This window comes from Carassius carassius, chromosome 44 (assembly GCF_963082965.1).
Source record: "Carassius carassius chromosome 44, fCarCar2.1, whole genome shotgun sequence".
NCBI lineage: Eukaryota > Metazoa > Chordata > Actinopteri > Cypriniformes > Cyprinidae > Carassius > Carassius carassius.
In genome coordinates, this window is record NC_081798.1 from 23028316 (window position 1) to 23284745 (window position 256430).

At 40.9% G+C, this 256430-nt stretch overlaps 2 protein-coding genes and 2 pseudogenes across 3 annotated transcripts; 2 read left to right on the forward strand and 2 right to left on the reverse strand.

Moving 5' to 3' along the window:
- Positions 1 to 26274: 26274 nt before the first annotated feature.
- On the reverse strand, positions 26275 to 32860 carry LOC132126241 (uncharacterized). The gene is made up of 7 exons (XM_059537368.1): positions 32734 to 32860; positions 32381 to 32477; positions 31632 to 31742; positions 30345 to 30511; positions 29931 to 30180; positions 26379 to 26391; positions 26275 to 26294 (listed from the first exon to the last, which is right to left on the reverse strand). Exons 1-7 carry the CDS (start codon positions 32784 to 32786, stop codon positions 26275 to 26277), a joined length of 711 nt encoding a protein of 236 aa, XP_059393351.1. The 5' UTR covers positions 32787 to 32860.
- A 17608-nt stretch (positions 32861 to 50468) lies between these two features.
- On the forward strand, positions 50469 to 53485 carry LOC132126242 (uncharacterized; annotated as a pseudogene).
- An 11308-nt stretch (positions 53486 to 64793) lies between these two features.
- On the reverse strand, positions 64794 to 66243 carry LOC132126243 (uncharacterized; annotated as a pseudogene).
- Positions 66244 to 118845: 52602 nt separating this feature from the next.
- Positions 118846 to 241733, forward strand: LOC132126283 (growth/differentiation factor 11-like). Of its 2 annotated transcripts, none has more exons than XM_059537452.1 (3): positions 118846 to 119508; positions 239919 to 240292; positions 240482 to 241733. In XM_059537452.1, the coding sequence occupies exons 1-3, from the start codon at positions 119091 to 119093 to the stop codon at positions 240860 to 240862; spliced, it is 1173 nt and encodes a 390-aa protein (XP_059393435.1). In that variant the 5' UTR covers positions 118846 to 119090; the 3' UTR covers positions 240863 to 241733. The 2 variants fall into 2 exon arrangements, with proteins under 2 accessions (XP_059393435.1, XP_059393436.1); XM_059537453.1 differs by having other exon boundaries at positions 240485 to 241733.
- The last annotated feature ends 14697 nt before the right edge of the window (positions 241734 to 256430 follow it).

Consider the following 256430-nt stretch of genomic DNA (forward strand, 5'->3'; position numbering starts at 1 on the left):
TGCAATGCAGAAACACGTTTTTTAATGTTTTACATGTTCTATGCACATAAATTTATGTTACATCTTCAGTGCTCAGGATTGTCAGTATAGAGCTTCTGAGAGCACTAATGTTTAATTAGTGGTTCTGGTGAAACGAAGCTAAAACAAGCCCACATATGCAATACAGCTTATCTCTCAGTGAGAGAATGAAGCTTTTTACAATGTTAACTGCAAATCTTGCCAAAATGAATGATGTTTCTGACTTATGAACTAGTGTTTTATGCATTGGAGAAACACAGATTTTAATGTCTTAGATGTTCTATGCACATAAATTTATGTTACAGCTTCAGTGCACAGGATTGTCAGTATAGAGCTACTGAGAGCACTAATGGTTAGTTAGTGGTTCTGGTGAAACGAAGCTAAAACAAGCCCACATATGCAGCTTATCTCTCAGTGAGAGAATGTAGCTTTTTACAATGTTAACTGCAAAACTTGCCAACATGAAAGATCTCTCTGACTAATGAACTAATGTGTTTTTTGCAATGCAGAAACACGGTTTTTAATGTTTTACATGTTCTATGCACATAAACTTATGTTACATCTTCAGTGCTCAGGATTGTCAGTATAGAGCTTCTGAGAGCACTAATGTTTAGTTAGTGGTTCTGGTGATTCAAAGCTAAAACAAGCCCACATATGCAATACAGCATATCTCTCAGTGAGAGAATGTAGCTTTTTACAATGTTAACTGCAAAACTTGCCAGCATGAAAGATGTTTCTGACTTATGAACTATAGTGTTTTTTGGAATGCAGAAACACAGTTTTTAATGTGTTAGATGTTCTGTGCACATAAACTTAAGTTACAGCTTCAGTCCAAAGGAATATCAGTATAGAGCTACAGAGAGCACTAATGTTTAATTAGTGGCTCCGGTGAAACGAAGCTAAAACAAGCCCACATATGCAATATAGCTTATCTCTCAGTGAGAGAATGAAGCTTTTTACAATGTTAACTGCAAAACTTTCCAAAATGAATGATGTTTCTGACTTATGAACTAGTGTTTTTTGCTTTGGAGAAACACAGATTTTAATGTGTTAGATGTTCTATGCACAGAAACTTATGTTACAGCTTCAGTGCACAGGATTGTCAGTATAGAGCTTCTGAGAGCACTAATGTTTAGTTAGTGGTTCTGGTGAATCAAAGGTAAAACAAGCCCACATATGCAATACAGCTTATCTCTCAGTGAGAGAATGTAGCTTTTCACAGTGTTAACTGCAAAACTTGCCAACATGAAAGATCTCTCTGACTAATGAACTAATGTGTTTTTTGCAATGCAGAAACACGTTTTTTAATGTTTTACATGTTCTATGCACATAAATTTATGTTACATCTTCAGTGCTCAGGATTGTCAGTATAGAGCTTCTGAGAGCACTAATGTTTAGTTAGTGGTTCTGGTGAATCAAAGCTAAAACAAGCCCACATATGCAATACAGCTTATCTCTCGGTGAGAGAATGTAGCTTTTTACAATGTTAACTGCAAAACTTGCCAACATGAAAGATGTTTCTGACTTATGAACTATAGTGTTTTTTGCATTGCAGAAACACAGTTTTTAATGTGTTAGATGTTCTATGCACATTAACGTACTCGGTTACTAAACGTAACCTCGGTTCTCTCTAGAAGAGCGAACGAGTACTGCGTCTTAGCTAAGACGCTACGGGAAAAGTCTCTTTTCACGAAATACTGAAGCAAAAAATTATCCTTAATTTTGTATTTTTGTAAAGCGCATTTGCAGCAGTACACAGCCATAGGCGAGACGGCTCGTTCGCTCATTGGCTTGTTCTGCGGCAACTGCACAGCCTATCGAGCGCAGGTTGATGCAACATCAGACCAATAAGTCTTCTTGCCACTTCCCGCCAAAACGGGTGTGGCCCTACCTATAAAAGGAGCTCGAAAAGGCTGACTCACCTGATTTATTTCATCGCCGAAGCGAACCAGAGTGAATCGTACGCACGGCAGAGAACGCAGTACTCGTTCGCTCTTCTAGAGAGAACCGAGGTTACGTTTAGTAACCGAGTACGTTCTCATGAGAGAGCTCTCTCGTACTGCGTCTTAGCTAAGACGCTACGGGAACCCAATGTAAAACGCCGTGCGCGCAGGGATCACACCAATAAACCTGAAGCAACGCCCAGGATTTACAGTGCACAGTCACCTGAGGGACTCACAGAGAGTCCAGGACAGAAAGGGGGGAAAGCCCTCCGTCCCATATCTAGCAGCATTCGTAGATGCGGCAATATGACATCACACAGCCGAGGCAAGACCTGACCAATGTGGCAATGCGGGTCTTACGCAATACTGCCCATATAACAGTCGGCAGCGCATAGCTCTCGTGAACTCAGAATTCCCCTCAGGGCCCTTATTCGACTATACCGACAGCAGCCTTGCTTGCAAGGCGGGAACCTCCAGGTTATAGAACCTGATAAATGTAGACGGCGAGGCCCAACCTGCCGCCATACATATATCCTGCAAGGAGATCCCAGTAGACCACGCCCACGACGAGGCGAAGCCTCTTGTGGAGTGTGCTCTGACGCCCAACGGGCACTGAAGGCCCCTGGAAGCGTAAGCTAACGCTATGGCGTCAACTATCCATCTGGATAGAGTCTGTCTCGAAACAGCCATTCCCTTGGAACGTCCACCGAACGAGACAAACAGCTGCTCCGTCTGCCGAAAGGCAGCAGAGCGAGACACATAAGCTCTTAAAACCCTGACAGGGCAAAGAAGACTCGAGTCTCTATCCTCTCCTGACACCGGCAGGGCAGACAGGGCAATAACCTGAGCCCGAAACGGTGTGTTGAGGGATTTCGGCACATAACCGTGCCTAGGTTTGAGTATGACCCTTGAGTCATTAGGCCCAAACTCCAAGCACGACTGGCTCACCGAGAGTGCGTGCAAATCACCCACACGCTTCACCGAAGCGAGGGCCAACAAGAATACTGTCTTGAACGACAGATGCTGAAGGCTAACCGATTGGATAGGCTCAAAAGGGGGACCCTTCATGGCCTCCAAAACTGCTGCGAGTTCCCACATAGGGACTGACGGAGGTCTGGGAGGATTCAGCCTCCTAGCTCCTCTGAGGAACCGGATGACCAAATCATTCCTTCCTATTGACTGACCGAGCGCTGTTTCAGAAAACACTGCGATGGCCGCCACATAAACTTTGAGTGTGGATGGGGCTCTGCCCTTATCCAACAGCTCCTGTAGGAAGGAGAGAACCTCCGTCACCTCACAACTAAGGGGTGAATAACCTCGAGCTGTGCACCAGCTGGAGACCGACCACTTCGAGGCATACAGACGTCGTGTCGACGGAGCTCTAGCCTGAGTGATGGTATTTAGCACTCCCACTGCGAGATCAGCGGGTAACCGTTGAGCGCCCACACATGGAGGGAGCACAACTCCGGTTGAGGGTGCCAAATCGAGCCCCTGGCCTGCGAGAGGAGGTCCCTCCTCAACAGTACTGGCCACGGGGCGACATCTGCTAACTGCATCAAATCTGGGAACCATGGTTGGTTCTTCCAAAGAGGTGCTACAAGCAGTAATGAACATCTCGTTTCTCTCACCCGTTCTATCACCTGCGGAAGGAGGGAGACGGGAGGGAAAGCATTAAGCGGGCAGCACGGCCATTCCCGTGACAGCGCGCTTTCGTTCTTGGAAAAGAACGCGGGGCAGTGAGTGTTTTCGTGGGACACGAAGAGGTCCACCTCCACCCTGCCAAATCTCTCCCACAACAGCTGGACTGTTTGCAGGTGTAGAGACCATTCGCCCGTAGGAACCTTGCCTCTGGACAGCCTGTCTGGACCCAGATTCTGTAACCCAGGCACATGCACTGCCCTCAGCGAACGCACGTTGCGCTGAGCCCAAACCAGGAGGCGTTCCGCCAGCCTGCACAGGTTTCGGGACCCGAGACCGCCCTGACGATTTATGTAGGACACCACAGACATGTTGTCCGAACGGACTAAGACGTGGTGATCCTTGATTTGGGGACAAAAGCGCATCAGCGCGTTCTCCACTGCCAGCATTTCCAGACAGTTGATATGATGGAGCTTTTCCCGTTCTGACCATAGGCCAAAGGACGGTCTGCCATCGAGCAGCGCTCCCCATCCCGAAGTGGAGGCGTCCGTCGACACCATCTTCACATTCGGGGAAGTCCCCAGGCTTACACATGATCGGTACCAGCCGTTCGCTGTCCAAGGTGCCAGAGCTGTAACACAGCTCTGATTGACCTTGAAATGCAGCTGGCCAGACGCCCACGCTCTGCGCGGCACCCGTGCCTTCAGCCAGAACTGCAGGGGGCGCATGCGGAGCAGGCCCAGCTGCAGGGCCGGAGATGCTGAGGCCATGAGGCCCAGCATCTTTTGACAGTGTTTGAGTGACATGGTCGCGCCGCAGCGGAAAGAACTCGCTGCGCGCTGAATGCCCATCACGCGCTGTGGTGACAGCTGCGCCGTCATGGAACACGAGTTCAGAACTATACCCAGAAACAGAATCGTCTGACTGGGGTTCAGCGAACTCTTCGCCCATTTGACACTGAGGCCGAGCTTCTCGAGGTGATCGAGTAAAATGACCCTGTGGTCCACGAGCTCCGCTCGTGATCAGGCCAGAACCAGCCAGTCGTCCAAATAATTCAGCACTCGCATGCCTCTGAGTCTGAGAGGAGCGAGCGCTGCATCCATGCAACTCGTAAACGTACGAGGAGCCATGGACAAGCCGAACGGCAGGACTGTAAACTGGTATGCCTGGCCCTCGAAGGCGAATCTCAAATATCGCCTGTGGTTTGACGCTATCTGTATTTGAAAATACGCGTCCTTCAGATCTATTGACATGAACCAGTTCCCTCTGCGAATCTGTGCGAGGAGCTTCCTTGTCGTAAGCATTTTGAAACTGCGTTTCATCAATGCCTTGTTCAGCTGTCTTAGATCCAGTATGGGCCTGAGACCCCCGTCTCTCTTGGGCACCAGAAAGAATCTGCTGTACAGCCCCCCCTCGCTTTGAGCTTGAGACAGAGGCTCTACAGCCCCTTTGCTCAACAGTTTTGATATTTCGGCCCAAAGTATGTGTGCTACTTCTGTTTTGACCGTAGTTTAGACGCGCGCTGAAAAGCGCGGAGGGCGTCGAGAAAACTGTAGCGAGTAGCCTCTCTTTATAATGCCTAGCACCCAATCCGAAACCCCTGGAAGCGCTGACCATGCATCTGCATGAATGGCTAAGGGCTGGATGCGAAGCGCGCTCCGTTGACTAGGCAACGGTGGCGCTCGGGTGTGCTGCGCATTTGAGGCGGGGAGCGTGCTGATCACAGCGGGCAGATCGCTCCTCCTCGACCCCGTCCCGGCGCTTAACCGACTGGGGGAAGGCTGAGCAGGTCCCGTGGGACTCGATATGTCTGCGAGTAACTGTGGGCTGCATGTGTGCACATTTACCACTTTCAACTCGCTGTCTGCCTGTGCAGAGTGTACGTGCACGGGCCTCGTTTTTACAGAAGCCCCGCGCCGTATGTGACATAGTGTATGTGGGCACTGGGAAGTGGGCACGTTTACTATGCGGCGCGCTCGACCGATCTGTGTCGATCTTATGTGCGCGAGCCCTGTGTGCAGGGCTGTGCTTACATGTGGAGATGGGCACTGAGGAGTGGGCATCGTCACTGCATTTATAGCACCATCGACCGTGGCCGGACGAGCGTGCACGGGTTTCGTTTTTACAGAAACCACATGACGCGTGTGACATAGTAATTGTGAGCACTGAGGGGTGGGCACGCTTACTATGCAGTGTGCGCGATCGACTTAAGTCGCATTTATGGGCGCAGGCCCTGTGTGCAGGGCTGTGCTTACATGTGGAGATGGGCACTGAGGAGTGGGCATCGTCACTACATTTATAGCACCATCGGCCGTGGCCAGAACACCAGAAAAAACACTCTTTTCGTGAAACATCTGGGTAGCCGTGATAACGGCTTTTGTGTGCAGGCAAGCGGGCACTCGTGCAGGCTTGCGCATTGCAGAAGACACTGGGCAGTCACAACTCTTGGAACTGCAACAGCGGTGCGCTTGGGTGAGAGCTCGGCTGCATCGGAACTCGAACACCGGCGCTTTCCCAGCAGTGCTAGCATGCTTTCGGGGCTTCTGGCTTCACCGCAATCCTCTGCCGCGGCTCCCGCGGCGCGGGGCGACGGCTTGAAGAGCGAGAATGTTGTCCCGAGCTGCGTTGCTGATGCTGTCGCGATGACGCAGTAGGAGGCGGTGGGCGTGACTGAGAGCTCTGTGGGGCTGGTCTAGAGCGGCTAGCTGCAGAACCGGAGCGCTTCGGCAAGAAGTGCTTGAACACCTGCAAAGCTTTCTGGTCCTCGGCGAATCTCTCCACAAACTCGTTGACGGATGATCCGAAGAGGCCAGCAGGAGTTAGCGGCGCGTCGAGGAACGCAGCGCGCTCAGACTCCTTGATGTCAGAAAGCGTCAGCCACAAATGCCTCTCAGCCACCGTAGCGGAAGCCATAACCCGTCCCATGGCCTGTGCAGCGGACTTAGTAGCGCGGAGGGAGAGATCTGAAGCACTCCTCAGATCCGCGAGACAGATCGCTTCAGGTCCCATCTCATCCAGCTTGTGGAGGAGATCGCCCTGGAAAATCTGCAGCGTAGCCATGGTGTGTAGCGCAGACGCAGCCTGCCCAGCAGCAGAGAAGATCCGTGCGAGCAGCGATGACGTCATGCGGCAGGCTTTGGATGGCAACGCCGCCTTAGTCCGCCGTCCAGCAGAGGGCGGGCAAAGATGCGCTGCTATAGCCTGTTCCACCGGCGGAAGTGACAGGTAGCCTCTGTTCTTAGCACCATCCAGTGTGGAGAATGCTGGCGAAACAGATGAACGGATTCTCGCCGAAAATGGAGCGTTCCAAGCTTTCGCCACTTCTTCGTGAAGCTCAGGAAGAAAGGGGGCGTGCTTTGAGCTTGAAGAAGAACGCTCATCCGGGAGATAGATACCATCCAGCCGGGAACGTGAAGGGGGCGCTGGTGCAGACCACTCAAGGCCGAGGCTTGCCGCGGCCAGAGCGAGTACTCGCATCAGCTCCTTATCGATATCCCCCCGTCTGCTGGGCCTCTGAGCAGAGGGCGCGAGATCCACGGAGCTCGCCCAACCCTCACTGCCCGAAGCAAGCAGAGAGCACGTGTCCTCTTCCTCCGACGCGGGCCTGAGATCCACTTCCTCGGATGACACGTCGGCAAACAGCGGACGCTGAACATCGGGAAGCGATGCAGGGTAGGCCGGCGAAGCGGAGGGAACCGGCGAGCTCGGCCGAGCTGGAGGCGGTTCCGGTAGGCGCTGCGAGCGGCGCTTCTTACGGCGCTGCAGCGCAGCGGATGATGCAGGCTTCGAGAAGGACGCCAGGCGAGTCCTCAGAGTCACCATAGGCAGTAGCTCGCAATGAGGGCAGCCGCCGTCAGCGAGCGCGAGCGCTGCATGGTCATCACCCAGACAGGAGACGCAGATGACGTGACGATCTCCTTCGCTGAGCGGGGCTCTGCACGAGCCGCACGAGGGCATCTTTAAAAAGACGCAGCTCTTTTGTGAGTGTGCGTCGCAGGGCGAACACACACAGGATATATAAGGATACAAAGGATATAGGCGCCGGACAGCGCAGTAGGAACGGCAGTGGAAGGCGGCGATGCCAGCAGCTTCAGAATGGCTCGTCCCGCTGATATGCTTTCTCAGACGGCGCTTGCTTCCTCCGTGATCCAGCGATGCGTGAGCTTTGCTGAAGAGATGAAAAATCAGGTGAGTCAGCCTTTTCGAGCTCCTTTTATAGGTTGGGCCACACCCGTTTCGACGGGAAGTGGCAAGAAGGGCGCGAAGCGTATGGCTGTGTACTGCTGCAAATGTGCTTTACAAAAATACAAAATTAAGGATAATTTTTTGCTTCAGTATTTCGTGAAAAGAGACTTTTCCCGTAGCGTCTTAGCTAAGACACAGTACCAGAGAGCTCTCGTAAGAGAACTTATGTTACAGCTTCAGTGCACAGGATTATCACTATAGAGCAGACATGGGGACTTGTGACTTGGTGACTTGGACTCGAGTCGACTCGAGTCGCTATTTTTATGACTTGTGACTTGACTTGACAAAAAATAAAATACTTGAGACTTGACTCGGACTTTGAAGTTAAAGACTCGGGACTTGACTTGACTTGAGACACGATGACTTGAATGACTTGAGTGTTAATCACATCATGTTTTCAGTTTGAATATAAAATATATAAATTATTTGTAAAAATAAAGTTGATTACTCAGCTGGAGCGCAGGCTGAAAATAGCGCATAGGAATAGCGTTGTCATGACTGGATCAGGACACTATCATCAGTCATGCCCTCTCTACCTTACGCACACCACGCCCACTTAGATCAGATATCACATCACATCAACATCAGCCTGAGGGGTACCGAGGGTCATCGCTTTTGTCTTCAATAGTTCGCGCCTAAAAATGCGTGGAAAACGCTAGGCGCGCCGCTTTCTCCTTCTTTCCAAAGCACTCGGGCAGTTGCGCCCCTGGGGCGTCTGCCGTTGCTAAGCAACCATGACTCGCTCTCTCTCCATGGAGACACGGAAATTTCAGCAAAGGATAAATGGATTTTCAGCACAAAAAATCGCTTGCAGTAGCTCTGCTACTAAATTTATTTCAAAATGGCAATCCATATACAGCTATGATCAGCTGTTCCTTCATCTTGGCTGAGCTTTCAACATTGTTATGGGAAAGGATGAAGCTGAATGTTTAGTTATTGTCACGTGACCCTCGCGACAGCGTTGCTTCCATTATGAGCGTGCATACCGCGCGCCTACATTGGAAATAACGAACTTGCGCGCGCAAAAGACAAGATATGTAAATGACCCCTAATGATCCACTAGCAGGCCGTCAAAAAACAAAAAAACGCATTCCAGGGGAGGCGCTAGGGCTGGGCTAAGGGGGCTTAAGCCCGAATATTTTGTTACCTTGTCTTTCTCATAGAGCAAAACAATTAATCAGAAAAACAAATTTGAATAAGACTACAGCTTGAAGCTCATCAAGAGAATGCCAAGAGTGTGCAAAGCAGTAATCAAAGCAAAAGGTGGCTACTTTGAAGAACCTAGAATATGACATTTTTTTTTTTAGTTGTTTCACACTTTTTTGTTATGTATATAATTCCATATATAATTCCACATGTGTTAATTCATAGTTTTGATGCCTTCAGTGTGAATCTACAATTTTCATAGTCATGAAAATAAAGAAAACTCTTTGAATGAGAAGGTGTGTCCAAACTTTCGGTCTGTACTGTACATAACAAAAAAGTGTGAAACAACTGAAAAAAACGTCATATTCATATTCTATACTTTGAGAGAGAGTGTGTGTGTGTGTGTGTGTGTGTGTGAGAGAGAGAGAGAGAGAGAGAGAGAGAGAGAGGAGAAATGTAACAAAGTTTAATGTTGTATTTAAACTGTGTTTGAGAGAGAGAGAGAGGTGTTCAGAGAGGAGTCTGTTGGATGTTTAGCTGTTATTTGTTTTATGGACTCAATGTTGAAAATGTAAAACCTTTCAAACACTGTTGGCAGAAGTGAAAAATAAATAATTTTGTGAAGTTACAATTTTGTTTGATTCCATGATGTATTTTACTGAACATGAGTATTTACACTGCAAATCCAAATTATTTTAATTTACTGACAGTTACTTATATCTTGTCTTTTAACTTTATTAAGATCAGATTCTGCCAGTAAAATAACAATATTAAGGTGACTTGACTTGGACTTGACTTGACTTACTACAGGACTTGACTTGACTTGACATAGCTTGTGACTTGACTTGACTTGCCCAAGAAAAAAATACTTGGGACTTACTTGAGACTTGAAGGTTAAGACTTGAGAGTTACTTGAGACTTGCACATGTGTGACTTGGTCCCATCTCTGCTATAGAGCTACTGAGAGCACTAATGTTTAATTAGTGGTTCTGGTGAAACGAAGCTAAAACAAGCCCACATATGCAATACAGCTTATCTCTCAGTGAGAGAATGTAGCTTTTTACAATGTTAACTGCAAAACTTGCCAACATGAAAGATGTGTCTGACTTATGAACTACAGTGTTTTTTGCATTGCAGAAACACAGTTTTTAATGTGTTAGATGTTCTATGCACATAAACTTATGTTACAGCTTCAGTGCACAGGATTATCAATATAGAGCTACTGAGAGCACTAATGTTTAATTAGTGGTTCTGGTGAAACGAAGCTAAAACAAGCCCACATATGCAATACAGCTTATCTCTCAGTGAGAGAATGTAGCTTTTTACAATGTTAACTGCAAAACTTGCCAACATGAAAGATCTCTCTGACTTATGAACTATAGTGTTTTTTGCATTGGAGAAACACAGTTTTTAATATGTTAGAGGTTCCATATGCACATAAACTTATGTTACAGCTTCAGTGCTCAGGATTGTCAGTATAGAGCTTCTGAGAAAACATATATTAAGGTAGTGGTTCTGGTGAAACGAAGGTAAAACAAGCCCACATATGCAATACAGCTTATCTCTCAGTGAGAGAATGTAGCTTTTTACAATGTTGACTGCAAAACTTGCCAACATGAAAGATGTTTCTGACTTATGAAATATAGTGTTTTTTTGCATTGCAGAAACACAGTTTTAAATGTGTTACATGTTCTATGCACATAAACTTATGTTACAGCTTCAGTGCTCAGTATTGTCCGTATAGAGCTACTGAGAGCACTAATATTTAGTTAGTGGTTCTGGTGAAACGATGCTAAAACAAGCCCACATATCCAATACAGCTTATCTCTCAGTTAGACAATGTAGCTTTTTACAATGTTAACTGCAAAACTTGCCAACATGAAAGATCTCTCTTAGTAATGAACTAATGTGTATTTTGCAATGCAGAAACGGTTTTTAATGTTTTACATGTTCTATGCACATAAACTTATGTTACAGCTTCAGTGCTAAGGATTGTCAGTATAGAGCTTCTGAGAGCACTAATGTTTAGTTAGTGGTTCTGGTGAATCGAAGCTAAAACAAGCCCACATATGCAATACAGCGTATCTCTCAGTGAGAAATGTAGCTTTCTACAATGTTAACTTCAAAACTTGCCAACATGAAAGATGTTTCTGACTTATAAACTATAGTGTTTTTTGGATTGCAGAAAAACAGTTTTTAATGTGTTAGATGTTCTATGCACATAAACTTATGTTACAGCTTCAGTGCACAGGATTATCAGTATAGAGCTACAGAGAGCACTAATGTTTAAGTAGTGGTTCCGGTGAATCGAAGCTAAAACAAGCCCACATATGCAATACAGCTTATCTCTCAGTGAGAGAATGAAGCTTTTTACAATGTTAACTGCAAAACTTTCCAAAATGAATGATGTTTCTGACTTATGAACTAGTGTTTTTTGCATGGGAGAAACACAGATTTTAATGTGTTAGATGTTCTATGCACATAAACTTATGTTACAGCTTCAGTGCACAGGATTGTCAGTATAGAGCTTCTGAGAGCACTAATGTTTAGTTAGTGGTTCTGGTGAAACGAAGCTAAAACAAGCCCACATATGCAATACAGCTTATCTCTTAGTGAGAGAATGTAGCTTTTCACAGTGTTAACTGCAAAACTTGCCAACATGAAAGATCTCTCTGACTTATGAACTATAGTGTTTTTTAAATTGCAGAAACACAGTTTTTAATGTGTTAGATGTTCTATGCACAATAAACTTATGTAACAGCTTCATTGCACAGGATTATCAGTATAGAGCTACTGAGAGCACTAATGTTTAATTAGGGGTTCTGGTGAACGAAGCTAAAACAAGCCCACATATGCAATACAGCTTATCTCTCAGTGAGAGAATGTAGCTTTTTACAACGTTAACTGCAAAACTTGCCAACATGAAAGATGTTTCTGACTTATGAACTATAGAGTTTTTTGCATTGCAGAAACACAGTTTTTAAAGTGTTAGATGTTCTATGCACAATAAACTTATATTACAGCTTCAGTGCACAGGATTGTCAGTATAGAGCTTCTGAGAGCAATACTGTTTAGTTAGTGGTTCTGGTGAAACGAAGCTAAAACAAGCCCACATATGCAATACAGCTTATCTCTCAGTGAGAGAATGAAGCTTTTTACAATGTTAACTGCAAATCTTGCCAAATTGAATGATGTTTCTGACGTATGAACTAGTGTTTTATGCATTGGAGAAACACAGATTTTAATGACTTAGATGTTCTATGCACATAAATTTATGTTACAGCTTCAGTGCACAGGATTGTCAGTATAGAGCTACTTAGAGCACTAATGTTTAGTTAGTGGTTCTGGTGAAACGAAGCTAAAACAAGCCCACATATGCAATACAGCTTATCTCTCAGTGAGAGAATGTAGCTTTTCACTGTGTTAACTGCCAAACTTGCCAACATGAAAGATGTTTCTGACTTATGAACTATAGTGTTTTTTGGATTGCAGAAAAACAGTTTTTAATGTGTTAGATGTTCTATGCACATAAACTTATGTTACAGCTTCAGTGCACAGGATTATCAGTATAGAGCTACTGAGAGCACTAATGTTTAAGTAGTGGTTCCGGTGAATCGAAGCTAAAACAAGCCCACATATGCAATACAGCTTATCTCTCAGTGAAAGATTGAAGCTTTTTACAATGTTAACTGCAAAACTTTCCAAAATGAATGATGTTTCTGACTTATGAACTATTGTTTTTTGCATGGGAGAAACACAGATTTTAATGTGTTAGATGTTCTATGCACATAAACTTATGTTACAGCTTCAGTGCACAGGATTGTCAGTATAGAGCTTCTGAGAGCACTAATGTTTAGTTAGTGGTTCTGGTGAAACGAAGCTAAAACAAGCCCACATATGCAATACAGCTTATCTCTCAGTGAGAGAATGTAGCTTTTCACAGTGTTAACTGAAAAACTTGCCAACATGAAAGATCTCTCTGACTTATGAACTATAGTGTTTTTTGCATTGCAGAAACACAGTTTTAATGTGTTAGATGTTCTATGCACAATAAACTTATGTAACAGCTTCATTGCACAGGATTATCAGTATAGAGCTACTGAGAGCACTAATGTTTAATTAGGGGTTCTGGTGAACGAAGCTAAAACAAGCCCACATATGCAATACAGCTTATCTCTCAGTGAGAGAATGTAGCTTTTTACAATGTTAACTGCAAAACTTGCCAACATGAAAGATGGTTCTGACTTATGAACTATAGTGTTTTTTGGATTGCAGAAACACAGTTTTTAATGTGTTAGATGTTCTATGCACATAAACTTATGTTACAGCTTCAGTGCACAGGATTATCAGTATAGAGCTACTGAGAGCACTAATGTTTAATTAGTGGTTCTGGTGAAACGAAGCTAAAACAAGCCCACATATGCAATACAGCTTATCTCTCAGTGAGAGAATGTAGCTTTTTACAATGTTAACTGCAAAACTTGCCAACATGAAAGATCTCTCTGACTTATGAACTATAGTGTTTTTTGCATTGGAGAAACACAGTTTTTAATGTGTTAGATGTTCTATGCAAATAAACTTATGTTACAGCTTCAGTGCACAGGATTATCAGTATAGAGCTACTAAGAGCACTAATGTTTAAATAGTGGTTCTGGTGAAACGAAGCTAAAACAAGCCCACATATGCAATACAGCTTATCTCTCAGTGAGAGAATGTAGCTTTTTTACAATGTTAACTGCAAAACTTGCCAACATGAAAGATGGTTCTGACTTATGAACTATAGTGTTTTTTGGATTGCAGAAACACAGTTTTTAATGTGTTAGATGTTCTATGCACATAAACTTATGTTACAGCTTCAGTGCACAGGATTATCAGTATAGAGCTACTGAGAGCACTAATGTTTAATTAGTGGTTCTGGTGAAACGAAGCTAAAACAAGCCCACATATGCAATACAGCTTATCTCTCAGTGAGAGAATGTAGCTTTTTACAATGTTAACTGCAAAACTTGCCAACATGAAAGATCTCTCTGACTTATGAACTATAGTGTTTTTTGCATTGGAGAAACACAGTTTTTAATGTGTTAGATGTTCTATGCAAATAAACTTATGTTACAGCTTCAGTGCACAGGATTATCAGTATAGAGCTACTAAGAGCACTAATGTTTAAATAGTGGTTCTGGTGAAACGAAGCTAAAACAAGCCCACATATGCAATACAGCTTATCTCTCAGTGAGAGAATGTAGCTTTTTTACAATGTTAACTGCAAAATTTGCCAACATGAAAGATCTCTCTAACTAATGAACTAATGTGTTTTTGCATTACAGAAACACAGTTTTTAATATGTTAGAGGTTCCATATGCACATAAACTTATGTTACAGCTTCAGTGCTCAGGATTGTCAGTATAGAGCTTCTGAGAAAACATATATTAAGGTAGTGGTTCTGGTGAAACGAAGGTAAAACAAGCCCACATATGCAATACAGCTTATCTCTCAGTGAGAGAATGTAGCTTTTTACAATGTTGACTGCAAAACTTGCCAACATGAAAGATGTTTCTGACTTATAAAATATAGTGTTTTTTTTGCATTGCAGAAACACAGTTTTAAATGTGTTACATGTTCTATGCACATAAACTTATGTTACAGCTTCAGTGCTCAGTATTGTCCGTATAGAGCTACTGAGAGCACTAATATTTAGTTAGTGGTTCTGGTGAAACGATGCTAAAACAAGCCCACATATCCAATACAGCTTATCTCTCAGTTAGAGAATGTAGCTTTTTACAATGTTAACTGCAAAACTTGCCAACATGAAAGATCTCTCTTACTAATGAACTAATGTGTTTTTTGCAATGCAGAAACGGTTTTTAATGTTTTACATGTTCTATGCACATAAACTTATGTTACAGCTTCAGTGCTAAGGATTGTCAGTATAGAGCTTCTGAGAGCACTAATGTTTAGTTAGTGGTTCTGGTGAATCGAAGCTAAAACAAGCCCACATATGCAATACAGCGTATCTCTCAGTGAGAAATGTAGCTTTCTACAATGTTAACTTCAAAACTTGCCAACATGAAAGATGTTTCTGACTTATAAACTATAGTGTTTTTTGGATTGCAGAAAAACAGTTTTTAATGTGTTAGATGTTCTATGCACATAAACTTATGTTACAGCTTCAGTGCACAGGATTATCAGTATAGAGCTACAGAGAGCACTAATGTTTAAGTAGTGGTTCCGGTGAATCGAAGCTAAAACAAGCCCACATATGCAATACAGCTTATCTCTCAGTGAGAGAATGAAGCTTTTTACAATGTTAACTGCAAAACTTTCCAAAATGAATGATGTTTCTGACTTATGAACTAGTGTTTTTTGCATGGGAGAAACACAGATTTTAATGTGTTAGATGTTCTATGCACATAAACTTATGTTACAGCTTCAGTGCACAGGATTGTCAGTATAGAGCTTCTGAGAGCACTAATGTTTAGTTAGTGGTTCTGGTGAAACGAAGCTAAAACAAGCCCACATATGCAATACAGCTTATCTCTTAGTGAGAGAATGTAGCTTTTCACAGTGTTAACTGCAAAACTTGCCAACATGAAAGATCTCTCTGACTTATGAACTATAGTGTTTTTTAAATTGCAGAAACACAGTTTTCAATGTGTTAGATGTTCTATGCACAATAAACTTATGTAACAGCTTCATTGCACAGGATTATCAGTATAGAGCTACTTAGAGCACTAATGTTTAATTAGGGGTTCTGGTGAACGAAGCTAAAACAAGCCCACATATGCAATACAGCTTATCTCTCATTGAGAGAATGTAGCTTTTTACAACGTTAACTACAAAACTTGCCAACATGAAAGATGTTTCTGACTTATGAACTATAGAGTTTTTTGCATTGCAGAAACACAGTTTTTAAAGTGTTAGATGTTCTATGCACAATAAACTTATATTACAGCTTCAGTGCACAGGATTGTCAGTATAGAGCTTCTGAGAGCAATAATGTTTAGTTAGTGGTTCTGGTGAAACGAAGCTAAAACAAGCCCACATATGCAATACAGCTTATCTCTCAGTGAGAGAATGAAGCTTTTTACAATGTTAACTGCAAATCTTGCCAAATTGAATGATGTTTCTGACGTATGAACTAGTGTTTTATGCATTGGAGAAACACAGATTTTAATGACTTAGATGTTCTATGCACATAAATTTATGTTACAGCTTCAGTGCACAGGATTGTCAGTATAGAGCTACTTAGAGCACTAATGTTTAGTTAGTGGTTCTGGTGAAACGAAGCTAAAACAAGCCCACATATGCAATACAGCTTATCTCTCAGTGAGAGAATGTAGCTTTTCACTGTGTTAACTGCCAAACTTGCCAACATGAAAGATGTTTCTGACTTATGAACTATAGTGTTTTTTGCATTGCAGAAACACAGTTTTTAATGTGTTAGATGTTCTATGCACAAATAAACTTATATTACAGCTTCAGTGCACAGGATTGTCAGTATAGAGCTACTGAGAGCACTAATGTTTAGTTAGTGGTTCTGGTGAAACAAAGCTAAAACAAGCCCACATATGCAATACAGCTTATCTCTCAGTGAAAGAATGTAGCTTTTCAGTGTTAACTGCAAAACTTGCCAACATGAAAGATCTCTCTGACTTATGAACTATAGTGTTTTTTGCATTGCAGAAACACAGTTTTTAATGTGTTAGATGTTCTATGCACAATAAACTTATGTAACAGCTTCATTGCACAGGATTATCAGTATAGAGCTACCGAGAGCACTAATGTTTAATTAGGGGTTCTGGTGAACGAAGCTAAAACAAGCCCACATATGCAATACAGCTTATCTCTCAATGAGAGAATGTAGCTTTTTACAATGTTAACTGCAAAACTTGCCAACATGAAAGATGTTTCTGACTTATGAACTATAGTGTTTTTTGCATTGCAGAAACACAGTTTTTAATGTGTTAGATGTTCTATGCACAATAAACTTATATTACAGCTTCAGTGCACAGGATTGTCAGTATCGAGCTTCTGAGAGCACTAATGTTTAATTAGTGGTTCTGGTGAAACGAAGCTAAAACAAGCCCACATATGCAATACAGCTTATCTCTCAGTGAGAGAATGAAGCTTTTTACAATGTTAACTGCAAATCTTGCCAAAATGAATGATGTTTCTGACGTATGAACTAGTGTTTTATTCATTGGAGAAACACAGATTTTAATGTCTTAGATGTTCTATGCACATAAATTTATGTTACAGATTCAGTGCACAGGATTGTCAGTATAGAGCTACTTAGAGTACTAATGTTTAGTTAGTGGTTCTGGTGAAACGAAGCTAAAACAAGCCCACATATGCAATACAGCTTATCTCTCAGTGAGAGAATGTAGCTTTTTACAATGTTAACTGCAAAACTTGCCAACATGAAAGATGTTTCTGACTTATGAACTATAGTGTTTTTTGCATTGGAGAAACACAGTTTTTAATGTGTTAGATGTTCTATGCACATAAACTTATGTTACAGCTTCAGTGCACAGGATTATCAGTATAGATCTACTGAGAGCACTAATGTTTAAATAGTGGTTCTGGTGAAACGAAGCTAAAACAAGCCCACATATGCAATACAGCTTATCTCTCAGTGAGAGAATGTAGCTTTTCACTGTGTTAACTGCCAAACTTGCCAACATGAAAGATGTTTCTGACTTATGAACTATAGTGTTTTTTGGATTGCAGAAAAACAGTTTTTAATGTGTTAGATGTTCTATGCACATAAACTTATGTTACAGCTTCAGTGCACAGGATTATCAGTATAGAGCTACTGAGAGCACTAATGTTTAAGTAGTGGTTCCGGTGAATCGTAGCTAAAACAAGCCCACATATGCAATACAGCTTATCTCTCAGTGAGAGAATGAAGCTTTTTACAATGTTAACTGCAAAACTTTCCAAAATGAATGATGTTTCTGACTTATGAACTATTGTTTTTTGCATGGGAGAAACACAGATTTTAATGTGTTAGATGTTCTATGCACATAAACTTATGTTACAGCTTCAGTGCACAGGATTGTCAGTATAGAGCTTCTGAGAGCACTAATGTTTAGTTAGTGGTTCTGGTGAAACGAAGCTAAAACAAGCCCACATATGCAATACAGCTTATCTCTCAGTGAGAGAATAGAGCTTTTCACAGTGTTAACTGAAAAACTTGCCAACATGAAAGATCTCTCTGACTTATGAACTATAGTGTTTTTTGCATTGCAGAAACACAGTTTTAATGTGTTAGATGTTCTATGCACAATAAACTTATGTAACAGCTTCATTGCACAGGATTATCAGTATAGAGCTACTGAGAGCACTAATGTTTAATTAGGGGTTCTGGTGAACGAAGCTAAAACAAGCCCACATATGCAATACAGCTTATCTCTCAGTGAGAGAATGTAGCTTTTTACAATGTTAACTGCAAAACTTGCCAACATGAAAGATGTTTCTGACTTATGAACTATAGTGTTTTTTGGATTGCAGAAACACAGTTTTTAATGTGTTAGATGTTCTATGCACATAAACTTATGTTACAGCTTCAGTGCACAGGATTATCAGTATAGAGCTAATGAGAGCAATAATGTTTAATTAGTGGTTCTGGTGAATCGAAGCTAAAACAAGCCCACATATGCAATACAGCTTATCTCTCAGTGAGAGAATGAGGTTTTTTACAATGTTAACTGCAAAACTTTCCAAAATGAATGATGTTTCTGACTTATGACCTAGTGTTTTTTGCATGGGAGAAACACAGATTTTAATGTGTTAGATGTTCTATGCACATAAACTTATGTTACAGCTTCAGTGCACAGGATTATCAGTATAGAGCTACTGAGAGCACTAATGTTTAGATAGTGGTTCTCGTGAAACGAAGCTAAAACAAGCCCACATATGCAATACAGCTCATCTCTCAGTCAGAGAATGTAGCTTTTTAAAATGTTAACTGCAAAACTTGCCAACATGAAAGATGTTTCGGACTTATGAACTATAGTGTTTTTTGCATTGCAGAAACACAGTTTTTAATGTGTTAGATGTTCTATGCACAAATAAACTTATATTGCAGCTTCAGTGCACAGGATTGTCAGTATAGAGCTACTGAGAGCACTAATGTTTAGTTAGTGGTTCTGGTGAAACGAAGCTAAAACAAGCCCACATATGCAATACAGCTTATCTCTCAGTGAGAGAATGTAGCTTTTCACAGTGTTAACTGCAAAACTTGCCAACATGAAAGATCTCTCTGACTTATGAACTATAGTGTTTTTTGCATTGCAGAAACACAGTTTTTAATGTGTTAGATGTTCTATGCACAATAAACTTATGTAACAGCTTCATTGCACAGGATTATCAGTATAGAGCTACTGAGAGCACTAATGTTTAATTAGGGGTTCTGGTGAACGAAGCTAAAACAAGCCCACATATGCAATACAGCTTATCTCTCAATGAGAGAATGTAGCTTTTTACAATGTTAACTGCAAAACTTGCCAACATGAAAGATGTTTCTGACTTATGAACTATAGTGTTTTTTGCATTGCAGAAACACAGTTTTTAATGTGTTAGATGTTCTATGCACAATAAACTTATATTACAGCTTCAGTGCACAGGATTGTCAGTATAGAGCTACTTAGAGCACTAATGTTTAGTTAGTGGTTCTGGTGAAACGAAGCTATAACAAGCCCACATATGCAATACAGCTTATCTCTCAGTGAGAGAATGAAGCTTTTTACAATGTTAACTGCAAATCTTGCCAAAATTAATGATGTTTCTGACTTATGAACTAGTGTTTTATGCATTGGAGAAACACAGATTTTAATGTCTTAGATGTTCTATGCACATAAATTTATGTTACAGCTTCAGTGCACAGGATTGTCAGTATAGAGCTACTTAGAGCACTAATGTTTAGTTAGTGGTTCTGGTGAAACGAAGCTAAAACAAGCCCACATATGCAATACAGCTTATCTCTCAGTGAGAGAATGTAGCTTTTTACAATGTTAACTGCAAAACTTGCCAACATGAAAGATCTCTCTGACTAATGAACTAATGTGTTTTTTGCAATGCAGAAACACAGTTTTTAATGTTTTACATGTTCTATGCACATAAACTTATGTTACATCTTCAGTGCTCAGGATTGTCAGTATAGAGCTTCTGAGAGCACTAATGTTTAGTTAGTGGTTCTGGTGAAACAAAGCTAAAACAAGCCCACAAGTGCAATACAGCTTATCTCTCAGTGAGAGAATGAAGCTTTTTACAATGTTAACTGCAAAACTTGCCAAAATGAATGATGTTTCTGACTTATGAACTAGTGTTTTTTGCATTGGAGAAACACAGATTTTAATGTCTTAGATGTTCTATGCACATAAATTTATGTTATAGCTTCAGTGCACAGGATTGTCAGTATAAAGCTACTGAGAGTACTAATGTTTAGTTATTGGTTCTGGTGAAACGAAGCTAAAACAAGCCCACATATGCAATACAGCTTATCTCTCAGTGAGAGAATGTAGCTTTTTATAATGTTAACTGCAAAACTTGCCAACATGAAAGATGTTTCTGACTTATGAACTATAGTGTTTTTTGCATTGGAGAAACACAGTTTTTAATGTGTTAGTTGTTCTATGCACATAAACTTATGTTACAGCTTCAGTGCACAGGATTATCAGTATAGAGCTTCTGAGAGCACTAATGTTTAGTTAGTGGTTCTGGTGAAACGAAGCTAAAACAAGCCCACATATGCAATACAGCTTATCTCTAAGTGAGAGAATGTAGCTTTTTACAATGTTAACTGCAAAACTTGCCAACATGAAAGATGTTTCTGACTTATGAACTATAGTGTTTTTTGTATTGGAGAAACACAGATTTTAATGTCTTAGATGTTCTATGCACATAAATTTATGTTACAGCTTCAGTGCACAGGATTGTCAGTATAAAGCTACTGAGAGCACTAATGTTTGCACGTCCTGATTTTGCCAAGTGGGAGTTTACCTGAGACCAATACCTTTATGATGACCCTGGGGCAACAACTGCCTCAGCCAATCAACGTTTATGATGTCATCACCGTGTGCCCCCCCCGTCGAGTCCGCCAAATTTAAAAAAAAAAAAAAAAAAAAAAAAAAAACACCTCCGTGCCATCACACACCTCAAGGTAAGGCCAACGGCTTTTTACATTCTGTTAATTAACATGTTCCTTCTACCATGGCTGATGATGTTAAAATTCATATTTGTTTTTAGATTATGATTTGTCCACCATCGAAGAATAATTATTAGCTTGGATTGGCGAGTTAAGTTAATTGGCAGTTGCCAGCCAAAATTGATCAGCATCGCTTGACTCAAAAAAGAAAAAGATGAAAATACTGTTTAGATGTATATATTTATTATAGACATAGTATGCATAGCTACACCGTATGAGAGCTCATTTTCTGCTGGTGCGACAGTTTGTTAGCGCTCGCACTGGAGCCCCAGAATAGTAACGTTACGTTAACTTATCATTTGCGCGTCGCACTGACCATTCAGTGCGCGATTACCTGCGAGATCCAGGGAGAAACGTTTGAATTAGCTTATTTATTCTGTTACATTATGTTACATATATGTTGTCCTCAGACCATCATAATAATATGTTGACCTCAAGTCATCACTGATTTATTCTGTTACATGATGTCGTCCTCAGACCATCATATGAATATGTTGACCTCAAGTCGTCACTGATTTATTATGTTACATGATGTTGTCCTCAGACCATCATATTAATATGTTGACCTCAAGTCGTCACTGATTTATTCTGTTACATGATGTCGTCCTCAGACCATCATATTAATATGTTGACCTCAAGTCGTCACTGATTTATTCTGTTACATGATGTCGTCCTCAGACCATCATATTAATATGTTGACCTCAAGTCGTCACTGATTTATTCTGTTACATGATGTTGTCCTCAGACCATCATATTAATATGTTGACCTCAAGTCGTCACTGATTTATTCTGTTACATGATGTTGTCCTCAGACCATCATATTAATATGTTGACCTCAAGTCGTCACTGATTTATTCTGTTACATGATGTCGTCCTCAGACCATAATATTAATATATTGACCTCAAGTCATCACTGATTTATTCTGTTACATGATGTTGTCCTCAGACCATCATATTAATATGTTGACCTCAAGTCGTCACTGATTTATTCTGTTACATGATGTCGTCCTCAGACCATCATATTAATATGTTGACCTCAAGTCATCACTGATTTATTCTTTTACATGATGTCGTCCTCAGACCATCATATTAATATATTGACCTCAAGTCATCACTGATTTATTCTGTTACATGATGTCGTCCTCAGACCATCATATTAATATATTGACCTCAAGTCATCACTGATTTATTCTGTTACATGATGTCGTCCTCAGACCATCATATTAATATGTTGACCTCAAGTCGTCACTGATTTATTCTGTTACATGATGTTGTCCTCAGATAATATAGTAAAATGTTGACCTCAAGTCGTCACTGATTTATTCTGTTACATGATGTCGTCCTCAGACCATCATATTAATATATTGACCTCAAGTCATCACTGATTTATTCTGTTACATGATGTCGTCCTCAGACCATCATATTAATATGTTGACCTCAAGTCGTCACTGATTTATTCTGTTACATGATGTTGTCCTCAGACAACACAGTAGACCTATCTGTAAAATAATCATATTTATATTAAGTATTTATCATTGCTTCTGTATTTAGGTTAAAGGACACCAAGTGGCAATAAGAGCACACAATGGAAGGTATGTTTTTTTTTTACTTTATTTAATGTAATTTAACCATGTTTCATTTTTAACATGTTTTAAAATCTAACACAATGTATACCTTCACCTTACTGGCGGTTGGGGGAGAGGCTGATTATTTGTAAGCTACAAGAGAAGCAACTACTCACAGCATATTTTTATAAACATACATTTGCAATGTTATCAGATGGGCATTTTAAATTTTATTGATTTAACAATAAAAAAAATTGTTTATTTATTTATTGACCATTTTAAAACCCAATGTACTTGCAAAATGTGTAATCTATTAATTATTCTTCATCTTTGTAGATGTTAAGGCATTAAGGTGTCTCCAAAGTAAAAGGCCAAAGTTCACAATAGGAAGTGTGGGGCCATATAATATACAAGTCAAAAGTTTCAAAACTTTAATGGAGGACAGCGAGGTTTCTGACGAGGTAACTTAATGTCCTTATAGTAAGCTATGTAAATTCTTACACTACCACCAAAACAAACAACAATGGCCTCTGACTAGCATTTAGCCTTCAAATTTATTTTGAAGTTCTGCAAGGTGTTCACGAAGACGTTTCTTTGCTAGTCAGATGCTGAAAAACACTGAAATACAAACAAACTGGGAAATTAAGCTCAGAATGCATAAGAATAAATAGCATGCTTTGTGTGTTGGCTCTTGTCTAGCAGCAAAACATGCCTCCAACATCTGGGCATTTTGTACCTTAAAGGTCCAGTCTAGAACAGGACTGATGATAAATGACTTATATATTTCTATTTTACTTAAAATATAGAGCAGTTCAATTATTTTACCTCACATTTTTCCTTGATATTTTCAGGTCATGGATTCCATATATAAGGTGTTGTGCATGTAAATTCTCAGGCACTCACAAAAATTCTGGAAGGATCAAAAAGGGAAAAGAGCCACTATTTTCTCAAGGTATTTTGTCACTGACCTGCATTTTTTTGTTAGGTATTATGTTAATGAATAGCTGCTGCTAGGTTTCAGGAAACTTAATTAAACAGCATTCAGATTATATTTTATTCCTTTGATTTCTATTCTATTTCTCTGAATTACAGAATAACATTTTGAAAGAGGCAACAGAGATGTTTGGTGCTTATCTCGAGGGTGGCAATCACTGGAGCTTTTTTGTGAGTCAAACCTTTTTAAGGATAAATCATTTTCACATGTGGATTCTATTTCTGTCTTTATACAAAAATCTTAGTTATCTGCCAAATCACCTCTTCCAAATGATTCTATTTTATGTAACAATGTGTCTTAAACACCACAAAACCCATGAAAGTTAACAAATCTGACTAAAATGTTATGCTAGCATTTTAAGTATGTTAAGATTAACATGTTACAACTTTCAAGGCAGAATACAAAAAAAATATTTTTATTACATGCTCAAATTATGAATTAAAAAGATTGACACTCTTATGAGCTGCATCTCACATTAGTTTGTTTCATGTTCCTGGAACGCCTAGTAAGTACTCCAAACTTCAAAGAGTCAGTATCATTTATTCTGGTGCAATTTCCTGTGTCGGACCATGGAACTTGGAACATGTCAGGGCCAGAAGGCAGAGTGAATATTGCAATAAGTGTCTAATGGTATTATTATAACTTCAAATATTTCTGTTTTAGCATTGCAATTTTGACAGAAGGTGCATCACCTACTTCAACTCCCTTGGAGAGACAGAGTGGCAGTGCCAAGCAGTTGCTCAACACTGGTGGTAGGTATTTATTTTTTTGTTTACTATAATGATATCCGTCATCTAATGGGCTAAAATCTACTATAAGGGCTAAATTGTGTAAATGGCAGTACCTGCCCTTTATTAACACTGTTGCCTCTAAGTCATTTTAGAGCTGATCAATTTCTAACCAACTTCCTAACAACTTCCTCACAACTCCCACTATTTACATTATACAGACCCACTCTTGCACAGTCATGCTCACATGACTAGCATAAGTACCCCTCTCTGTAGATTAGATTTGCTACGAGGACGCAACAGTTTTGACTGACATGGATATGGACATGGATATGACAAAATATTTATTTTAAAATTAACTGTTGAAGTTGGATATTAGCCATGATTATGATTTTGTTGATTACAGTACATTTGCAGCTTCAAGGGGGGTGAAAGGAGAGTGGGACATTAAAACAACAAAACACACTTTACAATCCGATTCCGTGTCATGTGGTATCCACACACTTGCAGTAAGTTAATTTCTGTTATCCAGCGTAAATCACTGCAGGCATGTGTCAACCATTTTAATTTAAACCTATTATTATATATAATCTACCCTTGTACATTGATATATTACAGCGCCAATACTTGTCTGATTATTTTTGTGACATATGTAATTATTTTTCAGTATTTTTTCTCTCTTGTCAAAAAACTTTTGCCTTCCTTCAAGTTTGCCACTGAATTTATGAAGTCTGGTGGCTGCATTACCTCTTTCCAGTGCCCTGCAATACAAAAAGAGAGAATGCGCCTGGCCTCACTTTTGTTTCAGTCTTTAGGTATGTGGCTTATTGATTGAAATGTTATCAATAGGTATAAATATAAATTTAAATTTAAATATTTTGGGCCCATGCCATATTTCTTAATCATCAACAATGTTGTTGAATGATGCTGGAGATAATCAGTGTCTCCTTTGTTAGCTTTTTGTACAGGCTTGAAAAGTCAAATCATGTTAGTCAGAAATGTGGATGTAGAACAGCATTAATTGTTCATAGAAAAAAAGCTTTACCATTTTTTTTATTTTCATCTGTCCATGAAAGCAGACATTCAAAAATTCTAATATTATAAGCAACAACAAAAAAGAGACAAGAATATATTTATAAATATAATATATATATATCCTGTATTACAGATCGAACAAAAAAATGTGGAATTCGTGCCAAAAACGTTTCAGGCAAAAAGACAGTAAGTGCGGCTTTCACATATGAAAGTGATATTCTGCATGTCTTATTCAAGCATAATCATTATAATTTGTCATTATAAAATGTCAATACACACATAAAATGCATATACAGACCATACACTCACATGCATGTCTACGAGAACTCATATTAGGTATGGAAACTTTTCATATATAGTATACATAATCTCCGTACCTGACATGCATATAATACTTTACCATATAATACTTTAACCTGTCATGTATATATGGTTCACAATCACACCCCTATTGTATATGTGAATTTGTTTTTTTTTGTTTTTTAACAAAAGGCATGTACCTGTGGGGCAGTGATGCATCTAGAGTGTGCAGGCACACTCATGTGCTACATATGTCAAGGTAAAGGAGAAAATCGCAGAAGTCATATAATAACAAATTGGACTCTACTGCATGACTTTGTACAAATGTCTATTGGCGCTTTTCCACTACACAGTACCAGCTCGACTCGACTCTGCTTTGTTTGGTTTTCCACTGTGTAAAAGTTGTACCTGTACCTGCTTTCAGGTACTTTTTTTTCATACCACCTCCGGCGAGGTTCTAAGCGGGCTGAGGCGATACTAAAACACAGCAGTGAAAACACAGTAGATTGCTGATTGGTCAGAGAGAATCGTCACTATTCACTGCGTCATCATTGCACTTGCCAGACGGAGTATCCTGAATAAAAACAGCAAAAACAAAAACATCCAAAAACAGTATACACTCGAATTCCTCCATTGTCCTGTGTGTATGGGTAGCGGGTATGTCTCGCGCATAGACAGTAAAATAAAGGTCTCACGTAGAAGATTAAGTCACGGCAGTTTCCTGCGGTGGCGCTATGACAACCGGGTACTATTGTGGAGGTACTATCTGCAATGGAAAACTGGGAGCAAAAAGCGAGCCGAGGCGAGTCGAGCTGGTACTGGTAATGGAAAAGCACCATATGTGACAGAAAAAAGGGCTATTTATTATTTAAGCAGATAAATGTATGCTTTTTCATCTATCCAGTCCCCTTGTCTGGTGAGTGTGTGTATAGATGCATACAGTGCGTGTATACATACATGTACATAGACTCACTCATTCACTCACTCCACTCAAACAAACAAACAAACACACTCACTCAACACTCACTCACTCAAAGACTCACTCGCTCAAAGACTCACTCACTCAAACACTTGCTCATTCACTAGCTCAAACACTCACTCACTCACTCATTCACTCACTTGCTCAAACACTCGCTCAAACACTCACTCGCTCAAACATTTGCTCATTCACTCGCTCAAACACTCACTCAAACACTCACTCAAACACTCACTCACTGAATCATTTGGTCATTCACTCGCTCAAACACTCACTCACTCAAACACTCACTCACTCACTCACTCACTCAAACACTTGCTCATTCACTCGCTCAAACACTCACTCACTCAAACACTCACTCGCTCAAACACTTGCTCATTCACTCGCTCAAACACTCACTCGCTCAAACACTCACTCAAACACTCACTCACTGAATCATTTGGTCATTCACTCGCTCAAACACTCACTCGCTCAAACACTCACTCACTGAATCATTTGGTCATTCACTCGCTCAAACACTCACTCACTCAAACACTCACTCACTCAAACACTTGCTCATTCACTCGCTTAAACACTCACTCGCTCAAACACTCACTCACTCACTCACTCACTCAAACACTCACTCGCTCAAACACTTGCTCATTCACTCGCTCAAACACTCACTCGCTCAAACACTCACTCAAACACTCACTCACTGAATCATTTGGTCATTCACTCGCTCAAACACTCACTCGCTCAAACACTTGCTCATTCACTCGCTCAAACACTCACTCGCTCAAACACTCACTCAAACACTCACTCACTCAAACACTCACTCAAACACTCACTCACTCAAACACTTGCTCATTCACTCGCTCAAACACTCACTCAAACACTCACTCACTCAAACACTTGCTCATTCACTCGCTCAAACACTTGCTCATTACTCGCTCAAACACTCACTCACTGAAACACTCACTGAAACACTTACTCACTCATTCACTCGCTCAAACACTCGCTCAAACACTCACTCACTCGCTCAAACACTCACTCACTCAAACACTTGCTCATTCACTCGCTCAAACACTCAAACACTTGCTCATTACTCGCTCAAACACTCACTCACTGAAACACTCACTGAAACACTCACTCACTCAAACACTTGCTCATTCACTCACTCAAACACTCACTCAAACACTCACTCGCTCAAACACTCACTCACTGAAACACTCACTGAAACACTCACTCACTCAAACACTTGCTCATTCACTCACTCAAACACTCACTCAAACACTCACTCGCTCAAACACTCACTCACTCGCTCAAACACTCACTCACTCAAACACTTGCTCATTCACTCGCTCAAACACTCAAACACTTGCTCATTACTCGCTCAAACACTCACTCACTCAAACACTTGCTCATTCACTCGCTCAAACACTCACTCACTCAAACACATGCTCATTCACTCGCTCAAACTCTCAAACACTTGCTCATTCACTCGCTCAAACACTCACTCACTCAAACACTTGCTCATTCACTCGCTCAAACACTCAAACACTTGCTCATTACTCGCTCAAACACTCACTCACTCAAACACTTGCTCATTCACTCGCTCAAACACTCAAACACTTGCTCATTCACTCGCTCAAACACTCATTCACTCAAACACTTGCTCATTCACTCGCTCAAACACTCAAACACTTGCTCATTCACTCGCTCAAACACTCACTCACTCAAACACTTGCTCATTCACTCGCTCAAACACTCAAACACTTGCTCATTACTCGCTTAAACACTCACTCACTCAAACACTTGCTCAAACACTCACTCGCTCAAACACTCGCTCACTCAAACACTCGCTCACTCACTCATTCAAACAAACACACTCACTCATTCATTCACTCACTCAAACACTCACTCACTCAAACACTCGCTCACTCACTCATTCAAACAAACTCACTCATTCATTCACTCACTCAAACACTCACTCACTCGCTCAAACACTCACTCAAACACTCACTCATTCACTCAAACACCCAGGAGGGGTGAACAAATGAAAGTAATGTGGAAAACCTTGGTCCTGAATCTGAGCTGGATTTGGCCACCCACCGCTTTGGGCCTACAGCGGCTGAGGTTTTCTTTTCCTTTTTAGAGGACTCCTTGAAATGAACAGTACCCATGTTCCTGCATACGTGGCTGCTATCAGATTATTTCTAAACAAAAAAGGAAAGTTCAATTTCTTTATCTGATATTTGACAAGGCTTTTATTTTCATAGTCAATTGTTTTATAGTAACTTTTACTGGAGGACTCGTATAAAGGACTATAGTGGAGAACAAGTACAATGTTTGTTAAAATGGCAAAACTGCATTTGAATAAAAAGTACTTTTCAAACCTTATTTGTATTATCTTTTTGGACCTTTTTGGACCTTGCTCTGCGTTTTCTTCTTGATTTAATAGGAAAACTTGATGTGACATCTGTCCTCATCTCTGAGGCAGTGTTTCTGTCAGTCTTTCTTTTTCTGTTTGCAAATAGTGGCCGTATTTTCCGTGACTTGTCCTCATCACAAAGTCGCACAAATCTTTTAAAGTTTATATTTTCTTCCTTTGTTTGCACTTCTAGTTCATTGACTTTATGGGCAATGTCCTCAGGAATTTTCTCCCATGTCTGTAGATTCTTCAGTATGCTTTCCAGTTTCCTGATAGTTATACTACGCCTATCTTCATCTGCGATTTTATCCTGTATAGGCTCCACTGAAATGTTAATTGCATTTTTTGATGTTGTCTCACTCATCTCATTTAAAAGTCCCTTTGCAAGTAGTAGACAAGCACATTTTGTATGATATGAGAAAGTACAGCAGTCACATACATTCGCCACTATACATGGTTTTGATACTGCTCTTCCAAATAAGCTTTCAACCACTAGTGTTCTTTTAGGCTCTGTAGAAATGCTATACTTATTATTTTGAATCAAGTTCTTGGCATGGGCTTGCAGTTGTGTGTCCATATCTGGAAAGGTTTCACCATCACCACAAGTGAGAAGACTTAATAAAATGAGATGCTTACATGTACGTCCCCTTGTACCAGCAAGACAACTGCAGAACTGCTCTGCAGGGCATACACAGTAAACTACATGTGGATTATTTTCAGATGGCACATTGTATATGTATGTTTCTGTTGAAGCTGCAGTAACTGCTGTGGCCCAACCGTTGTCTAGCATCCTCTGAGCAGACTTCTTTATTTCTTCCATTTTACATTCCAGAGGGTTAAAGACTCTCCCAGCAGACTGCAAATCCTGTATTATGTTGAAGTACTTGTCAGTCTTGTTCAATAGCACATCAATCAAATGATCCAATCTACGATTCCGGATGCCACAGAGGAATTGGTATTTTAAACGGTGGAAGAAGCTACAAGGAAATAAAAGCAGAGAGATCAGTTTGTTGAATGAGGAGCAGCAACAGGTTGGAACAATTACAATGTACTCTTTAACAAACTAAAAGATACTCAAAACACCATGCTAACTTTCAGTTATGTTGATTATCATTAAGTGAACATGCATAAAAATGTATACCGTTCTATTAGATTGTTTGTTTCAGAGTCTCCATGCTTATAACATCTTCCAAAGTTAGACCACAGAGGACCAATTGGCTCCCAGTGGTTCCTAAAGTACTTGCAGACATCTTTTAAGTTCTTAAACTGGCAATGAAACATCTCAGCTTTTTTCTTGAATTCATGTTCCTGTAAAAATGGACAAGCAAAATCATGTTGTTTTGTGTTATCACTATAAGAACTGAATTTATAGGTCATAAAGGTAATCCTCGACATAGACCTCAACCCTAGTGTGTGCACTTAGTGTGCTGGGAATGTCATGTTAGTGATTGATTATACTAAAGTCATTAAGGCCTACATGAAAGGTAATAATTAATGTTTGTATATTATAACATAAAAAATGCAAGGGTACTTATGTAAACTTTTGAACAGGGTCATTATTATAAATGATTATAAATTTAGCTATTATTTTGAGTTGAGGACTATATGCAAATATCTGTTATGTGAAATATCTTATTCAGGACAGAACTAAAATAAAAAAATATTTTATTATTCATAAAGAATCTTATTTTGTTATATAAGATATCCCATTAAATCTCGGAATTAAATTTCATAGTTATAGTGCACATAACAGGGTCACGCAGGGCTGGTAATATGGAACGGAAACTTTTACAGAGGTAGTGCAAATGGAAATATCTATATCCTCTGGGCATGAATGAGGAATTAACTATTTAATTGTTTTCTATAAATTTTGAGTGATTGTGATGTTTTATCTATGTTTATCTGTTAATTTATACAGCGAGATACATAATGAGAATCATGTAACCTTTATACTTCAATGTCCAATCATGTGACGTGTGTGTATTTATGTTGTTAGAGTCAGATTCCAGTATATTACATTGATTACATAATAAGCTTATAAATGACTGCAGGTATAGGCATGGATACACAAGGCACTGATGAAGGGTTGAATCTGAAAACGTTGTGCGCACCTTGCACGAAAACTAGCCAAAAAGCTTACAGGATTTCATGGTCCAGGGGTCACAAATAAAGTGTGGAAAATCTTTTATCCTATTTTTTTGTTTTCTTGGATCAACGCACTGCAAGTTGTTTATTTGTCTGTTTGTTGACTACTGTTTGGCGCTATGCTTTTCCATTCTTTCCCTCTTATTCTGTTAAAATAATAACATTTTGTAGATACTGCAAGGTACATGACCACATATACATAGCTTGCTACCATTGAAAAAAAAAAAAAAAAGTCACACTACAAGCTATAATTGCACTATAAAACAAATGAAAAGCAACACACCGTGGAACAGGATTTCAGCTCCGACATTAACTGCATAATGTGCGCTCTCGAATCTGCCTTTTCAGGTCCACTCACACCAGATTCAGATCTTGACAGCCAACGTGTTACTGCCTGTGTGTGATAAATGGTGGGGAAATATAAAATTATTTATTACCTTCAATTAATCTAATCAATGCATTTGGCTAGTATTATTGTGATCAATTGATGGCAAATTGGCCAACAAATAACTGGAAGCGAACAACAAGAAGTCTTGCACCATTCCACCCATTGGCCCTTACCAATCATGGCCTCCTAATAATCCACTTACATTGAATTGGCTCTATCACTCTCTCTCCTCTCTCCACCTATAGCTGGTGTGTGGTGAGCGCACTGGCGCCATTGTACTGTGGCTGCCGTCGCATCATCCAAGTGGATGCTGCACACTGGTGGTGGTTGAGGAGAGATTCCCTGATATGATTGTAAAGCGCTTTGGGTGTACAGTAGTACATATGAAAGTGCTATATAAATATCTCATTCTATTCTATTCTTCTATTCTAAGTTACAAATGACTGTTTAAGATTTACAACAAAATTAACTTCATTTTTAGGCCATTCATACTGTATATTCTCACTAAACCTTATGTGTCATCCAGTTACCTAACATTTTAACTGTTGTTTTTGATTGAAATTTCAGCATAACAATAATAGATTTATATTGCAAAATGAGCAAAAATCAAAGCAGTCTCCATTCAATCTTAACTTAGTACTTACTTGGGTTACATGGTACCAACAAAGGAGAACATCTGACTCGTTGAACACCTTACGGATAGCATTGATTTCAGCCTGGTCTTTATCAACCATAAAGCACCTAATGAAAATAAGGTAACACTTTACAATAAGGTTCATTAGTTAACATAGAGATAACACCTACTGTAGGCTAGTCATTGAATGTTGTTTAGAAATAAATGCAAGCTGGTTCTGGTTCATAGGAAAAAAAAAGAATTCATAAATTGAATAATGAACCTGAAATAAAGTCATGCATAAAAAGTTAAATTTTAAGGAACTGTGTACCAAAACATTATGTAATAATTGCAATTGAATTTGTTTATATATGTTTGCATTACCTTGGAGGTACAGAAAATGTTGGTTTCAGCTTTTCCAGTGCCAGCTGAAGCATGGCCTGCTTTTCATTTCCCAAGATGATATAGGCAATGGGTATGCCATGACCATGACTGTCCCTGACAACTAATGTAAATAAAGGAACGCCATACTGGTTGACGTCATGTGTTGCATCCATAAGAACAATATCTCTTCCATATTCTTGAAGACTGTCTCTCATTGATGGTGTTTGTAAAACTATGACAAGATCTGTTTGTGGACTGTAAGGCTGATAAAAAATAACAGAGTCTCTGAAAGCGCCCTCAAGAAGTTGTGTTGTACTATTGGCATCATCTTTGTGTTGCTGATTTTTTCGCATCGTACATGTCCGAATATTTTCAATGTCTTTTGGGGGAACAAAATATGCTCGGTTGTTGAGATCAGTATGCCCTTGTTCCTTTGACCATTAATGTGATTTTAAAAGAATTGTATCTGGCTTAACACCTAGAGATATTAAATCTTGAATATTCTTGACTAACTCTTGATTAATTTTTTCTGAGTGTCCCTCAGAAGAACTTGTTGGGTCATGTCCTGAATGAATGCTGTAAATCCTTTCAACTATAACAAGTTTGTTGAGCCAGTCTGTCCTCTTTTTAAAGGAAACATAGGCCTTACATCCTTTGGCCCTTCGACTTTGGGGTGTGCATGTTCCAGAACGTTTGCATGTGAACAAGAAATATCCATTTTTCTGATTTTGCAGACTTGCAGAATTCACACTCCTGAATTTGCCATCTTTGGATGTGTTTATGGTAGTGAGCCTTTCTTGAATAAATTCACAAGCATCCAAATCTTTTTCTAAAACATGGACTGTTATATCTGTCTCTTTTTTGTTTCCTTTAAATTTCTCCTCTTTGTATACAGATGTCTTTATAAATTCCTCCATATTTGATAAACAAACCCTAAAAAGAAAAGACAAAAATTAGGCTAAAAACATCAATGTAAAGACCTAAAAATCCACGATAATCTCATGAAAGCAATTCAATGCTACTTTTTTATAATATCAGGAAAGCCCTTTTTGGAACACATTTTACTATATTATCTGAGGACAACAACATCATGTAACATAATAAATCAGTGACGACTTGAGGTCAATATATTAATATGATGGTCTGAGGACGACATCATGTAACAGAATAAATCAGTGATGACTTGAGGTCAATATATTAATATGATGGTCTGAGGACGACATCATGTGACAGAATAAATCAGTGACGATTTGAGGTCAACATTTTACTATATTATCTGAGGACAACATCATGTAACAGAATAAATCAGTGACGACTTGAGGTCAACATATTAATATGATGGTCTGAGGACGACATCATGTAACAGAATAAATCAGTGATGACTTGAGGTCAATATATTAATATGATGGTCTGAGGACGACATCATGTAACAGAATAAATCAGTGATGACTTGAGGTCAATATATTAATATGATGGTCTGAGGACGACATCATGTAACAGAATAAATCAGTGATGACTTGAGGTCAATATATTAATATGATGGTCTGAGGACGACATCATGTAACAGAATAAATTAGTGATGACTTGAGGTCAACATATTAATATGATGGTCTGAGGACGACATCATGTAACAGAATAAATCAGTGATGACTTGAGGTCAACATATTATTATGATGGTCTGAGGACAACATATATGTAACATAATGTAACAGAATAAATAAGCTAATTCAAACGTTTCTCCCTGGATCTCGCAGGTAATCGCGCACTGAATGGTCAGTGCGACGCGCAAATGATAAGTTAACGTAACGTTACTATTCTGGGGCTCCAGTGCGAGCGCTAACAAACTGTCGCACCAGCAGAAAATGAGCTCTCATACGGTGTAGCTATGATAGGCGGACTCTACGGGGGGCACACGGTGATGACATCATAAACGTTGATTGGCTGAGGCAGTTGTTGCCCCAGGGTCATCATAAAGGTATTGGTCTCAGGTCAACTCCCACTTGGCAAAATCAGGACGTGCCTAATGTTTAGTTATTGGTTTTGGTGAAACGAAGCTAAAACAAGCCCACATATGCAATACAGCTTATCTCTCAGTGAGAGAATGTAGCTTTTTACAATGTTAACTGCAAAACTTGCCAACATGAAAGATGTTTCTGACTTATGAACTATAGTGTTTTTTGCATTGGAGAAACACAGTTTTTAATGTGTTAGATGTTCTATGCACATAAACTTATGTTACAGCTTCAGTGCTCAGTATTGTCCGTATAGAGCTACTGAGAGCACTAATGTTTAGTTAGTGGTTCTGGTGAAACGATGCTAAAACAAGCCCACATATGCAATACAGCTTATATCTCATTGAGAGAATGTAGCTTTTTACAATGTTAACTGCAAAACTTGCCAACATGAAAGATCTCTCTGGCTAATGAACTAATGTGTTTTTTTGCAATGAAGAAACACAGTTTTTAATGTGTTACATGTTCTAGCACATAAACTTATGTTACAGCTTCAGTGCTCAAGATTGTCAGTATAGAGCTTCTGAGAGCTCTAATGTTTAGTTAGTGGTTCTGGTTAAACGATGCTAAAACAAGCCCACATATGCAATACAGCTTATCTCTCAATAAGAGAATGTAGCTTTTTACAATGTTAACTGCAAAACTTGCCAACATGAAAGATCTCTCTGACTAATGGACTTATGTGTTTTTTGCAATGAAGAAAAACAGTTTTTAATGTGTTACAATGTTCTATGCAAATAAACTTAAGTTACAGCTTCAGTGCTCAGAATTGTCAATATATAGCTTCTGAGAGCACTACTGTTTAGTTAGTGGTTCTGGTGAAACGATGCTAAAACAAGCCCACATATGCAATACAGCTTATATCTCAGTGAGAGAATGTAGCTTTTTACAATGTTAACTGCTAAACTTGCCAACATGAAAGATCTCTCTGACTAATGAACTAATGTGCTTTTTGCAATGAAGAAACACAGATTTTAATGTGTTAGATGATCTAATGCACATAAACTTATGTTACAGCTTCAGTGCTCAGGATTGTCAGTATAGAGCTACTGAGAGCACTACTGTTTAGTTAGTGGTTCTGTTGAAACGATGCTAAAACAAGTCCACATATGCAATACAGCTTATCTCTCAGTGAGAGAATGTAGCTTTATACAATGTTAACAGCAAAACTTGCCAACATGAAAGATCTCTCCGACTAATGGACTAATGTGCTTTTTGCAATGAAGAAACACAGTTTTTAATGTGTTACATATTCTATGAACATAAACTTATGTTACAGCTTCAGTGCTCAGGATTACCAGTATAGAGCTTCTGAGAGCACTAATGTTTAGTTAGTGGTTCTGGTGAAACGAAGCTAAAACAAGCCCACATATGCAATACAGCTTATCTCTCAGTGAGAGAATGTAGCTTTTTAAAATGTTAACTGCAAAACTTGGCAACATGAAAGATCTCTCTGACTAATGAACTAATGTGTTTTTTGCAATGCAGAAACACAGTTTTTAACGTGTTACATGTTCTATGCACATAAACTTATGTTAAAGCTTCAGTGCTTAGGATTGTCAGTATAGAACTACTGAGAGCACTAATGTTTAGTTAGTTTTTCTGGTGAAACGATGCTAAACAATGTTTACAATTACAATTACAATGTTAACTGCAAAACTTGCCAACATGAAAGATCTCTCTTACTAATGAACTAATGTGTTTTTGCAATGCAGAAAAACTGTTTTTAACGTGTTGCATGTTCTATGCACATGTAGCCGCACTGGGTTGTACATAATAATTAACTCAAATGATATATAGGGAATTTGAATTATTAAAGATCAGACATTTCATTGACTCGTAATTTGAGCGCTAGAGGCAATCGTGAATATATATTGTTTTTTAATAATTTAACTAATAATACATCAAACTACAAATCACACAGAGTAAATACGCGTACGACAATACAGACAGTAAACTTTGTACAAGACATAACGGAATCCAAATGAGGGAGAGAGAGAGAGAAAGAGAATGAGTGAGAGAGAATGAGAGAGAGAGGTGAGAGAATTAGGCGTGATCACAGTTACGCTCAGTTATGCAAACTCACAGACAGTAACCCTTTTAAGACAACAACGAATCAAATCACCTTGAAAAGGTAATAGACAAACTATATGCAGCATTTAAATCTCCACAGAGAATGATACTTGTATGTGTCTCTGTGACTCGCCAGACCAGCGTGCGTGTGAGCAGCGTGAGCGTGGTCCTTTGTAGCTAGGCAAGTTCTTTCGTGTCTTCCGGGGCTGCTGCGGAATCGTGCAGTATTTGAAAGGTCCAACAAAGCAATGTTTCAGAATTCGTCTTCCTCGGCGAATAGGTGAATAAACTTAGTAAGGAAAAGAAACTAAAACAACGGAGATGAAAGCTACGGAGGTGAAAGCTCCCGAAGGAGCCATGAGAACAGGCTGTTCTCTCAGCCACCATGCTGAAATCAACGGCGATAGGAGAGCGGACCAAGGCCGCAAAGAAGGATCAACGGGGTCGAGGGACAAGAGGAGAAGAGAGGGAGGAACTTCCTGGGTCAGCTCTTATGGCTTGAATGGTTCACGCCTCTGTTTGCGTGAACAACCAATAAACGTCTGCAATCTGAAGCGGGAAAAACGTACTCGGTTACTAAACGTAACCTCGGTTCTCTCTAGAAGAGCGAATGAGTACTGCGTCTTAGCTAAGACGCTACGGGTAAAGTCTCTTCTCACGAAATACTGAAGCAAAAAATTATCCTTAATTTTGTATTTTTGTAAAGCGCATTTGCAGCAGTACACAGCCATAGGCTTCGCGCCCTTCTTGCCACTTCCCGCCGAAACGGGTGTGGCCCAACCTATAAAAGGAGCTCGAAAAGTCTGACTCACCTGATTTATTTCATCGCCGAAGCGAACCAGAGTGAATCGTGCGCACGGCAGAGAACGCAGTACTCGTTCGCTCTTCTAGAGAGAACCGAGGTTACGTTTAGTAACCGAGTACGTTCTCTTACGAGAGCTCTCTCGTACTGCGTCTTAGCTAAGACGCTACGGGAACCCAATGTAAAACGCCGTGCGCGCAGGGATCACACACCAATAAACCTGAAGCAACACCCAGGATTTACAGTGCACAGTCACCTGAGGGACTCACAGAGAGTCCAGGACAGAAAAGGGAAAAAGCCCTCCGTCCCATATCTAGCAGCATCCGTAGATGCGGCAATATGACGTCACACAGCCGAGGCAAGGCCTGACCAATGTGGCAATGCGGGTCTTACGCAATACTGCCCATATAACAGTCGGCAGCGCATAGCGCTCGTGAACTCAGAATTCCCCTCAGGGCCCTGATTCGCCTATACCGACAGCAGCCTTGCTTGCAAGGCGGGAACCTCCAGGTTATAGAACCTGATAAATGTAGACGGCGAGGCCCAACCTGCCGCCATACATATATCCTGCAAGGAGATCCCAGTAGACCACGCCCACGACGAGGCGATGCCTCTTGTGGAGTGTGCTCTGACGCCCAACGGGCACTGAAGGCGCCTGGAAGCGTAAGCTAACGCTATGGCGTCAACTATCCATCTGGATAGAGTCTGTCTCGAAACAGCCATTCCCTTGGAACGCCCACCGAACGAGACAAATAGCTGCTCCGTCTGCCGAAAGGCAGCAGAGCGAGACACATAAGCTCTTAAAACCCTGACAGGGCAAAGAAGACTCGAGTCTCCATCCTCCCCTGACACCGGCAGGGCAGACAGGGCAATAACCTGAGCCCGAAACGGTGTGTTGAGGGATTTCGGCACATAACCGTGCCTAGGTTTGAGTATGACTCTTGAGTCATTGGGCCCAAACTCCAAGCACGACTGGCTCACCGAGAGCGCGTGCAAATCACCCACACACTTCACAGAAGCGAGAGCCAACAAGAATACTGTCTTGAACGACAGATGCTGAAGGCTAATCGATTGGATAGGCTTGAAAGGGGGACCTTTCAAGGCCTCCAAAACCGCCGCGAGGTCCCACATAGGGACTGACGGAGGTCTGGGAGGATTCAGCCTCCTAGCTCCTCTGAGGAACCGGATGACTAAATCATTCCTTCCTATTGACTGACCGGACGCCGTTTCAGAAAACGCCGCGATGGCAGCCACATAAACTTTGAGCGTGGATGGGGCTCTGCCCTTATCCAACAGCTCCTGAAGGAAGGAGAGGACCTCCGTCACCTCACAACTAAGGGGTGAATAACCTCGAGCTGTGCACCAGCTGGAGAACACCGACCACTTCGAGGCATACAGACGTCGTGTCGACGGAGCTCTAGCCTGAGTGATGGTATTTAGCACTCTCACTGCGAGATCAGCGGGTAACCATTGAGTGCCCATACATAGAGGGACCACAACTCCGGTTGAGGGTGCCAAATCGAGCCCCTGGCCTGCGAGAGGAGGTCTCTCCTCAATGGTACCGGCCACGGGGCGACATCTGCTAACTGCATCAAATCTGGGAACCATGGTTGGTTCTTCCAAAGAGGTGCTACAAGCAGTATTGAACATCTCGTTTCTCTCACCCGTTCTATCACCTGCGGAAGGAGGTAGACGGGAGGGAACGCATAAAGCGGGCAGCACGGCTATCTCCGTGACAGCGCGCTTTCGCTCTTGGAAAAGAACGCGGGGCAGTGAGCGTCTTCGTGGGACGCAAAGAGGTCCACCTCCGCCATGCCAAATCTCTGCCACAACAGCCGGACTGTTTGCGGGTGTAGAGACCATTCGCCCGTAGGAACATTGCCTCTGGACAGCCTGTCTGGACCCAGATTCTGCAGTCCAGGCACATGCACTGCTCTCAGCGAGCACACGTTGCGCTGAGCCCAAATCAGGAGGCGTTCCGTCAGCCTGCACAGGTTTCGGGACCCGAGACCGACCTGGCGATTTTTGTAGGACACCACGGACATGTTGTCCGAACGGACAATGACGTGGTGATCCTTGATATGGGGACAAAAGCGCGTCAGCGCGTTCTCCACTGCCAGCATTTCCAGGCAGTTGATATGATGGAGCTTTTCCCATTCTGACCATAGGCCAAAGGACCGGCTGCCTTCGAGCAGCGCTCCCCATCCCGAAGTGGAGGCGTCCGTCGACACCATTTTCACACTCGGGGAAGTCCCCAGGCTTACACCTGATCGGTACCAGCCGTTCGCTGTCCAAGGTGCTAGAGCCGCAACACAGCTCTGATCGACCTTGAAATGCAGCCGGCCAGACGCCCACGCTCTGCGCGGCACCCGAGCCTTCAGCCAGAACTGCAGGGGGCGCATGCAGAGCAGGCCCAGCCGCAGAACCGGAGATGCTGAGGCCATGAAACCCAGCATCTTTTGACAGTGTTTGAGCGCCACAGTCGCGCCACAGCGGAAAGAACTCGCTGCACGCTGAATGCCCATCGCGCGCTGTGGTGACAGCCGCGCCGTCATGGAACACGAGTTCAGAACTATACCCAGAAACAGGATCGTCTGACTGGGGTTCAGCGAACTCTTCACCCAATTGACACTGAGGCCGAGCTTCTCGAGGTGATCGAGTAAAACGGCTCTGTGGTCCATGAGCTCCGCTCATGATCGGGCCAGAACCAGCCAGTCGTCCAAATAATTCAGCACTCGTGTGCCTCTGAGTCTAAGAGGAGCGAGCGCTGCATCCATGCACCTCGTAAACGTACGAGGAGCTACGGACAAGCCGAATGGCAGGACTGCAAACTGGTATGCCTGGCCCTCGAAGGCGAATCTCAAATATCGCCTGTGGTTTGACGCTATCTGTATTTGAAAATACGCGTCCTTCAGATCTATTGACATGAACCAGTCCCCTCTGCGAATCTGCGCGAGGAGCTTCCTGGTCGTGAGCATTTTGAAAACTGTGTTTCATCAATGCCTGTTCAGCTGTCTTAGATCCAGTATGGGCCGGAGACCCCCGTCGCTCTTGGGCACCAGAAAGTATCTGCTGTACAGCCCCCCCTCGCTTTGAGACACAGGCTCTACAGCCCCTTTGCTCAACAGTTTTGATATTTCGGCCCGAAGTATGTGTGCTACTTCTGTTTTGACCGTAGTTTCGACGCGCGCTGAAAAGCACGGTAGGCGTCGAGAAAACTGTAGCGTGTAGCCTCTCTTTATAATGCCTAGCACCCAATCCGAAACCCCTGGAAGCACTGACCATGCATTTGCATGAATGGCTAAGGGCTGGATGCGAAACGCGCTCTGTTGACTGGGCAACGGCGGCGCTCGAGTGTGCTGCGCATCTGAGGCGGGGAGCGCGCTGATCACAGCGGGCAGATCGCTCTTCCTCGACCCCGTTCCGGCGCTTAGCCGACTGGAGGGAGGCTGAGCGGGTCCCGTGGGACTCGATATATCTGCGAGTAACCGTGGGCTGCATGTGTGCACTTTTACCACTTTAAACTCGCTGTCTGCCTGTGCAGAATGTACGTGCACGGGCCTCGTTTTTACAGAAGCCCCGCGCCGTATGTGACATAGTGTATGTGGGCACTGGGAAGTGGGCACGTTTACTATGCGGCGCGCTCGACCGATCTGTGTCGATCTTATGTGCGCTAGCCCTGTGTGCAGGGCTGTGCTTATATGTGGAGATGGGCACTGGGTAGTGGGCATCGTCACTGCATTTATAGCACCATCGGCCGTGGCCGGACGAGCATGCACGGGTTTCGTTTTTACAGAAACCACATGACGCGTGTGACATAGTAATTGTGGGCACTGAGGGGTGGGCACGTTTACTATGCAGTGTGCGCGACCGACTTGAGTCGACATTATGGGCGCAGGCCCTGTGTGCAGGGCTGTGCTTACATGTGGAGATGGGCACTGAGGAGTGGGCATCGTCACTACATTTATAGCACCATCGGCCGTGGCCGGACGAACGTGCACGGGTTTCGTTTTTACAGAAACCACATGACGCGTGTGACATAGTGATTGTGGGCACTGAGGAGTGGGCACGTCTACTATGTAGTGCGCGTGATCGACTTGAGTCGCTTTTATAGGCGCGAGCCCTGTGTGAAGGGCTGTGCTTATATGCGGAGATGGGCACTGAGCAGTGGGCATCGTCACTACATTTATAGCACCATCGGCCGTGGCCGGGACACCAGAAATTACACCTTTTTCGGGAAATATCTGGGTAGCCGTGATAACGGTTTTCGTGTGCAGGCAAGCGGGCAACCGTACAGGCTTGCGCATTGCAAACAACGCTGAAATAGTCACAATCTCTGGAAACTGAAACAGCGGCGCGCTTAGGTGAGAGCCCGGCCGCAGCGGAACTCGTACACTGGCGCTTCGATGAAGCAGCCATCGTGTGTAGTGCCGACGCAGCGTAATGCAGCATGCGTAGATGGCTTTCCTAGGATGGCTTCGGGGCTCCCGGCCTCACCGTAATCCTCTGCCGCGGTCCCCGCGGCGCGGGGCGACGGCCAGTAGAGCGAGAACGGGGGTCTCGAGCTGCGTTGCTGAAGCTGTTGTGATAACGGCTTTTGTGTGCAGGCAAGCGGGCAACTGTGCAGGCTTGCGCATTGCAGAAAACGCTGAGACAGTCACAATTCCTGGAACTGAAACAGCGGCGCGCTTGGGTGAGAGCTCGGCCACAGCGGAACTCGTACACCTGCGCTTCGATGAAGCAGCCATCGTTAGTAACGCCGACGCAGCGTCACACAGGAGGCTTTAGATGGCAACACCGCTTTTGCCGCCGTCCAGCAGAGGGCGGACAAAGGTGCGTCGCTATCGCCTGTTCCACCGGCGGAAGTGAGTGGTAGTTCCTGTTTTTAGCATCATCAGTGTGGAGAATGCTAGTGAGACAGACGAACGAGTTCGTGCTGAATATGGAGCGTTCCAAGCCTTCGCCACCTCTTCGTGAAGCTCAGGAAGAAATGAGGCGGGCTTTGAGAAGTACGCTCATCCGAAAGGGAAATACCATCCAGCCGGGAACGAGAGGGGGGGGGGGGCGCTGGTGCAAACCACTCGCGGCCGAGACTCATCGCGGCCAACACGATCATTCGCCCCGGCTCCTTCTCGATATCAGCTCGTCTGCTGGGCTTCTGAGCAGAAGGCGCGAGATCCTCGGAGCTCGCCCAGCCCTCACTGCCCGAAGCTAGCAGAGAGCGCGTGTCCTCTTCCCCCGACGCGGCCCTGAGATCGACTTCCTCGGACGACGCGCCGGCAAACAGCGGGCGCTGCCCACCGGGAAGCGATGCAGGGGGGGCCGGTGAAGCAGGGCGAACCGGCGAGCTCGGTTGAGCTGAGGACGGTTCCGGAATCCGCTGGAAGCGATGCTTTTACGGCGCCTCAGCGCAGCGGAGAATGCAGGCTCAGAGAAAAAGGCCAGGCGAGTCCTCAGAGTCACCATGGCAACAGCTCGCAGTGGGGGCATCCGCCGTCAGCGAGCGAGCGCTGCATGATCTTCACCCAGGCAGGAGACACAGATGACGTACCGGTCTCCCTCGCTGAGTGGGGCTCTGACGAGCCGCAGGAAGGCATCTTAAAAAAGACGCGAGCTCTTTTACGAGTGTGTGTCGCAGGGCGAACACACACACACACATAAAGAACAGCTTATATAACAGGATTGAAAGGATATAGGCGCCGGATAGCGCAGCAGGAACGGCAATGGAAGGCGGCGATGCCAGCAGCTTCAGAATGGCTCGTCCTGCTGATGTGCTTTCTCAGACGGCGCTTGCTTCCTCCGTGATCCAGCGATGCGTGAGCTTCGCTGAAGAGATGAAAAATCAGGTGAGTCAGCCTTTTCGAGCTCCTTTTATAGGTTGGGCCACACCCGTTTCGGCGGGAAGTGGCAAGAAGGGCGCGAAGCGCCCTTATTGGTCTGATGTTGCATCAGCCCGCGCTCGATAGGCTGTGCAGTTGCCGCAGAACAAGCCAATGAGCGAACGAGCCGTCTCGCCTATGGCTGTGTACTGCTGCAAATGCGCTTTACAAAAATACAAAATTAAGGATAATTTTTTGCTTCAGTATTTCGTGAAAAGAGACTTTTCCCGTAGCGTCTTAGCTAAGACGCAGTACGAGAGAGCTCTCGTAAGAGAACTTAATTTGTCTCTGGGGAAACACCCACTCTAATAAGTTCTGGCTTATCAGATTTCAGCAGTGAAATTCTAGCAAGTTCGTAATTCCAGATTAATACATTTTACACACCTTTCATATAGGTGGATAGTTGGGTCACAACATGACAATTCCAAAGATACCAAAAATTACATATATAACTGATAGAAACACGACGTTATATCCATATGCAGAATTTCACACATTTAAAGTTTGATTAACACATAAAACTGCAGATACTCCAATTTATATGGGGAAACATCTACTTCACAAGAAGGCAATACTCAATACATTTAGAATACATTGAGAAAATAAAAGGGTACTATTCTCTTTTCTAAGAGTTAGCTTTCCTGTCCTGTTTGTTAGGTCATAAAGTTTTACGACCTGCTAAGGGGGTAGGGTTACAACTCATGATTCTATTTGAGAACATTAAAATTAGGAGAAACATTTCCAATTTATAAATTAGCAATTTATAATCCTCACATAACAAGGATTAACCATTTTATGCAAAGCAAACCTATTCAAGATACATATTATTAAGGACTTACATAAAGAGCATAAAGAACAGTTTGTTTGTGTGTGTGTGCTTATGTGTGTGTGTGTCTTGTGGAATGTGTTTTGTTTCTCCTTTGAGGCTGCTCACGTGACTTTGGACTGTCTCGTCCAGTGTCGTAAATAATTTAAATCCAGCCAGGCTGGCGCCAGGCATTTAGCTTAGAAAGAGTTGGGTTTATATGCCTGAATTCAAAATCTACAAGCTTTGGGTTTGCATTGTTTTAGATTCAACGAACCGTGATTCATTAGTTCAGAACCCATGAATCGATGAACTGCATGTCCGTTACACCCCCCCTTTACGTCGGATAAAGTCCCTGTGTGGACATCATCAGACGGCAATCATCAGGATGGGCAGATGACAGGTGAATCATGATGGCCGTGTAGCAGGTGGATCATGATGTCAGGTGGTTCATGATGGCAGGTGGTTCCTGGAGCTGAGGATTTTTAGCTTGATGAGGTTCGGTGGTGTCTTTGACTGGGCACCCCCTTTCCGGGGATTCCATCGGAGACCTCCAGCCACGGCTGTTGTGAGTTTGGCTGTAGAGGTTTGCATCCCGTTGAGTCTCCTGTATAGGATGAAGGTCACGCCAAGGGTCAGGGTGTGACCAATGACAGTGGAGATGCACCGTGCAGTGTCGCCAGCAGTCCAGGCTCGGACCACAGATGACGGGTTCAGAACGGGCTGTCGAGACAGTGCTTGGAGGGCTGTGTTGACGGGAGTAATGTCAATGTGTTGGGTGGCACCTTTCGGTACTTGAATCCACATGCTCTGGTCAAGCAGGTTGACACGGGTGGCAGTGTCATGCTGGTCATAGGTCAGTGTAGCTGTGCGCACAGGAGTGTTGACGAGCCATCTGTCACCTACAATCTCTGCTTGCGTTTCTGTGACTTGTGTACGAGGCTTGGCTTCGGCAGGGCAGCATGTGTCGCTGACCAGGGGTTGCAACCCGCAGATTCCTTCAGTGTTGTGTCTGAGGAAGGGTTTGCTAAGGCAAAGATAATGAATGTCTTTGGTCAAAGTACACATGTGCAGGTTTGGGGCCAGGTACGGCTGTGTGTCACACAACCTGACACTGACAATGTCTTTAAGTCTGTAGACTTGGCTTGACTCGCTGATGGGTTGGTTCAGGAGCACATTCACTTCTCTCTGTTTGGGATTGACGTGCAGTAGGATGACGCTATCCAGAGAGTTGGCCAGGTGTATTTGTAGCAGGTCAGCTGGCGTGGTGATGGCGTAAGCTAGCTCAGTTAGCACAAGGCTTAAGGGTATCATGTATGGTGGGGTTTTACCCGTGATTAGGCTGTCATTGGAGGAGCTAACCTCCCACAGCATGTCTGTCGTTAACACTGTAACCAGCTGAGTCTGGGCAAAGTCATTCTGGAAGACAGTAAACAGCAGTTTCGTGGAGTTTACGGTCTGGTTCGCTGCATTGACACTGGACATACCAATGTTAAAACAGAGTTCTGGCAGCAGCGGCGGCTCTGAGCAAAGCTCCCGGGAACTGTTTGGAGTGGTGGTAGTGTCCACCTAACTCCATTTGTGTAACAGTCACTCTCTCATGTTTGCTGAACATGTGTTTGACATCGGCCTCAGTGTGAGTGAGGGAGTCCTCTCTCCATAGGACACCTGTCCAGCTGTATTGGGTTACGGTGCTGGGGTAGTGTGCTCTGTCGTCGGTGATCAGGAGTCTCAGTGGTTCTCTCGGTGGCAGCTGTCCTCTCTTTGGCTGACAGCACAGCACGGCAAACCACAGCAGCATCCTGGTACAGATAATGGAGAGAGAGAGAGAAAGGGGAGGAAGAAACAAGCGAGGGCTGTCTTTGGTTGGACAGGGCAGCCTCTTTGCTTCGTGGGCGGCGACTGGGTTTAGCTCGCCCTGGCTCATGTTTTGCCACATCTTGCTGCTGGCATGACACTTGCTTCAGTGTCTTGTCAGTGGCTCTGGTGCTGCGTTGTGCAGCACATGATGCGTCATGGAAATATATTAGCATTTTCCCCCTTTTGCTCCGTGGCATTACAAGCCCTGGCATTGTGATGTCAGACGGTGCACAACCCACAATGTTTCTCTGTGCACGCAGCATGTCATTTGTATCATGCAGTGGTCTGGGGCGTTGGTTGTCAGTGACTATAGACTGGTTGCCAGGGTGGATGGAGGGGTCTGAGAGGTGGTTAAGCAAAGTCATAATGGAGGTTTCAGAAGCCCGCATGTCCGCTATGTTGGTTTTTGTAGACAACGGAGCAAGCGTAAACGTTTCTGATGTAGGCAGTTTAGCTAGTAAAGTTCTTATGCTGTATGTAATTACTTCAACCTTGAATGTGGGTGGGTGGGTTGGGAGTGACCACAGCCTGTTGTTTAGTGCGCCAGTTTTGGCAAAGGTGTCAGTTTGATCTTTTAAGTCCTTGTCTAGACCTGGTAGCTTCGAGTGTCCTTTTACCTTCTTCCAGTACACAGTCACATTGTGTGTTTTTGTGATGTTATCACATTGCTGGAACAGGTGTTGGTGTTTGACTGGCTTCTTGTTTGCAGTTTTGAAACCATTCTGTTTACAGCACGGAAGATGGCACACGAAACTGAGTCTAACATAGATAGAGTCTGTACAGGTTTTGTTCAAACAGATGTTGAATTCAGCTGGTGAGTCGGCATAGTTGAACGGACACCTCTTGAAGGTGAACTGTTGGTTGCCAAATGTGAATGCCCGCTTGTGATGGTTTTCCGGGTGCACCAGAATGGTCGAGAATCCAGAGGCCACATCAAGTGTAGGGAGGATTGTGGCTCCTCTGTTTCGGGGCATTCCTTGTTCCCGGTGGGTCTTGTGCCATCGTGACAGCGGCACCTGTTGATTCAGTTCCCTGTAGTCAATGGTGGGTTGCCCCTTGCAGTTAGTTTTGAGGGCGGGCCAGATGAGGGTTGAGTAGGTTCTGTTGCATGGATGGATGACACCTTTCTCCAGCATAGATTCGATGATCTCCTGCACTGGTTCGTGTGAGGCGATGGGAATCTTGTACTGTTTGACAGAAGTGGGAGGAGCATCAGGGTGCGTAGGTATGCGCACCGTGTGTAGGTTGGTAAGACCACAGTCTGAAAAGTCTTTGGCACACGATTTTTTGAGCTTATAAAGAACTTGTCTGAGTCTTTGGCGATCTGTATCGCTCTGAAGTGCATGAGCATCTTGTAGAATTTGCTGCACTTGAGTTTGAAAACTTGTGTAAGGCTCCTCCGTCGGTGTGTCATCAGTCAGTTTGGTATTGAGAGGTGTAGCAGCTTCATCAGTCTCACTGACGTTCTGGTGGGAGACTGTGTATACTGCGAGGTGTTGGTCATCTGTCAGATCCATTCTGCACACCTGGTCTTTGCTTACCGATATGACAGATGTGATGGCGACGAATTTGAAGGGTGCAGTGAACAATGTGTTGTTTGTACTCCCTTCGGGTATCAGTGCAGGTGGAATGGGCTCAATGACAGGTAGTACAAGTTCAAAGTCATTAAAGTCATGGCTCACTAGCCATCCCAGCCGGTAGGCCTTGGGAATGTTGATGTCAGTTGCCGTGCAGTTGTTGCACAGGATGTAGACTATACAAGATGACACTTCAGTGAGGGGTGTGGCTTCAAGTGTGAGTCCGAGTTCCACACATTCAGGTGAGGATTGGAAGAAACCCAGCGTGTGGTTTAAGGTTTGACCACATTGCAGGTTGGGCCGAACAGCGACCCCTTTGGTGTAAGGTGGTACAACCGTACCCTGTTCGTTGACTAAGGTGCAGAGGCTTGAACTTGAGCTTGAGCGTTGGTCTGTCGTTGGGGCTGTGTACCCATGGCTTGCTGCTGGGGTTCCCATGACCTCTGTGACCTGACAGTCTGGCTCTGGCAACCTGTGTGGCTGGGGGGAAAGGGGTTCTCGCACTTGAGCAAAGTCTTTTAGCTGTTTGAAGTTCAGTAAAGGGTCAAAGTGGTCTAGCAGGTCTTTGCCGATGAGAAATGCATGAGTGTTCATTGGTGAGACATAAATAGGATGTACTAGACTCATTGGACCGGTTGTCAGGTAAATGGAAGCAACCTGTTCAAACCGGATGTCATTCTGGCTGTACGACTGTATATTCAGTTCACAAGTTTGAGGTGTTAGAGTTTGATCTTGTCTCTTAGCTTCAAATTGGAGTCTTTTGAAAAGGTGAGATGAGATCACCGTAAGGTTTAATCCTGTGTCAATCAGGTCTTCCATGCTCACTCTTTTTCGGCCCACCCCCTTTTTGACAAGGCTGCCCAGGAATGTTGGCATCAGGGCAGGTGTGACGATCGATGGGTGGTTAGGACCTGTCTTGTGTAGCTTGCTGCGAAGGCAGGTAGTCAAAGCAGCATTTTCTGGTACCTTGTGTTTCAGGTACCTGGTGTGAGGACCTGTGCTGTCTCGTTCAGGGTGTGCAGCTGCCAGCTGTGGAGCTTGGGTGATGCTGTCACCTTGTGATGTGACAGTTAGCTCTGTGGTCTGTGGATGACGAGCAGTGTTCTGGGTGATTGGCTCATACAGATGGCAGTTAGACAGGGTGTTGGTTTCAGTTCTTATGCTTAGACATAAGATGCCTGGTTCATCTTCCTTGTCTTCCTTGCGAGTTTTCATGTAAAGAAGCTCTTTCAGCACCCTCAGGATCTCTGTTGTCTCAGACGTGGCTGCCCTGTGTTTTTCTGACGTGGGCTCAGGATTGAGCTTACCAGTGTCATGTCGAGAGTGGTTCCACTGCCGGCTGTCGGGGCTTTGTGTCCTGGACGGTGGGGATCGGCTCTTTTTGGGTCGCCGGTCCCAGAATCTTTCAGAGCGCTCGCTCTGGTGCTTTGGACGAGCACCACCACGATTGTGTTGCCCTCTGCTGGCTTGGAACGGTATTGACTCTCTGTAAAAAGGTCTGTGACTGTGGTGTTGTGGGGCTCCCTCTAGGGTTAACTCCAAGCAGTGCTCAGAGACAGAGATTGTGGGGTTTTTCACAGTCCCAAACACATAATTCCCAAACTCAAAGTAAATGTAAACAGTCAGAGGAAGGGAACATTGTTTTGTCTAACTTGGAATAATATTCGCACGAGCAAAGCTGTAAATGCAAATAATTATTGAGAATTTAGACAGCTAATTCAATAAAACACAGGGGATTAGAGATTAGCAATAAGAGAGCATTATCTGAAACGGCCACGAGATGGCGGACTTGCACTCATACAAGCTTGAATCAGAAGGCAGGGTGTAACTTGAAACTTCTAAAAAAAATACCCCCTCTGGTGTTTAGTAAGCGGAATTACAGCTAATTTCAATATGACTTAGAAGGTAACAATGTGGAGGCAGCAGAAAAAGCATCCAGATGGCTCTGGTTAAAGAGGGGAGAGCAGTGGGGGCAGTAGAATGCCACTTGGACACAGGCCGGGGTCTGATCAGCCTCGGTCGGGTCGCCTGGACGAGGGTGTCTGTTGTAAGACCCGAAACACCCAGTGACTCCTGGAAACAACACTGATGATGTGTCCAAGATTGTGCATCAAAACATGTTTTCTGTAAACTGAAATACTCCAGTGTCACACCAGTGACAACCAGGAACAGACTGGGTGACAACCGCGAAGAGTGTGGTGACATCTGGAGAGACAGATGACGGCAACCCGGGGTGGAGAGGGTTGGCAGCCCAAACCACTTCTTCCGTAAGGAAGAACCCAACAGCAAGCTACAAAACCCGCAAAAGAAAGATACCCCCAGGGGTGCCCGAGAGGGGGGGGGGGGGGGGATGAGCACCCCAACAGGACGGACTCAAGGACAACGACACAGAATAAAGGAATAACGACATCGTCAATACAGTGCATCTGCGGTAGGATCTGCAAGAACGAGAGGGGTTTAAAAATTCATCAAGGCAGAATGAGATGCTTGACAGCGGCAACGACGACACAACGCACAGAAGTGACTTCTGATAAGACGCAGGAGGAGCCAGGCCCGGAGGCAACCCACAGTGCCCAGAGCCTCCTAGTGTCGCCAATACCTGCTGCTAGCAGCTCACCTGCCACTATAACCCAAGAGACAGTATCTCCCGACAATGCACATGGCCTCCAAAGCCAGCAAACTGCAGCCACAACAACTGGCTGTGCCCCTGCGGTCCAACCAAAGATCCAGTGGCCCAAATCCCACAAGAGAGTTGAATGGCAACAATTTGATGAAGATGTAAGCCAGGTCCTGGAAGGGACAGCCAAGGGTGATGTGGACCACCGATTGAGAACGATGACCACCCTCATAGTGAATATCGCAGCTGAGCGATTTGGAACTGAGGCACCCAAGCCAGCTCCATCTGCATATGCTCCAAGCCACTGAGTAAAGAAAATTCAGCGCCTTAGGGACGAACTCAGGCTGCTGAAGAGGCAATATAAATCAGCGGGGGAAGTCGAGAGAGCCGGTCTAGCGGACCTGAGAGCAATCCTAAGGAAGCAACTCTTGACCTTACGGAGGGCAGAATTCCACAGAAGGAGGCGGAAGGGGAGAGCCAGGAAGAGGGCAGCATTCTTGGCCAACCCATTTAAGCTGATCAAGCAGCTCCTTGGCCAAAAGAGGGCTGGCCGCCTCACCTGCTCCAAGGATGCCATAAACGACCACCTCAAGGCCACCTATTGTGACTCCGTCAGAGAACAAACGCTGGGTCCATGCAATGCACTGATAACACCACCAGAGCCATCATCAGACTTCGACCTGAAGGAGCCCCGCCTAAGAGAAGTGGAGGAAGTGGTGAGGAGAGCAAGATCAAGCTCAGCACCAGGCCCAAGTGGAGTGCCCTATAAGGTGTACAAGAACTGCCCGAAGCTATTACATCGGCTTTGGAGGGCCCTGAAGGTGATCTGGAGGAGAGGGAAGATTGCCCAGCCATGGAGGTATGCGGAGGGAGTGTGCATACCAAAAGAGGAGAAGTCTGAGAACATTGACCAGTTCCGGGTCATCTCCTTGCTCAGTGTGGAGAGTAAAATCTTCTTCAGTATCGTGGCCAAGAGGCTCTCCAACTTCCTGTTGAGCAATAAGTACATCGACACGTCTGTGCAAAAGGGAGGAATACCAGGAGTTCCAGGGTGTCTGGAACACACGGGCGTGGTAACCCAGCTAATCAGAGAAGCAAGAGAAGGCAGAGGGGATCTGGCTGTACTGTGGCTGGACCTCACCAATGCATATGGCTCAATACCCCACAAGCTGGTGGAGGTCGCACTGGAGAAACACCATGTACCGCAGAAGGTGAAAGATCTCATCCTGGACTATTACAGCAAGTTCAGCTTGAGAGTCTCCACTGGCCAGGTAACATCTGACTGGCACCAGCTGGAGGTGGGGATAATCACTGGCTGTACCATCTCAGTGACCCTCTTTTCGTTGGCCATGAATATGCTGGTCAAGGCAGCTGAAACAGAGTGCAGAGGCCCCCTCAGCAAGGCTGGAGTAAGGCAAACTCCCATAAGAGCATTCATGGACGACCTCACAGTGACAACAACGGCAGTACCGGGTGCAAGGTGGATCCTCCAGGGGTTGGAGAGACTCATGTCATGGGAACGCATGAGCTTCAAACCTGCAAAGTCCAGGTCTCTGGTCCTAAAGAAGGGGAAGGTTACAGACAGAATCCGTTTCAGGCTGGGAGAACACCAGATCCCGTCAGTCACTGAGAGACCAGTGAAGAGCCTTGGAAAGGTCTTCAACTGCAGCCTGAATGACAGAGACTCCATCAAGGCAACCGGTGCTGAACTGGAGGGATGGTTGAGAACAGTGGATAAGTCTGGGCTCCCTGGAAGATTCAAGGCCTGGGTATACCAGCATGGAATCCTCCCAAGAATCCTCTGGCCTCTGCTTATCTATGAGGTCCCCATGACAGTGATGGAAAGTTTTGAGCATAAGGTGAGCAGCTATCTGCGTAGATGGCTGGGCTTGCCGCGTAGCCTTAGTAACATTTGGCTATATGGGAACACCAACAAGCTCAGGCTCCCTTTTAGCTCATTCAGGGAGGAGTTCATCGTTGCAAGGACAAGGGAACACATGCAGTACTCTGGATCCAGAGATGCCAAAGTGTCCGGCGCAGGCATTGTTGTGAGGACAGGGAGGAAGTGGAGGGCAGCCGAGGCAGTCCAGCAGGCAGAGACGCGGCTGAAGCACAAGGCCATCCTTGGAACAGTGGCGCAAGGCAGAGCCGGATTGGGAGTCTAACAGCGACCCGATATGACTCTGCCAGCGGAAAGGAGAGGCAGAGGCTGGTACAGGAGGAGGTGCGAGCTTCAGTCGAGGAAGAGCGAACCAGCAGAGCAGTGGCCATGCGGCAGCAAGGCGCCTGGATGAAGTGGGAGCAGGCGATGGAGCGGAGGGTCACCTGGAAGGAAATCTGGAAGTGGAACCCCCAGAGAATTAAGTTCTTGATTCAGGGGGTCTATGATGTCCTCCCAAGTCTATCCAACCTGTGCACATGGGGCAAAATAGAAACACCTGCATGCCCTCTTCGTTCCAAGACAGGGACATTAGAACACATCCTGAGCAGCTGCTCCAAGGCGCTGGGTGAGGGTTGGTATCGATGGAGGCACGACCAGGTCCTCAAATCCATCGCTGAGGCAATCAGTAAGGGGATTAAGGAAAGCCGATACACACAAGCTACAGCCAAGGCCATTCACTTCATCAAGGAAGGACAAAAGCCAGAAAGAACATTTAAAAACTGCTCTGTAGGTTTGCTCTCCACGGCCCGAGACTGGGTGATGACAGTTGACCTTGAAAGGCAACTGAGAATTCCAACACACATCACCCAGTCCAAATTGAGACCTGACATCATCTTGGTCTCTGAGGCCACAAAACATCTAATCTTGTTAGAGCTGACAGTGCCCTGGGAGGAGAGGATGGAGGAAGCTCAAGAGAGAAAGAGGGAGAAATATCAAGAACTGGTGGAGGATTGTCAGAGGAACAGATGGAGGACCAGGTGTATGCCAGTAGAGGTGGGCAGTAGGGGATTTGCCAGTTACTCCCTGAGCAAGGCCTACGGTACGCTGGGCATAACAGGTGCTAGCCGAAGAAGAGCCATAGGTAACAATGTGGAGGCAGCAGAAAAAGGATCCAGATGGCTCTGGTTAAAGAGGGGAGAGCAGTGGGGGCAGTAGAATGCCACTTGGACACAGGCCGGGGTCTGATCAGCCTCGGTCGGGTCGCCTGGACGAGGGTGTCTGTTGTAAGACCCGAAACACACAGTGACTCCTGGAAACAACACTGATGATGTGTCCAAGGTTGTGCATCAAAAGATGTTTTCTGTAAACAGAATTTGATCGTTTGTCAGGCTGATTTTCTGCATCAAAAACACAACTAACAAACAGAAAAAGGTCTTATGACCTTTGTGGTGCTATATAAAAAGAGAACGTGTGGCAGGATTCTTTTCACTGCCAAACACACACCTGTGAGCAACAGGAATTTTTCATCTGTTGACTCCCATAAACATTTATCAAAATAGCACTTATAATTTAAATGTTTTAGGTTTACAATCGGGTAGCTAAGCCAATTTAAGACCAGGAGTTTTTGTCGTTTATTTTTGAATATCACTGTGGTTCACCACGAATTCAATAACGATATTTAATAAACAAGGCCATTTTAACTGAATCAGAGGAACATCGCTCATGTTCAGATTTACATATTGCAACTAATAAAAGATTTCTTCATCTTTTAATTATTCATATTAAAATGTTCTCACTGCAGAGAGATCTTGGTCTTTCTTAAGAGGAGACTTTTAACATTATACTGCAGTTTACTTTCATTAAAATAACAGTGACTATACTGTTAAGTTTCTATAAATACCTAACGTGCTGACTGATCAGCTTTTTGCTTCAGTCAGTTAGGGGTGAGTTCACATCTTGCGACTTATCTCACAAGTACATAATTTCATAGCGCGCGTGCAGAAATTATTAATAACCATATACACAGATTGAACTAGATTGCTCACAAAACGAAGTTTGAAATGCGTGCGTTCCTCCACCAAATAATATGTAGCTGCACTGGGTTGTACTTAATAATTAACTCAAATGATATATAGGGAATTTGAATAATTAATCAGGAATATGATTAATATATATCTCATATGACAGTTACATTAAAATTATTGAAGATGAAAAATAGCTCAATTGCATATATCAATAACTCATAACAAGGCACTGTAATTTACTCATTAATATGTCAATCTTCCAATCTTCATATCAATTATAGTGATATCTCTTACTGTAAATTACCGCAAATCAAACAGTGGTTTGTCCAGCAAACGGCCGTAAGATTAACTTATCAACCTTCAATAAAGTTATCACTTCTTATAATTCAAGGAAAAATATTCTCTGGCCATGATAACATTATCCTATCATTATGAAATTTTGTTACTAAAAGTAAAGAGCTTGTAGCTAAAGATCAGACATTTCATTGACTCGTAATGTGAGCGCTAGAGACAATCGTGAATATATATTGGTTTTTAATAATTGAACTAATAATACATCAAACTACAAATCACACAGAGTATATACGCGTACGACAATACAGACAGTAAACTTTGTACAAGTCATAACGGAATCCAAATGAGGGAGAGAGAGAGAGAAAGAGAATAAGTGAGAGAGAATGAGAGAGAGAGGTGAGAGAATTAGGCGTGATCACAGTTACGCTCAGTTATGCAAACTCACAGACAGTAACCCTTATAAGACAACAACGAATCAAACCACCTTGAAAAGGTAATAGACAAACTATAAGCAGCATTAAAATTTCAATAGAGAACGATACTTGCATGTGTCTCTTTGTGACTCACCAGACCAGCGTGCGTGTGAGCAGCGTGAGCGTGGTCCTTTGTAGCTAGGGGTGTTCTTTCGTGTCTTCCGTGGCTGCTGCGGAATCGCGCTGTATTTGAAAGGTCCAACAAAGCAATGTTTCAGAATTCGTCTTCCTCGCCGAATAGGTGAATAAACTTAGTAAACTTTTGTCTCTGAGGAAACACCCACTCTAATAAGTTCTGTCTTATCAGATTTCAGCAGTGATATTCTAGAAGTTCGTAATTCCAGATTAATACATTTTACAAACCTTTCATATAGGTGGATAGTTGGGTCACAACATGACAATTCCAAAGATACCAAAAATTACATATATAACTGATAGAAACACAACGTTATATTCATATGCAGAATTTCACACATTTAAAGTTTGATTAACACATGATAAAACTTCAGATACTCCAATTTATTTTGGGAAACATCTACTGCACAAGAAGGCAATACTCAACACATTTAGAATACATTGAGAAAATAAAAGGGTACTATTCTCTTTTCTAAGAGTTAGCTTTCCTGTCCTGTTTGTTAGGTCATAAAGTTTTATGACCTGCTAAGGGGGTAGGGTTACAACTCATGATTCTATTTGAGAACATTAAAATTAGGAGAAACATTTCCAATTTATAAATTAGCAATTTATAATCCTCACATAACAAGGATTAACCATTTTATGCAAAGCAAACCTATTCAAGATACATATTATTAAGGACTTACATAAAGAGTATAAAGAAAAGATTGTTTGTGTGTGTGTGCTTATGTGTGTGTGTGTCTTGTGGAATGTGTTTCGTTTCTCCTTTGAGGCTGCTCACGTGACTTTGGACTGTCTCGTCCAGTGTCGTAAATAATTTAAATCCAGCCAGGCTGGCACCAGGCCAGGCATTTAGCTTAGCAAGAGTTGGGTTTATATGCCTGAATTCAAAATCTACAAGTTTTGGATTTGCATTGTTTTAGATTCAACGAACAGTGATTCATTAGTTCAGAACCCATGAATCGATAAACTGCATATCCGTTACACACATAAACTTATGTTACAGCTTCAGTGGTCAGTATTGTCAGTAAAGAGTTTCTGAGAGCACTAATGTTTAGTTAGTGGTTCTGGTGAAACGATGCTAAAACAAGCCCACATATGCAATACAGCTTATATCTCAGAGAGAGAATGTAGCTTTTTACAATGTTAACTGCAAAACTTGCCAACATGAAAGATCTTTCTGTCTAATGAACTAATGTGTTTTTTGCAATGCAGAAACACAGTTTTTAATGTTTTACATGTTCTATGCACATAAACTTATGTTACAGCTTCAGTGCTCAGGATTGTCAGTATAGAGTTTCTGAGAGCACTAATGTTTAGTTAGTGGTTCTGGTGAAACGATGCTAAAATAATCCCACATATGCAATACAGCTTATATCTCAGTGAGAGAATGTAGCTTTTTACAATGTTAACTGCAAAACTTCCCTCATTCCCTGAAGGAGGGAACGGAGACGTTACGAATGGGATCTCGCCCGAGAGCCCAATCACCTTCGAGTGGTACAAAACGAGCCAATGGTACACAAAGTACCTTGGGATTTGCATCGCGAGCTCCGCCCCGCAGAGCGGGTATATAAGGAGCAACGCGAGCAACTCTCGTTCAAGTCTTCGCTGAGGAGCCGAGCCAGTGACCCGGCCATTCAGCAGAACAGCGATGTGGCAAGGGGACGTAACGTCTCCGTTCCCTCCTTCAGGGAACGAGGGTTACATACCTATCCAAGACGTTCCCTTCGGTCACGTTCGACGTTAGGAATGGGGTCCCTTACAAAACGCCACATGGCTGTCTTCCAGCGACCCGTGTGAGTGATAGCACCCTGTCGTGAGGCCAGCATGAGTGAGGGCCTAAGCTCACACAGAATACACTGGGTAGCATATTCCAGCTGGACGTATGCTAGCAGGCTGCCTGCCCATGGGAGGACTTACAGAAGGCAGGTATCTACCAAGGTGGTGATACATAGGAACTCTGAGGTACCCAGCCCGCAGGGTGGAAGTTTCCAATGACAGAGCTGGCAAGGGGCTTGCCAAGGGAAAGACACATGCTCCGGAGAGACTTACTGTGGACATACACACGTGGGATTGCCCAGAAAGGGGAATCACCACACATGGAGGCACCTAGTCCCACACAGGGCTGACCAAAAGGCATGTACACAAGTGTTGGACATTAACAGTGCTGGAGGAACCCAGGGTTCTGACTGAGGAACTCACCTGAGGGGAATAGGGCACGCATCCAGTCCGCGGAGTGGAATGGCGCAGCAAGCGTATTGACACCGAGCAGGTCCTTACTGGCCCGAAGAGGCGAGTACCCGGGAGGACACAGGCTCTACACAGAGATTATAAAATCTCGCGAATGTGTTAGGTGTCGCCCAGCCCGCAGCTCTACAGATGTCTGCTAGCGAGGCGCCATGTGCCAGCGCCCAGGAGGAAGCTACGCTCCTAGTTGAGTGAGCTCTCACCCCTAGGGGGCATGGCAGGTCTTGAGCCTGATAAGCCAGGACAATAGCATCCACTATCCAGTGGGATAACCTCTGCTTGAAGACAGCCTTTCCCTTCTGCTGGCCTCCATAACAGACAAAGAGCTGGTCTGAGGTCCTAAGGCACCGAGTTCTGTCCACGTAGGTGCGGAGCGCACGTACTGGACAGAGCAGCGCCAGGGCTGGGTCTGCCTCCTCCAGGGGCAGCGCTTGCAAGTTCACCACCTGATCCCTAAAAGAAGTGGTGGGCACTTTGGGCACGTACCCAGGCCAGGGTCTCAAGATAACATGAGGGTTAGCCGGCCCAAATTGACATGGCTGTAGCTGAAGTGATGGTAGCTACCACCTATGGTGGCAAAGTACCTAAACCTTCCGTGACCCGTCCAGAACCCACACATGTAGGCTCCACAGATCAGGACGTGGGTGCCAAAGGGTGCCCCATCTCTGAGAAAGGAGGTCCTTCCTCAGAGGAATTGGCCAGGGAGGGGCTGTCGCGAGGAGTACAAGGAGGAGTCCAGCCGGGCCAAAAAGGCGCAACCATGAGGACCTGCTCCTCGTCCTCCCTGATCTTGCACAACATCTGTGCAAGAAGGCTCACTGGAGGAAACGCATACTTGCGCAGGCCCAGCGGCCAGCTCTGTGCCAGGGCGTCCGTGCCGAGGGTGCCCTCGGTCAGGGAGTAAAACAACTGGCAGTGGAAATTTTCTGGAGAGGCAAACAGGTCTACCTGAGCATCTCCGAAGTGTTCCCAGATCAGCTGAACCGACTGGGGGTGGAATCTCCATTCCCCGGGGCGAGACTGCTGCCGTGAGAGCTCGTCGGCTGCACAATTGAGCCTGCCCGGAATGTGAATGGCACGAAGCGACCTCAGATGCTTGTGACTCCACAAGAGGAGATGGCGAGCAAGTTGCGACATGCGGCGGGAGCGTAGACCACCCTGATGGTTGATGTACGCTACGGTCGAAGTGTTGTCCGTGTGGACCAGAACGTGCTTGTCCTTCAGCAGGGCCCTGAAGCGGTGCAGAGCAAGATGTACTGCTAGCAACTCGAGGCAATTGACATGCCACTGATGTCGGGGTCCTGTCCAGGAGCCCGACACAGCATTCCCGTTGCACATGGCACCCCAGCCCGTGGCAGAGGCATCTGTTGACACAACAACATGTCTGGACACCGGTTCTAGGGGCACGCTGGCCCGTAGAAACGAGGGGTCCAACCACGGGGTGAAGTTTCGGCGGCAGGCCGGAGTGATGGTCACTCGGAGCATGCCCTGTTGCCATGCCCATCTCGGGGTGCAGTTTCGGCGGCAGGCCGGAGTGATGGTCACTCGGAGCGTGCCCTGTTGCCATTCCCATCTCGGGATTCGGTCGTGAAGCCAGTGCTGAAGCGGTCTCATATGGAGTAACCCGAGCGGTATGACCGCCGCTGCGGACGCCATATGCCCCAGGAGCCTCTGAAACAATTTCAGTGGAACCGCTCTCTTGCCCTCGAATTGTCTCAGGCAATTCAGCAGTGACTGCGCGCGCTCGTTCGTAAGCCGGTCGAACATGGCGACCAAGTCTATTTCCATACCGAGAAAAGAGATCCTCTGCACAGGGAAGAGCTTGCTCTTTTCCCAGTTGACCTGAAGACCCAGTCGGGCGAGGTGTCTGAGCACCAGATCCCTCTGCTCGCACAACCGCTCTCGAGAGTGAGCTAGGATCAGCCAGTCGTCGAGGTAGTTGAGGATACAGACACCTTGTTCCCTGAGAGGAGCCAGGGCTCCCTCCGCGACCTTCGTAAAGACGCGGGGAGACAGGGCCAACCCCAAATGGGAGAACCTTGTACTGATATGCCTGCCCCTCGAAAGCAAACCGAAGAAACGGTCTGTGTCGAGGAAGAATGGAGACATGAAAGTACGCATCCTTCAGGTCGATCGCTGCAAACCAATCCATCGGACGAATGCATTCGAAAATGCGTTTGGGCGTTAGCATCTTGAACGGGAGTCTGTGCAGAGCTCGGTTCAAGGCACGCAAGTCCAGAATTGGCCGTAACCCACTGTCTTCTTGGGTACTATGAAGTAAGGGCTGTAAAAGCCGGACTTCATGTCGGCTGGAGGGACCGGCTCCATCGCGCCCTTTGCCAGCAGGGTCATGCCCTCTGTGCGCATGACAGGGGCATCTTTGCCCACCATCCTCACGTGGACATCCCGAAACCTGGGGGGATGCCAGGTGAACTGAATCGCATAGCCGAGCCTAGGCATCCGGATGAGCCAGCGGAAGGCCTGGGGAGCTCTAGCCAGGCTCCCAGAAACCGAAACAGCGGGGTCAAGGGGACTACAGGCATACCCATGGTGGGGCAGCGTGGTGGAGCAGACAGCCCCGGCATGGGAGGCATCGCATCCCTTAGCGGGGGCGGAGTGCGGGCACTCGTCTGACTCCAAGTAGCAAAGAGGGCATGAGAAGGCGGAGCGTTCTCGGGCCGGCTTTGCCTGGAAACTGGCAAGGGAAGAGGGGAACGAGAGCGGCGAGGAAGCACGTCACCAACTGTCGTTCGTGGCCTCTTGGGACCCGGAGGTAGAGGAAACAGCTCTTTTAGTGAAGGTTTGGGTACCACCGGCCACAGGGCCAGTGGCGGAACAAAAAGAAAACAAGAACAAAGGATTCTCCCCCGGCCCTCCTTCGGGGGAAGGAGTGGTCCTGCTACCATCTCCTGACGAGCTGACATCTCCAACTCTGGGTCGCCCGTCTCAGGAACGCCACTTGGCCTGGCGTTTGGCAGGCTTAGGGGCAGAGACGGGTTGCGCCGCCCTTCTGCGGCCATCTCCTCACTGCGGCAGGGGTGAAGGCTGCTGCTGTGGCCGAGCAGGAGTGGAGGAGGCCGCAGGGGGGCGCCCTCGGCGACGAGCAGGCTGAGGCGGCAGAGGGCCGCCGGGGTAGGATGTGTCTGATGGCCTCGGACTGCTTCTGGGCGGCAGAGAACTGCTGGGCAAAGCTCTCTACCACGTCGCCGAAGAGGCCATCCTGGGAGACCGGGGAGTTGAGGAGCTGAGCGCAGTCAGGCTCCCTCATGTCTGCCAGGTTCAGCCATAGAGGTCAGTAGCAGTGCGCGCCTCCTGCAAACCCCCTGGGTCAGCACTGCCCTCGTGCAGCTGCCGGAGCAGCTTGGCCTGATAGACCTGAAGTGAGGCCATGGCATGTAGGGCAGAAGCGGCCTGGCCCGCAGCTCTGTAAGCCTTGGCCACAAGCGTGGATGAGAACTTACAGGCCTTGGAGGGCAGCTTGGGACCACCACGCCAAGCGGAGGCGCTCTGTGGACACAGTTGCATCGCAACAGAACGCTCCACCAGGGGAATCCCAGCATACCCCTTGGCCGCCCCGCCATCGAGGGCAGTGAAGGCGGAGGAAGTACCAGAACGATTTCGGGCAGTTTAAGGTGCCTTCCATGAGCTGGTTACGTCCTGGTGCACTTCCGGGAAGAAAGGAACCAGAGGGGGGTGCTGGCGATCCGCATGAGCAGCCCCCAGGAACCAATCATCCAGCCTCGAGCGCTCAGGACAGGGTGGAGGGTTCCATTCAAGCCTGATGCTCTCCGCTGTCCGGGAAAGCACGGCCGTCAGCTCGGGATCGGACTGGGATAACGCTGGCACTCCCGAGGGAGGCAACGCAGCCGAATCCTCATCTCCCGAGGACTCAAGCCCGCCTTGTGATGCGGCGATCGACATACGGTTCTCTTCGTGAGCCCCGAATGAGATGTCAGGAGCCTGAGAGGGTCCAGCAAACTCATCCGGAAACTCGACCGGCTGCGGCGTATGTGAGGGGTGTGTGGCCCGAGGAGCCCACACGGTAACCCTCAGATCACCCTGGCCACCAGCCGAAGTAGCCCTCTTACGAGAAGAAGAGCTAGAACGGGGTGTGGCAGAGGGGACTCTATACCTTTTAAGGTAAGCAAGTCTCGATCTCAACGCCGAGATGGTCACGTCCCCGCAATGAGAAAATGAGCCATCCACGAACGCAGTCTCAGCGTGCTGGAAGCCCAGACACGTGACACAGCGATCATGACCGTCACGAGGAGCGATGTATCGACCGCACCCAGAAACACACGGGCAAAATGACATCTTTAAAAAGATGCAAATCGGCCCGTATGTCTTTTTTGAAAGGAAATTGCTCTTTCAGAGGTGTTGAAGTGCTCAGGGTAACGCGGGAGCTGTCGCAGGAAACCCAGACGAACCGCTGAATCGCGCCATCACACCAACACAAGCTCTTGCTTGTAACACTTCGGTGATTGCAGCAAGCGATGTGCTCGGCTCCGAAGCGACAGCTTGAATGCGAGTTGCTCGCGTTGCTCCTTATATACCCACTCTGTGGGGCGGAGCTCGCGATGCAAATCCCACAGACCAAGGTACTTTGTGTACCATTGGCTCGTTTTGTACCACTCGAAGGTGATTGGGCTCTCAGGCGAGATCCCATTCGTAACGTTGAACGTGACCGACTGAAAGGGAACTTATGTTACAGCTTCAGTGCTCAGGATTGTCAGTATAGAGCTACTGAGAGCACTACTGTTTAGTTATTGGTTCTGGTGAAACGATGCTAAAACAAGCCCACATATGCAATACAGCTTATCTCTCAGTAAGGGAATGTAGCTTTTTACAATGTTAACTGCAAAACTTGCCAACATGAAAGATCTCTCTGACTAATGAACTAATGTGCTTTTTGCAATGAAGAAACACAGTTTTTAATGTGTTACATGTTCTATGCACATAAACTTATGTTACAGCTTCAGTGCTTAGGATTGTAAGTATAGAACTACTGAGAGCACTAATATTTAGTTAGTTGTTCTGGTGAAACGATGCTAAACAAGCCCACATATGCAATACAGCTTATCTCTCAGTGAGAGAATGTAGCTTTTTAAAATGTTAACTGCAAAACTTTGCCAACATGAAAGATCTCTCTTACTAATGAACTAATGTGCTTTTTGCAATGAAGAAACACACTTTTTAATGTGTTACATGTTCTATGCACATAAACTTATGTTACAGCTTCAGTGCTCAGGATTGTCAGTATAGAGCTACTGAGAGCACTAATGTTTAGTTAGTGGTTCTGGTGAAACGATGCTAAAACAAGCCCACATATGCAATACAGCTTATATCTCAGTGAGAGAATGTAGCTTTTTACAATGTTAACTGCAAAACTTGTTTTTGATGCTGCTATTGGTTGGGTCAGTAGCTATTTAAATAACATATGTCAACGTGTACTTTTAAATGACTGTACTGTATGTCTGAGAAACTTACTGTTAATTCTGGAGTACCGCAGGGCTCTATTTTAGGGCCTTTGCTGTTTAAGTATATATTAATAACCTTAGTGAAAATGTGATTAATGCAAAAATGCTTTGGTACGCTGATGATACCATTATTTATTGTTCTGAAAAATCACCTGATGAGACAATTTTAAGGCTACAAAAAGCATTTGAAAATATCCATCTCAATCTACAGGCATTAAATTTAGTTTTAAATCATAAGAAAACGAAATACATGTTTTTTAATAGAACCTGTAAGCCTGGACCTCCCTTGCCTCAACTCCACACATTACAGGCCAGGCCAATAAAATTAATTTGCTCATATAAATATCTGGGTTTTATATTAGAGGAAAACATGTGTTTTAATTAGCATATTAAACAGTTACTCGCTAAATTGAAATTAAAGCTGGGGTTTTATTTCAGAAACCGTTCCTGCTTTACACAGAAAGCTAGGAAAAAGCTGGTTGAAGCTACATTTTTGCCGGTTTTAGACTATGGAGATGTGTTTTACAGACACTCCACAAAGACCTTGTTGAAATCATTGGATTCTGTGTATCATTCAGCGTTGAGATTTATAATACATGCAAAGTACTCTGTTCATCACTGTGTACTATGTGAAATTTAACTACACTCTTAACACCTAGTAGATCTGAATACAAGCTAAGATCAAGTAGATACATACTGTATGATGTTACACAAATTAAAACAGAGTTTGGTAAAACTGCTTTTAGTTATAGTGCTCCAACTTCATGGAATGAGTTGCAAAACCAGCTAAAACTGGAGGTTTTTATTTCACATATTGAATTCAAGTCTTATCTAAATCAAATTTATCATCATGTTTGTGATTGTTTTAAATCTTGATTTTTTGTATATTTTAATATTTTTTGTGCATCCCTGTCTTTTTTGCTGCTTGTTGTCTGTTAAAGTGTATCTTCTATGTGCTGCCTTCTTGGCCAGGGCTCACTTGTAAAAGAGATTGTAATCTTAATGTGATTTTCTTCGCTGGTAAAATAAAGGTAAATAACATTGAGTCGATGATTTCCTGCACGGGCTTATATGATGCAATTGGAATTTTGTAGAAATCAGAGAGCTCAAAGTCATGGAATGTTTGGCTGATGAGCCATCCCAGGTGACTTGCTCTGGGGATCTTGTTGTCGTTGGCAGTACAGTTGTTGAACAGTACGTACTCGGCACGAGATGACACTTCCATGAAAGGTATGGCTTCTAGAGTTAGTCCCAGTTTTAAGCAGTTCTGGGAAGGCTCGAAGAAGCCCAGATTATGGTTGAGGTTTTGGCCAGGTCGCATGTTGAGGCGGATGCTGACACTCTTGGTGTAGGCAGGTATTGTGACCTCCTGTTCATTGGTCATGTCACATACTTCTGGTATGCTTTGCCCAGATTGGAGATTCTTGAGGCTGACTGAAGTGCTTATTTGGCGAGACAAGGGAGCCCATATAGCTTCGTTCAAAGTGTCCACATTGGCATTGATTCCGACCAGAATGTCTGCTCCGATGTAGATATCGTGTGGCAGGTCGGGGACAACGAGGAAGTAGTCTAAGGCACAGACTGTCTTAGAGGTAATCATGGTTAAGGAGCATGGATTCAGAGGGAAGCGGTTATGCTTGGTGGCATGTGGCAGTTCAGGCTTGTCTTTCTTTAAGGCTCTGAAGAGCTTCAGTTTGAAGAGCTTCAGTTCAGCAAGAGTTTTCTGCCCATAGGGCTAGCACAGAGTCAGGTACTGTCATGCCTTGAATGTCTATAGCTGTCATCAGTTGAAAGCCATTTGAGCCTGGTTCTGAGGTTTTGAATGCTCACAGAAGAGAAGTTTGACTCTTGCCATGTGGCACCAAGTTTGAGACTTGCTTTGGTCTTGGGCTTGAGTTTTCGCTCAGTTGCAACCAGTGTCTGTGACTTGACACTGCGCTTCTGTGGTTCCATCCTTCTCTGGTTGTTGGAGGTTTCCGTGGTATGAGTTGACATGTGTCGGATCAGGTTCTGAATCTGTTGCTAGGCATTCAGGTTCAGTCTCTTGTTTCCTTGACAATGGTGTTATGGCAGTGTTACTTGTCGTGTTTTGAGGGTGGTGAGTGTGAAAGAGGTGGTTATTGCTCTGGTTGATGTGTACCAGGTGGTCGCTGTTCCCTTGCTTTGCCTCTAGCCACGCTGAATCTGACTTGTCTTTCTTTTCCCATTTCCCATCCTCTTCATTGCTTTTGAAGAATTCTTTCATGAACATCTGCATCATTTCTTGTGAACTGATAACTGGTGCAGTCTGTTGTTCTTGTGTGGACTCAGTGTGGGGTTGGTCTGATTGATGCCTGGGTGGATTTCGTCGTCGACCCCTTGGGCTAGTTGTTCCTGGGGGCGTGTGTCGCTTTCCTTTAGATGTCCAGTTGGCCTCCCATGAACCTTTTCCTCCTGAGTTTCCATACGACCGTGTCTGGTTCCATGAATTATCCCAGCGGTTTTCGTGCGGCCATGACTGGTCCCATGATTTCTCCCAGTGGTGTCCAGATGCTTGTGGCGGGTCTCGTTGCTTGTGCCAGTGATTGTTTGGCTGTTTGGGTCTGACACTGACATGAGAGTCCCGTTCTTTTCTGAAGAAGGATTGTCTTTGTTCTTTAGGTGGCAGCTTGGTGCTTTCATGCCCTCTAGGGCTAATCCTTGATGTTGAGTATTGAAGTCACAAACTGCTGGTGGTTTGGTTCCCTTTTCTGAGCCCATCTTTTGTTTGCCATAGGCTTTGTGGGCCAAATCCCTCAATTGTTGTGTAGTCATTGTGCGAGGGCAGGCCATGACGCCTAGGTGGTGGCTTACTCCAGGGTGCAGGTTTCTCAGGAAGAGGGTTTTGAAGTTTAAGTCCTCCTCCATGTCGGGTTCATTGTGTGCCCCAAAGTACGCTCGTCTGAGTCTGTTGTAAAAGGCTTGGGGAGTCTCATGCCGGCCTTGTTTGGTTTCTAGGGTGGCAACCAGTCCTTGGTCTACCTCTGGGTCTGCAAATTCTTTAATTAGGGATTCTCAGAGGAGGTGGAAGTCTGACTTGGTGTGTGTAGGCTGTCTATCCAAAAAACGTCGCACCTCAGGACTGGATGTTGTTCGAAGCAAATAGAGTCTTTCTCTGTCTGTCACGTTGGATCTCATTTCCAAGTGGAAGTCGATATCTTGCAGGTAGGCCTGGGCATCTTGACTTCCTGCCACATTTGGGGTGAATTTGTTGATGTTTCTGGCCAGTTTGTCAAGGTCTTTGAGTTCCAGGCCATGTGCAGCTTCATAGTCGGTTCGGAGAGGCCCCCTTCTCTTGTCAGCAGGGTAGCGCTCCTCCATGACAGCTGAATAGGGCTTTGGTGGTGATTCTTCACTTTCTCTTTGATGTGGCAATCCTAGGATAGGAGACGGGGAGTGGTGGTCAGGGGTGAGACCAGGTGAGAGGACGTCTTTTTTTTTTGGAATATGTTAAGTGAGCGGTACTAGTTTATTGTTCCTACCATCAATTTAATTGGCTTAGACCGTATAGGATGCCAAAATCTGAGAGGGTAGCGTGCGGTGCAAGGAGGGTGAATTCATACAACTTCAGAATGTTTGCGAACAGTTTCTTTTGAAAACTTCCTGTAATTACTGATTGATTCTCACAGGTTCAATTGCAGAAATATCATGGGTAGAAGAGAGAAGAGCAGAAAAGACAAGGAAGCAGTTAAATGCAAGTGAGGGAAGGGATACTGACTCAATTAGCACATGGATATAGTTGACCAATAGTTATGCTATGGTTATATGCTAATTCACTAAGCCTTGCTGCGATTAAAGGCTGCTTTTATTTGGTGCACACCTAAATAAAACAATGTCAAAGGGGAGTTGTTTCCCCTTTATCATTAAACTCGCAGAGTGTTTTATCTATACATTTATGTCAGTAAATATATACATACATTACTGGTCCCACTGAAGATAGGAGAAGGGAAAATGGAGCGGAAGGGAAAACAATACTGGCAATAGGAGATTTTGAAAACAAAATTAATTAAAAATTAAAGAAAAAGAAGAAGAAAAGAAAAATTAAATTAATGTAAAATTAAAAGTAAATAAACAAAATTTAAATTTTTGTCGTCTATTTATTTAAAACAAATGAATGATGAAGTTCGTTTTTATATAAAAGAAATGAGACTGACAGTGTTATCCAAGTGTTAATAGTAATTAACATGCAAAGGAATTGCCCATGACGGTATAGAATGAGAGAGAAAACAAATGAAAATGGGAAATAAACCATAAAATAGAGTAAATAAAGTAAAATAAAGGAATAAAAATAAATGACAAAAATAAAATACAAAAGTGAAGAAAATTAGAATGGCTGATCTAATTGGTAACTGGTTTACTTAACTTTGAAGGTCAAGATTCCCTATTACACAATTGAAGAGCTATTACTAATGTAATGCTTAGGGTATTGTTAATTACGATTAGATTTATCTCTAGTTAATTGTAGATTCGTCACAAATTAAATACTTCTGAGTCAATATTCCTTTAATATTCCTTTCAAAATTCCTTTAGCCAGTGGCTAAATTAACAAAAAAGAAAGCCTCAACAAGTGTTGACATTTCCCAACACCACAGCAGTAATGACTTTATGAACTAATTTACTTCTAAAATCGATACTATTAGAGATAAAATTGCAACCATTCAGCCGTCAGCTACAGTATCGCATCAGACAGTGCACTATAGACCCCCTGAGGAACAGTTCCTCTCATTCTCTACTATAGGAGAGGAAGAATTGTATAAACTTGTTAAATCATCTAAACCAACAACATGTATGTTAGACCCTATACCATCTAAGCTCCTAAAAGAGGTGCTTCCTGAAGTCATAGATCCTCTTCTGACTATTATTGTCATTAGGATATGTCCCCAAAACCTTCAAACTGGCTGTTATTAAGCCTCTCATCAAAAAACCACAACTTGACCCCAAAGAACTAGTTAATTATAGACCAATCTCGAATCTCCCTTTTCTGTCCAAGATACTAGAAAAGGTCGTATCCTCACAATTATATTCCTTCTTAGAGAAAAATGGTATCTGTGAGGATTTGGTGAAAGTCGTGACATTTGCCAAGTATTGTAACCCATACTCAGAATTGGTGCTCTGCATTTAAGCCAAGTGCACACACACAGCAGTGAGAAGTGAACACACCGTGAACACACACCCGGAGCAGTGGGCAGCTATAGATCCAGCGCCCAGGGAGCAAATGGGAGTTCAGTGCCTTGCTCAAGGACACTTCAACCATGGGTATTGAGGGTGGAAGAGAGCACTGTTCGTTATGTATTGAATTGGAATTGAACTGCTGATTTCGTTTGGCCAGAGGAGAACTGGCCCCCGACTGAGCCTGGTTTCTCCCAAAGTTTTTTCTCCATTGTGACAATAATGGAGTTTTAGTTCATTGCCACTGTCGCCTCTGGTTTGCTTAGTTGGGGACACTTATATACTAGTGTTTTCGTTTTCGACTTTATTCACAGAATAACACAGAAGAGCATACACTGCCTGCAATCAGTGGATGTTCTCCAAAATGCTATGGTGATGCAGAGAGACACGGAGACAAATTGTTCAATAAAGTCATTATTTCTTCGTGTACAAAAAGTACTTTTGTTGTTTCATGAAATTAAAGGTGCAATATGCAATATTTTTGCATTAAAATATCCCCAAATCACAAGGCCAGTGTTATATATTTTGTTAAGTTGTTTACTTACAATATTACAAATGTTTCCAACTATTTTTAAATCATGAGAAAATTGCGATTTTAACCAAGGAAACGGGGCGTTAGAGCAGGGGGGAGCTGGGAGTCGCCAGTCAATTGCGTCATATCCGCGTTACCCTCGGTTTCCGCTCGTACTGTGTGGAGTCCTGGACAAATGCGGAAGTTGTAGTTGTAGCGTCAATCGAGCAACAAACGATAGCCTGTTTCGTGCAGTCGTTATGGAGCACAATTATTCTTTATCAATTGCAGCTGGTTCTGTCGACAAAGAAAAGCCTCAAAAACGTAAGCGTCAACGTACAGGTCAACCAAACGACCCAAGAAGATGTTGGGACAAGAAGAGAAATAAAACCAGGATAAACATCGGTGTGGCATTTCCTAAATGGAGAGAACTTCGTGACAAACTTCAACTAGAAAGAGACGCCGATCTTGCATGTGTTTTACTTGACAGGTGAGTAATTGTTTTGACTCTTTTACTGACATAAAAATTGAATACAGAAGACAGTGTAAGTCTTATTGTTAGAATGTGTCATTGTCTATGCATATGATGTGAAAAATCGTGAGGTCATATTCACTGCGAATACTTCTAGGCATGTTATGAACTATTGGCTGTAATGTTTTCAAACTGCATCTTTGGTGAACTTTTCACGACATAAAATGATGTGTCAAATGTCCAACATTTTTTTTTATTTTTTTTATTAAGTTACCAAAAAGGAGGACCAGCCATGTCAACTCCTTACAAGAGACCTGGAATGCCTCTTCTAACCCTCTCCACCATAGCTTCGTCCAGTGACTCACCATCAGAGAGGTAGTCATTGGCAAATTTGTTTTATATAATTTATCAGAGTTTATGAATAGAATTACATTGGATAAATTTATGAAATATGCTTTACAGAGATCAGTGTTTTCTGGAGCCTGGAGTCGAACACCTTTCTATGTCAGAAAGCGATGAACAGCTATTACATGAAAGGTGACTATTACATGTGTTGTAATACAAAGATGTGTTGATAAAAATGATTTTATCATATAGGCTGATAATAAGAATAAATTGTTATGCATACCGTCATTACAAACCTACATTTTTTTCTTTTTTTGTTGTGGTGCAGTTTTTCAAAGATGAGCTTCCATGATGAGTCCACCATTACTGTGAGCGAAGATGCCAATGATCTTCAGAACACAGTGTAAGTGGTGTAATGCATTGTTACAAAATGCTGTTTGCTGTCTACTCCTGTTTGTGTAATTTTCTGTATACTGTACTTGGTTATTATTTTTAGTATTAGTTCTACCACTACTAATACTACTATTATGTATTTTGCAGAATTGATTTTAAACACCCAGATGATACATCATGGGAAATAGACAGTGAGGACAGCACTTCTGATGAGGATTATGTTCCCTCTATCTGTCTTAGGTTTGTCTGCATGAATCATGTATTTTAATACAGATATAGGTAAAACAAAATAATATCAACTGATTGACGTACTGTAACTGTAATATTATCAATGTTTTTGGCTTCCAGGCTTTACACATTCTTTTTTCCCTAACAAAATGAAAGTATAGAAAAAAATATTTTTCTTGTACATGCTAATAATACAATGTTGTAAATATTTATATATGTATTTACAGAACTGGTGAAGGAACTAATGACTCCTAATGACTAATGACGAATGAAATCGAGGAGCTTAAAGTAATTGATCTCGAAGAGACTGTCCATCTAACACAAGAAGATGAAGTGATTCCCCTACATGAAGATCATGTCCTTACATCTGATGCTAGCAACAAAGTAATGTGTGAGGAGGACATAATTGGACAACTGGCATCTATTGTATATGAAGCACAGTTGAAACAGTTGGTCAAACTTCTACAGCTACCAGTGGTGAATTGTAAAACCTGCCGGGCTTCACCACCTTTTGAAGTCCACCTGACTTCAAGGGGAACAGCAAGTGTCATCCAATGGGTAATAAAATAAATGCAAAACAATAATTCTGTATATTAGCATATGAACTTAGGAAAAAATATATATTTTAATAGGTGCATGTCACACAAAACCTATTGTTGTTTTCGTTATAAAAAAGATGTATATCATAGTCTCAGTCTCTATTCAGCTTAGTGAACCTACATATATAGATGAATACAGTTTCAAATTCCAAACAAGACTTTAAAAGTAGTTTTTTTATTGTAATCCATATACATTTTAACTCAATGCATATAATTTTTGGAAATTCGTTGTTTGTATGTATTGCAATCATTCTTGTGTATTTTGTATTATAGATCTGTTCAAATGGGCACAAAGTGTGGACTTGGAATTCGCAGCCTACAATGAAATTTGGAATGCAAGCAGGAGACTTCATGATGGCCACTAACATTCTGCTCTCTGGGAATAACTACTACAAAGTGGCACACCTGTTTAAATACATGAACATGGGCTTTGTAGGAAAGAACACTTTTTTTAATATACAGGACACTTACTGCTTAGGAGCAATAAAGGACATGTGGGAGGACAAAAGATGTGCTGCAATTCAACGTATGAAGAGTAAGGATGGTGTAGTTGTATTAGGTATGTTCTATGGCATTTAAAAAAAAAACACCAAGCAAAACCTACATGTCATTCTATGTGCTGAAAATATTTTAAACATTTTTTTAAAGTATTATTACAATTCAATAATTTTTTAGCCTCTTGTTTAAATTTTTTTTAATGCATTTTTCTGAAATATGAAATCAAATCTCATTTATTGATTTATTGTGCACTACACAGCAGATGGACGAATGGATAGCACATTACAATATCTATGCTTTATTTGTTCTTCGACTGTATGGTCTTGATTACAAGATTTGTTTTTTAGAAACTATGGAGCAGTGTGCTGCACCATGTCACAAATGAGCACGAATGGTATCTTGGTCACTGCCTGCACGGTAGCCTGCCAGAAATACAAGACAAGCAATGGCTGGAGAGTGGTTCCAAAGCTCACAAGGCACTGGAAACGATAGTTCTAAAAAAGAGGTGGCTCAGAAATGTCCATCGATATCTACCTTTCAGGTAACTTATGGAAGCACCTTCATGTCTGTTTCAAAATGGAATTAGTAACCAGTAGTCATCACTGTGATCAATGTTTTGAATACTACTCGAAATATGAACATAGGCTAATTTATTTCTCCAGATCAACCTGTGAGCTGGAATCATTCCACAATCACTTGTTGATGTACGTCAGCAAGCGGTTCAGCTTCTCACCACTGGTCTACGAGGCAAGAACTCTACTCGCAGCCCTGGATTATAACCACCATATAGATCGACCGCCAATGCTCAACAAAAATGGCCAAAAGATGTAAGATTTAAAAATATATTTTCTATCACACAGAACTTTCTGTTGAACTTGATATTTCGTCCTTCGAATGCGTCTTATTATCCATTTATTTCTGCGTAATTTTTTTTGTCTAAATACAAATTATTTTTCATTACAGCTTTCGCAGACAGTTCCAGAGGAAAACTGGTAGATGGACTGTATATGCCTTGAAGATGGCTAAAGACTACAGTTACATTCCTGATCTGCAAGCGGAAATTGTGCGCGCAAGACTCCAGGCTGATGTGGGGATGCCAAGGCGTAGGGTTCCACGGCCTGAGGACCCCAGGACACTAGGCCTCCTTCCAAGTGTCCAACCTCCTTCGATTGACAGCATTCTGGAGTCACATGTCAGTAGAGGCATAGGTATGTACAGCAAAAAATCTTAGCTAAGATGTCTGTTTTAGGATAATTATGCAAATCTATATATACATCTAAAATATGTTATTTATCGTAATTTAGAACAGATTGTATGACAACTCTCTATTTTATTTACTAGTGTTATCGATCAGTGCAATGTTAGGCTTCATTTATAAATTGCACTTATTAATTTTCATATAATTTCAATTGTTTCTTTTTTTCTTTCCTTTTTTCAAAAAGGAGCAAGCTCTACACTACCAGAGTCAAGAGACAAGCAGTGAGCTAAAACCTCAGCAATCTGAACCCACAAGTTCAGAAGTCTACCTTCAACTTAGTCAGCCAAACAATTTTATAGTTTAATTTTATCCTGAAACTTGATGCATATACCTAAAAATGTTTGTAACTGACACCTTAGAAAAGTTATCAAATATGTAAATAAATGCTAAATCATTTCACACAATTTTTTTTATTTGTTATAAATAAATCTTACCAAAAAAACAAAAACAGTTGTTTTATTTACAATATCACTCTTCTAAACAGGTTCTTAAGAAGAACGCAGCAAATAAAGAATAACATATTCTTTATATTTGTAATACAAACATTTTAAATTGAACAGTGGCAAACTATTTTTTTACCAAACAGGTAAGACAGCATATAAATAAAAATCTAACATTGAATAAATAATTATAAATGACAACTAAACAAAATAAACAAGTCCTTTAAACATAAATACCCGTTTATAGGTGAACCTGACTAAGCAGCATGTTTCTACAACACAGCAGCGATGAATCCAATGTACTGCCCATTTGGGTCAGGGAATTTCTCACGGACTCTGCGCACACAGCAGCTAGGGATGACAATGCGGTTTCCCGCCCCAAGTGAACCACACTGCCACAAGACAAAATTTCTGTAAGCAGCATAGCGGTATTCCCGGTTGTCATCCCCAGGCTCCTGTGTGTCATGAATTGCATAAATGTCATTTCTTAAACGGCGTGACAAGCGCAATACCTGCTCATCCAATATGTATAACGACATGTGGGGCAACATGCTTACTTACACATGTGCTGTCTGTCATGCCACAACATTTTTTTTTCTATATCAGATGGCATTTCAATGCATCTTGTGCAAGAACACCATCGAGGTACATCAGGTAATTGGTGTTCCTCTTGATGAGCAGGTGGTTGGAGGACATCAAAGATGAGGCCTGGTTCTCTATTCATTACTCTAATCAAGAGTCCTTGAGCTTCAGCCACATTCATATTTCCTATAAGATTCTGAAATTGCACATTTCATAAGTTAATGCCAAATGCTGAAACTATTTTGGATACTTGAAGTATGTCAATACTCACCTGTGTCATCAACATCCTGTCCTCTTGCAGCCTAGACACCCTCAATCTGTCCTCTTCGCACAGTCCAGATGATGCAGTGTTTCCTCTTCCTCTTGCTGCTTGTCTTCCCCCTGTAGACCTTCTACGTCTACTTGATGTTCTTCCTCTTGTTACACTGCTGAGTTCAACCGCTCCAGTTTTTTCTTCCACTCTGTAAGCTCTTCCAATCCCTTTTGCTCTTCCCATCCCTTTTCTTTTTCCTCGGTCTCCACCTTTTGTTCTTCCATGTGATGCTTCATGCCAGCTGCTCTGGGGAGGACTCCAGGTCTCATCAGTATTTGACATGGATACATCCAATGAGGATCTATCTGTGTCTTCCTGCAACATAACAACACAAGCAAATATAAATAATTGTACAAACAGATATGACATGGCAGCTGACAATACATAGATATACATCAAAATAAACTTGAAAATGTATATAATTTATAAATTATATAAATAAATTTATATAAAGTTTTCACTTTTACATAGTTATGTAGAGTGCATAATCCTAAGTCACATATAAGTTGCAAATCAGCATGCTTAAATTTTATATATTCCAAATGTAGCATTCGGTAATAGTTATGTTTATGTAAGGAAAGTATTATTGCTTTAGGTTTAGTTTATTGACATTGTTTATCACGTCTGGTGTTTATGGCCATGTAAATAAATATAGCATGTGTTATACATAAAGATTAATCAGTATTTTGGCAAATGATGTGGGTATGTTCGAATGTACTTTTACATCAATTGTTTAGAACACGTAAAACTGCGCCTCGTTATCACAACAATGAATTCGACAAATACAGTAACATCTATGATAACCGATTTAGTATTAAACCTTACTTTTCTTGCTGTTAATTCATTTTAATTAAACAACAGCATGTCATTAAACACAAAATTTATAAAAAAAGAACTTTACCTCATCCATGAATGATTATTCGATTCCCGTCTGACTCAATATCCCCGGTGGAGTTGAAAACAACAGTTCCCATCATTCCACGCTACCTACACATCGTCATCAAACTACGCCGTTGTTGTTGTTGTTGTTTGGAATATAGCGCCCTCTAGAGGACAATTTTTTTTGCGTATTACACCTTTAAGGTTGAACCACTGATGGAAGATATCTTTCATACTTTTCTGGACCTTGACAGTGTATTTTACTTGGCAGTCAATAGGACAGTCACAAGCCTCCCGATTTGCATCCAAAATATCTTAAATTGTGTATCGAAGATAAACTAAGCTTTACGGGTTTGGAATGACAGAATGGATGTGAGTGATTAATGACAAAATTTTCATTTTGGGGTGAAGTATACCTTAAATATCCAGTGATATCGTCAACTTGATTGCACAGATAGTATTTAAACTGAAGTGAGCTAAAAGATGACATCACTTAATTCAATAATTAACTGAAAATTAAGTGTTTACTATTGTCATTTTGCATTATTGACAGATTATTTTTCAATTTAATAGTGTAAAGTGCTTTGACACAATCTGTATTGTTAAAAGTGCTATATAAATAAAGGTGACTTGAATATAATGTGGGCTTGCTTTCTCTTCATTTGATCAGAATGAGGGTGCACAAGATGGAATGCGATTATACTCCATAGGTTACAGTAAACACATCAAGCATATATAAGACATTTAACATTATTTGTGAATATAGTTGGCCTTTTTATACTTTTAAATTTTTATCTTTTGAAATTGTCTGTGTTTCTTTGTAAAGAAGAGGTGCATTTTACTTTGGTCTGTAGGAAGGAGGAAAGGAATTTATGAGTTCAAAGTCATACGGTGGAGATTTGCTGAGCCTCCCACTCAGACATGTCATTGTACATCTGTCTATTTGTGTTTATCAGGTTATTCATTTGCTGAAGCTGGGCAGTGTTAAACTGCACATCTGGTCTTTGCATGGTCTCAGACATAGGTTGATTGTCACTGTTCTTTAAATCCGTTGTTTATGCAGTCCTGGAGCTTGTTCGCTAAATCACACCCTTCCTATCGGGAAGCGAAGCTTGGTCAGCAGTGGACAACCAACCATTTGCATTGACATTGATCTAAAACAAAAGAGGTTTTCTTCTTCTTTTGATTGGATTACGTTTTAGCAATTATTTCGACATCTCTTGAAAAGATAAGCAGAGTGGGACAGGAACTGCTCAAGACAACTAGGCACCTTGGTTAACCATTGATCAATTTTATGACCGCAGATGGCTGAGTAGGAGAACTTTTGGTTTTCCTTTGGAATCTAAAGATTCAATAGTTATTTGGGTCTGTTTCGAGACAGAGATCCTACACATCCCCCTTTGGCTCAATGATGTTCCCGGTGCAAACATCAGCGGGCACTGGAACAAGAGGCAGAGAGAGAAGAGGCACACACAAGACACAAACAACATCATCATCACTAACTGAATCCTGGTGCAAGGCTTAGGTAATTTGGCACACTTGGGTAAGGAACACTTAAGATGATGTAGGGGTGCATTGTTTAGGATTATCTAGAATTGGGTCATTTTGATTGCTCTAATTGTCAGAGGTTCGACAAGGCACTATAGGCATTATCTCAATCAGGTTTATTGAGTTTTCAGGTTCATGGTCAGTTTTATCACATCGGTATTTGTGTGGGATGGAGGACGTACACTTGTTGAAAGACTCTTGGACGGCATTCACTCACTTTTGGAGGAGGAAGGCAAGTGTCAAAGTCACAACATCTGTACAATACAATCTACAATAGTAGAAACGCAAAACACTGTGTCAGCAGCAGACCATGACTGAATGATTGGTGCGCCAGTGGGCGGAAGGCGAGCAATAGCTTCTAAGGCTGTATCAACAGGAGTCAGATCAATAAATTGCATTCCTTTCTCCTTGATCCTTTCTTCAAAATTCTGGATTGAGGACGAAGGAATGCTGTTTGAAAAAGGGTGAGATTTCTAGTTCGGCCTGATACTCATCGCCGAGGAGGTGATACAATGCTCCCTTAGAACATTGATCAATAAAGTTTGGTAGGGCAGTATAATGTGCCTGGCAGTGTCGTGTTGATCGTAGGTGAGGGTAGCTGTATGCACTGGGGTGTTGATTAGCCATCGGTTTCCGATGATTTCAGCTTGGGTTGCCTCAGTTTGGTTGACAACGCCTTTTCACAATGATTTACAATAATTTTTGGTGAAAGGAATCAATCCCAATTTCGGGACCTGGATTTAACCCTCTGGAGTCTAAGGGTATTTTTGGGGCCTGGAGAAGTTTTGTCATGCCCTGACATTTGTGCTTTTTTCAGTTTCTTATACAGATCTAAATGGCTAAAGTCTAGTCTCATTGTAATCATTACAAACTGGGCTATAATAATATGTGAGCAGCATGTATGTAAATTATTGTGTTTTTGAGAAAAAAACTATGCGTGGTTCGTGAAAAACTAAAAATGTTAAATCACTTCAATAAGGCAATAAAACACAAACAGAATAATGGTTCCCAAGACTTCTGAGAACTGTAGCTTGTAGTCTGGGATTTTTCTTACTAAATTATGTGAAAATCATCTTGTTTACTCACTTACAGAAAACAATATATTTATTTACATTTTCTAAAATACTTTTTGTTGGTAAAAGTCATATGCGAGTAGGCATCAACTATCATGAATATCATTGTGATTTACACCTGAGAAGACAAAGGCCCGCATAATGAGCTGCATAATGAGCCTTTCAGTCAGCTGTGTGTCACTAAAAGGGAAGAGTTACAAGTGTAACAATTCGTCTAGTATTCATACCCAGACCAATTGCCACAAGATTTATATTAGGGAGGGAACCACCGGCTATGGTCTGTGTTAGTTCAAATACTCAAAAAGACAAGAAATATATGCAAAAGTGAGTATTATTCCACAAGAAAGCAGTAAAGCATACATATCAATACATGATAAAAAACCCCACATATAATAACCAGAGGCATAGCATTTCAAAATACAAGGAAAAAGTCACACATCAACAACATTATTTACAAAAGTAGTGCAAGAGTTCTTATCTGGATAAGCAGAAACCACAACGGTTTTCTGCCGTACTCAAGTGCACACAAGACTGGAAACGAAATGGCCGAACCAGATGCCACCGAGGAGAATAGAAGTAAGGTGTCCTGTGGTTAAACAGTCCTTTTGAAGTACAATCTTCCCGGATATTATCCGGAAGGACTAAAGAGTCCTTCTACAACCAAGCAAACAAAAATCAACATCATACCATATGTGAATCCACACAGGTCAAAAATAACCATGAGACAAACACCAAATCTTACATTGACTGAGCAGAAAATCCCATAGATTCCCAGTCTGGACTGGAGTGGTATGCCATGCTGTTAGGCCTCAAACACCTCTCACTCCTTCTATCCTTGCCTTACTGATATCCTAGAGCAATAAGCACACTAACTCCCCCTATTGTCAGGTAGAAGCCTTACATACCCACACAGGAAACTAATGTGACAGGTCAAGACTGTTACATACCCTCCCCCTCAGCAGAAGGATGGCTATAACCATAACATGGCTTCAGATTTTGTACGTGTACAGTTTTCACAATATCAGGATTATCAATGTACCTTACAGAACAATTAACAGGTCCAAATACTTTTACCACCTTGGCAGGGCCTTTCCATTTTGCTGCCAACTTAGCCATATACCCTTCGTCTGCTCTGGAAAGAGGATGGGTCCGGACCCAAACCAAACCTCCCACCAAAAACTGCACAGATTTATGCCGTTGATTATAGTACCTTTGCTGTTTTCCTTGGGCTCGTTCAACGTTAGTTTTCACCAGGTTGATGAGTTCCTGTTGTCTATCAAGAAGAACATATGCAGGGTTATCGGGATCAGGGAGTTTGTGAATGGCTCTTTCTATGGGCCCTTTCAATTTTCGTCCTAATGCAACCTCTGCAGGTGTGAAACCAGTGCTCTCATGCCATGCAGTGTTAAGAGCAAATCGAAACTCTGCTATCCACTTGTCCCATTGTCGATGTTGATCACCTACATAAGAAGCAATCATTGTTTTGAGGTTGCGATTAACTCTTTCTGTGAGATTGGTTTGTGGGTGGTAAGCGGTTGTCAATTTCTGAATGACCCCCCATTGCTTGCAGACTGTACTGAGTAATTGAGATGTAAATTGTACCCCTCTATCTGACACCAAGTACATAGGTGTACCCCATCTGGTGAAAATCTCCTCCACAAGAATCCGGGCTATTTGTGGTGTCTTGGCAGTACGTAATGGGAACATTTCTATCCATTTAGAGCAATAGTCAACAACCACGAGGAGGTATTCATTTTGTTTACTGCTCTTAGGGAAAGGTCCCATTAAGTCTACTCCTAACATAAACCCAGGTTCAACTACAGGAGTTGATTGGAGATGACCAGACAGCTTGGTTATAGCGGGTTTGTATTTTTGACATGTGGTACATTCCTTGCAATACTTCCATACTTCATTTCTCACATTAGGCCAATATGCAAAATCCAGTAATTTTAATAGCGTTTTCAATCTCCCCAAGTGTCCACTAAGGGGACTGTCATGTATGTAGTGTAAGAGAGCTTCACGTTGACTGGACGGGATCACCAGTTGGAGTTTTTGTCCTTGTTGTACTTTAGGTAGACTACGAAACAGAAAACCATTCTTCATCACGTAGTGGATGCGGGAAGGATCAGGAAGTTTATTGCACTGTGCCTCTTGAATCAGTTCTTGTAACTCTGGATCTTTTTGTTGATCTGTGGCAATTTGTGCTAGATCTACTTGCAATTTGCTTGTCAGGCACTACATTGCATTGACCTTTACGATACTTTACGGTGAAGTGAAAGCCTTGCAATCTCAGGGTCCAACGGGTGAGGCGTGATGATGGCTTTGGGTGCTGAAAGACCCATGTCAGCGCCGAATAGTCCATTATGACTGTAAATGGTCGTCCCTCCAAATATGGCCTCCACTTTTCTTTTCTTTTTTATAGTGTTGAATGCATGTTGACATTGTTCTGACCATAACCAAGTGGACTTTTTTTGTTTCAGTGCATGAAGTGGGGCAGCTTTCTCAGAGAAATTAGAGATATAGCGGTGGTACCAACCAGCGAGTCCTAAGAATCGTTGCACGTCTTTGATTGACTGAGGGGTTGGAAAAGACGCGACTGCTTCTACTTTTGCTGGATCTGTTTTTATTCCACTGCTTGATACAATGTGCCCTAAGAAGGTGAGAGTCTGTTGCATGAAGTTACACTTGTTCAGGTTGAGGGTTAGACCAGCTTTATGGAAACAATGGAAAACTTGCTGTAGGTGGCAAAGGTGTTCTTCCTCATTCTTGGAGAACACCACAACATCATCAATGTAAATGAAACAGCACTTACCCTTGATTTCTCTAAGTGCCTGTTCCATTAGTCTCTGGAAAGTTGCTGCAGCATTTTTAAGCGGAAAGGAAGACGACAAAATTCGTATAACCCAGACGAAGTGACAAAGGCAGTTTTCTGGATGCTGTCAGGCACCATCTCCACCTGCCAGTATCCACTTTTTAGGTCCAGTGTACTGAATGTTGTGGCACCATGCAAAGATTCCAGAATGTCTTGGATCTGTGGCATAGGGTATGCATCGAGGTGAGTTTTAGCATTCAAACCCCGATAGTCCACACACAATCTTGAACTACCATCCTTCTTAGGCACTAATACTACATGTGCTGCCCATGGAGAAGCTGATGGCCTGACAATCTTCTTGGTTAGCAGATTAATGATTTCAGATTCAATGAACTGCTGCTTGTCCCGAGAAACTTTATATGGGCGTTTTCTGACTGGTACTTCATCAATGGTGATGATTTGGTGTTTAACCATGTTGGAATGTCCTATTTCATGAGTGCATACTGTGGGCCATTGCAACATTAACTTTTCCAATTGCATTCTGAACTGATCATGAGTATTAGCTTGTTGAATCAATTTTTGAATGGTCAACTGGGTTTCGTTAGATATAGGAGGGGCTGGTACAGCTACATAAAAATGTACTGTCGCTTGGGATCCATGTGTCAAGAATGGAAAAGTTTCTTCAGCTCTTCCTTCGTTGGCGGGTATGATGTATCGGGATCTCTGAAAGTCTAAAGTCAATCCAGAATCCATCAGAAAATCCATCCCTAGGATGATTGGCACAGTCAAATCCACATCCCTCATTATGTATAATGTTAGTTCCATCTTAAGTCCTTGGATCTCACACTTCCAAGACACTCTTCCAATTGCAGTCTGCTGCTGTCCGTTGGCGAGGAGAAATGCTTGACCATCCCCGGGGAGATATGACTTGTTCTTGCTCATCTGGTCCCAGGTTGACTTTTTAATGAGAGAGAGTGTGCTACCAGTATCTACCATCGCTGTACAGTATCGATCTTGTAAAATAATAGGGATGGTGACAGTGTTGACCCCAGTTATGGCTGGATTATCGGAAGGTTGGATTATGCTTGCAGTGGTATGACAAGGTCCTACTTGGAGACAGCGAGCTGGTTGAACTTTCTTCTTTTGGTCAGCTGTATTAACTTGACTCCAGTACTTTCTAGATTCTTCAAAATCCCTTTCGATTTGTGTGCCAATCCTTACTAGTTCAGCAACATCCTTCACGGTCCCTCTTAATAGACTAGCTAGACGAGGGTTACAGTTTCTTAGTACAGCCTGGACAATGTCTTTCTCATTCATTCCACTTTTCCATTTCATACAAAATGCTCGATATCGGTAAGCAAAGTCCCGAATACATTCCTTCATCCCTTGTTTCCTTTCCTGCAATCTTCTAATAGCTACGTCTTCGTAATCTTCACTTAAGAAGGACTGCAAGAAGACTTCTCGAAACTGCTTCCAACTCCTCACGTGTTGCCGTTCTGCCAGCCACCAGTCTTTAGCAGTACCTTTGAGCGCCGCAGTCAATGCCGCCAGCACTTCAGCATCACTAAGAGGTCGAACTGCAAAGTATTCTTCACACCGCTCAATGAAGTTTACAGGATCCTCTTCCTGAGCATCACAGAAGCTAGGGAACTCAAGTTTAACCGGGGGATTGTACTGCAAGGATGTATGACTTTCTGAATACATTGATGGAATGTTCTGTACGTGGTAAGTTTGATTTTGAGAAGCGGTATGAGGAGTAGAGCAATTGGGAACAGTCTGTGTGGAGCTATTTGAACGAACATTGAATGATTTGAATTTTTGCTCAATTTGGACATCCCTTCGTTTCAGACTGTCTATCATGGATTGTCCTATGTCCCTTATTGCTAGTTCCAACCGATCCTTCATTCTCTCTCTCTCTCTCTCTCTATCAAAACGGTAGTTAATTTGTTCCTGCAGCGTTTGAACCTTGGCTTCCAACACCTTTTGGGAAACACACTCACCTAACCTCTGTTTGTTCTCTTCCCAGCTGCCTTCAAGTGTAGTTAGTCGATCTGATAGCCTCTCTACTATCATTGTGGTTGATATTGGTGTGGCTTGGTTATGCTCACTTTCCCATTCAAGTGGGCGTGGGGGTAGAAACCTTTCCTGCACATCATCTAAGATATTTGCCTCCTCTTCTCCTTGATCAATGTACAAGTTGCTGAATGTGTGCATTAACTCACCCAACGGGTCTCTCCGGGTAATAAATGCCTCAGATGAGAAATCCAGTTCAGGACCATTTTCATCCTCTCCCAGAGCAGCCTCACTTGCCATACTGAAATATCTGAAATTTACCCTGAACACAAGAGCATATAAATGCCTGCAGAACCCTGTTTGGGCGCCACTATGTAACAATTCGTCTAGTATTCATAGCCAGACCAATTGCCACAAGATTTATATTAGGGAGGTAACCACCGGCTATGGTCTGTGTTAGTTCAAATACTCAAAAAGACAAGAAATAGATGCAAAAGTGAGTATTATTCCACAAGAAAGCAGTAAAGCATACATATCAATACATGATAAAAAACCCCACATATATTAACCAGAGGCATAGCATTTCAAAATACAAGGAAAAAGTCACACATCAACAACATTATTTACAAAAGTAGTGCAAGAGTTCTTATCTGGATAAGCAGAAACCACAACGGTTTTCTGCCGTACTCAAGTGCACACAAGACTGGAAACGAAATGGCCGATCCAGATGCCACCGAGGAGAATAGAAGTAAGGTGTCCTGTGGTTAAACAGTCCTTTTGAAGTACAATCTTCCCGGATATTATCCGGAAGGACTAAAGAGTCCTTCTACAACCAAGCAAACAAAAATCAACATCATACCATATGTGAATCCACACAGGTCAAAAATAACCATGAGACAAACACCAAATCTTACATTGACTGAGCAGAAAATCCCATAGATTCCCAGTCTGGACTGGAGTGGTATGCCATGCTGTTAGGCCTCAAACACCTCTCACTCCTTCTTCTTCTTCTTCTTCTTTTTGATTTTTAACGGCGGCTTGCAACCAACTTAAATAGGTGCATTACCGCCACCTTCTGCTCCGGAGTGTGGACCAGAGTTTTACAATCTATTCACCAAACCCGTTTCTTTAATAAAATCGAAGAAAACTTTACTATTTATTTCACTTGCCCATTTTATTAAAACCTTAAAATTTATTTCCTGCTTTACCTTCTTTCTTAATTCTTCTATCATTATTCCTCTTTCTTGCTCATATCTTCTACAATCAAGAAATACATGAGTTACTGTTTCTTCAACCTTACAGATTTCACATAACCCGTTTGGGTGTTTCCCTATTAATTTAAGTGTGCTATTTAAATTTGAATGCCCTAATAATATTCTGCTGAAAATAATCTCTTCTTTCCTTGACTTACCTATACTCTTTATACTTTGACTTACCTTGTTTAATAAACTGAAAAGGAATCTACCCTTTGTCCCATTGTTCCACTCTACTTGCCATTCTTCTATCAGTTTACTCCAGATTAAAACCTTCATCTCTGATTTACTTAATGGAACTTGTAACTCTATTATATCTTTCTGTAAAGCTTGTTTTGCTAATATATCCACTTCTTCATTTCCCCTTATTCCTATGTGTGCTGGAATCCACATAAAACTGATTGATATACCATTTTGGACAATTCTTGAATGCATATGTAGTATATTAAAAAGAATATCTTGATGATTAGATTTGTAAGATCTCAAGCTCTTCAAAACTGAAACTGAATCTGTACAAATTAAAACATTGTCAGGTTTTATTTCCTCTACCCACTGTAATGCCAAAAGGATTCCTATCAATTCAACAGTATAAACTGCCAAATGATTTGATGTTCGCTTTACTCCACTAATCCACTGATTACTAGTAACTTTGACTAAAAAAGCAGCCCCAGTTGTTTGATGTTCTGGATCTTTTGATCCATCTGTATATACTTGTATATGTCGAGGATATTGGGCTCTGATATATTCTGAGAAAGCATATCTAAAGTCAACTTCTCTTTCTGTTCTTTTAACCTCCAGCAGATGCAGATCTATATGAGGTGTTATATAAACCCATGGTTCATAATCCTGGATTTCAACTGTTGGACTCATCTTGATATTATTTACCTGTAATTCTTCTGCATAAATTTTACTACACCACCCAAAGCTTGTTAAACATCTTACATTTTGTTCCCAACAATTCTTTAAAACCACTTTTGTAGGGTGTTCATCTTTATGCCCCTGGAGGTTAGCCCAGTAATTAATCATTAATTGTTTCCTTCTAATCTCTAGTGGCATCTCTCCTACCAGGACTTGTAAAGCTGATATGGGTGTAGTCTTTACTGCTCCACAACATTGTCTCATTGCTTGAGCTTGGATTTTACAAAGTTTTCCTAACAGGTTTTTTGATGCAGAACCATATACCACACAGCCATAATCAAAAACAGACCGAATCATTGCTACATATATAGTTTTTAAAGAAGAAAAACTTGCCCCCCATTCCACTCCACTTATACATCTCATGATATTTAAAACCTTCTGACATTTCTCAACTATTTTATTAATATGTTCAGTCCATATAAGTTTTACATCAAAATAAATACCTAAAAACTTAAACACCTTTACCCTTTCCAATGTTTCCTCATACATCTTCAAACTCATTTCTGGAACAACCCTCTTCTTAGAAAAAATAATTGTTTTAGTTTTCTCCACTGAGAATTTAAAACCCCAGTCAAATGCCCATTCTTCAACTTTCCTAATTGCCTCTTGTATTTTCCTATTAATAAATAATAAATTTCTACCCTTTTTCCAGAGAGCCCCGTCATCTGCAAACAAAGACCTACCAATATCTGGTTCTACTTGGTTAAAAACATCATTAATCATTATAGAAAACAATAATGGACTTATTACACTCCCTTGTGGAGTTCCATTTTCTATCTGGAACGTACTTGACACTTCATTCCCTATTTTTACCTGGAAACTCCTATTCTCCAGAAAATCTTTTATCCAGTTATATATTCTTCCACCAATATTCATCTTTCTTAATTTTATCAAAAGTCCCTCCCTCCACATCATATCATACGCCTTCTCGACATCTAAAAATACTGCTATCACAGATTCTTTATTTACCTGCGCCTTTCTAATTTCATTTTCTAAACATACTATAGGATCCATTGTTCCTCTACCTTTTCTAAAACCACTCTGATATTTTGATATAAATCCTCTATTTTCCAATAAATATGACAACCTTTCCGTAATCATCCTTTCCATAATTTTACAAACATTTGATGTAAGAGCTATAGGTCTATAATTAGAGGGATTCAAAGGATCTTTGCCTGGCTTTCTTATAGGTATTATTATCGCTTCTTTCCAAGCTTTTGGAAGCTTTCCTTCGTCCCATACTCTATTATATAATTCTAAAATTTTCCCCACAGCCCTATCCTTCAGATGTCTTAGCATTATATATCCAATCTGATCCTTCCCTGGAGATGAAATTTTTCTGTTTGCATTACAAATAGCTCTCATCAATTCATCTCTATTGAACTGGAAATTAATTGGCTGGCCTTCCATTCCCCCACATCTTACCATCACATCCATATTTTGCCCCTTTGTTATTTCTCTTCTCATTTTCCCTTCTTCACTTAAGTTCCCTGATCCATGAATTTGTGCTAATGTTTTTCCTAGCATTTCTGCCTTATCCTTATCAATTACAGCTATTTCTCCTCCTGACTCTAATACCGGATATTCCCATTCTTTCTTATTACCTCCCATTCTCTTAATCATATTCCACACCTCACCTACTGGAGTTGTTCTTCCAATTCCACTACAAAAAACATTCCAGCTTTCTCTTTTGGCTAGCCTTATAGTTCTTCTCACTAGTGCTTGTGCTTTCTTGAATAAAATTAGATGATTATAGTTATGTGTTCTCTTAAGCATTTTAAACGCCTTGTTCCTATCCTTTACAACTTTACTACACTTTTCTGTCCACCAAGGAACAGCTTTTCTTGTCATTTTCCCCTTACTTTTTGGAATTGATTCTAATGCTGCTTCTAGTATTACTGCACACACTTTTTCATTAAAGATGTCAATATCTTCCTTTGAATCAATTGCAACCATTTTTTCCTCACACAATTCTTCAAATTTATCCCAATTTGCCTTTTCAAAAACCCATTTTCCTCCTCTTTGATTAACTATTCTATCTGTCTCAATATCCAATGTTATAATTATTGGGTAGTGATCACTCCCAATGCTAGATTCCCCCCAAACTTCCCAATTACACTTACTAGCCAAGTTATTTGAAACTAATGTCAAATCCAACACAGACTCTATTCCTGTATGAACGTCTATCCTCGTTCCCTTCCCATCATTTAAACACACCAGCTCCCTCTCCTCTATTAATTCCTCAACTACTTGACCATTGGCATTTATGTATCTTCCTCCCCATAGTGTATTATGAGCGTTTAAGTCCCCACACCATATTACTCTATGATTATCTTGACCATGTACTTCCTTTAACTTCTCTAATATCAATTTTTTACACGGGTTATAATAATTTATAATAACTATCTCCTGACCTCTTCCCCATATCCCCACCGCAATATATTCTTGAACCCTTCCTTTTCCTAGTATTCTATATGGAATTCCTTGTTTAATGAATGTTGCACACCCACCACCACTCCCTTGTTCTCTATCATGCCGTACTATACTATACCCTAATAAAACAAAATCTAAACACCTTTTCATCCAAGTTTCCTGTACACATATTACATCCGGTTTTATACTTAAATCTTCAATGAAATGTTTGAACTCCTGACCATTTGCTATCAGAGACCTTGCATTCCACTGAATTATTGTTATCATTTATGTTTTATCCACATGTCTCTTGGCTTGATCTTATCTGAAGTTCATCTCTAACTTCTTCCCAAGACAAGCCTATCATTCCAAGGTGGCGTATTGCTGCTATAACAACTAACTGAGTCTTTTGTGTTTTTGATTCAATCCCAGCTGTACTATTTATAACTCCTGCAATAAATGCCACTAATTTTTTCTTTTCTATCATCATATGTTCTTTTGGAGCTTCATTGCTTCCTTCAACTGAAATCCTTGCCTGATCTCTTTGATCTTTAGTTTTTCCTTTAACCTGTTTTGCTGCCTCTGCATATGTTATCTTCTTCTCCACCCTCCTTTTCTGAATCTCCATTTCCATTTTCTGTACTTCACACCCTCTGAACGCTGCACTATGTGACCCTCCACAATTGCAACACTTTGGTTGTACTCCATCCTCACACTTTCCATATTCATGATTTCCTCCACAACGAGCACATCTACATTGCTCCCTACATCTTGTAGCAACGTGCCCAAATCTTTGACATTTAAAACATCTCATTGGTCCTGGTATATATTCTCTTACAATGTAGCTCATCACACCCAACATTACTCTTTTTGGAATTTCATCCCCTTGAAATTCTATTACTATTGTTTCAGTGTCTTTTCTGGTTCCATCTGCAACTGCTTTTAGCCTTTGTGCATTTACTATCTTCCCTCCCTTTAAGTTACCTTTGAACTCTTCCATACCTATATTAAGAGGCACACCAAAAATGATCCCTTTACAGCCACTACTTTGACGTTTTTCTCCAACTTTATTTGTGCTGACAACTTTAATTCCTCCAATTTCCTTCAGTTTGAGAGCTTTATTTGCTTGATCTTCATTATTACATCCAATAAGCAAATTTCCATCAGAGAGAACTTTAGCAAAATCAATATTTCCAATATCTCTATTTATGATCTTTGTCAGTTTAATTGGATTAATTTTGCTTACCCCAAACTGATCTCCAAACCTTACAATGCATTTAATACTATCACTACTCTTATCATCAGACTCTTCTACGTCGCTCCTTTTCTTCCGTTTTTCTCCCCGATTTTTCCGACTTCTTGCTTCATTCCAGCAATTTTCTGACGATCTTTCACTTTCCTCTTCACTTACTACATCCATACTCCCTTCACTATCTCCCAACTCACGCCTCTCTGTTCCATTCACGCAGCAGTTGTGCCTCACCGCCGTTCCTTTCCGACTTCTCGCTGCTGTTTCCGCCATCACCATCCGGTGATGGTCTGAATCGCAGTTTCTCCGAAAAATACGTCTGTTGTGTTCAAATCACGAAGGTAGGGTCACAAACGTTGTCACCGCCTATGTCCGTCCTTGGTGTGAGTCCTCCTCTCCACCACCTCTCACTCCTTCTCTCCTTGCCTTACTGATATCCTAAAGCAATAAGCACACTAACTCCCCCTATTGTCAGGTAGAAGCCTTACATACCCACACAGGAAACTAATGTGACAGGTCAAGACTGTTACACAAGAAAGAATGTAAGGACAAAATAAATGTATATAATTTTATGTTTGTAGTTTATTTAGAATCAATTTAATTATCCCACAACATAATTTAATATCCACTTGGGAGTGCAGTTAAACAGTTTATTAGGAGCAATCAAAGCTGACTTTCAAACTGAATTTTTTGCATCATTACTCCAGTTACACAATCCTTCAGAAATCCTTTTAAAAATCTTATTTTCTACAAAAAATATTTATTGTTATTATTATCATTATTATTATTAATGTTGAAAAGAGCTGAGAATATTTTTCTTTTCAGGTTTTTTTTGGGGGGGGGGGGGGGTAAACTGAAAGAACAGTATTGTGTTACATTTTTTACAGTTACATTTATTTGTTACATTTATATGATTGAATGGTATAGTATTGTACATTGTTATTGAAACTTCATAATATTGTCATGAGTGTGGTTCTTCTCTCTGGCTTTTCCTTTCCTTTTCCCCCCTCTGCTGGTCACTACCTTGCTCTTTCCCTTTTTCCCTCTTCAGCCGATTCTCATTAGCTGTTATCTCGCTGATTCGTTTCACCTGTTCTCTCCTCTAGCCCGCTTGCTATTTAATGTTCCCTGTTTTCTTGCCTTTTGCCGGATTATTTCGTTAGAGTATGATGCTGGTGGCTATTTACGAACCCTGCTGTATCCGTCTTATCTTGTCGTGTCCTGTCAACAGTCTGGTTCAGGTCAGCTAAGCCATTTCACTGTCTATTAATCTTCTCTTCTACTCTGTGTCCAGCCCTCCCGCTGTCCACGAACGCCCTGAGCAGTGTTCTATGCATTGCTGCCGCTCAGTACGTGGAGACGAGAGGTCTAAAGTCTACTAGCCAGTCTCCCTGATAATCTGCTGTATTCCAGCCACGAACGAGAGAGTTAAAAGCAGAGAAATGCACGTTTCACGCCCACTCCGTCACCTTTCTTGGTTCTGTTATCTCGGCGGAGGGGATAAGCATGGATCCCGTTAAGGTACAAGCTGTTACAGAGTGGCCCATTCCTGAGTCTCGAGTCGCGTTACAACGTTTTCTTGGATTTGCCAATTTCTATCGACGCTTTATACGCAATTTCAGTCAAGTAGCCGCACCTCTTACTGCTCTCACTTTGGTCAAATCGAGTTTTAAGTGGTCAGAGTCTGCTCAGAGGGCTTTTGATCATTTAAAGCATTTATTTACTACCGGGCCTATTCTCGTGACTCCTGATGTATCCAAACAGTTCATTGTCAAGGTTGATGCGTCTGAGGTGGGCGTTGGGGGCGTTCTTTCCCAGCGCTCAGACTCAGATAATAGAGTTCATCCGTGCGCGTATTTTTCACACCGCCTCTCATCTGCGGAGCGTAATTATGATGTGGGGGATCGTGAACTCCTTGCCAATCCCTTTGGCATTGGGCCAGTGGAGACAATGGTTAGAGGGCTCTACCGATCCGTTTGTAGGCTGGACTGATCATAGAAATCTGGAGTACATTCATTCTGCCAAGAGACTTAATGCGCGTCAGGCTCACTGGTCATTGTTTTTCACTCGTTTCGATTTTAAGATCTCTTTTCGACCTGGCTCTAAAAACATCAAGCCAGAAGCCTTGTCTCGTCTTTTCGACTCCACTGACGCCATCTCCACGCCCCGGGAGATAATCCCTCCGGGGTGTGTAATTGGTACCGCCGTCTGGGGTATTGAGAGGCTCGTTAAGCGCGCTCTGTCTCACGTTTTCAAGAACCACGGGCTTCCCTCTGACGTCTTATCTGACAGTTCTGGAAGGAATTCTGTCGACTGATTGGTGCGTCTGTCAGCCTCTCGTCTGGTTTCCACCCTCAAACCAACGGACAGGCTGAACGCACTAACCAGATAGTAGGTCGACTTTTGCGCAGCCTGGCGTTTCGGAATCCCTCTTCGTGGGTCGAGCAATTACCCTGGGCAGAACATGCTCACAATTCTCTCCCGTCCTCCGCTACCGGTCTGTCTCCGTTTCACTGTTGTCTGGGATACCAACCTCCCCTTTTCTCCTCTCAAGAGACAGAGTCCAATGTTCCCTCCGTTCAGGCTTTTATTAAACGCTGGAGACAAGTGAGAGCATCTCTGTGTTGTTCAAGGGTTCGCATTCTAAGAAATGCAAATAAACGTCGTGTCAAGAGTCCTAGGTATGTGTGTGGTCAAAGAGTGTGGCTTTCCACTGTCAATTTGCCTCTTCAGGCACCGTCTCGTAAATTAGCTCCCCATTTTATCGGACCTTTTCAGATTTCCAAGGTCATTAATCCAGTCACGGTTAAGTTGAGGCTTCCTCCTAAGCTCCAGCGCATTCACACGGTTTTTCACGTATCCTGCATAAAGTCAGTCGTACGCGTTCCTTCTCGTATTTCCGTTCCTCCCATTCATGCCGTAGGCACGTCTGTCTACACTGTACGCAAGATTCTTGATATGCGTAGTCACGGTCGTGGCCATCAATTCCTAGAGGATTGGGAGGGCTACGGTCCTGGGGAGAGAAGCTGGGTCCCCTTCCGGGACATCCTGGACCACTCTCTCATTGATGATTTCCTTCAGAACCGCCAGGTCCCTCCCTCGGGAGTGCCAGGGGGCGCTCGCTGGGGGGGGGGGCACTGTCATGAGTCTTGTTCTTCTCAGAGGTGAGGTCAGTTAATTCTCAGCACATAGAGACTTTTTCACCTAGATATCACACTATAGAGACTGTGTCTGTTCCCCGAACTAGAAAATACAAAAAACGTCCAAACCAAGTTAAGATTAACAATTTAATTGAGGTTCAACAAATAAAAAACAGAAGCAATATGGATAAACAAATGATAAAGCTTGGCTTATTGAATATTTGATCCCTTTCTACGAAAACACTTTTTGTAAATAATATGATCACTGATCATAATATAGATGTACTCTGTTTGACAGAAACCTGGCTAAAACCTGATGATTACATTATTTTAAATGAGTCCACCCCCCAAGATCACTGTTATAAACATGAGCCGCGTCTAAAAGGCAAAGGTGGAGGTGTTGCTTCAATTTATAACAACGTTTTCAACGTTTCTCAGAGGGCAGGCTTCAAGTATAACTCGTTTGAAGTAATGGTGCTTCATATAACATTATCCAGAGAAACAAATGTTAATGATAAATCCCCTGTTATGTTTGTACTGGCTACTGTATACAGGCCACCAGGGCACCATACAGACTTTATTAAAGAGTTTGGTGATTTTACATCCGAGTTAGTTCTGGCTGCAGATAAAGTTTTAATAGTTGGTGATTTTAATATCCATGTTGATAATGAAAAAGATCAGCATTTTTAGACATTCTGAACTCTATTGGTGTTAGACTACACGTTTCAGGACCTACTCATTGTCGAAATCATACTCTAGATTTAATACTGTCACATGGAATTGATGTTGATGGTGTTGAAATTATTCAGCCAAGTGATGATATCTCAGATCATTATTTAGTTCTGTGCAAACTTCATATAACCAAAATTGTAAATTCTACTTCTTGTTATCTTCCTGATGTAACCAAATTCCTGAGCATATCCAAAACATCAGAACTAGAGGTATTTTGTATTGCTTGGCAGGAAAGTAACATATCCTACAGAAAAGCATTAAAAACTGCTAGATCCGATTACTTTTCTTCTCTTTTAGAAGAAAACAAACATAACCCCAGGTATTTATTCAATACAGTGGCTAAATTAACAAAAAATAAAGCCTCAACAAGCGTTGGCATTTCACAACACCACAGCAGTAATTACTTTATGAACTACTTTACTTCTAAAATCGATACTATTAGAGATAAAATTGCAACCATTCAGCCGTCAGCTACAGTATCACATCAGACAGTGCACTATAGACCCCCTGAGGAACAGTTCCACTCATTCTCTACCATAGGAGAGGAAGAATTGTATAAACTTGTTAAATCATCTAAACCAAAAACATGTATGTTAGATCCTATACCATCTAAGCTCCTAAAAGAGGTGCTTCCAGAAGTCATAGATCCTCTTCTGACTATTATTAATTCCTCATTGTCATTAGGATATGTCCCCAAAACCTTCAAACTGGCTGTTATTAAGCCTATCATCAAAAAACCACAACTTGACCCCAAAGAACTAGTTAATTGTAGACCAATCTCGAATCTCCCTTTTTCTGTCCAAGATACTAGAAAAGGTGGTATATTCCTTCTTAGAGAAAAATGGTATATGTGAGGATTTCCAGTCAGGATTTAGACCGTATCATAGTACTGAGACTGCTCTCCTTAGAGTTACAAATGATCTGCTCTTATCACCTGATCGTGGGTGTATCTCTCTATTAGTTTTATTGGATCTTAGTGGTGCGTCTGACACAATTGACCACAACATTCTTTTGCATAGACTTGAACACTTTATTAGCATCAGTGGAAGTGCATTAGCATGGTTTAAATCATACTTATATGACCGCCATCAGTTCGTAGCAGTGAATGAAGATGTATCCTATCGATCACAAGTGCAGTATAGAGTACCTCAAGGCTCAGTACTAGGGCCGCTACTCTTCACGCTTTATATGTTACCCTTGGGAGATATCATCAGGAAACATGGTGTTAGCTTTCACTGTTATGCTGATGATACTCAGCTCTATATTTCTTCGTGGCCCGGTGAAACACACCAATTTGAAAAACTAATGGATTGCATAGTCGATATAAAAAACTGGATGACGAGTAATTTCTTACTGCTAAATTCTGAAAAAACAGAGGTGTTAATTATAGGACCTAAAAACTCCGCTTGTAATAACCTAGAACACTGTCTAAGACTTGATGGTTGCTCTGTCAATTCTTCGTCATCAGTTAGGAACCTAGGTGTGCTATTTGATCGCAATCTTTCCTTAGAAAGCCACGTTTCTAGCATTTGTAAAACTGCATTTTTCCATCTCAAAAATATATCTAAATTACGGCCTATGCTCTCAATGTCAAATGCAGAAATGTTAATCCATGCATTTATGACCTCAAGGTTAGATTATCGTAATGATTTATTGGGTGGTTGTTCTGCACCCTTAGTAAACAAACTACAGCTAGTCCAAAATGCAGCAGCAAGAGTTCTTACTAGAACCAGGAAGTATGACCATATTAGCCCGGTCCTGTCAACACTCCAAATCCGTTAAAGGATTTTTAGGCTGCATTAATTAGGTAAACCGGAACCGGAAACACTTCCCATAACAACCTATGTACTTGCTACATCATTAGAAGAATGGCATCTACGCTAATATTTGTCAGTTTCTCTCTTGTTCCGAGGTCACCATGGCCACCAGATCCAGTCTGTGTCCAGATCAGAGGGTCACTGCAGTCACCCGGATCCAGTACGTATCCAGACCAGATGGTGGATCAGCACCTAGAAAGGACCTCTACATCCCTGAAAGACAGTGGAGACCAGGACAACTAGAGCCCCAGATACAGATCCCCTGTAAAGACCTTGTCTCAGAGGAGCACCAGGACAAGACCACAGGAAACAGATGATTCTTCTGCACAATCTGACTTTGCTGCAGCCTGGAATTGAACTACTGGTTTCGTCTGGTCAGAAGAGAACTGGCCCCCCAACTGAGCCTGGTTTCTCCCAAGGTTTTTTTCTCCATTCTGTCACCGATGGAGTTTCGGTTCCTTGCTGCTGTCGCCTCTGGCTTGCTTAGTTGGGGACACTTCATCTACAGCGATATCGTTGACTTGATTGCAAATAAATGCACAGACACTATTTAACTGAACAGAGATGACATAACTGAATCAAATGATGAACTGCCTTTAACTATCATTTTGCATTATTGACACTGTTTTCCTAATGAATGCTGTTCAGTTGCTTTGACGCAATGTATTTTGTTTAAAGCGCTATATAAATAAAGGTGACTTTGACTTCTCTCTGGCTTTTCCTTTCCTTTCCCCCCCTCTGCTGATCACTACCTTGCTCTTTCCCTTTTTCCCTCTTCAGCTGATTCTCATTAGCTGTTATCTCGCTGATTCGTTTCACCTGTTCTCTCCTCTAGCCTGCTTGCTATTTAATGTTCCCTGTTTTCTTGCCTTTTGCCGGATTATTTCATTAGAGTATGATGCTGGTGGCTATTTACGAACCCTGCTGTATCCGTCTTATCTTGTCGTGTCCAAGTCCTGTCAACAGTCTGGTTCAGGTCAGCTAAGCCATTTCACTGTCTATTAATCTTCTCTTCTACTCTGTGTCCAGCCCTCCCGCTGTCCACGAACGCCCTGAGCTGTGTTCTATGCATTGCTGCCGCTCGAGAGACGAGAGGTCTAAAGTCTACTAGCCAGTCTCCCTGATTATCTGCTGCATTCCAGCCACGAACGAGAGAGTTGCGAGGGAGCTGCTGACCCGTTTATAGGGGACCTTCTTCTGAGTCCGTCCTGTTATCTTTTCTAAATACTTCTGCAATCTGCCTGTGTTCCTGTTTGAAGAGACTATTTATTTTTGCATAACCTGCAGCTACCTCTGTTCCTGTTTGAAAAGACTTGTTATCACTGCTCCCTCAATAAACTCTAACTTTCATTTGCATTTGGATCCTATCTCTTCTATACTACAAATATTTCACTTGATTATTCATTTAGTCAGGAAAAATAGTTTTTTAGAAAAATCTTTGGAAAAAGTATAACAAGTAAAATGTTTACACGTTATGTGAAAACTAGTACAATTATATAAATAAATAAAAAACTTACTCGTGTTTATGATATCTGCTGAATAAAGTACTTTATTATTTTTTTCTGAGGAAATCCAAATCTCAAATCCTCAATCACATCACATCTTTTCGGGGTGAATTATATCTTATTCCTCTCATCGCGAAGCAAACAGTTAAATAAAAACAGGAAGAACAGTCTTGCTGCGTTGTCTTCAGTTGTGTGAGCATATTCAAGCTGCACGCTTCAGTGAAACATTAGAATCTGAATAGCACGTTCAGCGTGTTCATGTTTTCATATGGATTACTTTATCACAGAATACTTATTTTCGGCAGCACTTTTAGTTTAAAAGTAGATACGTCAGGCTTTCTATAGATATCTCTCTCATGTCTCTTCGTTGAGTATTCACAGAGTTACAGTTCATTTTAATGACGTGTCTGAATGAAGATCAGCGCAGACAAAAGCTGCAGACAGCACAACTTGATTGTTATCTTTATTTTATAATTGCACAAAACTTTTGTTATTATGTCTGTATGCAAAAAAGTAGACCCTTTACAGATTCAATGATTTGTAGCTCTTATCTGTAAGATCAAAACTGAAAGTGTAATTTAAGTTCTTTTCAGGGTTATCAGGAGAAAATGCCTCATTTCACATATACGACTTAATCGTTAATTGACTTCAGAGGGTTAAAGCTGAGTTAAGGGAGTTCCCTGGTGAGGGGACTAGGGGGAAAGGGAAAACATAGAGAGAGAGGAAAAAGGGAAAACACAAAGAGACACAAGGTCACTAAATGAGGTTAGACAGCAAGGGGAAGTGTCACATGTAGAACAAGTTCTCTCTACTGGAGATTGGTCCTAGCAGTGCGGGCGGAGGAGAGTTTGTAGGTGTTGTGTTTAATTATGGTAGTGTGGTGTAGCATGTGGGATTGTCGATCTGCGTCTGTGTGTCTGATCTTCCCCCTTTTTCTGTCAGTTGCAGCCCTGGGGCCTCTTTATCTGGTTTTGATGGACCCATCGAAGGACTGGCTCACTGCACCCTTGTTTGATTTTGATTCAGTAGGCAACAGATGAGAGATTGTCCACAATCATGTGGGGTCCTGTCCAGTGAGGTAAGAATTTCTTTGACAGGCAATGGAGAGTGTTCTTCCTTGGTTGTGCGAAGCTGTAGTACCACACTTTGTCTTGGATATTGAGCTCCTGGTGAGAGGCCTTTTGACCATAGTAGGCTTTTCAACCTTCAGCACTTCTTTGGAGATGTGGTTGCTCGTAGGCAAAAGGATTGATTGGTGGACACATACTTTTTCAACATGCTGACCACTTTCCAGTTGACTCGTTCCTCTTGACTTGAGGAAATTGGGTAATGGCTTGTATGGAGCTTGGCTTGTATACCCAGGAGTTTCCACAATTTCTTCATGACTTCAGTGGTGAAGTGGGTTCCTCGGTCAGAGTTGAACCTTAAAGGCAGTCCCAACCTTGAGAAGATGTGGTTCATCAAAAGGCAGGCTGTCATTTCTGTTGTATCATTGGGAGCTGGGAGACACTCTACCCACTTTGTGAATTTGCAAACCATGGTGAGGAAGTATTTGTTAGCCCGTGTTGACTGCGGTAGGGGTCCTAACCAATCTATTTGGAGGTCCTACCAAAGAAGGTCATTCTTTTCCATTGAAGTGGTGCTCTGTGGTTTGGATTTGCATCCTTTTACATACTCTGCCACATCTTACTGCATGCCAGGCCAGTATGCTACTCTTTTGTCAATGTCAATGTCAATGTCAATGTCAATGTCAATGTCACCTTTATTTATATAGCGCTTTAAACAAAATACATTGCGTCAAAGCAACTGAACAACATTCATTAGGAAAACAGTGTCAATAATGCAAAAATGATAGTTAAAGGCAGTTCATCATTGGATTCAGTTATGTCATCTCTGTTCAGTTAAATAGTGTCTGTGCATTTATTTGCAATCAAGTCAACGATATCGCTGTAGATGAAGTGTCCCCAACTAAGCAAGCCAGAGGCGACAGCGGCAAGGAACCGAAACTCCATCGGTGACAGAATGGAGAAAAAAACCTTGGGAGAAACCAGGCTCAGTTGGGGGGCCAGTTCTCCTCTGACCAGACGAAACCAGTAGTTCAATTCCAGGCTGCAGCAAAGTCAGATTGTGCAGAAGAATCATCTGTTTCCTGTGGTCTTGTCCTGGTGCTCCTCTGAGACAAGGTCTTTACAGGGGATCTGTATCTGGGGCTCTAGTTGTCCTGGTCTCCACTGTCTTTCAGGGATGTAGAGGTCCTTTCTAGGTGCTGATCCACCATCTGGTCTGGATACGTACTGGATCCGGGTGACTGCAGTGACCCTCTGATCTGGACACAGACTGGATCTGGTGGCCACGGTGACCTCGGAACAAGAGAGAAACAGACAAATATTAGCGTAGATGCCATTCTTCTAATGATGTAGCAAGTACATAGGTTGTTATGGGAAGTGTTTCCGGTTCCGGTTTACCTAATTAATGCAGCCTAAAAATCCTTTAACGGATTTGGATAATAAAAGCATATTAGTATGTTATGTGTATGCCAGGTTAAAGAGATGGGTCTTTAATCTAGATTTAAACTGCAAGAGTGTGTCTGCCTCCCGAATAATGTTAGGTAGGTTATTCCAGAGTTTGGGCGCCAAATAGGAAAAGGATCTGCCGCCTGCAGTTGATTTTGATATTCTAGGTATTATCAAATTGCCTGAGTTTTGAGAACGTAGCGGACGTAGAGGATTATAATGTAAAAGGAGCTCATTCAAATACTGAGGTGCTAAACCATTCAGGGCTTTATAAGTAATAAGCAATATTTTAAAATCTATGCGATGCTTGATAGGGAGCCAGTGCAGTGTTGACAGGACCGGGCTAATATGGTCATACTTCCTGGTTCTAGTAAGAACTCTTGCTGCTGCATTTTGGACTAGCTGTAGTTTGTTTACTAAGCGTGCAGAACAACCACCCAATAAAGGATTACAATAATCTAACCTTGAGGTCATAAATGCATGGATTAACATTTCTGCATTTGACATTGAGAGCATAGGCCGTAATTTAGATATATTTTTGAGATGGAAAAATGCAGTTTTACAAATGCTAGAAACGTGGCTTTCTAAGGAAAGATTGCGATCAAGTAGCACACCTAGGTTCCTAACTGATGACGAAGAATTGACAGAGCAACCATCAAGTCTTAGACAGTGTTCTAGGTTATTACAAGCAGAGTTTTTAGGTCCTATAATTAACACCTCTGTTTTTTCAGAATTTAACAGTAAGAAATTACTCGTCATCCAGTTTTTTATATCGACTATGCAATCCATTAGTTTTTCAAATTGGTGTGTTTCACCGGGCTGCGAAGAAATATAGAGCTGAGTATCATCAGCATAACAGTGAAAGCTAACACCATGTTTCCTGATGATATCTCCCAAGGGTAACATATAAAGCGTGAAGAGTAGCGGCCCTAGTACTGAGCCTTGAGGTACTCCATACTGCACTTGTGATCGATAGGATACATCTTCATTCACTGCTACGAACTGATGGCGGTCATATAAGTACGATTTAAACCACTTCCACTGATGCCAACAAAGTATTCAAGTCTATACAAAAGAATGTTTTGGTCAATTGTGTCAAACGCAGCACTAAGATCCAATAAAACTAATAGAGAGATACACCCACAATCAGATGATAAGAGCAGATCATTTGTAACTCTAAGAAGAGCAGTCTCAGTACTATGATACGGTCTAAATCCTGACTGGAAATCCTCACATATACCATTTTTCTCTAAGAAGGAATATAATTGTGTGGATACCACCTTTTCTAGTATCTTGGACAGAAAAGGGAGATTCGAGATTGGTCTATAATTAACTAGTTCTTTGAGGTCAAGTTGTGGTTTTTTGATGAGAGGCTTAATAACAGCCAGTTTGAAGGTTTTGGGGACATGTCCTAATGACAATGAGGAATTAATAATAGTCAGAAGAGGATCTATGACTTCTGGAAGCACCTCTTTCAGGAGCTTAGATGGTATAGGGTCTAACATACATGTTGTTGGTTTAGATGATTTAACAAGTTTATACAATTCTTCCTCTCCTATGGTAGAGAATGAATGGAACTGTTCCTCAGGGGGTCTATAGTGCACTGTCTGATGTGATACTGTAGCTGACGGCTGAATGGTTGCAATTTTATCTCTAATAGTATCGATTTTAGAAGTAAAGTAGTTCATAAAGTCATTACTGCTGTGGTGTTGGGAAATGTCAACACTTGTTGAGGCTTTATTTTTCGTTAATTTAACCACTGTATTGAATAAATACCTTGGGTTATGTTTGTTTTCTTCTAAAAGAGAAGAAAAGTAATCGGATCTAGCAGTTTTGAATGCTTTTCTGTAGGATATGTTACTTTCCCGCCAAGCAATACGAAATACCTCTAGTTTTGTTTTCCTCCAGCTGCGCTCCATTTTTCGGGCTGCTCTCTTTAGGGTGCGAGTATGCTCATTATACCATGGTGTCAAACTGTTTTCCTTAACCTTCCTTAAGCGTAAAGGAGCAACTTTATTTAAAGTGCTAGAAAAGAGAGAGTCCATAGTTTCTGTTACATCATCAAGTTGTTCTGAGGTTTTGGATATGCTAAGGAATTTGGATACATCAGGAAGATAACTTAAAAAGCAGTCTTTTATGTTAGAAGTGATGGTTCTTCCATACTTGTAACAAGAAGTAGAATTTACAATTTTGCTGCATTTTGGACTAGCTGTAGTTTGTTTACTAAGCGTGCAGAACAACCACCCAATAAAGGATTACAATAATCTAACCTTGAGGTCATAAATTCATGGATTAACATTTCTGCATTTGACATTGAGAGCATAGGCCGTAATTTAGATATATTTTTGAGATGGAAAAATGCAGTTTTACAAATGCTAGAAACGTGGCTTTCTAAGGAAAGATTGCGATCAAGTAGCACACCTAGGTTCCTAACTGATGACGAAGAATTGACAGAGCAACCATCAAGTCTTAGACAGTGTTCTAGGTTATTACAAGCAGAGTTTTTAGGTCCTATAATTAACACCTCTGTTTTTTCAGAATTTAACAGTAAGAAATTACTCGTCATCCAGTTTTTTATATCGACTATGCAATCCATTAGTTTTTCAAATTGGTGTGTTTCACCGGGCTGCGAAGAAATATAGAGCTGAGTATCATCAGCATAACAGTGAAAGCTAACACCATGTTTCCTGATGATATCTCCCAAGGGTAACATATAAAGCGTGAAGAGTAGCGGCCCTAGTACTGAGCCTTGAGGTACTCCATACTGCACTTGTGATCGATAGGATACATCTTCATTCACTGCTACGAACTGATGGCGGTCATATAAGTACGATTTAAACCATGCTAATGCACTTCCACTGATGCCAACAAAGTATTCAAGTCTATGCAAAAGAATGTTGTGGTCAATTGTGTCAAACGCAGCACTAAGATCCAATAAAACTAATAGAGAGATACACCCACAATCAGATGATAAGAGCAGATCATTTGTAACTCTAAGAAGAGCAGTCTCAGTACTATGATACGGTCTAAATCCTGACTGGAAATCCTCACATATACCATTTTTCTCTAAGAAGGAATATAATTGTGTGGATACCACCTTTTCCAGTATCTTGGACAGAAAAGGGAGATTCGAGATTGGTCTATAATTAACTAGTTCTTTGGGGTCAAGTTGTGGTTTTTTGATGAGAGGCTTAATAACAGCCAGTTTGAAGGTTTTGGGGACATGTCCTAATGACAATGAGGAATTAATAATAGTCAGAAGAGGATCTATGACTTCTGGAAGCACCTCTTTCAGGAGCTTAGATGGTATAGGGTCTAACATACATGTTGTTGGTTTAGATGATTTAACAAGTTTATACAATTCTTCCTCTCCTATGGTAGAGAATGAATGGAACTGTTCCTCAGGGGGTCTATAGTGCACTGTCTGATGTGATACTGTAGCTGACGGCTGAATGGTTGCAATTTTATCTCTAATAGTATCGATTTTAGAAGTAAAGTAGTTCATAAAGTCATTACTGCTGTGGTGTTGGGAAATGTCAACACTTGTTGAGGCTTTATTTTTCGTTAATTTAGCCACTGTATTGAATAAATACCTGGGGTTATGTTTGTTTTCTTCTAAAAGAGAAGAAAAGTAATCGGATCTAGCAGTTTTGAATGCTTTTCTGTAGGATATGTTACTTTCCCGCCAAGCAATACGAAATACCTCTAGTTTTGTTTTCCTCCAGCTGCGCTCCATTTTTCGGGCTGCTCTCTTTAGGGTGCGAGTATGCTCATTATACCATGGTGTCAAACTGTTTTCCTTAACCTTCCTTAAGCGTAAAGGAGCAACTTTATTTAAAGTGCTAGAAAAGAGAGAGTCCATAGTTTCTGTTACATCATCAAGTTGTTCTGAGGTTTTGGATATGCTAAGGAATTTGGATACATCAGGAAGATAACTTAAAAAGCAGTCTTTTATGTTAGAAGTGATGGTTCTTCCATACTTGTAACAAGAAGTAGAATTTACAATTTTGGCTATATGAATTTTGCAAAGAACTAAATAATGATCTGAGATATCATCACTTGGCTGAATAATTTCAACACCATCAACATCAATTCCATGTGACAGTATTAAATCTAGAGTATGATTTCGACAATGAGTAGGTCCTGAAACGTGTTGTCCAACACCAATAGAGTTCAGAATGTCTATAAATGCTGATCCCAATGCATCGTTTTCATTATCAACATGGATATTAAAATCACCAACTATTAAAACTTTATCTGCAGCCAGAACTAACTCGGATGTAAAATCACCAAACTCTTTAATAAAGTCTGTATGGTGCCCTGGTGGCCTGTATACAGTAGCCAGTACAAACATAACAGGGGATTTATCATTAACATTTGTTTCTTTGGATAATGTTATATGAAGTACCATTACTTCAAACGAGTTATACTTGTAGCCTGCCCTCTGAGAAATCCTGAAAACGTTGTTATAAATTGAAGCAACACCTCCACCTTTGCCTTTTAGACGTGGCTCATGTTTATAACAGTAATCTTGGGGGGTGGACTCATTTAAAATAATGTAATCATCAGGTTTTAGCCAGGTTTCTGTCAAACAGAGTACATCTTTATTATGATCAGTGATCATATTATTTACAAAAAGTGTTTTCGTAGAAAGGGTTCTGATATTCAATAAGCCAAGCTTTATCATTTGTTTATCCATATTGCCTCTGTTTTTTATTTGCTAAACCTCAATTAAATTGTTAATCTTAACTTGGTTTGGACGTTTTTTGTATTTTCTAGTTCGGGGAACAGACACAGTCTCTATAGTGTGATATCTAGGTGAAAGAGTCTCTATGTGCAGGCCGACATAGTTCACTTTGGTTTTACACCATTGTCCTTTGTGGAGGGCGATCTTTGCTCCTAACATTGTCAGCAGGTTCAGGACGTGATCGAATTCTGAGGCAATGTCCATTATAGAAAGATTCGCTGAGCCTTTGATTTTGGGAATCCTTTGGTCCAACTAAATCATGGGCCATCATGAATATATACGATACGTACATCATGATGGTGCCATGGACGGCTGCCTTGGTGTGTTTTTGTGCTTTGTTTTGTGTTGTTTTGTTTGTTAAAATGTTTTTTTTTCTGATTATACATTAAGCTCATTCACCAGAGAAGAGCTCATGAACATTAGAGATTTATTTCCCATTTTCATTGACACATCACTTAATTTTTTGGACATCATGGTCAAAGTTGCGCTGACCTTTGCATGTGCTGTGAAATGCCAGAGTAAGGGGAAAGTGTGCCGGTGCGCTTGTGCGCCTCCAACAACACACACATCGTACACCACTACCAGGAATATTTTTTTCCAATGTGCATTCACTGTGCAACAAAATGGATGAATATCAGCTACTGGCAGGCCTCAGTCCTGTGCTTCACTGAAACGTGGTTGTGTGAGCTGATAGTGGACTCTGCTGCAGCTGGCAGGATTCCAACTCTTCAGAGCGGATTGCCACGCGGACCTTTCAGGAAAGACGAAAGGTGGAGGAATCTGTTTCCATACTAAAAGTGGATGGTGCAATGATGTGACAGTGGTTCAGCAGTACTGTTATCCTGGTCTTGGGTCATTTTTCATTAACTGCAAGCCCTTTTACTCCCTACTAGAGTTTGCTTCATTTATACTGGTCGGTGTTTACAGTCCACTACAAGCCAACGTGCAGGATGCACAGCGTATACTTACAGAACAGATACTGTGCATGTAGTGCACATACACAGACCCTTTTGTTATATTCCTTGGTGACTTTAACAAAGGAAACCTCACAAGTGAGCTCCAGACAATCTTTTAAATGAACTACCAGATACAGATAATCTTTTAAATGACCTACCAGAGAGGAGAACATTCTGGATCACTGCTACACTACAGTAAGCAGTGCCTATCACACCGTCCAATGAGCTTCACCTGGTCATGGTCCATCTAATTCCTGCATACAGGCAGAAATTAAAACTTTCCAAACCTGTTGTGAGAATATCAAATCAGCGGACAAGAGAAGCTGTGGGGAATCTTCAGGCATGCTTGGATTGTAATGACTGTGATGTATTCAGGAATGATACCAACAACCTGGATGAGTATACATAGGCTGTGACATCGTACATAGGCTTCTGTGAAGATAGCTGTGTTCCATCACGCACCAGGGTTAGTTACAACAATGACAAACCATGGTTCACAGCCAGACTCAGACAGCTAAGGATAGAGGAGGCTGCATTCAAAGTACAAGTTGGTTTAGCACCTCAGTATTTGAATGAGCACTTGTTACATTATAGTCCTCCACGTCCACTGCATTCTCAAAAGGCAATCTGATAATACCTAGAATATCAAAATCTGCGGGTGGCAGATCCTTTTCCTATTTAGCACCTAAACCCTGGAATAACCTACCTATAACATGGTTTTTGAGGCAGACACACTCTTGCAGTTGAAATATAGATTAAAGACCCATCTGTTTAACCTGGCTTACATATAACACACTAATACGCTTCTAATATTCAAATCCGTTAAAGGATTTTTAGGCTACATTAATTAGGTAAACCGGAACCGGGAACACTTCCCATAAAACCCGATGTACTTGCTACATCATTAGACGAATGGTATCTACGCTAATATTTGTCTGCTTCTCTCGTATTCCGAAGTCACCATAGGCACCAGATCCAGTCTGTATTCAATTCAAGTTTATTTGTATAGTGCTTTTTACGATACAATCATTACAAAGCAAGAAAGTTTTTACAGAAAATTAAGTTTCTTCAATATTTAGTAGTAGCTTATAAGTGGTGACTTTCATTTTATGTGCATATGACAGGATTTTTCAAAAAATTATTACAAGATGTAGTCAACCAGACGATGAACATTATTAACAGCAATTATTATATGATGCAATCACACTTGTAGCAATATTTGTTAGTTCTGTTTGTTTATTCAGGATTAGCATCATCTGGGGTCCTCTGAGGGGTCAGCATCATCTCTTCTCAGGGGTTCTGGATCCAGACTGGAGCTTGTGTAAATCCTAGTTACCACGGGACGTAACTCTTGTTTTTAATCTAGATTTAAACAGAGAGAGTGTGTCTGAACTCCGAACATTTTCAGGAAGGCTATACCAGAGTTTGGGAGCCAAATATGAAAAAGCTCTACCTTCTTTAGTGGACATTGCTATCCTAGGAACTAACAAAAGTCCAGCATTTTGTGACCTTTGGGAGCATGTTGGATTGTAACGTGGTAGAAGACTAGTTAGGTATGCAGGAGCTAAACCATTTAGGGCCTTATAGGTAAGTAATGATAATTTGTAACTAATACGGAACTTAATAGGTAGCCAGTGCAGAGACTGTAAAATTGGGGTAATATGATCATATTTTCTTGAACTGGTAAGGACTCTAGCTGCTGCATTTTGGACTACCTGTAGCTTGTCTATTGAAGATGCAGGACAACCACCTAGAAGTGCATTACAATAGTCCAGTCTAGAGGTCATGAATGCATGAACTAGCTTTTCTGCATCAGAAACAGGTAACATGTTTCGTAACTTGGCAATGTTTCTAAAATGGCAGAAAGCAGTTTTTGTAACATGGGAAATGTGGTTTGCTGTCTAATATAACACCCAGATTTTTGACTGTAGAGGAAGTAACTGTTGCGAAGAACCAGACGGAGTTTGATCCATTTGCAGCTCTTTATTTAGGATAGTCAACCAGACGGGGTCAAACGACAGCAAACTGAGCAATGGGGGCGAGGCAGAGACAGAGTCGGGTAATCAGGCAGAAAGTCGAGGCAGGCAGAGAACAATCAATAACGTGAAACAGTCCAGGGTCAAGAGAAGAAAACAAAACACGGGTAATAACGCTCAGAACTGACAGCCGGGGCAAATCAAGACTTCGCAATGAGTGTGTGTGTGTGAGCAGCTTATATGAGTGTGGAAATGAGGTGCAGGTGTAAGTGTAATTAGTCCCAGGTGTGAGGCCTTGTGGGAAATGGAGTTCATAGTAAAACTAATATTCGGGCGATGGAGGAGGTACAGGAACCTCCTCTGTAACAGTAACAGTACATCCGTCTAGTTGCAAACTGTAGTCTACTAGATTCTGTGTACTGTGTTTTGGTCCAATAATTAATATCTCTGTTTTGTCCAAATTTAATAGGAAAACATTATTGGTCATCCAATATTTAAAATTTTTAAAACATTCCGTTAGCTTATATAATTTAGAAGTTTTATCTGGTGTCTTTGAGATATATAGCTGAGTATCATCAGCATAACAGTGGAAACTAATCCTGTATTTTCTAATAATATTACCAAGGGTATATTGAATATTCTATTTTCAATATATATTGAAAATAGAAGGAGACCTAGGACGGATCCTTGTCGCACTCCATATTTTACTGGTGATAAATGAGATGACTCCCCATTACAATAAAAAAAAAATGGTTGCGTTCAGACAGGCAGGGTCTAAACCATTTTAGAGCCTGCCCTTGAATACCTGTATAGTTTTGTAATCGCCTATATGTATCCAGACCAGATGGTAGAAAAGCACCTAGAAAGGACCTCTACAGCCCTGAAAGACAGCAGAGACCAGGACAACTAGAGCCCCAGATACAGATCCCCTGTATAGACCTTGTCTCAGATGACCATTGGGACAAGACCACAAAAAACAGATGACTCTTCTGCACAATCTGACTTTGCTGCAGCCTGGAATTGAACTGCTGGTTTCGTCTAGTCAGAGGAGAACTGGCCCCCCAACTGAGCCTGGTTTCTCCCCAGGTTTTTCCTCCATTCTGTCACCGATGGAGTTTTGGTTCCTTGTCGCTGTCGCCTCTGGCTTGCTTAGTTGGAGAAATCATTATATCGATATCATTGACTTGACTTGATTGCAGCGATACTATTTAAACTGAACTGAGCTGGATGATGACATCACTGAATTCAATTACGAACTGACTTTAACTGTCATTTTGCATTATTGACACACTGTTATCCTACTTAATGTTGTTCAGTTGCTTTGACACAATCTGTTTTGTTTAAAGTGCTATATAAATAAAGGTGACTTGACCCAGAATAAAGCAAGATTAACATCAAGCACTAAACACTGCATGCAGTGTATGTTTCATTCATCCTCGAAGCTGGAGGGCGCTCTCGCGCAGAAAGTTATACCAGGAAATTTCTAATATGGGCAACAGCGTCTAGCTATCGCTGTATGTTTTCACCAAACAAAAAAAAAAACAATAAAAAAGGCTATTTTTGGAAACATGAGGACATATGATTGTAACAATATATGGTTTATTTGTGTATTTCCAAGTCATTTCCAGCAGGTAATAGAGTACAAGACCAATGCAGTGGTAATTGACATAGCATTTATTACAGTGTAGAAACTAATCTGACTTATTATGTAATTAAAACAAATTTGATTGATATTTGATTTATTGATTATTGTCCTACAGTTATCTGATTTCTAAGCCAATTAAAAGATAGAAATTAGAGGAAAATTAAAGTTGCCTATGGGAAGTCGTGGCCTAGTGGTTATTACTCCTAACTCTAAGGTTGTGGGTTTGAGTCTCAGGCCGGTAATACCACTACTGAGGTGCCCTTTAGCAAGGCACCGAACCCCCAACTGCTCCCCGGGCGCCACAGCATAAATGGCTGCCCACTCTTCCGGGTGTGAGTTCACAGTGTGTGTGTGTTCACTGCTGTGTGTGTTCACTTTGGATGGGTTAAATGCAGAGCACAAATTCTGAGTATGGGTCACCATACTTGGCTGTATGTCACGTCACTTTCACTACCAGTCAAAAGTTTTTGAACAGTAAGCTTTTTAATCGAGCGCAGCGTTAGTTCAGTCAGGCCACGGAGGCAAGGCTTTGAACAGCTGATGCGGTCAGCTGTCAAATCGCTCCAATCACCACCTCTCTCCTATTAGACACGGGACATATATATACGTGGCACTACTGCTCGGTAAGTATGCTCAACGGCTCACAAGGCTCAAACTGCTCACGACAGCCATTGCTCGCTCAGGAACTATCAGACGGCGAATCTATCTCCATAGGAAGCGTTAAATCAGGTTTTTGCAGGATTCCCACAGAGTATCTCACCAGATTTCAGTCGTGAACTTAAGCAAAATTCGCTGTGTTGTTTGTCAAGCAACAGACTGAATTGATATGAGCGGGCTCTTGACATAGATACTTCGCACGCGATTCATCGTCAGAGTGTACTAATACGACCGAATCAAAACTTTACACGAGATCTGCTCCCCGCTGGAAGAAGCTACATATTCAACAAATCAAAGCATCCACGAACAACTGGCAATTTCAACTTTAATTCATCTCTGGACGTTTTCACGAAGCTAAGCAAAGTTATTTAATTTTTACTGCCTAGTGCTATTTGGCGAACATGCTTCAGACATTGCTTATTGTCAAAGTTATTGTTCAGTTACGTTGCGAGGCATGCTATCATATTACCACACCCGACAAAGTTGTCAAATCGCGCCACGGGACATATATATACATGGCACTACTGCTCGGTAAGTATGCTCAACGGCTCGCAACCCTCCCTCCCTCCCAATTATAAGCATGAGCACACTACTGCGCACCTTCTGGCTGTCGTCTTGTTTGTTTCAGATCACTAAGGCTTCCAAAAATCTTAGCTGGCATGGACCTCACTGCTGAGAAACACCCATCTTCATAACCAGGCTACAGGATAGACATCCCACTGCCACATCTACATGATTATCACTGTTTGCTTTAAAGACTTTATTAAAAGTCTTAATTGTTATGTATTTAAAGCTCTTGTATGTTCAGTTATTCTGGGAGCAAGAACCCCCATAAGGAACCATACCGCCAAAGATAAATTGTGTTCAATAAACTCAAGTAAACTGGCCAAAGTGGTTCCTGTCTGAAATGTTTTTTTAAAGAAGACTCTTCTGTTCACCAAGCTTGCATTTATTTGACCCATGGTACAGCAAAACAGTAAAATTTTGAAATATGTTTACTAGGCTATGTAAAATAGCTGTTTTCTATTTGAATATATTTTAAAATGTAATTTATTGTTATTTGAAAGCTATATTTTGAACATGATTACTCCAGTCACACGATCCTTCAGAAATCATTCTGATATTCTCATCGGCCGATATTCTGAAAAATTTTTCATGTTTGATTTTTGAATAGAAAGTTCAGAAGAACAGTATGGTAACACTGGTATAGTGTAAAATGTTGCAAAAGCTTTTTATTTCACATAAATGCTGATCTTTGGATCTTTCTATTCATCATAGAACCCTGAAGAAAAAGAAAAATAACTCAACTGTTTTAAATACTGATAATAATAATAATAATAATTAAAAAAAAGGTTTCCTGAGAAGCATATTAGAATGATTTGTGGAGGATCATGTGATACTGAAGGCTGGAGTAATGATACTGAAATTTAAGCGTTGCTCACAGAAATAAATTACATTTTAAAATATATTCCAATAGAAAGCAGTTATTTTAAATATGGTGGTTAATTGGTGAAAATATTAGGTTCATCCCATACTGAAATTGATTATGTAAGTATATGGGCCAACATGATTGACACTGAGTTGACATCAAATCAACGTCGTGTTATAGGCGTTCAGTTGATGTCATATTGACATCACATTGATATCAACCCAGTGGGCAATTGATGTCAAATAGACATCAAATTGACGTGAAACATAGTCATCAAAGAATATTTTTTTTCTTCAAAATGCATCCATTCGGCATATGTTTTGAATCATATGTTGTTTGATTTCTGCATGACTTGTAACTTCTGGGACTTCTGTGTTAAAAACATATAAACAACAACAACAAAAAAACTATTTATAAAATAAACATGTATACAGCAAAATCTTCAGTGTTGGGTACTTTTAGAGTTAAGTGTTAAAATTGTGGTGTTGAATTAACACTAGCTATTGTAAACAGCCCCCTCTGGCGGTGTAAATACGCAGAGTTACCTTAATTAACACTGTTGAGTGTTATTAGTCACATCCGGGACATTTGCTCGTGTGCTCGCGCCTGACCCATATTTTTTCACAGACGCCATTTTCTTTGCTTGCGATGCGTCGCATATGAGGATGGAAAACGGCGAAATAAAGTGTATAATCAGAGCCTGTCTACGGAGAGCCTTCCCACTCACTATTAAGTAATATTGATTACTGATTGTAGTATCTGATTTTGCAAGTTCAACATGGGTTATAGGTCGAAAGTTGAATGAACGAGTACTTATGTCCTTTTGATTTCTTACAGGTTGAGTTGTTGTTGCCCATAACATGCTAGCATTATGCTAATGAATGCTGATTGGTCAGTGAAGGACTGATTACGACCAGAGATACCGCTTGATGGCATCAGAATCAGAATCAGCGGAATCAGAATGTTAAGTTAAGTTTTTCTTTTCAACGCAGCAACTTTTTTTTTTGGTTGCAGGCACTTTTATCTGCCTATTGTTATGTATGTACTGTGAAATTTACAAGGAAAATAAATTGAATTTGAGTACTTGTTGTGTTATTCTTGTGTTAAGAAATACTGGATACGTGTGGTATAGTATTGCCACCTTAAAAAACACAAACAAATGTCACGCTCAATAGTGCTAAATATCAATATAAATTGAAAAAGGAAAAAAATGCCTCGCAGGTGTGCAATGATAAATTGTTCTAATAGTGGGCAAGGGTTGTCCTATTTCTCATTTCTTAAGGACAAAAAAGGTAACCCATGTGGACTGTGTTAATTGTCAAAGCCATTGTGTGTGTATTTTCGGCGTGGTCTTTCAAAACAACAAAACAAAAACTCTTCTAGCATGTGTACTGTATTTACCTGTGTCAGCTTTGTTGTCGATGCCTCGAGAGAAAAGAAAGTGCAGAGCACGAAAGCACCAGAGCCGTTAAATAATTAATTTTTCAACGGCTCTGGAAACCACCATAGACATTCTCTGAAAGCACCAAAGTGCCTGAAGGATTGCCGTAAACCAGTATCTCTGGTTGTACGATGTGTATGACGTCATTGAACAAATAAGTGACTCAAAAAAAATCTAGCACCCAGCAATGTGTAATTTCTTTCGAATACAACATTCAAATTACTAGACAAAAAAATATATCCTGAGAAAAGTGAATTTTGAAGGGTATACCGCCACTGACCTCCAGTGTTTTACCTTGTTTGTTACATGTATTTTATAAGATGATTTTACTTATGATGATATTTAAATGCTGTGCGCGCCTAAATGAGCCTAACCATTCCTCATAGATTTGAAAAGCTATTAAGCGCAGACGCGGGTTACTTAGAGAAGGGAGAGAGCAGAAGTAAGGATTTTACCTAATTTAAAATATGTATTTTATAACATCATATTGATTTATAGCGACATTAATATGTTGTGCGCTCCTACACTTTCCTCAGAGAGATAACGTTAGATTCTTTCACTCAAAGCGGTGCAGACGGGGAAGTTGGGTTTTACAAGGAAAACACTGAAAGTAAGCGTTTTACTTAATTTACTGTAAAGTTATGTATTTCATAAAATAATATTATTTAATAATGATATTTGTATGCTGTGTGTGCCTTGATGTGTCAATATATTGGATTTGTGTGATTTTTCCACACACACACACACACACACACACACACACACACTATAAATATATATATACACACACACAATATAAATATATATATATATATATATATATATATATAAAACCTTTTATATATTGTGACGCGTCGCCCTGGAAACGCACGAGGAGCACCTGGAAACCTCATCACCGGCCGATCGGTCACGGGCAGAAGCGTGAAGAGTCACCGACAGCTGCCTCACTTAAAAAAAAAAATATATATATATATATATATATTATTTTGTTACCTCACCGCTGCTTCTTTTCTCCCTTTCCCCATGCAGGCGGGCGCTCCTCCCCTCATCATGGAAGAACTTATTAAACACCTCACCCAGGTCAGCATCTGCCAGCAACAAATTGCTGAACACCTCGCCAGCCGCCAAGGGGAGATGGAACGCGAGCTCGCCGCCCTCCAGGCAGGCCGACACGCCCCGCCGCCTGATCCCCGTGTCCAGGCCGCGCAGCTGATACCCAAAATGACCGCCCATGATGATGTAGAGATGTTCCTACAGATGTTTGAGAAAGTCGCCATCCGAGAGCGTTGGGAACGCCCGGGCTGGGCACGGCTGCTCGCACCCCTCCTGACCGGCTAAGCACAGCGCGCCTACTTCTCCCTCCCAGCCGAGGCCAGCGAGAACTACAAGGAACTGAAGCGGGAAATCCTGGCTTGGGTGGGATTGTCACCGATTGCCCAACTGTTCTTTGACTGGGAATACAACGCACGATCCCCAGCCCGGGCCCAAGCGGCAGAACTCTCCCGGCTCACGCGGCACTGGCTGCTCGCCGGGGATCCCACCGCTAGCCAGGTAGCGGAGGGCGTGGTCGTCGACCAGTTCTTTGCTTGCACTACTCCGGCCCCATCGTCAAGCGGCAGGAATGCGGAATCCCACTACTCTCGGCGAGCTGGTGGAAGCCGTCGAACTTGTGGATGCGGGCCAACGGCGGGAGGCTGGGGAGCGAGCGCCGCCATTTCCCAGGAGGGTGGTCCAGGAGCGACGTACGCCGGAGGGCGCCTCGCGACCAGTGAGCAGGCCGGCGGCTCCCACTCCCCAGGACGAGCCCATGCCCACCGAACCACCCCGCCCTTCCATGCGGACGTGGCTGCCAGGCTGTATCGTCCACCACGCCCCGCCCGGGGGGCCCCCACGAGCCAAGGTGAAGGTAAATGGCCACCCATTGGAAGCTGTCCTGGACTCCGGGAGCACGGTCAGCCTCGTCCACCCCACTGTCTAGGCCCCCCGTCCAGAGTCTACAGCCCGACTGGCCATTACGCGTGTCCACGGGGACACCCAAGAGGTGGCGGCACAGCGGGTCACCATTTCGGCCACCCCAGGATCTTGGCCGCTTGAGGTGGGGATCGTCACGGACCTCCCGTTGCCGATGCTCCTAGGAAGGGATTGGCCCGGATTTGACTGCCTCCTCCTCCCCGCCACCCAGCCTGCCAGCCCCTGTGGGAGCCACCGAAGACCCCTCCGGAAGAAGGGGGACCGACGTCGTCCCGGCTTGGTCAAACGGTTTAATCAGACCCTCAAACAAATGCTGAGATGTGTGGCCGCTGAAGATAGACGCGATTGGGACCAAATGCTGCCCTAGGTCCTCTTCGGCATCTGAGAGGTCCTGCAGGCGTCCACCGATTTCACCCCCTTCGAGCTCCTGTTCAGGCGGCAGTCCCGGGGCCTCTTGGACGTCGCAAGAGAGGCGTGGGAGCAGCAGCCAGCCGGCCACCGGTCGTCGATCGAGCACGTCCGTCTGATGCGGGAGAGGATCGACAGAGTGATGCCCTTGGTTCGGGAACACCTCAGTCAAGCGCAGCGGGCCCAACAACACCACTACGATCGGGCGGCGCAGCCACGTGAGTTCCGGCCAGGAGACCACGTCCTGGTCTTGGTCCCCAACGCGGCTTGCAAGTTCTTGGCCACCTGGCAAGGGCCGTATACCGTGACCGAGAAGGTGGGCCCGGTCACCTACAGGGTGCGACAGCCCGGGCGAAGACGGGAAAGCCAGTTGTACCATATCAACCATATCAACATCCTCCTGCGGCCCCATCAAGCCTACGCTGCCGCCTACCTGGACGATGTCGTTGTCCACTCCGAGCGGTGGGAGGACCACCTAGAGCGGCTCCAGAGGGTGTTAGGAGAACTGCGGAGGGCTGGACTTACGGCCAATCCCCGGAAGTGCCACCTCGCCCGTACCGAGGCCAAGTTTCTGGGGTTCCAGGTGGGCCGCGGCCTGATTAAACCCCAGCAGAAGAAGGTAACAGCCATCCTCTCCGCACCACACCCCAGCTCCAAGACACAGGTACGGGCCTTCCTGGGGTTGGCAGGGTATTACCGTTGTTTCATACCTAACTTCTCCTCCTTAGCAGCCCCCTCTGACAGACTTGATCAGAAAGGGGCAGCCGGAGAAGCCATCCTGGGGCCCTGTGGAGGAAGAGGCCCCAGACTTTAACTGTCCCTTTCTGTTGCAGACAGATGCCTCAGACACAGGATTGGGAGCCGTCCTCTCCCAGGTCCAGGATGGCCAGGAACATCCCGTAATCTACATCAGCCGGAAGCTGACCCCCACGGAACAGCACTATGCCACGGTAGAGAGGGAGGCGTTGGCCGTCAAGTGGGCAGTCCTGGAGCTGAGGTATTATCTATTGGGAAGGAAATTTACCTTAATTACTGACCATGCCCCTTTGCAGTGGATGGCCTGGGCGAAAGACACCAACGCCAGGGTAACGCGGTGGTTCCTGTCGCTCCAGGACTTCCACTTCAGCGTACAACACCGAGCCGGGACGGCCAACGCCAATGCCGACGGACTCTCCAGAATTTGGTCAGCTTTCGCAAGTCTGTCAGGGCACACTCCCCACCCACCCCCAATCTCCCCGTTGTACAAGAGGAACAGGACAACGCTTGGGGGGGGGGGGGGTAGGGGGGGTGTGACGCGTGTCCCGAGGCCTCATCAGCGTCGCCCTGGAAATGCACGAGGAGCACCTGGAAACCTCATATATATATATATATATATATATATATGTGTGTGTGTGTATATATATATGTATATATATATATATATATATATATATATATATATATATATATATATATATATATATTGTGGCGGGGTGAAGTAGACATGACTCGAGGATGAAGGTAAGTTCCCCGAAGGGTGGATTTTGATAACAGAAATGGTTGTGGAAGGCGTTACTGTGAGGAGGTTGGTGCTCGGTGCTCGGCGTCTTGGCTTATGGGTGCACTGGTGCAGTGTGGGTCCATGCTCTCCCGTGGGCATTGGGGCTGGCGGTCACATGCTGCTCTCTGCGGGCAAAGGGAAAGACAAGATTAGCCGAGTCTTGCGGAGACATCATCACCTCTTTGCCCATTTGCGGGGTTTTTAAGAGCCGTGGCTGATGGGGCGCAGGTGTGGCCGCTCAGCCCATGATGAGCAGGTGCAGGTGTGCCTGCTCCGTTCCCAGGGCGATGCTGACGAGAGCTCAGGACACGTGTCAACGCTTCCCTCTCTACCATAGCGTACCGCTGTTCTGCAGGGGTCAGCTTTCGGCTTAATAAAGTCATTTTTATTTTTGGGGTGAAATAACCCTTAAAACAAATTGTTCACCTGAATTGCTATTTACTTATACGAATGCCGTTCCACAGTCATCTAAGACATGTATGTCATACAGGTTTGGAACCACATGAAGAAAAAAAAATAATGATGACAGAATTTGAGGGTAAATGTTTTGAGTAAACTATTATTGTATTGTAGCGGATCACGACGTTGTCGAGGTAGGCCACCGCGTAGGCCTGGTGCGGACGGAGGAGGACGTCCATCAGCCGTTGGAAAGTGGCCGGGGCCCTGTGCAGGCCGAAGGGAAGGACCCGGTACTGCCAGTGTCCACTTGGGGTAGAGAAGGCCGTTTTCGGTTTTGCCGGATCCATCAAGGGGACCTGCCAGTAGCCCTTGGTGAGGTCGAGAGTAGATATGAACTGGGCCCTTCCCAAACGGTCCAGTAGCTCGTCGAAGCGGGGCATGGGGTAACAGTCGATCTCGGAGACCTTGTTCAAGCGGCGGAAGTTGTTACAGAAGCGGAGGGTGCCGTCGGGCTTCAGAACCATGACGATGGGGCTGGACCATGGTTCAATTACCCCTAACCTCAGCATCTCCTGTACTTCCTCCTAAATGGCGTGTTGCCGAGCCTCCGGGACACGGTAGGGCTGCTGCCGGACGATGGTCCCCGGTGGTGTGCGGACGTCGTGTTCCAGGACGTGGGTCCGCCCAGGATGGTGGGGAGAATACATCCGGAAACTGACTGACCAGGGCGACGGAGACTGAACTGAGCCAACTTTTGGGTGGCGGAGAGTTGGGGGTCCATATCCACAACCACGGGAGTCACTTAATGCCGTTGCTGCGCCTGCTATGCCTTGACGAGGTGTTTCCGGACGATGGGCATCACTCAGTCAATCCGTTCCCTCATCTCACGCACATGTTCAACGTTGGTTCGGTGTACCGCCGGCTGTTGTTCCCAGGCCTCTCGGGCAATGTCGAGCAGACCGCGGGGGTGTCAGCCGAGGAGTAGTTCGAACGGGTTGAAGCCAGTGGAGGCCTGAGTGATTTCTAGAACGCCGAAGAGCACGTAGGGGAGCATCTGGTCCAAGTCCAGTTTGTCTTCGGCCGCCACTCGGCGCAACATCTGTTTCAGGGTCTGGTTGAAACACTCGACGAGCCCGTCGCTTTGGGGGTACACCGTGGTGCGGAGCTGTTGAACCTTTAGTAGCTTGCAAACGTCCGCCATCATCCAGGACATGAAGGGGGTACCGTGGTCAGTCAGGATCTGGGTGGGGATGCCGACCCGGCTGAAGAGAAGGAACAGCTCCTGGGCTATGGCCTTCGTCGTGGCTTTTCGGAGGGGAATGGCCTCAGGATACCGGGTGGCATAATCCACGATGACAAGTATTTGTTCGTGCCCCCGGGTGGACTTCGGCAGCGGCCCCACCAAATCCATCCCAATCTGCTCGAAGGGCACCTCTATGATGGGCAGCGGTATCAGCGGGCTGGGGGGAGGGATCCGAGGCGACGTCCGTTGGCACGTTGGGCAGGCCTGGCAGAACCATCGGACTTCAGACTCTAGGCTGGCGGGCTGAGTGATGGCAGCGAGTAGGGTGGTCGAACCCTGGCCAGGCCCTTCCGAGGAGGACCAGTAGGGGTAGGTCTCAGATGCGCCCGACGTCTAATGGCCAGGCGCCGGTCGGCGCAGCGATGGTGACTCGCCGCACAGGCACTTCTCTGGTGTCGCCGTGCACACAGGTTATGGGGAGATTAGTCTTGGCTTCGGCCCGCGGAAGTAAAATCGACTTCTTGAGCAGGCTGACCACACTGCCAATAGTCCAGAAGGACGAGGAACGGGCGGCCATTTACTTTTACTTCCGCCCGCTGCACGTTTTCGGTGTGCACGGCGCAGCCCGCCAGCCAAGGTCGTCCTGGAGAGGAGGAAGCTTTAGTGGGCATGGGTTCATCTTGAGGGCCGGGAACCGGTGACCTGCTTACCGGTCACTGGGTGCCCTCCGGCGTGCGTCGCTCCTGGACCACCCTTCGGGGAAATGGCGGCACTCTCTTCCCTACCTCCCGGTGTTGGGTGGCCTCCGCCAGCTCTATGGCCTCGACGAGTTCGTCCACGTTGGCCGGGTTCTGCATACCGGCGGCCTGACGAAGCAGGCGGGGAAGGGCCCGTAGGAGGAGGTCGACCACAACGTGCTCCGCTACCTGGTGTATGGTTGACCCCCGGCCAGCAACCAGTGAGCAGTGGGGCAACGATACGATATTCTTCCTTGTCATTGTGTGCTGTCATCCTGGGCAGCAGCTAGGTTGCCTGGACACGGAGGTCAGGTAGCGGAGTTCGAGGGGCTGTGGCGAGACGGAGCGCGGCCAACTCACGTTCGGCTTCCCCCTGCCGGGAGGCCATGTGTTTATAAGAGCCGCGGCTGATGGGGCGCAGGTGTGGCCGCTCAGCCCGTGATGAGAAGGTGCAGGTGTGCCTGCTCCATTCCCAGGGCAACGCTGACGAGAGCTTGGGATATGTGTCACAATATATATATATATATAGACCCACCGGTCTCGAGTCCCGTCCCGCCCCACTCGTCACAATATATGGTCACACAATAAAGTCATTTTTATTTTTAGGGTGAAATAACCCTTAAAACAAATTGTTCACCTGAATTTTTATTTACTTATACTCATGCCTTTCCACAGACATGTATGTCATACAGGTTTGGAACCACATGAAGAAAAAAAATAATGATGACAGAATTTTAGGGTAAATGTTTTGAGTAAACTATTATTGTACTGTAATTGATACTTGTCTCTGACATTTCACTTGTTAATAATAGCTTTGATAAATGGATGTGAATTTATTCTGCCCCCCCCCCCCAACTTTACAGGAGCACTTTTGTGATGCTGCAAGTGGGAGTGGATTTCTTGCTTAGCTGAAAACTGCAGAGAACCACATCCTGTCGTCCTGAAAAAAAGAAAGAGACTACTTTTGCCAAGGAGGTCCAAACGCCATTGACACAGATTTGTTCAGTGATCAGTAACATAGCCAGGGCCGTCCTTAGGGGATTACAACTGGTGCGGTCACACCGGGCCCTGCACTTGGGGGGTAAACGGACTGAATGAGCCCCCAGCCGGGAACGCTCCTTACTTTGCACTGGGTCACGCATCAGCTAAGTAAGACCCTGCATTCAACTTAAATGGTAATGAATGACAGGCTGTGGTTTAAACAGATAAATGTAAGCACTATTCACCTTTTTCCACAACACGGAAGTCTACGGGTGAGACTTGCGTTTCATTAGCCACTATAGCGAGGAGAATAACAACGTGCAGTAAACAGTAAAATTGTTTGCATTACTAACAATTGTGTTCTTAATATAGATAACAGATTTAATTAGTATTATAGGACACATCAATTTGTCAATATCAAGCAGCAAAACTAACTGTTTTGTACAGATAAAAATAGCTGGACGCAAATGAGACCGGAAGCTACACACGTAGAATTTACAAATGGCGGCACTTATACATCAGGAAAAAGTTGGATAAACCTAATGAAATTCAGAATACATATAGACCAAATAAGAATACGTATTTTTTGCCTTTACACTGATTTGCTTTAACATTATGTTTTAATTTTTGTAAGAACATGTTGTTTACATGTATTGAAAACACTGAATTTAATAAAACACGTCTTGCATTTAATACTTTTTTTTTCATTATTCTTGTGGCCTAGAATAGGACATCAACGTGTTAAAAAATGTAAAAAAAAAAAAAAAAAAAATGCAAATCAAATGAATGTCAAAACTTGACGCCAATTTAATGTCAAGTTTTGACATCGATTTGATTTGCATTTTTGACCAATTCTTTGATGACATCAATTGCCCGCTGGGCTGTAAATAGCGTCAGAATATAAACAATACAATACAATCTCTCTCTCTCTCTCTCTCTCTCTCTCTCTCTCTCTCTCTCTCTCTCTCTCTCTCACTGTCTGTCTCTCTCCCTCTAGATTTAGTGACAAACCTGTGAACCTTTTGTTGAAATGTTAGCCAATAGAGACGGATTACGCCACTAGGCAGCAGTGATATATAAAGGGGGCTTTTTAGACGCATTTGTACTGTTGAAAGAGACATGCTAAAGTATTTTCAGACAGTGAAGCAGGTAGCTGATTAAAGGACTTAAAAACACAAACTGAAATGCAAAAAGGAACGTTCTTTAAAAGAATCCGATTATACCCGTCCGTATAATATGGAATATATTTTCTGCTAAAACGTCTTAATTTCTTTTTAGATAACTAATTCGTTTCTCGAATAAATATTCTCAAGATAAGTAGGCTACCAAAGTATCTTGCAAAGTCAAGAGGAAAACCTTTGATACTGACAATTTAACATCATGACAAGGTATAACTTTTTGTTGTGCTTAACGGTTCTAATTTCTTTGGGACTGTCCGGGAGCGATGAGCCGGACCTCTTTCAGGCTCCACTGAGTGAGATGTCCTCGGATGCTGGAGTCTCTCTCTTTGATTTGGAGGATGTGGACTCTCTAGAGTGTTCAGCGTGCGTTTGGAGAGAACAGAGTAAAGTCTTAAGGCTGGAAACAATCAAATCACAAATCCTTAGCAAACTGCGCTTAAAACAAGCGCCCAACATCAGCAGAGAGGTGGTTAATCAGCTTCTTCCAAAAGCACCTCCACTGCAGCAGCTTCTGGACCATCACGACTTCCAGGGGGACGCATCCTCCCTAGAGGATTTCATGAACGCCGATGAGTATCACGCCACTACCGAGTCCGTCATCACCATGGCCTCAGAGCGTGAGTTGCAGAACTTTTAGTTGTTGTTGTTGTTGTTTGTTTTCTTGTTTAATAAATTAAGCAGCTTAAGCTAATGGTCTAAAACTATTTAACATTTTCTGCCCTCTTTAGAGACAGGCAGTTCCACATCTATTAAAAGTTTAGAATCAAATGGCCGTTTATTTATTACTATATTTTTTATGGGACAAATGTGTGAGGTTTATCATAAATGTCAACATCGTAATTCTTTATAGACAGATAGATAGATGGATAGCCTATACACACACTCGCACACAGAGAACTTGAAATCTGCCTTCACTTGGTTCGCTCGTGCCCGTTTATGTGTAATTAATGAATAAGGACAATGTAAAAAGAAATGATATAGGCAGATGCGCTCAATGTCGCTTCAGAGTACATTATAATGTAAGATAAATAAATAAAGTATCAATTATCATTTCAGCTGATATATATATAGTATATATAACCCAAAACACTACTATTGTTTTCCTTACAGCAGCAGCGCCTTACGACTGCGCTTGCCTTTAAATGTGAAGTTATAGGCATACCCCGTTTTTTCACTTTAGTGTGGACACAAAGCCCGTGGAGGAGTTTGGGTCGAGGGGAGTGTGTGACCTTTTCGCTGAGAATAGACGGGGTTCAACAGCATTTACACACATAATGTATTCCGCACAAGGCAGATGAAAAGCCGAGCAAATAATCAGTTTTTTTTTCTGACCAGGATGAACAAAGATAGGTTTGTGCTCCCCTAACTAACCTCTGCGTTGATTGTCACACATCCCACGTTCCCGCTGGCATAACGAACGCTCTTTACATTCAATTCAAGAGACGAATCACATAAATGATCATTTAACGGCTGCAAAGCTCATGGCTTTATATATATATATATATATATATATATATATATATATATATATATATATATATATATATATATAGCTTTTTTGTTGTCATAGATTGTTCTTGTAGCTGTGCAGTATGAGCACAGCATGAAAAAAAATGACTAGTCATTTTAGACAACACATGGTTATGGGAGTGCATTTACTCCTGTATTAAAAAATCAAGTGTATTTATTTGTTTTTTTGAAAATGTAACTTTAAAAAGATTTCAAAAGGTCATAGAGGAGTTGTAATTAGTCACATTTATGTTTTTTTTTTTTTTTGCTGCCCTTTTAAATACTAATTTTAGTTTTTAGTGGGCTCTCATTTTATTCTATTCTTTTATTCTACTTCCTTTTTTACGATAATTTTATTCTTGTTTTGTGTATATAATATATCATATACATTTTAAAGTTTATATAATATGAATATAATAACAATTAAACCATTACTATATTCTTCCAAGATTTGTTGTTTCTTTGTAGTTTTCTTTTAGTTCATCTTTACCTTTCCTTTATTATTATTATTATTATTATTATTATTATTTTCAGTCATCCTTGTTTCTTCAGCTTCGCTCTCCCATCACCGCATCCATGATTGTCTCCCATTCTCATTCTTTATCACACAAGCAGTCAGTTCTCCACTGGCTAACAAAAGCAAATGCTTGTGACATTAAATGTAATTCCAAAAAAAAAAAAAGACATTTCTCTTAATGTAGGCTACAGTATGCACATTACTAGTAGGCGACTAATGTAATAGTCCATATAAAAATTAAATATACACAATATTGTAAAGTACATTACTTAACACATTGCTCTAGTACATTCAAAGAAAGGTGTCTTGATAGATTTTCCCACTATTACAAGCTTATATTTTGGGTTATGTATTATATGATATTATAATACATTCAATTTTGCACTGGTATGTTTTGTTCTGCCTCTGTTCAGAATTTGGCTGTGCATGTGTACAGTCCAGAGTAGAAAATCAACCACTAGAGCTCAGTTGTTGCCAGTCTATATATTTAGACCAGACCTTTATCCCTTGACAGTGTGCTTTCATAACAACCTGTGGTTTTTGGGTTTAGTGAGTAATTTGTCTGCTTATACCCTCACCTCCCTCCCACACAATCATCCACCTCCCTGATTTATTATTACTGTGTAACGTATTGCAATGTGAATACATTTCCAAAAAGTGGTAATTATTCTCTGCTCACATTTTGGTGGACAACATTACTTTTTAATTTGTTGCTTTATTGCTTTTTGTCTGTTAAGAAAGCCATGAACTATCTAACAACCAGCAAACTGTGCCAATTAGAAATACAAAATTTAGGGCTCCCATTGTTATGAGAGATTGAATTATCTGAGATATATAATTTGCCATAACTTCTCTTTTTGTTCTCCAAAACTTTTACTCTGCAGTACACTCCCATAGAAACACACATTCATCAAGACACAGAGGAAAAGGCCTCCTATTGACAAGAAGGGTCAGCGAGTTCACAGCAATTTGATATATTGGATGAGGAGCCAATTAACCTCTTCAGGTCTTTTTCTTTGGCCGCAAAAGAGAACTAGTAGATTAAACACTACTACCCCCACCTAAAATGTCAAAAAGAATGGGTAGGAGATAAAACAACAGTACAAGCACTGCCTCCCCCACCTAAAATGTCTTTCTCTCTCACACACAAAGTCACTTACACACATATACACACATTCACAAACACCAACCCACTAACCACTCCCAACTAGGAAAAAAACAAAGGTCTTTTATTGTCTTGACCCTATAAAAGGGTATTTTCCTGAAGGTGCAGGAACCATAAACATTAGAAGAGAGAATGTTAAAAAGACAAGACTGCTGTTCAACCATCCTCTGATCAATTGGAAGTGTGTGGGAAGTATTTTTAGTATTTTTTCACCATGTGAACACCTGTGTCTTAGACTACTCTCAGTCGTTTCTGTTAATCTGAGAGAGTGAAAGAGGAGTAAAATAAAGGAATAAAGCAAACTCATGTTTTTCTTTCCTGTTTTGTAAACATGAAATAATGAGTGAGGTAATTAAAGAACAGAATTGTTGTAGAAATAACACTTCATGTAGTCCATTTCTTGGCTAATATACGTTCAATTGAACTGAAGTCCATTATACCCTGGGTACAATTTCACTGCTCTCTCAAGAATGCCTCTCTTTCTTTCTCTCATTCTCTTTCCTCTTCCCACGGTTCAGTGCTTCTCCTCCCATTCTGGAGCAATTCCAGACCCAGATAAGAAGGTACTGAAGTCATCACATGCTACAAATAAAACAGCATCTCAAATACATAAATATAATTATATATATATATATATATATACATACATTTACATAAATTCATACACACACACACACACACACACATACTGGCAACTCAAAACTTTTGTAGTATTATGTATTATAACCTAAAAACATAAGGACTATATTTTGTAAGGATCTCTCTGGAGTTATTTATGTACTGTTCTTGTATCAAGTAATGCCTGAGTTAATAGTAAAGTGAGTATAAACTAATTTCAATCTCATACTGTATATATCCCTTTCTCTTACTCAAACTTAATTCAATGGCAATATATAAAGGTTGCACACAGAACATGGTAAATTTTTCATGATGATGAAACTGAGGCATAATTATACTTTTGCTATATATTTCATTATACATTTCTGTTGCCTTGGGATTGTTGAGGAAAAGGACATTTTAGGTATTATCTGGGGATTTAGCCAGCAACCATAGTCCATAAAAGAGTACAGATGAATTGTAAGACTTTGTGGGAATGTGCCTAAATATGCAGTTATATATATATATAATCGGAATTAGCAATCTGCTTTGGAATTTTCCCAGACTGTGTCTTTCACTCAGCCTTTTAAAAAAGAAAAAAGAAACTAAGATCTTGGATCATAGTTAGTTTATCAATCAAAACCTCTCTTTGATAGAGTAAGTGACTACTCCAGGTAGACCAGTGATTGACAAGAGGAAGAAACCATCGAGAGCGCTGAACAGAGTGAAACTGTAAACATGGATGAATCATGTCATAAAGACAAATTAATACAAAATAGTAATGTAATGTATTCACTCCCCCACTCTCATTATTTTCCTCAGGCTCTCAAACATTCCTTAGGCTCTTTAATATTTATTTGCATAATATGTAAATTTTGGAGTAAATCAATAGTTTTAAAAAATCAATAGTTTAATATTTTTCTTGTTTTCAAGGTACAGTATGTATTTCACAATGTTTCATGGTATTGTAGTTCTTACCCTCATTACATTTCCTCATTTAAATTTTTTTTTGTTCAACCTCAAAGTCTGTAATGTTGTTAATCATTTCTGGTTGATTTGGTTCATGGCTTGTAACTCTTAAACAAAGAGCTATTTAAAAACCTTATGATAAAAATGAATTGGAAAAATACTTCCAGAACTAAGTGATTATGTAAGGTTATAAATAAAACAATCCCATAGCACACTTAAGCACTGAAATATCGGGGGTTAACAATATTTTTGTCCAGCAAATGACGGAGATCCAGGGGCATAGCATCTGGGTATGCGGGGTAAGCAGTTGCATATAGGATCGGGCAGATTGGGGGCCCATCGAGCCGAGGGGGAACTTTTAATTGAAATAAGGGAACAAAGCCCTGCACGACCCGACCCTGGCCCGACAGCTTATCAGAATTCTCCAACCGAGTCTAACCTGAGCCCGTGTCCTTTCTCTCTCTCTTTCTTTCTCTCTCTCTCCCTCTTCCCCATTAGACAGCTGCTGTTGCAGCCATTAAAATAGTTCATTTTTGGTTTTTAATGGCAAAGTGGTTGTATTATACGGAGCCCCGCACATGACATGCAGGAAAAAATATTAGGCCTAAATCGTGTGCAAGATTTATTCATCCGTTCCCTCAATGTAATAAAACGTGCACACGATTACTATTCCATTCCCTCAATTTACTATTTCGTTCACTCAGCAAATTGAGGGAATGCAATAGTAAATCGAGGGAAAGCAATAGTAACCGTGTGCACGTTTTAGTAAATTGAGGGAACAAATTATTAAATCGTGCGCACAATTCAATAATTTTTTTTCTTGCATGTCATGTGCGGGGCTCCGTAGTATTTCATTTTGTTTCTTTATTAAATAATTTTTTTTTTTAAATACCAAGCTGCCAGCATCAATTAGTGAGTTGAGTATATGTTTGATTAGTTTAGCCTTCTCAAATCAACACGATTTGAGACAAACAATTTCATTCATTTCACAATAGAAAAAAAATAAAATAATAATACAAATAAATTTGTGATATATATCCCATCGTTTGTGCAAAGAAGGGAAGGTGAAACGTACTGTGAAGGACATGGCAAACGCAATCACTTGCATTTTTGTATTTTTTAATAAGAGTGGAACACCTCATTTTTCCTCATAAAGGTAAGAGTATACATCATTTGGAGTTGCAAAGTATCTACTGTTATTTGCATGCACTTACAATATTAACAAAATATTGTGCTTAAAAAAAAAAAAAAAAACTCCAAGAGGGTGGCATTCTGAAGTCTTGATCTTGAGCAGGAACGCTTCACAAAAACTGAACCAAAACTCAGCAAATATTTGCCTCATTGACATGATAAATATATCTATAGAATGCTATAAATATACTTAAAAAAATACATTTCTTTCATTAGCCTACAGTATGTAATTCGTAAAGATGCATTTCTCTCTAAAGGCATGTCCAATGAGGAGATACCAGTCAGGATTATCAACCTGATCTTTGCGAAACTGACTCAGAAAACAATAGATTATTAATAAAGAATTAAATTATCTCGTTACGATTTTTTACCTTTTATTTATAAATTTTTCATGCATTGCATGCAGTAATAGCCTTCAGAGCCATGTCAGACTGAATTTTTTTTTTTAAAGATTAAAGTCACATTTCTTTTAAGAATAAAGTCAAAATCACGATAATAAAATCACGTTACATTGCATGAAGTTAATATGAAAATTACACCTAGGCCTATGCTGCTAGCCCCTTCGTAGATCTGTGTTTTCACAAAAATATTAGCCTTTATAAACATAGTGTTTGAGTTAAGAAAGCGCTGTACTATTCAAACATCGGTTATTTATTTACCCTTGCATTGCGAACAAGCGGGGATCTCTCTCCTCCAGATTGTGCGCAGTGTGTTTCGCTAACAGCTTAAAAAGGTCATATGATGCTTTTTTAAAGATTGTTATTTAGTGTATTTAGTGTAACAGAATATGTTGATATTCTTTAATGTTCAAAAAACACATTGTTTTTCAAATACTGTATATTATTGTAGGTCATCTATGTCCCGCCTCTCTCAGAAGTGTCCCTCCTTCCGACAAGCACAGTCTGCTCTGATTGGCCAACTGACCCATTGCATTGTTATTGGCACTGCCAAACACCGCCAGCACTCGTCGGAAATGTAACGCCCCATCCATAATCGTGAGCTTCTTCTTTCAAAATAAATGTAAAGACAATTAAAAATATCAGTTCAAGGCCAAAAGGGGAACAGAGTCGCGTGACAGACACAGTAAAGTTCTTAAGCGTTTGGAGTACACAAGCCATGGACGGTTAAGACAGCTGACTCCACTGTCTCTCTCTCTCTCTCTCTCTCTCTCTGACACACACACACACACACACACACACACACACACACATACTATGTCAAATCTCTGAATTTAAACAGCTAATAGCAAATTCTTAAATTAAAAACAAAACATACTTACAGTAACTGATTCAGAAACGCCAGATTGTCTAGCAAAGTCAATGTCAATGTCAATGTCACCTTTATTTATATAGCACTTTAAACAAAATACATTGCGTCAAAGCAACTGAACAACATTCATTAGGAAAACAGTGTCAATAATGCAAAAATGATAATTAAAGGCAGTTCATCATTGGATTCAGTTATGTCATCTCTGTTCAGTTAAAGTGTCTGTGCATTTATTTGCAATCAAGTCAACGATATCGCTGTAGATGAAGTGTCCCCAACTAAGCAAGCCAGAGGCGACAGCGGCAAGGAACCGAAACTCCATCGGTGACAGAATGGAGAAAAAAACCTTGGGAGAAACCAGGCTCAGTTGGGGGGCCAGTTCTCCTCTGACCAGATGAAACCAGTAGTTCAATTCCAGGCTGCAGCAAAGTCAGATTGTGTAGAAGAATCATCTGTTTCCTGTGGTCTTGTCCTGGTGCTCCTCTGAGACAAGGTCTTTACAGGGGATCTGTATCTTGTGGCGATTTGGAAGAAATCCATGCCAGCTTTTCACTTTTTCTAATGGGCGGAAATCAATGAGGAAATTTAATATAAAAGTGAGTCATAAACGGAAGAGGAGGCGGAAGTAAAAACAAAACACACGTATAGGTTGTATCGGAATGGGACGCACGCTCCCTGAAGGTTGTTGCTGTTCTTTGCTGGAATCTGTGCATGCGCTGACTGGGTGCGATTGCCGAAGTGTCGGAGAAATTGAGCTCTACTGCATGGTTCGGTCGCCTGCCTGGGGCAACACAGTCCAGTCTGGTTCGTTCGCCTGCCTCAGGTACTAGTGATGCTGTCCATCGTTTGTTAACCTCACGTCAAGTCTCCAAACTCTGTCCCCGGCCCAGGATTAGCGGCCGCTACACAGACTTCACACAGCCACACACACACACACACACACACACACGCACACACACACACACACACATACACTTTCATTGCACACGCATACTCATACACCCATACACAAACACTCGTTTGGATTATTTATTTTTCTTTGTTTTTTTTTTCTTCTCTCTTGTTTTTTTTTCTCCTTTGAAAATTGAACATGGAAAAAGAAACTAACTTCAAGACCCTCGTGAATCAAGGACTCTCTTGATTTTGTGATTGTTTATGAAATCTTGAATTGAACTTGAACAGCAATCGTATTACTTTGTTTACACGTATTTCTGACATTTGTTATGTGAAGTAACGAAAACAAATACAAATGGTGTGAAAATTTAACTTCATGTAGTTTTTTTTTAAACTCTTTTCCTTAAAATGTTTTTTGTTGTTGTTGTTGTGTAACAGTGGCTTGAGCTATTTACGGGGAAACTGAAATTAATTATTTTTTTTTTTTTTTCCCTTGACAAGTTTTGCTTGTCTGGCGCCCGAACAATTTAACTTAAATTTACATTTATTAAATCAAATTTTATTTGGGGCAGCCACCGTTACATAAGTGGCGCCCGAACAGGGACGTTAAACTTAAACACTTAGATAAACCTGGACGAATTGAAACTTAAACATTTAAACCGTGACCACTGAAACGGGTCACTTGAACTTTGAATTAAAGTTTCCCTAAAGGATTACTTAAGCGTTGGTTATTGTCTCTTGAAACTGCCTACTTTTGTGTTTGTGAAATGGTGGCAGATATATACTGAACTGAAACAGTTTTTCTTTATTAAAAGGTTTTGTGGGAAGATTGTTTTTGTTTGTGAACTTGCAAGTTGTTAAATATATAATTGTGTTACCCCTTAGTTGTCTTGCTGTTAAACTGATTGACCTAATTAATGTGAAAGCGGTGGAAATAATAATTTGTGTTATTGAAATCTAATTATTGATTTGTGAAATTAAGTGAATTGTAGTGTGAATTGGACAATTGGACAGACATTTCACACTGAACTGTTAGAGTATTCTGTTGCAATTTATTTTTTCAAACATTTATACATTGTTTTTTTTACTCAACTTACATTTCACTACGTTTTTACACTGACTACACCTACATTGACAATCAAACATGGCTACCACTCCTCTCTCTCCATCCACTTTTGTGGAGATTGAACCACCGGCACCCGATGTTGCTACCCCAGTCTGGCCTCCAGCACCTCGTCCTCTACTTTCTCCACCTGGACTCTTTCGTGTTCCTCTCCATGTCACTCCTACTCAAGCCAGCACTACTGATGTACCAGGAACCCAGGTGCGGTTTGCAACTTCACCACTAGCTGGCAGTACTCCTGTTCAACCCTTCATCTTGGAGCAGGAACCGAATGGCGACTCTATGCAGATATGTACATTACTTGAGCCTTCATCTCTATCTTCGGCGGCACAGCAGGACTTGCCTGGTATCCTATCAACTCCTGGAAAAGGAATGCATCAACTCACTCAAGTTAAAGAAAATTGGGACACGTTGACACAACATATGCAAACCCATGAGAAAACCATTGGTGAACTTGCCAAAGAACTTAAAACCCTGTCTGCACGCCAAGACAGCATGATTTCTAACCTTGCTGATAAACTTAAGCACAATCAACAAGAAGTGCTCACCCACATTTCTGAAAGTAAGAGGCATGTGAAGGAAGAGGCTGATCAACTCACTAAATCACTTAAAGTTATGATTTCTGATGAACTTCACAAAGCTAAGACTACATATGTGTCTGAAGTGCAGTTTATGATCGACCAACTTCAAGTGGAGCTTCAGCAAGACATCAAATCCTACCTGGTAACCCATCAAAGAAACCATCAGTTGTTTACAGAGCTCACCCAGTGTACCCAAATCACCAACACATTGTGTGCAACTGTAAAAAGCTTACAAACTGAACTTGATAGAAGACTCGAAAAGCAAGAGAAACAAATGACTGACCTGCAAACAAGAGATTACTCACCTTTACCTCTTAATGCTCCAGTTTCAGCTGTATCACCAGTCCTGTATCACCGCTCCTTTGCTTCCTACTCCTGTTGTAAAGAGTGATCATCTTAAGATTACATTTCCTACTTTTGGGAGACAGTCAGATGACATGGACCCCTTGCTCTACCTAACTCTATGTCAGGATTTCTTAGCGTTACATCCTCTTACTGATGCTGACATCCTGGCCACTTTCCGCACTGTCCTTTACGGTACTGCCCGGGACTGGTGGGAAGATGCACGATCCTCAATAACCACGTGGGAAGAATTTGAAGCTGCTTTCCTCTCTGCTTTCCTCTCAGAGGATTATGAAGATGAGCTGGCTGAACGGGTAAGGACAAGAACACAAGGAGAAAGAGAGAGCATTAGAGACTTTGCATTTACGTGCAGAGCTCTCTGCAAAAGGTGGAAGCCCTCCTTGATGGACAGTGAATTGGTGAAAATGATTTTAAAAAATATGAACCCCTATCTTGCAAGCCAGATTCGCAGTCGGGTGAACACAGTTGATGAACTTGTGAAATTGGGCCAACAGCTGGAAAAAGACTACGAACAACAACTGCAATATGAAAAACGCGTGAGTTCTAAGCAACCCTTATCCATGCCTCAAATACCTATTGCCAACCACCCGGCAGAGAAGCCTTTAGTGCAATGCTGGCGATGTAAAGGCCATCACTCCCCTGGCAGCTGTCCTCACTTTGTCTCTTCTCAGTCCCAGTCACCTCAGTCCACCAGCAAACACCTTTCCTCTAATAGCAAGCGGACAATATTTCCAGCTTCTAAAGGTACTGGTCCACCTGGCAATCGCTCCGTGTCTTCCACCTTTCCTCAGAAGTCACCAACAACTGGTAAGAAAGCACCACCTACTGAAATTGTTCCACAACAGTTAGTGATACCACTCTGTATTGGTATCTGGAAGGGAAAAGCCATTGTTGATACGGGGGCTAGCTACACCCTTCTACATGAGAATCTCTGGAAGGAACTCACTTCACAAAAACTCAATCCATGGACCCAGGGTCCACTCTACCTCGCCAATGGGGAAGCAGAAATTCCTTTAGGTTGGATAAACATGCCAATCACCTTACATAAAAAAATATTCACCATATCTGCTGTTGTTCTATCAGCCAAAGCCCTGGCCTATGCAGTCGTGTTAGGACTGGACTTTATCTTCTCCAGTGGGCTACAGATCAATGTGGCAGATCAAAAGTATTCATTTCAGTCCAACCCTAAAGAGTATTATCCTTTCCAGCCAACAAATGCTAGTGTACCAGTTATCAGCTCCCAACATCCAAAGGGAAAGATTGGAAATCTTTTTCGGGGAAGTAGTGGCCTAATGGTTAGAGAGTCGGACTCCCAATCGAAAGGTTGTGAGTTCGAGTCCCGGGCCGGCAGGAATTGTGGGTGGGGGGAGTTCATGTACAGTTCTCTCTCCACCCTCAATACCACGACTTGAGCAAGGCATCGAACCCCCAACTGCTCCCCGGGCGCCGCAGCATAAATGGCTGCCCACTGCTCCGGGTGTGTGCTCACAGTGTGTGTGTGTGTGTTCACTGCTCTGTGTGTGTGCATTTCGGATGGGTTAAATGCAGAGCACAAATTCTGAGTATGGGTCACCATACTTGGCTGAATGTCACTTCACTTCACTTCACTCACTCACTGAAATAAAAACTCCAACAGTCTCTCTCTACTATCTTCTGTTCCTCCTCCTCAACTTGACATGTTTCAACCAGCCATTCTGGATGACAAGACCCTAATTGACACTGCTGTACAGCATGCCCACTTACCTTCTGAAGGCAAGCAACAGTTACTGCAGATCCTCGAGTCAAACCCTCAAGTGTGTACCCTTCGTCCGGGACGTACTGAAGTTACACAGCATCACATATATACTACCCACCAAGTACCCATAAAACAAAGACCATACCGCACAACACCTGCCAAACAAGCTGTCATTACAGAGCAACTGGAAGAGATGTTGACTGCCGGCATCATAGAACCATCACATTCTGGATGGGCCTCACCTGTCGTCTTGGTCCCTAAGAAAGACGGAAGCCTTAGGTTTTGTGTGGACTACAGGAAAGTTAATGCCATTACAGAGAATGATGCTTACCCTTTACCCAACATCACTGAGATCTAGAGTCACTATCTGGAGCCGCCATCTTTTCCACAATTGACCTTAACAGTGGCTACTGGCAGGTGAACATGGATCAAGAGAGTAAACCAAAAACTGCTTTCACAACTCCATCAGGACTGTTTCAGTTTAATGTTATGCCGTTTGGGTTAAAAAATGGCCCAACAACCTTCCAAAGACTAATGGAGACTGTTCTAGGAGAATTGCGTGGAAACATCTGCTTTGTCTACATTGACGACATAATTATTTACTCACCATCTGTAGCCCAGCACTTCTCCGACCTCCAGGCTGTTCTTCACAAACTGCAAATGGCTGGCCTCACCATTAATAAAAAAAAAAGCAAGTTCTGCCTTAAAGAAATAACCTTTCTGGGACACGTTGTCAACGTCCAAGGCATAGCTGCAGACCCAAGTAGGAGACTCCCAAGTGGAGGCTATACGGGAATACCCTGTGCCCACCAACATCAAGGAGGTCCAGCGCTTCCTGGGGTTAGCCGGGTGGTACCACCAGTTTGTACCAAACTTCTCCAGGATTGCTGAACCCATCAATGCACTGAAAAAAAGGATGTTCATTCCTCTGGTCACTACAATGTCAGCAAGCCTTTGAACATTTGAAATGCTGTCTAACCTCTCCCCCCATTCTTGGCCATCCGGACCTTCAATTGTCTTTTACGGTTTACACTGATGCAAGTGACACTGGTTTGGGTGCTGTGCTGACCCAGCGCAAGGAAAAGGGTGTAGAACAAGTTATTGCTTATGCCAGCAGAACCCTGAACAAAGCAGAGACCAATTACACAGCCACCGAAAAAGAGTGTTTGGCTGTAATTTGGGCCCTGGAAAAATGGCAGCACTACCTAGAGCACAAATTGTTCACTGTCATCACAGACCTCTCAGCCATACAATGGGTAATTTCTTCCACAAAAACCAAGAGTCGCCTCATCCGGTGGGCCTTGCGACTTCAGAGATTTGATTTTATCATTGAATATCGCAAAGGAAAACTAAATATGGCACCTGATGCTCTGTCTCGGATTTGTACCAGTTGTAACCTGTACACCAACCAACACCAGCAGGAGAATGCTGAGCTTCCGATGTCTCCAGCCACAATCTGGGAGGAACAGCACAAAGACCCTCACATCATCAAAACACTTCAAGCACTTGCAGAAAATGATTCCCCTCTAAAAAATCAGTATGAGATAGTGGAGGATAAACTCTATCACAAAACTCACCTGCCGAACAATCAAATTCATTACAGAGTGTACATTCCTAACAGCCTCGTGTTGTCCATTCTACACCACTACCATGCAAATCCCTGGAGCGGTCATGTGGGTATTTATAAGACCTACAAGCGTATCCATGATGTTGCATTCTGGCCTGCAATGTGGACTGACATAAAACACCATGTTAAAAAATGTGTCAAATGCCAGACTCTTAAGGGAGAAAATCAGAAACCTGTGGGCAAACTACAACAAGTCACCGCCACCCGTCCCAACGAGATGCTTGGAGTAGACATTATGGGCCCAATGCCACGCAGCACACAGCAAAATGAGTACCTCTTAGTTGTAGTAGACTATTACTCCCGGTGGGTGGAATGTTTCCCCATGCGCAACGCTAAAGCTCAGACTGTTGCATTACTTCTTCGGAAGGAAATTCTAACCCGTTGAGGGGTACCGGACTTCATTCTGTCGGATAGAGGAACACAATTTGTGTCATCACTGTTCAAAGAACTCTGTCAAAAGTGGAGTATCAAACCTAAATTAACGACATCATACCATCCACAAACAAATATGACAGAAAGGGTAAATCGTACACTCAAATGCATGATTTCTGCCTATGTGGACAATAATCACAGGAAATGGGACCAATACTTACCGGAACTCTGTTTCGCTATTAATACAGCTGTCCAGGAAACGATTGGGATGACCCCTGCAGAGCTTCATTTGGGAAGGAAACTGCAAAGTCCCATGGACAAGTTGTTACATGGCAAGAATATAACTCCAGACTGTCTATCTTACGATACAGTCCACCATCTAACTGAGCTTCAGACCAAGGCCATGGAATGCTGCAAAAAAGCACAAAAGAGACAGCTTAGGAATTATAATAAAAATAGACGAGATGTCACATACAAGGAAAAGGATCGTGTGTGGATGAGGACTTTTCCCCAGTCTAGTGCACAACATCACTTCACTGCAAAATTGGCTCAGAAATGGAAAGGCCCTTACCGTGTCATAAAGCAGATGGGTCCATTGAACTATCGAGTAGCGCTAGAGTCCACTGGCGAAGATGTTCGCATAATGCATGTGTGCAACCTGAAACCATGCTTTCCCATGGCTGAAGAGCTGGAAAGCCAGGAGAAGAAAAGACTCTGCCAAATATTCAATGAATCGTCTCATGAAGAGGAATTCATTGGATTTTAAATATGATTCATATTTCCACAACCATAGGTTGTTTTCTCCAGGGAGGGAGAGTGTGGCGATTTGGAAGAAATCCATGCCAGCTTTTCACTTTTTCCAATGGGCGGAAATCAATGAGGAAATTTAATATAAAAGTGAGTCATAAACGGAAGAGGAGGGGGAAGTAAAAACAAAACACACGTATAGGTTGTATCGGAATGGGACGCACGCTCCCTGAAGGTTGTTGCTGTTCTTTGCTGGAATCTTTGCATGCGCTGACTGGGTGCGATTGCCGAAGTGTCGGAGAAATTGAGCTCTACTGCATGGTTCGGTCGCCTGCCTGGGGCACCACAGTCCAATCTGGTTCGTTCGCCTGCCTCAGGTACTAGTGATGCTGTCCATCATTTGTTAACCTCACGTCAAGTCTCCAAACTCTGTCCCCGGCCCGGGATTAGCGGCCGCTACACAGACTTCACACAGCCACACACACACATACACTTTCATTGCACACGCATACGCATACACCCATACACAAACACTCGTTTGGATTATTTATTTTTCTTTGTTTTTTTTTTTCTTCTCTCTTGTTTTTTTTTCTCCTTTGAAAATTGAACATGGAAAAAGAAACTAACTTCAAGACCCTCGTGAATCAAGGACTCTCTTGATTTTGTGATTGTTTATGAAATCTTGAATTGAACTTGAACAGCAATCGTATTACTTTGTTTACACTTATTTCTGACATTTGTTATGTGAAGTAACGAAAACAAATACAAATGGTGTGAAAATTTAACTTCATGTAGTTTTTTTTTAAACTCTTTTTCTTAAAATGTTTTTTTGTTGTTGTTGTTGTGTAACAGTGGCTTGAGCTATTTACGGGGAAACTGAAATTAATTAATTATTTTTTTTTCCCTTGACAAGTTTTGCTTGTCTGGCGCCCGAACAATTTAACTTAAATTTACATTTATTAAATCAAATTTTATTTGGGGCAGCCACCGTTACAATCTGGGGCTCTAGTTGTCCTGGTCTCCGCTGTCTTTCAGGGATGTAGAGGTCCTTTCTAGGTGCTGATCCAGCATCTGGTCTGGATACATACTGGATCCGGGTGACTGCAGTGACCCTCTGATCTGGACACAGACTGGATCTGGTGGCCACGGTGACCTCGGAACAAGAGAGAAACAGATGCCATTAGCATAGATGCCATTCTTCTAATGATGTAGCAAGTACATAGGGTGTTATGGGAAGTGTTTCCGGTTCTGGTTTATCTAATTAATGCAGCCTAAAAATCCTTTAACGGATTTGGATAATAAAAGCATATTAGTATGTTATGAGTATGCCAGGTTAAAGAGATGGGTCTTATTTAATCTAGATTTAAACTGCAAAAGTGTGTCTGCCTCCCGAACAATGTTAGGTAGGTTATTCCAGAGTTTAGGCGCCAAATAGGAAAAGGATCTGCCGCCCGCATTTGATTTTGATATTCTAGGTATTCTATGAGTTTGTTTACTAAGCGTGCAGAACAACCACCCAATAAAGCATTACAATAATCTAACCTTGAGGTCATAAATGCATGGATTAACATTTCTGCATTTGACATTGAAAGCATAGGCCGTAATTTAGATATATTTTTGAGATGGAAAAATGCAGTTTTACAAATGCTAGAAACGTGGCTTTCTAAGGAAAGATTGTGATCAAATAGCACACCTAGGTTCCTAACTGATGACGAAGAATTGACAGAGCAACCATCAAGTCTTAGACAGTGTTCTAGGTTATTGCAAGCGGAGTTTTTAGGTCCTATAATTAACACCTCTGTTTTTTCAGAATTTAGCAGTAAGAAATTACTCGTCATCCAGTTTTTTATATCGACTATGCAATCCATTCGTTTTTCAAATTTGTGCGTTTCACCGGGCTGCGAAGAAATATAGAGCTGAGTATCATCAGCATAACAGTGAAAGCTAACACCATGTTTCCTGATGATATCTCCCAAGGGTAACATAAAGCGTGAAGAGTAGCGGCCCTAGTACTGAGCCTTGAGGTACTCCATTCTGCACTTGTGATCGATAGGATACATCTTCATTCACTGCTACGAACTGATGGCGGTCATATAAGTACGATTTAAACCATGCTAATGCACTTCCACTGATGCCAACAAAGTGTTCAAGTTCAAAGAATGTTGTGGTCAATTGTGTCAAACGCAGCACTAAGATCCAATAAAACTAATTGAGAGATACACCCACGATCAGATGATAAGAGCAGATCATTTGTAACTCTAAGGAGAGCAGTCTCAGTACTATGATACGGTCTAAATCCTGACTGGAAATCCTCACATATACCATTTTTCTCTAAGAAGGAATATAATTGTGAGGATACCACCTTTTCTAGTATCTTGGACAGAAACGGGAGATTTGAGATTGGTCAATAATTAACTAGTTCTTTGGGGTCAAGTTGTGGTTTTTTGATGAAAGGCTTAATAACAGCCAGTTTGAAGGTTTTGGGGACATATCCTAATGACAATGAGGAATTAATAATAGTCAGAAGAGGATCTATGACTTCTGGAAGCACCTCTTTTAGGAGCTTAGATGGTATAGGGTCTAACATACATGTTGTTGGTTTAGATGATTTAACAAGTTTATACAATTCTTCCTCTCCTATGGTAGAGAATGAGTGGAACTGTTCCTCAGGGGGTCTATAGTGCACTGTCTGATGTGATACTGTAGCTGACAGCTGAATGGTTGCAATTTTATCTCTAATAGTATCGATTTTAGAAGTAAAGTAGTTCATAATAGAATTGAATAAGTGAGAAGGCAATGCATTACAGTGTATAAAGAGCCATGTGCTCTGTTCATCTAGTCAGTGATATATATATTTACAAATATACAGCCTCAAAACATGAATACCCAAGATTAATTTGGAAGCCAAGCTATATACATAATTATTCAAATTAATAAGTCCTGTTAATGAAGAATTACATGATAAACAGCTATATTAATAGAAGCACACATACCACATGAAAACAGCTATTATTACAAAAAAAGGGTGGGGGTTGGGTAATTCAACAATACTGAACATATCTGTTGAGTAATATCAACAAATTATGCACCATCACATATGGGATATACAGAGAGAAAATGAGGAGCACAGAGGTCAGAAGACGCCCCTTTTTCATTGTCAGTCATCTCATTTTCAGTGCCAAAAAGAAAAATAATGACAGCAAACATGAATATAAATTAATTCATTTCATGAATTATTTATTCGGACAGATTGCCATTTAAAGTTAGGCCACAACAATGATCTTTGAGCCAAGGGGGAACTAAAAAAAAGGCTCATATGTTTTTTTAAAATGGAAACTAAAATGGAGCAACACACACAGCTTTAGACTTATCAGTTATTTGCCTTAGCATTGAGAGTTTCCACGTGTGTGTGTGTGTGTGTGTACATTTTGACAAATATATACATTTTGAGGAAATTATATTATATGTATATGTACATTTGAGTCAATATAATTGTCAAGATTTAATATATGCTATCATATTAAAGGGAGTTTTTATGGCAAGTTTAATTTATACTTTAAATATTTCAGAATCTTTGTATGGTGACATATTGGCAATATTAATAGTCATAGCAGAAAGAACTGTACAGAATAATAAATATGGACTACACTTGGTTAAGCCTTTCCCAAAAGTTAATAGACAGTATGGTAGGTAACGGTAAATCTAAAATAAAACAAATATTATTGCATAGCATTTAAGTACGTTTAGGGAAACTATCAATGTTCTTTCAAATCTGCTAAATCTGCATAGATTTTGCAGCCAATTGGTCAGCCATCTGTCAAGAAATTGTTTATACTTCTCTAGTATATCTGATATAAGTCAGTTTTCTCCAGGCTTATTATTATTATTATTATTAATAATAACAATATTTTATAGTTTCTTGTTTTGTGCATCGGTAAGATTGCACCTTAATCAATGTTCTTGATTCTGGTGGCTCTAATGTATTCCTTAGTGCATGAATGAGTATGATCATAAGCAATCTCATATCTGCACTTTTGTGTTTATATTGTTATTGCGCTTAGTTAATGTATACAATAGAGTTTTTAAAACATTTTTAGTACACTAGCTAAATACCCCCATTATTATGCGGAGCATGCAGGACATGCTTTTGTTGAGCATGGGGGGCTGCACTGCCTAAACTGTGATAGGAGTCTTATGCCTGGCCCTGTCCCCCAGGAGCATTCTGAATGAGGGTGTCACTTGCAATCTGTACCCCCCATTTTCTCAGCACACACCAGTCCTCTGTCCCATGTCCTCCCCCCACTTCAGCTCTCCAATCTCCTCGGATAGAGGGCCAAACAAAGAAGGAGCGAGGCACCATAGGCTGGGATGGTGGGGGGGTGGGGGTTGCTCTGTGGCCCCTGTCTTATTAGAAGGGTCGTGAACGTGTCAGAATGATTAATTTGCAGAGGTGCACAGGGATACCCTAGAGCCAAAGTCTGAGCTTTCTAGCACACGTCACACATCCCTTGATTTGTGTTTTGACATTTGTTATTAGGAAAATAGGAATATATATTTCATGCAAAAAAAAAAAAAAAACAATTAAAAAAATGTCAACCCAGACCACAGCAGGTATTACCACATGATTACCACCGATTGTTTGTTTATCAAACCAACAGCAGGTGATACATTACTGAAATATCACCTAAAATTTTACATTCAGTCATGTAGGATTTGTAGTTTTCTTTACAATTACCCTATCTCACAACACATAAACAGTAATTTGATGATAATCTATTTGTTCAGTTGAAATAGGCTGAAATGTAACAAAAACATATAAGGCATTGCCTACAGAAGAAAACTCTGATATTACACATAAATAAAAGTCCAAAATCTCTGAATTGTTTTAATCCCCTCCCCCATAAATCATTCAGTATTAGTCCATAGAGAACTAAAAGTCATTATCTGTAATGTGTTCTCATTTTCTATATTAATTTTCCATCTTGAAAATAAGTATTTACCATCAAACCATCTGAAACAGATATATCAATATACAGTTCATGAAATATGATTAACCCTCTGACCCTCTTTATTTGGGAGTCACACTTACCTTCTTAGCGGTTTAAAGTGACGAAGCCTTGAAATGTTACTATTTTTTTCTTCAGGAAAACCAATGTAAATATTTTTGTTCAATAATATTTTTTAATTATTATATAAGATTTTTAGGGAATTTTATGATACTGTGCAATATTTATACAATTGTAATGAGCTATTTTCTCCATTAGAATTAATATATATTTTTATCTCTTTATTTATTTACAATTTCTTTAATAAATGCAATAGTTCACATTAAAATAGAGTGAAAGCATTTAAAATCCATTTTTTGATGTGAGAATTGGGCAATCTGCAGGCATTAAAAAAGTAAAAACTTGTGTAATGTTGCGTAACCTCTTGTATTAACACCCTATACAGATATATACAGAGACATATATATACATATATACCTATAGTTTTTTAGACCTCATCTCTTATTTTTTTTAGGTTTTGCATTTAGATCTATATCTAGACATTCTAAAAGATTACTTTTTGTCAAGGTTTAGATATTTTTGGTTAGATAAGTATCAGGTTTTACATTGTGATAACAGTCAAACATTAAAATCTTGTTAGAAAGGGAACACATAGAACTGTTACTCAGTATTTGATAATTGAAAAATCTAACAAAATAAGGAATGAAAAGTGATCATTCAAAACACTATACAAACATTTTGTAATTAATTAATATTTTATTCAATGTACTTAAATGTTAGAGAGAGAGAATGAGAATCTCTTGGATTTTTTGATTTATGATTTATTGATTTTATTTCAATAACTTGAAAAAAAAAAGATTTTATTCTGATGCAGTCTTACCAGTTAATTTGTGTGTGTGTGTGTGTGTGTGTGTGTGTGTGTGTGTGTGTGTGTGTGTGTGTGTGTGTGTGTGTGTGAGAGAGACATAGAGAGAAAGCAAGCCTTTTGTTTTTTCGTTTTCATTTATTGATTTCACATATTCTCACAATGTACTCTCTTGCAGTCTTACCAGTTCATTTCTGTGTGTGTGTGTTTGTGTGAGAGAGAGAGCCCCTTTTGTATTTTTTCCATTTATTGATTGGTGTCTATTTTGCACTCCTAATATTCAGGAGAGTCACCCCTTGATTGCTGCACACTTTTTTCCTGACCAGTGGCTGATTTGTAGTTTATACAACCAAAAGATTCACTGAGTTTTCAAATTTTTTCGTATTTCCCATTCATTTCCTATGTCGGTCATTTTTGACCGCGAAGAAGGTAAGTGTGACTATTTTTTTGGGATTCTTTAACATATCCAAATCATGTCCATGATTTTTTTGTGTGTTCATATTGCTAATGTGACAAAAGTCACCAAGTGTCATCTCATTGAAGCTACGATTTTTTTAATTTCAAAATATAAAAGTTTTCGGTGAAAAATGACTGAAAAGGGCCAGAGGTTTAGTAGATTGGAAGCCAATGTAGATATCTTTAATGGGATAGTGATCTTTAGGGCTTAACTCTAACCCCTGACAATAGGGGTGTGTGTGAAAAATCTAAAGAGACAGGCAGCAGGATATGTTTGCTATAATAAGAGCTTATAGCAAGATCTGTGAAAAGTATGCTTTTGCATAAAGTTCCTAGAATAATCAAATGAACATTTCATTGTTTTGTGGCCTTTGAGTAAATATTTATTTTGCAATGTATAAAAACACAAACTCAAACACGGTTTAGTATGTGCATTATGATGCCAATGTTATCAAGGAAAATAAATACAAATATTTGCTAAATAAGTTTTGCATTATATAACACTGACTGTCAGCAGTTTAGGGGGCAGTTGTGGCTTAATGGTTAGAAAGTTGGACTTGTAACCTGAAGGTCACTGGTTCTATTCTCAGTACATGGGGGAGTGAATTAACAGTGCTCTATTCCACCTTAGCAACGCACAACTGGGATGCTCTTGGGTAAGGCATTGAATCCCCCAATTGCTTTCCAGGTGCTGCAGCAAAATAGTTGTCCACTGCTGGTGTGGGTTCAAGTTGTAGGTTCATTACTCACTGCTGTGTGTGAGCACTTGGATGGGTTAAATGCATAGCACAAATTCCGAGAATGGGTTACCATATTTGGCCTACAAGTTCTGTCACCTTTAAAATGGGTACTAATTCAAAATATTGGAGAGTGTTGTTTCTCTTTAGACCGTTGCTTTTTAGATTTAGATTGGGTTTAACCTGTGATCTCTGACCCAGTTTGCCTGCTTTCCATGGCTTCAATATGCAGTGTTTCCCACCATTTAGCAACTTGGGATATCAAAATACTACAGGGTTCATAGGCAGTGGGTGAAATTACACAGCCCAAAACAAAAACAGACATTCTGACATGGAATGCAAATTTCAAATTCGAATAATTGGCTTTATCACTATTTTTCCAGAGAAAAAGTGCAGCAAGTGAAAATAACATGCTTTCTGAATATCTGTAAACTTGTTATGCTATTTATGTGTTTTAGTACAAACAATAAATTACATAAAGCACCTGTAAATAATTCAACAACAGATAAAAGACAAAACAGAAAAAAAAAAATCAACATTTAAAATGTTACAGTGATCAAAAGTAATAAATTCCTCCAGGTGCAGCAATGATAACTTTGCAGATTTTATAAATTATTGTAGTCTGTTTTAGATAAAGTTGGTGTTAAAGTTAAAGAAGCTGTGGTGACACTTTAGATTAGGAAACACATATTCACTGTTAACCAAGAGTTAATAGTAAATAGTGTTCTCTAATCTAAAGTGTTACTGAAGCTGCCAGCTGAGAACCATTGAGAGGTCTGTTTCTCAAATTGGAAACTCTGTGTAGTATCTACAGATGTTGGTGTGCATCTGGGCCATTTACTTTTTTTTCTTATCTTGTTTCCTTATCCATATTTTTTCTCCTTTAAAGCAGTATATGACATTGCCTTGATCTTTCAAAAAAAAAAGAAAAAAAAAAGGACACTGAAACTGTCTTTTCCACACTATATTAAGCATTTAAGAATAGTTATATTAAACTATTTTAATTGTGCTGAAGCACACAACAAATGATCATACTGGAATTATGGATTAATCTTTAGGATTATGTAATGGTATTAAGCATCCTAATCTAATAATTTTACAGGTTATCCAACATAATCAAGTATTTTAATCCAAGACTTCTGTAGAGACACACGTGCTTTATACCATGTATAATATCATTTAATTTTAATATAAATTATAATCATTTTAAAATTTTATTTTTAATGTCATTTTAATTTTAGTCAAATATACTTAGATTTTTGTCTCAACAATCCACAAAACATTTCCACAGAAGCTTTGTAGAACAATTAGATTATTTGGGCATGAGACATTCCTTTTTTCTCAACAGATTGTCCCTTCATGGACAGCATTCTTGTATTGACCCATTAAAAAGGACTTTCACAGTTTGCAGTTTTCTAGGGATCTTTTGCTATGTTTTCTCACCTCTTTCAAGATTGTTCTTTGTGCTTTTTTAGTGATCTTTGGAGGATGTCTGCTCCTAGGGAGAGTAACAGTCCAGAATATTTTCACATGTGTAGACAGGGTGATATAAAACGGAAAGTTCTGCATTTTATTTTTTAAGAAAACAAGCAGTAAATGTATTGTATAGAGTGCAAGTCTAAAAGGGAAAGGGTTTTTTTTTTTTTTTTTTTTTTTGCTTTTTTAAGAATAGAATAAGAATAGAGAGTGCTAGAATTAGAGAGTCAAATAAAGATGGAAGAGATTTGTTTTTAGCTGATTCTTGAAGATGGCTAAGGACTCAGCTGCTCTGATTGAGTTGGGCAGATCCTTCTTACCAGGAGGTATTATTTCATTTAAAAGTCCGTAAAAGTGACTTTGTGTTTCTTTGGGATGGCACATTCAAGTGGTCTTGATCTAACCAATCTATTGGTAGCCAGTGCAAATTAAAAAACAAAGGTGTGACGTGCATTCTTTTTGGCTCATTAATAATTGATAATAATTAATAACATGTTTTTCCGAAAGAAAGGGCCTGATCTTCTTGATGTTGAAGCAAATCTGCAGGACCGGACAATTTTAGCAATGTGGTCTGAGAAGTTCATCTGATCATCAATCATAACTCCAAGGTTTCTGGCTGTTTTTGAAGGAGTTATGATTGATGTGCCTAACTGGATGGTAAAATTGTGATGAAATGATGGGTTTGCTGCAACCACAAGCAGTTCTGTCTTGGCAAGGTTGAGTTGAAGGTGATGGTCCTTCATCCAGCAAGGAATGTTTATTAGACAAGTTGAGATGTGAGCAGCTATCGTCGGATCATCAGGATGGAATGAGAGGTAGAGTGGAGTGTCATCAGCATAGCAGTGGTATAAAAAGCCATGTTTCTGAATGACAGAACCTAATGATGCCATGTAGTCAGAAAATAGAAATGGTCCAAGAACTGAACCCTGAGGCACCCCAGTAGTTAGATATTGTGACTTGGACACCTCACCTCTACAAGATTCTTTCAAGGATTTATCTGATAGGTAAGACTCAAACCATTGGAGTAGGGATTTGCTGGTATCAAATTTTCATGTTGTAATCAATTGCTAATGCTTTTATCACGGTATATGGTATTATCACAATTTAGTTTGAAAAAAGTTGCCATAATACAGTATAACAGGTTTAATAACTTTTTACAATAAAGCAATACAGAAAAATATATAAAGTTTTACACAGATTAAAGTGCAAAAGAACTATAGAAACCAATAGGTATCACTTTAAAATAAGACCTCATTAGTTAACCTTAGTTCAGACAGGAACCACTTTGCCAAGTTTACTTGAGTTTATTGAACACAATTTATCTTTGGCGGTATGGTTCCTTGTGAGAGTTCTTGCTCCCAGAATAATTAAACATACAAGAACTTTAACATTAACCCCCCGGAACCATCAGCTTAAAAATACATAACAATTAAGACTCTTAGTAATGTCTTTAAAACAGTTATAATCATGTAGATGTGGCAGTGGGACGTCTATCCTGTAGCCTGAAGATGAGTGTCTCTCAGCAGTGAGGTCCATGCCAGCTAAGATTTGAAAGCCTTAGTGATCTGAAACAAAGAAGACAACAACCAGAAGGTGCACAGTAATATGCTCATGCTTATAATGGGGAGGGAGGGAGGGAGGGAGGGTTGGGAGCCGTTGAGCATACTTACCGAGCAGTGGTGCCACATATTTATGTCCCGTGTCTAATAGGAGAGTGGTAGTGATTGGACCGCATCAGCTGGTCACAGCCTATGCCTCCGTGGCCTGACTGAACTAACGCTGCGCTCGATTTCAGAAAGGAACCACTTTGGCAAGTTTACTTGAGTTTATTGAACACAATTTATCTCTGGCGGTATGGTTCCTTATTGGGGTTCTTGCTCCCAGAATAATTGAACATAGAAAAGCTTTAACATTAACCCCCAAAACATAATGAGAGATATTACTGACTAAAGAAGAACCACCCAAACCAACCTTGTTCCAGTCCTGCAAAGAGAAAAGACAGTGTTATCGAGATATCCTTAATATAGCCTACTGGCTAGCGAAGTGGTATTCTCCCCTCTAATGAGGCAGAGAATAGCGGGCCTCTCTTTGATTAAAGTAGCTGGTAATAGCAGTGAAGGGTATTCTCTCCAGCGGGAGAACCGCAAGAACAAGCAGCATGTCCCTGAGCTTGGTATGAGCTGTAGGAGAGTAGCGTGAAGACCCCCCAAAATTGTCCTTGTTCCATTCCTGCAAAGCTGCACAGCTGAATGTGCTCTACCTAACTTTTAACAGTTTCCTACTTCAGTGTGTTACAAACATAATTTTGGTGTATTTGGAAAGAAGACCCTTTGGGCTTTACTTTTTATCAACCAGATTTGATAATGCTCAAAAATATTAAAAGTTATAGACACTGAAGTGAATTGAATTTTTTTACCACACTTACAAATTTTTTTTATTTGATATAAAAATACGTGAAATGAGTCCTGGAGCAATCTAGAAAAGTAATGGGTTGAAAGCCACATGTCTCATGAGTTTCTATTTCAAACCTGAATAAGATATCATGAAAAATGAGACTCCTGCAAATATTTTTATGAGACTATGTCTAGACCCCCCACCCCCCAAATATACAAAAATATATTTCCCAATAATATTGAAGGCTTCTACAAACTATTTAGTCAGTAAACATACCACTGCATATTTTTTTTCAATTATAAAGCACTAGACAGAAACTTAGACATCATATAAGTGATTTATTTGAGCACTAGAAAAATACAATAAGAATAATTTGAGAAAGAAAAATAAGAATAATAATAAAAATAAAAAAAGATTTAACTTTGTTTGCCAATTACAGAAAATCCTACGTTTGCTAGAAATGCAGCATTTACAATGAATTACGATGCAAATAAGTGCTGATTTGCTGATGGCCACTTATACAGATGGTAATAACACAAATGCACCATATAGTAAATAATCCACTCTCTCTATTCATATAGACGCGTTCACTTTGATAGCCCTGATCATGCAGTAATAGCGAGCTGATTTGGGCTGATTTGCACTCAAACAGATGGTAATCATGCAGATACATTCACATTTAACATAAAACACACTCTCACATATATAAAAACTGTTGAAAAATAAAAGAAACAGGAAAAGGCGATCGCTATAAGTTCCACCTCCATCAGCTGACAGGTACGTCAGAGCACGTCACGAGGGAGCGCCAAAATTCAAATATACTATCTTTCCCCTATCTTTCATTCATTCGTTGGATCGTCTCATTCTGTTTCTGACACTGTACACTGCAAAACCATGCCGTTTTTTTACTTCAAAGATGCAGTTTCTGACCTTGAGTTATTCCATAACGGACACAAACAGTTCTGTCGCTGAAGAACTGAAATGTAAACAAAGGAATCATGATCCATATTACAACGTTATTGCTTCGTTGGACTAAACATGCTTCATGAGATGTCGTTCAGTGGACTCTTACCTTTCTAACTAAACAGCTGTGATTTACAGCTGTGGATGTGTTTATGACTCGTTATTACGACGGATCTGGTATGTCCAGCGTTTCCATTGCTCATGTTTTTATGTGTACTGCTTACACAAATGTAGCAAATACAGTCTTTATAAGCTTTCCATTGAAAAACAGCGATCAGTTGTCGATGTTTGAGGCTTAGATCTTTATAATGATACATAGATTGTCAAGATTAAATTTGTCCCGTTTCATTTAATCTATTCATAAACACTGACACGTGCAAGTTGAGGGGCGTTCAGGACGAGGGCGTCGGGGTGCTGGCTAACAGGTTAAGTAGCAGGGGTGTTCACCTGCTGCTGAAGGAAGAACAGCAGTCCCCTGCAGCCATAGCAGCAAAGTGTGTTCTCTCCAGCTGGAGAGTACAGCAGTCCCTTTCTTCTGAGGGGTGTTCGTCCCTTGCTTGAGGGATAGAACAGTGGTCCCCTACAGGTATTGTGGCAAAGGGTGATCTCCCTAGCGGGAGAAAACTGCAGCCCCCTTTTTTTCTCATCTCCATTCATCTTCTCCTTCTCCATCTCCATTTAAGTAGCAGGAGTGTTCATCCTCTGCTGAAGGATGAACAGCAGTCCCCTGCGGCTATAGCAGCAAAGGGTGTTCTCTCCAGCTGGAGAGTACAGCAGTCCCTTTCTTCTGAGGGGTGTTTGTCCCTCGCTTGAGGGATAGAACAGCGGTCCCCTACAGGTATCACGGCAAGGGGTGATCTCTCAGAAAACAGCGGCCCCCCCCCCCCCCTTTTTTATTTTTTTATTCACATAGCAGCAAGGGTGTTCTCTCCAGCTGGAAAAGACAGCAGTCCCTCTCTTTTTTCTCATCCTCCTCCTCATTCTTCTAATTCTCCATCTCCTTCTCCATTTACTTTTCTCATCCTCCTCCTCATTCTTCTCATCCTCCTCCTCATTCTCCTACTTCTCCTTGCGGTCAGCGTCATATTATTTTATTTATTAAATGTACGTGTACATTATATCTATTGATTATAACCAACACTTCTATATTTAGCTGTAGATCATGCTGTAGACCATTACTCTGCCTCAGAAGCCTGTCCAAAATCGGTTCATGAAGAAAAAACAGACATGTAAGCTGGACACTTTGCGGTGCTCGCATACTTATCACCGATGAAGTAAATAAAATGCAGAATTGTCAAATAAGCAGGCGTTTCAGAACGTTTCGTGAGACACTTTACACAGCATAATATGGTGCCATATATTTCAAGAATAAAGTTTAACATGATCATATGCTGTTTAATGCTAATACAGAGGGGTATATACGCTTTGATCTGTGTAGTATGATGAATGTTACTCAATACAACAAGCGACTACATTAAAAACCTTTTACCATTCTAAAACACAGTTTTGTGGCCAGGGCTGGACTGGTAATCTGGCACCCCTCCCCCTCTGTTTCTTGTGTCAGATGCAGTCAGTGGCTCAGAGCCAGAAATCTGTGGATTTAGGATGGTGAAACAAAAGCGCAAAGGGGTTGCGGAGAAGTTGCGGGCCAAAAAATAAAAATTCTTGAGGTTGATGCCTCAACATGTGCAAAAATAACCAACATGTTTAGTGCTGTAGCTTCAGTTTCCGAGCCCACAGTACCTGACGACATTTTGCAAAAACAGGTGAACATAGCACATGGAGGAGCGGTGACTAGCCATGGCAGCGCCGGCGGCACCCAGGCAGAGGAGCAGGTGTCTGTTAGTGAAGTCAAGGAGGGACAGAGTGAGCAGGAGAGTGTAATAGAAACGGTAAGCATGGTAGTTACATGATTAACAGGGAGGGAGTGTTAATCTGGGTGGGTGCAGGAGGATAGTGTGATGATTTAACGTTACCTATATTAATGAATATTATAATAAGACAACATAATCGTTGTCGCTATTATAAAGCCTGTCAGATTGTCACCTACTGCACTAGCTACTCAGTCAGCTAAAGTCAAATAACACAGCATAAGCTATTTTGCATTGTTTTTGTAGCTAGGTTAGCAGAGTTCACTTATACAACTTATCCGTACGGCCATTTTCTAGAAAAACCTAAATTATGCCATTTGATTATTTTAATTATTACTCAAAATGCCTGCGTCAAAGCGCCCACGACGAGTTACACATTGGAAGAGAGGTAGCTAATGCATGATATTGGGGTATTAAAACCTGCCTTGCATTTTGAAAGCTGTATATTTTTGTTTAGTTGTATATTCAACAAAATAGATATTTTCTCATGTTTCTAATGAATTTCCAATATCATTAATATGCAATATTAACGGTGAGTGAATAATATGAATATCATATATATTATTAGGAAGTTTTGTGTGAGTAATTTGGTAGTATAGTTTGTTTTTCTTTTTTTATGGGAAGTATCTCAACAATGAGAGGTAAATGTTGTTTGGTGTCATATTTAAGAGGGGTTTGTGCTCTTTAAAACAAAGTAGCCTATACTTGCAATTGTAAATTAGTTTTTCTGCTGTCTGGTTCAGTGAAGAACACATTTCTTTTCAGAATTAGCAGTATTCTACATCCACGTTCTATAGTGTTCTAAAGGATTAACTAGCTTTTATAACATGTAGCACATTGTCCATCTAAAAAATCCTGCTCTTCAAGAATACAGGACTATATAACCAAAATGGATCCTTACTATGTGTACTTTTAATAACTCTTCCAAATAATTGTAATCATCTCTCTCTCTGTCCTTATGTATAGTCAAGCCAGGTTGAGTTAGCAGTGGAGGAGAGCATCTTTGATCACCAGGGAATCAGTCAAGAGAGAGTGAGTACACTGGTCCATGTCACTTAGTTCTCAGCTTTGTAGGGGGTTTTGGGGAATGTAACGGTAGATATGCATATCTACAGGGACCACAAGGATGGTGTACTGGTTGGTTATGTCTGACCGATTGTGGTGGGTCGGTCTGAGCAAAAATGCCAGGGCCCTTTTTTTGTCCCAGTCAAGCCCTGTTTGTGGCCATTATTGGAACTAAAAATGTTGAATAAACCCAGAGTAATCATTGTCATGTGGTGAATCTGGCCAATCGTGAACAGCTGTGTCGTCATCAGCGCTCCTGCAGTCACTCTGGAGAAACTGCGACGACTGAGCTGCTCTCGAAACACTCTCACGGTACTCGCGGATGCCACAAGTGGCGGTTGTGTGCGTCGGCGCAGTCTCAGTAGGACAATATTCTAACCGGTATGCACTGCTTCAGTCATATTGCGATCGGTTTGAACAGTGCTGGTGAGTCGAACACACCTAATGCCTGATGCTCAGCGAGTCAGCTGCCTAAGCGGATGCAGCCTGTAGTTCTCACTAGAGATTCCCGATGGGTTTAGAGCCACGGTTGTCAAACTGGGGTACGCGTACCCCCAGGGGTACGTGGACTAATTTCACGGGGTACGCAAAAAAATATCTAAGTCATATGCCTTTTCAAACGTTTTCTCTGTCCCACGGTGGTAACTTCTTAGGCCATCCTAAAAATATTTTGGTTTGCCGTAACAAAAAGGACTGGTAGGTCGGACTATTTTTTTTTTCAAGATTCAATGTAAAAATTAAAGCTGCAAGCAGCGATGAACGGGCCCTCGCACCCGGGCTCACCGGCAGCGAGTGGCTTTAGTAAATAGGTGAACGGTGAGAAATATGCGTTTAAACTCATAAATATAAGTAGAATATATCAATGGCTTGCTTAGTTGGGGACACTTCATCTACAGCGATATCGTTGACTTGATTGCAAATAAATGCACAGACACTATTTAACTGAACAGAGATGACATAACTGAATCCAATGATGAACTGCCTTTAACTATCATTTTTGCACTATTGACACTGTTTTCCTAATGAATGTTGTTCAGTTGCTTTGATGCAATGTATTTTGTTAAAAGCGCTATATAAATAAAATAAAGGTGACAATGTTTATTCCATATATGTGCCAATCTTCCTGTTGTCAGCAGGTGGCGCTATCATTATAATGGAATATTGGCCTTCAGATGTGTTCAGGGCTGCACTCTTATCGAACATGTGAAGTTTGGGGAAGATCGGACATTTTATACCTGAGTTACAACAACTTCTTTTCCTGTGGCGAGACATCAAATTTTGTCATGGTGCCATGTACACACCCTTTAACAAAAACTCAAGATCTCCATAATTTAACATTGCACAGGCCTTAAGATTAGACTGACCACAAAAAATACATTAATGTCAAAAGATTTCTAGGAGTACTTTGTCACAGCGTAAAATATGCCTCTTCCTGTTGCCAGCAGGTGGCGCTATGACTATAAGTGAATATGGGCATGTGGATCTGTTAAGGGCAGAAGACTTATCTAACATGGAAAGTTTGGGGCAGATTGGACATTGTATGTCTGAGTTACAGCAACTACCTTTTTCATGGCGAAACATCGAAATTTGTCAGGCTGCCATGGACACGCCCTTTAACGAAATCTCAAGATATTCCCAATTTAACTTCGCAAAGGCCTTTAGATTTAACTGACCAAGTTTGATGTTGATCTGAATAAATCTCTAGGAGGAGATAGTTAAAGTACAACCCCTGAAAATGCCAAAAACAACACCAATTTTGCAGAGAACATTCTAAATAACTGACTTCCTGTTTGGATTCGGATTTCGTACCAAGAGACTTTTTCGTAGATATTGGTGTGTTACATGTGTGTACCGATTTTTTTACATGTACGTGAAACATAGCTTGAGGCGCACTCCGTTGAAAGTGTATATGCACTCAGTTGAAAGTGTATAGGTGGCGCTATCGAGCCATTTTGCCAAACCCAATGGAATATTGACCTTCAGATCTGTTCAGGCCAGGACCCTTATCACACATGTGACGTTTGGGCAAGATCGGACATTTTATGCCTGAGTTATAACATCTTTTATTCCCATGGCGACACATCGAACTTCGTCACAGCGCCATGGACACGCCTTTTAACGGAAACTCAAGATCTTCACAACTAAACATCACACAGGTCTTTAGATTAGACTGACCACAAAAATAACATTGATGTCATAAAATTTCTAGGAGTAGTTTGTCGCAGTGTAAAATATTTCACTTCCTGTTGCCAATAGGTGGCGCTATGACTATAACTGAATATGGGCATGTAGATCTGTTAAGGTCAAGAGTCTTATCCAACATGTGACGTTTGGGGCAGATTGGACATTGTATGTCTGAGTTACAGCAACTTCCTTTTTCATGGCGAAACATCGAAATTTGTCAGGCCGCCATGGACACGCCCTTTAACGAAACCTCAAGATCTTCGCAATTTAACATTGCAAAGGCCTTTAGATTTAACTGACCAAATTTGGTGTTGAACTGAATAAATCTCTAGGAGGAGTTCGTTAAAGTACAACCCCCTGAAAATGGCAAAAACAACGCCAATTTTGCAGAGAAAATTCTAAATAACCGACTTCCTGTTGGGATTCGGATTTCGTACCAAGATACTTTTTTGTAGGTATTGGTGTGTTACATGTGTGTACCGATTTTTGTACATGTACGTGAAACGGAGCTCGAGGCGCGCTATGTTGAAAGTGTATAGGTGGCGCTATCGAGCCATTTTGCCACACCCAATGGAATATTGGCTTTCAGATCTGTTCAGGCCAGGACCCTTATCACACATGTGAAGTTTGGGCAAGATCGGACATTTTATGCCTGAGTTATAACATCTTTTATTCCCATGGCGACACATCGAATTTCGTCACGGCGCCATGGACACGCCTTTTAACGAAAACTCAAGATCTTCTCAACTAAACATCACACAGGTCTTTAGATTATACTGACCACAAAAATAACATTGATGACATAAAATTTCTAGGAGTAGTTTGTCGCAGTGTAAAATATTTCACTTCCTGTTGCCAATAGGTGGCGCTATGACTATAACTGAATATTGGCATGTAGATCTGTTCAGGTCAAAAATCTTATCCAACATGTGAAGTTTGGGGCAGATTGGACATTGTATTTCTGAGTTACAGCAACTTCCTTTTTCATGGCGAAACATCGGAATTTGTCAGGCCGCCATGGACACGCCCTTTAACGAAACCTCAAGTCCTTCGCAATTTAACATCGCAAATGGCTTTAGATTACACTGACCAAGTTTGGTGTTCATCTGAATAAATCTCTAGGAGGAGTTCGTTAAAGTACAACCCCTGAAAATGGCAAAAACAACACCAATTTTGCAGGGAAAATTCAAAATAACCGACTTCCTGTTGGGATTAGGATTTCGTACCAAGAGACTTTTTTGTAGGTATTGGTGTGTTACATGTGTATACCAATTTTTGTACATGTACGTGAAACATAGCTCAAGGTGCACTCCGTTGAAAGTGTATAGGTGGCGCTATCGAGCCATTTTGCCACACCCAATGGAATATTGGCTTTCAGATCTGTTCAGGCCAGGACCCTTATCACACATGTGAAGTTTGGGCAAGATCGGACATTTTATGCCTGAGTTATAACATCTTTTATTCCCATGGCGACACATCGAATTTCGTCACGGCGCCATGGACACGCCTTTTAACGAAAACTCAAGATCTTCTCAACTAAACATCACACAGGTCTTTAGATTAGACTGACCACAAAAATAACATTGATGACATAAAATTTCTAGGAGTAGTTTGTCGCAGTGTAAAATATTTCACTTCCTGTTGCCAATAGGTGGCGCTATGACTATAACTGAATATGGGCATGTCAATCTGTTCAGGTTCGGAGTCTCATCAAACATGTGAAGTTTGGGGCAGATTGGACATTGTATGTCTGAGTTATAGCAACTTCATTTTTCATGGCGAATCATCGAAATTCACCAGGCCGCCACGGACACGCCCTTTAACGAAAAACTCAAAATCTTCGCAATTTAACATCGCAAAGGCCTTTAGATTAGGCATACCAACTTTGGTGTTGATCTGAATTAATCTCTAGGAGGAGTTCGTTAAAATACAACGCATGGAAATGACAAAAATGACACAAAATTTGCTCATGAAATTAAAAATAACCGACTTCCTGTTGGGTTTCGGATTTTGCTCCAAGAGACTTTTTTGTAGGTATTGGAGAGATACATGTGTATACCAATTTTCATACATGTACGTGAAACGTAGCTCGAGGCGCACACCGTTGAACGTGTATAGGTGGCGCTGTCGAGCCATTTTGCCACACCCACTTCTGAAACCCATATCAGACGTAAATTTTCGCCAGTTCTGAGGTGTGTGCAAAGTTTCATGACTTTTCGAGCATGTTTAGGCTCTCAAAAATGCGATTCATCTTAGAGAAGAAGAATAATAATAATAATTAAAGCTGCAAGCAGCGATGAACGGGCCCTCGCACCCGGGCTCACCGGTAGCGAGTGGCTTTAGTAAATAGGTGAACGGTGAGAAATATGCATTTAAACTCATAAATATAAGTGGAATATATCAATGTTTATTCCATATATGTGCCAATCTTTCTGTTGCCAGCAGGTGGCGCTATCATTATAGTGGAAAATTGGCCTTCAGATGTGTTCAGGCCAGGACTCTTATCGAACATGCGGAGTCTGGGGAAGATCGAACATTTTATGCCTGAGTTACAACAACTTCTCTTGCTGTGGCGAGACATCAAATTTTGTCATGGCGCCATGGACACGCCCTTTAACAAAAACTGAAGATCTCCGCAATTTAACATTGCACAGGCCTTTAGATTAGACTGACCACAAAAAAATACATTAATGTCAAAAGATTTCTAGGAGTAGTTTGTCGCAGCGTAAAACATGTCACTTCCTGTTGCCAGCAGGTGGCACTATGACTATATCTGAATATGGGCATGTAGATCTGTTAAGGGCAGAAGTCTTATCTAACATGTGAAGTTTGGGGCAGATTGGACATTGTATGTCTGAGTTACAGCAACTTCCTTTTTCATGGCGAAACATCGAAATTTGCCAGGCCGCCATGGACACGCCCTTTAACGAAACCTCAAGATCTTCGCATTTTAACATCGCAAAGGCCTTTAGATTTAACTGACCAAGTTTGGTGTTGATCTGAATAAATCTCTAGGAGGAGTTTCATAAAGTACAACCCCTGAAAATGAAAAAAACAAAGCCAATTTTGCAGAGAAAATTCTAAATAACCGACTTCCTGTTTGGATTCGGATTTCATACCAAGAGACTTTTTTGTAGGTATTGGTGTGTTACATGTGTGTACCGATTTTTGTACATGTACGTGAAACATAGCTTGAGGCGCACTCCGTTGAAAGTGTATATGCACTCAGTTGAAAGTGTATAGGTGGCGCTATCGAGCCATTTTGCCACACCCAATGGAATATTGGCCTTCAGATCTGTTCAGGCCAGGACCCTTATCACACATGTGAAGTTTGGGCAAGATCAGACATTTTATGCCTGAGTTATAACATCTTTTATTCCCATGGCGACACATCGAACTTCGTCACAGCGCCATGGACACGCCTTTTAACGAAAACTCAAGATCTTCACAACTAAACATCACACAGGTCTTTAGATTAGACTGACCACAAAAATAACATTGATGTCATAAAATTTCTAGGAGTAGTTTGTCGCAGTGTAAAATATTTCACTTCCTGTTGCCAGCAGGTGGCGCTATGACTATAACTGAATATGGGCATGTAAATATGTTCAGGTCAGGAGTCGTATTAAACATGTGAAGTTTTGGGCAGATTGGACATTGTATGTCTGAGTTATAGCAACTTCCTTTTTCACGGCGAAACATCGAAATTTGTCAGGCCGCCATGGACACGCCCTTTAACGAAACCTCAAGTCCTTCGCAATTTAACACCACAAAGGCCGTTAGATTAGGCATACCAACTTTGGTGTTGATCTGAATGATTCTCTAGGAGGAGTTTGTTAAAATACAACGCATGGAAATGACAAAAATGACACAAAATTTACTCATAAAATTAAAAATAACCGACTTCCTGTTGGGTTTCGGATTTCGTACCAAGAGACTTTTTTGTAGGTATTGGTGTCTTACATGTGTGTACCGATTTTTGTACATGTACGGGAAACGGAGCTCGAGGCGCGCTCTGTTGAAAGTGTATAGGTGGCGCTATCGAGCCATTTTGCCACACCCGATGGAATATTGGCCTACAGATGTGTTCAGGCCAAGACTCTTATCACACATGTGAAGTTTGGGGAAGATCGGACATTTTATGCCTGAGTTATAACATCTTTTATTCCCATGGCGAGACATCGAACTTCGTCACGGTGCCATGGACACGCCCCTTAACGAAAACTCAAGATCTTCACAACTTAACATCGCACAGGACTTTAGATTAGACTGACCACAAAAAAGACATTGATGTCATAAAATTTCTAGGAGTAGTTAGTCGCAGTGTAAAATATGTCACTTCCTGTTGCCAATAGGTGGCGCTTTGACTATAACTGAATATGGGCATGTCAATCTGTTCAGGTTCGGAGTCTCATCAAGCATGTGAAGTTTGGGGCAGATTGGACATTGTATGTCTGAGTTATAGCAACTTCATTTTTCATGGCGAATCATCGAAATTCGCCAGACCACCACGGACACGCCCTTTAACGAAAACTCAAAATCTTCGCAATTTAACATCGCAAAGGCCTTTAGATAAGGCATACCAACTTTGGTGTTGATCTGAATTAATCTCTAGGAGGAGTTCGTTAAAATACAACGCATGGAAATGGCAAAAATGACACAAAATTTGCTCATAAAATTAAAAATAACCGACTTCCTTTTGGGTTTCGGATTTTGCTCTAAGAGACTTTTTTGTAGGTATTGGAGAGTTACATGTGTGTACCGATTTTCATACATGTACGTGAAACATAGCTCGAGGCGCACACCGTTGAACATGTATAGGTGGCGCTGTCGAGCCATTTTGCCACACCCACTTCTGAAACCCAAATCAGACTTAAATTTTCGCCAGTTCTGAGGTGTGTGCAAAGTTTCATGACTTTTTGAGTATGTTTAGGCCCTCAAAAATGCGATTCATCCTGGAGAATAATAATAATAATAATAATAATAATAATAATAATAATAATAATAATAATAATAATAATAATAATAAACGGAGCAATTCCAAGAGGGTCCTCACACCATCGGTGCTCGGGCCCTAATAATAATAATAATAATAATAATAATAATAATAATAATAATAATAATAATAATAATAATAATAAACGGAGCAATTCCAAGAGGGTCCTCACACCATCGGTGCTCGGGCCCTAATTAAAGCTGCAAGCAGCGATGAACGGGCCCTCGCACCCGGGCTCACTGCAGCGAGTGGCTTTAGTAAATAGGTGAATGGTGAGAAATATGCATTTAAACTCATAAATATATGTGGAATATATCAAAGTTTATTCCATATATGTGCCAATCTTTCTGTTGCCAGCAGGTGGCGCTATCATTATAATGGAATATTGGCCTTCAGATGTGTTCAGGGCTGCACTCTTATCGAACATGTGAAGTTTGAGGAAGATCAAACATTTTATGCCTGAGTTACAACAACTTCTCTTGCAGTGGCGAGACATCAAATTTTGTCATTTTTGCCATGGACACGCCTTTTAACGAAAACTCAAAATCTTCACAACTAAACATCACACAGGTCTTTAGATTAGACTGACCACAAAAATAACATTGATGTCATAAAATTTCTAGGAGTAGTTTGTCGCAGTGTAACATATTTCACTTCCTGTTGCCAATAGGTGGCGCTATGACTATAACTGAATATTGGCATGTAGAACTGTTCAGGTCAAGAGTCTTGTCCAACATGTGAAGTTTGGGGCAGATTAGACATTGTATGTCTGAGTTACAGCAAATTCCTTTTTCATGGCGAAACATCGAAATTTGTCAGGCCGCCATGGACACGCCCTTTAACGAAACCTCAAGTCCTTCGCAATTTAACATCGCAAAGGCCTTTAGATTAGGCATACCAACTTTGGTGTTGATCTGAATGAATCTCTAGGAGGAGTTCGTTAAAATACAACGCATGGAAATGACAAAAAATGACAAAAAATTGGCTCATATAATTAAAAATAAGCGACTTTCTGTTGGGTTTCTGATTTCGTACCAAGAGACTTTTTTGTAGGTATTGGTGTGTTACATGTGTGTACCGATTTTTGTACATGTACGTGAAACGGAGCTCGAGGCGCGCTATGTTGAAAGTGTATAGGTGGCGCTATCGAGCCATTTTGCCACACCCGATGGAATATTGGCCTGCAGATGTGTTCAGGCCAGGACTCTTATCACACATGTGAAGTTTCGGGAAGATCTGACATTTTATGCCTGAGTTATAACATATTTTATTCCAATGGCGAGACATCGAACTTCGTCACGGCGCCATGGACACGCCTTTTAACGAAAACTCAAGATCTACACAACTTAACATCGCACAGGCCTTTAGATTAGACTGACCACAAAAAAAACATTTATGTCATAAAATTTCTAGGAGTAGATAGTCGCAGTATAAAATATGTCACTTCCTGTTGCCAATAGGTGGCGCTATGACTATAACTGAATATGGGCATGTCAATCTGTTCAGGTTCGGAGTCTCATCAAACATGTGAAGTTTGGGGCAGATTGGACATTGTATGTCTGAGTTATAGCAACTTCATTTTTCATGGCGAATCATCGAAATTCGCCAGGCCGCCACGGACACGCCCATCAACGAAAACTCAAGATCTTCGCAATTTAACATCGCAAAGGCCTTTAGATTAGGCATACCAAATTTGGTGTTGATTTGAAGAAATCTCTAGGAGGAGTTCGTTAAAATACAACACATGGAAATGACCAAAATTACACAAAATTTGCTCATAATATTAAAAATAACTGTCTTCCTGTTGGGTTTAGAATTTTGCTCCAAGAGTCTTTTTTGTAGGTATTGGTGTGTTACATATGTGTGCCAATTTTCGTGCATGTACGTGAAACATAGCTGGAAGGCTGTTGATTTTCTTAGTATAGGTGGCGCTGTCGAGCCATTTTGCCACACCCTCTTCTGAATCCTATATCAGACAAAAATATTCACCAGGTTTGACGCGTGTGCAAAGTTTCATGACTTTTTGAGCATGTTTAAGCCCTCAAAAATGCGATTCATTCGGGAGAAGAAGAAGAATAATAAAAATTAAAGCTGCAAGCAGCGATGAACGGGCCCTCGCACCCGGGCTCACCGGCAGCGAGTGGCTCTAGTAAATAGGTGAACGGTGAGAAATATGCGTTTAAACTCATAAATATAAGTAGAATATATCAATGTTTATTCCATATATGTGCAAATCTTCCTGTTGCCAGCAGGTGGCGTTATCACTATAATGGAATATTGGCCTTCAGATGTGTTCAGGGCTGCACTCTTATCGAACATGTGAAGTTTGGGGAAGATCAAACATTTTATGCCCGAGTTACAACAACTTCTCTTGCTGTGGCGAGACATCAAATTTTGTCATTTTTGCCATGGACACGCTCTTCAACAAAAACTCAAGATTGCCACAATTTAACAGTACACAGGCCTTTAGATTAGACTGACCACAAAAATACATTAATGTCAAAAAATCTCTAGGAGTAGTTTGTCTCAGCGTAAAATATGTCACTTCCTGTTGCCAGCAGGTAGCGCTATGACTATAATTGAATATGGGCATGTAGATCTGTTAAGGGCAGAAGTCTTATCTAACATTCAAAGTTTGGGGCAGATTGGACATTGTATGTCTGAGTTACAGCAACTTCCTTTTTCATGGCGAAACATCGAAATTTGTCAGGCCGCCATGGACACTCCCTTTAACGAAACCTCAAGATCTTCCCAATTTAACTTCGCAAAGGCCTTTAGATTTAACTGACCAAGTTTGATGTTGATCTGAATAAATCTCTAGGAGGAGTTCGTTTAAGTACAACCCCTGAAAATGGCAAAAACAACACCAATTTTGCAGAAAAAATTCTAAATAACTGACTTCCTGTTTGGATTCGGATTTTGTACCAAGAGACTTTTTCGTAGATATTGGTGTGTTACATGTGTGTGCCGATTTTTGTACATGTACATGAAACATAGCTTGAGGCGCACTCCGTTAAAAGTGTATATGCACTCTGTTGAAAATGTATAGGTGGCGCTATCGAGCCATTTTGCCACACCCAATGGAATATTGGCCTTCAGATCTGTTCAGGCCAGGACCCTTATCACACATGTGAAGTTTGGGCAAGATCGGACATTTTATGCCTGAGTTATAACATCTTTTATTCCCATGGCGACACATCAAACTTCGTCACGACGCCATGGACACGCCTTTTAACGAAAACTCAAGATCTTCACAACTAAACATCACACAGGTCTTTAGATTAGACTGACCACAAAAATAACATTGATGTCATAAAATTTCTAGGAGTAGTTTGTCGCAGTGTAAAATATTTCACTTCCTGTTGCCAATAGGTGGCGCTATGACTATAACTGAATATTGGCATGTAGATCTGTTCAGGTCAAGAGTCTTATCCAACATGTGAAGTTTGGGGCAGATTGGACATTGTATGTCTGAGTTACAGCAACTACCTTTTTCATGGCGAAACATCGAAATTTGTCAGGCCGCCATGGACACGCCCTTTAACGAAACCTCAAGTCCTTCGCAATTTAACATTGCAAATGGCTTTAGATTACACTGACCAAGTTTGGTGTTCATCCGAATAAATCTCTAGGAGGAGTTCGTTAAAGTACAACCTCTGAAAATGGCAAAAACAACGCCAATTTTGCAGGGAAATTTCAAAATAACCGACTTCCTGTTGGGATTAGGATTTCGTACCAAGAGACTTTTTTGTAGGTACTGGTGTGTTACATGTGTGTACCGATTTTTGTACATGTACTTGAAACGGAGCTCAAGGCGCGCTATGTTGAAAGTGTATAGGTGGCACTATCGAGCCATTTTGCCACACCCGATGGAATATTGGCCTACAGATGTGTTCAGGCCAGGACTTTTATCACACATGTGAAGTTTGGGGAAGATCGGACATTTTATGCCTGAGTTATAACATCTTTTATTCCCATGGCGAGACTTTGAATTTTGTCATGGCGCCATGGACATGCCCCTAAACGAAAACTCAAGATCTTCACAATTTAACATTGCACAGGCCTTTAGATTAGACTGACCACAAAAAAGACATTGATGTCATAACATTTCTAGGAGTAGTCTATCGAAGTGTAAAATATGTCACTTCCTGTTGCCTATAGGTGGCGCTATGACTATAACTGAATATGGGCATGTCAATCTGTTCAGGTCAGGAGTCTTATTAAACATGTGAAGTTTTGGACACATTGGACATTGTATGTCTGAGTTATAGCAACTTCATTTTTCATGGCGAATCATCGAAATTCGCCAGGCCGCCACGGACACGCCCTTTAACGAAAACTCAAAATCTTCGCAATTTAACATCGCAAAGGCCTTTAGATTAGGCATACCAACTTTGGTGTTGATCTGAATTAATCTCTAGGAGGAGTTTGTTAAAATACAAGGCATGGAAATGACAAAAATGACACAAAATTTGCTCATAAAATTCTAAATAACCGACTTCCTGTTGGGATTCGGATTTCGTACCAAGAGACTTTTTTGTAGATATTGGTGTGGTACATGTGTGTACCGATTTTTGTACATGTACGTGAAACAAAGCTCGAGGTGCACTCCGTTGAAAGTGTATATGCACTCAGTTGAAAGTGTATAGGTGGCGCTATCGAGCCATTTTGCCACACCCAATGGAATATTGGCCTTCAGATCTGTTCAGGCCAGGACCCTTATCACACATGTGAAGTTTGGGCAAGATGGGACATTTTATGCCTGAGTTATAACATCTTTTATTCCCATGGCGACACATCGAACTTCGTCACGGCACCATGGACACGCCTTTTAACGAAAACTCAAGATCTTCTCAACTAAACATCACACAGGTCTTTAGATTAGACTGACCACAAAAATAACATTGATGTCATAAAATTTCTAGGAGTAGTTTGTCGCAGTGTAAAATATTTCCCTTCCTGTTGCCAATAGGTGGCACTATGACTATAATTGAATATTGGCATGTAGATCTGTTCAGGTCAAGAGTCTTATCCAACATGTGAAGTTTGGGGCAGATTGGACATTGTATGTCTGAGTTACAGCAACTTCCTTTTTCATGGCGAAACATCGAAATTTGTCAGTCCGCCATGGACACGCCCTTTAACGAAACCTCAAGTCCTTCGCAATTTAACATCGCAAATGGCTTTAGATTACACTGACCAAGTTTGGTGTTCATCTGAGTAAATCTCTAGGAGGAGTTCGTTAAAGTACAACCCCTGAAAATGGCAAAAACAACACCAATTTTGCAGAGAAAATTCTAAATAACCGACTTCTTGTTGAGATTAGGATTTCGTACCAAGAGACTTTTTTGTAGGTATTGGTGTGTTACATGTGTGTACCAATTTTTGTACATGTACGTGAAACATAGCTCGAGGTGCACTCCGTTGAAAGTGTATAGGTGGCGCTATCGAGCAATTTTGCCACACCCGATGGAATATTGGCCTTCAGATCTGTTCAGGCCAGGACTTTTATCACACATGTGAAGCTTGGGGAAGATCGGACATTTTATGCCTGAGTTATAACATCTTTTATTCCCATGGCGAGACTTTGAATTTTGTCACGGCGCCATGGACACGCCCCTTAACGAAAACTCAAGATCTTCACAATTTAACATTGCACAGGCCTTTAGATTATACTGACCATAAAAAAGACATTGATGTCAAAGAATTTCTAGGAGTAGTCTGTCGAAGTGTAAAATATGTCACTTCCTGTTGCCTATAGGTGGCGCTATGACTATAACTGAATACGGGCATGTAAATATGTTCAGGTCAGGAGTCTTATTAAACATGTGAAGTTTTGGGCACATTGGACATTGTATGTCTGAGTTATAGCAACTTCATTTTTCATGGCGAATCATCGAAATTCGCCAGGCCGCCACGGACACCCCCTTTAAGGAAAACTCAAAATCTTCGCAATTTAACATCGCAGAGGCCTTTAGATTAGGCATACCAAATTTGGTGTTGATCTGAATAAGTTTCTAGGAGGAGTTCGTTAAAATACAACTCATGGAAATGGCAAAAATGACACAAAATTTGCTCATAATATTAAAAATAACCGACTTCCTGTTTGGTTTAGAATTTTGCTCTAAGAGACTTTTTTGTAGGTATTGGAGAGTTACATGTGTGTACCGATTTTCATACATGTACGTGAAACATAGCTCGAGGCGCACACCGCTGAACATGTATAGGTGGCGCTGTCGAGCCATTTTGCCACATCCACTTCTGAAACTCATATCAGATGTACATTTTCGCCGGTTCTGAGGTGTGTGCAAAGTTTCATGACTTTTTGAGTATGTTTAGGCCCTCAAAAATGCGATTCATTCTGGAGAATAATAATAATAATAATAATAATAATAGTAATAATAATAATAATAATAATAATAATAATAATAATAATAATAATAATAATAAACGGAGCAATTCCAAGAGGGTCCTCGCACCATCGGTGCTCGGGCCCTAATTAAAGCTGCAAGCAGCGATGAACGGGCCCTCGCACCCAGGCTCACCGCCAGCGAGTGGCTTTAGTAAATAGGCGAACGGTGAGAAATATGCGTTTAAACTCATAAATATAAGTGGAATATATCAATGTTTATTCCATATATGTGCAAATCTTTCTGTTGCCAGCAGGTGGCGCTATCATTATAATGGAATATTGGCCTTCAGATGTGTTCAGGCCAGGACTCTTATCGAACATGCAGAGTCTGGGGAAGATTGAACATTTTATACCTGAGTTACAACAACTTCTCTTGCTGTGGCGAGACATCAAATTTTGTCATGGCAACATGGACACACCCTTTAACAAAAACTGAAGATCTCCACAATTTAACATTGCACAGGCCTTTAGATTAGACTGACCACAAAAAAATACATTAATGTCAAAAGATTTCTAGGAGTAGTTTGTTGCAGCGTAAAACATGTCACTTCCTGTTGCCAGCAGGTGGCGCTATGACTATAACTGAATATGGGCATGTAGATCTGTTAAGGGCAGAAGTCTTATCTAACATGTGAAGTTTGGGGCAGATTGGACATTGTATGTCTGAGTTACAGCAACTTCCTTTTTCATGGCGAAACAGCGAAATTTGTCAGGCCGCCATGGACACGCCCTTTAACGAAACCTCAAGATCTTCGCAATTTAACATCGCAAAGGCCTTTAGATTTAACTGACCAAGTTTGGTGTTGATCTGAATAAATCTCTAGGAGGAGTTCGTTAAAGTACAACCCCTGAAAATCGCAAAAACAACGCCAATTTTGCAGAGAAAATTCTAAATAACCGACTTCCTGTTGGAATTCGGATTTCGTACCAAGAGACTTTTTTGTAGGTATTGGTTTGTTACATGTGTGTACCGATTTTTGTACATGTACGTGAAACATAGCTTGAGACGCACTCCGTTGAAAGTGTATAGGTGGCGCTATCGAGCCATTTTGCCACACCCAATGGAATATTGGCTTTCAGATCTGTTCAGGCCAGGACCCTTATCACACATGTGAAGTTTGGGCAAGATCGGACATTTTATGCCTGAGTTATAACATCTTTTATTCCCATGGCGACACATCGAAATTCGTCACGGCGCCATGGACACGCCTTTTAACGAAAACTCAAGATCTTCACAACTAAACATCACACAGGTCTTTAGATTAGACTGACCACAAAAAAATACATTAATGTCAAAAGATTTCTAGGAGTAGTTTGTCGCAGCGTAAAACATGTCACTTCCTGTTGCCAGCAGGTGGCACTATGACTATATCTGAATATGGGCATGTAGATCTGTTAAGGGCAGAAGTCTTATCTAACATGTGAAGTTTGGGGCAGATTGGACATTGTATGTCTGAGTTACAGCAACTTCCTTTTTCATGGCGAAACATCGAAATTTGCCAGGCCGCCATGGACACGCCCTTTAACGAAACCTCAAGATCTTCGCAATTTAACATCGCAAAGGCCTTTAGATTTAACTGACCAAGTTTGGTGTTGATCTGAATAAATCTCTAGGAGGAGTTTCATAAAGTACAACCCCTGAAAATGGAAAAAACAATGCCAATTTTGCAGAGAAAATTCTAAATAACCGACTTCCTGTTTGGATTCGGATTTCATACCAAGAGACTTTTTTGTAGGTATTGGTGTGTTACATGTGTGTACCGATTTTTGTACATGTACTTGAAACGGAGCTCGAGGCGCGCTATGTTGAAAGTGTATAGGTGGCGCTATCGAGCCATTTTGCCACACTCGATGGAATATTGGCCTACAGATGTGTTCAGGCCAGGACTCTTATCACACATGTGAAGTTTGGGGAAGATCGGACATTTTATGCCTGAGTTATAACATATTTTATTCCCTTGGCGAGACATCGAACTTCGTCATGGCGCCATGGACACGCCTTTTAACGAAAACTCAAGATCTTCACAATTTAACATCGCACAGGCCTTTAGATTAGACTGACCACAAAAAAGACATTGATGTCATAAAATTTCTAGGAGTAGTTAGTCACAGTGTAAAATATGTCACTTCCTAGTGCCAATAGGTGGCGCTATGGCTATAACTGAATATGGGCATGTCAATCTGTTCAGGTTCGGAGTCTCATCAAACATGTGAAGTTTGGTGCCGATTGGACATTGTATGTCTGAGTTATAGCAACTTCATTTTTCATGGCGAATCATCGAAATTCGCCAGGCCGCCACGGACACGCCCTTTAACGAAAACTCAAAATCTTCGCAATTTAACATCGCAAAGGCCTTTAGATTAGGCATACCAACTTTGGTGTTGATCTGAATTAATCTCTAGGAGGAGCTCGTTAAAATACAACGCATGGAAATGACAAAAATGACACAAAACTTGCTCATAAAATTAAAAATAACTGACTTCCTGTTGGGTTTCGGATTTTGCTCCAAGAGACTTTTTTGTAGGTATTGGAGTGATACATGTGTATACCAATTTTCTTACATGTACGTGAAACGTAGCTCGAGGCGCACACCGTCGAACGTGTATAGGTGGCGCTGTCAAGCCATTTTGCCACACCCACTTCTGAAACCCATATCAGACGTAAATTTTCGCCAGTTCTGAGGTGTGTGCAAAGTTTCATGACTTTTCGAGCATGTTTAGGCTCTCAAAAATGCGATTCATCTTAGAGAAGAAGAATAATAATAATAATTAAAGCTGCAAGCAGCGATGAACGGGCCCTCGCACCCGGGCTCACCGGCAGTGAGTGGCTTTAGTAAAAAGGGGAACGGTGAGAAATATGCGTTTAAACTCATAAATATAAGTAGAATATATCAATGTTTATTCCATATATGTTCCAATCTTCCTGTTGCCAGCAGGTGGCGCTATCATTATAATGGAAAATTGGCCTTCAGATGTGTTCAGGCCAGGACTTTTATCACACATGTGAAGTTTGGGGAAGATCAAACATTTTATGCCTGAGTTACAACAACTTCTCTTGCTGTGGCGAGACATCAAATTTTGTCATTTTTGCCATGGACACGCTCTTTAACAAAAACTCAAGATTGCCACAATTTAAAATTACAGAGGCCTTTAGATTAGACTGACCACAAAAATACATTAATGTCAAAAAATCTCTAGGAGTAGTTTGTCTCAGCGTAAAATATGACACTTCCTGTTGCCAGCAGGTGGCGCTATGACTATAATTGAATATAGGCATGTAGATCTGTTAAGGGCAAAAGTCTTATCTAACTTGCAAAGTTTGGGGCAGATTGGACATTGTATGTCTGAGTTACAGCAACTTCCTTTTTCATGGCGAAACATCGAAATTTGTCAGGCCGCCATGGACACTCCCTTTAACAAAATCTCAAGATCTTCCCAATTTAACATCGCAAAGGCCTTTAGATTTAACTGACCAAGTTTGATGCTGATCTGAATAAATCTCTAGGAGGAGTTCGTTAAAGTACAACCCCTGAAAATGCCAAAAACAACACCAATTTTGCATAGAACATTCTAAATAACTGACTTCCTGTTTGGATTCGGATTTCGTACCAAGAGACTTTTTCGTAGATATTGGTGTGTTACATGTGTGTACCGATTTTTGTACATGTACGTGAAACATAACTTGAGGCGCACTCCATTGAAAGGGTATATGCACTCAGTTGAAAGTATATAGGTGGCGCTATCGAGCCGTTTTGCCACACCCAATGGAATATTGGCCTTCAGATCTGTTCAGGCCAGGACCCTTATCACACATGTGAAGTTTGGGCAAGATCGGACATTTTATGCCTGAGTTATAAAATCTTTTATTCCCATGACGACACATCAAACTTCGTCACGGCGCCATGGACACGCCTTTTAACGAAAACTCAAGATCTTCACAACTAAACATCACACAGGTCTTTAGATTAGACTGACCACAAAAATAACATTGATGTCATAAAATTTCTAGGAGTAGTTTGTCGCAGTGTAAAATATTTCACTTCCTGTTGCCAATAGGTGGCTCTATGACTATAACTGAATATTGGCATGTAGATCTGTTCAGGTCAAGAGTCTTATCCAACATGTGAAGTTTGGGGCAGATTGGACATTGTATGTCTGAGTTACAGCAACTTCCTTTTTCATGGCGAAACATCGAAATTTGTCAGGCCGCCATGGACACGCCCTTTAACGAAACCTCAAGTCCTTCGCAATTTAACATCGCAAATGGCTTTAGATTACACTGACCAAGTTTGGTGTTCATCTGAATAAATCTCTAGGAGGAGTTCGTTAAAGTACAACCCCTGAAAATGGCAAAAACAACACCAATTTTGCAGGGAAAATTCAAAATAACTGACTTCCTGTTGGGATTAGGATTTCGTACCAAGAGACTTTTTTGTAGGTATTGGTGTGTTACATGTGTGTACCAATTTTTGTACATATACGTGAAACATAGCTCGAGGTGCACTCCGTTGAAAGTTTACAGGTGGCGCTATCGAGCCATTTTGCCACACCCTATAGAATATTGGCCTTCAGATCTGTTCAGGCCAGGACTTTTATCACACATGTGAAGTTTGGGGAAGATCGGACATTTTATGCCTGAGTTATAACATCTTTTATTCCCATGGCGAGACTTTGAATTTTGTCACGGCGCCATGGACACGCCCCTTAACGAAAACTCAAGATCTTCACAATTTAACATTGCACAGGCCTTTAGATTATACTGACCATAAAAAAGACATTGATGTCAAAAAATTTCTAGGAGTAGTCTGTGGAAGTGTAAAATATGTCACTTCCTGTTGCCTATAGGTGGCGCTATGACTATAACTGAATATGGGCATGTAAATATGTTCAGGTCAGGAGTCTTATTGAACATGTGAAGTTTTGGGCACATTGGACATTGTATGTCTGAGTTATAGCAACTTCATTTTTCATGGCGAATCATCGAAATTCGCCAGGCCACCACGGACACGCCCTTTAACGAAAACTCAAAATCTTCGCAATTTAACATCGCAAAGGCCTTTAGATTAGGCATACCAACTTTGGTGTTGATCTGAATAAGTTTCTAGGAGGAGTTCGTTAAAATACAACGCATGGAAATGACAAAAATGACACAAAATTTGCTCATAATATTAAAAATAACCGACTTCCTGTTGGGTTTAGAATTTTGCTCTAAGAGACTTTTTTGTAGGTATTGGAGAGTTACATGTGTGTACCGATTTTCATACATGTACGTGAAACATAGCTCGAGGCGCACACCGTTGAACATGTATAGGTGGCGCTGTCGAGCCATTTTGCCACACCCACTTCTGAAACCCATATCAGATGTGCATTTTTGCCGGTTCTGAGGTGTGTGCAAAGTTTCATGACTTTTTGAGTATGTTTAGGCCCTCAAAAATGCGATTCATTCTGGAGAATAATAATAATAATAATAATAATAATAATAATAATAATAATAATAATAATAATAATAATAATAATAATAAACGGAGCAATTCCAAGAGGGTCCTCACACCATCGGTGCTCGGGCCCTAATAATAATAATAATAATAATAATAGTAATAATAAACGGAGCAATTCCAAGAGGGTCCTCACACCATCGGTGCTCGGGCCCTAATAATAATAATAATAATAATAATAATAATAATAATAATAATAAACGGAGCAATTCCAAGAGGGTCCTCACACCATCGGTGCTCGGGCCCTAATAATAATAAACGGAGCAATTCCAAGAGGGTCCTCACACCATCGGTGCTCGGGCCCTAATAATAATTAAAGCTGCAAGCAGCGATGAACGGGCCCTCGCACCCGGGCTCACCGGCAGTGAGTGGCTTTAGTAAATAGGTGAACAGTGAGAAATATGCATTTAAACTCATAAATATAAGTAGAATATATCAATGTTTATTCCATATATGTGCCAATCTTCCTGTTGCCAGCAGGTGGCGCTATCATTATAATGGAATATTGGCCTTCAGATGTGTTCAGGGCTGCACTCTTATCGAACATGTGAAGTTTGGGGAAGATCAAACATTTTATGCCTGAGTTACAACAACTTCTCTTGCTGTGGCGAGACATCAAATTTTGTCATTTTTGCCATGGACACGCTCTTTAACAAAAACTCAAGATTGCCACAATTTAACATTACACAGGCCTTTAGATTAGACTGACCACAAAAATATATTAATGTCAAAAAATCTCTAGGAGTAGTTTGTCTCAGCGTAAAATATGTCACTTCCTGTTGCCAGCAGGTGGCGCTATGACTATAATTGAATATGGGCATGTAGATCTGTTAAGGGCAGAAGTCTTATCTAACATGCGAAGTTTGGGGCAGATTGGACATTGTATGTCTGAGTTACAGCAACTTCCTTTTTCATGGCGAAACATCGAAATTTGTCAGGCCGCCATGGACACTCCCTTTAACGAAATCTCAAGATCTTCCCAATTTAACTTCGCAAAGGCCTTTAGATTTAACTGACCAAGTTTGATGTTGATCTGAATAAATCTCTAGGAGGAGTTCGTTAAAGTACAACCTCTGAAAATGCCAAAAACAACACCAATTTTGCAGAGAAAATTCTAAATAACTGACTTCCTGTTTGGATTCGGATTTCGTACCAAGAGACTTTTTCGTAGATATTGGTGTGTTACATGTGTGTACCGATTTTTGTACATGTACGTGAAACATAGCTTGAGGCGCACTCCGTTGAAAGTGTATATGCACTCTGTTGAAAATGTATAGGTGGCGCTATCGAGCCATTTTGCCACACCCAATGGAATATTGGCCTTCAGATCTGTTCAAGCCAGGACTCTTATCACACATGTGAAGTTTGGGCAAGATCGGACATTTTATGCCTGAGTTATAACATCTTTTATTCCCATGGCGACACATCAAACTTCGTCACGGCGCCATGGACACGCCTTTTAACGAAAACTCAAGATCTTCACAACTAAACATCACACAGGTCTTTAGATTAGACTGACCACAAAAATAACATTGATGTCATAAAATTTCTAGGAGTAGTTTGTCGCAGTGTAAAATATTTCACTTCCTGTTGCCAATAGGTGGCGCTATGACTATAACTGAATATTGGCATGTAGATCTGTTCAGGTCAAGAGTCTTATCCAACATGTGAAGTTTGGGGCAGATTGGACATTGTATGTCTGAGTTACAGCAACTTCCTTTTTCATGGCGAAACATCGAAATTTGTCAGGCCGCCATGGACACGCCCTTTAACGAAACCTCAAGTCCTTCGCAATTTAACATCACAAAGGGCTTTAGATTACACTGACCAAGTTTGGTGTTGATCTGAATAAATCTCTAGGAGGAGTTCGTTAAAGTACAACCCCTGAAAATGGCAAAAACAACACCAATTTTGCAGGGAAAATTCAAAATAATCGACTTCCTGTTGGGATTAGGATTTCGTACCAAGATACTTTTTTGTAGGTATTGGTGTGTTATATGTGTGTACCAATTTTTGTACATGTACGTGAAACATAGATCGAGGCGCACTCCGTTGAAAGTGTATAGGTGGCGCTATCGAGCCATTTTGACACACCCGATGGAATATTGGCCTTCAGATCTGTTCAGGCCAGGACTTTTATCAAACATGTGAAGTTTGGGGAAGATCGGACATTTTATGCCTGAGTTATAATAATAATAATAATAATAATAATAATAATAATAAATTTTATTTGTAACGCACTTTACATCAATTCAATGACCTCAAAGTGCTACAATGCACATAAAACAACAAACTATATACTATAAACTTTAAAATTAACGTAAAAAGAACACAAAGACATAAAAATAGCACTTTTAGCCATAGGCTTTTCTAAAAAGATGGGTTTTAAGTCCTTTTTTAAAAGAGTCAACAGGTTGTGGGGCCCTTAGATGGACAGGGAGAGCATTCCACAGACTGGGTGAAGCTGAACAGAAGGCGCGATCGCCCATAGTTCGAAGCCTAGTCCTCGGAGGCTGGAGGAGGTAGGCCTGTCCAGAGCGGAGATGGCGTGAGGAGGAAAGGGGGGTGATGAGTTGTTTGAGATATAAGGGGCCAGTTCCATGGAGGCACTGGTGGGTCAGAAGGGAAACTTTGAATTCAATCCTGTACTGGACAGGAAGCCAGTGGAGGGATTTTAGGATGGGTGTGATGTGGTGGTACTTCCGCACCCCCATCAGGATCCTCGCAGCACAGTTCTGAATGTATTGCAACTGCTGGATGTTCTTTTTTGCCATGGACACGCTCTTTAACAAAAACTCAAGACTGCCACAATTTAACAGTACACAGGCCTTTAGATTAGACTGACCACAAAAATACATTAATGTCAAAAAATCTCTAGGAGTAGTTTGTCTCAGCGTAAAATATGTCACTTCCTGTTGCTTGATGCTTATAAAGAGTTATAACATCTTTTATTCCCATGGCGACACATCAAACTTCGTCACGGCGCCATGGACACGCCTTTTAACGAAAACTCAAGATCTTCACAACTAAACATCACACAGGTCTTTAGATTAGACTGACCACAAAAATAACATTGATGTCATAAAATTTCTAGGAGTAGTTTGTCGCAGTGTAAAATATTTCACTTCCTGTTGCCAATAGGTGGCTCTATGACTATAACTGAATATTGGCATGTAGATCTGTTCAGGTCAAGAGTCTTATCCAACATGTGAAGTTTTGGGCAGATTGGACATTGTATGTCTGAGTTACAGCAACTTCCTTTTTCATGGCAAAACATCGAAATTTGTCAGGCCGCCATGGACACGCCCTTTAACGAAACCTCAAGTCCTTCGCAATTTAACATCGCAAATGGCTTTAGATTACACTGACCAAGTTTGGTGTTCATCTGAATAAATCTCTAGGAGGAGTTCGTTAAAGTACAACCCCTGAAAATGGCAAAAACAAAGCCAATTTTGAAGGGAAATTTCAAAATAACCGACTTCCTGTTGGGATTAGGATTTCGTACCAAGAGACTTTTTTGTAGGTACTGGTGTGTTACATGTGTGTACCGATTTTTGTACATGTACTTGAAACAGAGCTCGAGGCGCGCTATGTTGAAAATGTATAGGTGGCGCTATCGAGCCATTTTGCGCACACCCGATGGAATATTGGCCTACAGATGTGTTCAGGCCAGGACTCTTATCACACATGTGAAGTTTGGGGAAGATCGGACATTTTATGCCTGAGTTATAACATATGTTATTCCCTTGGCGAGACATCGAACTTCGTCATGGCGCCATGGACACGCCTTTTAACGAAAACTCAAGAAATTCACAATTTAACATCGCACAGGCCTTTAGATTAGACTGACCACAAAAAAGACATTGATGTCATAAAATTTCTAGGAGTAGTTAGTCGCAGTGTAAAATATGTCACTTCCTTTTGCCTATAGGTGGCGCTATGACTATAACTGAATATGGGCATGTGAATCTGTTCAGGTCAGGAGTCTTATTAAACATGTGAAGTTTTGGACACATTGGACATTGTATGTCTGAGTTATAGCAACTTCATTTTTCATGGCGAATCATCGAAATTCGCCAGGCCGCCACGGACACGCCCTTTAACGAAAACTCAAAATCTTCGCAATTTAACATCGCAAAGGCCTTTAGATTAGGCATACCAACTTTGGTGTTGATCTGAATTAATCTCTAGGAGGAGTTCGTTAAAATACAACGCATGGAAATGACAAAAATGACACAAAATTTGCTCATAAAATTAAAAATAACCGACTTCCTGTTGGGTTTCGGATTTTGCTCCAAGAGACTTTTTTGTAGGTATTGGAGAGATACATGTGTATACCAATTTTCATACATGTATGTGAAACGTAGCTCGAGGCGCACACCGTTGAACGTGTATAGGTGGCGCTGTCGAGCCATTTTGCCACACCCACTTCTGAAACCCATATCAGACGTAAATTTTCGCCAGTTCTGAGGTGTGTGCAAAGTTTCATGACTTTTCGAGAATGTTTAGGCACTCAAAAATGCGATTCATCTTAGAGAATAATAATAATAATAATAATTAAAGCTGCAAGCAGCGATGAACGGGCCCTCGCACCCGGGCTCACCGGCAGCGAGTGGCTTTAGTAAATAGGTGAACGGTGAGAAATATGCATTTAAACTCATAAATATAAGTGGAATATATCAATGTTTATTCCATATATGTGCCAATCTTTCTGTTGCCAGCAGGTGGCGCTATCATTATAGTGGAAAATTGGCCTTCAGATGTGTTCAGGCCAGGACTCTTATCGAACATGCGAAGTCTGGGGAAGATCGAACATTTTATGCCTGAGTTACAACAACTTCTCTTGCTGTGGCGAGACATCAAATTTTGTCATGGCGCCATGGACACGCCCTTTAACAAAAACTGAAGATCTCCGCAATTTAACATTGCTTAGGCCTTTAGATTAGACTGACCACAAAAAAATACATTAATGTCAAAAGATTTCTAGGAGTAGTTTGTCGCAGCGTAAAACATGTCACTTCCTGTTGCCAGCAGGTGGCACTATGACTATAACTGAATATGGGCATGTAGATCTGTTAAGGGCAGAAGTCTTATCTAACATGCGAAGTTTGGGGCAGATTGGACATTGTATGTCTGAGTTACAGCAACTTCCTTTTCATGGCGAAACATCGAAATTTGCCAGGCCGCCATGGACACGCCCTTTAACGAAACCTCATGATCTTCGCAATTTAACATCGCAAAGGCCTTTAGATTTAACTGACCAAGTTTGGTGTTGATTTGAATAAATCTCTAGGAGGAGTTTGTTAAAGTACAACCCCTGAAAATGGCAAAAACAACGCCAATTTTGCAGAGAAGATACTAAATAACCGACTTCCTGTTGGGATTCGGATTTCATACCATGAGACTTTTTTGTAGGTATTGGTGTGTTACATGTGTGTACCGATTTTTATACATGTACGTGATACATAGCTTGAGGCGCACTCCGTTGAAAGTGTATATGCACTCAGTTGAAAGTGTATAGGTGGTGCTATCGAGCCATTTTGCCACACCCAATGGAATATTGGCCTTCAGATCTGTTCAGGCCAGGACCCTTATCACACATGTGAAGTTTGGGCAAGATCGGACATTTTATGCCTGAGTTATAACATCTTTTATTCCCATGGCGACACATCGAACTTTGTCACGGCGCCATGGACACGCCTTTTAACGAACACTCAAGATCTTCACAACTAAACATCACACAGGTCTTTAGATTAGACTGACCACAAAAATAACATTGATGTCATAAAATTTCAAGGAGTAGTTTGTCGCAGCGTAAAACATGTCACTTCCTGTTGCCAGCAGGTGGCACTATGACTATAACTGAATATGGGCATGTAGATCTGTTAAGGGCAGAAGTCTTATCTAACATGTGAAGTTTGGGGCAGATTGGACATTGTATGTCTGAGTTACAGCAACTTCCTTTTTCATGGCGAAACATCGAAATTTGTCAGGCCGCCATGGACACGCCCTTTAACGAAAACTCAAAATCTTCGCAATTTAACATCGCAAAGGCCTTTAGATTAGGCATATCAACTTTGTTGTTGATCTGAATGAATCTCTAGGAGGAGTTCGTTAAAATACAACGCATGGAAATGACAAAAATGACACAAAATTTGCTCATAAAATTAAAAATAACCGACTTCCTGTTGGGTTTCGGATTTTGCTCCAAGAGACTTTTTTGTAGGTATTGGAGAGATACATGTGTATACTGATTTTCATACATGTACATGAAACGTAGCTCGAGGCGCACACCGTTGAAAGTGTATAGGTGGCGCTATCGAGCCATTTTGCCACACCCGATGGAATATTGGCCTACAGATCTGTTCAGGCCAGGACTTTTATCAAACATGTGAAGTTTGGGGAAGATCGGACATTTTATGCCTGAGTTATAACATCTTTTATTCCCATGGCGAGACTTTGAAATTTGTCACGGCGCCATGGACACGCCCCTTAACGAAAACTCAAGATCTTCACAACTTAACATCGCACAGGCCTTTAGATTAGACTGACCACAAAAAAGACATTGATGTCAAAAAATTTCTAGGAGTAGTGTGTCGAAGTGTAAAATATGTCACTTCCTGTTGCCTATAGGTGGCGCTATGACTATAACTGAATATGGGCATCTAAATATGTTCAGGTTCGGAGTCTCATCAAACATGTGAAGTGTGGGGCAGATTGGACATTGAATGTCTGAGTTATAGCAACTTCATTTTTCATGGCGAATCATCGAAATTCGCCAGGCCGCCACGGACACGCCCTTTAACGAAAACTCAAAATCTTCGCAATTTAACATCGCAAAGGCCTTTAGATTAGGCATACCAACTTTGGTGTTGATCTGAATTAATCTCTAGGAGGAGTTCGTTAAAATACAATGCATGGAAATGACAAAAATGACACAAAATTTGCTCATAAAATTAAAAATAACCGACTTCCTGTTGGGTTTCGGATTTTGCTCCAAGAGACTTTTTTGTAGGTATTGGAGAGATACATGTGTATACCAATTTTCATACATGTACGTGAAACGTAGCTCGAGGCGCACACCGTTGAACGTGTATAGGTGGCGCTGTCGAGCCATTTTGCCACACCCACTTCTGAAACCCATATCAGACGTAAATTTTCGCCAGTTCTGAGGTGTGTGCAAAGTTTCATGACTTTTCGAGCATGTTTAGGCTCTCAAAAATGCGATTCATCTTAGAGAAGAATAATAATAATAATAATAATAATAATAATTAAAGCTGCAAGCAGCGATGAAGGGGCCCTCGCACCCGGGCTCACCGCCAGCGAGTGGCTTTAGTAAATAGGTGAATGGTGAGAAATATGCATTTAAAGTCGTAAATATAAGTGGAATATGTCAAAATCATTTATATGTGCCAGTCTTCCTGTTGCCAGCAGGTGGTGCTATCATTATAATGGAATATTGGCCTTCAGATGTGTTCAGGCCAGGACTCTTATCACAAATGTGAAGTTTGGGGAAGATCCGACATTTTATGCCTGAGTTACAACAACTTCTTTTCCTGTGGCGAGACATCAAATTTTGTCATGGTGCCATGGACACACCCTTTAACAAAAACTCAAGATCTCCATAATTTAACATTGCACAGGCCTTAAGATTAGACTGACCACAAAAAATACATTAATGTCAAAAGATTTCTAGGAGTACTTTATCACAGCGTAAAATATGCCACTTCCTGTTGCCAGCAGGTGGCGCTATGACTATAAGTGAATATGGGCATGTGGATCTGTTAAGGGCAGAAGTCTTATCTAACATGCGAAGTTTGGGGCAGACTGTACATTGTATGTCTGAGTTACAGCAACTTCCTTTTTCATGGCGAAACATCAAAATTTGTCAGGCCGCCATGGACACTCCCTTTAACGAAATCTCAAGATCTTCCCAATTTAACTTCGCAAAGGCCTTTAGATTTAACTGACCAAGTTTGATGTTGATCTGAATAAATCTCTAGGAGGAGTTCGTAAAAGTACAACCCCTGAAAATGCCAAAAACAACACCAATTTTGCAGAGAACATTCTAAATAACTGACTTCCTGTTTGGATTCGGATTTCGTACCAAGAGCCTTTTTCGTAGATATTGGTGTGTTACATGTGTGTACCGATTTTTGTACATGTACGTGAAACATAGCTTGAGGCGCACTCCGTTGAAAGTGTATATGCACTCAGTTGAAAGTGTATAGGTGGCGCTATCGAGCCATTTTTCCACACCCAATGGAATATTGGCCTTCAAATCTGTTCAGGCCAGGACCCTTATCACACATGTGAAGTTTGGGCAAGATCGGACATTTTATGCCTGAGTTATAACATCTTTTATTCCCATGGCGACACATCGAACTTCGTCACGGCGCCATGGACACGCCTTTTAACGGAAACTCAAGATCTTCACAACTAAACATCACACAGGTATTTACATTAGACTGACCACAAAAATAACATTGATGTCATAAAATTTCTAGGAGTAGTTTGTCGCAGTGTAAAATATTTCACTTCCTGTTGCCAATAGGTGGCGCTATGACTATAACTGAAAATTGGCATGTAGATCTGTTCAGGTCAAGAGTCTTATCCAACATGTGAAGTTTGGGGCAGATTGGACATTGTATGTCTGAGTTACAGCAACTTCCTTTTTCATGGCGAAACATCGAAATTTGTCAGGCCGCCATGGACACGCCTTTTAACGAAACCTCAAGAACTTCGCAATTTAACATAGCAAAGGCCTTTAGATTTAACTGACCAAGTTTGGTGTTGATCTGAATAAATCTCTAGGAGGAGTTCGTTAAAGTACAACCCCTGAAAATGGCAAAAACAACACCAATTTTGCAGGGAAAATTCAAAATAATCGACTTCCTGTTGGGATTAGGATTTCGTACCAAAATACTTTTTTGTAGGTATTGGTGTGTTACATGTGTGTACCAATTTTTGTACATGTACGTGAAACATTGATCGAGGCGCACTCTGTTGAAAGTGTATAGGTGGCGCTATCGAGCCATTTTGCCACACCCGATGGAATATTGGCCTTCAGATCTGTTCAGGCCAGGACTTTTATCAAACATGTGAAGTTTGGGGAAGATCGGACATTTTATGCCTGAGTTATAACATCTTTTATTCCCATGGCGAGACTTTGAATTTTGTCACGGCGCCATGGACACGCCCCTTAACGAAAACTCAAGATCTTCACAACTTAACATCGCACAGGCCTTTAGATTAGACTGACCACAAAAAAGACATTGATGTCATAAAATTTCTAGGAGTAGTTAGTCGCAGTGTAAAATATGTCACTTCCTGTTGCCAATAGGTGGCGCTATGACTATAACTGAATATGGGCATGTCAATCTGTTCAGGTTCGGACTCTCATCAAACATGTGAAGTTTGGGGCAGATTGGACATTGTATGTCTGAGTTATAGCAACTTCATTTTTCATGGCGAATCATCGAAATTCGCCAGGCCGCCACGGACACGCCCTTTAACGAAAACTCAAAATCTTCGCAATTTAACATCGCAAAGGCCTTTAGATTAGGCGTACCAACTTTGGTGTTGATCTGAATTAATCTCTAGGAGGAGTTCGTTAAAATACAACGCATAGAAATGACAAAAATGACACAAAATTTGCTCATAAAATTAAAAATAACCGACTTCCTGTTGGGTTTCGGATTTTGCTCCAAGAGACTTTTTTGTAGGTATTGGAGAGATACATGTGTATACCAATTTTCATACATGTACGTGAAACGTAGCTCGAGGCGCACACCGTTGAACGTGTATAGGTGGCGCTGTCGAGCCATTTTGCCACACCCACTTCTGAAACCCATATCAGACGTAAATTTTCGCCAGTTCTGAGGTGTGTGCAAAGTTTCATGACTTTTCGAGCATGTTTAGGCTCTCAAAAATGCGATTCATCTTAGAGAATAATAATAATAATAATAATAATAATAATAATAATAATAATAATAATAATAATAATAATAATAATAATAATAATAATAATAATAATAATAAACGGAGAAATTCCAAGAGGGTCCTCACACCATCGGTGCTCGGGCCCTAATAATAATAATAATAATAAACGGAGCAATTCCAAGAGGGTCCTCACACCATCGGTGCTCGGGCCCTAATTAAAGCTGCAAGCAGCGATGAACGGGCCCTCGCACCCGGGCTCACCGCCAGCGAGTGGCTTTAGTAAATAGGTGAACGCTAAGAAATATGCATTTAAACTCATAAATATAAGTGGAATATATCAAAGTTTATTCCACATATGGGCCAATCTTCCTGTTGCCAGCAGGTGATGCTATCATTATAATGGAATATTGGCCTTCAGATGTGTTCAGGGCAGGACTCTTATCGAACACGTGAAGTTTGGGGAAGATCGAACAAATTATGCCTGAGTTACAACAACTTCTCTTGCTGTGCCGAGACATCAAATTTTGTTATGGCGCCATGGAAACGCCCTTTAACAAAAACTCAAGATCTCAACAAGTTAACATTGCACAGGCCTTTAGATTAGACTGACCACAAAATATATATTAATCTCAAAAAAATTCTAGGAGTAGTTTGTCGGAGCGTAAAACATGTCACTTCCTTTTGCCAGCAGGTGGCACTATGACTATAACTGAATATGGGCATGTAGATCTGTTAAGGGCAGAAATCTTATCTAACATGTGAAGTTTGGGGCAGAGTGGACATTGTATGTCCGAGTTACAGCAACTTCCTTTTTCATGGCGAAACATCGAAATATGTCAGGCCGCCATGGACACGCCCTTTAACGAAACCTCAAGATCTTCGCAATTTAACATAGCAAAGGCCTTTAGATTTAACTGACCAAGTTTGGTGTTGATCTGAATAAATCTCTAGGAGGAGTTCGTTAAAGTACAACCCCTGAAAATGGCAAAAACAACGCCAATTTTGCAGAGAAAATGCTAAATAACCGACTTCCTGTTGGGATTCGGATTTCGTACCAAGAGACTTTTTTGTAGGTATTGGTGTGTTACATGTGTATAGCGATATTTGTACATGTACGTGAAACATAGCTCGAGGCGCACTCAGTTGAAAGTGTATAGGTGGCGCTATCGAGCCATTTTGCCACACCCAATGGAATATTGGCCTCTAGATGTGTGCAGGTCAGTACTCTTATCAAACATGCGAAGTTTGGGCAAGATCTGATATTTTATGCCTGAGTTACAACAAATTCTACTCCCCTGGCGAGACATTGAACTTTGTCACAGCGCCATGGACACGCCCTTTAAAAATTTCTAGGAGTAGTTAGTCGCAGTGTAAAATATGTCACTTCCTGTTGCCTATAGGTGGCGCTATGACTATAACTGAATATGGGCATGTGAATCTGTTCAGGTCAGGAGTCTTATTAAACATGTGAAGTTTTGGACACATTGGACATTGTATGTCTGAGTTATAGCAACTTCATTTTTCATGGCGAATCATCGAAATTCGCCAGGCCGCCACGGGCACGCCCTTTAACGAAAACTCAAAATCTTCGCAATTTAACATCGCAAAGGCCTTTAGATTAGGCATACCAACTTTGGTGTTGATCTGAATTAATCTCTAGGAGGAGTTCGTTAAAATACAACGCATGGAAATGACAAAAATGACACAAAATTTGCTCATAAAATTAAAAATAACCGACTTCCTGTTGGGTTTCGGATTTTGCTCCAAGAGACTTTTTTGTAGGTATTGGAGAGATACATGTGTATACCAATTTTCATACATGTACGTGAAACGTAGCTCGAGGCGCACACCGTTGAACGTGTATAGGTGGCGCTGTCGAGCCATTTTGCCACACCCACTTCTGAAACCCATATCAGACGTAAATTTTCGCCAGTTCTGAGGTGTGTGCAAAGTTTCATGACTTTTCGAGCATGTTTAGGCTCTCAAAAATGCGATTCATCTTAGAGAATAATAATAATAATAATAATAATAATAATAATAATAATAATAATAATAATAATAATAATAATAATAATAATAATAATAAACGGAGCAATTCCAAGAGGGTCCTCACACCATCGGTGCTCGGGCCCTAATAATAAACGGAGCAATTCCAAGAGGGTCCTCACACCATCGGTGCTCGGGCCCTAATAATAAACGGAGCAATTCCAAGAGGGTCCTCGCACCATCGGTGCTCGGGCCCTAATAATAATAATAATAATAATAATAATAATAATAAACGGAGCAATTCCAAGATGGTCCTCACACCATCGGTGCTCGGGCCCTAATAATAATAATAATAATAATAATAAACGGAGCAATTCCAAGAGGGTCCTCACACCATCGGTGCTCGGGCCCTAATAAACGGAGCAATTCCAAGAGGGTCCTCACACCATCGGTGCTCGGGCCCTAATAATAATAAACAAAGCAGATACAAGAGGGTCCTCGCACCTCGGTGCTCGGGCCCTAATAATAATAATAATAAACAAAGCAGATACAAGAGGGTCCTCGCACCTCGGTGCTCGGGCCCTAATAATAATAAACAAAGCAGATACAAGAGGGTCCTCGCACCTCGGTGCTCGGGCCATAATAATAATTAAAGCTGCAAGCAGCGATGAAAGGGCCCTCGCACTCGGGCTCACCACCACCCGGTGCCCATAGGAGGAACAGTGAACGTTGGGCCATATGCTTATAAAATAGTAAATATTTGTGCCACATTTCCTGCTGCCAACAGATGGCACTATGATTATAACAGAATATTGACATGTAAATTTCTTCAGGCCAGGACTCTTACCGAACATGCAAAGTTTCGGGCAGATCAGACAAGTCATGTTTAAGTTAGTATAAAATAATTCATTTCCTGTTGCCAGCAGGCGGCGCTATACTTAGAATTGAATATTGGCCTTTAGTTGTGTTCAGGCCAGTACTCTTATAAAACATGTCATGTTTGGGTAAGATGGTGAATTGTATGCATGAGTTACAACAACTTCCTGTTTTATAGTATTAATAGCATCGTTTTGCACATACTAAGTGTTGCTAGAATGTTTGAAAATATTTCTAGCATGATTAGCACACAATGGCATATTTTACTGTGTTGCAAATAGTGCATAAAAGTGTTAAAAATGACACTTCCTGTTGCCAGCAGGTGGCGCTATGACTATAACCGAAAATGGGCATGTTGATTATTTATGACAGGATCCTTGTCAAACGTGTGAAGTTTGGGGCAGATCGGACATTGCTTGCCTGAGTTACAGCATCTTCCTTTTTCACTGCATTAGTAGCATGCTTTAGCACTTAGCTAAGTGTTGCTAGCATGTTTTAGTATGCTTCTAGAAGGTTGACAGCATATTTAACCCTTTTTGACACATTTTAATTTGTTCCTAGTAGTCCATAACAGCGTTAACCTTGTCACTTCCTGTTACCAGCAGGTGGCGCTATGACTGTAACTGAATTTGGTCATGGGTGTTTGTTCAGAACAAAACACCTATCACACGTGTGAAGTTTGGGGAAGATCGGACATTGCTTGCCTGAGTTACAGCAACTTCCTTTTCACTACATTAGTAGCATGCTTTAGCCCTTAGCTAAGTGTTGCTAGGATGTATTAGTATGTATCTAGCATGTTGCCAGCCTATTTAACACTTGTTGATGCTTTTTAATATGTTCCTAGGAGTCCATAACAGTGTTAACCTTGTCACTTCCTGTTACCAGCAGGTGGCGCTATGACTATAACTGAATTTGGCCATGGGTGTTTGTTCAGGACAGAACACCCATAACACGTGTGAAGTTTGGGGCAGATCGGACATTGCTTGCCTGAGTTACAGCAACTTCCTCTTTCACTGCATTAGTAGCATGCTTTAGCACTTAGCTAAATGTTGTTAGCATGTATTAGCATGCCTATAAAATTTTGCCAGCCTATTTAACCCTTGTTGATGCCTTTTATTATTTTGCAAGGAGTCCATAACAGTGTTAAACATGCCACTTCCTGTTGCCAGCAGGTGGCACTATGAATATAATTAAATATGGGCATGTTGATGTGTTCAGGACAGGATTCTTGTCAAACGTTTGAAGTTTGAGGCAGATCGGACATTGCATGCATTAGTTACAGCAAATTCCTTTTTCACTGCATCACTAGCATGCTTTAGCATTTAGCTAAGTGTTGCTAGCATGTATTGGTATGTTTCTAGCATGTTGCCAGCCTTTTTAACACTTGTTGACACTTTTATTAGCATGCTTATAAAATTTTGCCAGCCTATTTAACCCTTGTTGATGCCTTTTATTATTTTGCAAGGAGTCCATAACAGTGTTAAACATGCCACTTCCTGTTGCCAGCAGGTGGCACTATGAATATAATTAAATATGGGCATGTTGATGTGTTCAAGACAGGACTCTTGTCAAACGTTTGAAGTTTGAGGCAGATCGGATATTACATGCATTAGTTACAGCAAATTCCTTTTTCACTGCATCACTAACATGCTTTAGCATTTAGCTAAGTGTTGCTAGCATGTATTGGTATGTTTCTAGCATGTTGCTAGCCTTTTTAACACTTGTTGACACTTTTTAATATGTTCCTAGGAGTCCATAACAATGTTAACCATGTAACTTCCTCTTACCAGCAGGTGGCGCTATGACTATTACTGAATTTGGTCATGGGTGTTTGTTCAGGACAGAACACCCATAACACGTGTGAAGTTTGGGGACAGATTGGACATTGCTTGCCTGATTTACAGCAACTTCCTGTTTCACTGCAATAATATGATGCTTTAGCACTTAGCTAATTATTGCTAGCATGTATTAGTAGGTTACTAGCATGTTGCCAGCTTATTTAACACTTGTTGGCACTTTTTAATATGTTCTTAGGAGTCCATAACTGTGTTAACCATGTCACTTCCTGTTACCAGCAGGTGGCGCTATGACTATAACTGCATTTGGTCATGGGTGTTTGTTCAGGACAGAACACCCATAACACGTGTGAAGTTTGGGGCAGATCAGACATTGCTTGCCTGAGTTACAGCAACTTCCTGTTTCACTGCATTAGTAGCAGGCTTTAGCACTTAGCTAAATGTTGCTAGCATGCATTAGCATGCTTATAAAATTTTGCCAGACTATTTAACCCTTGTTGATGCCTTTTATTATTTTGCAAGGAGTCCATAACAGTGATAAACATGCCACTTCCTGTTGCCAGCAGGTGGCACTATGAATATAATCAAATATGGGCATGTTAATGTGTTCAGGACAGGACTCTTGTCAAACGTTTGAAGTTTGAAGCAGATCAGACATTGCTTGCATTAGTTACAGCAAATTCCTTTTTCACTGCATCACTAGCATGCTTTAGCATTTATTTAAGTGTTGCTAGCATGTATTGGTATGTTTCTAGCATGTTGCCAGCCTTTTTAACACTTGTTGACACTTTTTAATATGTTCCTAGGAGTCCATAACATGTAACTTCCTGTTACCAGCAAGTGGCGCTATGACTATTACTGAATTTGGTCATGGGTGTTTGTTCAGGACAGAATACCCATCACACGTGTGAAGTTTGGGGACAGATTGGACATCGCTTGCCTGATTTACAGCAACTTCCTGTTTCACTGCAATAATATGATGCTTTAGCACTTAGCTAATTGTTGCTAGCATGTAGTAGTAGGTTACTGGCATGTTGCCAGCTTATTTAACACTTGTTGGCACTTTTTAATATGTTCCTAGGAGTCCATAACTGTGTTAACCATGTCACTTCCTGTTACCAGCAGGTGGCGCTATGACTCTATAACTGCATTTGGTCATGGGTGTTTGTTCAGGACAGAACACCCATAACACGTGTGAAGTTTGGGGCAGATCAGACATTGCTTGCCTGAGTTACAGCAACTTCCTGTTTCACTGCATTAGTAGCAGGCTTTAGCACTTAGCTAAATGTTGCTAGCATGTATTAGCATGCTTATAAAATTTTGCCAGACTATTTAACCCTTGTTGATGCCTTTTATTATTTTGCAAGGAGTCCATAACAGTGATAAACATGCCGCTTCCTGTTGCCAGCAGGTGGCACTATGAATATAATCAAATATGGGCATGTTAATGTGTTCAGGACAGGACTCTTGTCAAACGTTTGAAGTTTGAAGCAGATCAGACATTGCTTGCATTAGTTACAGCAAATTCCTTTTTCACTGCATCACTAGCATGCTTTAGCATTTATTTAAGTGTTGCTAGCATGTATTGGTATGTTTCTAGCATGTTGCCAGCCTTTTTAACACTTGTTGACACTTTTTAATATGTTCCTAGGAGTCCATAACATGTAACTTCCTGTTACCAGCAAGTGGCGCTATGACTATTACTGAATTTGGTCATGGGTGTTTGTTCAGGACAGAATACCCATCACACGTGTGAAGTTTGGGGACAGATTGGACATCGCTTGCCTGATTTACAGCAACTTCCTGTTTCACTGCAATAATATGATGCTTTAGCACTTAGCTAATTGTTGCTAGCATGTATTAGTAGGTTACTGGCATGTTGCCAGCTTATTTAACCCTTGTTGGCACTTTTTAATATGTTCCTAGGAGTCCATAACTGTGTTAACCATGTCACTTCCTGTTACCAGCAGGTGGCGCTATGACTATAACTGCATTTGGTCATGGGTGTTTGTTCAGGACAGAACACCCATAACACGTGTGAAGTTTGGGGCAGATCGGACATTGCTTGCCTGAGTTACAGCAACTTCCTGTTTCACTGCATTAGTAGCATGCTTAAGCACTTAGCTAAATGTTGTTAGCATGTATTAGCATGCTTATAAAATTTTGCCAGCCTATTTAGCCCTTGTTGATGCCTTTTATTATTTTGCAAGGAGTCCATAACTGTGTTAACCATGTCACTTCCTGTTACCAGCAGGTGGCGCTATGACTATAACTGAATTTGGTCATGGGTGTTTGTTCAGGACAGAACACCCATCACATGTGTGAAGTTTGGGGCAGATCGGACATTGCTTGACTGAGTTACAGCAACTTCCTGTTTCACGGCGAAACATCAAACTTTGTCAGGCCGCCAGGGACACACCCCTTGACGAAATCTCAAAAGCTTCGCAATTTAACGTCACAAAGGTCTTATGATGACCCTCACCAAATTTGAAGATAATCCGATTAAAACTTTAGGAGGAGTTCGTCAAAGTACGAGGCATGGAAACGGCAAAAACTGCACAAAAATCGTACAGGAAATTCAAAATAACTTACTTCCTGTTGGGTTTTGGATTTTGTACCAAGAGACTTTTTTGTAGGTATTGTTGTGTTACACGTGCGTACCGATTTTCATGCATGTAAGTGAAACATAGCTTGAGGGACACTCCGTTGAAATTTACCAGGTGGCGCTATCGAGCCATTTTGCCACACCCACTTCTGAAACCTATATCAGATGTAAATTTTCGCTGGTCCTGATGCGTGTGCAAAGTTTCGTGAGTTTTGGAGCATGTTTAGGCCCTCAAAAATGCGCTTCATTACGGAGAAGAAGAAGAAGAAGAAGAAGAAGAAGAAGAATAAACGGAGCAATTCCAATAGGGTCCTCGCACTGCAGTGCTCGGGCCCTAATAATAATAATAATAATAATAAACGGAGCAATTCCAAGAGGGTCCTCGCACCATCGGTGCTCGGGCCCTAATAAACGGAGCAATTCCAATAGGGTCCTCGCACTGCAGTGCTCGGGCCCTAATAAACAAAGCAGATACAAGAGGGTCCTCGCACCTTGGTGCTCGGGCCCTAATAAACGGAGAAATTCCAAGAGGGTCCTCGCACCATCGGTGCTCGGGCCCTAATAATAATAAACAAAGCAGATACAAGAGGGTCCTCGCACCTCGGTGCTCGGGCCCTAAAAAAGTACAATTTTGGTCATGGTGATTACGTAGGTATTAATTTAAACAAATTTGCGGGACTTCACTGACAGAATTTCGTGCCAAGTTAAAGAGGTGTCGAGAAAAAAAGAGATTTTGATTAAAAAAAAAAAAAAAACATTTATATTTATATATTAAATAACAATTAGAAAACCTGTATAAACTGAACACCAAAGAATAATATTAAAGGGACACTTCACCCATTTGCATTTAGCTTTGTATTGTTAGAAACCCAGTCATATATTATAATAATCATGGATTTTCCCTTTATTTTTCCCTGAGATGGGAGAAATAAGGATTTAAGTGTTTTACTTCCTGCTTATTATGACGTAAAAATCGTCATTTTGCTTCATAATAAGCAGGAAGTCAAAATTCATTGAAAAGTGTAGAGACTACAGAGACTAGCTTATTATTATTCCAGGGGGTGGGACCCACTCACCCTACAGGCCTATTACAGATCAGTGGGTGGGACTAAACTTACAGAAACGAAAATGAAAATCCGCCATCTTGTTTGGAAGCTATGTAGCTAAGATAACAAGCGCTTATGGAGTCAGATTTACGAGAATGGCTGGAGGAACAACTCATGATACGGAAGAAGAGGATTTTCTGTTGCTCGAAACAGATGTTCGAGGCTATCTATACGAGCCACAATATAGCGCAGAGCAGCTGAGGCTGATGGAGGAACAGGAGGCGGCGGCTGCAGCCGAGGCCGGAGACCTGCCTGTCGCGTCCGAGGAGCCCGGGCGTGCTCGAGCTGGTGCGGACTGGTGGTGGCTGTGCTCTCGTTGTGCGCCTACGGACACAGAGCTCGAGTCCGTCTGCTGCAAGAATTTGAAAGATGCCAATTTCTCCTCGAAGAAATGTCTGAGGCAGACAAGGACACGGATGTTTGCGTTGTGAACCATCCTAGTTTCGCCCCGCATATGGACAGAGGCGTCCTGGAGACATACTTCAGAATTCCGAAGGTAAACTGGAAACGCCAGACGAAGCCTGCACAAATGGACGTCTAACTGTAAAATAAGTGTTTCAATTTTATTTATTATTCATTTCGTGAAATGTACACAATTTCTTCAAGCATTATTATCACGAAATGATTCCCGGTTAATAAGTTACGTAACGTCAACTGTAAACTGTTTGTGCAGTACCTTTTTTAATGCACAAAAAGCTTACTGTGGCATTGTTTACTACTGTGGCACGTAAATACCATACATCGCTAACTGTGTCCTCAATGTCTTGTAGACAATATCGCCTAACAGCCTAACAGCGGTGTTCTGGATTAGTGGGAGTGGCTTGTGGAGCTGTGCAAATGTGTTGCATTGTGGGAGTTGTGGTTTTACATACAAATGAGCCCTAAAGTTACTTTCTGTAATAACTCGGTCAAAAAGGCACCAAATTCGAAAGTTTTAATAGATTTCGACTACATATATGACCCACTTTCAATGAAGATCAATGTTCCCACGGGTGAAATGCTCCTTTAACTATTGAGCGGTGGGGACGCATTCATGTGTAAGGGTGGCGCTGCCAATAACGCACCTAAGGCTGCCACAAAGAACTGGGAAAAGTAATGATAGATTATTAATATGTCAAATATATCAAGGAGACATTTCAATTGTTTATTAATAAACAAGTGTTTTCTGTGTCAAAGATGAAGTTGACTATGCTGACTCCCGATCTTTCGCAGCAGTGAACGCGCCAGAGAGAAATGCATTTATACGGATTAGCCTACATCAGAGAGCAATCTGTTTTCTTTCGTTTTGAATTATTTTCTTACACATGTTTAAGTACACATTTCATGCTTTCTATATGTATATCTCTTAGGTCTGTGAGGCAAGTAGCTTATACGCTGAGTTTCGGTTCATTTAAGAGACGATCTCCAGTTCACGCGCCGGCGACTCTGTGTCCTGATTTATTGCCTGCTATATTTTCTTCTTATTTATTAAATCCAGGAAATTTGTAGATGAAACATTGATTAAAATTAAGATAAAATTAATACAAAACAAAATTCAATTTAAAGAAAGGTTTTCTAAAAAACAAACTCAATGAAGTGGTCAAAATCATGTCTGCCCACTCCATTTGTCTCTCGATATTTTCGGGATCATCTTATTCATGCTTTTCACTTTTCATATAATCAACATAAAATAAAATAAATATATATTATTTTATTTAAACATTAATATGAAACTAAATCGTTTTTTAATGACTGGGCTACAACGCATAGTAGGCTAAAGTAGCCTATAGGCTACAGAGAAATTTAATGTCAGAGCGTCTTACCGGTGAGCATATGGGGGGAGAGATACGATTTTCGTTCAATTATCGAATATTATTTTGCTTGATATTCCAATTTTTAAGCTTTGGTCTGCCTAAAGACCAAGTATAGGTACAGACTGTTTGTGGAAAATGATCTAAGACTGTCCCCAATTCGGCCTAACATCGCTGCATTATGTAAGAACATCCAGGCACATCCCTCACATTGATTAAACTGGTGATGTGGATGGAGAGGTGGTAGGCCTATTCTGTGTGGTTTACTACAATTTAGTTTACTGTTTACTATTTAGTTTACTATTGTTAATGTGTTCTCTTTTTTATTATTATTTTACAGCAGAGAAGTTAAGAAAATATACAATGTTATCATATGTGAAAAGCAATACTTATCAGTATGTGAAAAGTTAACAATAACTGTAATGAGATGTTGGATATGTGTTGTAGGTGTGTGAGATTTGGTGCATATCTGTTTAAAATCATTATATTCAGCACATTTGTATCATATGTTGACTTTTGATGAGATTTGTATCATTTGTTATGATTCCATTCACTATTCTCGACAAAATTGATAAAAATAAATATTAATAAAAAGATAAAAAAAACTTGTTAACAATTTGTGGTGTTGGGGGGTACTCCGGAAGATCTATAATGTCTCAGGGGGTACATGCCTGTTAAAAGTTTGGGAACCACTAGTTTAGAGGATGGTTAGTCCTTATCTCCCCCTGTTGTACAGAGAATGGTACACCAGGGTTCTTACGCCTTAGAGTAAATCCAAGCACTTCCAAAGACATTTAAATTTCCAGCACTTTACGACTGGCTACATTACCCTTTTGCATGTACACACTCTTACCTTAGTTAAGCACATGCACAGATACCCCACGGACACCCTTCATTTGGATTTTGAGGCTCATTAGCAATTTCATTGTTCTAGACAAAATCATCGAATTGCCAATAGGTGGCGCATTTGGACAAGTACAATGGTTTGTATGAATGTCCTTAAATTATTTGATGTCCTTAGATTTTGTCACAATAACGATTAATGTTTGTGGGGGAAAGACACGTCATATTCATACATCCTTTAATAGGTGATTTTAGTAATATAACAGATGGTTAATCCATTCGGGATTTAATTTACAGGACATGCAACAATATCCCTGATTGATGACTGATGATTCCACTACATCCCGCAGACTACGCCACAAATTAATTATTGTTTACGTTGTTCCGCTGTTTATGATGACGATGTTCGAGAGAGTCCAGTCCAGTGACGCATGATCTGAACATGACTGTAGCATTCAACGCTGTGTGTGATTATTTATAATGCCAATAATACCTACCCAGATGCTGCGGAACCCTGCATAAGATTGTATGTATGCGGTCTTAAGATGTAATTTAACTGAGCAGGGAAATTTTGTTTCTTCAAGCAGACTTTTTCTTTTTTATCGGAGGGCTTGCGTTAATAGAGCACTCTACAGCCACAGACGCAGACTTGAGCGGAGCTGCTTATATAATGAAACCATGGTTACCCATTCAGTAAAGAAGCAAATATTAACCCAATGCAAGTGTAACGACTATATATTACTTTTATTTTGACGGGTGGTTTGGTTTCCAGGGTTGAGTGTGCGTGAAAAAAAGAGAAAAAGAAGAGCGCGGTATATAAGAGACGCACGGAGAAGAGAAAGTGAGTGTCGTGTCGTGTTTTTGAGAAGCTCGTTCGATAAAGTAACTTAAACGGAAGATAATCAGGGCTTTAGTCGAATACAGGACGATATAAAGTGATTTTTGTTCCGCATTTCGTAGTTTTTGTGTAGTTTTGATCTGTGAATCGCATTTCATTGGGCTGCTGAAATGACGCAGTAATGTTTTGTGAAGGCTACGAGAACTGTGAGTGCATTTAAAGTACAAATTTAGCCTGATTGGGGACGATTGAAGAGATTTTTCACATTTTTGTTGAGCTTTTGACTTCTTTCATCTTGTTCGAAAAGCACTCTTACGAATTAACGTTTCAACCAGACTGGTCACGTGTATTTGGGTGTTCGGCACGTGTCATCGCACGTGAGATGGGAATCGATGCTTGCAGTTGGTGCTGAACATATTTTTTTTTGAGAAGATTTGAGTTTAAGACTATTTTGTATTACCCTGCCATCCAACGACATCTCAGTTCGACACATCTCCGTTTGTGTATCCCAGTTTGATACATTCTAGTTGATATCTCATTTTTGATTCATCTCCATTTGATTCACTTACTTTTCGACTCATTTTGATTTATTATTTTTTTTTGTTGGACATTTCATTAAGTTTGAGTGATATTTCTGCGAAAACCTCAAGTTAATTTCAACGCACGCTACGTCAAGACAACTTTTCAATTGATTCCTTTTTGATATTTTTGATCTGAGGAACACTGAACTGTGAGAGTTCAGTTGAACTACAGAACTCAAATGGACTGAGTGAACACATAAAGGGACGTTTCACGTAAGTGCTCTTCCAGATGTGAAATTTCATTGTACCATTGTTGATGTTGTTTTCCAAATGTGATTGTTTGATCATTTGAAGTTGATCGTTTGAAAACTGTGAACTCATCCTAACTGGTGTTTACAAAAGTGACAAGTGTTTTTTTATTTTATTGTTATTTTTTTTAGTGAGATTTACCATTGTACAACTGAATGGTTTAGAGCTTTTACATTGAAAGTGTTTGTGTTGTAGTGAGTTTAAAAGAAAACACAAAGACCATACATTTTATTTATTTTCTTTTATTTTGTGATTATCAACCCTGAATTAACACCTGATTACAAGAAAGAAAAGTACATAGAGAATAAATATAGTTTAATTTTCGTACTTACCTGCTTTGTACCTTTTTGTTTAGAGCTGTCAAGGAGTAGGGGCATCTCAGCTACTTTATTAGACCAGGGGAGGGAGGAGTATATTAAACTTTCTGATACATTTAATATTGCTTCAGGAAACCATCTTGTTACGTTTACTCATACTGAAGCCTACCCTCGTCGGTCTGTACATTTTAATAGAGTAGGACACAACATACATACAGTTAGTGTGTAATGAGATTAAAAGCACTGAAAGCGGGGACTAAGATCTTTACGTCATTCAGTCTTCCGTGGCAGCACTAATAAAATTCCCCCTACAAGACGAGTTAAATACTCGCTACATAAGTGGCTTCACGAACAGGATCATACTTAGCCTAGTTTTGTTGTTGTTGCACTATTCTGTCCCAGGTCCGTGAGCAAGAAGAAAAATGGCAGAACTGGAAGAATTGAAGAAGGAGTTTGCTGAAATGCAGAGGAGGTTAGCGGAGCAAGCTGGGGCATTGGATCATGCCAGAACAGAACAGCGAGAAGCCCTGTCATTGGCCAGAGCAGTAATGGAGCAGCAAGCAGCCACTCGTGCAACCCCAGCAACGATCTATATCCCAAGAGATCATAAACTTACCAATTTCACTGGCACTGCAAAACCCGGAGAAGGAAGTGTGGAAGAGTGGATTGTCTCTATGAAATCAGCCTTTCGAGATGAAGGTGCCAGAAGAGGATCAGGTGGAGCTGATAAAGCAGCACTTAAAGTGAGAAGCTAAAGATACTGTGAAGTTCATGATGGAAGAAGTGGATAACAGTGTGGAGTCCATCTTCCAGCTGCTCCAGGAAACCTATGGAGACAAGGTACCTATTGGCACGAGGTTGAAAGACTTTTATGATCGAAAGCAAGCACCTGGTGAGACCATACACGCCTTTGCTTACGATTTACGAGAAAAGCTCTACAAGGTGAAGCGCAGAGAGCCCAGACGAGTTTCAGATGAAGAGAGTGTTCTGAAAGAGCAGTTAGTCCTTGGACTGAGAGATGATTTCCTAAGGAGAGAGATGAAACGAAGGGTCAAGGAAGAGAAACCCTTGACTTTTGCACAGCTGATGCAGGACGCCATCACATGGTCTGAGGAAGAGGAAGCACAACCTGAAGGTAACCTGAAAACTCCTGTGCGTGCGAGAGTGGCAGTTCACACTACAGTTGCGACTGGTGACAATCCATCCTCACTGACATTAGAAAAGTTGCACGAGGCAATAGAGAAGATAGCTGCGCAACAGGAAGAATTGTACAGAATTGTCCATAGTCAAAGGAGAGTTGATTCCCAGCCGGGTGTTATGAGAAGACAGCCACTGAAAAACAGTGAAGGGCAATATATCTGTTATACATGTGGGCAACCAGGTCACACCAGTCGACAGTGTAGGCAGCTTAAGGAGCTTGGTAACCGGGGCACTGCATCATCACAAATGGCGGAAGTATCTGAGGTGTTAAGAGGAGCTTCGTCGGGTGACATGGCAAGCACCAGTGGGCCTTCAGTAATCCGGAGTCATACAGCTGACTGGAATGCAGATATGGCACCAGAAACACTTAAGGATAACGCTTTTGGAGACTGTTTGACAGTGGATGTGAAAATAGCAGGGGTGCCAACCAAATGCTTGTTGGACACTGGTTCAGAGGTCACCACCATTTCAGAGTCTCACTTTAAACATCATTTCGGAGGAAAAGAGATACAGTTGTCGTCTGCTAACTGGGTGCGCCTCACTGCTGCAAACGGACTAGACATTCCTGTCCTTGGATGTCTACAGGCAGATATAGAGTGCATGGGAAGTCTGCTTCCAGGGAAGTGTGTTTTCGTGCTCACAGATTCGAACCCCGACGTGAAGGAGATGAAGGGATTGGCTGGAATTGTTGGGATGAATGTGCTTAGTGAATTGAAAAACCTTGTACTGTCTGGAAAGGATTTGGATAAGGAGAGCAAAGTGAGCCAACGTGCAGATGCTAACGTCAGACGAGTGATAGCAAAAGTAAAAAAAGATGAAGGACTCGGGCCCAGAAGGAAGGATAGGATTTGTTAAGGTGTCTGGGAAGCAAGTTGTGATAATCCCACCCTTAAGTGAGAAGATTGTGGAAGGCCACTGCAGTATACCTCATCAGGTGAAGCATCAAGTGTTGGTGGAGTCCACAGGTTCTGTTACTCTTCCAAAGGGATTGTTAGTAGCCAATGTGCTTGCAAGCCCAGAAAAGGGTAAAGTTCCGGTGCGAGTGTTAAATCTATGTCAAGAAACCGTCAGGTTGATGCCGAGGTCCAGGATTGCAGTTGTGTCTAAGCCTCAAGAAGTAGTCCCAAAGCAAATTGTGGAATTTGAAGAGGATGATGATGAGCTACGTGTTAAACAACATGTACAGTGCAGCATTAAGATTGAGAGCCAGCCTGAACAACTGTCAATTCCTGTTCAGATGAATCAGGACGGATTGTCTGAGATGCAACGAGAGGAGTTAAATGCTCTGCTGACACGTTACAGTGATGTTTTCTCCAAGAGTGACATAGACTATGGATACACAACAACAGTGACACATAGCATACCTACCGGAAATGCACAGCCAATAAAACAACGCCATCGACGAGTCCCACCTCACGTTTTCCAAGAGTTCAAAAGACATGTGCAGGATCTTGTCAGTCAAGGGGTACTGAACGAGAGTCGCAGTCCGTGGGCCTCACCTGCAGTCATTGTGATAAAGAAAGACGGAGGTGTTCATTTCTGCTGCGACTACAGGAGACTCAACCAAGTCACATTAAAGGATGCCTACCCCCTTCCACGCGTGGAGGAATCCTTGGATGCTTTGGGGAATGCACAGTTGTTTTCCACACTGGATCTCACGGCAGGTTATTTTCAAGTGGCGGTGACTGAATCAGATCAGGAGAAGACTGCTGTCACAACTCCGTTCGGGTTGTTTGAGTGGACTCGGATGCCGTTTGGTTTATGCAACGCTCCGGCCACCTTTCAGCGATTGATGACTGCAGCATTAGGTGATCTGGCTTTTGACATTCTCTTGATCTATCTTGACGATATTATTGTGTTCTCTGTGGATTTCAAGAGTCATTGTGAGAAGTTGGAGCTTGTTTTCTCAAGGTTGCGTCAGCATGGACTGAAGCTGAAACCGAGTAAATGTTTCCTCCTGAGGCCAGAGGTTCGGTTCCTGGGACACATAATTTCGTCAAAGGGAGTTCAGGTGGACAAGGACAAGGTTCAGTGCTTGGATGCGTGGCCTTCACCGGCAAACGTTAGGGAGGTTAGACAGCTGCTGGGATTTATGAGTTATTATCGTCGTTTTGTTCCAAGATTCGCACAGCTGGCAAAGCCCCTACATGCCCTGGTGGGAAAAGGTAACAAAGTCAGCAGAAGCATTTATCTGGAGTGATGAGTGTCAGTCCGCATTCAGCAAGCTGAAGAGTAATCTCATGTCACCTCCGATTCTGGCTTACCCTGATTTCCAGTGTCCGTTCATACTCACGACGGATGGGAGCCTCAATGGACTTGGAGCCATACTCAGTCAAAAGCAGGGGGGCGTTGAACGTGTCATTGCCTACGCGAGCAGAGGTCTAAAGGGATCTGAAACAAATGACAAGTATTATAGTGCCTTCAAGTTGGAGTTACTTGCCCTTAAATGGGCAGTAACTGAGAAATTTAAGGAATACCTGATATTTGCAAAATTTCAGGTTATTACCGACCACAATCCTCTTCGCTACCTGGAGACAGCCAACCTCGGAGCAGTAGAGCAGCGTTGGTCTGCACAGTTGGCAGAGTTTAACTTTGAGGTGTGTTACAAGCCCGGCAGACAGAACATCAATGCTGACGTTCTTTTTAGAATTCCCTGGGGTATGGAACCCGAGGAGGATGACAATGGGAAAGACTTCATTCGGTTGACATTAGATGAGGTACGGGCTTGCCTCTGGCCAGGTAAAGAAGGGGTTGACAAGTCTGTTGTCCGAGTTGCCAAACAAGCAGTCATAAGGAAGGGTGTTGATGGTTATAGCTGGTCATCCATCAAAGAGCAACAGAGGAAGGATCCTTGTATAGCACCTGTGTACAACGCTGTACTTGAGAACAGAAGGATAATGACACGTACGTTCCGAGATATGGAAACTCAGCAAAGGAAGCTAGCTAGACAGTTGGAGCGTTTGAAATTAAGACACGAAGTGCTGTTCCGAGTAATTACGGACCCAAGAGACGGAGAAGAGATTTGGCAGTTAGTAGTGCCTGAGTCTTTACAGGAGACAGTGTATAAGGGAGTCCATGAACATGGAGGACATTTTGGCAGCAGGAGTACATTAGAGCAGATGCGGCAGAGTTATTATTGGCCCACAATGGCCAATGACGTACAAACATGGGTAACCCAGTGTCGAAGATGTACTCTAGCTAAGGATGTGTTCCCCAGGATTCGAGCTCCTATGACCTGCACCAACGTAACCGCACCTCTAGAAGTTCTTGCCATGGATTACACCGTGCTTGAGAGATCAGCAGGAGGTTACGAAAATGTTCTAGTGCTTACAGACATGTTTACAAGATTTACTGTGGCAGTCCCGACGAAAAATCAGACAGCACTTACCACCGCCAAGGCCCTCGTACGACACTGGTTTGTCTGCTATGGGTGTCCTGCCCGATTACACTCGGATCAAGGCAGATGTTTTGAGGCAAGCGTAATCAAAGAGCTCTGTAAATTGTACGGAATTAGCAAGAGACGCACCAGTCCTTATCATCCGCAAGGGAACGCGCAGTGCGAAAGATTCAATCGCACGATGCACGACATGCTGCGAACATTACCTGCGGAAAAGAAGAGGGATTGGAAAACTTACCTGCCTGAACTTGTGATGGCCTACAATAGCCACGTTCATTTATCAACCGGTTACTCCCCTTTTTATTTAATGTTTGGACGGGACGCAAGGCTGCCCATGGATGTCCTAGGGGGAAAAGACCTAACTGATGATGAGGCGGATGATCTTGATGAGTGGGTAAAGAATCACCATGAGCGCCTGAGAACTGCAGTGGAGACGGCGAAGGTAACTGCTCAAGATGCTTCCAGGAGAAGGAAGAGGGTCTATGACCGCAAGGCTTCAGGAGCGCTCATTAGACCTGGGGACAGAGTATTGTTGCGTAATCACAAGTTTAGGGGACGAAACAAAATCCAAGATAAGTGGGAGTCTGTACCATATTTGGTAGTGCAGCAAAATCACGCAGGTTTACCAGTCTTTACTGTACGTCCTGAGCAGGGAGGTTCCACAAAGGTCGTTCACAGAGATCAATTGAGACACTGTACCTTCCCCTCACCCACAAGGTAGGTTACACATGCAAGAAGAGAAAACAAATTGTCAGACTCAGACTCACAAGACATTGTTTACATTCCATATACTACACAATTACCAAACACATGCTTACCTGGGGAAGTCGAGGGTGGAGTGGTACGTGAGGAGGGTAATGTAGCTGGGAGTGAGAGAGTAGACACAGGTCAAGATGGGGAATCTGACGACTCTGACATTTCAGAAGCTGACACTAGTGGGGTACCTAACCTCAGACGTTCGAAGAGAGGAACCCAGGGTAGATTGCCTGTAAGATATAAGGATGATTACATTATGTAATTTGGGTTTAAAGTGCCAATACATGTGTAAAGAAAATGTCAAAGAATGTGTTCTGTCTAAAGAGGATGTCTAAGCAAAAATTGAAAAGTGTCATTGAATCCAATTTAACTGCTCTTGTGTTTAGTTTGTTTACCCAGGAACTGGTCTGTTTGGAGATGTTGATGGAGTGGCAGGGTTTAGCAGAGGGGAAATGTAACGACTATATATTACCTAAAAAATCATTCTTTTTTTTGGCGGACTTTTATTTTGACGGGTGGTTTGGTTTCCAGGGTTGAGTGTGCGTGAAAAAAAGAGAAAAAGAAGAGCGCGGTATATAAGAGACGCACGGAGAAGAGAAAGTGAGTGTTGTGTCATGTTTTTGAGAAGCTCGTTCGATAAAGTAACTTAAACGGAAGATAATCAGGGCTTTAGTCGAATACAGGACGATATAAAGTGATTTTTGTTCCGCATTTCGTAGTTTTTGTGTAGTTTTGATCTGTGAATCGCATTTCATTGGGCTGCTGGAGTGACGCAGTAATGTTTTGTGAAGGCTACGAGAACTGTGAGTGCATTTAAAGTACAAATTTAGCCTGATTGGGGACGATTGAAGAGATTTTTCACATTTTTGTTGAGCTTTTGACTTCTTTCATCTTGTTTGAAAAGCACTCCTACGAATTAACGTTTCAACCAGACTGGTCACGTGTATTTGAGTGTTCGGCACGTGTCAACGCACGTGAGATGGGAATCGATGCTTGCAGTTGGTGCTGAACATTTTTTTTTTTGAGAAGATTTGACTTTAAGACTATTTTGTATTACCCTGCCATCCAACGACATCTCAGTTCGACATATCTCCGTTTGTGTATCCCAGTTTGATACATTCTAGTTGATATCTCATTTTTGATTCATCTCCATTTGATTCACTTACTTTTCGACTCATTTTGATTTATTATTTTTTTTTGTTGGACATTTCATTAAGTTTGAGTGATATTTCTGCGAAAACCTCAAGTTAATTTCAACGCACGCTACGTCAAGACAACTTTTCAATTGATTCCTTTTTGATATTTTTGATCTGAGGAACACTGAACTGTGAGAGTTCAGTTGAACTACAGAACTCAAATGGACTGAGTGAACACATAAAGGGACGTTTCACGTAAGTGCTCTTCCAGATGTGAAATTTCATTGTACCATTGTTGATGTTGTTTTCCAAATGTGATTGTTTGATCATTTGAAGTTGATCGTTTGACAACTGTGAACTCATCCTAACTGGTGTTTACAAAAGTGTTTTTTTATTTTATTGTTATTTTTTTTTTGTGAGATTTACCATTGTACAACTGAATGGTTTAGAGCTTTTACATTGAAAGTGTTTGTGTTGTAGTGAGTTTAAAAGAAAACACAAAGACCATACATTTTATTTATTTTCTTTTATTTTGTGATTATCAACCCTGAATTAACACCTGATTACAAGAAAGAAAAGTACATAGAGAATAAATATTGTTTAATTTTCGTACTTACCTGCTTTGTACCTTTTTGTTTAGAGCTGTCAAGGAGTAGGGGCATCTCAGCTACTTTATTAGACCAGGGGAAGGAGGAGTATATTAAACTTTCTGATACATTTAATATTGCTTCAGGAAACCATCTTGTTACGTTTACTCATACTGAAGCCTACCCTCGTCGGTCTGTACATTTTAATAGAGTAGGACACAACATACATACAGTTAGTGTGTAATGAGATTAAAAGCACTGAAAGCGGGGACTAAGATCTTTACGTCATTCAGTCTTCCGTGGCAGCACTAATAAAATTCCCCCTACAAGACAAGTTAAATACTCGCTACACAAGCATTTCCAGACACTTGTTTAAATCCAAGCATTTTTATAATTAACCTTGAAGACACTGCATTAAATTTCCAGCATTTTCGAGGATTCGAACACCCATATGACCCTGTATGATGGCAAATGTGATGAGTATAAAGCCTTGACTGTTTGATCAGGTGCGCATTTAGTCAGAGGCACGCAAGTGGAGCCAGCGAAAGCATACATTCCTCCTATGCAACGGCAGGAATAGTACATGATACTGGAAAATAGATAAAGCTCACAAGCAAGCAGTCCCATATCTTGATAGCTTTAAGCAAAGAACTCCTTAAGTATGAGTGGTGCGGGATTGCCTATGGAGATAGGAGTAGCGAAGGGTTTCAACATTTTTTAGTGTATCACTGTGGCAGAATTACAGAACCACATGCTGGTCTGGCATGTATACTACATCGTTTTGTGTTGGTTTTGTGGTTTCGTGGGGATGCAGATATTTCTTGAGATGAGGGGGAAAAAAAGATCGGATAGGGAAAGCCATTTTGAAATGAAAAATTTGACCTAGAAATGGTCTTTAATATATATATATATATATATATATATATATATATATATATATATATATATATATATATATATATATATATATATACCGTAATTCCTCAAATAAAAGCCGGGGCCTTTATTTACCTGAACTGCCGAAGGTGGAAGGTGGCTTCTATTTGAAGCAGGCTTTTATTAGAGGCAGGCCTTTATTTCAGAATCAATCACCAAAAGAATCAGTTCGGTTCAGACGCATTCTGTGTCAGTCTGCGTCATGCTGAATCACGCATGCGCAGTATCATCAGCTCCTCAGTTCTCGAATCAGACACGTCTGACAGAAACGCTTCTCGGTTCAGTGTACTGGTGATCCGAAAACCGATGGTCAAAAATTTACTGGTATTACTATACTTGCAGAGTGATTTGGTCGCCATAACATATGGGATTACTAACACACAAACAGACACACACTCAATACAAAAAAAAAGAAGAAGAAAATGATCAATCCATGTACAACAAATGAGACCTTATTGTAAAACATTACCAAAGTGGGTTACTTGTACCCCTGGTTTCACAGATAAGCCTTAAGACCAGCCCAACTAAAATGTAATTCTGAGCTGTTTCAACTGATAGAAAATTGCACTGACTGATCTTTAAAAATACCAGTGCCATTATTTTTTCTCAAGCTGCACACCAGTAATGTTTTTTCTAAGGCATGTCAAAGAAAATGACTTAAATGTCCTTTTTGAACTATAATCCTGACTTAGTCTAAGCGCTGTCTGTGAAACCACTCCATTAGTTCTCAAACCTTTACTAGCACCTACATTAAACACGACTGAAAGTTTTCTTCTAAAATCTTACTCCAGCATTAGTGAATGCAAGTTTGAATAAATTAATTAATTAAAAAAAGAACTCCAAATGAACTTGCTGTCTGTCAGTGTCCCAGAAGCTCTCCATCAGCAGTAAACTTCACATGTCATGAAGCTGCACACCATCTCTCCACAGTCTGTGAAAAATGATCCAAAGTGACAAAAAAAACAGTGGGATTCAGTCGCACTGTTATATTGAATCACGTTTCTCAGTAAAACATTGATAAAAGCATCTATACCCCCACTTTATTGGTATTTAAGTAGAGTTAATGCTGATCTTTATAAACAGATGGCGCTGTATTAAGCGGTATATAAAAAGTGTTTCTGTTGGTCATGAAAACGTTTCTGAAACGTCTGTATTTGACAAATATTGCATTTAATTCACTTTATCTGTTACAGTATACAAACACAGCGCTTTTAATTCCTCCCCAATTGCAAGTGGCTACTCTTGCCAACTGGTGGCAGGCTAATGTAGTGCATCTCGAACAAGGGAATGACATAATATCCAACTTTTTCCTCAATGCGGAAGTAAACCTATGGGTGAGACTTCCGTTTCATTAGCCGCTATAGGTAAATAACGAGGAGAATAACAACGTGCAGTAAACAGTAAAACTGTTTGCAGTACAAACCAGTGTGTTCTTAATTGAGATAACAGATTAAAAATATATGAAAGGACACATCAATTGTCAATATCACGCAGCAAAACTATCTGTTTTGTATAGCTAAAAATAGCTGGATTCAAATGAGACCAGAAGCTAGAATTATAGAAGTATAGAATTTAAAAATGAAGCGCCCATTTTTACGTCAGAAAAAAGGTGTATTGGCTACAGTAGAAGATTTGAAAAGACAGTGTTTTTTTTTTTAACAATTCGTATATTTAATCATAAATGTATATCACCAGACAGGTAATGAGCATATTTATTTAACATTTACGATTGTATTTGGCTGAAATTTTGCAAGAACATTTAACAGAACGATGTGTCTAAAGAAAATAAAAAATTATGTCAAAAAGAGATCGGTCCTGTCTGTTGTTTATTAATTCAAGTGGTGATGTTCTACTATGTTGTCCATTGACGCTGTACATAATCATATGTCACTGGAATTCGAGTGGTCACTGTCCCAACGTGCAGTGAGTCAAGTGACAAACAGTGTCAGTGACCAAATCTGTGTACACGATCTACTGATACACAAGCTCGGGAGCTAGTGAGCTGATTGAGACTCACCCTAAGTATATTTTAAACTCACGTGTGAAAGGTTTAATCATAAAAATAATTCAACTTGTGCATGCATGTAGCTAAATATGGAGGGTGTCAAGTTTTGCTATACAGTTACTGCATGCAAAGTTTTAAAAACTCTGAATTAACTGAACAATTGCTTACCAAATGATTCACAGTTTGACAGTTTCAAAACACTATGCTTTGATGACACCTGCTGGTCAAAACTGTGTAAATGCAATGAGATTACAGCTTTAATGTGTAGGACAGCTGTCTGAAAAGTATCTTGCCAGGTAATATGAAAAACAGACAATTATTGAAGAAGATACAAGAAACACTGTACATAGGACAATGATACCTTAGTCCCCTTCAAAGTTGGCACACTGGGACCTCATACAGGTCTTGCACTGTTTAAAATACTCTGCAAAATATTTTGTTATAATCATCTATAATGAATAATCTATAATTTATCTGCTGCCTTTTCGTGTTTTCCTGAAAGTTTTTTCACATGTGAACTTCTTAAATGATCTGTATTTTTCATATTTCATGGCTAAATGCTTTCCATACACACCCAGATGACACCTTTTACAAATCAAATGTTTTTATGAAAGTGTAATTATCACTATTAAAAACTGAACTTGTTCATTTTATTTTAAATTATAACATTGGCCTGAGATCTGTTAAAACCATATATTATGCACTAGTTAATACATTTACCAGATCAACACCACCTAGCAGTGTACTACCATTAAAATTTTGAAATGTTTCAAAAGATTAAACCTTTTATTTGTAGGACAATTATATGCACACTTATGTTTTCTGGCATCAGTTAAAGGGGTGGTTCATTGCGACTTCATATTTTAACGTTAGTTGTTGTGTAATGTTGCTGTTTGAGCATAAACAATATCTGCAAAGTTACGAAGATGAAAGTTCAATGCAAATGGAGATATAATCTTTTAAAATTCTGTCAGTTTATTGCCAACAAAAATAGCTGGTAGGGACTACAACGAGTTACTTCCCGGGTTTGTGACATTACAAACCCAGATAAACCCCTCCCTCGGGGAAAGGCAGCAAAGGGGCCAGGCCATGCTACGCTGCTTTAGATATGGCCGGCAGCCATATCACCCTGGAGCCCAAGACCGGTTTCCACTGAAGCTAAGCAGGGCTGAGCCTGGTCAGTACCTGGATGGGAGACCTCCTGTGAAAACTAGGTTGCTGCTGGAAGAGGTGCTAGTGAGGCCAGCAGGGGGTGCTCACCCTGTGGTCTGTGTGGGTCCTAGCACCCCAGTGTAGTGATGGGGACACTATACTGTCAACAAGCACCGTCCTTCGGATGAGACGTTAAACCGAGGTCCTGACTCTCTGTGGTCATTAAAAATCCCAGGATGTCTTTCGAAAAGAGTAGAGGTGTGACCTTGGCATTCTGGCTAAATTCGCCCATTGGCCTCCGACCATCATGGCCTCCTAACAATCCCCATATCTGCTGATTGGCTTCATCACTCTGTCTCCTCTCCACCAGTAAGCTGGTGTGTGGTGGGCGTTCTGGCGCAATATGGCTGCCGTCGCATCATCCAGGTGGATGCTGCACACCGGTGGTGGATGAGGAGATACCCCCTGACTATGTAAAGTGCTTTGAGTGCCTAGAAAAGCGCTATATAAATGTAATGAATTATTAATTAATTAATTTAGAGAAGAGGAGATAAAACTTATAGGTGCAGTAAAAATCTGTTCATAGGCCATATGAATTGTGATTCTGTCTTCTAACGATTCTAATGGATTCACAAGTTTCAAAATCAATGTTCTAAAGCAGAGGTTCTTAATACTGTTCCTTGTGTCCACATGCTCTGTGTCTCTATATCTCGCTTGCTCTCTCTCTCTCATTCAGCTCAGCTCCTTCAGTGAACTGCTCCAATTATACACTTATTTTCACATAGCTATGAGAAGCATTAAACGTAGACGCACATGCAGTTGCCATACTGTATTAAAGCTTTCATCAGGATAAAATCGTATATGTGACCCTGGACCACAAAACCAGTATAAAGTCGCTGAGGTATATTTGTAGCAACAGCCAAAAATACACTGTATGTGTCAAAATTATAGATTTTTCTTTTATGCCAAAAATCACTAGGATATTAAGTAAAGATCAAGTTCCATTAAGATATTTTGTAAAATTCCTACTGGAAATATATAAAAACTTCATTTTTCATTAGTAATATGCATCACTAAGAACTTCTGCACGATCCTCTTCAATAATATCCTCTTCTTCTCAATCGGACTCAAACTGATAAGCGATATTAATGACGCTGTTGTTTACAATACAATCTAAGCACATGCCGCTATGGTGAGTGGCGGGATGTTTAGATGCACACTAGTGGTGGTTTAGCCAATCACAACACACTGGACTAGCTAACCAATCAGAGCCCATTACTTATTTCAGAGTGAGGAGCTTCATAAAAGAAGGAAATGATCAGCATGTTTCTCAGAGAAGGGACAGAGCAGTGTGGAATTAAGTTAAATTATGTAAAAAATAATGTGTTTTTTAATAAACAAAGCATTAACCCATTAGACTGCACCCCATAAACACAATCAAGTCTAGAAAAAACTGTGAACCGCCCCTTTAACTCATCTTCTCCTAACCCCAACAACCAAGCCAAAGACCTCCTGTAAACCTCCTTCCTCAGCAGATAGTATTTGAAGTATTTGTGGGTCTTTAAGTATGTAAGGTCTTTCGTTTTGGGTCCACTTCAAGTTAAAAACCAAACAACTAAAAGCATAATTAAGGGTAAAAAAGTTTTCTTGCATTCACCCATTTTAAACATGTCTTGACTGTCATACAGTCTAACATTAATGACAACGGAGACCCCACAGTGTGATATTATCATCATGTTCATACAGTCTGACAAGTAAAGAACTTTTAAAAATTGCATTGTGAGCCAGTCGTGTAGCTACAGGTGTACCTGTCAGTCAGGCCCACCCAGTAAGTTGCATCAAACGGTAGCCTAATCATTGTCAATTTTGTTTCAATAATCACAATGCTTTATTTATAAAAATAAAATGTGTTGTTGCTTTTTCTTGTTTGCCATATAATGATGAAGGCAAGTTTGCGAACAGCCCCTTAGTTGTTTGTCATACATGCCTTTGTCCATATTGGGATTTTCCTGGCACGTCACGTTACTTATACGAGTCTGTTTTGTTCTTGTGCCCTCCGCATAATGTACCTGCATATTCTACACTCAAGGAGCTAAACAGCTCTGCTAATGCTAACGTTAATTCACATATTTCTCCATCACCAGCAGCACTCCATTCTCTTAAAGCTACTTCCCCTACACACCAGTGTACAGGTACAAAAATCTAAATTTTCCTTATGTTAGTTACCTATAGTCATTGTCGTTATTTCATTTGGTTTATGTGGCCGCTGAGCCAGACTATGACCAAGCATGGGTTTTACATACTGTCCATTGCTACTGTCCTGCTGATCTGATGATGATGTTGTGTTGCATCTTTCAAATGTGCATGTGTGGTGTGGCCACCGTGCTCATGCTGTTCTTATCATTATATTCTTGAAGGGATACTCCACCCCAAAATGAACATTTTGGCATCAATCACTGGGGGTACCATGTGTGGGGTGGTGTTGGCGCAGTGGATAAGTCACATGCCTTTGGTGTGAGAGACCTGGGTTTGAATCCACTGTGAGACACCAATATGTCCCTGAGCAAGACACTTAACCCCAAGTTGCTCCAGAGGCGTGTGACCTCTGACATATATAGCAATTGTAAGTCCCCTTGGATAAAAGCGTCAGCTAAATGAATAAAAATGTAAAAAAATGTAAATGTCATTCCAAACCCGTAAAAGCTTAGTTCTTCTTTGGAACACAATTTCAGAAATTTTGGATGAAAACCGTAAGGCTTGAGACTGTCCCATAGACTGCCAAGTAAGTTACACTGTCAAGGTCCAGAAAAGTATGAACAGTCTCCTCTGTGTTTCACCATATGCTGCGTATGCTTGTAGCGCGGCTGATACGGAAGAGCATACGGTGATATGGAGAGACACAGAGGAGACGGTTGACAAAGGAATTGTTAAATAAAGTCGTTTTTTTTTCTTTGTTTACAAAAAGTATTCTCATCACTTCATAACATTATGGTTGAACCACTGATGGCAGATGGACTACTTTTCTGGAACTTGACATTGTAATTGGTAGTCTATGACAGTCTCAAGCCTCCCTGTTTTCATCCAAAATATCAGAAATTGTGCTCCGAAGATGAACTAAGCTTTTACGGGTTTGGAACGACATGGGGGTAAGTGATTAATGAAAAAAAAAAAATCATTTTGGGGTGGAGTATCCCTTTAACACTGCTTGATGACATGATGACATACAGACTTATGCTCTGATTAAACGGTGATGTAAATTCAAGCAGGTGTAACTGTTAGTTGTGTTGGCTTATTTTGATAGCACGTGTATTTTAGGCTAGGCCAGCAATTCTCAATGCCAGTCCTCGCGACTCCCAACTCTGCCTATTTTGCATGTCTCTCTTTGCTAACACAAAGTCCGCCAAAACGTTCCTATCGCTAAGTAGTTCTTAACCTATTCCTTAACCTCTCTCTTAACCTTATTGCATGATTCCCGACACGTTCGTACGCTAAGTATATCTTCTGTAAGTCACCCTTCCGTAAGGTTGGTCTGGACCATTCGCAAGCTCTCTCTTAGCGTTGTTTGAGCTCAAGACTCTAATTACCGCCACTGTACACATGTCAAACTATGGTATGTTGACAATATCGTGGCTCAACAATGATTTTATGTTATGGACATTTTAAGACTAATAATAAAATATGTTCGCAATGGATACAGGCCTATTTATGAAGTTGACTTTATTTGGTATCAGAACTAATATGGTGGTAATTAGCATAGGCTATTTCAAGATGTCATTAAAGCATTTAAATTGGCAATTACTTTTGATAATTAAAATTTGGCAAACAATTTGGCTCTAAATGGCTAAGATCTATAAATGGAAGTTCACACTTTTCTTTCATGGAATTTTTTAGTATAGGCCATTACAGTGAGACACATGGGAGAGAAGTTATCTCAGCCTGAAACAGCCTTCTAATTCTTTTGTTCCAACCACAAGAGGTAGATAAAAACAAATCTTCCCAATCACTGTATCAAAAGGATTAATTGTTGACAAAGAAAACTGGGACCTAACAAAGCCCTAGAGAAAAGTAATGGCCCCACAGGGAATGGTGTCCATCACAATGGCAAACTCTCTGGGAGTGACAGGAATATTATATTTATTCAGAAACTCTGAAATAGAAATGTAACCATCAGAATTTATTAACTAAGAAACTAGAATAATATTATTATTGACCCAATTTGGGGAAAACAAAGATTTACTTTTATAAAGAATATCAACATTATTCCAAATAAAATAACTGTGAGGACTAACATTTTGTTTAGAAATCAGATGCCAAGCCAAAGCATTTGTTTATGAAAATGTGATAATTTAAGGGGCAATTTAGTGACATTGTAATTACATAATAAGAAAGGGAGACTTCCCACCTTTGAGAAAACAATATTAGGAAGAATACTCCAAAATGAATCAGAATTTGTTAAATGCTGCTTTAACCAATTTATTTTGAAAATATTATTTAAAGAGGCAAAATCAGAAAGAAAGAAAAAATTCCAACACATTCATATTTGTTTATAACAACAGATTTTCTGACATAAGGAGACATCCTGTGTTTCCACATCCTGTGTTTCCACAGAAAGTCAAATAATACAGGTTTAGCTACGCATAAAGATAGAGCGGGGTAAGTAATTCTTGAAATACCCTCTGTTTTAGCAATGAGAGTTCAGCCTCTTAGAGATAAATCTCTCTGTAACCATGAATTTAATTTACTTTTTACTTTTCCAATAACTGGGTCAAAGTTTAATCTACATCTGAATTTATCGTCTTTACATATAAATACACCAAGATAGGTCAAGAGGGTCTGGCTGCAGACTTGCACTTGCACTCTCAGACTTGCATTCTCAGACTTGCACTCTCAGACACTTGCACTTCCGCTAGTGACATCACTTGCAGTCTTTATTTTTTATTTTGTTGAATTTTTTGATTACTTTTTGTTTGAATTTCCCAACATTTTATAACAGTAGCCAGGTGGCGAAGACAAGAAAAAAGAAACAAAATTACAATGTCACTTGCAATCACTACTTGCACTCTCCGCTACCTGTGACGTCACCTGCAATCAACACAAATCGTGCGTGTTGCCAATGGAGACAAGACGCTGTGGTGGTGATTAAACCTTATTTAGTACTATAACGTACAGGGTCCTGCAAGAAAAAGACAAGACTGGCAAATCCATGGCCAGAACACCAGAATATGAACGCTTGGGCAAAGTCTCTCGCTAAGCGTTTTCCTCCCGTAGAAAAACATAAACATGTTAAAATATCAAATTAAATTTACAGTTAATTATTTTAATGAATATGTATATAGTAATTTCCTCACATACTGCAAAATGTGGCATAATAGACTAAGATGATAAAGGCCAACCTCAATATGCTTCTCTATATTATTAAAATGCAATATGTACAGGCACGAAGGTGAGCCCAGAATAAACGCAACACGTAAAGTTTCTTCCATATAGAATAAACTGTCTACAACTCGTTTATATCACTGTCTTTGTCCATTAAGATACATTATGTGTTTTATTTATAATGATTTTCTATAGGAGGAAAACATTTAATGTACAATTTAACGCACTGCGTTCTGTACTCGTCTGCTTGCCTGTACGGAGTTGATCCTTTTAAAATCACTTAATGCATTTCATAATGCACGTTCATATTTGGTCTGTATATATGTTGAGTCAACAACAAGACATATAGGCTATGCCTACTGAATTGTCTTTATCATCTTAGTCTGTTATTAGGCCACATTAAGTGTTTTGCTGTATGGGAGGACAAAGTTTGCGCATTGTGTTCATAGCCATCTGCTTGCCTTGTAGTACATTACATAACTATATTTTGAATATGGTCTTTTATTTGAACTTAATGTATCTTAATACATTATGCCATATTAAGTGTTTGTTTTTTCTACAGGAGAAAAACGCTATATTATTCTGCTGTTCTGTGGCCACGGATTTGCCGGTCTTGTCTTTTTCTTGCAGGACCCTGTACGTTATATTAGTAGGCCTACTAATTTGGTTTTAATTGTTTAATCACCACCACAGCGTCTTGTCTCCATTGGCAACATGCACGATTTGTGTTAATTGCAAGTGACATCACAGGTAGCGGAGAGTGCAAGTAGTGATTGCAAGTGACATTGTAATTATTATTTTTTCTTCACCACCTGGCTACTGTTGTAAAATGTTGAGAGATTCAAACAAACAGTTATCAATAAATAGAACAAAATAAAAAAAAAATAAAGACTGCAAGTGATGTCACTAGCGGAAGTGCAAGTGTCTGAGAGTGCAAGTCTGAGAATGCAAGTCTGAGAGTGCAAGTGCAAGTCTGCAGCCAGGCCCTCTTGAGTCTTTTAGCTAGAATCCAAGCAAATATTTTATAATCATTGTTGAGCAGACATACAGTATATGCCGCCAATTATCTATCACAGAAGTATCTTTTTTTGGGGGTTAGGTATTAGTGGAGTAGCCCTCGTGTTAAACCTGGAGGCAGATTTTCTGAATACTCTCCGAAAACATCTCTAGAATGAATTGTGCCAATTCTTAAAAATAATAATAATAAAAATAATAAAAGTAACTGCATCCATCAACACTGACCAATATTTTGACAAGTTTTGAAACAGTAGACATAATGAAGCCTTGATTTCTAAAACCAAAAGACTTGTATTTGATATTGTTTAGCCACAGATTCAGTATACATACACACACGTTTTTTTGTATGAATTGTGGGAACTTTCCATAGACTTCTATTACTTTTATACTGACCAAAGTACATTTTCTATCCCCTAACCCACACACACACATATATATTCAGAGGTGAGACCAAGTAATTCCTTTCAAATTAAATACAAAGTCCTCAAAAAGTTAAAACGAATGAGATAATTACGTGATTAATTAAATGATGATTGCACATTAGTGATGAACACCTGCTTGAACACAAGTCACCTTTATTTATATAGCACTTTAAACAAAACAGATCATGTCAAAGCAACTGAACAACATTAATTAGGAAAACAGTGTGTCAATAATGCAAAATGACAGTTAAAGGCAGTTCATCGTTGAATTCAGTGATGTCATCATGCAGGGTCCGGTTCCCCAAAACGTTCTTATCGCTAAGTAGTTTGTAACCTATTCCTTAACCTCTCTCTTAACCTTATGGCACTATTCCCGACACATTCGTATGCTAAGTATATCTTCTGTAAGTCACACTTTCGTAAGGTTGGTCTGGACCATTCGTAAGCTCTCTCTTAGCGTTGTTTGAGCTCAAGACGCTAGTCGCCGCCACTGGTGCAGCAGTCTTTAGAAATCAGCGCTGCTGCATGTTGACAATGTTGTGGCTCATCAATGATTTTATGTTATGGACATTTTAAATTAAATTAAATTAAATTAAATTCATGCATTTAGCAGACGCTTTTATCCAAAGCAACTTACACTGCATTCAGGCTATCAATTTTTACCTATCATGTGTTCCCGGGGAATCGAACCCCCAACCTTGCACTTGATAGCGCAATGCTCTACCAATTGAGCTACAGGAACACTATAAAATATGTTCGCAATGGATACAGGCCTATTTATGAAGTTGACTTTATGTGGTATCAGAACTAATATGGTGGTAATTAGCCTAGGCTATTTCGTAATGTCATTTAAGCGAATTGGCAATCACTTTTGATGATTAAAATCTGGCAAACAAGTTGGCTCTAAATGGCTAAGATCTATAAATGGGTAAGCATGGTGTTGTCCAGTAAGCGAACAACTATGGCAGCGATCCAACATGTCCTTAATTAAATCAAAGACGGAACCGGACGCGGAGCTGTTTAGTCCATGTAAATTTTTTTATTAGGCAAAACTTAAGCCCTTTTGACATTTTGTCTGACGTGGCTATATTAAAAAAAAATTGCCTCCCAAGACAGTTCATTAAGGAGCTGCTGTGCCTTCTCAGACCTCCGCTTGCCAGGTTAACGTGGTGAAATTCTGCTTTAAGCCCTGAAGTCCAGCTGCTTGCAGCACTGAGGTTTTTTTTTTTTTTTTTTTTTTGCTACAGAGAGCTTCATCGGGGTCGTGGGAGAGAGCTACGGCCTAATCAAGACCTCGGTGTGGAAGTGCGTCCACACTGTCACCAACGCCCTTCTGTGCCATGCCGGGGATTACATCCTGGTGGATGGCACACTCATCCCTATCGCCAGTTCATCAGTGATTGATCAGGCATACATATCGCGAAAGGGATACGTGGCCATAAACGTGCAGGTTATAGTGGACCATAGGGGTGTGATCTCTGACCTGGTGGCAAGGTCCAGCAAAACTTCAAGTTTCTCTGACGAGAAGCTTGGTGCCCTTTTTTACATTGCTTCCCCAGGATATTCTGTATCTAACTCTCTCTCTGTTCATTGTAGATAGGTCGCTTTTTATTGAAAACATTAACCAATGGCAATCAATACCGCATTAAACAGAAGTAACTGCAGCTGCTTGCCAATCAATTCCAATTGTAAAGTACCTTACCATTAATATAAAAGTGTATTACATTTTATTTATTTTTATTTATTTATTTATTACAGGGAGAGTGCATATTAACAAACATTTCTGCCAATATGCCAGAGTTAGCCAGAAGACTATTTTTCATCTGCAGTCCCAGGACAGATGTTAAAAGTCACCCTAAAAGACAGTAAGAATACATATAACAATAAAAAATTACAATACATTTAATAAATCCTATTATGTTAAAATGTACAATCGAAATACAGCAAACCAACAATCAAAACAAACATCTGACAAAACATGACATATACACACACACGCAAGGCAAGAAGCCAGCAGAGGATAGAGCAGGTCTAGAAATGTGTTCATGTTGACAGATCTGAAATTCAAGAAACCATTTCTTTAAATGGCTCTTAAAGCTGAAGTAGGTAAATTTTGTAAAAATGTATTTGTGAAACCTGTCATTATGTCCTGACAGTAGAATATGAGACAGATAATCTGTGAAAAAATCAAGCTCCTCTGGCTCCTCCCAGTGGTCCTATTGCCATTTGCAGAAATTCATCCGCTCCCGGTAAGAAACAACCAATCAGAGCTGCGGTCTGTAACTTTTTTTGTGTTCAAGATTTACAAATTGTATATAATAAGCGAGTACACCATGAATCCATTTTCCAAACCATGTTTTTAGCCTGTCCTGAATCACTAGGGTACATCTATAATAAGTGTTTATATTCGGACTATTTTAGATTGCTTCGGGGGTACCGCGGCGGAGTAACCCGGTACCTTTGTGATTCTTCATAGACATAAACAGAGAGAAGTAGCTCCGGCTACAATGTTCTTCCGCAAGACGCAACAAAGTTCTGTTTATTAACCGCTAGAGTGTCAAAAGTTACGGACTGCAGCTTTAAATGTACAATATGTATTTTGATTTCTGATGATTAAGGGAATGCGGTTACATTCAGTAGCAGCTCGAACAGAAAAGAAGTATGACCAAATACACTTTTTCTTAATGGAATGACACAATCTCCCCGCGCTGCACCTCTGGTTCTGCCTTGATCAGCTGTACAGATGTTAATAAACTGGTGGAGTGGAAGCAATGATAAACCATTAATAATTTTGTATAGAAGACATAAATTTATTTGACCATGTTTTCCCAACTGAGTAATCTGTGTTTTTGTAATATTGGACAATGATGAGAAATAATTGGTTTCTTATCCAGAATTTTAACAGTTTGTTTGTAAAGTGACTGCAGAGGTTTCAGAGATGTAACACCAGCTTGTGACCAGATGGGAAGACAGTAAGTGATATGTGATAAGATCATAGAGTGCATGTACATTTTTGCTGCCTGTGTGGACATATGATGGCGAATGTGTCTAAAATTCATAAGGTTAAATTTGATGCGATTACAGACCCTTTTTACATGTGATGTAAATGACAACTTTGAATCAATCAAAACCCCCAGATATTTGTATTCTGACACAATCTGCAGCCTTTCCCCAGAAATGAAAATATTTGGCTCAACACTGAAGTTTTTATTGGACTATGTGAAAAACATTGCTACTGTTTTTGATGTATTCAGCTGCAGGCAGGATTGTTTTAACCAAGCTGTAATATTATCCATGGATTTAGTGAGCTTCTCGGCAGTGGCGCCAGACAATTTTGATTGGGGGGGCAATGGGGGGTCCTGGTCATTTCAAGAGGGGTCTCATGAAAACCAACAAAAAATACAGTGGACACGGCTAATAACTGCATATTACTGCTACTAAACAACAAAAACAACAAAGCATATCAACTACTTTGTTTTTAATTAATTAATCAATTGCAGTTTGCAAACAATATGCTCAAACTTTAAAGGGTTGGCGCTTTAAATGGTTCACGTCACCAATACGCATTAATACACAAATGACTTAAGCGGTTAACTTTTTTAACGTGGCTGACACTCCCTCCGAGCAGGGCCATGCAGAGACCTTTGGAGGGGCAGGTGTTCAAAGTATAAAAGGGGCAAATGGAACAAGGCTTTAAATGGCCCTATCCAAAATATCAATACAGCAATATATTGTGATGCATTCCTTGCTGATTCACGTATAGATATGGATAATTATGTATTGATACAGCAGCAAATGCTTTGATGCAGTTTTGAAAAAGAAACAATAGAGAAGACAATTTTAAGTTTAAAATAATAATAGCTCTGGGATTAGAAACTGAAATGTCTTAAATTGTCCCAACCTGATGGCTTTTTCTTCTCTGTTCTACAGAATAATTAAGAACAGCGGTTATAGTAAAAACTATAGAAAACACTTGTGCCTCTACATTTTCCTCTTTCTCACCAGCCTCTGTCTTCTGGCTTGCTGTTCCATGCTCTCTTTCTGTCACTTGTGCCTCTACATTTCCCTCTTTTTCTTCCTCTATCTCCATCTCCTCATTTGATCTATTACTTTCCACTCTCTGTCCATCTAGGAACAAGGCTAAATTGACTATTTCAGCATGAATCTATTATTTTAACCATAACTACTCCTCTTGCACCTAATCAATAAGTCCACCTTAAATATTGATACAAAACATAAAAAAACTGATACACTGGAATATAGTGATTGATATTATTATTACTGTTGTAGTTGTTGTTGTCTAAAATTGAACACCTTTGCAATGTAAACAAATGACAGGCTACATTTGTTATTCATATCTTTCACACTGCACTTTGATGTCATGTATATTATGCATTTTTTAATTGACTGATATTTTTACATTTATTTCCAGAGAGATATTATTGAGTTTACAGGCTAAAGTGGTCTTGCTGTTGTAAACTGTTGCTATTGTAGAAAAAAAAATATTTGCGTCACATTTAAATATAATTATATTTTAATTCATTTCTGAATTGTTTTTATTTTTATAATGATAATTCAGAGAATTAGAAAATCTGAATAAGCCTTACCAGTGTTGTGATAATTATTTTTAAGGCACTCTATGTGTTAAAAAATAAATATGTACTGTAATATAATAATAATTTAGTCAAATAACATAAAAAAGACCAGACCCTTCGATGCCTGTGAAACTTTTCTCCCTCAAACAGCAAGCTAGCGTTACTTCTGCACTACAGCACACTACAACTACACACAGCAATATAAACAACATATCTGCATGTTCTCACATCACATCGTTCTTGTAAAATAATAATAAGTAAATAAACATCAAAATCACTTCGCTGAGAATGAAACACCACTTACCAGCTGCCGCGGTGTTGAAACAGTTCGATCAAATAAAACCAGTTGAAAAAAAAAACGGTTCACCGGTTCTTTTGCGCTCGATGTAATGTCATTGGCGATGACTGCCCTTCATTCAAGCCTTTGGTTTACCCGCGCTTATAACATTAGCACAGAATCAGTTCAGAATCAATCATCAAAAGAACCAGTTCCGTTCAGACGCTCTGTTTGTCAGTCTGCTTCACGCTGAATCACACAACACAAGGCGTTTTTTGGCAGGGTCTTGAGACCCCCCAGGACAGCCCCCCCCCCCCCCCCCCCCCTGGCGCTGCCGGTGCTTCTCGGCCACCTGAGAAATATTCTTGTCATGAACATATACTACAGTGTCATCAGCATACATCTGTACAGAGACATCAGGACAGACAGACATGAGGTCATTAATATAAAGTGAGAATAATAGAGGCCCTAAAATAGATCCTTGAGGAAGACCGGTGGACAGACTAAGGGCGGCTGATTTAAAAGACTGCACATGTTGGAGACGGTCAGTGAGATAAGACTCAGTCCATTTAAGCGCATCCGAGGAAAAGTTAAAACTGCATAATTTTGCCAGCAAAATTGTATAATTAACAGTATCAAAAGCCATCCTGAGATCCAGGAACACCGCACTAACAACCCCACCTCGGTCCAACAGAGCTCTGATGTTTTCAGTAAAGAAGCAAGTCACAGTCTCGGTGGAGTAATTGGCTCTAAAGCCAAACTGCATAGGGTGGAGAGCAAAGGGTGTGGTATTTAGATGGTTAATAATTTGTTTTGCTATTAGTTTCTCTGCAATCTTAGACACTGTAGGCAATATACTGATGGGTCTGTAGTTTGACAGGGAATGAGGATCTCCACTTTTGAAAATTGGAGCAACAATAGCTGGTTTCCACATGCTTGGGAATATATTTTGTGAAATAGACATGTTGATTATTTTGGTGATGGGGGATGTGACAGATGTACTTAGTGCCTTGAGCAATACCGTATCCATATCAAAAATATCTTTGCATTTTGATGGTATGAGTGATTTAATGGTCTGTGATACCTCTGATTCTGTGACATTAATTAAACTAAAAACGAATTGACTTTTATCTATTGACGGAGTGTATATGTTCTCTGGTGTAAAACAGTTCGCTATGTTAGCCACAGAATCAATTAAATAGTGATTAAATGCTTCTGCTATAACCGGAAGATTGTTTGTCAATTTTTCATTTATTGTAATATCTGGAGTGTTTTGTTCTTTGGGGTGATCACCTATCATTTTTCTTAGCTGGTTCCATATTATTTTAGTATTTCCATTGGATTTTTCAATTGTAGTGAAGAAATCTGCCTTTGCTTTTCTTAATGATCTTACAACTTTATTTCTCAACATGGTGAAACATCCTCTGTCATGAGTTGATTTAGTTTTATTTGCTATTTTTAAGGCTTGGTCTCGTTCTTTCATTATTTTTATGATGTCTGGATTTATCCAGGGTACAGTATTTTTGCATTGTTTGTACCTGATTTTTTGTGAGAATTCTTTAATAATTCTCTCAAGTGTTTTAGAAATATTTTGCTGTCTTTTTCGAGATCAACTAAAGATAAAATGTCATCCCATTGAATTTGGTTAGCTGCAGCTACAAAAGTTTGATAATTATTTTTAGGAATTGTAATGGTTTCTTTTTTTCCTCTAGTACAAGGATGAAAACGGCAAGATTTCTTGTGACAAGAATTAGATTGTAATCTGATAAACCTGTCAACATATTAAATGATTTTACAATTTTCAGGTCTATTGGTAAATATGAGATCGATTTGTGTCTTGGCAGAGTTAGTTTTTCTTGTTGGCCCACGTACAACTTGTGTTAGATCAAACCTGTCAGTGATTTGTTTGAGCTTTTTTCTAGAGGATTTGTCCTCCCAGTTGATGTTAAAATCCCCCATAATGATAAGTTCTTTATCAAGGTTGCTTTCTTTTAGCAAGGTTACTTTTTCTCAAAGTTTTCATAAAAACTGTTATCTGCAGAGGGAGGCCTGTACATTACGACAAGGACAAATGACATTTGTGGTGAAAGGGTGATTTTGAGACCTAAACATTCTAATAAATTGTTTGACCATTTGATTTTGTGACACTGTAATGTGCTTTTTATATAAACCATCACTCCTCCCCCTTTTTTGATCCCTCCCTGTCTTTCCTGTAGATGTAAAAACATAATTTTTAGAAGTCGTTAAACCCATGTCAAGAAGCAGCACAAGTGGCACAACGGGATAAGTAGGGTGGATGATTAGCGAGGGTTACCCGGTTTGTCTACCCATCACAACATATCGTGTGAACATATTACTGACCATTAGATAATTTAATTTAAAGTCTATATTTTACTGATAACTTAAACTATGTTAAAATGAAATGTTACTGGAACAATTTGAGGAATGTTTCATTTGCATAGAATGTGTTGTCTTTCTTAATGCTGTATTGCACTTTAGTGTGAAGTGGAAAATCGATTCCTGAACAATCGATGCCAACTAATTCAGCACCTTCACTCGGGACAGCGCTCTTGTAACGCCGGACATAAGAGGCAGTGTGTTAAGAAGCTTCCTAAGGGACACTTCGGGGAACACACTTAGGAACATAAATAAATTTGGTAAGATATATCTTTTGAGGTCTTCTTGGCGCGCTAAGATTGAGCGTTATTGTGGAACCGGGCCCAGTTCAGTTTAAATAGTATCTGAGCAATCATTTGCAATCAAGTCAACGATATCTCTTTAAATAAAGTGTCCCCAACTAAGCAAGCCAGGGGCGACAGCGGCAAGGCACCAAAACTCCATCAATGATAGAATGGAGAAAAATCCTTGGAAAAAACAGGCTCAGTCGGGGAGCCAGTTCTCCTCTGGCCAAACGAAACCAGCAGTTAAATTCCAGAAAGTCAGATTGTGCAGAAGAATCATCTGTTTCCTGTGGTCTTGTCCCGGTGGTCGTCTGAGAGAAGGTCTTTTACAGGGGATCTGTATCTGGGGGTCATCTAGTTGTCCTGATCTCCGCTGTCTTTCAGGGCTGTAGAGGTCTTTTCTAGATGCTGATCCACAGTGTTGTGCAAGTTACTTCCAAACTGTAATATATTATAGATTACTTGTTATTGTTATTTAAAGTAATTCCTTACCTTACAGTATTACAAGTCTTTGTTTGGAGACAGCCTTTCCCTATTGCTGTCCTCCGAAGCAGACAAAGAGCTGGTCTGAGGTCCTGAAGCTCTGCGTGCAGTCTACGTAAATGCGCAAAGGCGTGAATGGGACAGAGCAAAGCAGGGGCAGTGCTTGCAAGTTCACCACCTGATCCCTGAAAGGCGTGGTGGGAACTTTGGGCACGTATCCAGGCCGGGGTCTTAGGACAACGTGAGAGTCGGCCAGCCGAAATTCAAGGAACGTGTCGTCGACCAAAAATGCCTGCAGGTCCCTGACCCTCTTAACCAAAGCTAATGCAGTGAGGAGCACTGTCTTCAGTGACAGAAACTTAAACTCTACTGACTGCAGAGGCTCAAAGTGCTCCTGCTTCAAGGCCGTCAGGACCAATGGGAGATCCCAAGAGGGTATCAGGTGAGGGCGCGGAGGGTTCAGCCTCCTTGCCCCTCTAAAGAACCTGATGACCAGGTCGTGCTTTCCAATGGACTTGCCGCCTACTGCATCGTGATGTGCAGCAATAGCGGCAACATACACTTTTAGAGTGGAGGGATACAGCCTTCACTCCAGCCCTATTGCAGAAGGGAGAGCCCAACCGTGATCGGGCATCTACGTGGGTCTTCCCAGCTGGAAGAACTCCAATCGATGAACAGGTTCCACTTCAGAGGGGAGAGGGGCTGTAACGAGGAACATCAGTTCTGGGAACCAAGTTTGACTGGGCCAGTATGGCACTACTAAGAGGACCTGCTCCTCATCCTCCATGACCTTGCACAGCATCTGTGCGAGAAGACTCACTGGGGGAAACGTATACTTGTGTAGACCCCGAGGCCAGCTGTGTTCACAGTGTGCTTGTCGCATAGCCTGGATCTGAAGCGGCACAGAGCAAGCCATACTGCCAGGAACTCGAGGCAATTGATATGCTACTGCAGGCAAGGCCCTGTCCAGTTTCAGTGGAACCACCTACCTGTCCCGATATGACTCCAGACAGTTCAGCATTGACTGAGCGCACTCTGTCGAGAGACACGCCATCAGGTTGACCGAGTCCAACTCGACACAGAGAAAAGAGATCCTCTGCACAGGGGAGAGTTGTTTCCCAGTTCACCCAAAGCCCCAACCGGCAGAGGTGGTTGAGTACCACGTCCCTGTGTTCACACAACTGAGCTCGGGACTGGGCCAATATGAGCCAGTCGTCGAGGTAGTTGAGAATGCAAATGCATGCTTCCCTCAGGGGAAGGAGGGCTGCCTGCATGACCTTGGTGAAAACATGAGGCTATAGGGACAGCTCAAAGGGGAGGACCTTGTACTGATATGTCCGCCCCTCAAATGCAAAGCGGAGAAATGGCCTGTGTTTGGGGAGAATGGAGACATGAAAGTACGTGTCCATCAGTTGGACCGCTGCGAACCAATCTCGTGGACAAACACATTGAAGGATATGTTTCTGCGTTAACATCCTGAATGGGAGCTTGTGGAGGGCCCGGTTCAGGATGTGCAAGTCCAGGATTGGCTATAAGCCACTGCCTTTCTTGAGTACTATGAAGTATGGGCTGTAAAACCCAGACTTCATATAGGCTGGAGGGACTGGCTCTATCGCATCCTTTGCCAGCAGGACAGCGATTTCCGCTCGCAAAACGGAGGCATTTCTGTCCAGCACAGAGGTGAACCTTATGCCCGTTGAACTTGTGAAGACGCCGGACGAACTGAATTCCATAGTCGAGTTTGATGGTTCTTGTGAGCCAGCAAGATGGTGTGGGGAGAACTAGCCAGGCCCCCAGAGACTGAACAAACTGAACTAGGGGAACCACCAGCATACCTGCAGCGAGGAAGAGCACAGGGACCCGACCTGGAAGGCACAGCATCCCGGATTGAGGTCTGAGTGAGTGGTGCGACTCTTACCTGGCTCAGCGATTGGGAAGGGGGTGCGTGAGAAGGCAGAGCATCCTTGAATCGGGCCCTGCCGCACACTGGTGAAAGGAGAGGGGGACGGGAGTGTAGAGGCTGCACCTCTTGCACCTCCATCCTGGCCCTCTTGAGACCCAGAGAAACAGGAAACTGCTCTTTTATTGAATGTTTGGGTACTACTGGCTGAAGAGCCAGTGGTGGAACAAAACAAAAAGGAAACCAAAGATTCTACAACCTCATCTGGGGGAAGGAGTGGTGCTTTTACCATCTCCTGAAGAGCAGGATCCTGAGACTCCAGGTCGCCCGTCTCAGGGGTGCCGCTTACCCTGACACTTTACAGGCCAGGTCGAGGCAAAGACGGGTTGCACTGTGTTCCTGGTGCCAGCTCCATGCCATGGCCGTGAAGGCTTCTGCTGAGGCCGGGCTGGAGCAGAGGTGGAGGCAGCAGGAGGGCGCCCTTGGTGACGAGCAGGTGGAGGAGGTGCGGCAGGCGGCTGGGTCACATTGGCTGATTGCCTCCATCTGCTTCTGTGCGGCAGAGAACTGTTGGGCGTAGCTCTCCACCAAATCGCCGCAAAGGTCAGCATGGGAGATTGGAGAGTCCATGAAGCGGTGCTTGTCAGCCCTGGACGGGAGGCATGGATTAATCCGCCAGGTGGCAGCGCTTTGCGTGCAAAGCTGCATCGCAATAGCACGTTCAACTTGGGGGGGGGTCTCCACATACCCCTTAGCCCCCCGCAACTGAGGGTAGTGAGGATGAAGGAGGCACTAGATCTGTTTCGGGCAGAAAAAGGTGCCCTCCAGAACCTAGTGACCTCCTCATGCACTTCCGGGAAGAATGGAACTGGAGGTGGCTGCCGACGATCAGTGTGCAGCACCCCAAAGAACCAATCATCCAGCCTTGAACGTTCGGGAGATGGAGGGGCCTTTCATGGCAACTGGACACTCTCGCCGGCCCAGGCAAGCATTGCAGATCTGACTCGGGCAATGCCACTCCCCCAGAAGTAGGCAATGCAGCCAAATCCTCATTTCCAGAGCTTAGCTCATCCCCCAAAGCAGTGATCGACATCAGGTCATCTGCTGGTGGGCTGGATGAAGTGCTGGGTCCCACCCTATCCGAGGCACCAGCATCCACATCGTGGTACACCAGGGGGCACGATGTGCTGGATGAGTGAGGTGCACATGGAGACTCGCTCAGCGGGGAAGCCCTAACTGTAATCTTCAAATCACCCTGGCCATGAGCCGAAGTAGCCCTCATTACTCATCCACGAATGTTGCCTCAGCGCGCTCTAGGCCCAGGCACGAGATGCAGGAATTGTGACCATCAGATGGAGCCAGGAAGCGAGCATGCTCTAGGCCCAGGCACGAGATGCAGCAATTGTGACCATCAGATGGAGCCAGGAAGCGACCACATCCAGAAACGCACGAGTGGAAAGACATCTTTAAAATGACGCCCCGTCACTCGTGGAGCTCTTTTAGAATTTGCTCTTTTAGTTGAAAAAACACAGAAGTGTCGAAGCGCCCAGGAGGATTTGCAGCATGACTGCAGAATGGAAAGCTGCAGCACACTGAGAAAAACAGCAGCACTGGCAACCTCCGCTGACGGGCCGTAACTGAGACAAGGTCTTTACAGGGGATCTGTATCTGGGGCTCTAGTTATCCTGGTCAAAAGGCTGTCTTGACGACACTCTGATCAGGAAGCTGAAGGATAGGCTCTGAAGCAAAAAGCTGAATGTGCAACTGCATGCAATCTCCTTTTATACCTTCAAACTGGCTGTTATTAAGCCTCTCATCAAAAAACCACAACTTGACCCCAAAGAACTAGTTAATTATAGACCAATCTCGAATCTCCCTTTTCTGTCCAAGATACTAGAAAAGGTGGTATCCTCACAATTATATTCCTTCTTAGAGAAAAATGGTATATGTGAGGATTTCCAGTCAGGATTTAGACCGTATCATAGTACTGAGACTGCTCTCCTTAGAGTTACAAATGATCTACTCTTATCATCTGATCGTGGGTTTATTTCTCTATTAGTTTTATTGGATATTAGTGCTGCGTTTGACACAATTGACCACAACATTCTTTTGCATAGACTTGAACACTTTGTTTGCATTAATGGAAGTGAATTAGCATGGTTTAAATCGTACTTATATGACCGCCATCAGTTCATGGCAGTGAATGAAGATGTATCATATCGATCACAAGTGCAGTATGGAGTATCTCAAGGCTCAGTACTAGGGCCGCAACTCTTCACGCTTTATATGTTACCCTTGGGAGATATCATCAGGAAACATGGTGTAAGCTTTCACTGTTGTTATGCTGATGATACTCAGCTCTATATTTCTTCACGGCCCGGTGAAACACACCAATCTGAAAAACTAATGGAATGCATAGTCAATATAAAAAACTGGATGACGAATAATTTCTTACTGCTAAATTCTGAAAAAACAGAGGTGTTAATTATAGGACCTAAAAACTCCGCTTGTAATAACCTAGAACACTGTGTTAGACTTGATGGTTGCTCTGTCAATTCTTCGTCATCAGTTAGGAACCTAGGTGTGCTATTTGATCGCAATCTTTCCTTAGAAAGCCACATTTCTAGCATTTGTAAAACTGCATTTTACCATCTCAAAAATATATCTAAATTACGGCCTATGCTCTCAATGTCAAATGCAGAAATGTTAATCCATGCATTTATGACCTCAAAGTTAGATTATTGTAATGCTTTATTGGGTGGTTGTTCTGCACGCTTAGTAAACAAACTACAGCTAGTCCAAAATGCAGCAGCAAGAGTTCTTACTAGAACCAGGAAGTATGGCCATATTAGCCCGGTCCTGTCAACACTGCACTGGCTCACTATCAAACATTGTATAGATTTTAAACTATTGCTTATTACTTATAAAGCCCTGAATGGTTTAGCACCTCAGTATTTGAATGAGCTCCTTTTACATTATAATCCTCTACGTCCGCTACGTTCTCAAAACTCAGGCAATTTGATAATACCTAGAATATCAAAATCAACTGCGGGCGGCAGATCCTTTTCCTATTTGGCGCCTAAACTCTGGAATAACCTACCTAACATTGTTCGGGAGGCAGACACACTCTTGCAGTTTAAATCTAGATTAAAGACCCATCTCTTTAACCTGGCTTACACATAACATACTAATATGCTTTTAATATCCAAATCCGTTAACGGATTTTTAGGCTGCATTAATTAGGTAAACCGGAACCGGGACCACTTCACATAACTTGTACTTGCACATGTACTTGCTACATCATTAGAAGAATGGCATCTATGCTAATATTTGTCTGTTTCTCTCTTATTCCGAAGTCACCGTAGCCACCAGATCCTGTCTGTATCCAGATCAGAGGTTCACTGCAGTCACCCGGATCCAGTACGTATCCAGACCAGATGGTGGATCAGCACCTAGGAAGGACCTCTACTGCCCTGAAAGACAGCGGAGACCAGGACAACTAGAGCCCCAGATACAGATCCCCTGTAAAGACCTTGTCTCAGAGGACCACCAGGACAAGACCACAGGAAACAGATGATACTTCTGCACAATCTGACTTTGCTGCAGCCTGGAATTGAACTACTGGTTTTGTCTGGTCAGAGGAGAACTGGCCCCCCAACTGAGCCTGGTTTCTCCCAAGGTATTCTTCTCCATTCTGTCACCGATGGAGTTTGGGTTCCTTGCCGCTGTCGCCTCTGGCTTGCTTAGTTGGGGTCACTTCATCTACAGCGATATCATTGACTTGATTGCAAATAAATGCACAGACACTATTTAACTGAACAGAGATGACATCACTGAATTCAATGATGAACTGCCTTTAACTATCATTTAGCATTATTGACACACTGTTTTCCTAATGAATGTTGTTCAGTTGCTTTGACGCAATGTATTTTGTTTAAAGCGCTATATAAATAAAGGTGACTTGACTTGACTTGACTTTTATACCCACGCTGCGGGCGGGGTGCAATATGCAAATCTCGCACGCCAATATTCATTGGCTTGTTTTGTTAACACTCAAAGGCGATTCGTCTCTCTAGCGAGATCCCAATTTCGCTAATCACTGACGTAACATTGAACGTGACCGACTGAAAGGGAACTCATGTATTATATAAATTCAGTGCCCACAGACTGAAGTAGTTTAAATCTTTGGTTCTTTTAATTTTTATAAAAACCCACCAATTCACTAAGTTAGAATATGATGACATGCCAATGAGCTAATAAACTCTTCAGAATGGTCTCTCAGTTTGGTTCACTTGGATACACAATAATGGGGAAGACTGCTGATCTGACAGTTGTCCAGAAGACAATAATTGACACCCTTCACAAGGAGGGTCACAACATTCATTGCCAAAGAAGCTGGCTGTTTACAGAATGCTGTATCCAAGCATGTTAACAAAGTTAAGTGGAAGGAAAAAGTGTGGAAGAAAAAGATGCACAACCAATCAAGAGAACCGCAGCCTTATGAGGATTGTCAAGCAAAATTGATTCAAGAATTTGAGTGAACTTCACAAGGAATGGACTGAGGCTGCGGTCAAAGCATGCAGACGTGTCAAGGAATTTGGCTACAGTTGTCGTATTCCTCTTGTTAAGCCACTCCTGGACCACAAACAACATCAGAGGTGACTAACCTGGGCTAAGGAGAAGAAGAACTGAACTGTTGCCCAGTGTTCCAAAGTCCTCTTTTCAGATGAGAGCAAGTGTTGTATTTAATTTGGAGTCTGGAGGAAGGGTGGAGAAGCTCATAGCCCAAGTTGATTCAAGAATTTGAGTGAACATCACAAGGAATGGACTGAGGCTGCGGTCAAAGCATGCAGACGTGTCAAGGAATTTGGCCACAGTTGTCGTATTCCTCTTGTTAAGCCACTCCTGGACCACAAACAACATCAGAGGTGACTAACCTGGGCTAAGGAGAAGAAGAACTGGACTGTTGCCCAGTGTTCCAAAGTCCTCTTTTCAGATGAGAGCAAGTATTGTATTTAATTTGGAGTCTGGAGGAAGGGTGGAGAAGCTCATAGCCCAAGTTGCTTGAAGTCCTGTGCTACGTTGCCACAGTCTGTGATGATTTGGGGTGCAATGTCATCTGCTGGTGTTGGTCCATTGTGTTTTTAGAAAACCAAAGTCATTGCACCCGTTTACCAAGAAATTTTGGAGCACTTCAGGCTTCCTTCTGCTGATCAGCTTTTTGAAGATGCTGATTTAATTTTTCACTCAAGTCAAGTCACCTTTATTTATATAGCCCTTTAAACTAAATACATTGCGTCAAAGCAACTGAACAACATTCATTAGGAAAACAGTGTGTCAATAATGCAAAATGACAGTTATAGGCAGTTCATCATTGAATACAGTGATGTCATCTCAGTTCAGTTTAAATAGTGTCTGTGCAATCATTTGCAATCAAGTAAATATTCCTGTAAATGTGTAAAAGTGACCTCAACTAAGCAAGCCAGAGGCGACAAAGGAACCAAAACTCCATCGGTGACAGAATGGAGAAAAAAACCTTGGGAGAAACCAAGCTCAGTTGGGGTGCCAGTTCTCCTCTGACCAGATGAAACCAGCAGTTCAGTTCCAGGCTACAGCAAAGTCAGATTGTGCAGAGAATCATCTGTTTCTTGTGGTCTTGTCCCGGTGGTCGTCTGAGACAAGGTCTTTACAGGGGATCTGTATCTGGGGCTCTAGTTGTCCTGGTCTCCGCTGTCTTTCAGGGCAGTAGAGGTCCTTCCTAGGTGCTGATCCACCATCTGGTCTGGATACGTACTGGATCCGCATGAAATGGAAGTTTATAAACTCAAACGATAGTTCACAAACGGGATAGATTTGAGGTGCAGGGTTCATAAAATCACTAGCCCGACATCCTGGGGCTATTGTGTTTTCCAGTCGGCCTCCAAAATATATCACCGCCCCGTCTCGAATAGTGATGTAAAATTCCTAACTTGATTCGAGTTGTTGACTCGCTTGAAGGGGTGAAACATAGTTAATAGTTTGCACTTGTTTCTAAATCTTGCTGATTCAAGCATTTTAAACAATTTGCGTGCGTTCGAAGCTTGCGCGCACTCGTTCAAAGCATGCACTGAGAACAGCATTTCAGACTATGCGCGTACACAGAATTAATTCATCTTTCGCGTATCGTAACTTCAGAATGAACACATACACACAAATTATCTCAAAATAATTGTCTCTGCAAGTAATCTCGTAAACACAGTCGGTTATGTTTTAAGTGAACGTATTCAGTGGCCTGCTGTTCAGAGAAATTTGCTGTACCAGATAAATCTGTCTCTCTCTCTCTGTAAATTAGACGACATGAAATGAGGCGTGTTCCAAGATATGCAATGGAGTGGACCAAACTAAACAGGGAGGGAGACCAAACTAAACAGGGAGGGAGGGCAAAACACCCACATGCAAACAAAACACACTCCTTTGGATCGACTCACTCATCCATTTGCATAGAAAAGAGATGTAATATTATGACTCCATCATTTAAATGATTCCATCATTTAAAAAAATATATATATTCGTGTACCGGGTGGGCCGGCACACATTGGCCAGCGGGCAACCGGGAAAAGTCCCGGTGCTCCAGATGGCCAGTCCGCCCCTGGATCCGGGTGACTGCAGTGACCCTCTGATCTGGATACAGATCTGGATACAGAAGAGGAACAGACTAATATAAGCGTAGATGCCATTCTTCTAATGAGGTAGCAAGTACATCGGGTGTTATGGGAAGTGTTCCCAGTTCCGGTTTACCTAATTAATGCAGCGTAAAAATCCGTTAACGGATTTGGATATTAGAAGCACATTAGTGTGTTATGTGTAAATCAGGTTAAAGACATGGGTCTTTAATCTAGATTTAAACTGCAAGAGTGTGTCTGCCTCCTGAACAATGTTAGGATAGGTTATTCTAGAATAGGCGCCAAATAGGAAAAAGATCTGCCGCCCGCAGTTGATATTGATATTCCAGGTATTATCAAATTGCCTGAGTTTTGAGAACGCAGCGGACATGGAGAATTATAATGTAACAAGATCTCATTCAAATACTGAGTTTCATGACCTCAAGGATAGATTATTGTAACGCTTTATTGGCTGGTTTTTCTACACACTTAATAAAAAAACTCCAGCTGGTCCAAAATGCTGCAGCTAGAGTTCTTATTAGAACCAGGAAGTATGACCATACTAACCCGGTTCTGTCAACACTGCACTGCTCTCTTTCAAGTATTTGAGCGGGCTCTTAATGCACAATAGTCCTCAATGTCCACTTCGTTCTCAGAACTTTGCCAATTTGATAATACCTAGAATATAACTTCCGGTTGGCACCATGGAGGGCAGCCATGGTTTGTTGGTCTTGGTACAGGTACTCTTTTTGTTTGTTTGTCCTGTCTTAAGTAATATTTTTTTCCAATCAGCTTTACTAGAAACAAACTACTGGACATCAGAACTAGCACACCAAATAACTTTCTGCGGACATTTAAGCATTCAGATGTTTCACTGGACATTTTAGTCGCAGGAACTACGTTCATATACAAGCACTCCAGGTGAGGCAAGTGAGGGAAATGCGCCACCACGCTCGTTAAATTCTGAAAATGCGGATTTAAGACGCCATTGTCAAACATTCATCTGGCGAATCTCCACTCCCTAGCAAATAAATCAGACAAACTATGACTCCTCACACATATAAACAAGGATTTTTTTAAACTCATCTGCACTCTGCTTCACAGAAACCTGGCTGAACGGAGCAATCCCGGACAGTATGTTACATCTAACGGGCTTCCAGCTGTACAGAGCAGACTGCGTCACCAAGTCATCGGGGAAAACAAGAGGCGGTGGATTATGTTTTTATTTCAATGAAGGCTGGTGTACAGATTTGACAGTTTCAGAGAAGATGTGCTGCCAAAATTTGGAAGCTTTCTTCATTAAACTGTAAGCCTTTTTATTTACCCCGGGAGTTTTCCTCATTTATTCTGGTGAGTGTATACATTCCTCCTGGTGGGTGTGTGAGCGTCGCGCTAGAACTGTTGGCCAATCAGATCACACACACAGAACAACTCTATCTGGACTCTTTCATTATTGTTCTCTGTGATTTTAATAAAGCTAATTTCACCCGTAAACTGCTTAAATATAGACAGAACATCACATGCCCCAACAGAGACAGCAATATAATGGACCACTGCTACACTGTTTTAAAGGATGCATACCACAGTGCCCCCATAGCAGCTCTGGGACTCTCGGATCACTGTTTGTTTCATCTTCTACCAGCCTACAGACAAAAACTCAAATCTGCTAAGCCTGTAGTTAAAACTGTAAAGAGATGTACTGCTGAAGCAGAGCAAGATTTACAGGCCTGCACTGAACTTACTGATTGGAGTGTTTTTGAGGCTGCAGCTACTGATCTGGATGAGCTTACTGACACCGTGACATCCTACATCAGTTTCTCTGAGGAAATGTGAGTTCCCACTAGGACTTATTTATCTTTTAACAATGACAAACCTTGGTTCAGTGCAAAACTCAAACAGCTTTGCCAGGCCAAAGAGGATGCCTACAGGAGTGGGGACAAAGACTTGTACAAACAGGCCAAATACACACTGAATAGGGAGATAAGAGTGGCAAAGTTAAACTACTCTGAAAAGCTAAAACAACAGCTTTCAAGTAATGACTCTACATCAGTGTGGAGTGGCCTGAGAGCCATCACCAGCTACAAGAACCCATCCCCCAGCTCAGAGGCCAGTCAACATCTGGCTGAAGACCTGAATGAGTTTTACTGCCGGTTTGAAAAGCATAAGCCTGGTCTGACACCCCACATCTGTTCTGACCATCTCACAGCACAGCCAACAACACCCTCCCCTCCCTCCCCCCTATTTTTTCTCAGCCTGTGCTCAGGATCTTCAATGAGGATGTGTGCAAAGTCTTCAGGAAGCAGAAGATAAGGAAAGCCAAAGCCCCAGATGGTGTCTCTCCAGCCTGCCTCTAAATCCTGTGCTGTCCAGCTATCACCCACCTTCACATTGATCTTCAACAGATCCCTGGAGCTGTGTGAAGTCCACTCCTGCTTCAAATGCTCCACCATCATCCCCTTACCCAAAAAAAGAAAAATCAAGGGACTTAATGACTACAAACCTGTTGCTTTTACATCTGTGGTCATGAAGTCATTCGAGAAACTGGTGCTGGGCTACTTGAAGGACATTACTGGACCCTTGCTGGACCCCCTGCAGTTTGCTTACCAAGCAAACAGGTCTGTGGATGATGGAGTCAATATGGGATTGCACTATATCCTCCAATATCTGGACAAACCAGGGACTTATGCAAGGATCTTGTTTGTGGACTTCAGCTCTAGTTTCAACACCATCAGCCCGGACACCCTTCAGAATAAACTCACACAGCTCTCTGTACCCACCTCCATCTGTCAGTGGATAACCAGCTTCCAGACAGACAGGCAAAAGCTAGTGAGGCTGGGAAAAATCACATCCAGCACCCGCACCATCAGCACCGGAAATCAACACGCTGAAAACTGGTGAGATGATCGTGGACTTCAGGAGAAAACCCCCTACTCTCCCTCCACTCACTGTCATAGACAGAACTGTGGCTGCAGTGGAGTCATTCAGGTTCCTGGGCACAACCATCTCTCAGGACCTGAACTGAGGCATTCACATTGGCTCTATTGTGAAAAAGTCCCAGCAGAGGTTGTACTTCCTTCTTCAGCTGAAAAAGTTCAATCTGCCACAGGAACAGATGACACAGTTTTACTCTGCTATTACTAAATCTGTTCTGTGCTCTTCTATAACTGTCTGGTTTGGGTCAGCCAGCAAATCAGATATAAGACTGCAACTGACTATTAGGACTACAGAAAGGATCATTGGTGTGCACCTGCCCAGACTCCAGGACTTGAGCAACTCCAGAGTGAAGAAGCGGGCAGGTAACATCATCAAAAGCCGTGGTTCCACAGCTGGAACTTTACCCAGGAACTAGAGACTTTTGGCTGGTACTCAGTGTCTTTCCAACGCAGGAACCAGGATCTAAATAAAGTTCCGGGTAAAAAAAAATGCTCCTCAGAAAGTCCCTGCTGGCGAGGTAGTACTTTTTCAAAGTTCCGGAACTTTCAGGAGCGGGACTAGGGCACTAAACTTTCTGATTGGTTGAGTTCATGCAGCATTGTGATTTCAACCACCATTTATTTGGATCTTTTTCAAAATATTACTGTTATTGTGTCATGAAATGTAATTTTAAAAGTATTTCAGGCCGGAATGTAGTTGTTTAAAACTCAAATCCGTGGTTTATTTATAAAGACAGCGCCTATTTAAAACTGTGTTTCGCCGATTTCGGAGATGATCAGCTCCATGCGATCAAACGGGGGGCTCAGTGCCCATGTATCTGCCTAGAGCAGTCTCAACTCGGCTAGTCCTTTTGACAAAAAAAGACCCCTCTCACCCCGTACACAACCTGTTTGCACTTCTCCCCTCAGGCAGATGCTACAGATCTCTGGGCACTAGAACATCTAGACATAAAAACAGTTTTTCCCCCATGCCATCTCCAGCTGAAACAGCTAACATATCAATCATTACCTGTGTTCTGTAATTCTTTGTTCTATAATTCATTTTTCGTAAATCATTCTACATCTTTAATTATTGTCTTTGCAAGTATTATATAAATACATATGCATATATCTATTATTTATAAAGTTCTATATAGAATAAAAATGCACAAATCTGTATATAAATCAAATATACTGTTCCAGATTCTTGCTTAATTTATTTTTATTTTTTATTCCCATGTCATATGCGTATGTATGCATCCATGTTTGTATGTACCAGGAGCACCTTAAAAAAACACAACAAATTCCTTGTGTGTTTGCGCACACCTGAAGAATCAAACTAATTCTGATTCTGATTCTGAATATCAAAATCAGCTGCGGATGGCAGATCTCCTATTTAGTGCCCAATCTTTGGAATAACCTGCGTATTATTGTTCTGGAGGCAGACACACTCTGTCAGTTTAAATCTAGATTAAAGATCCAACTCTTTAACCTGGCTTACACATAACACACTAACGCATTTCTAATATTCAAATCCGTTAAAGGATTTTTAGGCTGCATTAGTTAGAAATACAGGAACCCGGAACACTTCCCATAATACTTGATGTACTTGCTACATCATTAGAAGAATGGCATCTACACTAATATTAGTCTGTTTCTCTCTTATTCTGAGGTCACCATAGCCACCAGATCCAGTCTATCCTAGATGGCCACATGGACATGACCACAGGAAACAGATGATTCTTCTGCAAATGATCTGACTTTGCTGCAGCCTGGAATTGAACTGTTTGTTTCATCTGGCCAGAGGAGAACTGGCTCCTCTGAGAACTGAGCCTGGTTTCTCCCAAGGTTTTTTTTCTCTGGCTTGCTTAGTTGGGGATACTTAATTTCCAACGATATCATCGACTTGATTACACAGATACTATTTAAAATGAACTGAGCTGGATGGTGACATCACTGAATTCAATGATGAACTGCCTTTTTGCTTTATTGACACACTATTTTTCTATGTAATGCTGTTCAGTTGTTTTGTCACAATCTGTATTGTTAAAAGTGCTATATAAATAAAGGTGACTTGACTGCATTGCTAGCCATACTGTGTAGACACATGACTCAGTCATCGCTTCAGTCGAAGTAACCTAAGAATCCTGTTGCATATGCAAATGCCCGCTTATATAGCCAGATGACCCCTGCCCATTCTGGCAGGCTCTTGTGGGCTTTTTCACCATAGGCTTGTGCAGATCCGCTGCCAGGTCATTGGTTCGTTTTTTATAGACTTTTATACACTGCGAATAAAGGCTTCAGTTCAGGAGAAAAAAGGCTTTTCCCCATAGCGTCTTCAGCAGACACAGTACTCGTTCCTGTATCTCAGGGAACCAAGGTTACGTTAGTAAATGAGTAAGTTTTCAGTCACTATGTAGGCGCTCAGTTTCTTTCTGTTATTTGGCCAAAAAAAATCATATTATAAAAGATTTAGCACTTTGCACCAGCTATTTGACTGTAAACTGACAACAAATGTAATGACTCTCTTCTCTGCTCCTCAAATACAATATATATATATATATGCCTTTATAAATATAGTGTTTCTTGAGTAAAGAAAAGGCTGTACTTATTCAATCAACAGTTAATGTATTTACTTTCAGACTGTAAACAAGCCGAGATGCTCAAAACAACACGCCACACTTCATTCACGAGAGAGGCGGGAGGAATGATGAGGCTTGACTGACAGTTTGAGGAGCTAATGGAGTTACGAGGTTTATTGGTGGTGGCGTCACTTTTACTGGTCCAGGATCAGTGATCCTTAGCAGTTATATTTCCGATTTGAGCTTGAGCTTCAGAATTCTTTGGATAATGTAGCTTTTGTTGATGATACAGCACTACTTGATCAAAAAAAAGAGCTTCGCTACTGAATAGCTATTTGATTAAGAAAACAGCAATGCTACCACCACGCTACTGAGAAATGTAGTTAAGATAGTAGCATCACTACTTGTAATGACGCTACTGCCCATCACTGAAGATTAGGGATGCAGTATGGTAATTCAGAATATCTGCTCTATAAGTACTAATAAAAAGTCATTATGTTAATAATAGGGATGCTAATAAGCAACTAGTTAAAAGTAGTTAATAGTTAATAGTTAATAATAATGAGAATTGGTCCACTCGGTTTAAGGTTTAAGGTTAAAAAAAAAACATTATTTTCCACATACTGTACATTATTGTTTCTCCTTTAAGCCCCTCCTTTCTAAAATTCCTAGTTTTTTACAAAGCTCATTGGTCTTAAATGTGAGGTGTGCTATGAATGGCCAGCTATCCAGTGCTTTGTGATTGGCCAAATGCCTCAAGCAAGTGACGGAAATGTTACTCCCTTTACTATATTGTAATGCGTGTCCCAGTCAGAACACTGACACTACAAGACAAAAACAATAAAACCCATTACAAACGAGCCATTTGTTGCATCCAGTGGGGACATAATTACGGATTATAATGACTTATACAATGTTTTTATGTGTTGTATTGCATCACGCCGCGTAAACATAAAACCATGTCTGCATTTGTGATCGGATAAACGCGAACAACCAGCACTACTCTACTCAATTCCAGTCCTCGCGCCCCCCAGCTCTGCATATTGTGCATGTCTCTCTTTAACACACCTGATTCAGATAATCAGCTCATTAGAAGTGAGCTCGGTGCATGAACTATGTTCCCATTTATGTGGTCCCTACACAATATTCATTGTTCCCTACACCCTGATCAGGGGAAATCTGTTGATGTTTACCCAACTTCGTAACATTCATTCACGGATTTACGCCGTCTTGCACACTTCATGCACATGCACATTGAATGGGACATATAAATTCACTTCGAATTGGAATGATGGCAGATTATCCTGTGATGTCCACTTCTCAGGGCACTTACATTCATATAGAAAAAACGTCTGAAGCCTGGAATTGAGAACCGCTGCTCTACACTGCTCAAATGTACACTGCTCAAACGCGCGTTTGAATCATCAGTGGCAAATCCTTTAAACATGTAAAGGTACTTAATGACTGTGAGTCAGAAGCGCCAGCATTGTCAAGTAAAGTCTAGAAACCTTTATTTATATAGTGCTTTAAACAAAATACATTGCGTCAAAGAAACTGAACAACATTCATTAGGAAAAAAGTGTGTCAATAATGCAAAATGACAGTTAAAGGCAGTTCATTGAATTCAGTGATGTCATCTCAGTTCAGTTTAAATAGTGTCTGTGCAATAATTTGCAATCAAGTAAATATTCCTATAAATGTGTAAAAGTGACCTCAACTAAGCAAGCCAGAGGCGACAGCGGCAAGGAACCGAAACTCCATCGGTGACAGAATGGAGAAAAAAACCTTGGGAGAAACCAGGCTCAGTTGGGGGGCCAGTTCTCCTCTGACCAGACGAAACCAGCAGTTCAATTCCAGGCTGCAGCAAAGTCCGATTGTGCAGAAGAATCATCTGTTTCCTGTGGTCTTGTCCTGGTGGTCATCTGAGACAAGGTTTTTACAGGAGATCTGTATCTGGGGCTCTAGTTGTCGTGGTCTCCGCTGTCTTTCAGGGATGTAGAGGTCCTTTCTAGTTGCCGATCCACCATCTGGTCTGGATACGTACTGGATCCGGGTGACTGCAGTGACCCTCTGATCTGGATACACATCTGGTGGCTACGGTGACCTCGGAATAAGAGAGAAACAGACTAATATTAGCGTAGATGCCATTCTTCTAATGATGTAGCAAGTGCATCGGGTGTTATGGGAAGTGATCCCAGTTCTGGCTTACCTAATTAATGCAGCCTAAAAATCCTTTAACAGATTTGGAAATTAAAAGCATATTAGTATGTTATAATATGTGTAAGCCAGGTTAAAGAAATGGGTCTTTAATCTAGATTTAAACTGCAAGAGTGTGTCTGCCTCCCGAACAATGTTAGGTAGGTTATTCCACAGTTAGGCGCCAAATAGGAAAAAGATCTGCCACCCGCAGTTGATTTTGAAATTCTAGGTATTATCAAATTGCCTGAGTTTTGAGAACGTAGCGGACTTAGAGGATTATAATGTAAAAGGAGCTCACTCAAATACTGAGGTGCTAAACCATTCAGGGCTTTATAAGTAATAAGCAATATTTTAAAATCTATACGATGTTTGATAGGGAGCCAGTTCAGTGTTGACAAGACAGGGCTAATATGGTCATACTTCGTCATACTTCAAAGACGCACCTCTTTTAGGAGCTTAGATGGTATAGGGTCTAACATACATGTTGTTGGTTTAGATGATTTAACAAGTTTATACAATTCTTCCTTTCCTATAGTTGCGAATGAGTGGAACTATTGCCCAGGGGGTCTATAGTGCACTGTCTGATGCGATACTGTAGCTGACGGCTGAATGGTTGCAATTTTATCTCTAATAGTATCGATTTTAGAAGTAAAGCAGTTCATAAAGTCATTACTGCTGTGGTGTTGGGAAATGTCAACACTTGTTGAGGCTTTATTTTTCGTTAATTTAGCCACTGTATTGAATAAATACCTGGGGTTATGTTTGTTTTCTTCTAAAAGAGAAGAAAAGTAATCGGATCTAGCAGTTTTTAATGCTTTTCTGTAGGATAGGTTACTTTCCCGCCAAGCAATACGAAATACCTCTGGTTTTGTTTTCCTCCAGCTGCGCTCCATTTTTCGGGCTGCTCTCTTTAGGGTGCGAGTATGCTCATTATACCATGGTGTCAAACTGTTTTCCTTAACCTTCCTTAAGCGTAGAGGAGCAACTGTATTTAAAGTGCTAGAAAAGAGAGAGTCCATAGTTTCTGTTACATCATCAAGTTGTTCTGAGGTTTTGGATATGCTAAGGAATTTGGATACATCAGGAAGATAACTTAAAAAGCAGTCTTTTGTGGTAGAAGTGATAGTTCTTCCATACTTGTAACAAGAAGTAGAATTTACAATTTTGGCTACATGAAGTTTGCACAAAACTAAATAATGATCTGAGATATCATCACTTAGCTGCATAATTTCAACACTATCAACATCAATTCCATGTGACAGTATTAAATCTAGAGTATGATTTCGACAATGAGTAGGTCCTGAAACGTGTTGTCTAACCCCAATAGAGTTCAGAATGTCTATAAATGCTGATACCAATGCATCTTTTTCATTATCAACATGGATATTAAAATCACCAACTATTAAAACTTTATCTGCAGCCAGAACTAACTCGGATGTAAAATCACCAAACTCTTTAATAAAGTCTGTATGGTGCCCTGGTGGCCTGTATACAGTAGCCAGTACAAACATGACAGGGGATTTATCATTAACATTTGTTTCTCTGGATAATGTTATATGAAGCACCATTACTTCAAACGAGTTATACTTGAAGCCTGCCCTCTGAGAAATCCTAAAAAAACGTTGTTATAAATTGAAGCAACACCTCCCCCTTTGCCTTTTATGGGTCATGTTTATAACAGTAATCTTGGGGGGTGGACTCATTTAAAATAATGTAATCATCAGGTTTTAGCCAGGTTTCTGTCAAACAGAGCACATCCATATTATGATCAGTGATCATATTATCTACAAAAAGTGTTTTCGTAGAAAGGGATCTGATATTCAATAAGCCAAGCTTTATCATTTGTTTATCCATATTGCATCTGTTTTTTATTTGTTGAACCTCAATTAAATTGTTAATCTTAACTTGGTTTGGACGTTTTTTGTATATTCTAGTTCGGGGAACAGACACAGTCTCTATAGTGTGATATCTAGGTGCCCAGTGAGTTCATGCACACACACGCGTGTATATCTTTTTCTCCTTCTTTCCAAAGCGCTCGGGCAGTTGCGCTCCTGAGGTGTCTGTCATTGCTAAGCATCCATTAGCTGAGATCTCCGTTACAACAAGGAAGTTTCAGTAATGGATTTCCACCACCGAAAAACGCTTGCCGTAACTCTGCTACAATAATTATTTTCGAAAAAAAGTAAAGAACTCTGCAGTGTTTGGGTACATTTTTCAAAAACAACAGTGAATTTCACCCTGAAAGAAGCTGATTGAGTTGGTTCTTTTCACATGGCCTGGTGCGCTTGCGTCATTCTGAAAAGCTGAGATGTTTTTTAACTAGATGCAGTGCGGACGATCCTGGTAAAAATGAGCACGTCGCAGCACGTCTCTTCCATTATGAGCGCGCAAACCACATTTGAAATAACGAACTTGAGCACAAAAAAAGATGTGATATGTGAACGGCCCCTTCATCGGTCAAAATGTTTACTTTTGGTTAACGGTTAAACGGTCAATATGAGCATCACCATCTCACTACCTTTGCGAGTCTACCTGTCTGGAGCGACACATGTCAGCCGTTCAGACCTCGGAGATCAGTGGAAACATCGGATGAACTGGTCCGGTGTAAACCGGGCTCCTTCTAACTACACAGTGAGCATTGGCGCCGCAAGCCTGCGCTATAATCTGTTGGGATTCTATACAGTCTACTCGTCCATGCTGAATCAAGGGAAGGCCATGTTTGACCAAGGTAAACAAACCACCAAACGGCAGAGACTCACCACTCCGGCTCGAGGGATTCATGGCATTCTACTGTTAATACTGGTGCTGTCAGGGGATGTCCATTTAAATCCAGGACCAACTACCCTGGAGGCATCACAAAATAACGGAGCTGAGCTTCTTTTTGTACCCCGGGTAACATCATCCTTGGAGGTGAGTGACTATGGAATATCTAACGTTACACCCGGCGCCCACGCGGTTTCATTTGCCATTGATTTCTGTGACTCTATGACCGACACACAACCAGTATTTGAAGTGGCCAATGAACAGGATTCAAAATCTACAAGCTACCCGACATGTCGGAATCCCGCAGTGATAAAGCAGCGAGGTTCGTACTTATTTCAGACTGTTAATCACGCAAAGGTCTTATGGGATCCAAAATTGAAACCCAGAAGACTATTTGGGGGACACTTAAACATCAGAAGTGTTGTTTCAAAGACTGAACAATTGAGACATTTATTATTAAATTCCAACTTGGACTATCTATGTTTATTTGAGACGTGGTTACAACAGTCAACCCCAGTTAATGTTTTCTCTGTACCGGGGTATCAGTGCTTCAGACGAGATAGAATTGGGGGGAGAGGAGGAGGAGTATTGATATACGTCAAAGACGACATTAAATGTGAGCGCATTTTTTTAAAAGCGGCAGATACATTGGAATACGTTGCTTTAAAAATCGTATTGTCCCAACAAATATCTTTTACTCTAATAGGATTCTATAGACCTCCATCAGCAAATGACACTTTTTATGATCAACTCATTGATATGTTAAAAGAGTGTAATCTTAATAAAGAGCTTATTCTTATGGGTGATTTTAACTTAAACTGGGCAGACAAGGGGAAGAGGAGAAAACTTAAAACAATTACAGAAAAATATAACTTAAAACAGTTGATCAATGGCCCAACTAGAATTGCAAAAAATTCAAGTACAGTGTTTGATCTTGTCTTCTCTAGTAGACCAGAGAGGATAACAGAAAGTTACAATCTGATCACTGGGCTATCTGATCATAATTTGACGCTTGTAGCAAGGAAATTAACTAAAAACAGATTTAAGAATTTAACATCATATCACTCAGACATTATGTGTCATGTACCTAAAAGTAAACAACCTGCATTTGACAGTGAGATCGATGGTTTGGTTTGGGATGATATTCTGTCAATAGAAGATGTGAATCATGGTTGTGATTTATTTACAACAAAAATTGAATCTGTTAGAAGGAATTTTATTGTGAAGGTCAAGAGAAAACCCAGAAAGAGAGTCAATCTACCTTGGTTTAGTGACAACTTGTGGCAAATGATGAAGTGTAGAGACGCAGCCTTAAAAAAAGCTAATAAGTCTAAAAGAGATATAGATATTTTAATTTATAAAGGACTGATGAATAAAGTGGTTAAGGAATTGAGATTAGCCAAATCACGCTTTTATCTTCAAGTAATAAATAAGAGTAAAGGTAATAGTAAAGAAACCTGGAAAAATATTAATAATCTCATAGGGCGAGAACACCTTCATACAAGAGATATACAGCTCAGATTTCAGGATAAGAAAATTGAAGAAAATGTGGAGATTGCTTCTATCTTTAATTCTTTTTTTATTGAGTCAGTACATGAGTTAGGAAATCATTTTTAAAAAAGCGTTCCTACTATACATATTAATAAAGGACAGGGTTTTAATTTGATGACAACAAATGAAGGACAAGTAAAAAGATTATTGCTTCTTTAAAGAATTCTAAAAGTATAGATGCTTTTAACATGGATAGTATGTTAGTTAAGAAACATTCAGAGACTTTAACCACCCCAATTACACATTTAATTAATCTTTCAATTACGAACAGCTGCTTTCCTGAGAACTGGAAGCATGCAGTCATCTCACCTATCTTTAAATCTGGAGACCGCTATGAAGCAAGTAACTATAGACCAATAAGTATATTACCAGTATTATCCAAGGTAATGGAGAAAATTATCAAAGAGCAACTGACAACGCATCTAGATAACTGTAACCCTGGTTTAAATCCTATGCAATTTGGCTTCAGGAAGAGCTATTGCACCGAAACAGCCGTTTTGCACTTCACAGAAAGAGTAAGAACACAGCTTGATAAGGGAGGAGTTGTTGCTGCTGTATTCTTGGACTTGCGCAAAGCCTTTGATATGGTAAATCATGAGGTCCTTATTTCAAAGCTTTCTACTTTTAACTTTTCAGTACAAACTCTAGCCTGGCTCTCATCGTACTTATCAAATAGAATGCAGTGTGTTAGAATTAAAGATGCACGCTCGAGTTATATGAAAAACACAACTGGTGTGCCTCAAGGATCTGTATTAGGTCCTTTACTCTTTAGTCTTTATATTAATGATCTTCCACAGTATTGTCACAGTGTTGATATACAATTATATGCCGATGACACTGTGTTGTACACATATGCAAAAAATGCTCAACTAGCGGCTGATAAATTAACTTGTGCCATGCAAGGCGTTGTTGAGTGGCTTGAAGAATCCTGTCTTACATTAAATATTAACAAAACAAAGGTATGTTCTTTTATAAAAAATAAGCGGCAGATTCAAACTGCAGATATTTTTATTAAAAATGAATTAATTGATATAGTTACCGACTTTAAATACCTTGGTATAATTTTAGATTCGAATCTTAACTTTAAGAAACATATCAAGAAAATGAAAAAAACTATAAAATATAATTTAGCAAACTTCAGACAGATTAGATCATCCCTCCCAATGGATGTAGCCAAAGTGTTTATGCATGCTTTAATTTTCTCACATATTTCATATTGTGTAACCTGTTGGGGACAGGCCAGCGAATCGGCCATTAGACCTCTAGAATTAGTATATAAGCAAGCTTTAAAAATCTTTGATAAAAAGCCATTTCGATACCACCATTGTAAGATTCTAGAGAAACACAATCTATTGAGTTTTGAAAACTTTATACTCTTTTCTAACTTGACTCTAGTGTATAAGATTCTACATGGCCTGGCCCCTGCATGCTTATTGGTTTATGTTCACACTCGTTCTGCGATTTCTGTCAAATCTACTAGAATAGCGTCTAATTTTGACTGTAACATACCTTATTGCCGCTCGACTTTTAAACAATCTGCTTTTTCTTTTAAAGCAACCACACAGTGGAATGCACTAACAGATGTTACAAAAAGCTGCAGTTCCATTAAGAGTTTTAAATCCGAACTGAAAGTTTCTCTGAAAAACAATCAAATATGTAATCACTTACATTGATGTGCTACTGTCAAATTGTGTTTTTTTGTATCTTGTGTGTGTGTTTTTCATATTTTATTTATTTTTTTCTCTTTTGTATTGGAGGTGGGGGAGTGTTATTTGTATGGACTGCAGATGTAAATTAGCCTGCGGCTAACGCTGGTACAATGCATCAAATGGAAACATTTATGTTAGAAATTGTACATGGTCCTTAATAAATAAAAAATAAAAAAAGCATCCTAACTGGCATATAAACATAAAATAACATACAAAATTAATTAATTTTAAGCCACACAAAGTCAACATGTTGGTATTTCTTGCTCTGAATCTGCCATAAAATAAAATAAAAGTTTATTGATCTTTGAAAATGTGTACCTGCGTTATGTTATTATCATTATATTAGTTGAAACTGGATTTGGATACAGACTGGATCTGGTGGCTATGGTGACCTCGGAATAAGAGAGAAACAGACTAATATTAGCATAGATGCCATTCTTCTAATGCTGTAGAAAGTACATTGTGTGTTATGGGAAGTGTTCCCGGATTTCCTAACTAATGCAGCCTAGAAATCCTTTAACGGATTTGAATATTACAAATGTGTTATGTGTAAGCCAGGTTAAAGAGGTGGGTCTTTAATCTAGATTTAAACTGACAGAGTGTGTTAATGTAAGTTAATGAAAATACAGTTATTCATTGTTAGTTCATGCTAATTCACAGAGCATTAACTAATGTTAACAGGCACAACTTTTGACTTGAATAATGCATTAGTAAATGTTGAAATTAACATTAACTAAGATTGATAAATGCTGTAGAAGGATTTTTCTTGCTTAGTTCATGTTAACTAAAGTAGTTAACTAAGATTAACTAATGGAACCTTACTCTAAAGTGTTACCAGAATATCTCTTTGGGTTAGAGACTTTAGACTTTGTAACTTTAGGGATTTTATCTATTCACAAACAGCCCTCCTCCACCCCAACTCCTCACTTCTAATCTATTTATCCCAAATTAGGGATAGGAGGAGTTATTTGGGTTCGGGCTATGCTCCGGGCCCGGACCCCTCCCCCAGGACAGCACGCCAAAATATGCCTACTATTCGCCTTCAGATTAGATGTAAGGGTGAACTCGTGAAAGATTAGAAAGGGTTAAATGCATGTGTCCACCGTGTATTGTTTTCCTGAAGCTGCTGGCAGCTATATTTCTATTTTAGATTTATATTGTTTTGTTTATATCATAGTGTCATACTATTTGACCATTTTAAATGCTATTTCAGTGAATAATAGCAATTTATTTTATTTCCTTTAGCTGAACCTCTGGTGCAGGTGGATGGGAAACCCAGCTGTTGTTTCTTCAAGTTCAGTCCAAAACTGATGTTTACCAAGGTCCTGAAAGCCCAGCTGTGGGTTTATCTGCGTCCACTACAGAAAACTTCCACTGTTTACCTGCAGATCCTTCGCCTTAAACCTATCACTGAGCAGGGAAGCCGACACATCCGCATCCGGTCGCTCAAAATCGAACTCAGTTCTCAAGCTGGTCATTGGCAGAGCATTGATTTCAAACATGTGTTGCAGAACTGGTTCAAGCAACCACACACAAATTGGGGCATTGATATAAATGCCTATGACGAGAGTGGCAATGACCTGGCTGTGACGTCTCTGCGGCCTGGAGAGGAAGGACTGGTAAGGACCCGTTAGACCTGCTAGATCAAAAATACTGCTATAGTGGAAACAATAATCATCATACTGAGCCAAATGTTATTTATTTTTATTTAGTTTTAGCTTTATGTCACTTGAGAAGCATATGAGTCTACACTTTATACAAGGTGCTTGACCCATCTCTGTATTTCTACTTATTCCTGTAATCTCCAGCAGCCATTCCTGGAGGTCAGGGTTCTTGAAACAACCAAGCGATCACGGAGAAATCTGGGTCTTGACTGTGATGAGCACTCGATGGAATCCCGCTGTTGTCGCTACCCGCTCACAGTGGACTTTGAAGCTTTTGGCTGGGATTGGATCATTGCACCCAAACGTTACAAGGCAAACTACTGTTCAGGCCAGTGTGAGTACATGTTCATGCAGAAGTACCCACATACTCATCTGGTTCAGCATGCCAATCCTAGAGGCTCGGCAGGGCCATGCTGCACGCCGACGAAGATGTCACCGATAAATATGCTGTACTTCAATGATAAACAGCAGATAATCCATGGCAAAATCCCAGGAATGGTGGTGGACCGTTGTGGCTGTTCATAGAATAATATGTTTTGGTTGAGCTAAGGGAAATTGATGGGGGGAGGATGTTAGGGATGAATCTAGCACCTACAAGTCTCTGCAATTTCCTTTTATTGTCCTCACACTCCTTGGAAATAGTATTTCATAATGTACAGAGAACAAAAAGACATTTGTATCTTTCTTAACTCTAGTACAGCACTCCTAGATCCAGGATCCTAATTTCTCACTTTATTATTTGAATCTGAATTTTAGTTCTACCATAATTGTGTGTGTGTGTGTGTGTGTGTGTGTGTGTGTGTGTGTGTGTGTGTGTGTGTGTGTGTGTGTGTGTGTGTGTGTGTGTTTCTGAGTATATATATATACACAGCAGGCAAAATAATTATTAAACACAAACATTCTCAGTAAATATATTTCTAAAGGTGCTGTTGACATGAAATTTTCACCAGCTGTCATTTACTATCCAAGTAATCCATACATACAAAGAAAGCAAAACAAATAAGTTCAGAAATTAAATTATGTGTTATAAAATGGAATGACTCAGGGAAAAAGTACTGAACAGATGAAGAAAGGGAGGTGCAAAAAAGCATGGAAAGCCAAGACACCACCTGAAATCTATCAGTAATTAGAAAGCAATCCTGCCCCTTGTCTGACCAACGTGTCACACAAAAAACATTTCATGATGGGTGAAAGCAAAGAGCTTTCTCATGACCTTTGCAACCTTATTGTTGCAAAACATGCTGATGGCATTGGTTACAGAAGGATTTCTATACTTCTGAATGTTCTAGTGAGCACTGTTAGCACATAATCTGAAAGTGGAAAGGACAAAATTTCACCATAAACCGGCCACCGCCAGGTGCTCCTCACAAGATTTCTGATAGAGGAGTGAAATTAATTATCAGAAGAATTGTCCAAGAGCCAAGGATCACTTGTGGAGAGCTTCAGACTTAGCATATACAGTTGTTTCAAAGACAATACAAGACAAAAATTTTACTCTTTGGATGCCCAAATACACACCATGTTTGGGGGTCATATGGCATTTGCACATCACCCCAAAAAATTATGGTCTAGCACTGGTAAAATGCATATAATTGAAGGAAGGATGAATGGAAAAATGTACAGAGACATTCTTGATAAAAATCTGCTGCCATCTACCCAGATGATGAAGATGAAATGAGGATGGACATTCCAGCGAGACAATGATCCCAAACACACAGCCAAGGAAACTCTCATTCGGTTTCAGATAAAGAAAGTAAAGTTGCTAGATTGGCCCGGACAATCACCTGACTTGAATCCAATAGAAAGTCTATAGAAAGAACTAAAGAGTAGAGTTCAAAAAAGTGGCCCACGGAACCTTCAAGATTTGAAGAATGTTTGTGTGGAAGAATGGGTCAAAATCACACCTGAGCAATGCATACGACTAGTTTCTCCATACAGGACGTGTCTTGAAGCTGTCATTACCAACAAGGGCTTTTGTATGAAAGTATTAATTAAATTTCAGTTAGCATGTTAAATACTTTTTCCCTGGGTCATTCCATTTTATAACACCCAACTTAATTTCTAAAATAATTTGTATTTCTTTCTTTATATGTATGGATTACTTGGGTTGCTAACAACATCTGGTGAAAATTCCATTTCAACAACCATTAGAAATATATTTACTGGGGAAAATGGTGATGTGTTCAATACTTATTTTACCCACTGTATACACACACAAACACACAACAAGGCTTGTTTTTTTTTTTTTTTGATGCATTGTGTTAGGTAGTTCTGAGATTCAGGTCCACAATTTTGCTTTACATCAAATATATCCTCATTGTCTTGTTGCTTTTTGCAGTATTACACATTCAGAGAAAATAGAAAATAAAAAAAATGATGGAAACTTGTTGAATTACAGCTGGTAAGGGGATAGTGTCTGAATGGAAGATGATATAAAAATGTAGTGCAAGATATAATAGAACATAAGACAAAACACTCATTCATTTGTGGAGTTGTTAGTGTTGATCTATAATTTAGGAAAGTAAAATATTATCATATATTTTTTAATTATTACGTGCGTGTGTGTGTGTGTGTGTGTGTGTGTGTGTGTGTGTGTGTGTGTGTGTGTATGCATCTTTCAGTTGTAAGATTTTGAAATTGAGTCCAAAGTGTTTAAGCCAGCATACTAAGTCTTATTCTAGGTTTCCTACATGTATTTTTATTGTATTTTAATGCTAATGTTATGCATTAGAGAAATCATGACAAGGGACAAATGCACCTCAGCCCCTCCACTAAAGCTGTTTTCACTATGGTGTAGACCTAATTGTCTAGGCACACTTTCATGCCTACTTTGATCCTCTTTGTACTCATGAAAATGACAAAGGATAAGGAAGACATTTTTTTATTTCTACCACTTTTAAGGGGAAAATGATCATAACCATTTATTTTAGACAGGAACTTATGATGTAGTATTATTCATATGTTTCTACATTTGTAATATAAAAAATCATCATAACAGAAAACTAAATAACAAAAATTTATTATTTAAAGAAGTGAAATGTGTCACAAACAGTAATTGTGTAAAAAAAAAAAATCCATACTCTTCAATTTTACATAAATGCTATTTTCAGAAATGTCTTCTCTGCTTACATTAACTCTGCCTTTACGATCTGTTATCAATAAATCATTGCCAAGGTAAACCAAAATAAAACATAAAAATGTTCATGACTATATGCAGTTGTACTAAATAAAGATGAGTTTTCAGCTGCACTTAATACAATAACATATAGGTCACTATGTTGGCACATGTATTTACATGAATTCAAAGAACAGATGTCACTGTGGATCACAACAGTACCCTATCCTTTGTAGATAAGACACTTGTCTGCAGTTTAGAGAAATATAGAGAAAAGTAATTAGTAAAGAAAAGTAAAAGTATTTAATTAAATACTATTCCCTGTTCCGTACCAAACTTTAATGGTACAGTAAACTTTGGGAGTGCTGAAAAAGCAAAGGATGGAGAGGGGTAATAGTACAGTAGAATATAAATCTTTTCTATTCTTCAAATATGTCCCATTGTTGAAAACAAAAGCACTATGATGTTGGATAAAAGAGGAGCCTTCTTATACTAAATCTAAGTAATATATAGATATATCACAAAAGAGAAAAAGATGAAAAAGGATGGCAGTGTGATGGTGCTGAAGGGCATAAAAGATTATTTTGGGCACTCTACGTACCAACAATAAATTTTGCACTATGGGAAGTAAAAATGGCACGAGGAATTTTTATTTCGATTTCTATTTGACCTTTTCAAGCACAAGAATCTTGTAGATGGATTTTAATAACTTAGTAATGTCTATGGAGTTTATGCCTTTGAAATCTTTCTGCTGAGGCAGAGACCAGTTGTTGGCCCCATCTAAAAAAAATCATGTCTTAAATTTCAAAGCTGATCTATGCCTGAAGTTGTAAATTGCTGTTTGGTAATACTATCAAATCCACAAAACGGAAGTCTATAAAGCCTTAACATTCTAGATAACATCTGATTTGAAAGGCAAGTTTTGGCAACTATTGCTTGAGGCTTAAACAAACTGTGGCTATGCATCATGAGAATGCAGGACTTGAATTAAGTATTAACTACCAATAAACATTTTAACTTGGTACCCAGCAGAAGCAAGGTTATATGGGCCACAAGTAATTATTCCTACTGAAAATTAAATCCCAAAATAAGTCAAATCTACCTCATCAAAACAGTTTGAAACCTTGCTATGATATTAAAATCGACAAATTGTATAACATCTGAAAAATGCAAATGCATGTAATTACTTCAGACTTTTTATTCTTGCCATTTCAGTTCTTTTGAAGTTTGAAACCTTGCTATGAAATTAAAATCGACAAATTGCATAACATCTGAAAAATACAAATGCATGTAATTACTTCAGACTTTTTATTCTTGCCATTTCAGTTCTATCAATGTTTTTTAGAACATTATTACTTGAATTATGTACAAGTCTTATAAAATGCCACAGGGTCTCTATATTAATGTCCTTTAAGGATACAAATAATGGAAAATGTGATATGGAGATCGTAAGCCATTACCCTGTTAAGCTGTACAATTTCAAACGTCTGTATAATGTGATGTTCTAAATGTTTTTGTCATACAATATGTGGAGAAAAAAAGAATTGTGATTTGTAAATGTTAAAAAAGAAAAAAATCCAAATGAAAACATTCTACATTATATACAGTTGACAGACTCTGTTTTGAAGATTTACCTACTTATTTTAGTCATGTTCAACCATTCTTTATGATTTGTAGAGAAATGATGTAGTTTGGTTTTCATGCAAATAAGAATACTTCATCATTATATCTGTCCTTATTTTTGTTTGATCATGTTTTGTACAATAAATACTTTATTTAGAATACAAAAGGAATGCCCCTTTCTTAATTCATTGACTGTGTTGACTGATTAGCAATAATAGTTGGTTCAGGTAGGTTTTTTTTTATTTTTTTTTTATTTTTTTTAGAAAAAATCTGCACAGCTTCAAAAAAATTAATCAAATTCAAATTATTTGTGCAATTAACATATCACCACAGAAACCTGCCCTTTTTTGCTGACATGCTTGCTCTCATCCACTATTAAGGCAAACAGTCCAATCTCAATCTCACTACTTATTTTATCTCTCACCATATTTGCCTATTTAATTCAATAAGTTTGTTTAGTATATTGTAGTGTGTGTTTTGCATTTTTGTGGATTCTTAGTGCAATTGTCTGGTACATGATTCAGCAACTGCTCGCATCTGTTTTCATGTATTACTTTTACATGCACTTTACTCAAAATTTTTATTCTTTAACATTTCTCTTTTCTAATAGTAAATTCATTCCACGTATTCCACTAAGCATTTTTGCACTGCACTAGCAATAGGCCGCTGTGATTTTGCCAAGCCAGACATGTTCCTGGATCAACATCTTTTGTTGATCCTGGATCAAAATTACAGTCCAAAAATATAGACTAAACACAAACCCTACCCCTAAACCTAACCCTACCCATAATTTATTCCTAAAGTCAGTGCAGAACCACCCAACCCTAATCATAAGCCTCAAACAGATATTTCCTGACAACTTATCCCTCAATTCTGATTGGTTAATTGGAATGTTGTTCCAGGATCAACAAGGATGTTGATCCAGGAACATGTTGTACTAAAATCATGGTCACCACTAGCAATATGTTTTGAAAAATGTTTTGAAATTCTGATACCCATTGTGTGTAAATACTCTCTTTCTGTGCTTGATGGCCACAAAATATGTCTGTATATACAAAACAAAATGCATGGCCCTTGGCCAATTTTAGCCAACTTTAGTCCTTTGGCACTTGCTGTTAAAAAAATCCATCTGTACCAGGATATAGCCAGGATATGTCCTTAGGAGAGGGTGCTGTGGACCGACTTAGATTAAGAACGCCAGATGTGTAAGGCTGCTGATGGTTGTGCCAATCAGTTTATTATACCCAGCAGCACTGATATTAGTTCTCTCCAGGAGATGACAAAGAGCAGTTCTTTTGTAGAGTTGCCCTCTTCTAAGGATTTTTCTGGTCGACTATGACAATATTAGACAAAAAAACAGGGGGGCAGAGCAAAGACCGTTGACCTAATAATAGACGGGTCCGGCTCGGTTTGGTGTAGTACATTACGGGTCTCTTTCGGGTTCGGGCACGAATGTTTGGACCCCTGCAGACCTCTAGTTGGGAAACGCACGTGAACGAACGATTGCAAAATGACTAGTAGAAAACGCTCTTAAGCGCTAAGATCAATCGTTATCGGGAAACCCGGTCCTTGGCACATCTTTGTGCACTGCAGTGCGAGGAGAATGTATTAGACAAGCACAGACCACTATTAATTTATGTGAACAAAGGTAGTTTTACACAATAAGCTGAGTTTATTTAATTTAATATTGGGTGTTGGCCAGCTAACTGATAGCATAGAAAATTTTTATTTTCTCTGCCAACTAAACCCACGTCATATAACCGCTGTGTGACTGACTCACAGTAGGTGCGAGTGGTGTATCGTTCCTTAAAAAGAATCACAGTCTGTGAAAGACCCATTATTATAGACAACAATTCAATGGCCAGTTATTATAGACAGCCACTTGATTTTATTCCTGAATTAACGATTAATTATATAAATAACGATGAATAACTTAATTTCCTTTTGAACGAAAAGATTAAATAAAAGTCTCCTTTATTAACACAATAAAATACCGCCGCCTAGTGGTGATATTACTTTCATAATTCAAGTTTCATTTTCATTTCATTTCAAATAATTTCATGTTGTTCATATTTCTATATTAAAAATGTTGTATAAAACATTCATCTTATTTCATTATACATTTGTAATTGCTATGGAAATGCACATACAGCCCTCTGATCAGCATTAAACTATAAATACATCTATAAAAGCATCTTCAGACGCAGGTTCTATATCTCTGAATACTGATTTAATTGGTATCAGCATATTGTCATATTATTCTAATGTTTTTGATGTAAAAATTTTACATTAAAGATGACATACAAAAGTACGGAGCCCCGCACATGATATGCAAGAAAAAATAAATAAAATGTGCGCACGATTTACTAATCCGTTCCCTCAATGTACTAAAACGTGTACATGATTACTATTGCATTCCCTCGATTTATCTGTCTGATCAGTTATACAGCAACGCGAGTCAGACGAGTCTGAAGATCTGAGGTGAATTTGGTGAAACATTAAAGTTCTAGTTGGTGTCAATTACTCTTATAATAAATAATAATAATAATGTTTAAATATATGTTGGCTTTCTCAAGCCCAACAAAGAAAACTATAAAAGAGAAACATCATTCAATTTAGTATGTAATAAAACTAATATTACTAATTTATTTCATAAATTTAACTATATTAATTTTCACAATTATTTATTAATGTCACACACACATACCTAGTGCCTGCCCTTTAGACTTAAAAGACGAAAGTCATAAATGTTACAGACATATTATCATGGAACTGTTCAGTCTATTATTGATTTTGATTTCCAATTCACTTTTATCCAAGGAGACAGAACTATTTGCACTGTATTTACAGTGGGACAATATTCATACAATACTACAACCTATAAATAATTTAAAGGGGTCACTTGCAAGTCACAGCAGCACGAATTATGTGCCCAGCCACATCTGTTTCAAATATTATTCTAATTAACAGTGAGTGGTGGTTTCAGACAATTACAGTGCCGCACTCGTACTGACTCTTATTCTGCCAAAAGAATGAAAAGACGTGCTGAAGGCGGATCGATTCGACCAATCAGATGAAAGCAGCATTTCAGCACCGCCCACAAGTGCGCATGAAATATTGAAGCCATAAACCGATTTGTAAACCCCAAAAGAAAAAAATGAGATATGGAGCCAAAATCTCATTTTCCATTTGTTAAACTAAACGGAAAAATGAATAAACGAGCCATTTTTCAATTTCTCGTTATTGAATTTTAAATAGGAAATGATGGGCTTCAGTTCTACTAGCGATTTGATTGGTGACCAACAGCCAATCACAATTGACCTTTAATTTTGCGATTGGTTGATTTTGTGGCACACTTGTAACGCTGTTGGAAATTGAGCAAGCGTGTGTCAAGAGTTAAGCACGCACAGAATTAAGATGTTGAGAGAGAGAGAGAGAGAGAGAGAGAGAGAGAGAGAGAGAGAGAGAGAGAGAGAGAGAGAGAGAGAGAGAAAGAGGGACTTGACAGTAGCGCAGAGAATAAGTTTGCGAGAGAGCACCTGAGTAAACTGCGTGAGAGGGGTTATTACTGCATGTTAATATGGATAATAGCAAACAAGCAAATACATTTATTGAGCACGGAATCGTTTTTTCTTTGCGGTTGTTCATTTCTGTTAAAAATATAATGTAATGTGCTTGCAAAATATAGTTCTCTGTGCTCAAAATGTACAATTACTCCCTCAGGATTGAGGCACAAAAATAACGCCATAGCAGGTTGAACTTCCTAAACTGGCAAAGGAAATACAACCTCTGCTGGTCTGAATGACTCTACTGCAGCCACAGTGTTGTCCGTCATGGTGAGTGGAGTGGTGTTTCTCGCAGATGGGAGTTTTACTTACTCAAACATGTTCTGAGGGCAGAAAGGAAAATGATTGGTTTACAGATTCAACCAATGAAATTGAAGCAGAGGCAGGAAATTTGAACGTGTGGAAGGAATACTTCAGACAGATACGTTACTGATGCTTTGTGGGAGGCATTTATTGCAAGGTAAGTTAATTTACCATGTATTTTCATGAAAAAAAAATCTCTAACATTTAATAAGATAATTCACAAACAAAGATGCACAGAACAAGTAATCATGGACTGATATATATAGCATGCATTTTCACTTGACTGCTTCATCAGTTGATTACACCAAAGCTGGTTATGAGGTAACTGGAGTAAAACAAACTTTTCCAATTCTTCCACGCTGTCTGTGAAACGGATATGAGTGAAAAAAGAACTCTCCTTGTCATTACATCAGTCAGTTAGTGTTAGTGTTAGCATTAGCACTGCTCTCAGGGCAGGAGTACTCAATATTGATATTAGTATTATTTTTAATGAACTGTGTGCTGCTTACAGGGCATCAGCAGGGGCGAAAATCTCATGTAAATGTTGGGGGGGACAATAAACATAACATTTCTCACGAGCAAGTTTTGAAGGGGACACCAATAAAACAGGCAAAATTGTACTTAAGGATATGTGTACAGAGAGGAAAGCCTTACTATTGCATGGAGACCGTTCCATTATCATTCTTCTCAAAGTTTCTTTCTGGTTCAATGAAAAAGCTGACTAAATTGACCAAAACATTCTTCAAAACATTTTTTTTTTCGTTGCAATGTTTTTGAAGTTTTTTACACAAGCCACCAAAATACAATGGAATTTGAACTTAACTTCAACTTTTATTTATTTATATAGCACATTTAATAGCAATGTTGTTGCTTCACAGTTATAATTAAAACATGCATATATAAAAACATTTGCCATGCCTAGCAAAATGAAGGCATACACACTCTTAGACATACACCCTCACACAACTGTATAGTGATATCGGTATAGACGTGAAAGTGGGGAAAAAAAACAAAAAATAATTATTTATTACGTCAATGACTGATTTGTTCAAAAAGTGGATTCATTCAATTAGGAAACACCTCCTCAGTGTGTTTCTCAAAGACGCAATTAGTGCTGTTACTGCTGTAGCTTAGTTTTCAACTTTTTTTTCGTCGGTGAAATAGAGCTAAAACAGGCAATATGGTGCCTAAAATGCACTTAATATTAACTTCTCGTTTATTCAATTTTTATAAAAATCAAAATCACATTTGTTATTCTAATATCTGGAGAACAACTGCACTCTTAGTATGATGTTATTTTAGATTAACTATATAAAATTAAATAAACTGACCAGTGGCGGCTCGTGGATTTTAAAATACAGGAGGCAAACTAATTGTATTGGTCTGGGGATCCCTGCCGATTGTTATTATTATTATTTGCTTAACCACTTTAAAATGGCTTTTTTGGGGGCTTTTAGACAGAAACCGTAAAGAAAATATATTAAATATCGCTACTCATTATAAATAGTTGGTAAATTATCAGCCCAGCCACTCCGGGAGAGATTACAAACAAAAATATACAGTCTGAGACATGAACTGAAATGAATAGTGAATTTTATTAACATTAAATCTTCCTCATTTTCACCTCAAAATTTGGGGGAAACTGTGCTTCCCCCTGCCTCACCCGACGAGCCGCCACTGAAACCGACTAAATCATAGTGAACGCATTATCTATATTAAAGAGAAAATAATCACGTCATCCGATGTTTAATGTGTATAAAGTAAGCTCCACAACTACTGAAACACGACACGTTGTTTTCTCGCACCGGACTGTGTGTGTGTGTGTGTGTGTGTGTGTGTGTGTGTGTGTGTGTGGTGAGGTAAAAGGGGAGCAGGCAGTGGACCAAAGCAATGTGAGGCAAAGCAGGGGGAACTCGAGATGTTTAAAACTTTTTTTGTTGTTGCTGCGTTTGCATTTGTATTGTTTTACTACTTACACAATTAGTTTAACTATATATCATTATATTATTTACAATACACATATTTCAATTATATTTTAGGGGGGGACAACCCTCAGATAGGGGGGGTCCGGACCCCCCCGACCCCCCCGGGATTTCCGCCTATGGGCATCAGTACTCAATATTCATATTACTATTACTTTAATAATCCATGCGCTGCTCTCAGGGTAGGAATACTCAATATTCACATTACTGTTATTTTACTAAACTATGTGCTGCTCTCAGGGCAGAAGTACTCAATATTCATATTACTATTATTTTACTAAACTATGAGCTGCTCTCAGGGCATGAGTATTCAATATTCACATTACTGTTATTATTATTGTATTATGTGCTGCTCTCAGGGCAGGAGTACTCCATATTCATATTACTGTTATTTTACTAAACTATGTGCTACTCTCAGGGCAGGAGTACTCCATATTCATATTACTATTATTTTACTAAACTATGTGCTGCTCTCAGGGCAGGAATACCCAATATTCATATTACTATTATTTGAATAATCTATGCCCTGCCATCAGGGCAGGAATACTCAATATTTATATTACTATTATTTTAATAATCTATGCGCTGCTCTCAGGGCAGGAGTACTCAATATTCATATTACTGTTATTTTTAGTGTATTATATGCTGCTCTCAGGGCAGGATTGTTTAATATTCATATTACTGTTATTTTACTAAACTATGTGCTGCTCTCAGGGCCCAGGGCTGCTCTCTTTGCAGAATAACATTTTTGGAAAAGGCAGAAGCCATCAGTGGTCCCTTCTTGGAGAAAGGGAATTTCTGGACTTTCTTTGTAAGCTCCTCTAGTTTTATTTGAGAATTTTGCTGATATTTGTGCCCATATTATTGCTGATATAAGTGCCCATATTATTTTCCCCTCAAATATTATTTTTCATTAATTGCAATATAGCTGTTTGTAAATGTAAAAAGTCTGCAAAGGTTTACAGATCAAATTGCACGACAAAGTTTTGTCTCGGTAAAGTAAGAAAACTGATTCTGAACTACTGTGCTGAAATGAGTGTCAGAAACTCCAATCTCACTTCATGTTACCAGTTACCTGTTAGGTTTTTTTGCATAATGCCAGCCTATGGACGTCATCGGCTGTCCTTCAAATGACTACTACTCTAATCTGCCCTCAATCACTGTAGTTGTAGCTGAGGCCAAACAGAGTACAGTAGGCTGTAGAAATGGCAGGGTTTAAGGATGTATTATGTGTCATTAAGAAATTGTCAATTTTGAGGGAGTTGAAATGTGATTTTTATGATTTTATTAGTAATTATGTTTGCTTACATTGCTAAATTTCAAATGCTGGGCAGTGAGCTGTTCATATATGTAATGTTCCTGGTTTGCAAGTTTGCTCCACAAAAGAAATTGGTCCAGGAAATATATGAAAATGAGGATGTTCATGATTCAATGTCCAAAACTAAAGACTTCAGGTAAAATAATGTTTTTGTTTTTATTTTTATATTTTTACTTATTTTTTCACAATCATCAGTGTAAATTGAAACCAGACTCTTTATGCATTTCAAATGCAGGCAGACATTGCAAACACTTCTGGAGACTTTGAGAAACTGGCTTTGAGAAGATATCTTGCAAGGTGACCTAGGGCCTGGTTTAAAGGGAGCATGTTCAAACTACAGCAGTTTAATGATGCACCTACCTTTTGCAGCGAAATCTACCTTTGTATTGTACATGCATTTAATTCACTGGATTTGTTTGTAATTGTAATTGTTTAAAAAAGGAAAGAAGTCATAACAATAACATTTTGGTTATTTTTAGAATTACAGGGCTTAATTTCTCTGCAACAGCCTATGAGAACATTAAGTGGTTGCACATAGATTGACACCCGGAACTTTTGAAATCACATTTATGTTTCACCAAGTCAACTCAGGACTTCTCTCACAATTCAGATGGCAATTGTTATTCATATGAACATATGTAAAGAATTATTTACATGACAAATCAGTGATAACTCATGGATTTGATGATTTATTCACAGTGGAGAAGATAGATGTGTGAACCTAGGAACGCACTGCAGACATGGCCAGTTGCATGGTTAAAATGTCATACTCTTGGAATAATAGATTTAAATGTAATAATATAATATGTATTATTTATTTAAATCTCTGGTTTAAAAGGAAAATAGACCCAATATAGCTGAAATGGTTTTCTTACATTTTATCTCTCAAAATGTTGGGTGTTATTAAAAATGTGGAGATTAGCATTAATAAGTAAATGCAACCTCTTATTTACACAAGGCAAACAAAGCTACTTGGTTTGCATTTTTAAGTATGTAATTGTAGGCCTATAAATATTTTAAAAAATGTGTTGCATACCTGTTACTGCCATAATAATGACCCATTTCAAATGTTTACGTGCCTTTCTGGTCTTTTTGTTCTTAATAAACATCCAATCACTGTGATGGAGCATTTCTGAAATAGTATTCTTGTAAACATTTTATTATTTCAACATATATATATAAATATATATATATATATATATATATATATATATATATATATATATATATATATATATATATATGTGTGTGTGTGTGTGTGTGTGTGTGTGTGTGTGTGTGTGTGTGTGTGTGTGTGCGTGTGTGTGTTGAGATAATAAAATGTTTACAAGAATACTATTTCAGAAATATACATATATATATATATATATATATATATATATATACATATATATATATATATATTTTTTGTAATATGCATGCAAAGTACAACAGTTAGTATATGGTGTTAAACAGTGGTGAAAATAAAAGATTATTCAATAATGCAGAAATTGCCTATTGATTTATAAATGTAATGATTAAAAAAAAACTGATTACTCTTAAAAATATGAATATCACGTACTTCTGCCCTGAGAGCAGCTCATAGTTCAGTAAAAATAACAGTAATATGAATATTGAGTACTTCTGCCCCAGAGCAGCATATAATACACTAAAAATAACAGTAGTATGAATATAGAGTACTCCTGCCCTGAGAGCAGTGCATCGTTTATTAAAATAACAGTAATATGAATACTGAGTATTCCTGCCCTGAGAGCAGCACATAGATCAGTAAAAATAACAGTAATATGAATACTGAGTATTCCTGCCCTGAGAGCAGCACATAGATCAGTAAAAATAACAGTAATATGAAATTTGATTACTTCTGCCCTGAGAGCAGCACATAGATCAGTAAAAATAACTGTAATATGAATATTGAGTAATCCTGCCCTGAGAGCAGCACATAGATCAGTAAAAATAACAGTAATATGAATAGAGTATTCCTGGCCTGAAAGCAGCACATAGATCAGAAAAAAATACAAGTAATATGAATACTGAGTATTCCTGCCCTGAGAGCAGCACATAGATCAGTAAAAAATAACAGTAATATGAATATTGATTACTCCTGCCCTGAGAGCAGCACATAGATCAATAAAAATAATAGTAATATGAATATTGATTACTCCTACCCCGAGAGCAGCATGTTACACTAAAAATAACAGTAATATGAATATTGAGTACTCGTTCCCTGAGAGCAGCACATATTTTAGTAAAATAATAGTAATATGAATAATGAGTACTCCTGCCCTGAGAGCAGCACATAGATCAGTAAAAATAAGAGTAATATGAATATTGAGTAAACCTGCCCTGAGAGCAGCACATAGATCAGTAAAAATAACATTAATATGAATATTGAGTACTCCTACCCTGAGAGCAGCACGTTACACTTAACATAACAGTAATATGAATATTGATTACTCGTGCCCTGAGAGCAGCACATATTTTAGTAAAATAATAGTAATATGAATATTGAGTACTTCTGCCCTAAGAGCAGCACATAGTTTAGTAAAATAACAGTAATATGAATATTGAGTACTTCTGCCCTGACAGCAGCACATAATACACTAAAAATAACAGTAATATGAATATTGATTACGCGTGCCCTGAGAGCAGCACATATTTTAGTAAAATAATAGTAATATGAATATTGAGTACTTCTGCCCTGAGAGCAGCACATAGTTTAGTAAAATAATAGTAATATGAATATTGAGTACTTCTGCCCTAAGAGCAGCACATAGTTTAGTAAAATAATACTAATATGAATATTGAGTACTCCTGCCGTGAGAGCAGTGCATAATACACTAAAAATAACAGTAATTGAATATTGATCACTCCTGCCCTGAGAGCAGCTCATAGTTCAGTAAAAATAACAGTAATATGAATATTGAGGACTTCTGCCCCAGAGCAGCATATAATACACTAAAAATAACAGTAGTATGAATATAGAGTATTCCTACACGACGAGCAGCTCATAGAACAGTAAAAATAACTGTAATATGAATATTGAGTACTCCTGCCCTGAGATTAGTAAAAATAACTGTAATATGAATATTGAGTACTCCTACCCTGAGAGCAGCGCATCGTTTATTAAAATAACAGTAATATGAATACTAAGTATTCCTGTCCTGAGAGCAGCACATAGATCAGTAAAAATAACAGTAATATGAATATTGAGTACTCCTACCCTGAGAGCAGTACATTACACTAAACATAAAAGTAATATGAATATTGAGTACTCGTGCCCTGAGAGCAGCACATAATACACTAAAAATAACAGTAATATGAATATTGATTACTCGTGCCCTGAGAGCAGCACATATTTTAGTAAAATAAAAGTAATATAATTATTGAGTACTTCTGCACTAAGAGCAGCACATAGTTTAGTAAAATAATAGTTATATGAATATTGAGTACTCCTACCCTGAGAGCAGCACGTTACACTAAACATAACAGTAATATGAATATTGAGTACTCGTGCCCTGAGAGCAGCAGATAGATCAGTAAAAATAACAGTAATATGAATAATGAGTAAACCTGCCCTGAGAGCAGCACATAGATCAGTAAAAATAACAGTATTATGAATATTGAGTACTCCAACCCTGAGAGCAGCACGTTACACTAAACATAACAGTAATATGAATATTGAGTACTCGTGCCCTGAGAGCAGCACATATTTTAGTAAAATAATAGTAATATGAATATTGAGTACTTCTGCCCTGAGAGCAGCACATAATACACTAAAAATAACAGTAATATGAATATTGATTACTCGTGCCCTGAGAGCAACACATATTTTAGTAAAATAATAGTAATATGAATATTGAGTACTTCTGCCCTGAGAGCAGCACATAGTTTAGTAAAATAATAGTAATATGAATATTGAGTACTTCTGCCCTGAGAGCAGCACATAGTTTAGTAAAATAATAGTAATATGAATATTGAGTACTCCTGCCCTGAGAGCAGCTCATAGTTCAGTAAAATAACAGTAATATGAATATTGAGTACTTCTGTCCTGAGAGCAGCGGATAGATTAGTAAAATAACAGTAATATGAATTTGAGTACTTCTGCCCTGAGAGCAGCACATAATACACTAAACATAACAGTAATATGAATATTGATTACTCGTGCCCTGAGAGCAGCACATATTTT

Bases quoted from the DNA above. Each gene is read 5' to 3' on its own strand.
- LOC132126283 (XM_059537452.1), top strand. From the start codon at position 119,091: ATGACAAGGTATAACTTTTTGTTGTGCTTAACGGTTCTAATTTCTTTG. The intron at 119,509-239,918 runs GTGAGTTGCAGA...TATTTCCTTTAG, and splicing joins CATCACCATGGCCTCAGAGC to CTGAACCTCTGGTGCAGGTG. The intron at 240,293-240,481 runs GTAAGGACCCGT...TGTAATCTCCAG, and splicing joins GGCCTGGAGAGGAAGGACTG to CAGCCATTCCTGGAGGTCAG.
- LOC132126241 (XM_059537368.1), bottom strand. From the start codon at position 32,786: ATGCTTCAGCTGGCACTGGAAAAGCTGAAACCAACATTTTCTGTACCT. The intron at 31,743-32,380 runs GTAAGTACTAAG...TATCACACACAG, and splicing joins GTTGGTACCATGTAACCCAA to GCAGTAACACGTTGGCTGTC. The intron at 30,512-31,631 runs GTGTGTTGCTTT...CCATTTTTACAG, and splicing joins AGCTGAAATCCTGTTCCACG to GAACATGAATTCAAGAAAAA.